We start from the raw sequence: 276,697 nt of genomic DNA, 5'->3' as shown, positions 1-276,697 counted from the left end.
CATAGCAAGGCATAGACTGCCATTTTCAAATGGACCTATTCCACCATGGGCTCCTTCTCAGCTGGGAATTCATGGATACCAAACAAATTTGCAAATAAAAATATTAAACCATGCACATAGACTAAATCTTGTGTATGTGTCTTTAAATTTGGGACTATACTGGCTGTAGAATCTGTTGTAAAGGAATTAATTGGACAAGGAGAATCTGGGGTGGGTAGCTGTTTTGAGTTGGTGGAAGCACCTAACTTGTGGCCTCAGACTCTAATGAAACTGCTCATTTATAGCTAGCCAACAAATACTTTTTTCATTATTAGTTTCTATGCCATAGAATTTGCTTTTCTGCGTCCACAGGTTACACCATCCCACTGGACTGGATCATTCATTCCCTTTTGGCCTCTGGCTTCACTCCTCTGATCTCTAACCTCCAAATGCTTTCCTGCCCAACCCCATCAGATTACACTTCCTAAATTCCCTCTTTGATTATGTCAGTTCCCCACTCAAAAAAAGGTTGGTGGTTCACTCATTCTCCACGAAGTGCAAATTCCTAAATATGACACCAGCCGAATCTCGCTTCTTTTACCCACTTCCCTGCTGTCTCACTAATCAGAGCTACCCAACATTGCTGGGTCTGTCTTAAGAACTTTCCACATCTTTGTTGAAGAATCAGGATTAGGATTCCTTTAAGGTCCAACCCAAATGTTGCCTTCCAAATGATCTCCCTGATCATCCATTAAAAAAAAAAAAAATCCCCCATGCACTGTAGCTATGAGCATATAGCCCACAAAGTGACAGTAGGTATCACATAATCCCACATTATGTAGATCCTGCTTTCTCATAGCTGTTTTCTTTTTACTCTTTCCCACTAAAAGATAATGTCTTTGAAGCCAGATCTTATCTCTTTGTTCATCATGTTGTACCCAAGGTATAGCACAGTATCCTGCACAGAGTAGGTGCACAATAAATATGTAAAAACCTAATTATATAATTATCTATAGCTTCAGCAGTGAAATTAATTTTATTCTAATCTCAAGGATAATTTTTAGATTATTTATATGGGCAGAGTAATCCTTCCTATTTCCTCTCTTAACACATCTCCAACTGAAACATTTCTTGTTGTTTACACTGCATTTACAAGTTTGCTTACTGTTGTCCTGTGTTCCATGAGAACAAACAGACTATCTGTTTTAACAAAAATGAGAACCATGCCTGGGAGGTTTAAGTTGGACCCGCAGCACCACTCACCAGAGAGCCAACGGTTAGCACTGGGAACATCAAGAGCTTCCACTTTGCAGTCTCTAGGCATGGATTTCTACTCACTACAAGACTGAGCATGAACCAAGACAGGAATTTTCCTCCATTTTCTCAAGGGTCTTCAGCCAACAATGTTATCTATGATGTCTTTTTAAAGCCTTCGTTGTAATAGACACAAATTAGCCAGCATCCAGGCAATTCAGGTCTGCAAGACCAAGCTGAGAGCTGCATGGCAGCCACACTGATGGGGTTCACACCAGAGACTTTCCTCATTGGTGTGCCTTCTGAGGTCCCCACAAAGGACTCTTAGTGCTCCCTTGCCCAAAGGGAAACCACAATGAGATTCTTGCAGTAATCTGTCTCTTCCTGACTCCCTCTCGACTTCTCCTCCCTCTCCCTCTCACAGTCATCACTGGGTAAGTACCAGACTGTCCCCACTCCCATTTCCATTGAGCTATAATTGACAGCAGTGCCCAGCAGGAGGCAAAGGTCATACAGTGCTCCTGTATTCTCTGTTTTTCTACAAAGATTGCAGGGCTCGTGTGGTGACAACGGGTAATGAACTGAGCATCAAATCCAAATTTATGAATCTGGAGGATGAGTGATTAGAACGCAGTATCCACCAGAGGAAGGAGTAAGATTACTATTGTTCCCAGACTTGGAAAAGACGGAGCATTCCGGCGGTGATTTGAGGGGAGTTCACGACAGGGGGCCGGACAGTAGATTCTTGAGGGAATGTGCTGGGCTCTTCATTGACTACAATTTGGGGATCTTCAAAACCTTTTCTGGTTACAGGTGTCCATCACCTTCCAAGAGATCAGTTCCCACTTTTACTGCCCTTCACACAGCTGCTGTGTTCTCCGGCAGGATGGGAGGGAGCCTGCTGCCGCTGACCCCAGGCGATCAGCCACCAGCCCAACACCCACACACCCCCATAAAGCATTCGGGTGTTTGTCTGCTCAATCACAAGTGCATCCACCAGCACACGATCATGCTCGCAGCCACATGTTCGCACAGATCACCTCCATGACACTCTTACGACAGACTAGGAACAAGGCAGGGGGTTCAGCCAGGATTGTGTAAGAGGGCTTTAGCAATAATGAGTGCTTTGGCCTGTCTTGAAGCCAGGAGCAATGACTGCTACTAATAACAACTATCGTTTAGTAAATTCCCACCAGGTGCCAGCTGCTTTATATATGAAATAATGATGAGAAGTATTGAGTTGCTTATGAGTCATCACATGTATTTCCCATGGAATCTCAACACCCTCTAGAACTACCGTACAGGGTAGATGCTAAGTTTTTTTTTTTCTTAGCAGCATTAGATTCATGAATAAACTGAGTTACAAATAGATTAAATAACTTGTCAAGGTCACATAGCAGTAAGAGAGGGAGCTGGGACATGATGCTGGAAGGCTGACCCTACAATCACATCCTTAACCATCCTATTACCTTATCTTACCTGTACCATTCCTTTTTTAAAATAGATCTTTTTCCTTTCTATCATATCTATCTATCTATCTATCTATCTATCTATCTGAAACGCAGGGCAACAGAGAGACAGAAACAGAATTTCCATTTGCTAGTCCATGCCCCAGATGCCTTCAACAGCCAAGCCCGAGTCAGGCCAAAGACAGCAGCCAGGAACTCAACCTGGCTCTCCTACATGGTTGTCAGGGACCCAGGCACTTGAGCCATCAGCCACTAACCCCCAGAGTGTGCATCAGCAGGCAGCTGGATCAGAAGCAGAGGCAAGAGCAAACCCAGGCGGTCCAACATGGGATGCAGACATCCCGAGCAGCGGGTCAGCCACTGCGCCACAAGGCCCACTGTTATTCAGCATCTTTTAATCTTCATAACAACTCTGTATTCACAGATGATGAAGCTGCAGTTCAGAGATATTAATTAACACGGCAAGTGCTGGGTGGGGCAGTGTGTTTCTCCTCAGGCCCACAGAACGCCACAGCCTTGGCTCCTGAGTCCAGGGCTCTGGTAGCCCAGGAACCTCAGTGGCTACTTGGTTTTGGATGAAAGTGATAAGCACTGACATTTTCTGCAAGAGCTACAGCCCTCTCTGTGTTCCATTCACCACCTCTTTTACAACTCCGGATTCTCTCAGAGGCCCATCTGCCGCTGCTCATCCACCCCCAGCTCTCCCTTCATAAAACTCCTTTGTCTCTTCCCGATTGGAGTTTCTATTAGGAACGAGTGAACTGTCCCTTCCCCCTGGTTCATGGCCTGATGCAGCACTTCAGAGGGCTGGCTCTGCCAGAAATGCAAATCTCAGGCCCCAAACTCAGTGCCTCTGATGGGGTAGAGCTGGCTGGGGCCCCGGGATCTGCATTCTCAGTAAGCACCCAGGCATGATCAGGGGCAGGCGGCCAGCGAGGTTACCCCAGTCCAGTGTGTCACTCTTTTCTGGCAACAGATTCAGGTTGTAGAGAGGGATTTGCTGATTGGAGTTTCAGGCCTGGGTGAGGGAGGTAGTGTAGAGTAGAAGGGCCTTTGGGTTTTTTTCTCTTCCTATCATATAACTCAGATTTGAGGATAAATTCAAAGCACATGTATCTCAAATACTCTTCTTCTCTTGAACTACAATTAAAGAAATGGTCTTAAAAAAAAAAAAGAACAAAATTGAAACCTCAGGTTTATGACTACAAAACTGATTAAATAACAATCTTTCCTTTTTATGATCATTAAATATGTGCATACCTTATATATGTAAAATAAACAGTATCAGAGTTTGTCCAGTCTTTATATAAAAAACAGACTTTTTCCCTAGGTATTTCAAAGGGCATATGCTGGGGATAAAGTAGAGTTTTAAAGTTACAGTTTCTTGGAGCTTGTGCTGTGACCTAGTAGGCTAAGCCTCAGCCCATGGTGCCAGCACTGGTTCGAGTCCCGGCTGCTCCTCTTCCGATCCAGCTCTCTGCTATAGCCTGGGAAAGCAGTGGACAATGGCCCAAGTGTTGGGCCCCTGCACTCACATGGGAGACCTAGAAGAGGCTCCTGGCTTTGGATAGGCCCAGGTGTGGCCATCAAGGCCATCTGGGGAGTGACCCAGTAGTTAGATCTCTCTCTCTGTCTCTCCTTCTCTCTGTCACTCCAACTTTCAAATAAATTAATTAATTTTTAAAAATGACATAGTTTTTTTTTATCAATACCATACAAGTTATGCTTTGATAAAATTGAGAATTTTTCTCTGTGTTTCCATGAACTTTATTCCAATAATATTCAACATGAGAGAGCTAAAAATATTAATGATAAGAAAAACACATAGAGAGAGGAGCAAACAAAGGATTAATTATTAAGGCTAAGAAGGTTGAACACGAAGCATTTTGAACTGTAAGATACTGAACAAAGGATAAAGAGATCCATCCCAAGGAGACTTACCAACTGCCAAGGACAACCATCCTATCATAAATAAATTAAGCTAGAATAAACACTAATGTATGTCCTAGCTCCTTTATTTTGTTTAAGAGTGCAAGACATTCTCAGAAAACTCTTATTGGTAATAAATTCCCTTTGCTACCATGGTGACCTTATAGTTTAAAATGTTCAGTTACTTTTATTCCAGCCAACTTTGGATGTTTTCTGAAGGTTTAATCTGAACTTTTTTCCAGATACTTCTCTGGTTGACATTTGCATTGTCATTTGCATAATGTTATTCCTGATAAAGCTCTGGTTCTCTGAAGAAGAAAATTAGCAATTATTATTTTGCCATGGAATGAATGATAGCACAGGATGTTAGCTACCAACCTGGTCTGAAAACTTATGAAACAGGGCATAAAAATAATATGAAGATATGTAGGATTAAAAAAATTACCACCCCATCAAACACAACCCAGACTGCTCTCCCAGTGATTAACAGTGTCCTGGGAAGGTCTGCAAGTAGGGGTGGAGGGGCCAGGTTGTCAGTTGCTAGAAAGGCAAGGAGAGGTGGTGAATTATTCCAAGCAAACCATTTAATGAGGGCTTTGTTAGTGTGGAGGGCTGCCATGCTGGATGACAGCTGGCACTTAAGAGTCTTGTTATTAAGGCAACATAATTCTGTCCATCTGTGAGCTACAAACAGGGGCAGTAATGGTTCACTGTAGCCCAGAGCAACACTTGGCTCTAATTACAACTTTCCCTTATTGAAAGACGCGGGACACATATATGCTACACACACCCCTACGTGCATCCATTTCTGCCTCCATATAGGGGAGGGATTTTTTTCTTATAGCCCCACCATTTCTGTTGAATGATCCACATCTTTCCCCAGCCATTAGGGAAGGCCCCTCCTGTCCCGAGAATGAAGTGCCCAGCTGCGCTTTCTCCCCAGGGTTATGGTGACAGCACATCAAGTCACATCATTAGCAGGCTCGCCACAGACGCTGGGGTGATGGAGAGGGCTTCCAGCAAAGCTAATCGGAATTGTGTCACGCATCCAAAATATCCACCAACCTTAGCATTTCTAGTGGGTTGAAAAGACCAGAGGTCCCCAACATTGATCTGTTTATGGGATAATAGCAAACTGTTTAGTAATAGGGCCTCTAAAAAATAAATTTAACTCTTGCCTTATAACTGAAGTTAGAGAACATTTAGAACATGAAAAAGTAAATAAAATAAAAATGAATAACTGTAACTCCGTTACCCAGAGATAACCAATAATGCCCTTATAACGATAGCTTTTTTATTTTATGTGATAAATATATTTGTTGAGTAGGTCCCAGTATATACTATAATACTGGCTTACAACTGGATATTCTGGTAGCATATTTTTCTTATTGCACATGATTTGATCCTACAGCTCAGTTTTTAATGACTGCCTAATATTTTGATTATAAGAATGCAACATCTTTTATTTTACTATCCCCCTAACATTGGGTCTTATATTGTTTTCAGGGTGTTTTTTGCTATTATGTGAGAAACTCTCTCAAACATTAAAAGACATGATCACATAGCCACATGATGATTGTCATACTTCTACTATCTCACTGATAGAAGAAACTTCTAGAAACAAAAAGACTACTATTAACTTAGCAATGTTTTCCAAAGGATTTGTACTTCTTAATCACAATAGCATCTACACATATTTAACAAGTAGTCACACAAACGCAGAGTTATAAAACCTATCCAGTGCCCATGTGATTCCTTCATTCCTTGTACAGTTGCAGCACTACCTGGGAAGAATGTTCCACACCCAGGTGTAGAGAGACAGGAGTGAACATTTTCTAGGACTTGAGACCCACAGTGATATTGATTCCTAAAAATAAAAGTCAGACATTGATTTGTCATCAGCAGTCTGTTTCTGTTTAATATAATACTTATGGGGATTCCTCAAACCTCAGAGTTAGAAGTCACATTTCAGGAGTGGGTGTTTGGTGCAGCAGTATCACTTGGGATGCCTGCCTCTCATTTGGGGTGCCTGGGATCAAGTCCTGGCCTTACTTCTGATTCCAGCTGCCCTCAATGCCTACCGGTAAGTCAGCAGATTATGGCTCAAGCAACTTGAGTCCCTGCCACCAGCAAGGGAGAGCCAGATACAGTTCCTGGTTCCTGGCTTCAGCCTGGCCCAGCCATGAATATTACAAGCATTTGGGAGAGAACCACCAAATGGAAGATCTTTCTCTCTCTTCCTCTCCTCCTCTCTCTCCATCTCTGTCTCTAACTTGGTCACTCTACTTTTCAAATAAATAAAAATAATGAAATTTTTTAAATTTAAAATAAAAATAAATCTCTTTTAAAAATTACAATTTTGAGCTGGAGACATCAAAAAACATCATATGTAGGGAGGGAAAAAAAAAGAAAAGCGAATTTTAAGTCCTGGTTATCAGCCAAGTGTTCTGCTTGATTTTTATACATTCATTATCACATCTGCTTATAATAATAGTTGAGATTCAAGATCAGTGTTTTGCAGTAGCTGTAACATGAATATAAATAATGACAACACACTACATATTTTTCTGGAAAAAAAAAAGCTAGAAGGAAGGATTTTGAATGTTTTCACCATAAAGAAATGAAAAATGATCAAAGGGCCAGCATCTTGGTCCACTGGACAAAGCCACCATCTGTAAGGCAGGCATCCCCTGTGAGTGCTGGTTCCAGTCCTGGCTGCTCCACTTCTGACCCAGCCTCTGGCTAATACACTTGGTAAGGAAGCAGAAGGTGGCCCAGGTGCTTGGGTCTCTGCCACCCATGTAGGAGACCAGATCAAGCTCCTGAGTCCTGGCTTAGGCCTGGGTTGTGGCTATTTGGGGAGTAAATCAGTGGATGGAAGCTATTTCTCTTTGTTCCTCTCTGTAACTTCCTTTCAAACAAATAAAATAAATCTTTTTTTTTTTTTTGATGCAAAAAACACGAGGTTTTTATTGAACGTTTGCGCAAACTGGCCCCCACCTCAGGCAGTGAGGAGCCAAATAAAATAAATCTTAAAAGAAAATCTTGTGCTTGCTCTCACTCTTTTTCCCTCTCTCCCTGTAACTCTACCTTACACATAAATTAAAAAATAAATCTTTGAAAAAGAAAAAGGGGAGAATGATTGAGGAGATAGACACATTTACCCTGATCTGAACACTACATAATGTATACATGCAATGAAATATCACATGATATCCCATAAATACGTACAGTTGTTTAAAAATTTGTTTAAGTGTCAGAGATAGAGAAGGAGCTCCCATATGCTGGTTCACTCCCCAGATCCCTGTAACAGCCCACGCTGGGCCAGGCCAGAGACAGGGCTTGGATCTAGGAGCCAGTGACACCATCAGGTTTTTCATGTGGGTGGCAGGAACCAACTATTTAAACCATCATTACTGCCTCCCAGGGTCTGCATTGGCAAGAAACTGGAGTCAGGAGCCAGAGCTGGGGAACAAACACTGGCGCTCTGCTGTGGGATGCCTGTAGCATAGCCATCAGGTTAAACACCTACTCACATGTAGAATTTTTATGTGTCCATGAAACATTTTCAAAACTCGGCATTCTGAGCCAGCATTGTGGCATAGCATGTAAAGCCTGTCACACAAGCGTCCAGAATGGGTGCTAATTCATAACCAGGCTGCTCCATTGCTGGTCCAGCTCTCTGCTAATGGCCTGGGAAAATTTTCAGCAGATGATCCAAGTATCTGGGTACCTGCCACACATGTGGGAGACCCGCATGAAGCTCCTGGCTCCTGGCTTTGGCTTGGCTTAGCCCTGGCCCTTGTGGCCATCTGGGGAGTGACCCAGCGGATGAAAGATCTCTGTCTCTCTGCTTCTCTCTCTGTAACTCTGACTTTCAAATAAATAAACACTTTTTTAAAAAAATTATAAAAAAAATTTACATACCGAAACTAACTCCAACTTGTTTTTTAAAAAATAAAAAGGTAAGCTAGCCTCATGGTATAAGGCAGACTCTTTTAATTCTTCTGAATTTTTTGTCTCATTTAATTTTTATTAATAATAATTGTACATGCTTATGGAGTACAAAATTTTTAACCTGTGACATAACTCTTACTTCCAAAAGTTGAAGAACGATGTAGGAGCAAGAGGAAAATAGATTCTGAAGGAGAACAACTACACAAATCTGTTTTAATAGTCTATGCTAGTTAAACTCAGCTCATTCCATTTATTTTGAGGTTTGAGCACATTTTATGCAATTTTACTATTTAAAATTCAAGAAGGCAAGGCATTGGCTATTTCAGCCGGTAGTTATTTATGGGCACACAATAAAAACGGAATACTTGTTTAGGCCCACTCAAATGAATTTATAATGACTGCACAAACATCTTCCATGAGCATCCAAAATACTGGGCCTATAAAATTTTGTTCTATATTTTTGAATTGGAATGGAATATAACTTATAATAAAGTTTATAAGAATTCAGCTTTCAGAATGTATATATTTTCAAGAACAGGGAAACGCTTCGATATGTGGGGAGAAAACCATGAAACTGTGCCCTGAGTCATGACATGTATGTTTCACGCTATCAATGCAACCCCGGCGCCTGGGAGATTTCAATACAATTGTTTTCACGCCTTTCCAAATCCCAGGGGGCCTTGGAGGCCTTCTCCAAAATTTCTGGGCATTCAAGAGTGTACTTTTCCTGGTCACCTGTGGTGCCTGAAGAAAGGTGTCTTCTGTTAGACAGTGACCAGTGACCCTCCTCTTCCCTGCCCCCCTCCTGGGCCAGCTGTGGGATTCAGCCATTTGGATTTTCCTCACACTCTCCCATGAGGCACCCGGGTGTGAGGAAGACAACACTGACTTGGGACCCAAGAAGATCACAGATCAGCAACTGAGGCACAGATCCCGCTCACACTGTGGGTCGGCAAGGCCACAGGAAGCTGCCCGGGGGACTGTGGGCTGCTCAGTGCGGGAGCTCCTAGGGCTCCTCTGGGCGGTGGCTTCCTGCCCAGCTGCTCTGCTCCTCCCCTCTACTCCCATCCCTCCCCAAAGCGGCACTCCTGTTCCGTTCACAGAGAGGGCAATTCACACACACACACACACACATACACACGCACCCTTCAGTCTTTCCAGCTAAATGTGCCCTGGAGCTTCGTTTTCTGCATACAGGAGACTTGCTAAGCACTTTCCCTAAATAACCACAACTGCAATTTCATTCCCCCATCCCTCCCTCTTTCTCTTTCTCACACATACACATACACACACACATACACACATACATACATACACACGGAACTACTGTGGCAAATACCAGATTACTTTTGATTATATAAAATTACTTTTATGGTAGAGAGCAATATTTAATATTTAGTTTGAAATAAAGATTTTGTGGGCTTTCTTCTCATTGTTGGTTTGGAAACTCCTGGCAAAGTCACTTGGGGAATTCCCATTGTTAGACTGAATATAAAGTGACAGTAATAAACACTGCTTGTTCTTTACAGTTCGAGAATGCCAAGAGGGTTGATTTTTATACCATTTCTTCTTCGTTGTCTTTGTCTTCCTTTTTCACCAAGCAGTGTCTCACTCAGCATTCCTACAGGTGTTGGGTGTGGTTATTTCTGCCAAGTTGCATTCCAAATAGTTGACATGGGGTCTAGACTAAAATTAGCATCCTTAAAAACAAGTGACTTGCAGAAAAGAAAGCACATTTACATGCACTCACATATTCCAAACCACGTGTGGCTGCCGACACAACAGCCATTACCCCCCCTTTCTTAAAAATAATGACAGAGCCCCTATTTCTTTCCTGAGGCTATCCCTCTCCTATGTGATGATCCAAGGGTCTAACCCAAATATGATTGTACAATTTTCCTCACCAGTGCATTCTAAACGTGGCCAGGTGATTTAGTTCTGAAACAAGCAAAGAGTAAAGATCTGCTTTGGGTCTTAGAAACTGGTTCCTTTACTCTTAAAAAGAATGCCCGAGAGAAAAAAAAAAACTCCATTTTCTGCTGGATAGTTTCATATCTGCATAAACATCTGGAGCTGCAACAGCCATTTTGTGACTATGAGTACAGCCAGCTAGAGGACTAGACCAGACGAGACGGCAGAGCAGAGACATAGAAAAAGCCCTGAGTTCTTTTTTAAAAATTTTTATTTATTTATTTATTTCTTTGAAAGGCAGACTCAGAGAGAGAGAGAGATGGGGAGAGACAGAGATAGGTAGAGCAAGTGAGAGGTCTTCCATCCTCTGGTTCACTTTCCAAATAGCTGCAAGGGCCAGAGCTGGACCAAACTGAAGTACAGAGGCCCAAGCGTTTGGGCCATCTTCCACTGCTTTCCCAGGCACATTAGCAAGAAGCTGGATCAGAAGTGGAGCAGCCAGGGCACGAACCGGCACCCATATGGGATGCTGGTGCTGCAGGTGGAAGCTTTACCTGCTGTCACAGTGCTGGCCCCAGCCCTGAATTCTTAATTAAATCACTTTGCCTCTGAATCAGCAAGCCTTTGGAGTTGCCTCAAAATTTATTTTTTCTCAGAATAGATTGTCTCCCCTTATTCAAGCCTCCTTATTCTGTCTAAAGCATCCTGGTGTGCTATTTTCAAGCCTGTTGAATAAACCTAACCCCCTTTGGACAGAATATTGGCAGTAGCTCAGTGTTAGCTGTTACTACAGGAGCTGCCGTTTGCATCCACGTGCTTAAAGATGCCTGGCTTCGTTCACCAGTCACTTGAGAGTTGTGTGTTTCAGTTGCCTTCCTGGCAATTAATAACATCTATTCCTACTCGGAAACATTCCTGCTGGGCCCCGCATTCTTTCCTGCAGTACACGAGACACTCACTGGCAGAAGAAGGGTGCGTCCAGGTGGGTGCGCTGGTGACATCACCAGAATGGCTCCTATTGATTCATAACCAAACTTCGGAGGAAAGGGATTGCCAAGGCCATCTCCAGTGTGGTCGAGGTCACTAACCATTTGCAGGCCCAAATTCAGTTCCAAGATAGTAGAATGATGTCTTACAGGAAATTGACAAAGCCACCACAGTGAATAGTTAAAAGACTGACTTGTTTGCAAAGAACCTCTGTTACCCTACCCCTTCTTTGCTGTCCAGCCCCAGGGGTTTCCGGGCCAGCAGGGCAGCTTTGTCTTGTCCTGTTCCTGCTGTTTTGTAAGATCTGTCTCACTGGCAACCAGCAGTCCGTGGGGTGGGTGTGGCTTGAAGCGATAATGGAGCCATAATGAGAGAAGACAGCTCGCTCCACCTCCTGACAGCTGCGCCCAACTGCCCTCCTGTGGCACGAGTGATGTCACTTTATCAGTAGCCAAAGCTTTCCATGTTTTAAAGTTTGACTTTGAAATGACTGTAAAATACAATCCACATTATTTGCGATCTGATTATCTAGATGAAGAAAAAATAACATGCAATATTTGCATACTTCTCAGCTCTCTAGAAAGCCAAACTTTGGAAGAGCGAATGACTGTGTGCTGTGTGCTTCTGTTATTCTTTGTCCCTTCCTCTCCATTTAGGGTCCATGGTGGTCCTAATGCAATTTGTTTTTAGTTGTTGTTGTTTAAAGATTTATTTGATTTATGTGAAAGAGTTACAGAGAGAGGTAGAGACAGAGAGTGAGGTCTTCTATCCACCGGTTCACTCCCCAAATGGCCACAATGGCCAGAGCTGAGCTGATCCAAAGCCAGGAGCCAAGAGCGTCCATGTGCAAGGACGTGGGCCATCCTCCACTGCTTTCCCAAGGCACATTAGCAAGGAGCTGGATCGGAAATGGAGCAGCCGGGACTCGAATCGGCACCCATATGGAATGCTGGTGCCACAGCACCAGCCCCCATAATGAAGTTTAAACCTCAGCAATTGGCAACACTGTGGTGCCGTGGCTAAAGCTGTTGCCTGCATCACCACCATCCCATATGGGTGCTGGTTCCAGCTCTCTGCAATGGCCTAGGAAAGCAACAGAAGATGACCCAAGTCCTTGGGTCCCTGTACCCACATGGAAGACCCAACCCTGGCTATTGGGGCCATTTAAGGAGTGAACTAGTAGACTAACGATCTTTTTATCTGTCCCTCTTTCTCTCTGTCAGTCTGCCTTTTAAATAAAAAAAAATTAAAAAAAAAAAACCTCAGCAACTGGTTGTGTGACCTTAAGCAAGTTGCCTACATTCTTTAAGACTCAATATTTTAGTAAAATTAGACTAGTAATTTTATTACCAAGAGTAAGTAAAATAACTTAGGAGAAGCAAGTGATCACTAAATATTAACCACTGGTGTAGTATGTCATTGTTAACACTGCACAAACAACTTCACAGTTTAGCCAGGGAGTCATAAGTTTATTTTTGTCATGGTCCTTTAAGCATAAAATGGAGAAGACATTCAACCTAATATGGAAGAATTAAGTAATTTTAAACTAATGCTACATCTTCAGGCACTAGATTTCACAGGCAGAATGTTGGTACTAGGAAGTGGTAGATTAAAAGTTTATTTCAAAATACTTGATTGATTCATTAAATTTTAGCTTTTTCTTAGATTGCTATAATCCTGCTTCCTTCTCTTGTGCAAAGAAAGACAATGGAGAGACAAGACAACAAGATATCTCCCCGAGTCTGGCTCTTACTTTACTAAATGCTAGACAACCAAGAGGAGAAATGAATTCCACAAGAGGGAGACAGGTTCATACTGAATCTCCTCAGGGAAAGCAAAAGAATAAAACTGATTCCATTTAAGGATTTCTTGAACTTTTCAAAGACATCTTTGCTTTAGCTATTACTTAAAGGGGTCAGATCGTTGGCACTTCCTGTATGTCAGCTTACGTGGGCTATTGGACAAGAGATCCGGTCTAGAAAAAGAAAGAAATTGAACCCTAGTCCCAAGTGGGCCTTTTAACAAAGGCCACAACCATCTCCCAACACAGCTGTGGCTCCCCCAGCCTGGCCCATGGCACTGGCTTCCCACCAGCCATGCCTGTCTGCTGGCAACCAGCTTCCGTTTCCCGCCTTGGTTTCCTGTTCCCCAGCTCCGCTCTTGTTAGCCCGACTGCTGAGAGGGAGTTGCAGTGCTCAGCTGGGTGTGTTCTCTACCAGACGCCTGCAAGCCTGTAGGACCCTGCCTGGGGAAGGGAGGAGGGCCCGGAGCTCAGGAGAGACCTGAAGGCACAGGGAGCCCCAGGAGATGAACAATCAACTCACTGCTGGCCCAGGCGTCTGTGTTTGGGCTGCTTCCTCAGCAGCTGTCAGTGGCTTTGGTTCCGGGTGCCCTAGTGGGTTTCCCCAACAGGGAGAGCATCCATTTTAGTTCATCCACACAGTTCCCAGAAACATCCCCCCTCCCCTTCTAGCTGCTGCAGTGTCTGTGTCTCTACCAAGTCATACGTTTTCCATGGCTGCAGAAGGAGCATTTCTGGTTCCACCACTTCCTCCCCGGGGGACTCCGGCCTTGGTTTCACCATTTGTTCCAGGGGGATTGCTCTTGGTCTGCAGAGGATCACAAGGATGAAATGAGTTCAGACAGATCAGTGATTCTCAAATCATGCCCCAGGGAGCCTTCGGGGGCTGGAGGACATTCCCAAGAGACCATTCTGGAAGCACAGAGGGGGACTCTAGCAATCGGATGCCACCCTCTTCACACACACACACACACACACACAGTGCTCACACTTGTGCCAGAAGAGCTGATGAGCCTTGCGTGGAAGAGCTTGCCCCTCTATGGATTAGAATCCTCCTCTGTTTCCTGGGCCCACGTATGCCAGAGTGCTAGAGGACTGGGATTTCTTCGCCAGCCTCGTGCAGATATTTCCACACTCGGCTTCCCTGGAGCTGCACTGGGGTTTGGATCTCAAGGCTTCACACCTACCCTACTCCCCACCCCACTCCTTAACCAGATAGAGCAGTTCCACTTCAGGTGTCTTATATAATATAAAGTGATTGTGAACAACATTAGTCAGGAGAGAGGTGGCTGATGCTTTCCAGTGGTTTGGCATCCCCTAGCGGAGGGCACTGGGGAACACTCAGATGGGCAGTAGTGACGGGGCATGATGTTCAACGGGCACAGTGGCTGTGAGCAAGAATTGGGTTACCTCGATTGCAACACACTTGTTTGCACAGGGACTCAAAATACTTCTCAATCCCAATCTTTTTTTTTTTTTTTTTTTTTTTTAACCACTTGTCAAGTGCCGAGGACTGTTTCCTTTCTTGGAGTCTGCAAGAAGGAAGTTGTTAGGCTTGAGCCAGAACATCACGTGTGGTGGGAAGGGGAGCACTAGGAAGGGCAGGTGCAGAAGTCTCGGTGGCAGAGCCAGCCCTGCCTCTGTGGGGACTGCAGCTGGCTAGTGCGAACCAGCCATGCCTCCGTGCCCTAGGAATGACAAAGACCGCATGACACATGACATTCACACGTGCCACATGTCCCCATGAGTGTGCCTAGATGAGTGGGTAAAAACTTAGTGTGGTAGAGCTTCTCCTACCCTCAAGGCATTCTTTCTGAGTAGTGATTTGCTTTACTTTTACCTTCTCTATCTCAACGTTATTGATTTTCTTTTGATTTAAAATATTTAACTGTGTTGTAACAGCCAAAAGGTAGAAGCAAACCAAAGTTTCCATGTTAAACTCTTGTGTCTTACCCCATTGTTCAAATCCCCCACGGATGGACATTTAGGTTGCTTCCACTTCTTTCCCTGTTACTGCAAGTGCTGCATTTGCTATCCTGTGCACACTGCCTTGAGTCGTGAGTAAGAGTTTCTCTGGTGCGGTCCCACAGTGGAACTTTGGAGTTGGAGGGGGATGCACATTTTCCATTTCATTGCAAGCTGAGAATCAAGCTGATCTCTGAGGTAATTGCATAGTTTGAATTCCCATCTTACTGGAAAAAACTCTCTTGTTTCTATGATTGCCCTCATCAAACGTTGGTGTTATTCCTCTTATCCCTTCCCGGTCTAGTGGGTGTGAGTGGGGTCTCATTGTGAGCGTAGTTCGTGTTCCTCGCCTCCATCAGTGAGATTGAGCAGGTTCTCACAAGTGGAGTGGACACTCGAGCTTCCTTGTAAATTGCTTGCTTCCTGTACTGTAACTTCCAGAAGGATAAGGAAAGTCTGTTTTATTCAGAGTTGTGCACTCGTTGTTTAGCATAGTGGCTGGCGTAAAATAGGCAGGCATACTATTTGCTGAATGAGTAAATAAATGAATGAATTGCCAGGCACTCCAATAGAGTGTGGGTGAAAATATGATTTAAAATGTTTTAATAGCAGTAGGTGCCATAATTTCTCCTGAGATTCATCAAAGTTAAATACTTTGCCGAGGCCGCACAGTGAATACACGGTAAGACCTGAACTCCTATCTCGGTCTGTCTTGTGTCAGAGCTCACACCCTTCATACTACACAACATCGTGTCTCCTCTCTAAACTCGGGCAGAATATAGAAGAAAGGTGAACGCATATATTAAGGGTCCTTAATGCTCTTGACAATTTTTTGACTAGGCTACTTTGTCTTGATTAAATCTCTCAAGAAAATAGAGATGTGTTTCAATGTCTGAAAGTACATTTACTTTTAGAAACCATCCAAAGATTTTTATTAATTTGGAGGTCTTGTGCCAGGAAGAAAAGCTATGGACAGTCGTTGCTGCTTTACATCTCTAGCCCATACTTCTCACTCGAGCTTCCATACCCATCTGCCTGTGAGACAGCTCTTCTTGCTCTCTAAAGCCACCCCAACCTCACCTCTCCTCAGCTGAGCTCTAGCCACCACCTCCCCTGGATCTGTTCCACCCACAGCCTTCCCATCCCAGGTGGTGACAGCTCCTTCCTTCCAGCAGATCAGAGGGAAGAACACTGGGGCCATCATCACCCAGCGCTTCCTTTCCCAGCTCACAGGCATCCCAATCGCGCTGACTGTGCCTAACCATCATGCAAAGTGCAGCCCCTGCTCACCACCCTGCACTGCATCACTCTGTTCTATTCTCTTCATCTCTACATCAGTTTCCATAAGAGCTCCTGCTTCCTTACCCCCTGGGTCCCCATTCTTCATCCACCACCAAGCAGTCAGAATGATCTTCCTTTTTTAATTTACAGAGACAGAGGGATCTTCCCTCCACTGGTTCACTCCCCAGATGGCTGCAACAGCCAGGGCTGAGCCAGCCAGGAGCCAGGAGCCAGGAGCTTCATCCAGTTCTCCCATGTGTGTGGTAGGGGCCCAAACACTTGAGCCATCTTCCAGTTGCCTTTCCCAGGCCATCAGCATGGAGCTGGACCGAAAGTGGAGCCCCCAGGGCACCCAGATGGGCACTGCTTGCATCACAGGAGGTGGCTTTACCTGCTATGGCACAATGCCAGCCCCTGGAATAATCCTCTTAAAACTCAGATAACGCTTCTCTTTTGCTTACAGAGCTACTAGGCCTCTGCAATTCATGAAGTCTAAAAGCTAGAGGCCTTCAAACGACCACAGGCCCCAGATAATCTAGCTCTCTGTTCCTTCCCTGACCCATTCCCTGGCCACTCTTCCCTCATTCGCTCCTTGCCAGCCACAAGTCAGGCAGCATGCCTGCCTTGGAGCCTTGGAGTGAGCCAGGAAAGCCACCCACAAGATAGCCAAGTGCCCCAGGCCTTCTCCTTCAAGCCTTTTCGGAGAAGAGAAGTCGGTGCTAAGCACAGAATTTAACACATAATTGCATTGTTCTTTATCACTAAGCCCTAGACTCCCAACCTCCTGCCCTAATAATTCTCTTTTCCATATCATTTTTCCATATCACATCCAGGCATGACATGTATCCATACTAATACTTAGACTTAATTAATAATGCCTGTCTCCCACATTGGAATGTAAGCTCAAGGACAGGAAAAATGTTTACTTTGTTCCCCAAGTGTCACAAGCTGCAAGAAGACTATCTGGTCTATGGTTAGTGCCCAGTTATTTGAATGAATGAGTGTTATTTGCCTATCCAATAGCCTTTCCCCTCACCTCTTCTTTACTAAGAAAACCTCCATTTTAAAGAAAAGAGGACAGCATCTCTAAAGAATGAATTCCAGTCTCCTTGTCCATAACTGGTCTTGAGGTATGCACGTGGCTCCACTTTTGGAAATGTGGTTCACTTCCAAGACCCTTTCTCAGCTGGGATAGAGGCGTGCGACTTGGGAAGGCAAATAGGATGGCATTGGAAGTGGATTACGTGAGTGAGCCTCGGCAGGCGTTCTGGCATCTGTCTGGTCGAAAGGTCCGATTCTGATGTGTGAGCAATGGTAAGATTGTGGTGTCATTGCTGCTGTAAGGTAGGTGGCAGTCTCTGGCGTGTTTCACCTGTTACAGCCCTGTCCTGTGTTTTTCTTGGGCATTGTCGCTAGTGGCATTATCCTTAATTGCATTGTTTCTGAGTAGAAAGACTGTTTTCAAATGACTCTCTAAAAAAAATTGTAGGAACTATTTATTGTTCTTTAATATATTATTTCCTCGTAAATTAACCAGTGTGGATCTGGACATCTGCAGCTAAGAAATGCCAGCGATTCAGACTTTTTTTCTTTCTCTACCTAACTATATTTCCTCTGTGAACTCTGTCCAGATATACAGCAGTGTCTTGTAGCCATGAGCCAACGTGCTGTGGAGAAGACTCAGACTCCTATCAGTGCCATCAAGGAAACCATCAAGTCCTCACCTTAATGTTGGGACTCATTGACTCCAGACTTCTTGCAACATCATAGTCAGTCAGCTCACAATTAGCATATTTTCTGATAATTTTAGGATACAAGTTGTATATAGTTGTTCAGCCCCATGAAAGATCTTCTTGTGCTTTGAAAAAAAAAAAGGCTTGCAAGTCATATTTCCAAAAGGATAAAAGTTTTCACAATATTTTTCAAAAAGGAGTCCCCTGCATAATCTCTTCTGGTTTGTCCTTTGCCGTAGCTATGTCACAGTGGGGCTCTCTGAAGGCATTGTGTCTAGAGGCTGCCAGTGACAGTCCACTGCCCATCATACAGCTCCTCACTGGGGCTCCATGAGCTCCTGGCTGGCCTCTGTCACAGCTAGCTGCAGTGCGGGGTCCTCCAGGGCACCACCTCCAACTTCTTCTTTGTCTGCATGGTGCTCTGGACGTAGCCAAACTAGGAGTGACTAGTGCATCTCTTCTGGGCATAGTCCCAGTGGGTACGGTAGTTCCCACTGTATCAGCTGCTGATACAGGTTGTAACCTAACTGTACATGGGACTATATTGCATTGACTCTACACGGCTCGCTTTAGGATGGCCACACTCAGCTGCACAGCTGTAGACCCCAGTCCTATCGCTCCCTGGCATTGGTCAGTGCTCCTATCTGTTCAAATCCATTTGTGAACTTCACAAAACCATAACCCTGAGACACCTATGTGGTCTAAAACCAATGTTTTTTAAAAGATTTTTTTATTTGCTTACTTGAGAGGTAGGATTACAGACAGACAGAAAAGTCTTCCATCTCCTGATGGTCTTCTATCCAAATGGCTGGAGCTAGGCTGTTCTAAAGCTAGGAGCTTCTTCTGGGTCTGCTGTGTGAGATCTGCAGCCCAAGCACTTGGGCCATCTTCTACTGCTTTCCCAGGCCATAGCAGGGAGCTGGATCAGAAGAGCAGCTGGAACATGAACCAGCACCCATATGGGATGCCGGCACTGCAGGCAGAGGCTTAGCCCACTATGCCACAGCGCCGGACCCTCCAAAACCACTGTACCTCCTCTACAAGACTGAGGAAGATTTCGTACAACACGCCGCCATCAACGTCTGGGGTCACGACTCCCATAACTCAGGGTTGTTATCTGGCAGTTTCCCATAATTGGCATAATTCAGGCTTTTAAATTTTTTTAAAAATTTTGTTTATTTATTTAAAAAGCAGAAATAGAGAGAGAAGGAGATAGAGAGAACGATCTTCTATCCACTGGTTCATTCCCCAAATGGCTACAATGGCCAGGCCGAAGGCAGGAGCTTCTTCCATGTCTCCCAAATGGGTACAGGGGCCTAAGCATTTGGGCCATCATCCACTGCCCTCCCAGGCACAATAGCAGGGAGCTGGATTGGAAGTGAAACAGCCAGGACTTGAACCAGCACCCATATAAGATGCGGGCAGTGCAGGTGGAGACTTAACCTTTTATGACACAGCACCAGCCTCCATAATTCAGTTTAAAACATTTTGCAGGCATAGCAAAAAAAAAAAAAAAAAAAACAAAAAAAAAAACCCTGGAAAGGGTTTTTCATTGTTTTTATGTAAACATTTCTCTGCTGTGGCCAAAGCTGCAAACTCTACAAAGCAGGAGCCCAGTGGAATCATCTCCAGTAATCAGCTGACTGCCATTGCCACACCGAGCCCAGGTGAGGATCAGTCCATGCAGGGCAAACTGTGCCAGAGCTTGCACCTCCTTCTTGTTTTGTTTTTCATTATGATAAAGAGCTCCTACACATGGCATGGATGTTGAGAATGGAAAACAAAGAGAGTGGGGTTTTCTACTGGATTGTATTAAAAGGTCTTGACATTTCTGTTGATAGCTTGGAATAAGAGGGGAGAGAGTTGGGAGGGAATGAGAGATGTGTGGAGGTTCTACAGAGGAAAGAAAATGGCCCTCCTGCCTCATTTGTAGGAAACTGGAACAGCATCACTCTCTCCATAACAAGAGAGAGCTAAGCTGGTCAAAAAAATTCTTAGTTTTCTTGAACCCAGCTGAGGTCACACAAAGAAACTCATTAATCTAAAATCTAGGAAATGACTGGATCTTCTGATGTGAACAAATAGGCAGGAAGCTAGCTAGATATGATGAGCTGGAACTCACAATCCCTACGATCTCTAACTGGAGATTTGAAGTGCCCACCTTCCCAGGATGCACTTGGCACACTTGCGACCAGGACTCTTGCTAAAACTCCAACCTTATTTGCATATCCAATTGAAGTATCACTCCCTTCCTCATAAAAGGACGTGGAAGGCAGGGAGCCCTCTTAGAAGTACTGCTGGGTTTTCCTCTTTCTGCCTCAGACTTCCGTTAGAGGTACTGCTCCTGTTTTTCTTTCCACAATGGAACACACTCAGATGTACCATTCTCATTTTTCCTCTTTCCAATGCCAACCTGTCTTAGTCTTAGACGAACCTTCCCAGTTATAGGTAATGTTTTCAGATTATCTTTTTCTTTCTCATTTATTTATTTTTATTTTTATTTTTTGACAGGCAGAGTGGACAGTGAGAGAGAGACAGAGAGAAAGGTCTTCCTTTTCCGTTGGTTCAACCCCCAATGGCCGCTGCGGCCGGCGCATCGCACTGATCCAAAGCCAGGAGCCAGGTGCTTCTCCTGGTCTCCCATGGGGTGCAGGGCCCAAACACTTGGGCCATCCTCCACTGCACTCCAGGGCCACAGCAGAGAGCTGGACTGGAAGAGGAGCAATCTGGACAGAATCCGGCACCCCGACTGGGACTAGAACCCCGGGTGCCAGCGTCGCAGGCAGAAGATTAGCCTAGTGAGCCACGGCACCAGCCTCTGTCATTTAAAGGCAACTCTTTGCCCACTGATGTTGGCTATTCCCCAGCTTGGAGCAGTCCACATTAGCACATGAATGTACATTTACTCTCTCACTGCCAGATAAACTCTGTTTTTATTTGCACAGGATACTAACCTCAATTTAGTATGTCTATCTCTATAGGAGGTGAGAACCTAGATTAAAAATTAACATATTTATTGCCCACAATACTTCCACAGGGATGGGATGTTACCAGAGACACTGGATGTCATACATGCAGGAATGATGACTTCAGCTAAAGCATTTAATGAACTGCTAAATGCCAAGTGTGACTCCCTGGGTTCCACACATACTCACACACTCTTCACAAACCTCTCCTCTACGCCAGGTATGCAGGAGAAAGATTAAAGGCAAGGAGACTTGAGCAAGTCCTCATTTGGTGGTGGATGTTTAGAGAAAAGGAGTGGCTGCCACAGTAGGAAAAACACAAACCCTGCCTGGACCCATCTCCCCTATGGAAAAAAGTCCTAGGCTGTTGGGTAAGTAGAAAAAACTTTGTCATTGTTGTACAGAAATGAAAATTCACTGTGAGTGCAGGAAGAGTAGAGACAAATCCTGCCCCAGAATGGTTTTCTGGGCTTGGCTATTAGAGATCTTCTCTCACTGGGGTTGGTCTTCTGTCCCTTCCCTTCATGATACCAGAGAGAGAGAGAGAGGGAGAGAGAAAGAGAGAGAGAGAGAGAGAGAGAGAGAGAGAGAGAGAGAAAGAGAGAGACTGTGAGTTAGAGGAGAAACAGGAGCACCATAAAAAAAATGCTGACCCCCAAGAATGAGAATGGTTTTATCCAAGGAAACAAACAACAGTCATTGACTGTGAGGAAGGGACAAAAGCATAAAGAGCAAACTATTACTACATACAGGTGCACAGAGAAGATACAGGCTGAGAGGGTAAGAAAGAGCAGAGAACCCTCCAGCCACGCAGTCTGTGCACTAAGCACAAGATAACACTAAAGGGATTTCAAGGTGGTGGTCTACTAAAGGAAACCACAGCAACAATCAAATCCAACTCAGCTCAAACTGTGATTAGATTGACTCAATCCAGTTGAAGAAGTATGCTTATTGTCAGGTATAAATGCAACCTAACTCAGTCTTTCCTGTTCTATGCATTATATCCATATACAATAAAAAATTACATGGGGCCGGCGCTGTGGCGCAGTGGGGTTAACGCCCTGGCCTGAAGTGCCGGCATCCCATGTGGGAGCCAGTTCGAGACCGGCTGCTTCAGTTCCGATCTAACTCTGCTATGGCTTGGGAAAGCAGTAAAACATAGCTCAAGTCCTTGGGCCCCTGCACCCACATGGGAGACCTGGAAGAAGCTCCTGACTCCTGGCTTTGGATCAGTGGAGCTCTGACCATTGCAGCCAATTGGGGAGTGAGCAATCGGATGGAAGACCTCTCTCTCTCTCTCTCTCTCTCTCTCTCTCTCTGTGTGTGTAACTCTTTCAAATAAATAAATAAATCTTTAAAAATAAAAAAAAATTACAAAGGGAAAAAATCAAAATCAAGAGAAAACAAACTGCAAGACAAAGTAATTGACAAAAACAGACTCAGATGAGACAGAATGTCAAACAGGCAATTTAAAGTAATTGATATTAATATGGTAAAGTATCTTCTAGTATCTTAAAAAAAAAGACTAACGAAGAAAGTTGTGTGATCATTTCAATAGCTTCAGATAAAATAAATGCTGACAAGATTCAACATCTTTTTTTTTTTTTTTGACAGGCAGAGTTAGTGTGAGAGAGAGAGACAGAGAGAAAGGTCTTCCTTCCGTTGGTTCACCCCCAAAATGGCCGCTGCGGCTGGTGCACCACACTGATCCAAAGCCAGGAGCCAGGTGCTTCTCCTGGTCTCCCATGGGGTGCAGGACCCAAGCACTTGGGCCATCCTCCACTGCACTCCTGGGCCACAGCAGAGAGCTGGACTGGAAGAGGGGCAGCCGGGACAGAATCCAGCGCCCCGACCAGGACCAGAACCCGGTGTGCCGGCGTCGCAGGCGGAGGATTAGCCAAGTGAGCCGTGGTGCTGGCCTCAACATCTATTCTTGTTAAGTCTTTGCTACCGAGAAACATAAGGGAACTTCCTCAATAGGATGACGGATATCTACTTAAAAATCTACAGCTAAATCATACTCAGTCTAAACTGACTGAATACTTTCCCTCTAAGATCAAGGATAAGGCCAGGATATTTGCTTTCACTGCCCTATCTGAGGTTCTAGCCAGTACAACAAAGCAAGAAAAAAATGGCAAGCAGATTAGAAATGAAGAAATAAAAGCTGTCTGTTATCATCCACCTATAACACTCCTAAAAAGTCTCCAAACATGTACTGGAAGTAATGAGTAAGTTTTTCAAGCTTATATAGTCAATATACAAAACAATTTTATTTCTATAAACTAGCAATGACATTGAAAATTGGAAATGAGTATAGCCAAGTTGCAGGAAAGAGGATCAACATGAGTATGCAAAAATCAATTTTATTTCTATGTAACAAAAATGAACATTGGAAATTGAATTTTTTGAATGAACCATTTACAATAGCATTAAAAACGTGAAATAGACATGAATCTAACAAAATGTATGTGAAATACTTAGATACTGTAAACAACAAATCACTGATGAAAGAAACCATAGGAGACCTACATAAATGGAGAGATTTAATGTGTCACAGACTCAGAGACTTTAGTGTAAAGGTATTAATTTTCCCCACAATGATCATGATATTCAACTCAAGTCAAAACACTATAGGATATTTTGTAGAAATAGACAAGTTGGTGCTAAAATTTATGTAGAAAAGTTAAGAAGCCAAAATTGCCAAAATAGTTTTGAAGAAGAGCAAAGCTGTGAGGCCTTACATTACCTGCTTTTAAGACTTCCTATAGAGTAACATCAATCAAGCCTATGTATTAGAAGGAGAGATCGGGACCGGCTCCATGGCGCAGTAGGTTAATCCTCCGCCTGCGGCACTGGCATCCCCTATGGGCGCCGGTTCTGGTCCCAGCTGCTTCTCTTCCAATCTAGCTCTCTGCTATGTCCTGAGAAAGCAGTAGAATATGGCCCAAGTCCTTGGGCCCTGCACCCGCATGGGAGACCAGGAGGAAGCACCTGGCTCCTGGCTTCAGATTGGCACAGCTCCGGCAGTTGCCGCCATCTGGGGAGTGAACCAACAGAAGGAAGACCTTTCTCTCTGTCTCTCCCTCTCACTGTCTGTAGCTCTACCTCTCAAATAAATAAAATAAAATCTTAAAAAAAAAAAAGAAAGGAGAGATCAATGGAACCAAATAGAGAGTCGTGAAATACAGACACATATGGGCTGTCAATTTTTGACAGAAATTCCAAGATAATTCAATGGAGAAAGGATAGTATTTTCAACAAATTGTGGTGGAACAATCTGACATTTGTATGAGAAAAAAACCTTTACAAATATCTCATGCTATACACAAAAATAGATTTCAACATAAATTTTAAAACTGAAACTATAAGCTTTCTAAATGAAAACATAGAAGAAAATCTTAGTGACCTTGGGCTAGGTTACATATCTTTAGTATCATGCTAAGAAAATAAAAGGAAAAAATGATAAACTTACATTAATCACAATTTAAAAGATCTGATTTTTGAGAGACACAGTTTAGGAAATGAATAGACAACACACAGACCAGGAGATATATCAGCAAAACACATGACTGGTTAAGTATTTATTCCTATAATTTTATTTATTTGAAAGGCAAAGTTACAGAGAAGGAGAGAGAGACAGAGACAAAGAGAGATCATCTATCTGCTGATTCACTATCCAAATGGCTGCAATGACCAGGGCTGGGGCAGGCCAAAGCTAGTAGCCTGGAACTCCGTCCAGAGCTTCCATGTTGGTACCAGGCACCCAAGTACTTGGGCCATCTTCTGCTTTCCCAGGCGCAATAGCAGGGAGATGGATCAGAAGAGGAGCAGCCAGGACTCACACCAGCACTCATATGGGATGCCAGCCTCACAAGCTAGGCCTGCTAGAATTTTTAAAGAATGCTCAATCTCAAGAGTAAGAAACCAAGGCACCTGATTTATTAAAAATTGGCAAAATATTTAAAGAGACAGTTCACCAAAGAAGACATGGGTGATACATAAGCATATGAAGAGTCACACAACATTCAGTCATTAGGGAGAGGCAAATCAAAACCACAATGAGTTACCACTACAAATTCTTTAAAAGTGCTTCTTTTTTTTTTTAGCTTTTATTTAATAAATATAAATTTCTAAAGTACAGCTTATGGATTCCAATGGCTTGTTCCCTCCCATAACTTCCCTTCCACCCGCAACTCTTCCCTCTCCCGCTTCCTCTCCCATTCCATTAAAACTGTTTCTTAAAAAGCTTTGACAGTATCAAGTGCTCACCTGGGAGTTTCATGCATTGCTGCTGGAAATGCAATATGGCACAGCTGCTTTTAAAACCTCTTTGTCGGGGGGCCGGCACCATGGTGCAGTGGGTTAATCCTCCACCTGCAGCATCCCACATGGGCCCCAATTCTAGTCCTAGCACTGCTCTTCCAATCCAACTCCCGGCTGTGGCCTGGGAAAGCAGTGGAAGATGGCCCAAGCCCTTGGGCACCTGCACCCACATGGGAGACCAGCAAGAAGCACCTGGCTCCTGGCTTCGGATCAGTGCAGCTCCAGCCATTGTGGCCATTTGGGGAGTGAACCAACGGAAGGAAGACTTTTCTCTCTGTCTTTCCCTCTCACTGTAACTCTACATCTCAAATAAATAAATAAAGTCTTAAAAAAAAAAAAAACTCTTTGTCCACTTCTTATAAAGTTAAACATAAACTTAGCCTATGTTCCAACAATCTTATTCCTAGGTGTCATGAAAAAAAAAAAAAAAACACTAGTATACTTACGTGATCTGGAGTGGATACTAGTTTGGATATTGAATGTTTCCCAAAAGCTTGGTCCCCAAGGCAAATGTCCCCCATGCAGTAAATGCTTGGTCCCCAGGGTGGAGCAATTGGGAGAGGATGGAATCTTTAAGAGGTTGGCCCGGTGGGTGGTCCTTGGGGGCATTCCTCCTGAGGGCAGTTCTCTTGAGAAAGTTATTTTACAGAGGCCTGAGTTTGGGCCCAGGTCCCTGCTTGCCAGCTCACTACATGAGCTTTCTCTGCAAAAACAATATTGCTATTCACTGCCCTCACAGACGCCAGATAGGTGGGGGATCCCAATCTTGGACTTGAACTGAACTTCCCAAACCGTGAGCCAAATCAACCTTTGGTCTCTATAAAGTTAGTTGCCTCAGGCATTTCATTGTAGTGAAGAGAATCTGACTAATACAACATGTTTATAGCAGCTTTCTTTATAAAAACTGTACCAAAATTGAGAAATAGCTCGTGACTTTTTAAAAATGTTTCTTTCTTTATGTTTATATATTGAAAAAAGCAAAAGAGACAGAGAGAGCACATGCTCGCAGCCTCTGGGTTACTCCCCAAATGCCTATGCCAGCTAGGGCTGGGTCATGCCACAGCCAGGACCAGGAACCGCATCAGGGTCTTCCTTGTGGGTGGTAGGGACCCAAGCACTTGAACCATTACCTGCTGCTCCCCAGGGTGCACATTAATAGGAGGCTGGATTGGAAGCAGAGGCAGGACCTAATTCCAGGCACTCCAATATGGAATGCCAACCATCCCAAGTAGCAGCCTAACCTCCTGCACACAACATCCTCCTTTCATATGTCTTTCAACTGGCAAATGGATTAAAAAAAAAAATCCTGTGGTGCACCCATACAGTGGAATAGTATTCAGCAAAACCAACCACTGATACATGCAACAAAATGAATGAGTCTCAAATTATGCCAACTAAATAAAGCTACATATAGTATGATTCCTTTTCTAACTCCTTTTCTATGACATTCTCAAAAGGGCAAAAACAGGGATGAGAAGTGGATCAGTGGTGGCCAAGGGCTGCGGGAGAGGTGAGTGGGCGATTAGAAAGGAGCACAGGGAATTTGGGGGTGAGTGATGGGAATGCTCTAGGACTTGGTCCTGATGATAGTTAGCATTGGTCAAAGTGTATAAAACTACTGTTCATATGTACATATTTACCATGTATAAATTAGACCTCAATATAGCCAACTCCAAAAAGAGAAGGGGGGGGGGGCGCTGTGGCATAATGGGTAAAGCCGCCACCTGCAATTCCGGCATCCCCCATGGACACTGGTTCGCGTCCTGACTGCTCCACTTCCAGTCCAGCTCTCTGCTATGGCCTGGGAAAGCAGTAGAAGATGGCTCAAGTCCTTGGGTCCCTGCACCCGCATAGGAGACCCGGAAGAAGCTCCTGGCTTTGGATCAGCTCAGCTCTAGCCATATTGTGCCATCTGGGGAGTGAACCAGCAGATGGAAGACTCTCTCTCTTTGCCTCTCCTTCTCTCTCTGTGTAACTCTGACTTTCAAGTAAATAAATAAATCTTTAAAAAGGATATTGGAAATTCTCTGTGATGAAGGGCCTAAGGAAGTTTGAGAGAGTAGTATCTGAATTCCATTTCCAATCTCAAACCTCACCCCTTAAGAAAAAGTCTTTTGGGCCCAGCTTTATGGCATAGTGGGTAAAGCTACCACCTGTGACCCCAGCATCCCATGTGGGCTACGGTTTATGTCCCAGCTGCTCCATTTCCCATCCAACTCTCTGCTAGTTGCCTGGGAAAAGCAGCATAAGATGGATAAAGTACTTGGGCCCCTGCACCCATGTGGGAGACCCAGATGAAACTCCTGGCTTAGCCTTGGCCATTGTTGCCACTTGGGGAGTGAACTAGAAGATGGAAGACCTCTCTCTCTGTCTCTGCTTCTCTATCTGTAACTCTTTCAAAGGGATAAATAAATCTTAAAAACAAAAAGAAAAGAAAAGAAAAATAACAAAAAGAAAAAGAAAAATCTTTTGTTCCAAACAGCATAGTGGGAATTTCAGGAACAGAATAAAATGGAATGTGGCAGCCTTGGCTACATCCTACTCAGCTAAAACTGTGATGTCAAGGGAGAATGACAGAAGCCATGGAGCACCAAGGTTCAGGTTAGTGGGGTCCAAGTTGGTATAGCCAAGGGACATTAGAGAAGTGGACTGGTTTGAACTGACATCAAAGCAAAATAAGACAAACTCCTCCTTTCTCCAAATCTTCCTGAGAAGATAACCTGTAAATGAACATGCATGGATACTTGGATTATAATTCTCAAAAACAATCCAGAATTTAAGATGTTTTCCTATACTACATTTGATCAGGTTATATTAAATTAACCTTTCACAAAAGTATAAATACACTCCTGATTCAAGAATTTGCTCATTGTTTTTCTGCCTGTAGATTATCACCACCACACAAAGTCAACATTTGTTTCACATAAAGTATCAAAATCCATCTTTTGGCCGGCGTCACAGCTCACTAGGCTAATCCTCTGCCTGCGGCGCCAGCATCCCGGGTTCTAGTCCCGGTCGGGGTGCCGGTTCTAATCCCGGCTACTCTTCTTCCAGTCCAGCTCTCTGCTGTGGCCCGGGAAGGCAGTGGATGATGGCCCAAGTGCTTGGGTCCTGCACCCGCATGGGAGACCAGGAGGAAGCACCTGACTCCTGGCTTCAGATCGGCGCAGCGCTGGCCGTAGTGGCCATTTGCGGGGTGAACCCACAGAAGGAAGACCTTTCTCTCTGTCTCTCACTATCTAACTCAGCCTGTCACAAAAAAAAAAAAAAAAAAAAAAAAAAAAAAAAAAAAAATCCATCTTTGGGTCACCAGCAAGTATGATGTCAATGCTGTTAACTCAGTTTATGAAAAATGAGTATCTTTTCGCTGTGCCTTTTTAAACAATGACACTCAGACAGTTCTAATACTGCTCTTTAGCAGCGCTTTCTTACAAAATAAAATATTTTCAGGATTTTATTTTATTTAGAGCAACTTTTCATAAATAAGTATCCTAAGGATAACTAATTCTACTCTAAGCTCAGAGAGAGAGAGCGAGCGAGCTTGGTGACGTCAGAGCGGAAGACGTGAGGCGGTATTTCCGCTTGGTGTTCCCGATGCCCATCTCTCTGTTAAACACTCTCAAGAAGCTCCCAGCAAGGAAGCTTGTTCGATTCTGTTCTCGTATTCTGTGAAAGCCATGCGGTCTGGGACTAGGCATATTTTGCTCTTCGCCCAGCACAGCACCTGAGACAAGAAGGTATTCTAACATTTTTGAATGTAGCCAGCATTCCTCACACTTTGACCAGAGAATTTTTTTCTTTTTCCGTAATGTCAGCTTAACAGCCTACATATCAGTATATTCAAGAGTTGCTGAATTAGCTGTTTTTAAAAAACATAAAAATCAAAGCACAATTTAAAAGAAAATTTGCAGTGCCCAGAATGAAGACATTTTTATAAACAGGCACTTGATGTCTTACTTGTCACCTCTAGTCACTTCCTTCCTGCACTGCCTAGGGTTGAGCTGGAGTGTGGTAAATTTGTTTTCAGATTTTTTTTCTATCATCAGTAAGTTCACTCAAATCATATTCTGATTTTTGCTGCAGCCATTTCATGTTTTTAAATGACAAGGGAAAACACAATAATGTGAGAAGCAACAAAGTACACATTTTAGAAGGGTTCAAAAAGTCCAGTTAATCATAGTCCTTTTGAGATTAACTTTCACAATTTATTTAGTCCCAGAGGCTCTGGGACTAGGAACTGTCAAAGTGGATTAAGGAAGCCGGTCGTCAGCTCTGCGGATCAATTGGACAACAAGGATCTCAGAAGTCTTGCAGGGCAGCTCAGTTTTTAGGGGATGGCGAGGAGAGGGAGGGGTGCAAAGGCTCAGGAAAGGCTTTGGGTGATGGAGTGGGGCAAGCCGGGTATATGCATCACTCCCAGCTGCCCCCAGCCCCTGGCTATCCTTTGCTGTCAGAGTTGGGAATACTCTTTCTTTACCGAGGGGTCTCACAGGGAGATGCTGGCCACATGTACTTGCTTGCACATGCAGAGAGAAACTGCTGGTTTCATCCTTTGCCATGTCGGTTTCATGGCCGTGGATTGCCAAATGCAGAGAGAGGCCCATGAACTAGACAGCCCCAGCTCACCATTCCTGGAAACCCAGTGTGAGTTGCTCACTCAGGGTTCAGTCAAGGAGAAGAATCACTGTGTGAGCTGCAGGAAAACAGGACTTCTTGTGGGAATGAGACCTTCCACAATAGCAGAGGAGCCGAGTGTGCAACGTGGGAAGGGCGGGGCAGAGGAAGAGGTGTCACACAAAGGACTTTCTCACATTCCGGAGACTGAAGTGGGGCAAGAGGAGAGCTGCGTGAGAAGCTGCTGGAACTTCCGTGTGCCTACGGCTGGGCAGCTAGCTCTGGCCTCAAGGTGCTCTTGGTCAGCGGAAGGCTGGGGCAGAGCAGAGCAAGGATGGGTTGTGTTCATCCACCACCACATTTAACCCAAAAAAAAACCTTCAGGAAGCAAGGGCCACGGCCTCTCTTCCACCTTTCCAATCTCACGCAAGCTCTGCTTCATGCAAGCGGAACCTGAGTCCTGTGAGGAAGGGGATTTGGGAGAGCAAGCTTCCTGGCTCGGACGGGTTGACACAGCACAGCGCTCCAGTCTGTGCACTTGGCAGGCTGGAAACGTGAAATATGCACGAAGGCCCCTGGCCAACATGGCCCACCCAGCTCGAGCGCCACACAGCGCCACAGCCCCTCTGCTCACTGGTCTCGGGCTCCAGTTTCTCCAGATGGCACTGAAGATACTGGCTCCGTGCAATGTCACTGATGACCGGAAAATTGCCAGGCCTCCAAGGGAAGATCAGCAATGTCATTCACTCAGTCAACCAAATGACCCACGGAGGCATCCTTGTAGCTCCCACAACAGAAGCCCTGGCTCAGAGATAGCATTTATGGCCTTGATCAGCAAGTCCGGCAACCTCAACTCAATTACTTGGTTTCCCTGCCTCAGTTTCCCTGTATCTAATTTGAGAAGATGGAGATGACCCTCAGAAAGGAGCTTTCTAGCTCGAACATTCCATGATTCTACATCTGTGGAAACGGCGGACTTGCCTCTCCAGACATACCATTTCACACAGAGCATGAAAACCTGCCAAACGAAACCGCCAGCGAGTGGAAAAGAAAAGGCAGCAGCCCTCGTCTCATTAGCAGCCCCAGATTCCGCTACCTCAGCTGGAGGCTGTTTAGTCACCTTCAGTAATAACCTCCACTCCCAGCTTCAAACTGCTGCCCCGGCTTAGCCCGAAGGCTGTGGTTATGAGTCACAAAGTCTTAGAGCCTGGAACTGAGACGAGACCACGGAAGGCAATTTGCTTTCCATAGCTGGCTGCCTAAGAATCGGTTTCTTCCCCAAAGAGAAAATAGTATTTCTGGTTTATGAACTCTTACGTAGTATTTCCTAATAAACTCATGACTCTAGAAATGAATTCCTAATCCTCCAATTGGAAAAACCTAGACTTGGGGTTTTAGGTGTTATTATCAATTGTTGGACCCACAGCTCCTTCACTGGACGTTAGGTCATGGCCGTCACAGTGCTGAGCTGAATACAATCATTGATACAATCTGGTGAGTCTAATGAGGCTATTTGTCCTGGTGGCATTTTCCCTTTGCTGAATTTAAAGGCATCCATTCAAAACAAGGCTATGCAAAGTCAGCAAACTTCCAGGGCCATGCTTCCCACACCCCCACTCCCGCCCCGAAATACTCACCTTATCACCTTGCTGAGCTTCTATTACATATCTGTGTATCACTATGCATCTACGTGTCAATAAAAACGCACTGACAGTCCTCTCCCTACTGCTCCTCTATGAGACATCAGGAGGGAGGTAGAACCAGCCCTGTGTTAGAGTCCCACACCCAGGCTGGCCTACGCTATCTAATTTCACAGTCTGAGGGCAAGCAGGGAATGCAATCTTCAGACTGCACAAAAGTGCTTTGGAAGGAATCCAAGGCTGGGTGGAAATGGAAATTCAAATGGAGTCTTCTGCACAGCAAACACAATGGGCTCCGGGGAGAGGGGGACCGGCTGCCCGGAAAGTGTCACCACCAGAAGTTGGCCAAGGGAGACACAGGGTGAGGCTGAGGGTGGGAGTGTCATCCTGGGAATCCAAAATGAGTACATGGGAGGTTAGAACCACAGCAAAACATGAAGGAGGTGGCCAAAAAGCAGTGGGAAGACCATACAGAAGAGTACGTGATTTAAAGATAAAGCAAGATGCTGTGTGGTTGGTGCCCTTGTTTGAAGCCCGGGACACGCTGTGTCTTCTAGAATACCCATGGGAAGGGGAGAGGGCTGGGGACATTTTTCCAGAGGACCCATTTCCCTTCCAGCTTCCCAGGGGAGGGAGCATTTGTGCTGACCTCAGAGGTTACGTTAGAGCGGGTTAGTGACACCACACAGGCTGTGGAGTCTGGGCACAGGTCTGTGCCGAGCATTGCTCTGTACCAGGTAGCAGTCTGGTGCATAAAGCAGACAGAAATCCCTTCTCGCTGCAGCTCGCCTTCTCGTGGAGGAGAGGGGTAGTAATATCCACATCATGAGGTTGTCATGAGGATAAAGGGGCAAACACGTGCCAAGTGCTTCAAACAGTAAAGGCACGCGACAAACGCTCAGCCAGTGCTACCTACTGTCATCCTTAGGTGGGCAAGAAAGGTGAGGGCATTCTAGGCAAGTCTTGAAATGGCAAGAAGCTGCCTACAAGCAGCTTGGTGGGTGCCTGGAGAATGTTGTTTTGGGAGCCACGATTCCCTGAGCATCCACCCACCTCCTATATATCGCGAGTGGCAAAGGGCCCAGGCCTTGGTTTTGAATCTCAGTTATCACTAATTTGCTTCATATGTGAGAAGTAAATGGAATTCTCCTTGCCTCCTTTCCTCACCTGTGTAGACAATGGGATCTACTTCTTGCAGTCTAAGGGAGGATTGAGCAAGTTAACACCTGCTCAGCTCTTACAACCCTGATGTCGTATTTCAAGATTTAATTAATCCGAGCTGTGTCTATGGAAATAAACAGAAACCATACAAACAATAATCTAAGGTTTATTCAGAGCAGCATATGAGTTACCTAGGCCTAGGAGAACAAGCCCAGTGACAGTCCATGAGTCTTGGAAAGTATTCCAAAGTACTCAAGTTCTAATCAGAATTTGTGTTACAAATTTGACTTTACATTGGTTTGGCCTGGAAAAGTAAGCTGTACTTAAGCAGGGGCAAATTTCTCACTGGTTGGCCATTACTTTCTTTCTTTCTTTTTTTATTTGATTTTTAAGATTTACTTATTGGGGCTGGCTCTGTGGTGTAGCAGGTAAAGCTGCTGTTTACAAAGCCAGCATCCCATATGGGCACCAGTTTGAGACCCAGATGCTGCACTTCTGATCCAGCTCCCTGCTAATATGCCTGGGGAGGCAGTGGGAAATGGCTCCAGTGCTTGGGCCTCTAGACCCGCGTGGGAGACCTGTATGAAACTCCTGGCTCCTGGCTTTGCCCTGGCCCAGCGCTGGATATTGTGGCCATTTGGGAGTGAACCAGTGGATGGAAGTTCACTCTCTCTCTCTGCCTCTTCCTCTCTCTGTAACTCTGGGTTTCAAATAAATGAATACTCTTTTAAGATTTACTTATTTATTTGAAAGGCAGAATTAGAACTAGAGGCGGGGGGAGATAGCGGTGGGAGACAGAGAGAGAGGTTTTCTATCCACTGGTTCTCTCCCTGTATGTCCGCAATGGCCAGGGCTGGGCCAGGCCAAAGCCAGGAGCCAGGAACTTCTTCTGGGTCTCCTCTGTGGGTGCAGGGGCCCGAGCACTCAAGCCATCCTCCACTGCCTTCCCAAGTGCATTAGCAGGGAGCTGGGTTGGAAGTGGAGCAGCACCCATTTTGGATGGCCCAGGCTTTGACTCTGAATTACTGTTACTGTTCCTCTCCTCGCAGGCACAACACCAGCCCCAGCAATCACTTTCTTTAAAATGTGACTGGCGGCTCTCAGTTCTTAGATGCTTGCTTGGGTGTCAGGTGTACTCTATACAGTCTCCTCATTGAGCTTGGCTGGCAAGCTTCCGCTACTCGCTGCCTCAGTCTGCATTCTTTCTTGCGGGAAGCCGAGGCCTCCGAGCGGCTGATCCCGGTGACACAAGACCGGAGGTAAGCTCCGAGCAACCTCGTTCCGAGGACTGCTACTTCCAGCCTTTCTCGTGGACACGGAGGCCTGCCCGCTTTGTCACCCTAGCCACCTCGGCCTCTCCCTGCTCGGGCTCTTTCGGCCAAAGCCTGCTTACCACTCCCCTGTCCCTCATAAGGCCAAGGCAACTTCCCCTCTCTCACACCCTCTGCCTGGCCTTCTCGGTGCCTTGCTGACCAGTGCAGGGTCTGTTCACGGCCCCTCTCCTTTGTCTCACGTGTCGGGGACTGGACGAAATGTCCCGTCTGGTAGCCAAGGCCCAGCACCTGGCCTCAGGCAGCCCTCCCTGCTGCAGGGGCGAATAGGCCCCGTTTCCCCTATGTCCTTGGCCGCCATTTTGAGAACGTGGTTCACGTTAAACTGCTGTGTTTAACCATGGCCAGACCCTTGCATGGGTCCCAACTCCTGTGTTTTTCTAGACCAGCAAGAGCAGGCCTCTTGGCCCCTTCTGATCCAAAGGGTTCCCATTTTCTTGTTTGCTAAACTATGGCAGTTTCTCTGCCCACCTCTTTAAGACCCTTGTGTTCTGCAGTCGGGGCCAATATTTGCCTCATGAAACTTGCTAAACCCAGAGCTCTCCAGTCCTTACCTCCCTCCATCGCGGGTCCTGAGGCCTGAAAGGATGAAAGTCTGAAACTCTGCTGTTCTTTCTAAAATGTTGCAAATTGCTGAGCTATCGTGAATATTCACTTTAAGTATTTTGTCATCCAAGTGTAATACTCTGAAAATATTTGTCATTGCATTTATGGAGCTATGTCTTTTTGCGAAGTGTGGTTTGTTCTACACTTAAATGTTTTTGGGCTTCAAGATGCTGATGTCACGTGCGAATCGTTCTAATCAAGTTTTTTTCTGTGCTGTTGTAGCTGATCTGTTTGCATCTTGAGGAAGGTTGTGTGTGTTTTTCTGTTACCGTAATTGAGCCTTGGTCATTTAGGAGAACTGAGTCTTAAAGGAGTTAACATTATCTGCCCGTTCTTGATGATTGAATGATTACCTTAATTCTGATTAGATACGGCCCACAGCTTTGGTTAAAGTGCTCAGGTTAAATGTATATTATCAGTCTATTTTTATTTTGACCACGTGTTTTGAACCTCTGATAATGCTTTAGATTTAGAGTTATAAATTGTGCCTTCTGACTTTGGGGCTTCCACTTGGATCCCTGGAACTCTCGAAGAATGAGACACTCAATTTGGTGAGGTAGTAGTTGTTTGAGTTAAATTATGCAAAATCCATTGTAAGGTTATAAAATGATGGCAAATTTGTGCTTGTATAGAAGTCCAGTATCTTATACACTAGGGTTAGTCTGTTAATAGGATGCGGTCTTGGAGTTGATCCCATGCCCACACCTTTTTTTTTTTTTTTTTTTTTTTAACCATATATAGCTGGTCCTGTGCATTGTGTTGGCCGCATGCTGGTGAGGGTAATGGGAACGTATGCTCTCTCCCTCATAACCAGCATCCGACCAGGCCTGGTTGGTGCTGAGATAGGGCGCTGGCTGCTCTTCCCGTTGTATTCCCATCTTTGCTTGCAACCCTCCGCATCCCTTCCAGGCACCTAGAAGTCCTGGCATAAGGGTGGGAACCTCGTGTCTCTGGCTGAGGTGATGCTTGCACTGGGGCCTGCACCCTGAGCAGGACAGCCACATCTCGATGGGGAGTCACCTGGCAGGCGTGAGATGCAGGAGCACGTGTCATTCCTTCCGTGGGGCCACAGCTGAGGAAAAAATAATGAAAGGGATCTTTTGTTTCATCCAAGCCGGTAGGTGTGCCAGTTAGATTCTTTATTTTTTTAGGATTTATTTTATTTATTTGAAAGACAGTTATAGAGAGAGGTAGAGACAGAGAGAGAAGTCTTCCATCCGCTGGTTCACTCCCCAGATGGCCGCAACGGCCGGAGCTGCACCGACCCAAAGCCAGGAGCTTTCTCCAGGTCTCCCACGTGGGTGCAAGGGCCCAAGGACTTGGGCCATCTTCTGCTTTCCTAGGCCATAGCAGAGAGCTGGATTGGAAGAGGAGCAGCCGGGACACGAACCGGCGCCCATATGGGATGCCGGCGCTTCAGGCCAGGGCTTTAACCCACTGTGCCACAGCACCAGCCCCAGATTCTTTATCTTTAAAGGGGGGACTGTCAGGCTCAGTCAAGCTAGCATTGAATAGGCATCTCCAGGTCAAATTATGGATTAAAGGGAGAAGGAAATAACATAAAAAGAAATCTGTCTTGCTGGAGCTAGGGACTCCGAGCTCTGGGGTTCCTGATCAGCGTGGGAAAATTTTGTTGTTCCTTGCAAATAATCTTGCTTTCATTTTTGCACCCACAAGACATATAAATGAATGAATGAAATATTGGCTATAAGCATCTTCAGAGGCAGAGAAGTTGTTCTCTGAAAAGAGGCTCCTGAACAGTAGGCTATTGATCAGTGTAAGCAAGACATTTCTGGGAATAGATAAGGAATGCATAGATAAAAACATGAAAGGTTGCTCAAGGTTGCTGCAGGTGGCCAAGACAAAATAGACCTTGTGTACACATCACCCAGGTCAAGTTGACCTGGTCAAATAAGATTAATAACTCCATCCAGATACTCCTGAGACAAGTCTCTGTAGGTGTTTCTCTTGAATGCTCTGCAGGCTTTTTAGGAGCAGTTGGCTCTCAGCTGCAATTTATCATTATTTCTATCTTCCTCACCTCTCTATCCATACGTGCGTGCTATGGTCATATTTTATTCTTGTTGTTGCCTTTCTTCCTATCCCCAGGAATCTCTGCCTCTTCTCTGCGTTGGGTCTTTCCAACACTTCCTCTCTTTCCTGGGGCTCCTTTTCTAGCCTATGCCATTATTTTTTGTTCCAAGGATAGAGCAGCAATTTCACAGTTGTATTTTTTTTCCTCTGAAGTCATTCTTTATCCCAGTCTGCTTTTCAAAGAGCTTCCAGAATAATTCTTCTCAAAGAGCCTTATCCACATGTTTATGAATCTGTATTGTCTGTAGCACATCTTAGCCTTATTCTGGCATTCAAAATCATCTCATTAACGCTGTCATTTAAACTATCACGACCACCATTATCCTCGAGTATGCTCCCCAAAACCACAATGGCAAGGTCAGGTGCAAGACAGAAAAAGGCAGCCCAGCCTTAAGATATTTGACTTCCATCTGTGGCAAAATTGTTGCTATCAGCCAGGGTCCCATCAGGAAACAGATGGTGTGTTCAAATTGGGTAATTTAAGGACAGTTTAATGAAATGACTATTTACAAAGCTATGGGCAGGATTTAGGGAAACAGATAATAGATTATATAGTATCTAAGGACTTGTGACAGAAGCCATTATCACCCACTAGGCACAAGTTCAAGGTCGGGGCATAATTACCACAACCCAGAGAAAGATGGCTGTATGGAAAGAGCTGTTTGGTGGGCCGGTGCCGTGGCTCAATAGGCTAATCCTCCACCTGCAGCACCGGCACCCTGGGTTCTAGTCCCGGTCGAGGTGCCAGATTCTGTCCTGATTGCTCCTCTTCCAGTCCAGCTCTCTGCTGTGGTCCCGGAGTGCAGTGGAGGATGGCCCAGGTCCTTGGGCCCTGCACCCCATGGGAGACCAGGAGGTAGCTCCTGACTCCTGGCTTCAGATCAGTGCGGTGCGCTGGCCGCAGCACGCTGGCCATAGCAGCCATTTGGGGGGTGAACCAACGGCAAAGGAAGACCTTTCTCTTTGTCTCTCTCTCACTGTCCACTCTGCCTGTCAAAAATAAAAATAAAAAAGCTGTTTGGCAAGGACTGTGACCTTCAGTTGAGGGTCAGAACTAACCCATGGTGAACCAACAGAAAAAATTAGGGTCAGAAATACTCCCCACCTCACATTTGTTTTGCTCTCTGATCTATAAATCCAACCAAAAGCCAGGGGCAATGCAGCCCATTGACACAGTTCACAAAGGAGAACTTTTTGGAACATAGAAATCTGGAAAAGTGTAAATAGTGGATCAGGAGGAGTAAATAGGAGATGCTCAACATAATTAAAATAATAAACATAAGTCTATGACGACCCTACCGTTGCACAATGCACAACCAAACACAGTAAACAAGTCTCCACACTGTGACCATAACTACCTCCACTTCTAACCGTCAGTACACTCCCATCCCCTAACCTTTACCACGAAGGCCATGCTTGACCCAAAGGAACCTTTGTGTAAATTAGAAAATGACACCTCATTCCTCAAGAGAACCGCCTTCCATCTGACGGAAAACTATTGGAACATAGTGTGTTAGAATAAGACATCTTACAAGTTATTGGCCAGAAAATGTTTATTTTTCTTATATAAATCTATGATGGATACAATGTAAAAGAGGCCCATGACTCCTGAAAGGAGGTAGGAATGCCATAGACCCATTCCCTAGGGAAACAAGCAAAACTGGTGGAAACCATTAAAACAACAAAACTATTTAAAGTCTCTGGTAAGACATGTTGCAAATGAACAAATGTTTACTTAAGAAACTCTCTACTAAAATTTGATTTCAAGGACAGAGAAATTCTATAACATTTGAGCCATGATCAACTTCTATCCTTTTCCCTTGTTCCTTTGCAGCCCAGCCTGATGGGAGCTATACCCTAGGCAGGGATGGCCAGTAGAGTTCTCTCTCTTGAAGAGTTACTCTATCTCACCAGAAGGGGTAGGCCACCAGCATTTCTTTTTCCCCTTGATTCCTGGATTGAAGAAGCTGAATTCCTGGTGTGTGTGGCTGACAGGTTGAGGGCTCTCTTCCACCACCCAGTTCCTACTCATAAAATGAAAGCTCCACCGCCAAAAAGGGAAAGTCAGGAATACTGACACAATCACCTCTACCCCCAGCTCCCTCACAGGTCAGAGGTTCCACCCTGAGAGAGACAAGCCAAGAAAGCCAGATGCCTGCTCATCACCCAGAATACTCACTTAGATATTTTGACCAGTAGGAGAGGGAGCTCATAAGAAATTAAAAACAATGGGCAACAAGTCCTTGGGCCCTGCACCCGCATGGGAGACTAGGAGAAGCACCTGGCTCCTGGCTTCGGATCAGCGTGGTGCGCTGGCCGCAGCATGCTGGCCATAGCAGCCATTTGGGGGGTGAACCAACGGCAAAGGAAGACCTTTCTCTCCGTCTCTCTCTCACTGTCCACTCTGCCTGTCAAAAACAACAACAAAAATGGGCAAAGACACCACCTAGCTCAACTGAGAGGACCAGGGGAAACAGCAGCTAAGAGCCTCCCTGGGGTCATTTAAAAAAACACAAAATTCGAAAACTACCCTTGTGCGCACATGCTCTCTCTTTATATATAGATATATAGATATATAAACGTGAATTTAGATGAGTCAGACTGCTGCAAAATCCATGCACCAGAGTATTTTTATAAAACAATAGAGCAATCAGTCAGTAATTGAAGGAGCCTGCCAGCTCTGGAACAGTACCAGTGGAGGGGGGCAGCTTAACAGGGAAGTCAGGGAAAGAGTTCTGCTAAAACCACCATCCGCCCAGGGGATCATGGGCACGTCCAAGTCTGCACCCTCAGAGGAACACCACCAAAGGCTTCACGCAGCGCAGTAACCAGAGTTCTCTGAGATAGTCTAGCCGAGTCACTAAAGAAAGAAGCCAACAATAAAGCAAGTCCTAGAGATGAGGAAGGGAATCAATAACCAGAATGCCCACAATACATTACCTAAAATAATTTTCAACAAAATTGCAAGGCAGACAAAGAAAAAGGAAGACATGATCTATACACATGGAAGGAAAGTAGGCAATGTAGGCAATGGAAACTTCTTGTGATAGGGCTCAGATGATGGATTTGATAAAGAATTCAAAACAAGCCTAAGCATTTTCAAATAGTTGAAGGAAATTATGCTTAAGGAAATAAAGTAATATAAGGCTACACAATCTCCTAAGAGGACATCAGTAAAGAGTTCAGAGTTACAAAAAAAAAGAACTAAATGCAAACTCTGAGTTGAAAAATATAATTACAGAAGCAAAAATTCACTAGAGAACTCGGAAGATTTGAGCTGGTAGGCAAAAAAAAAATTTGAAGACAGATTGATATTATGCCATCTGAAATAGAAAAATTATGGGAAAATAAACAATCTCAGAAAACTGAGACAATGTTACTTGAACGTATGTAGAATGGACGTGGCAGAAGAGAAGAAGCTTGAAGTTTCAGTCACTGTGTCCTCGATGTGCAGGGACAGTCTTTCAGATGTGATGCTTTTTGCATGGCGTACAACTCACAGCTGTCCTTGGCAGTCCTGGGTTCACAGCCGCCGCCACCACCAGCATTTCTTCAGCCCTTTTTCTTTTTGTAGTGATCAGTTCTGCTCCGCCAGTCATCAAGCTTGCCTTAGTCATTCTAGATCGTAGATATTTTCCCCTGAAACCTCCAATTTCTGGATTATCTTCTGGGCTCTTTTTTATCAGCACAACTCATCATTTCTTCCAAGCCTCTCTATGTATTTTTAATCTAATTGTTAATATTGCTTACATTTTAGGTAGTTATTTTCTTTTAAATATATGAATAAAATATTTATTGAATGCCTATTAAGTTTCATGAATCGTACTAAATACTAGTAAAGAAAAAAAAGATCCTGCCCTCATTAGCCTACACACAAGAAAGCAGCTAAGTGGTATAATTCTATAGCAAGAGGTGCCATGAAGAATGCAAAAGCAGTGTAACAGAGGTTATGTGGGTGAATAGAGCTGTTTTCAATATTGTCCAGAGAAGATGTCACTGATAGGTGAGCAGAAACTGTATGAGACGGGTAGACAGAGGTGAGAGTATGGAGAAAAGACTTTTCAGGCAGGGAAAACAGCAGGAGTGATGAGCTTGGGGTAGGAATGTTCACGGTGAGTCTGGGGAAAAGCCGATAGGACAGTGTGACTGGAGAGTCATAAACCAGTAAGGAGGGGGTGGGAGTGGGGGTTGGGGGCCTCCATCATAGAGGGCCATGTTGGTGTGCTTTGTATCTGGGAATGTCAGTCGGGATTTCTAGACACTGGCCACTTCCTAACGTAGCTAAATCCTGCCTTACATTCCCTACGCAGGGCAGTTCCCTGCCCAGGCCTCGGAGTCCTTGTTTTTGAAACTGAAGAGTGTGAGAGACAAGGGTGCATGGCAACCATGGGCTAGAAACAGAGAGAGGCCATGGAGAATGCTAGGATCCCAGTGGGCTGACAGGTCAAAATACATTTCATTGTAATATTGTCATGTTCTTTGCATACCCAGTGACTTTGAAACTTTACCAAACCCTGTGAAGACTTGTACATTTATCTTGTTTTCAAAATTTTGTAGTTAGTTGTTTGAGAGATACAGAGACAGAAAAAGAAAGCTCCTCATACTCTGGTTCGCATGCCAAGTGCCTTCAGCAGCTGGGACTGGGCTGAGTCAAAGCCAGGAGCCAAGAACACAATCCATGTAGGTGACAGGAACCCAGTTCCCAGGGCCATCACCAGTGCCTCCCAGGCCCTGTGTTAGCAGGAAGCTGGAGTCTAGAGCTAGAGACGGGTGTTGCACCCAGATACTCTGATATTGGATGTGGGGCCCCACAACCACTAGGCTAAGTGCCTGCCTATATTACATATAAATAATATAAATAATATATTGTTTACAAGGAAGAAACCAAGACCCAAAGAGCTTAAGTAACTTCCCCATAGTCATACTGTTGGTGTGAAGGTTGATTTGATTTTGTATTGGCTTGGTTCTAAAACCCAGACTTGTGACCAACTACTGCTGCTACCACATCCATAGAATCTCAAAGGTTTAACAGGAGGTCCACAAGGAAGACCAGGAGGGAAAGAAAGAGTGCAAACAAAGGAATTTTACAAAGGATTCCTCGATTATTATGACCTATGCCTGTTCTGACAATGTCGGTCCACATTGCTTATGGTCAACTCATTCCTTGTTTTGAACATGGCCAAGCAGTCAAATAACAGTTGAATTCAGTGTAGGGATAAAATTTTGAGTTTTTAATTTAAAATCAACCAAAGGTTTTTAACTTTTCTTCTTATAAAAATACTGCATGTTCTCTTTTCTTAGTTTAGAAATCACAAAGAAAAAATAAGAATATAAAAATAGAGAATCATCATCTATCAAACATGACTATCCACACTTTTCTGATTAGCTGTAAATTTGAGGAGAATCTGGCTCAGCTTGGATCACATTAGCCTTCAATCCAATCACATATAGCAGGGAGAGATCGGATCATACAATGACATCATAGCCACAGGAAACTCCTTTGTTCTAGAGGAGGTCATCAAGGTTCCAAGAGAGGACTACCAAATCCAGTTTTGGAAGGCTCTCTCTGAAACAGTGTAGAGATAGATTGGGGGATAGCAGGGTCAGGGACAGAAAAATTAATTGGGGGCTGTGACAGTGATCTGAGCAGGGAAAATCATGCTCCTGAACCACATCATGCCTTGAGTGGGAGAGCTAAAGAATCTGAGAAAATTAGGAGATAGAATTAACTGTCTGGTGACTAATCTGATGTGGGAGAGGAGATGAGCTTCATTGGGAGAATATAAAGACCAACTGACAAGATTATGCTTTTGCAGTGCCTAGGGGATATTTAAGCACAAATGTGGGCAGTTGTGTGCATTTTGGGCTTAGGAATATGATCTGGGCTGGAGTAAGGCAGGAGTTAAAGCCATGGGGTAAGGATATGATAACCAGGGGAAAAGGTGTGGAATGAAAAGAAGGTTGAGGGGCCAGCGCTGTGGTGTAGCAGGTAAAGCTGCTGCCTACATTGCCAACATCCCATATGGGTGCCGGTCCGAGTCCTGGCTGCTCCACTTTTGATCCAGCTCTCTGCTACGGCCTGGGAAAGCAGTAGAAAATGCCCCAAGTCCTTGGGCCCCTGCATTTGCGTGGGAGACCCAGAAGAAGCTCTTGGCTCCTGCCTTTGGATTGGCACAGCTCTGGCCGTTGCAGTCATTTGGGGAGTGAGCCAGTAGATGGAAGACACACACACACACACACATACACCCCGTCTCTGTCTCTGTCTCTGTCTCTCCCTCTCCCTCTCCCTCTCCCTCTCCCTCTTCCTCTCCCTCTCTCTCTCTCTCTCTCTGCCTCTCCTTCTCTATGTAACTCTGACTCTCAAATAAAATAAGCAATTATTTAAAAAAAAAAAAAAAAAAGGTTGAGGCCAGAACCCAGCAAGGCTATCTACAGATAAGGGATATGTAAATTAAAGAATCCTGAAGGAGGAAGCTGGGTGGGAGTGGTTGCACAGGCAGGAGGGCCACCATGTGGTGTTGTCCTGGAAATCGGTATGGACTGTTGTCAGTAAAGTGAAAGGAAGTGCTGCGCTAGATCTCATAACACAGGGCCCGCTAGATCTCATAACACAGGGCCCGGAGCCGAAACCAAACCCCTATACAGTGCCTTTGATGTGGACACCAGGTGCTGTCAGGCCCTCTTCTAAGTTTCTAGGCAAATCACTGCTCGCTCAAGCTAACTCCCTAAATTGAGGGAGTGGTAGGTCCCTGATCCCAAGATCCATGAGATCACTTATTTCCTCCATAGGTAACAGCTTGATGTTTAGTCCTGTCTTGAGGTTTTTCCGGGAACCTCAGCCCCCAAGAAAAAATTGATAGCTACCACCTGACTGAAGCCCACTTTGCCGTCACCAAAATCCTCAAAAGGACACAATATCACTACCAATCAAAGGAGGGCCGTGAGCACTGCAGACCAGCCAGGGGCCTGCACCTCTCAACCCCAACTTCAAGCTTCAAAACCCCTTCTTCTTCTTCTTCTTCTTTTTTTTTTTTTTTTTTTTTTTTTGTATTTTCCTATGCTGGTGCAGGGGCCCAAGCACTTCAGCCATCCTCCGCTGCCCTCCCGGGGCACAACAGAGAGCTGGACTGGAAGGGGAGCAGCCCGGGACTAGAACCAGCACCCATTTGGGATACCAGTGCCTCAGGTGAAGGATTAACCAAATGAGCCATGATGCCGTCCCCAAAAACCCCTTACTCTTAGTCACTCAAGAAGCCCAGGAATAAAGTGATAGCCATTCAAGTCCTTGCTCTACACCTTGCAAATAAATCCCTAATTTCTGGCCCCACCTCAATGTCAGTGATTGCTCATGCTGCTCATCAGATGAGTGGAGCCAGGTTTTGGGGTTCTGCAACAGAAAGAGCCTGTTCAATCTAGCAACTGTGTAGATTCACGAGGGGGAGAGGATGAGCCAGACCGTAGGAGTGCACACACAGAATGGAGTATTGTGCATGACCCTTCAGGAAACTTGGCAGTGAAAAGATCAACGAGAGGGAAAGGGTAAAAGCTGGAATGAAAGGCTGTGTGCGTGGGGGGGGTGGGGGAGGGCAGGGAAGGAGGGAGAGGGGCAGGGAGGGAGGGAGAGGAGCAGGGAGGGAGGGAGAGGGGTGGATGCAATTAAATACATTTAGAAATCCCAGTAAACAGTAAGAAGCAAGAACTGTGAAGACAGGTAAAAGGATCTAAGAGCCTTAGACAGAAAGAGGGCGTCTTACTTTGCTGTATTATACATGAGTGAGGAGGCAGGAATGCGTCTGGGTACAGGGTAGTGTGCTGGTGGCAGAGCAGTGGTCTCCAGTTTCCCAGTAACCAGACAAACGGAGTCAGCTGCTGAAGGAAGGTGGGAGGAGAGCGCACTCTTTGCAGTGTGGGCGGGGGACATTCTAGGGGCGTTCCCTGTTGATGTTAGAACCCTTGAGGCTTTGGTGACCTGAGTCTGAGCAGGAAGATTTCTCTCTAAAGCTCAGCAGCCAAGGCAGAAGAGAAAGGCACACAATCAGATTGATCTTGTTGGAGGTTTTCGCTGAATGCGGAAGACAACCTGTTGATGGAAAGAGGGTGAAGGTAGGAAAGGGCAGGTGAGCATGGAGAAGATGGAATAGCAAGTAGGAGAGGAGACAGAGGGCTGGGTGTCACAGCGGGAGAGGAGGGCTCTCGCGTGATGGAAAATAACCCAGAGTGTATTGGCCCATTTTCCATTACTATAATGAGATACCAGCGGCTTGGTTACTCTATAAAGAGTGACTTAGTTCATAATGTTGAAGGTTTAAGGGCCTGGCGCCAGCGTAGGCATCCCTCTGTCAGTGAGGATTGGCTGGCAGGAGGCATCACAAATGGCGCGAGAGAGAACGCGGTGAGACAGGTCCCCAGAAGACAACATTAATCCCTTCCGGGAGCAGCATCCCCGTGGACCTAACTTCTGCCTACTAGAGCCTGACCCTTACAGATGTTACCACCTCTTAATATCGCCACACTCAGCCCAGTTTCCAAGATGGGACCCCTTGGGGGAACACACTTCCACCAGGTACAAGCCCTAGAGCGTTGTTCCATGCAGCAACAGTTACACTGCTACGGCTGACAACGTCTTGACTCCCTTTGTGTTTTAGTGTTACCCCTCTCTGTATGAGGCTTGACAGTCTTGCAGATAGTAAAATAATAAAACAATAAACTTGACAAAGAACCAAATTGGGACAAATTTAGTTGAAGGATCAGAGTTGGTTTTTTTCCACAGCTCTAGAAATCGGGCAACCCTCAGAACCACGACCTGTTCCAGCCCTCCAGGCCTGCAATCTGGTCAGACAGCATTCATGTCCAGAAAACACAAGCGTTGTTCAGACAGCCTAATTGGTTAGAGCTCAGTGCTCTGCCTTATTTGATCTGGGCCACCTGAAGCTGGCTGAAGAGCAGCGCTAAGACGTGGGCTCGGCCACTTGCTACAAGAGTTTCCTCCTAAGCTGGGCCTTTGGCTCCCTCTGTCCCAAGCAGGTTGCAGTTTGCCACAAAAGGACTCAAGTCCTGAGGCACCTTCAGGCTCAAGGTTAATTTCACTTAACAAACTAATAATAAGCATTCCTGAGCTCTGTAGAACGTTTGTGCTAGGAGCGTCTCGTTGAATTCCTGTGACGATCCTGTTTTTACATTTTCTCATTGACAGAAGATATTTGGCTTAGAGTTTAATTAACTCTAAGCTTACTTGATGAGCTTGGCTGGTTTTTAAAAATAACCCCCCCCCCCCCCCCAAATCAACTCCAGAAGAGGTATTTGCTTTAGTTATTGTCCATTCTGCCAGAGCTCCTGGCAACCTCAAGGGTCTCACATAACCCAAAGTAGATAAGAAAAATCTCGAAGAATATTCTTTTAATATCCATAAATGAGAGGAACTGGAAAAGGAGTAGTCTTAAACCTGCTGGGCCTGCAGGGGCTTCCATAGGGCTAAGGACAGGTGGGAAGCACCCTGGGGTGCTGGGAATCCACCCCTCCCCCCCAACTGCAGCATCTTGACTGAAGTGTCAGGCAGGAAGCCCCAGAGCGGTAAAATCCTGAAGCCTTTGATCAGTGGCTTTTCTGAACATCTTCCCTCCCTCTGCCTGCCTGCCTGCCATGTGGAGGGTTGAGAAATCTTATTACAGGCCTTTCAAAAAAGCTCCATGGCACGGAGCAGCTGCTTCTGGTGTGCGAGAGATTACGCGCGAGTGATGTTGGCCAGGGGGCTCTTGCCGGCTCGGGGCTCCGCTGGGGAGACAGGACTTCAAAAGCAAGGCTCTCAATTAAGGAAACAGCCTTTCCTGGTTGTGGCTCTGAATTTCATTTCCAGCGCTGGCTCCTCTGGTTGATGATAAGAAGCAGGGATAAGAGCCTGCTTGTCGCCTGAATGGCTTCCTTCCTGAGAGAGGAGAAAAAAAAAGGAAAGAAACAGATTAGCCCACACTGCAGGCCCCTGGCTGAGCTTCCCTTCTGATAAATAAACAAACGGCAAAGAGCCTTTCACCACCTTAGGCTGTTTGGCTTTCTCTCCTTGCACTGCCCCTTTCGGGTTATATGTTATTTTTTAAGGTTGACCCTCTGCATTGTGGGGCACTGTGCCCTTTCTCTATAGAAAGCACTTAACGGAGTAAATTTGCTAAGAGTCAGTGGTAACCAGACATCCATTAGAGAGGTCTATTTACATGCAGTCACTGCTGCAGATTTTGAAAAGCATAGCATTGAAAGAAAAAATTGCTGGAAAATACAATCATTAGAGTCCCTTTTCCCTCTTGGTTCCACCTCTTCATAACCCTCCATCTGCTGAGCGGGGGAGGGGAAGACACAGAGCGACATACTGTGGACAGGCTCTGGAAGGCAGGGCAGGGTGCCTGGCGGGGCCAGAGAGAGTGGGGAGAAGTTTAGGAGGCTACTGGTTCTTACCATTTTCCATTCTTCTGCTGGTGTGATCCAAGGGTCTTTTCCTTAGGAGTTCTTAGAATTGTCTGAACAGTTCAATTTAGAATAGCTTTTAAAATTCTTTACACAAGGCAAGATGGCTTCATTTGAAATTTGGGATTCTATCTTGCACTTAAAGCCAATGGAGTCCTGAGCCAGATAGCAGCTGACAGAGAGCTGTGGGAGTCTTAACATCTCCTAATCCATGTGCACAGTGAATCTTTCAATGCAGGGATGATGCTGTTACTCTAGTGTCTTTAAAATCTACACACTGAGGATTCCAATTTTTACTTTTAGTGTATTTTATAATCTTTACTTGGTTAACTCCAATGATAGTAGGACCCTTTTCATTAATGGGAAAAACTAGTGGCCAATTCAGGTCATTGCCTTTTCCTGGTCTCATGCGTTTTTGTATACAGAAGTGGGCTGTTGGTCTGATTTATAGAAACCACACAACTGAGAAGGTATACAGTACCAGTGCTTTCATCTCAAGTCACATACCAAAGTAGAAAGTCTTAAATATTATAGACTATACAATTAATAAAAATTCAGATGCATTTTGTTGTGTTGGCAACCTAAAGCAAAACAAAAATCTATTCAACAAACATTGACTAACTATGTAGATGCTTCTGGGAATACTAAGGTAAATTTAATATGAATGTCAGCACAACATTTAGGTTCAACCGATTTCTTTTTTTTTATTTTTTTACTTTTTTTAATATTTATTTTATTTGAAACAGTTACAGAGAGAGGTACAGCCAGAGAGAGAGAGAGAGAGAGAGAGAGAGAGAGGCCTTCCATCTGATGGTTCACTCCCCAAATGACCATAATGGCCAGAGCTGAGCTGATCCGAAGCCAGGAGCTTCTTTAGTTCTCCCACACGGATGCAGGGCCCCAAAGACTTGGGCCATCTTCTACTCCTAGCAGAGAGCTGGATTGGAAGTGGAGCAGCCAGGACTTGAACCATTGGCCATATGGGATGCTGGCGCTGCAGGCTGGGACTTTAACCCACTGTGCCACAGTACCAGCCCCAGGTTCAACCAATGCAATGTGTGATAAATTAATTAGGCGTTCACACAAAAAGCCCTTGAACATATGTTGTGACCGAAAAACAGCTTATGAGGCCACGGGCTATACCAATTGAAGATTAATATCTAAGGAAAAGCAAGCCATGGCTCAGTGCTTGCTGTCTGGGGGACCCTTGTCTAGAATATGACGTTCGTTCTGAGCATTACAGCCTTCTACACTCTGCTTTAAAAGTCAACTTTGACAACCTAGGAAGGTACTTGTGTTTGGGTTAAGGGTCTTGCAAAACATCAGGAGGGACAGTTGAGGTAACAGAATACTGTTTAACCTTGATAAGATCAAATTTAAGAAAGATCCAGAATCACAAAACTGTAGAATAACACATAGTGTGAACTGAGGTAGCCAGTAGATGTAGTATGCATGTGTGCATTTTGTGTATTTCTGTGTGGCTTAGCCAAGTTCATTCACCAATTTTTTTTTTTTTACATACAAAATTATACGTGAAGGGAAAACCAGTGTTATGCTCAAATTATTACTGAATATATCAATCATGTTAGAACAAATTTGCAATTTCAAAATAAGTTGTTACAGCAGAACTGACCTTTGAGCTTGAGATGTCTGTCATGCAAATAGAGATACTGACTAGCCATTTGTCTAGAATTCACAGAAGAGGCAAAGACTGGAAATATAAATAAAGGCTTCATCAGCTTACACATATATTTAAATCCATGAAGTCATCCAGGAATTGAGTATAAATTGAGAAGAGACTTGTGAGATATTTAACAAATTCAAGGAACCTAAGAAAGTGACCTGTCTATAATAGTAAAAGTAAAGATTGTTCTAGAAACAAAGGGACTCATGTGTTTCAAGGAAAAGGAATGATCAGCTTTGTTAAATGCTACTGGTAGTTCAAGATGAGAACAGAGAATTGGTTGTTGTATTTAGCCATGCAGATTTCATTGGTTATTCTGAAAATAACAATTTTAATGGGGTAATAGGAAGAAAAATCTGATTGCAGAGGGTTCAAGAGAGAAACTAGAGACAAGTATTAGATGATTTACTCAAGGAAAACAGAGAATTGGCAAAAGTACTATGGGAAAGGGGATCAAAAGGGATTTTTTTTTTTAGTTTTTTTTTTTTTAATTATAGGAGAAAGTACAGCAACTGGTGTGCTGCTGTAAATGGAAAAAGAAAAAACTGAAGATGGCCCAGAGTGAGAAAACATTTGCAGGTTAGTATAATGTTGCTGTAGATTCATCCTGAGAGGAGCTCTCTCTCCCCAAGTCATCAACTGTTGCCAGTGAGGCAGAGGCCTGTAGTGACAGGCTCTTATCACACACAGATTCATTGTGTTTGGTAATCTGTGTGGGTTTCTGAGAGAGCAGTATCTTTCCCATGTTTGAGTGCTTAAGTGTGCGTGCCATGCCAACTCTAGCCAAAGGAAAGATATGCACAGCACTGCTGCCATAACAAAACACCTCAGCAGCTGATGGCATTCTGCAGGGGGTTCCCTACGTTAAACAGACAGTAGTGTATCAGATTGTAAGTATGTCCTGTGCTTAATGGGGGACTTCATTGATTTGTTAGGTCAAGGCCATGTGCCCACACGGTGTCTCCGGAGCGTCACCTCTCTTGAGTGAGCGAAGATAACTTGGTTCCAAATTCTGGGATGATCAGCCCCTTATGTGAATTCGCTGGGCAAACCGAATGTAAAAGGAGGAGCCGAGAAATAGCATTACGCTTCTGGGTGGTGTGTGCCTAACCTGGGGTCATTTAGACCAAGGACAAGGACAAGGAAAGGGGCGTAGGAGGGGGTTCTGTGCTTACCCTCACAGAACTGAACACACAAAACACTGAGGGACCTACTTGCCGAAATCAAGGGGGGACCTCACCAAGTCCAACATGCTGTCTGTCTCTGTCACGTTGGGTGCTAGATGTTGCTGTGGTTTCGTTCTGAGAGGAGGAGCATGGTAGGGGCAAGAGGTGCGAAGTCACCACACAGAACCGGGAGTCGGGTGAAAGCAGGCCAGAGGCAAGCAGCCCCAGGCTCGTTTATTTCAGTTGGTACGGCAGCTTATATAGCTGAGGCAGCCAATCCAATCAAGGGGCGGTTTATGCCCTAACCAATCACAGCCTGTTGCCAGGCAGGCTCCTTTGCCAGGTGCGTTCTGAAGCCATTTCCTGAGTAACTGACACTTGCTTGCCAGCAGCCATCTTGGCATGGTCTTCTCATTCCACCACAGTATGAGAGAGATGGATGGGATCCAAGGCCCAAGTAGAGGGGCTGGGCACAGATAGTTTGCAGACAGTTGATATGCAGTAACAAGAAGGAAGCCAGGGGTAGAGATTTGGGTGCAGGTAGGTATGTACATGAGAAGGTAGGAGGCCTTTTCTCTCAGTGAAATAAGTTCATCAGCTGAATACAGTCTTGGGGGTTGGGAAATTAAGGTAAGTTCTTAAAGTTTGCATCAGTTTTCCCTAATTCACTCCTATTTCATAGAAATGTAATAATATGATATCAGTAAGGACCCAATGGAAATTAACGTTCACATGAGGATAAATGAAGTAATCATATATAGTAATTAGAACAGCACCTGGCACATCATAATTCAATCGTTGGTAGTCATCTACTTATTTTTCCTGTTAGTGTTATTACAGCACAGTCTTCTTTTCAGAAAGTAAAGCAATCTTCAAATGGGGGAGGGGAACTTAATACTGACAATGTAGCTTCTTACAAGAATATTTCATTACCATTTACCAACATGAGCCTCTGCTTTTAACTAAATCCAATTTGTACACTGCTACACCGACTATGCGGTCTATGTTATGCACAACTCTAGGGGTGCCATTCACAATTTGATGACCCAAGTTGAGCTTTCACAGAACCTGATTTCCTTTGCAACCATAGTCTTATGGGAGACATGCCATCCAGTCTGATCTTTCCCCCGTATGGCTATAGAATGTTGAGTTTTCTTTTTCTTGAGTTGGTTAAGCTGGGAGATGTTCCACCCCAATGACCAGTAGATACTTAAATCTGATTCAATTGTATCTCCATACCTGAACACACTGAAGGATGCCCACAGCACTTCCTATATTTACCTACTGCTGCTTTTCTTATTTATGTTCCTAATGCTTGAGTTATGCACTTGCCAAGAATCCACTGAATAGATCCTTAATCTGTTTGTGAGGTTTGTTACTGACTATAATTATGTAACATAATGTATGGTATATAAATTAATGATAGATGAGTATCAAAACACAATCAAGGGGCCGGTGCTCTGGCACGGTGGGTTAACGCCCTGGCCTGCGGCGCCGGCATCCCATATGGACACCGGTTCTAGTCCTGGCTGCTCCTCTTCCTATCCAGCTCTCTGCTATGGCCTGGGAAAGCAATAAGAAGATGGTCCAAGTCCTTGGGCCTTTGCACCCACATGGGAGACCTGGAAAAAGCTCCTGGCTTCGGATCAGCACAGCTTCGGCCGTTGTGGCCATCTGGGGAGTGAACCAGCAGATGGAAGACCTCTCTCTCTGTCTTGACTGCTCTCTGTAGCTCTGTGTTTCAAATAAAATAAATACATAAATCTTTTAAAAAATCCAAAATACAGTCAAATGATTTGTAAAGAACTGAAGAAAGTCAAGTATGAGTATTACACAAAGTTGAGATCAAATTAACTTTTGAAGAAAACTTTATAAAAATAAAAAATCATAAAAATTTAGATTTAAAAGCATCTCAAGCTCTCCTTCCACCATAAGGAAACTTAAGCTAGAAGTTGTAGACAATATATACCATGAAATATGTAAAAACAAAGAAAGCTACTATGAGCCAGGGGCTCAACCTGGGAGACCCGGAAGAAGCTCCTGGCTCCACGCTTCTGCCTGGCTCAGCCCAGCTGATGTGTCCATTTGGGGAGTGAGCCAGATAAAAGATCTCTCTGTCTCTCCTCCTCTCTCTGTAGTTCTGCCTTTCAAATAAGTAAATATTTAAAACAAATTTGGTTAAAGCGTAACATGTTAAAAAGTATGTATACACATCTTAAGCAACTTATTTTAGCCAAAAGCATTTTAATGTGTATTTATTTACCAATCTGATCAGTGTGAATTGTTTTTCCTACATAAACCATCTCATATTTATTTATTTTTACATATTTTTAAGAATTATTTATTTGAAAGGCAAAGTTACAGAGAAAAGGAGAGGAAGAGAGGAAGAGAGGTCTTCCATACACTGGTTCATTCCCCAAATGGCCACAACAACCAGGGCTGGGCCAGGCTGAAGCCAGGAGACAGGAGCTTCTTCCTGATCTGCCATGTGAGTGCAAGTGCCCAAGAAGTTGAGCCTCCTCCACTCCTTTCTCAGGCCATTAAAAGAGCTGAATCAGAAGTGGAGCAACCGGGACTAGAACCAGTCCCCATATGGGATGCTGGTGCTGCAGGCCACAGCTTTAACCCACTGTACCACAGCGCTGGCCCCTTATTTTTACATATTTCATAGTATGTTGTCTAAAGGGTCTCCCACGTGGGTGCAGGGCCCAAGGACTTTGGCCATTCTTCACTGCTTTCTCAGGTGCATTAGCAGGGAGTTGCATCAGAAGTGAAGCAGCCAGAACTTGAACCAGCACCCTTATAGGATGCCGATGCTACAGTCCATGGCTTAACCCACTGCACCCCAGTGCTGGTCCCTCATCAACGTTTTTTAGAAAAAAAATTTTTTTTTAAACTGGAAAAGCTGAGTGACAGATCTTCCATCCACAGGTGTACTTTCTGAAATATGTTAACAGTCTGGTGTAGGCCAGGCCAAGTCCAGGAGCCAAGAACTCCATCCGGGCCTCCTACATCAGTGGCAGGGCCCACCACTACCTTGGGCCATCATCCGCTGCCTTTCCAGGAGTTTTAGAGAGAAGTTGTATTGGGAGCAGAGCAGCAGGAAAGGATACCGGTGTTCTGATGTGGGGTGCTAGTGCCACAAGCAGTGGCTTAATCCATTGTGTCACAACACTGGGCTCTTTAATCAACTTTTTAATTTACCTACCAACTCTCAATCTTTTTAGTTTTAAGATTTATTTATTAATTTGAAAGGTGAGTTACACAGAGCGAGGGGGAGAGAGAGCTTCCATCTGCCGGTTCACTCCCCAGATAGCCTCAATGACCAGGGCTGGGCCAGGCCTAAGTCTGATCTCTTGGGCCATCTTCTGCCTTCCCAGGACATTAGCAGAGAGCTGGATCAGAAGTAGAGCAGCCAGGACTTGAACCAGCGTCCATGTGGGATGCTAGTGTTGTAGGAAGCATCCTTACCTGCTATACCACAATGGCAGCCCCCCAACTCTCAATCTTGATCCAATAGAATAAGAATGATTCTGCAATATTTCCTGATAGCTGTGTATTTCAAATCCACTAGGAGACAAAATATGGACAATGAAGAAAATGTTACACCATGGCAAGCACTAAATTGGGAGGTGGGTCTTGGGTCAGTCTGACCAGGAGTCCAGCTTATATTGGTGAAGGAGGGTGTTCCTTGATGCCCCTGTGGATATAAACAGGAAAGTCTGAAGCAATTTAGCTGGTGTAGGAGGCTAGATGTTTCCAAGGGTGGTATGTGGACTGGGAGGTGAGAAGGGCTGGGGTTAGGATTCACAAGTCACACCAAGAGCAGAGAGCAGCAGTGGAAGTGACCACGCATCCTATGAGAGAGGGCTTTTCCCTATCTGCCCATTTTGTGCTCCTAATAAGGTTTGGGTATCTTGGGGCCTTGAGTCACTATCAGGAAGCAGAATGATCTAAAAAGCCTCGAGGTATATCCTGACCCAATTTCAGAAAGAGCTAAAGATGCCAAGATTAATTCAAATTGTGAAAGATTTTGATATTAATTTTTAACATGTGGACCTAGCCTTGTTGAATAAAATTACTCGAAGTAGGAAAGAAATATTTTCTATTTTGGAAAGATTATTCCAGACATTCATGAGAGATTTTTCATACTTAAAGATGCATCCATATGTACTCAGTGCCAGCAGGTCTAGGGAAGAATTTTAATTCCTCTTCAACTGCCGCATCAAACACAAACCTCACACACCCACCTTGCACTTAATCATTGTCTCCAAAGATAAATCACTTTTATAGAAGTCAAAGGCCTTTTATGCAGTTGGAGAATTATGCTATAAAGCCAGATGGATCACTGGTACAACAAAAGTCTAACTTGAGTACTTCGCTATATTCAAAATTAACTCTCCAGAGTTTTACGATGCTTTCTTAGAAAATTTAACTACTACTTAGGTATGATTGTACTTGGCAATCAGCTATTACTTTTCTGAAGACGTCCACTTTGCATCAGAATTAAATAGTAATGGTAGAATCCAGATTTATTTTAACAAGCAATTTAGCAATCATGTTCAATTTGCTTGGACAGCTAGGAACTAACCTGCTGAGCCTCTCATGTTCTTAATCCCTGCTTGGTGCTGTGGATCATATATGTAAAAGCTCTTTGAAATCAGTTTCTCCATCTACAGAAGAAAGTGATGGTAGCAAATATATGGAAGAATCTTAGAGGTGTAGCAGACCCAGTCTCCCCAGTGTATTTGGATTTCCTGCTCAGTAGAAATGTAACCACCTGGTTTTGAGGACAAGTGACAAGTTCAATTCAAAAGAAGCTTCCTAATAATCTTAAAATTGTAATTGAAGCATTTTGGAATAGTTAAGTTGTAATCTTTCACTGATTCGTTGGTTTCCTTCTTTGACATGAGACATATCTGAAGGTTTTATGTGGAAGATGGAAAGAGACTTAATAACATTCTTTATAAAACTAAAGTAGCAATAAAGCAGTCCTTTTCAAATTGCTTGTAGAGGAGGGCTGGACAATGAGTGCTGTGAATTAAAAGGAGGAAGTGAAGTAGGCAGGTACACAGGTTAAAATCGATTAAGTTTGTGAGCTGGAAGACCACGCTTTCGCCACGCCCCTGTGTGACCTCATCTCCCTACCTGGCCACACCTGGGTGCCCACCAGCCAATCAGGTTTATTAACCACTCCCCTTTGGAAGTGGGTTAAAAGCCTGGGACACGGTGTGGCCCGGCCCCTTCCCTTCTTCCCTGGCTTCTTGCCAGGAGGGAGCTTGTTGGTGCCCTGCGCCTCCAGGGTGCGTAGCCTTCGGGCCACCCGCCCTAGATGCTCCTCCATGGGGCTAGTTCCTGGTGCTCAGTATGAACACATATTTACCTCTCTCTCTCAATAAAGCTCTCACTTGCCTATGCATCTTTTGCACTAAATAAAAGCTTAAAATGTACCATGCCACATCGTTTATCTGTGCCGGTATTTAAAATTCTTCTCTAAATATTAGGCAAGAACCCTCTTGGGCTTATTAATATTGGGGATTTATTAATAAGCATATGGTGAAATCGAATGGCACCCCAAATTCCGGTATCATGTGGCACCCCAGATGGTGCTTCTGGGGAACTTCAAGGGGCCACATCTTTTATATAAATTTTAGGGGGTCATCTCCAATATCAGAAGGACTGCTCCTGAGGGTCTTCTCGCCCATGTTTTACTCTCTATAAGAAAAGTATTACATCAAAGGGGCTCTTCTGAGAATGTCAGGCCTTCAGTATGCTCAACATATGGGGAAAAAAAAAATGAAATTGCAAGATTTGTACAGCCAGGTTACTGTCTAGCTTAGTCTTTCCTAAAGAGGCTTACAGCCTGGCAATCTGAAATCATGGGCAGCGCTGGGTTCCATCACTCCCAAGACATCAGCTTAACCCAGTAGAGAACAAAAAGATGCACCGGCTTTGTTCTTCTCCTTTCCCACATTGATTTGCTAGTCCATTGAAAACGCAGGCAGACCTGGCCCATCCTTTTCCCCTGGCTCACTTTGTCTTGCTGTTGTTACAGGAAAACAGCGGCAGAAATTGTTACCTCGGTTCTTTGTCTCACATGGAAGAATTTCCAAGCAGACAGCAGAGAGATTTAAAAAGATTTATTAGAGCCAAAGACCTCCAGCCATGAAATTGGATAAGACCACCTAAAATTAACACTGAAATGTGGCCCCTTAAAGTTCCCTAGAAATGCTATCCAGGGTGCCACATGTGCTACCGGAATTTGGGGTGCCTTATGATTTCACCACGGGCTTATTACTAAATCTTTGGTATTAATAAGCCCAAGAGGGTTCTTGCCTAATATTTAGAGAAGAATTCTAAATACCAGCACAGATAAACGAGGCAGCATGGTACGTTTTAAGATTTTATTTAGTGAGAAAGAAGCATAGGAGAGTGAGAGCTTTATTTAAGAGAGAGAGGTAAATAGGGGTTCATACCGAGCACCAGGAAACAGCCGCGGGGAAGAGCATCTAGGCCAGGAAGCCTAGAGCACATGGCCCAAAGGCCATGTGCCCTGGAGGCGCAGGGCTACAGCCAGCCCCTTCCTAGCAAGAGGCCAGAGAAAAAGAGCAAAGGGGAGTGGTTAATTAATCTGATTGGCTGGTGGGCACCAGGTGTGGCCAGGTAGGGAGATGAGGTCACACAGGGGCGTGGCAAAGCGTGGTCTTCCAGTTCACAAATCTGATCAATTTTGACCTGTATGCCTGCCTACTTCAGCCAGAGCAGCATGGAGAGGGGCTTCCAAGAGAGGAAAAAACCCAAAGGGACTGGTGGTAGTGAGGTTTTTGATTACTATTTCGAAAGGGAAATAAACCCTTGAAAATCAGATTGGCATTCAGTTAACAGGCAGGGACAAAACCCAAAGGACCCGGTTTACAATCCTTTATCCTACCTGGCTTGCTCCTGATAAAACAAAAAACCATCCAGGAGGGTGGGAGAGAAATCACCACTCCCTTGCTATTTTCATGGTAAATTTGGAGAGTCCCATGGAAGGAGGACACTCTGATTTCCTAAAGATACCAGGGGGATGCCTCTGGAAGCAGGACACTTTGATCTGCCAGAGGTAACCTTTTCTGGGGAGCAGGCACCTCACTATTGCAGATTTCTACCAGGAAACTACCCCGACTGCCTATTATCCATTGGACTCCTCACTGTGATGTCAAAGAGCTAGTGAGATCTGCCTTCAGTTTTATGCTGGTTTCAACTTTTATAGAAATTTATTTCTCATTAAAATATAGCACTTAGGGATCAATGCTGTGGTGTAGTAGGCTAAGTCTCTGCCTATGGCACCAGCATCCCATATGGGCAACAGTTATTGTCCTGGCTGCTCCTCTTTCCATCCAGCTCTCTGCTTGTGGCCTGAGAAAGCAATGGAAGAAGTGCGTGGGAGACCCAGAAGAAGCTCCTGGCTCCGGATCAGCTCAGCTTTGGCCATTGTGGCCATTTGGGGAGTGAAACAGTGAATGGAAGATTTCTCTCTCTGTCTCTCCCTGTCAGTAACTCCACCTATCAAATTAAAAAACAAACAAACAAACAAAAAAAACCCCCAAAAACCTGAGGTAGGCAGGCATACAAGTTAAAATGATTAGATTTGTGAGCTGGAAGACCACGCCTTCACCACGCCCCTGTGTGACTTCACGCCCTACCTGATACCTTCACCACACCCCTGTGTGACCTCATCTCCCTACCTGGCCTCACCTGGGTGCCCACCAGCCAATCAGGTTTATTAACCACTCCCCTTTGGAAGTGGGTTAAAAGCCGGGACAAGGTATGGCCCGGCCCTCTCTTTTGCCTGGCCTCTTGCCAGGAGGGAGGCTTGCTGTAGTCCTGCGCCTCCTGGCCTAGATGCTCCTCCATGGGGCTGGTTCCTGGTGCTGGGTATGAACCCATATTTACCTCTCTCTTAAATAAAGCTCCCTGCCTCTGCTTTGCTGCCAGTGATAAGGGGTGGATGGCAGCTCAAGGCGCTTGCTGCACGTGGCTTTTGGCCTGCTCTCTGAGTGGTATGGGTGCTACCCTAGTTTCTAGACTTTCCCCTCTCTCCAACCTGAACTAAAGCCCTCACTTTCCTAGATACCTCTCGCACTAAATAAAAGCTTAAACATACCAGGCTGCCTCATTTATCTGTGCTGGTATTTAGAATTCTCCTCTAAATATTAGGCAAGAACCCTCTTGGGCTTATTAATATTAGGGATTTATTAATAAGCATATGGTGAAATCGTATGGTACCCCAAATTCCAGTAGCATATTGGCACCCCAGATACCACTTCTGGGGAACGTTAAAAGGCCACATTTTTGGTGTAAATTGTAGGGGGTCATGTCTGATTCCAAACCTAGCAATTGTAGGTGGATAAGTTTGTGTCCTTTCCCCATTTCTCCCCACTATTCAAAGAGGTGGTCAGCTCTATTCTTTTTTTTTTTTTTGACAGGCAGAGTGGACAGTGAGAGAGAGAGAAAGGTCTTCCTTTTTCCGTTGGTTCATCCCCCAATGGCCGCTGTGGCCGGTGCACCACACTGATCCAAAGCCAGGAGCCAGGTGCTTCTGGTCTCCCATGCAGGTGCAGGGCCCAAGCACTTGGGCCATCCTCCACTGCATTCCCAGGCTACAGCAGAGAGCTGGACTGGAAGAGGAGCAACCGGGACAGGATCGGTGCCCCGACCGGGACTAGAACCTAGGGTGCTGGCGCCGCGGGTGGAGGATTAGCCTAGTGTGCTGCGGCGCCGGCCAGGTCAGCTCTATTCTTATGGTCACCACATAGATTGGTAGCAGGGCCAGAACAGAAGTAGCATAGAGGAAGGTCCGCCTTTGTCTTATAGAAGTCTGATACACCAAGGAAGAAGCTCCTCCTCCCTTCTCTCCCCAGAGCAGAGGAGAAAGTCATGTCCTGCTTATAGGGAGAAAAAGGCAGATAAAGAAAAAATTGAGAATGAGAGATGGGGACAGAGTTGAGGTGTGAGTGAGGGCTCCAGGCAGGGGGCGCCACTGTAGCCCTCCCAGAAGCTCTGGGGTACAGTGGCAAATGGAGCATCTGGGGAAGGAACTCGGGCTTCTGAGCAAACTTGGCCATGTCCCTGGTGTGACATGGAAAGATCAGAGGCCCCCTGGCCTGCAGGCAATTTACAGATGAGAGCAATGGGCATCTCTGCAATACTGCTCATGGACAACCATGACCCCACCTCTCCTTCTGGAGGTCTTGGAAAGTCAAGAGCGTTGGCAGCTATTCTGGCAGGGTAGGGGAGATCAAAGTCCTCAGGACTACTGCATATGGTTTTGTCCCATACAAAAGTGCCTGGGCAAGGGGCCAAGGGGGAAGGGAATGAAATCCAATGCATTCTTCATGCCTCAACTCCTGCACAGGATGAAGCAGTTTTGTGTAGTTTGCCCACCCAGGATGTGTTTTGTGAGTCTACTGTTTGGAAGATTTTTTTTTTTTTTTTTTTTTTTTTACATTATAGGCTTCTGGAGCCCTGAAAGTTAACTACTCCTATCAACCCAGCATCAGAGACTAATATAAGCTATAAACAAGTTCTATTCTCCCACACTGGAACCATGGATGAGATCCATATCTACTCTATCATGTTTGCCAGGTCTATCTGATGAATTTCTGGGAAGATCGGATCATATATATGAAGCAACTGGAAAAATGTACTCATTTAAGGGGTTATCAACAACAGCTCTAAGCATCTGGGCCAGAACACTTATTTTTGTTGCATGATTCATTTTATCAAAAAGAAGAATACAATTTCTCTTGATTGTACTTTACTTAGAAGTGAGAAGGGCTGGACCTACAAAATTGCATGTGCACTTCATGTAGGCCATTTCCGCTGACTTATGGACTTGTCGTTCTTGGCCTCTAGACCATCTATTTGCTTAACACAGACAGTGCATCTTCAATGTAAAGTAAACATTGACATTGGTGACACTAAAATAAAAGGTGAAGTACCACACAGTGCTATTGTTTTCAGAGGACTTGGAAATGGCAACTTTCACAATGTCAAAATAATTTCTTCCTTTGGAATACCAGAACAGGTTTGAAAATGAAAATATTTTATTCAGGTAAAGCCACATGGCCTTGCCCTATATTGTTGCAGTAAGTCAAGCCACATCCATAACACTGCATCCAGGCATTCTATTTTTGAAACTGAAACCAATAAAACTTCTATTTGGCTTCATAAAGGCCTTTCTCTCCTTCCCATTCTAGTCTCATTTTATTTTTTAAGCTTTAGCTAAAACCACTTTGTAGAAAAAACTTTTGAGACATGTGAATTCATTTAAAAAGTAGTTCTGTTGAAAAATATCTTTTTGGCATCAATTTTAATGAGCTGACTCCACCCTTACTCTTTTGTTTGAAGATGATGGAAATTGGTAGAAGGAAAAACTCAGAGAGGAAGAGGGAGGTCGCTTGGAGCCCTCAAGACAGCCTGTGACCAAGTCTCAAGAGAGCAACCCGCAGTTACAGGAAGTGAGAAGCCTTTCTTCCCATACCCTTCTGCAGCTGTGCAGATCGGGGAGGGCACATTCCTGGAGCAACCTCTAGCTGATGACTCTGACCAACAAGGTCCCAAACTCTGTCCTCAAAGTTGTAAGAGTATTTTCTCATTTTAGAAGATGTTTTGCCTCCTCACCAGTGAGAGGCAAGATGCTGCTGGGGGCTCCACCCCCTGAGAGCCTCAGAGTCTCCTCTCCTGGAGAAAACCACTTCCTGGGACTGTTCTCACGCACAGGGTGGAAGAGCGTGGTGAAACCGAACAGTGTGAAAAGAAAGAGCAGCAAACTGAAGATCTGCCAAACGTTACCCATTCTTGCCACCCGCCCTGTTCTAGTGGAGGCTCACTGTCTCAGGGATGCTAACCAGGTTGGGCAGAAATCTATATTAGTAATAAAACTGTTCACTTGTTAGAGGAAATGATTTAATCCCCTTCGATACTGGGGTTAATATATATTATATATCATATTTTATGAGAGGTCTTCAAATATCCATAGAAAGTGCACATCGTGGAAAAACTGCATGGATTTTTGGCAGCAATATAAATATCTTTCAATTCTGTTTTCCACAAACTTATTGAAGCAAAATCTTATGTAATTTTATGACATTATGTTTTAATCCCCAGGGAACAATAAAATGTCCCAGCAAGATATGTTTAAGTTTGTCCTTCAGGGAAGAAATGTGATTTCAAACCTTTTTAATAAGAGACATACCTTGAAACAAAAAGAAACATGCTACATTGAGAGAGGTTTTGTTTCAGAGGTGTGAATGAAATGCTCTCAAAATTATTTTTCTTTTTAGGTTTATTTATTTACTTGAGTTAGAGAGGGAGAGAGGTCTTCCACCTACTGGTTCACTCCCCAGATGGCCACAAAACAGCTGGAGCTGAGCCAATCCAAAGCTGGGAGCTTCTTCTGCGTCTCCCACATGTGAGTGCAGGGGCCCAAGGACTTGGGCCATTTTCTGCTTTCCCAGGCCATCAGCAAGGAGCTGAATCAGAAATGGAGCAGCCAGGACTCAAACCAGCGCCCATATGGGATGCTGGCAACCCAGGCGGATACCCAACATACTACGCCACAGTGCTGGCCCCTATTACAATTGTTTCTAACATTGCCATGACGAACCAAACAATTTAAGATCTTTGAGGAAATCATAAAAATTCACCATTTAAAGGCATGTTAACACTTACAGGTTACTAGATGTCATTAGGTAAACTACTGCCTCCAAAACATTTTTTTTTTTTAAGATTGATTTATTTGAAGGCATGGGGCTGGCTCCGTGACACAGTTGGTTAATCCTCTGTCTGTGGCGCCTACATCCCATATGGGTGCTGGTTCTAGTCCTGGCTGCCCTTCTTCCAATCCAGCTCTCTGCTATGGCCTGGGAAAAGAGTAGAAGATGGCCCAAGTCCTTGGGCCCCTGCACCCTCATGGGAGACTGGGAAGAAGCACCTGGCTCCTGGCTTTGGATTGGTGCAGCTCCGGCCATTGCAGACATCTGGGGAGTGAACCAACGGAAGGAAGACCTTTCTGTCTCTCCCTCTCACTGTAACTCTACCTCCCAAATGATTAAATAAAATCTTAAAAAAAAAAGGCATAGTTACAGATAGGTAGAGGCAGAGAGAGGAGAGTGGTCTTCCACCTGTTGGCTCACTCTCCAGATGACTGCAACAGCTGGAGCTGTACCAATCCAAAGCCAGAAGCCAGGAGCTTCTTCCAGGTTTCCCATGTGGATGTAGGGGCCCAAGGACTTGGGCCATCTTCCACTGCTTTCCCAGGCCATAACAGAGAGCTGGATTGGAAGTAGAACAGCTGGGACGTGGACTGGCGCCCATATGGGATGCCGGCACTGCAGGTGGCAGCTTTACCCACTATGCTACAGTGCCAGCCCCCTCCAAAACATTTTTTTATTAAACTTTTATTTAATGAATATAAATTTCCAAAGTACAGCTTATGGGTTACAATGGTTTCCCCCTCCCAAAACTTCCCTCCCACCCACAACCCTCCCCTTTCCCGCTCCCTCTCCCCTTCCAATCACATCATGATTCATTTTCAATTCTCTTTATATACAGAAGATCAGTTTAGTATATATTAGGTAACGATTTCAACAGTTTGCCCCCATATAGCAACACAAAGTGAAAAAAAAATACTGTTGGAGTACTAGATATAGCATTAAATAAGAGTGTACAGCACATTAAAGACAGAGATCCTACATAATATATTTTTTTAAAAAAATTAATTAATTTTCTATGCCATTTCCAATTTAACACCAGGTTTTTTTTTTTTTTCATTTCCAATTATCTTTATTTTAAGATGTCTTTGGGGTCTTAAAGAATGCACTCCTTCTCTGAGAAGCACTAGATCACTGGATGGTTAGCCTGCTTGCCTTTGTGCCCAGGAAAGCCAAATCAGTCCGTTTTAAACCCCTGTTTAGTTCAAGGAGATTGGTGATATCAGTGCCATGCATGAGCTTTTGCTAAATTGCAGGTGCACATTTATATGGTTCTGATACATCTGACTCTTCACCCTGAGATCTTCTAACAACAGGCCACTGTTTCTCAACTTTTTTTTCTTTTTTCTTTTTTGTTCCCAAAAGGAGCCTTTTTAGACATTTTCCCCCTAATTGTTATTCTTTTCCCCAGAATATTAAACTGAGGAATACGATTTTGTCAGCTAGGGTTGCACCACGGACCATTGTAGTATTTGAACTACAGTCCCTGGTGAGGACATGTGCATTAGTGCACGTCTACCAAGTTTGGTGCTGTTGACTTGAAGGACCAGATAATTCTTTGCTGTGGGGGGCTGACCTGCACATAGTACAAGGTTAATGGCAGGATGCGTAGGGTACTCCTGGCTTCTACCCACTGAGTGCCAGTTGCATTTCCCCAAGCCTAGCTGTGACAATCCAGAATATCTCTGGACATTGCCAGATGTCCCCTGGGAGTCAAAATAGCCTCCATCTGAGAGCCACTGCGTCAGACACCAAATAAGAAGGGTCTGCATCAGAGCAGAGACAGAGCGGCATTTTTGACAAATTTGGAGAGATCATTTTTAAAATGGGATTCAAGGAAAAGGCTCAGAAAGAAATGCAGAAGGCGATAGCAGGGAGATGGGAGTGGGAAAGGGCGCACTGCGTGGGCGCCTGCAGGGAGAGGAAGGGCTGGGAGATCAGAGCCATGCCTTGCTGGGTGCTTGTGCTGCAGAGCTGCCGGCGGGGCTCTCTCCTCCCCGCTCTGCCCTCTGCTCTCCAGTGCCCAAGCACTGAGGGCCCGATGGCAGTTTGTCACTTAGGTTTTATTTACAAATCTGTGGATTGGTTGCTTGACTTCTAATCGTTAGCTCTGCTGCTTTGCGTGGCAGATTCTTGGGGAAATACTGGCAGAGCCTGTCCAGGTTTCGGTTGAGTTGCTAGGCAGCCAGACCTCAGCATAGAGCTGCAGTTATGGAAGTGAATGAAAACTTTGACTTCTGGCCAATCCCTTTCAGTAATCCCTCGTCTCCTCCTAATTGATTCCCAACAACTTAAGAGATGGCCAACTATGTGTAAACAGCCCCACCTACACACACACACACACACACACACGGCATCCATTGTGTTTTAATCTGAGATGTATGCATCAGCTTGTATAAGAACACTCCTTCAGTTAAAATAAGAGCATTGATCTTTTAGGGAGTGGTAGTGACATCCTAGAATCTCGCTTTGTGTGCAGTGCTGAGGAAAGAGCTGAGGGTAACAGAACAAACACAGATGTTATATAGTCATCCCTTGGAATACACAGGAAAACCATTCCAAGATCTCCTACAGATACCATAGTCCTCAGATACCCAAATCCCTTATAGAGAATGACCGGTGCTGCATATTACCTAGGCAATCCTCCTGTGCACTTCAGATGTTCAGGTTACTCCTAATACCTAAGATGTTGTAAGTGCTGTGTAAATAGTTATTTTGTGTTTTTGAGAGAATAAGAACAAAGTCCATACACGCTCTGTAAAGATGCAGGTTTTTCCCCAATTCTTTCCCTCATCAGTTGAGGAACCTGAGCACATGAAGGGCTGACTGCTCTGTACATCTGCCCTATTGCATCTTATCTCACGAGCTCCTGTGGCTCTGAGGGATGCCATGTGAAAGCCAGCTCTCAAGATGGTTTTGTTGCGAGGGAACCCACTACTGATGGACAGGCCCACCAAAGCTGGCATCACCTGTACCCATCCTGCTTTGATTGATTGATTAGACTTCTCTCTACCTGTAACAGCACAGCAGAAATGAGTAAGAAACCAGAGCTGGAAGAGAAGGACTATGGAGCTTCAGTTTGTTTTCTTGAAAAGGGAAGGCCAAGAGATGATTCAGTGCTGAAAAAGGAAGAAGTTCAAGTGCTTTCTAGATATCATGAATCTAGTAGACATTTAATCTTTCCAGTTAACCAGAGTGGAAAGCTACTGTTTGGCCCCTCATGTTCATTCTTCTATGGTAATAAAACTTTCAACTGGCTGATAGCCACAGAAAATAAACATACATTTTCCAACCACCACTTTTGAGGCCTTTTATCTAAGTTCTGGTTATTGAGTTATTGTGATAAATGCTTGGGAGTAGGCTTTTTTTTAACAAATTTTTAAAAATTTTATTTTATTCTGCCTTTCAAATAAATAGACCGAAAGATATTCCATTTACTGGTTCACTCTCCAAATGACTGCATTAGCCAGGTATGGGCCAGGTCAAAGCTAGAAGCCAAAAACTCCATCCTGGTCTCCCATAGGGGTGGCAGAGACCCAAGTACTTGGGTCATCTTATGCTTCCTTTCCAGGCACATTAGCAAAAAGCTGTGTTGGAAGTGGAGCAGCCAGGACTCAAACCAGCACTCTTACATGGGCTGCAAGTGGTGGCTGAACCCTCTATGTCACTACTTGGGCCCCCTTTTGGGGGATTTTGAGAGCCTATGTTCTATGCGTCTGTTCTCCTTGCTGCTATCTGAACAGCAGACCGAGTAGCTGGACCAAAAGTAACCATAGGAATTTCAGGAGACCTTGGGCATGAAGGTTCCTAAGGACAGAATCATATGATAAAAGGAACCTTGGTCCTTATCAACATGGGGTGTCAGCCACTCTGGACCAACCTCCGCACTTACACATGGGAACTAAAAACTTCTATCGTGTTTGAGTCTCTGTCATTTGGGATTTTTCTGTCACTCTCTACTAATTCTGAACAATTACGTTGGATAACGACCCATATGTTCCTCTCCAGATGAGGAAGTTGAGGCTTGGAGTTATTAAATAACACAAAGCCGTGCAGCTAATAATGTTCAGGATGCTTTTTGTCCAATGCCAAAGCGCATGTGTACTATACTATGTTTAAATTACCAAATAAGTCCAGAACTGGATGGTAAAATGAAGCTGGTTATGCTGGTCTCCATCTCTGGGACAAAAAGAGACATAGGTTTGGGGCCAGAGTTGGGGCAGAGCAGGTTAATCCACTGCCTGTGATGCTGGCATCCAATATGAGCACTGGTTTGAGTCCCTGCTGCTCCACTTCTAATCCAGCTCCCTGCTAATGTGCCTGGTAAAGCAGCATAAGAGATCCAAGTGCTTGGGGTTCTGCTACCCACATGGGAGACCTGGAAAGAGTTCCAGGCCCCTGACTTTGGCCTGGCCCAGCCTAGGCCATTGTGGCCACTTGGGGAGAGAAAAAACAGATGGAAGACCTCTCTTTCTCTTTCTGTCTCTCCCTCTCTCTCTCTCTAAATTTACCCTTCAAATAAATATTCTTTATAAAATGAAATATAGATTTATCTTACAGTAAGAGTTTGGTAGACCTATCTTTTCTCCTGCCCCCTAATTAAGAGACATCAAGCTCTTTGGCAGAATTGACTAACCTGACTGACAATGAGGGATGATCCAAATTTATTCAGTCTTTCCAGAAATGCCCCCTGGCATCTCCTAACCCTTCTGGCAGTGAGGACAAAGCAATAAATAAAATAACAACTCGTGCCCTCAAACAGCTTTTTTTTTCCCCAATAGACTTAGGCAGTCAAATAATAAATTGATAATATGCTGGGTAGTGGTAAGAAGAAGACAACAAAGACCAGGGAAAGAGGTAAGGAACACAGGATGGTAGTGATGGTAGTGGTGGGTGTCTGCGTAGATGGTGCACCATAAATGGAAGATTCTGGGAAGGCCTCTCTGGGAGGTGACATTTGAGCCACGTTCTGGAGCTGGTGCAGTGAACAAGGTGTACATCTGGAAGAGCACTCTGTGCTCCTGTACAAAAGACACGCTCTATACAAAGAGCCAGAGAAGCTGAAAGTAAAAGGGTAGGAAAATGCAGACTATGTAACCTGTGCGTATAAGAAAGCTGGAGGGGCCACTGCTGTGGTGTAACAGTGGAACATCCATCTGCAGCACCAGCATCTCATAGGGGCAGTGGTTCAAGTCCTGGCTACTCCAATTCCGAGGCAGCTCTCTGATAATGTCCCTGGGAAAGCAGCAGAAGATGGCCCAATGTGGGCCCCTGGACCCACATGGGAGACCAGGGTGAAGCTCCTGGCTTCAGCCTGGCTCAGCCCTGGCTGTTGCAGCCATTTACGGAATAAACCAGCAAATGAAGATCTCTCGATCTCTCTCTCTCTTCCTCTCTCTCTTCCTCTCCCCTCTCCCTCCCTCTCTCCCTTTCTCCCTCTTTCCCCTCCTCTTTCTGTAATTGACTTTCAAATCTTTTATTTTTTTTTAAGAAAAAGCTGGAGTAGTTGTATTAATGCTAGACAAAGATTTCTCACAATAATAAAACAAAGTGTCCAGGAAGACATAGTCATTAACATGTGTGCACCTAGGGACCAATGCTGTGGCATAGCGGGTCAAGCTGCCACTGGGACGTGACTCCAATATGAGTGCTGGTTCTTGTCCCGGCTCCTCCACTTCTGGTCCAGCTCCCTGCTAATGGCCTAGGAAAGCAGCAGCAGCAGATGGCCCAAGTGCTTAGGCCACTGCCACCCATGTGGGAGACCTGGATGAAACTACTGGCTCCTAGACTTGGACTGGCCCAGTGCTGCCTGTTGTGGCTATTTGGGGAGTGAACCAATGAATGGAAGATATATTCTCTCTCTCTCTCTCTCTCTCTCTCTCCCTCTCCCTCTCCCTCTCCCTCTCCCCCCCCCCCTCTCTCCCCTCTGTTTCACTGTAACTCTTTCAAAAATAAAGGAATTTTTTAAAGTATGAACCTAACAAACTCTGAAGTACATGAAGCAAAAACTCACAGAGCTAAAGGAAGAGAAATATTCTTAGAGTTGGGAATTTTACTCCCCTTGCAGCAATTGCAGAGCAGCTAGACCGTTAGATGTATTTCACCAGATCACAAGAAGAGCAGCCAGGACTCGGAGCTTTCTCAGGCACATTAGCTGGGAGCTGGAGCAGAAGCAGAGCAGCCAGGACCCGACCTGCCTCTCCAGTATGGGATGCTGTGTCGCGTGCCATGACTTAATCCACAGCACCATAGCACTGGCCCTGGTGTGGCAACACTTATACATGACTGATGCCGTGAAAGATGTACAAAAGCTTGGGGAAAACGGACAGCTTTTTAAAGTTAGACCTATTCCTACCCTAAACTTCCTAGTTACAGAAGAATTTTCTACACTAGAAGTGATACATGGGACAGCATGGATGTTGAACACAGCATTATGTTGAACACAAAACCAGACACAGAAGATATGTACCTGATGATTCTCTATCTCTTATTTTGAAACAAGCAAGCTAATTTATGGTCTTGAACTTCAGCACAGTGTGTGCTAACGCAGAAAGGGCACATTGCCTCAAAGGGCTAATTAGGAACTTTCTGGGTGATGGTGGTATTATAGATTCTGATTTGGATGATATACACACAGATCAAAACTCATTATATTACATGGTTAAGACCATTTAACCTTATTGCATATAAATTTTACCTTCAAAAATACCCATGAAATATTCTAGTTAGGAAACAGGCTTATTGTGGGAAAATGAGCTATCAATGCTGAAATTACTCTGAACAAATGAGTATGTATCTGTATATATATAAATATATACAATCATATACACACATTTATATATGACAATGGGAGTCAGTTTTTTCACCATTGAAGGAACCGGTTTCAAATATTGAAATGGTGAAGACTAGAATGGATCCTAGATTAGAATTGGGAGTATCAGGATGAATTCATGTTTTATGTGTTTTTTTAATTTTTAAAAATTTTGATTAATTTTTAACAGATTCAATGTCATTTGCAGATACAATTCTAAGAAAATGATATTTCCTTCCTCCCTTCCCCAGCCCCTCCATTCTTCCTCTTTTTCCCTTTCCTATCTTTTTTTAGTTTTTGAGATAACATTTTAAATTTCAGTTACAGTAAAAAGTCTTAATACTTCACCGACTAAGAAGTTTAATGAATAAAAAGCAAAAATACCCTAATTTAGTGGGAATATAGACAACGGATATAAACAATAATTGAACGAGAAAATGACTATTTCACCCATACACAGTAAATTTTAAAATAATAACAGATCATTAAACTATAGTAGTATAACATTCTTAAACATTGGTTTGACAAAGGTATAAAACAAAGTTTTGCAAAACTATATTTTGAGCAATACTGATAGACACAAACATTTCTTTTGTGTGTATGTATGTGTGTACTTAAATTTTAGCTCCCACATAAAAGGAAGAACATGTGGTATTTGTCTTTCTGGGTCTGGCTTATGTTACTCAACATGATGTCCTCCAGTTGTGTCTGTTTGGCTGCGAATGGTAGAATTTTTTTTTTTTTTAATATATAGCTGGATAATAGTCTGTTGTGTATGTATACACATTTTCCTTGTCCGTTCATCTGATGCACACCTTGGTTGATTCCAAATGTTGGCTATTGAGAACAGTGTCTATAAAAATGACAGTGCAAATATCTCTTTGATACATTGTGTTCTTTTGGGTATATACCCACTAGTGGGGTTGCTGGATCATATGGCAAGTCTAGTTCTAGTTATTAAAAAAAAAATCTCCATATTGTTTTCCACAGTGGCTACCAACAGTGTATAGGTGTTCTAGTTTGTTCGCATCCTTGCCAACATTTGCTTTGGATTTTAGCCATTCTGACATGGGTGAGGTGATATTTCATTGTGGTTTTGATTTTCATTTCCCTGATGGCTAATGATGTTAAGCATTTTTGCATATGTTTGTTGGCCATTTATATTTCTTCTTTTGAGAACTGTCTATTGAAGTCCTTTGCCCATTACTCAACTGGATTGGTGGTGGTTGTTTTTGAGCTTTTTAAGTTTCTGATATATTTGGGATATTAATCCTTTGTCAGATATGTAATTTAAAATTATGCTTTCCCATCCTGTTGGATGTCTCTTCACCCTATTGATCATTGCCTTTGCGGTGCAAAAGTTTCTGGGTTTGATATGGTCCCATTTGTTTAGTTTTGCTTTTGTTGCATGTGCTTTGGGTGTCTTGTCCAAGAGTCATCCCCTACATCAGTGTCTCGGAATGCTTCCCTTACATTTTCTTCCAACAACTTCATAACCTCAGGTCTTAAATTTAGGTTTTGATCCATCTTGAGTTAATTTTTGTATGTGGTGAGAGGTATGAATCTAATTTTATCCAGTTTTTGGTCAGCACCATTTATTAAAGAAATAATCCTTATCCTGTATGGTCTGAGTATTGTTTGTGAAAAATCAGTTGGTTGTATGTATGTGAACTAATTTCTGGGCTCTCTATTTTGTTCCATTGATCTAAGCTTCAGATTTTATGGCAGTAACATACTGCTTTAATTACTATAGCTTTGTAGTATGCTTTGAAGTCAAGTATTGTGATGCCTCCAGCTTGATTTTTCTTGTTCAGTATCACTTTGGCTATTCTGGGTCTTTTGTGATTCCATATGAATTTTAATAATTCTGTGAACTTTTCTAAATCTGTAAAGAAGGGCATTGGTATTTCAATAGGGATTGTATTGAATCTGTAGATTGCTTTAATGATATTGATTCTTCTGATACATGGCCAAGGAATATCTTTCCATTTTTTTGTGTGCTTGAAGATTTCTTTCCTCAATGTTTGGTAATTTTCACTGTAGAGGTATTTCACTTATTTGGTTAAATTTATTCCTAAATATTTGATTTTTTTGTGTGTATAGTTATTGTGAATGGGTTTATTTCTTGATTTCTCTTTTTGTGAGTTCATCATTTGTATACACAAAATGTACTATTTTTTGTATGTTTATCTTGTCACCTGCAACATTACTGACTTGATTTATCAATTCTAATAGCTTTTTGGTAGAGTGTTCAGGTTTTGTAATGTTCAACGTCATGTCATCTGCAAACATGGATAATTTGCTTCTTTTCCAATTTTGATGCCCTTTCTTTCTTTCTCCTTCCTAATTGCTCTTGCTAAAACTTCCAGTACTATGCTGAATAAGAGGAGCGAAAGTGGACATCCTTGTTTTGTTCCAGATTTGAGGGGAAATGCTTTCCTGTTTTCTCCATTCAATATGATATAGGCTGTTGGTTTGTGATATATAGCCTTTATAATTTTGAGCAATGTTCCTTTATATCTCATTTGTAGAGGGTTTTTATCATGAAGGGGTGTTGAGTCTTATCAAATGCTTTCTCTGCATCTATTGAGATGATCATATAAGAGAGAGAGAGAGACAGACAGACAGAGACAGAGACAGAGAGACAGGCATAGTTACAGATATGCAGAGGCAGAGAGAGAGAGGGAGAGAGGTCTTCCATCTGCTGGCTCACTCCCCAGATGGCTGCAATGACTGGGGCTGTGCCGATCAGAAGCCAGGAGTCAGGAGCTTCCTCTGGGTCTCCCACGTGGGTGCAGAGGCCCAAGGACTTGAGCCATCTTCTACTGCTTTCCAAGGCCATAGCAGAGAGCTGGATCAGAAGTGGAGCAGCCAGGACTCAAACTGGCGCCCATATGGGATGCCGGCACTGTAGACAGCGGCTTTACCCACTATGCCACAGCGCCGGCCCCAACATTTCTCTTTTTTTAAAGTAAGCACTTAATACTACAAACTTATCTCTTAATACTGCTTTTGTTGTATCTCGTAGGTTTTGATATGTTGTTTTCATTTATTTCAATAATTATTTTATTTTTTATTTATTTGACAGGTAGAGTTATAGACGGTGAGAGAGAGAGAGAGAGAGAAAGGTCTTAATTCCGTTGGTTCACTCCCCAAATGGCCGCTACGGCCGGCACTGCACTGATCTGAAGCCAGAAGCCAGGTGCTTCTTCCCGGTCTCCCATGCGGGTGCAGGGCCCAAGCACTTGGGCCATCCTCCACTGCCTTCCTGGGCCACAGCAGAGAGCTGGACTGGAAGAGGAGCAACCAGGACTAGAACCGGTGCCCATATGGGATGCCAGCACTGCAGGCAGAGGATTAACCAAGTGAGCCACAGCGCCGGCTCCTTCAAGAATTTTTTTTTTTTTAAGGTTTTATATATTTATTTGAAAGGCAGAATTAGAGAAGTAGAGGCAGAGAGAAAGAGGTCTTCCATCCTCTGCTTCACTCCCCAGATGGCTGCAAATGCCGGAGCTGTGCCAATCCTAAGCCAGGAGACAGGAGCTTCTTCCGGGTCTCCCACATGGGTGCAGGAGCCCAAGGACTTGGGCCATCTTCTATTGCTTTCCAGGCCAGAACAGAGAGCTGGATTGGAAGTGGAGCAGCTGGGATTCAAACTGGCACCCATATGGGATGCCAGCATTGCAGGTGGCAGCTTTACCTGCTGCGCCACAGCACCAGCCCTTCAAGAGAGTTTTTGATTACCTTTTTATATTCTTCAGTGACCCATTTATCATTTAGTAACGTGTTATTTAATTTCCAAGTATTTGAGTGCTTTATTGTTCTTGTTGATTTCTAGTTTTATTCCTTTGTGATTTGAAAAGATACATACTATTTCAGTTTTTAAACTCTGCTGAGACTTGATTTGGGGCCTCATATGTGATCTATCCTAGAGAAAGTTTCCGTGTGCTGATGAGAAGAATGTGTATTCTGTAGCTGTTGGGTGAAATGTCCTTAGGTTCTTTCGCTCCATAGTATGTTTCAACTCTGATGTATCTCTTTTTTTTTTTTAAGATTTCATTTATGTAATTGAGAGGCAGAGTTATAGACAGAGGGAGAGACAGAGAGAAAGGTTTTCCATCTGCTGGTTCACTCCTCAAATGGCCGCAATGGCCAGAGCTGAGCCAATCCAAAGCCAGGAGCTTCTTCTGGGTCTCCCACACAGGTGCAGGGACCCTAGAACTGGGTCATCTTCCACTGCTTTCGCAGGCCATATGCAGAGAGCTGGATCTGAAGAGGAGCAGCCAGGACACGAACCAGCACCCATAAGGGAGACAGGCAGAGGCTTAGCCTACTATGCCATAGTGCTGGCCCCTCTGATGTTTGTTTGTTTGTTTATTTTATTTATTGGTTTGAATGACCTGTCCATCGATAACAGTGGGGTGTTAAAGTAACCCACTGCTGTTATGTTGATGTCTGTCTCTCTCCGTACATTTAATAGTATTTGCTGTATGTATCTAAGTGATTTTGTATTGGGCACATAAACATTTATGATTGTTGTCTTTTTTGCTGAATTGACCTTTTATCAAAATACAATGTCCTTCTTTATCTCTTTTTTACAATTTTTGTTTTAAAGTCTGTTTTGTCTGATACCAGGATAGCTATGTCTACTAGCTTTTGGTTTTCATCTGCCTGGTATATCTTTTTCCAAACCTTCACCTTCAATCTGTGTGTATCTTGTGAAGTGAGTTTCTTGTAGGCAGCATATAGTGGGGTCATGGTGTTTATTTATTTATTTGACAGGTAGAGCTATAGACGGTGAGAGAGAGACAGAGAGAAAGGTCTTCCTTCTGTTGGTTCACTCCCCAAATGGCCTCTACAGTTGGCGCTGCGCCAATCTGAAGTCAGGAGCCAGGTGCTTCCTCCTGGTCTTCCATGCGGGTGCAGGGGCCCAAGCACTTGGGCCATCCTCCACTGCCCTCCCGGGCCACAGCAGAGAGCTGGACTGGAAGAGGAGCAACCGGGACTAGAACCCAGCACCCTTATGGGATGCCAGCACCGAAGGTGGAGGATTAACCAAGTGAGCCATGGCGCCAGCCCAGGCGTCATGGTGTTTTAATCCACCCAGGCAACTTAAGTGTTTTGGAAATTACATAGAAAAATAATCTTTTTAAAAAAATATCATGCAGGATCTCTGTCATTAATGTGCTGTACACTGTTATTTAATGCTATAACTAGTACTCCAACAGTATTTTTTCACTTTGTGTTGCTATGTGAGGGCAAACTGTTGAAATCTTTATATATACTAAACTAATTTTCTGTATATAAAGAGAATTGAAAATGAATCTTGATGTGAATGGAAGGGGAGAGCAAGTGGGAAAGGGGAGGGTTGCGGGTGGGGGGGGGGAGTTATGGAGGGGAAGCCTTTGTAATCCATAAGCTGTACTTTGGAAATTTATATTCATTAAATAAAAAAAAATTAAAAAAAATAAAAAATAATCCATTTGCATTCAAGGTTAGTATTAATAGATAAGAACTAAGACTTGTCATTTTGTTGATTGGATAATGATGCTACCTGCTCTGTTAAGTGAATTTGCTGGTGTTATGTGTTTTCATTTTTATTTCTAATGCTTGATGCCCTTCAGAAATTCTTTTAAGGCTGGTCTGATGGTGGTGAATTCTCTCAGTTTTTGATTATCTGGAAAATACTTTATTTCTCTTTCACTTTTAAAGGACTGCATATAATATTCTTGGTTGGAAGTTTTTATCTTTTAAGACCTTGAGTTATCATCCCACCCTCTTCTGGCCTGTAGGGTTTCTGCTAAGAAATCTGATGTTAATCTAATTGGTGTTCCTTTATATGTAACTTGACACTTTTCTCTTTACTGCCTTTGGGATTCTCTCCTTGTTAACTTTTGACAATGTGACAACAATATGCCTTGGAGAAGAACTTTTTTGGTTCAGTCTTCTTGGGGTTATTTGAGTTCCTTGTATCTAGATGTCCAAGTCTCTTTCAAGACCTGAGAAATTTTCAACTATTATTTCATTTAATGGGTTCTCAATGCCTTTTTCTTTTTTTCTTCTCCTTCAGGAATACCTGTAATAGGGGTATTCAGTCATTTAGTGGTATTCCATATTTTGCATAGACTTTCTTCATTCTTTTTATCTCTTTATTCTCACCTGAATGGGCTATTTCAAAATTCTTGTCCTTGAGGTCAGAAATTCTTTCTTCCACTTGGTCTGTTCTGCTATCAAGGCTTTCACTTGAATGGCCTATTTCCCTGATTGAAGATTCCATCTCCCAGATTTCTATTTTGTTCTGGATGAGTTCTATCTCCTGGGTAATATTTTTAATCACTTCACTCATTGATGTCTTCATTTCTTTATCTATATTCTCTTGCATCTAGTTGAGCTTCATTACAATCCTTATTTTGAATCCTACACCTGTCGTATAGTTTTCCTTCAGTTCAGAATCTAATTCTGGAGTATTGTGTTCTTTTGAAGGCATCATTCTACCTTCTTCATGTCTCCTGTGTCCCTGCAACGACATCTGTGCATATGGTATACTCGTTCCTTCTTCTTTATGGATAGTTTTATTGTGAAAGAGTTTGTGGGTGAGCGGGATGCAGGGTATCACTTGGTACTTTGCCTTGGGTTCTTTTTTTTTTTTTTTTTTTTTTGACAGGCAGCGTGGACAGTGAGAGAGAGACAGAGAGAAAGGTCTTCCTTTGCCGTTGGTTCACCCTCCAATGGCCGCCACGGTTGGCGCGCTGCGGCCGGCGCACCGCGCTGATCTGATGGCAGGAGCCAGGGGCTTCTCCTGGTCTCCCATGGGGTGCAGGGCCCAAGCACTTGGGCCATCCTCCACTGCACTCCCTGGCCACAGCAGAGAGCTGGCCTGGAAGAGGGGCAACCTGGACAGAATCCGGTGCCCCAACCGGGACTAGAACCCGGTGTGCCGGCGCCGCAAGGCGGAGGATTAGCCTAGTGAGCTGCGGCGCCGGCCTTGGGTTCTAATTGAGTCCAGGAGTGTAGTCTCTGAGTGATTTGTTTTGTTGTAATCAATGTCAGCTGTTCTATAGGTGACCCGGTGGACTGGTCTGCTGTGGCTCATAGCGATAGAAGTGTGGCTTTGAGATAATAGGGGTTTCCTTGGGTGTGTATCTTTGGTGTAAGTCCCCCTGGTGAATGTGATAGCCAAGGCCTTGTTCTTGGTGCTGAGGGAGTCATGGGTGGCTGCTCCCTTGTGCTACCGGCAAGCCTGGGGATGCTGGGACTTGGGACACCAGTTGCTGTGGACCCTTCCTCAGGTCCTGCCAGGAGAGTCCAGTTGGTGCTGTGGCTTCTAATGCCAACAGCCCTAGTCCTTGTGACCTGAACCCTGTTCCAGTCCTACAGGGTGACTAGAAGATATACAGGAGATTTTACTCCCGAGGATGTGAGTACAGAGAGGTGGAATACAGGTAGGTTCTACCCTATGTTCAGTGGGTAGATTCCAGTGGCATTGAGAAATTTAGAATGAATTGTTAGAGTCCTGGTGTTGCAGGCTATAGTAGGGTCATTACCCAGATCTGCCAGGGTGGGAGCAGATTTTTTTTTAATGGGCGGCTTCTGGTGTGAGCCCCCAGAAGCTAAGGTGAATCCCCCTGGCTCACGTAGAATATGTGAGTGTAGTTCTGAGGCTAATGCCCCAAAACTCCCATGATTACAGGATCCAGGAGATCCAGCCTTTGCCCCACACGTTGCCCTGACTCTCTGCTGATAAACAGAGAGCGGTGCACTGTGCGACTTTTCCCCACTGAGTATGGCTCTCTGCACAGGTCGGGGAGGGGAGGGGAGGTAAGCAATGTGGCTTTCCTGCTCCAAGCCCAGCAGTCGCTCAGACCGCAGTCAGCTCCCCAGGCTGATGTAACAGTCAGTGGGCGACTGCGGAGTCCCCTCTCAGCTAGAACAATGGGCAGCACAGCACTCGGCAGTCTCCTCCTACCTTGATGTGGTGCAGCTGGCTGCCCCGCGCAGTTGGCAGCTGCAGTGTCTCTGTCTTCTCGCCTCCTGTCCCACAGTCTTTGTTGGTGATTTTTCCTTCACCAATAACTTCCATCAGGCTCCTGGAAATGTAGTCTTTCCTTTTTTCTCTTCATATCCCAGAGCAGCTTAAATTAGTGTGGTTATACCTTATTCAGCCATCTTGGATCTCTGATTCAAAGCTTTTTTGTTTATTTGAAAGGCATAGTGATGGAGAAGGAGAGAGAGAGAGCATGCGCGTGAGCTTTCATCTGCTCTGAATTCATGTTTGAAAGACAGAGTCGGCGCTGCGGCTCACTAGGCTAATCCTCTACTTGCGGCGCCGGCACACCGGGTTCTAGTCCCTGCCAGGGCTCCGGATTCTGTCCCTGTTGCTCCTCTTCCTGTCCAGCTCTCTGCTGTGGCCCTGGAGGGCAGTGGAGGATGGCCCAAGTCCTTGGGCCCTGCACCCACATGGGAGACCCGGAGAAGCACCTGGCTCCTGGCTTCAGATCAGCGTGGTGTGCTGGCTGAAGCGCGCCGGCCGCAGCAGCCATGGGGGCAGGGGCAGTGAACCAACAGAAAAGGAAGACCTTTCTGTCTCTCTCTCTCTCACTGTCTAACTCTGCCTGTAAAAAAAAAAAAAAAAAAAAAGAGTCCCATGCACAACTCCAAACTTTGGGACCACAACAATGGGAAGGAAGAAGTAACCATTTATTGGGATGCAAAACTCTTTGCTGATGGCCAAAGTTTGTGCAGATGGGAATCAGAAATTTGGTTTGGTACGTAAATCTGAAATGGCTATTAGGGACCCAAGTAGGAATTGCAGCAGGCCACATGTATTTTTCCGGAGGAGAGATCTGTATGGCAGTCATCAGTTTATTTAAAGCCATGTATGATGCAGGGAATTAACACAGAGGACTGAATTCTGGGACCTCCCTTCTGGAAACCTTCCTGCTCTAAATCTATAAACTGTGTCAATCCACAGTCTGGATTTGCTATTTACGTATGCATGAAGCAGTTCAATATGGTCCTCTGTCTAACTTATTCAGTCAAGTTTTATAACACAAGAATTTATTGAGTATCTTCAGTACACAGGGCACCATCTCCATGTGGCTACCATGCAAGTGCTAACATGTCCCAAAGATTCCACCTAGGTGATACGAATTAATAGGTGGCATAAGTAAACAATGCCGAGTCATGTACCTTAGCATGGTGCCTAACTGATTCATAGAAAGTTATTGCCCTGATAAATTACAAAAATGTTTTAGGTAATATTAAGCAATGCCTTTGCAAGAGAAAACACATAACTCTATTTTCTCACCACTTCTGGGAGGCCAAGGGACAAAGCTTATCACTGTTTTGTTTACTTGTTTTTTAAAAATAAACTTCATGCTCATAAGAGGTTACAATAAATTGGAGGAAACTTAACCCAAAGTCCCCTAGAAGTGGGTTTTCTATGTCAAATGAACCCATGACCTCTGTGAGACGTTGCCTTCCCAAATTAAACAGCTGTGGAAAGATTTACTCAAACCTTTGGCTGTTTTGCCTTTTTTTTCTTCATCTTCGCATTTTTATTGTAGAATAAAACAGTGTTGCAGAAAAGCACACAAATTAGATGTGTGGCTTATTGAATTACTATAAGGCAGACACCTCCAAGGTCACGAAACAGGACTTCACCAGCCAGCCTGAAGCCCCCTCAGTGTACCCAGAACCAAGCACACCTCCCCCTTCCCCATCAGTAACCCGCTGTCTTCGCTTGTTCCTCCTGTGTCTCACATTCCTGCAAACTGGAAACTGAATTCACAGACAGAGTCAGCCTCCAGCCTCATCCTCTGGGCACGTCTATTGATGGTGTTTTTGAAGATGAGAGTCACACGTAATATTTGGTTGTCTCTCTCTGCAATCTTAAACATTGTTGATGTTTAATGCCTGTCACCACTCATTTACACTTTAAAGTGGTGCTATTCTAATTCTATCGCTTCTTCATAAAGAGACATTTCCCCCTACTCATTATTTAGTTATACAATGATACCGTTCACAGGAGAAATGGAGGATAAATGCTTGATTCTTCAGCTCTATTTACCAGTTTTTAAGATAATAATTTGGTTTCCTATTGTTCTCTGAAAGTAATAATAGCTTTTCATATTATTATGAAATCATGGATTTAAACATATTTGATATATTTCAACCCAAAGCAATTATCTTTACTAACTCATATGTTCCATCTTTAGCCAGTGGGAGTCTCGTAAAGATGACTCCAGGCTGCCTTGGGCATGATCCTAGTCATCTTTGACAGCTTCCTTGGCACCTCATAGGTCAAGATTCGAGGGCCTTCTGTTCATTCCCTGCCTTGTATCTGGAATCGGTCATTTCTCCAAAGAGATGTGGTCCTTTGTATTGAGTAACAGTATTGCAAGGTCACAGTCTGGGCAGTATAAAATAAAGTACCTCATGGGCTTGTATTGATACTGCCATTTCAGTTTTGAAATCAGAGGTCTTTCATTTAATTTCTTCTCTCCTACTTTAGTTCCACCTGTCTTCCATATAAGAAACCCTGGTTCTCAAGGACAAAGGAAATGATAGAATTGAAAACCACATGACTACTCATTTGTTTTCTCCCATGTTATACACACAACAGTCTCAGCATATCAACATTCAGTCTCATGGCAATATGATCAATGAAATGTTTCTGTCCTCTCCCTTTTAAATAGTTGTGTATCTACATTATCAGATAATATAGCTTTAAGCATTCTTTCTCCTCCTTCATGTATCATTCCTAGATACATAACACTGACAATCCTTATGTCAGTCAGTATCTATCTAGTTATTTTGTAACCTGAAGCTCATTTACTGGATTTCTCAGGAAGGGCTCCTGGGAACAATAGTCCTTTGAATTCTATCTGTGCCTGTTGTAAGTTTTTCTGGGTATAAAATCTTTGGCTCACACTTATTACTTTGAGAATATAATACATGTTTCTCTTACATAGAGCCTTGGTGTCAAAGAACATAATAACTTTTCTATATAAACTAGGCACTATGTTTTTCTAGATATTCATAGGGTATTTTTATTTAAAGCGAGGGAAGGGTAGGATTTGGTGCAGTGATTAAGATACTGCTAGGAACAATCACATCCTGTATTGGAGTCCCTGGACTTGAGGCTCAGCTCTACTCCTGATTGCAGCTTCAGGCTAAAGTACACCTGGGAAGCAGGGGTTGAGGCTCAAGCATTTGGGTTACTGCCACTGATTTAGGAAACCCGGATTGAGATTCTGGCTTCAGGTTTTGGCCTGACCCAGCCCTGGTTGTTCTGGGCTATCTCTTGTTTCTCTTTTTTCTCTTCTCTGTTTCTTTGCCTTTTCAAATAAATAAATTTTAAAAATTTTTTAAAAATATAACAGTGAGTTTACTAAAATGTATCTTGGTGTTGGTCTTTCTGGGTTTCAGAATAGGTAGTGTGTTCTTCCAATATTTGTCTTCAAGCTTTTTTCTTTCAACTGCAGGAAATGTCTCAAATTATCCATATATTCAATATTCTTTGCTTGTCTCAAATAGTTACCATGTTCTTTCAATTTTTTTATTTCTTAATTCATTTTCCTTTTATTTTAAAAATATTTTGCATTTAAAAACTTTGTCACTTTGAAAAAAATTTCAGACTGGCAAAAAACTATAAAAAAGAATATAGAGAATTCCTGTCTATACTGTTTAGTGCCTGCAAATGTTAATATGTCACACATTCATCACACAATTATCAAAACCAGGCCATTAGTGCTGATAGAGCTCTATCATCTAAACTACAGATCTTGTTCAAATTTTGTCGGTTCTGTTAAGGTCCTTTTTCTCATCCAGGACTTGGTTCAAGTTCACACATTGCAGTGAGTTGCTGGTCTCTGGCCTCCTGCAGTTTTGAACAGTTCCCGTTTTCCTTATTCATCTTTTTGAAAAGTGTTAGCCAGCTATTTCATAGACAGTCAACACTTGAGTTTATGCGATGATTCCTCATGATTACGTTTAGGTCAGGTTTCTCCACTTTGGTCCCATGGACATTTGGAGCAAGAGGGTCCTTGGCCGCAGGAGGCTGTCTGCTGCGTTGCATTCACAGTGAGTGAAGCTGTTTCCGTGGCCTTTACCCAGTTGATGCCAATGGCGCTCTTCCACTTCTGAGGATCTAAAACATCTCCAGACCTTTTCCAACGTGTCCTCGGTGTGGGAAGGAATCCTTTCCAGTGGAGAACCACTAAGTTAGGTGTTGTCCTTTCGCAAGGACACTGCAAAAGCAACACATGTCCTTCTGATAGGAGGGGGCAATTTGCTCCATTACTGGACATTGTAGATCAGGTTGGTTCTGCCAGATTTCTCCACTGTACGTGTAATTTTTTCCCTTAAATAACATGTGTCACGTTAGGCCATGCAAGCATTCTGCTTCTCATCATGCATTTACCTGCCAATCTTGGCAATCATTGGTGATTTTTGTCTAAAGTAATCATTACTGTAGAGTTGGCAGCATTTCCTTCTACACTTATTACTTGTACTTATTGAAGCATTTTATTTACTTGTTTATTTATATGAGTATGGACTCATGTATTCTCATTTTATGGTTTTTCATACATTACTATCATTATTTATTTTGTTGCTCCAAATCATCCCAGAAGTATGCTCATTGGGAGACCCTTAAAGTTAACATTTTTGTAAACATTTGATAATTTATTAATATGTAAAGTGTACCCGACTAACAAAAAATAATTCTCAATCCCATCATCAAATTGCTGCCCCTTCAGAATGTCCATATGGACATTCTGAAGTTTCCCTATTGCCAGCCTATGGGGTTTGGACTTTGTTCAATAGATGATAATGATTTTTTTCATTAAAAACCCACGAAAACAATAACCAGGAATTAGTTGATCAGGTCTGCAAATAAAGAAACATGACTCTGAAAGAGCCTGAAGTTTGGAGATGGGCATTGGCACTCTCACAGCACAGTGAGCACAGGAGAGAAGGGAGGTGCAACAGTTCAGACGTGGAAAGTGAGGACTGATAGCCCACTAGCCGCAGGGGACAAGCGCCTGGATGGTTCACCCTGTGCCAGGGGCAACCAGCACCTCAACCACTCCTCCCAAGAGACCTGCGAGGTAGCTGCATCTACAACCTCGCCAGGCACTGCACTGTGCACTCTGGAAAGCTGCGGCAGTCAGATCATCTCCGTGGACTTTCAACCTTGAATCACTCTTCAAAGACTTGAAATTCCAGGCGCATCTGAGTCATTGCGAAGGTCTCATGACTATGATACAGCTTCCAAGGAGGAAGTAAAGATCTGTCCCATTTCCTCCCATGATGAGTCCTGTCTTACTACTTTCTCATCCTCCCTCACTAAACAGGAGAGGTGTTTGGAGACTGGCAACCAAAATGCCGAGTGTCCAATCCAACTATTATAGATAGTCCAACTATTATACATAATGGTGAAAGGAACGGCTCAATGTTTGTCGCTTAGAGAACGTCTAGAATTGTTAGGCCTCGTGATGTGTTTATACACTGCTTTCCGAACAGATTGTACCAACTGACACTCAGTGTTTCACAGTGTGGGTTGCTTAACCCAACTGTAGTTTTCAATTTCTTCCTTTCTGGCAGCTTTCTACCATAGACACCTGGGGGAGGCGGGGGGACTTGATTTTCCTGCTGCCTTTGTAACTTTGTGATATAACACCAAAGGCAGATTGCAGGAGGACGGTTTGGCCAGTTTTTGAGTTCTTACCATCATCCCAGATACTTCTGATTTTTTTCTGTCTTTAGGACAGATGTGATGTCCAGAGATGCAGCATTCACCTTGCAGTCACGGGGCAGTAAGCATGAGGGAGAGGCTGGGACATCACCGAGACATCACTGCTGTAACATTAACAGGCAGAAGAGCCCGCATCAGTGCCTCCCCATTGCCAGATACCTTCTTCTGTGACAAAAGAAACTCTTTATTTAAATTACTATATAAAAATATATATAAAAATTACTATATATAAATATCTAAATAAAATATATAAAAATATAATTATAATTAAATTAATAAATTTATATAAATTACTATATCTATATATCTATATCTATATCTATCTGTCTATATACATATATATTAGAGTTCCACAGAGAAACAGGAGTGTGTATAGAAAGAAATTTAGTTCACAGAATTGTGATTGTGGAGTCTGGAAGTCCAAGATGTGTGGGCTGGGCCATTAGGCTGAAGAGCCAGGGAAGAGCCGATGCTGCCATTCCAGGCTGAAGGCCACCAACGGGCAGAATTCCCTCTCTTGCAGGAAATTGGCCTTTTTTTTAACTTTTTTTTTTTTTTTTTTTGACAGGCATAGTGGATAGTGAGAGAGAGAGAGAGAGAGAGAAAGGTCTTCCTTTTTGCCGTTGGTTCACCCTCCAATGGCCGCTGCGGCCGGCGCATCGCGCTGATCCGAAGCCAGGAGCCAGGAGCTTCTCCTGGTCTCCCATGCGGGTGCAGGGCCCAAGGACTTGGGCCATCCTCCACTGCCTTCCCGGGCCATAGCAGAGAGCTGGCCTGGAAGAGGGGCAACTGGGATAGAATCCGGCGCCCCAACCGGGACTAGAACCTGGTGTGCCAGCGCCACAAGGTGGAGGATTAGCCTGTTGAGCCACGGCGCTGGCCTTTCTTTTAACTTTTAAAACTATATTTATTTGAGAGGCAGAGACAGCTTCTATCCATAGGTTCATTCCCCAAATGGCTGCAATGGCTAGGGTTGGGCTGGGGCTAGAGCCAGGGACAGGAGATACCATCCAGTTCTCCCACATGGGTGACAAGAATCCACAGCCTGCCAGGGTCCGCATTAACAGGAAATTGGGGTCAAGAGCCAAAGCCTGGAATCAAACTCTGATGTGGGACAAAGGTCTCACAACTGCTTGGCTAAACACCTGCCCTGACCATCTTTATTTCTATTTAGGAATTGAAGTGATTGAATTAATGAATGGGCGTGAACCCAGTCATGTTATGGAGGGTAGTGTGCTTTATCAAAATCCACTGATATGTTAATCCCATACAAAAATCCTCCCACAGAAACATCCAGAGTTGTATTTAACCAAATGTCTGAGCACCATGGCTCAGCCGAGTAGACATGTAAAACTCAAGTTGATTTCACTGCAGCCCAAAGCATTCCTAACACATAGAGCTATTCAAAATCTATAAAACTACTGTGATATTCCAAACATTCCTCAGCCTAGTTTGCCTTAGCTACAATCACACAAAGTATTTTTTTAAAGATTTTATTTCAGAGTTAGAGTTACAGACAGTGAGAGGGAGAGACAGAGAGAAAGGTCTTCCTTCCATTGGTTCACTCCCCAAATGGCCGCAACAGCCAGAGCCTAGTCTCCCATGCAGGTGCAGGGGCCAAAGCACTTGGGCCATCTTCTACTGCTTTCCCAGGCCACAGCAGAGAGCTGGATTGGAAGAGGAGCAGCTGGGACTAGAACCAGCGCCCATATGGGATGCCGGTACTGCAAGCAGAGGCGCCGGCCCCACACAAAGTTTTTTTTTTTTTTTTTTTTTTTTCTGTGTCTCTACTTATTTTTCATCTCCTATGTTCTTTTTTTCTTTTTCTTTTTTTTTTATTTTTGACAGAGTGGACAGTGTGAGAGAGAGACAGAGAGAAAGGTCTTCCTTTTCCGTTGGTTCACCCCTCAATGGCCGCTGCGGCCAGCACGGTGCAGTCGGCGCACCGCGCTGATCCGAAGCTAGGAGCCATTCTTAACTAAAATTGATGCCTCTGAAAATACAACACTCCCTTGTATATCAAAATCCCTAAGAAACACTGATAAGTACTCACATTTACATGTTTTTAAATAGAGGTTTTTTCCCCCTCATTTTTACTCAAATGTTTGTTGTGGTATAGATCTGTATGCCCAATATGATAATCACTAGCCACATATAAATTAAGCATTCAAAAAATGGATAGTTTCAGTTGAATTGTGCTGTAGGTATGAAATACACAATGAATTTTGAATCCTTAGACAAGAAAAAAGAATATAAAATATCTTAATAAGTTTGTATTGATTTGATGCTGAAATAAGATTTTTGATACATGGGCTAAATAAAATATATTAAACATGTTAAAATTTCCATTTGATTATTTTTTTCTAGTATTGAGACTAAACAATTTAAAAGTACATCTGTGAATTGTGTTTGTGACTCACATTAATTCTTTTGGATTGGGCTAATATTTACATAGAAATAATTTTCTGAAAAATTTCCTGCAATTTTTGTAATAAATTATATAAATAGTATATAAACATTTTATTTGGATATTGAAACTTTATTTAAACATATAAGTTATGTTTTATTTTGAGAATTGTTGGGAATTCAGAAGAAGCAAAATGAACATGAAAAATCATATGTGTAATGAAAGGGTTATAAGAACAAGGAATCAGCACTTTGTGTCCAAAAAGTTTAACAATTTTCCCAGCTTGTTGAATTGTGGGAACTCAGCTTTTCCAGGGAATAAATATGCTATTTTTAACATTTTTATTATACAGTTTGTCACAGGCTGTCTCATGGGAGTATCAACAATCAGTTGCAAACAGAATCCAACCAGAAACACTTCTCCACATGTGACTCGGAACATCTGGCCTGCTGTGTTCTCCTTCCTGACAGTGCAGGCTGCCTGGCTTGGGGTCTCCCTCCCCTGGAACCCTCTGTCAGGCTGCCTGACTTGGGTCTCCCTCCCCCGGAACCCTCTGTCAGGTGCCCTCAGGGAGCCGTTGTGGGAGCCAGCCTGCAAGCTGTGCCCCCGGCTTCCCTGCCCTCACTCAGGACTGAGGGATGCCTGTGCCGCATTCCATGGACATCGCCGACTCCAGGATGTCTATGGCATTTTCCCTGATGTGTTGAGATGAAAGCTTTGGTCTGGAAAAAAATAATAATAATCAGCCAGCACCTCTAAGCGGAAGAGATCACTGTGCCTGCTCTTAGTGGAATGCTTCAAGCAGGAGGCTCAAATTCTGTTTTTTTAAAGTTTATTTGAAAGGCGGAGTGACAGAAGGAGAGGAAGAGACAGAGGGAGAGGGAGAGGGAGAATGTGTCTTTCAGCTGCTGATTCACTCCCCAGATGCCTGCAACAGCCAGGGTTAGGCCAGGCCCCAGGACTCCCAGGTGAATGGCAGAGACCCAAGTACCTGAGTCGTCACTTGGTACTTCCAGGTACATTAGTAGGGAGCCGGATCAGAAGCAGAGTAGCTGGGGTTCCAATCAGCACTCTGATGTGGGGTGCTGGTGGTGCCTTAACCTGCAGCACCACAAGGCCTGCCCAAGGAGGCTCAGATTCTTAAAAGAGAGCTGGGGCTGTGGTGTTGCCAACATAGGCCAAATGGAAGGAAAGGCTCCTGGCTGGAAAAAGGATGGAAGCCGAGGGTTCCTTCAGCCAGGGGCACCAAACAACAAAAGCAGGGATCCAGGGGGACAGCTTCCCTTCTTTCTCAGCAGCCTCGGAGCTCCTGAAGAGGTAGAGCTGCACAATAAAAATTCACTGGTAGTGTTGGCTGCCTTAAAAAGCCCCAGGGTAAATTCTTTCCCCAAGAGAAGACATCTTGCAGGAAGTGAAAATTATCTCTACATTATATTTTCCATGTACAAATGTCAGTCGAAGTGAAGGGAAGAGGCACAGGAGTCTGGCTCATCTGTGAGGTCGAGTCGCTAGAATAGCACCTGTTTGCAGGGTTGTAAGTGCTCGGGTGACACTTTGGGTCAGTCCAGTTCAGTAGGTGGACACACGGCCCCTCTCGCCATGCTGTGAGTCGCCTGGGTCTGTGTCCTCCTACAGTCCTGGGCAATGAGAAGAAGACTCATAAGAAAGCATCTGTCTCAGCAGGAAACAGATTTCCTCTTTAAAAGTTTTTGAGGGCTGGCACTGTGGTGCAGCAGGTTAAAGCCCTGGCCTGTAGTGCCTGCATCCCATATGGGCACAGTTTGAGTCCCAACTGCTCCACTTCCGATCCAGCGCTCTGCTGTGTCCTGGGAAAGCAGTGGAAGATGGCCTGGGTCCTTGGGCCTCTGCACCCACATGGGAGGCCTGGAAGAAGCTCCTGGCTCCTGACTTCTCATGGGCTCAGCTCTGGCTGTTGTGGCCAATTGGGGAATGAGCCAGCAGATGGGAGACCTCTCTCTCTGTTTCTACCTCTCTCTGTAAGTCTGTCTTTCAAATAAATAATAAAAAGTCTAAAAGTATTTGAAAATCTTTAAGCAGAACTGACATGAATAAAAAATTGCTTAAATACATTTAAATGAATTTACATCATTCCTTCATTATCTTTTTTAAAGATTTATTTATTTACTAGAAAGAGTTACACAGAGAGAGGAGAGGCAGAGAGAGAGAGCGAGAGAGAGGTCTTCCATCCAATGGTTCACTCCCCAGATGGCTGTAACAGCTGGAGCTGCGCCGATCCAAAGTCAGGAGCCTCCTCCAGGTTTCCCACGTGGGTGCCGGGGCCCAAGCACTTGGGCCATCTTCTACTGCTTTCCCAGGCCACAGCAGAGAGCTGGATTGGAAGTGGAGCAGCCAGGTCTCCAACCAGCACCCATATGGGATGCTGGTGCCTCAGTCCAGGGCTTTAACCCACTTTGCTATAGCACCAGCCCCCCCTTCATTATCTTAAATATTAATATGCTCATTGCTTTTTGCCAGACTCATAATTCTATACAGTAAATAACAGAAAATAGTGAAAGTTTCAACTGAAGTTAGAACCAATTTAGAGTTATTGCTCTGCTAACCTTTAATTTCAATCTTTTAACCACATGACAATGTAACGTGGCATATGTACATATTTTGTAAGTAAGCCACAGTTCCAACTTCCAGACTTTTGGGATGGAGTTATATACACTTTATGTTGTTACGTCATTTTTGTAATTTCTCTTTCTATGAGTATATGGATGAGTGAATAAATGAATGACTCAGCAGGAAGCCGTCATACAGGGAGAAAAAAAATCAAATTCCAGAAAAGCAACATAATGTTATTCTTGAGAAGGTAAAATTAAAATGCATGTTTTAGTTTTTTTATTTTATTTTTGACAGGCAGAGTGGATAGTGAGACAGAGAGAAAGGTCTTCCTTTTTGCCGTTGGTTCACCCTCCAATGGCCGCCGCGGCCAGCGCATCTCACCGATCCGAAGCCAGGAGCCCAGGAGCCAGGTGCCTCTCCTGGTCTCCCATGCAGGTGCAGGGCCCAAGGACTTGGGCCATCCTCCACTGCACTCCCAGGCCATAGCAGAGAGCTGGCCTGGAAGAGGGGCAACCGGGATAGAATCCGGCGCCCCAACCGGGACTAGAACCCAGTGTGCCGGCGCCGCAAGGCAGAGGATTAGCCTGTTAAGCCACGGCGCTGGCCCATGTTATCGTTTGATACCTATTGAGAACCCAGGTGATTTGCTGACAAAGGCTGCCCACTCTTTCTAGTTGGCCAATAGTCTCCCACAGCCACAGAGGTGAGAGAGAGTGCTTTTGTTTGGTTGGATTTTCCCTTTGAAAAAGGAGCTGTGGGGCAGCCCCCACTCTGGGTGCAGATAGTGCTCACAGCTGCAGAGTCATGATCAGGTTCTCTCTTGATAATTCGCTATTAGGTAAATGACTAGATGAAACACATCTTTTTTATCTGTAAGAGTTCGGTTATTAACCCTGTGCAGTGCTTGTTTCAATGTTTCCTGGGGGGTTGCCTTATTGAAATCTTTTCTAGCAGTGTCAACAAACTATATTTCAAAGAGTTAATTTGGTTTATGCTTGGAGACTGGGAATCTCTCTTTCTGTAAAAATTGTTCTAAAAGATGGTTGAGTTCCTGTGCTCATCCCTAAAGTCTATTCACAGCATACCGTGCTGAACCATCTCATGTTTGCAATGACACAGAGTTGAAAATAGCATCATTATAATATTAGTCACTGAGAGAGAAAAACGTTGGAAAGCAAGAAATATCTCCCCTTGAAAATGGCACTTGACAAGTTTTAACTAGGAAAGGATGAGGAAGTCAACTCTTCAGTGTTTTCAAGGATTCTAGATGTTGATAACTTAGGCTTTTATGTTTTCTATTTTCAGGTAAAATGTTTTTATTTCGGTGAGAATAATTTGATCTATTCTAGAAGCTAAGCTCCAGGAGCCCAGGGACTTGTCAATCTCACTTGTTATGTCTGCAGCACTTAGAACAGAACATGACACATAGTATGTGCTCAATAAATATTTATTGCATTCATTCAATAATACAGCAAATATTGAGTGCTTGACACTATAGGGAGGCTAGAAAGAGAAAAAAGAAGTTGGGAAAAGTCTCCATTCTCTTTTATCAGGAGAGAGAAACTCATGGAAAAATCTTTTTAATGAATATAAGCACTTAGTTATCTAAGTGCTCTAGGGGGAGGAGTTACTATGCCATGATTAGCACACATGGTTCAAAAATGTCATGAAGTTGAAGAAGAAACATTTTCTCCTGAGAACTGCCCCTGACAGGCCAATGGGCAAGAAGGGAAAAGGTTTTGGGTGCACAAAGAATGATCCTTCCAGGGCAGCAGTGAACCAAGCCGAGGGAGCAGAGAGAGATGCAGTGCCAAGCCCAGTGGCACAAAGGCCCTAGAGGGGGATGGGATGGAAGGAAGGGGAGTGGGGAGAAGGGACCTATTCTGAGGGCACAGTGGGTCTGCGGGGTGGGCCTGGGGTGGCAGAATACAGCTTCATTCAAATATGCAGGCCGTTTCATGGCTTTGAAAATTCCCATGTAGAGGTGTTCTAAAACATTAGTTTTATAATTTAGACAAAAACCCATTTGATTTAATAGTTTTCTTAGCAGAGTTCTAGAGAACTCACTGGAGGGGTAAATTTAAGGAGGTGGTTGAGCTCTTTATTAAATAGCAGGTTCAGGGATCCGGCATGAGAGCCCCTTTGCCTTTGCAGAATTCTCCTCCCATGTGTGTTCTCTAGCCTGAACCTCATCCTTGGCTCTGCCTTGCCCTCTGCTCTGTTCACCCAGCTTGGCTGCATCCCTGTCTCCATGACATTATCATTGGTTCTCCCATGTCACTCATCCCACTGCCAGTCCATCTGTCAGAATGGCCTAGAGCCACGTAAGACAACAACCGGTCCATCCAATGCGAAGCAATGGAGCATTTTCCCCATAAGATGAAAGGAAGCTCAATTTTTTTCAGTAGTGAGGCAGGGATAATGGCTCTTAGGGGCCTGGCATCTGGGACCTCACTTGGTAAAGTATGGTGGCCACAAATCCCAGCTGGCATCATGATATTTTAGTTTCTTTTGTTTCCTAAAATTTGTACCCCAAATGTTAGAGTATTTGAGGTACAGGACATACTGTTTTTAAGGAAGGCAGCATGATGTTGCAAAATACTTACAAAAACATCTCTAGGACTTCCTGATTACAGGCACCACAGATGAGATCTGCCTGTTTGCAGGATAAGGTTAAAGTCCAAGGAAATGTGCACATAGCAAGGCTTTTTTCCCCCTTCTTTTTAAATGTATATGCATGTGGATATGCACATGTGTGTGCATACACACAAATATGCCATCTTCAGAGCTAAGGTTTCTGCACACTTCATTCTTGGGAAAACAAATTCCCCATGAGAGACTGAATCCTATGGATTCAAACAATACACCTGATAGTTCTAAATATCCAAATGTCACAGCATGTGGAACTGGTATGAACACTACTGCTAAGAGAGGCATTGATTCTAACATTTAAATGCAAATAAGGTTTCCCATGTCAAATAAGTGCCCAAAATAGAAGGAATACGAGTCTATATAGTTAGCTTCTGTAATAACTGAGCCGCCAAGATTTTAAAGGGGGAATAGTAGTAAACTATCCCCTTACAAATCTTAAATGAAGCATAAATGGAACTCTACAGATGGAATTATTTCTCCTTGCAGTCCACAGTACCAGCTGTGTGGGTTAGAGTCATGTAGTGCTCTGGCAGCAATTTGCTGGCTGGCGTTCACACCAAGTGCTGAAGGACACATTTAAGATGCTAAAGCCACTGCCCTCTTACTCCAAACTCTGGTTGTTGAAGAAAAAGTTTTAAAGCTGTAGGCATTTTTGTTTGGAGAGGACATATCTGATCATTAATGTTCACCTATAACAGAATTATTTTATTAGAGAGTCTAGAAAATAAGAGGTAAGAAAAAGCAATGTCTGACTTTAAGAAAAAAGTGCTGTACAGAATCCATGAGAGTACTTGAGAAATTCATGGAAAATTGAATCAAGTTTATTTTTGGTGCAAAAAATTTTTGAAATCCATGCAAGTGTTTTCATGATATGCATTTTCTATGAGCTTTTTGAAGAGCTTGTGTATTCATGGATTTAATTATTTTTCATCAAATTAAACCTATGCTTTAATTTGCTTTTCTACAAAGTTTTAGAAGACTCATTTTACTTACTGCCTACAAAGCTATACCCAATGCTGGGCATGTTCCAAAAAGTTCAGCATTTTTGTAAATTTTATTTCTCATCATCACCCCCAACCCAATAGCTTGTTTTGGTTCTTGATTTTTTTCTCTAATTTGAAGTAGATTAGACATGGCAGCTCTTCCAGAAGTGAGAGGAGCATGAGGCCATCATATTGACATCTACTGTTGTCAGTTCTGGAGGCTGCATTGTAGGGTCAATGCTAAATACACGAGTACAGGCTAGTGCAGCCAGGATCCTTTTATGAACATAGAAACAAGGCCCCAAGCAGGGTCAATGCTAAATACACTGAGTACAGGCTAGCGCAGCCGGGATCCTTTCATGAGCATAGAAACACGACACCAAGGCTACACTTTTTGAAGGACGTGACACTCTTGTCATGTTGAAGAGTGTAAGCTTCTTCAGAGCTGCTTCGGAAGACAACCAAGGTGAAGCTATAGTTTCCATACAGAGCGCCAACAAAATTTTCACCTGTAACATTCTACTGTGTGCCATTCTCTTTAAGTTATACAAGTTTCAAACAAGTTATACAACTTTTCTATATACAGATCTAGGAATATAGTGATACTACCTACCCTACCCTCTCTTCTACCCATGCTCCAACCTTTCTTCCTCCTCCCTCTTCTATTCTCACTATTAATTTTTACAAAGATCTATTTTCAGTTTACTTAATGATCATAAGGTTAACCCTACACTAAGTAGAGTTCAACAAATAGTATGAAGAAAAAAAACACTGTTCCTTAAAGAAGAGACAGGGCTGTTAGCAGTCATCAAATCTTAAAATGTCCATTTCACTCCAATACAGTACATGTTAGATACTCTGTTAGTTAGCTGAGATCAGGGAAAACATGTGATATCTGTCTTTTGGGGACTGGTTTATTTCACTAAGTATAATGGTTTCCAGTTGCATCCATTTTGTTGCAAAAGACAGGATTATTTTTTTGCAGCTGAGGAATACTGCATAATGTATATATACCATAATTTCTTTATTCAGTAAACAGTTGATGACATCTGGGTTGATTCCATATCTTAGCTTTATGAATTGCGCTGCATTGGACATGTAATTACAGATCACTCTTTCATATGCTGATTTACTTTGGTTTGGGTAAATTCCTAGGAGTGGGATGGCAGGATTTATGTCTGTATTTAGATTTCTGAGGTATTTTCATATTGTCTTCAACAGTGACCGAACCAGTTTACATTTCCACTAAAGTGGTTTGGGGTACCTTTTCCCCCACATCCTCAGCAGCATTTGCTGTTTGTTGATTTCTGTATGAGAACCATTCTAACTGTGGTGAAATGAAGCCTCATTGTGGTTTTGATTTGCATTTCCCAGATGGTTAGTGATCCTGAGCATTTTTTTCAGGTGTCTGTTGGCCACTTGAGTATCCTCTCTTGAAAAATGTCTGTTCAAGTCCTTTACTCATTTCTTAACTGCATTGTTTTGTTAAGTTTCTTGAGCTCTTTATAGATTATTGGATAGTAACCCCTTATCAGTTGCGTAGGTTGCAAATAATTTCTCCCATTCTGTTGGTTGCCTCTTCACTTTGCTGAGTGTTTCTTTTGCAGTACAGAGCTTCTCAGCCTGATGTAATCCCATTTGTCAATTTTGGTTTTGATTGCCTGTGCTTCTGAGGACTTTTTTTTAAAGAAATCTTTGCCTATACCAATGTCTTACAGAGTTTCCCCAATGTTCTCTGGTAATTTGATGGTACCGGGTCATAGATTTAGGTCTTTGATCCATTTTGAATGGATTTTTTTGTAAGCTGTAAGGTAGGGGTCTAGTTTCATGCTTCTGATGCTGAGATCCAATTTTCCCAGCACCAATTGATGAAGAGACTGTTTTTGCCCCAGGGATTTTAGCTCCTTTGTCAAAGATTAATTGGTTGTAGATGTATGGGTGGGTTTCTCAAGTTTGTATTTGATTCCGTTGGTCTACATGTCTGTCTTTGTGCCAATACCAAGCTGTTTTGATTATAACTGTCCTGTAGTATGTCTTGAAATCTGGTAATGTGATGCCTCCAGCTTTGTTTTTGTTATTTAAGATTGCTTTAGCTATTCAGGGTATCTTATGTTTTCATATGAATGTTAGCATCATTTTTTCTAGATGTGAGAAGAATGTCACTGATATTTTGATTGGGATTGCACTGAATCTGTAAATTGCATTTGGTAGTATGGTCATTTTGATGATATTGATTCTTCAAATCCATGAACATGGAATATTTTTCCATTTTTTATGTCTTCTTCTATTTCTTTAGTGTTTTGTGATTTTTATCCTAAACATCTTTGACATTCTTTGTTAAATTTATTCCAAGGTATTTAATTTTTTTGTAGCTTTTGTGAATGGGATTGATCTTAGAAGTTCTTTCTCAGACATAATATTGTCTGTGTATACAAAAGCTATTGATTTTTGTGTTAATTTTATATCCTGCTATTTTACCAAACTCTTTTATGAGTTCCAGTAGTCTCTCAATGGAGTCTTTAGATTGCCTATATGTAGAATCATGTCATCTGCAAATAGGGATAGTTTGACTTTCTCCTTTTTGACTTGTATCCCTTTGATTTCTTTTTCTTGTCTAATGGTTCTGGCTAAAACTTCCAGGACTACATTGAATAGCAATGGTGAGAGTGGGCATCCTTATCTGATTCCAGATCTTAATGGGAATGCATTGAACTTTCCCCCATTCAATAGGATACTGGCTGTGGGCTTGTCATGTATTGCCTTGATTGTGTTGATGAATGTTCCTTCTATACCCAATTTGATTACCCAATTTCATCATGAAAGGATGTTGTGTTTTTTTTTTAACTTTTATTTAATGAATATAAATTTCCAGTGTACAGCTTATGGATTACAATGGCTTCCCCCTCCCATAACTTCCCTCCCACCCACAACCCTCCCCTCTCCCACTCCCTCTGCCCTTCCATTCACATCAAGATTCATTTTCGATTCTCTTTATATACAGAAGATCAGTTTAGTATAAAGATTTCAACAGTTTGCACCCACATAGAAACACAAAGTGAAACATACTGTTTGAGTACTAGTTATAGCATTAAATCAAAATGTACAGTACATTAAGGACAGAGATCCCACATGAGGAGCAAGTGCACAGTGGCTCTTGTTGTTGACCCAACAAATTGACATTCTAGTTTATGGCGCCAGTAACCACCCTAGGCTGTCGTCATGAGTTGCCAAGGCTATGGAAGCCTTCCAAGTTTGCCGACTCTGATCATATTTAGACAAGGTCATAAAAGACAGAGTGAGGATAGTAACCAATGATCCTAAGAGTGGCATTTACCAGGTTTGAACAATTATACAGCATTAAGTGGGGAAGAGGACCATCAGTACACACGGGTTGGGAGTAGAGCCATTGGTGGTAAGTAGAGGTTATGATTACAAAGGAATGAGGCCCAAGTGTGCTAGACAGGGTCTAGAACAAAGGACAGAGTCATTATTAGATGTGCTAAGAAAGGTGCTGTCTAAGCTACAATTAAGTTTTCTGATTGAGAGGCAAATAGAACCTGATAGAAGGGGCTTGATAATAATCTGTTGGGCTTTAGGCCTTGTAAGTTAAGAGGCCCAGACCTATCTATCTCTTCACATGGGGTATATCCTAAGGGAGGTGTGAACCTCCTAGGGGAAGGCACTCTGTTGACTTTCATGACTTGGCTGGGCTGGGAGGAGAGCTGGCCAGGTAAAGGCAGGTGGCATCTCTAACAAGAAATTTACAGTTCTGCCTGCAATGTTGCTGACCCTACTTGACCATACCCTCAGCTGCAGTGGTCACTTTGGAAGTTGGGCTGAGTGAAGGGCTTTTCAGCTTAGAGCCAATAAGATCTGTGGCTCTGACCTGGGCATCCTTCGACTCCAGGGCAGGTCCATGTCCAGTGATCCAACTCTTGGCAGAGCTGCCATGGCTCTTCACAAGCTGACTTCTGCTGAAGCCCAGGCTTACCACATTGAAAGCCACTGCAGTGGACTGGCCTGTTGGGTCTCCTTGAGGGCAGATCACTGTACAGATCAGCCATTAATAGGCCTGCCACCCATTGCTTCTGATGCCGAGCTTTCTTTTCCTCCTGGTTTTTGTTAAAGCAGACTAGAGGATGCAAGTCAAGGGAGTGCTCAAGTCCCATCTCTAATCTTCGGTGGCCTGAACTACAAGTCTATAGTCACAGGCATGTTCTGTAGTAGTTTTTCTAAGGTAGACAATGCCCATGAGGAAAATTATATTCTCACTTTAAAACTTTCTTTCCCTTTGGTCTGAAAGGGAGGTTTTTTCTACTTACTGTATACTTCGCTGATGGCGAAGTGAATCTAGTTATGAGATTATTATTTAAGTTCTTATTTTGGCTATGCTATTACAGAAAAATGTTAGCCATCTCTTATAAGGTCTAAAGATTAAATTGTGCATCCTACAGATTCCTTCATAATAGAATTAGTTTCCTACCTTGAAGAGAATAGAGAAATGAAAGAATAAGTTGGGCTTAGAATAGAGAAATGAGGGAGCAAGTCCTAGATCGCTTGCTGACAATAGCAATATTACATGAATACTTAGCAAACCGTTTCAACCATTAGATAACAACTTAAGAAAACATTTACCAGAAGGTCCAATGCCTTCTATAAATTTTAAGAATCATGTATTTGAAAACACCTCTTAAATATCTAACATGGTGTAATTTGTTTAGCCAGTAAACTTAAGCACAACCATATAAAATGTTTTTAGTTTCTTTCTACCAACAAGTCTAAAACATATGATACACAGATTCAGGTCACACAAATTAAAATGTATCTTTGATTGATTTTAGCAGCTTAAATTTATGGACAATCTTATCTATAGGCCATTTAAAATAAAACTCTTAATAAAATTTCCTATGTGGACATACAATATGTACACACATATAACATAGCATAATAGACCAATATAGCAATTTTAATAATAGCTTTTAAAATCTTTAACTCTTTTTGTAGATTGCCAATTTATTTGAATTGCTTTTTGTTTTTAGATTACTTTAACACATTGCTTTAACAGAGCATCAGAGTTTAACTCTATGTCAAAGAGAAATTGAGCTTCCTGTGCTCTTTTGCTGTGAGGTTTCCTTCCTTTACCTTCTTTCATATTGGTGACCATGTTTCTGTGTTTCTGTGTGTAACACATCTTTAAGCATCTTTTGCATGGCAGGATGAGTGGCAACAAATTCTTTCAGTTTCTGTTTGCTATGAAAAGTCTTAATTTCACCTTCATTCACAAATGAGAGCTTTGCAGGATATAATATTCTGGGCTGGCAGTTTTTCTCTCTTAGTACCTGGGCTATATCTCGCCATTCCCTTCTAGCTTGTAGGGTTTCTGATGAGAAGTCTGCTGTGAGTCTAATTGGAGATCCTCTAAGAGTAATCTGACGTTTCTCTCTTGCACCTTTTAGAATCTTTTCTTTATGTTTCACTGTGGTGAGTTTGATTACAATGTGTCGTGGTGAGGATCTCTTTTGGTCATGTTTATTAGGGGTTCTATAAGCTTCCTGTACTAAGAAGCCTCTGTCCTCCAAACATGGGAAATTTTCTGCTAGTATCTCACTGAAAATGCCTTCTAATCCTTTCTCCCTCTCCATGCCTTCAGGAACTCCTAGAACCCGAATATTAGGTTTTTTAATAGTATCCTGTAGATTCCCGACAATACTTTTTAGATTTCTAATTTCTTCTTCTTTTCTTTGGTTTGCCTGTTTCCTTTCCTGTTCTCTGTCTTCTAAGTCTGATATTCTCTCTTCTGCTTTGCCCATTCTGTTTTTAAGGCTCTCTAATGTGTTTGTCATTTGATCTATTGAATTCTTCATTTCATTATGATTTCTCGTCACTATCTCAGTTTCTTGTTCCACTAGTTGTTTCATTTCATTTTGATTCCTCCTTAATATTTCATTTTCACGAGAGAGATTTTCTATCTTGTCCACTAAGGATTTCTGTAGTTCAAGAATTTGTTTTTGAGAACTTCTTAATGTTCTTATCAATTTTTTGAGATCTGCTTCTTGCATTTCTTCGATCTCATCATCTTCATAATCTTGAATTGGGGTGTCTTTTTCATTTGGGGGCGTCATAGTGTCTTCTTGTTCTTGTTACCTCGGTTTTTGCGTTTGTTGTATGGCATGTTGGATATATTTGGTTTCTTCACTGTGGTGTTTTTTCTTGTTACACTATGGCTCTATATTAAGTGGACTGTCTGCTTTCGGTGGAGCCTTAGAGGCTTGAGATAAGTGTGGACTGAGAGCTGGGTTTGGTTCCTCAGGGTTGAGGGTGTGTCAAAGATGACACTCCCAGGTTAGGTGTGGTAAATCTCTCTCTCTTTTTTTGATTCAAAGGGGAAGTAATTCCGCACAGCTGAATGTAATTGGAGGTAGTTAGCAGGCAAATGATATACCCACAGGAGCCAGAGATTGGAAGCTCTTTCCCAAGGACCACACAGGGAATCTCTGCTGCCCTCGGTGTGGGCTCCAATTCTCCTGCAGTCTCCCACTGGGTTGCCAAGTTAGATGCTAATCTCCTGTTATTTCACCCCTCCCCCCAGAGTCAGGTTTTTCTGCTAGGCTCAGGGCCGGTGCAGACCTGAGGTCGCCCTGCTTATGACGTGTGTCCAAAATGGCGCCTGCTCTTTGTCTTGCTCGCCTTTGAGGGGTGAGTGGAGGGAGAGAAACTCGTGTCCGTATCGGTCACTTTTTTTCTTTTTTTTTTCCTCTCTCTCTTCTAGTTAGCCTGGTGAACTTTTCCCCACGGAGTTTCAAGCCTCGTTCCCTCTAGTCTCTTTCTGCTTGCCCGCTGGTGTCTCGGGCTATGGAGGTTCGGCTCACCTCGCGTTCCAGCGCTGGTGCATTGAGTCTGCCGCTGGTGTCCCGAACTTGGGCTCCCACGCTCTCCACGCAGGTCCACTGTGAATCACTAGTTCCGGAAGAGTTTCTGCTGCTGTTTCTTCCCCTACTCTTCCTTGACCCTGCAGTATCTCCACTTTTATTAACCTGTGTGTCTTGCTGAACTATCAATGTGCTCCCTTCCTATTCCGCCATCTTGCCGCTCCTCCGGATGTTGTGTTTTATCAAATGCTTTCTCTGCATCTATTGAGATAATCATATGGTTTTTGTTCTTCAGTTTGTTAATGTGATTTACTGATTTATGAATGTTGAACCATTCCTACATACCAGGGATAAATCCCACTTTGTTCAGGTGAATGATCTTTCTGATGTGTTCTTGGCTTTGATTAGCTAATATTTTGTTGAGGATTTTTACATCTATGTTCATCAGGGATATTGGTCTATAGTTCTCTTTCTTTGTTGTATTTTTTCAAGTTTAAGAATTAAAGTGATGCTGACTTCATGAAGGAATTGAGAGGATTCTCTCCCTTGCAGTTGTTTTGAATAGTTTGAGAAGAATTGGAATTAGATCTGGTAGAATTCAGCAGTGAAGCCATCTGGTTATGGACTTTTGATTTTTGGGAGGGTCTTTATTACTGATTTACTCTCTATCTTGGCTATTGATCTGCTTAGGTTTTCTATGTCTTCCTGATTCAATTTTACTAGATTGTATGTGTTCAGGAATCTACCCTGTTCTTCTAGGTTTCCCAATTTGTTGGCATACAGCTCTTTGTAGTAATTCCTGATGATTCTTTTCATTTCTGTGGTATCTGTTGTTACATTTTCTTTCATCTCTGATTTTATTGATTGGGTCTTCTCCCTCCTTTTCTTTTCTTGTTAGTTGGGCCAATGGTGTCTCAATTTTGTGTATTTTTTCAAAAAATCAGCTCTTCATTTCATTGATCTTTTGTATTTTTTTGTTTCAATATTGTTTTCTAATTTTAATTATTTCTTTCATCCTACTAATTTGGAGTTTGATTTGCTGTTTTTCTAGGTCTGTGAGATGCACTGATAGCTCACTTATTTGGTACCTTTCCAGTTTCTTCATGTAGCCACCAATTGCTGTAAGCTTCCTTCATAACACTGCTTTTGCTGTATGCCATAAATTTCGATATGATGTATTGTTGTCTTCATTCATTTCCAGAATTTTTTTTATTTCTCTTTTTATTTCTTCTATGATCCACTGTTCATTCAGGAGCATGTTGAGTCTCCATGTGTGTGCATATGATCTAGAGATTCTTGAGTTGTTGATTTCCAGCTTCATTTCATTGTGGTCTGAGAAGATGCATGGTATGATTTTGATTTTTTTTAATTCACTGAGACTTGCTTTGTGGCCTAGCTGATGATCTATCCTAGAGAAAGTTCCATGCACTAATGAGAAGAATGTGTATTCTGCAATTGTGGGGTGAAAAGTTCTGTAAATAGCAGTTAGGTCCATTTGGTCCATAGTATCAATTACCTCTGTTGCTTCTTTGTTGATTTTTTGTCTAGTTGATTTGTCCATTTATAATAGTGGGACATGGAAGTCCTTTATTACTACTGTATCGTAGAGTATGTCTCCCTTTAGATCTAATAACATTCTTTTAAACATCCAGGCAGCCTGTAATTGGGTGAGTACACATTTATTATAGTCACATCTTCCTGTTGAATTGATCCCTTAATCATTATATAGTGCCCTTCTTTGTCTATTTTAACAGTTTTTGTGTTAAAGTTTATTTTGTCACAGTTTTTGTGTTAAAGTCTATTTTGTCTGATATTAGGATGGCTACATCTGTCCTTTTTGATTTTTGTTAGCATGGAATATCTTTTTTCATCCTTTCACTTTGAGTTTATCTTTGTTGTAGTTGTAGTTGTAGTTGGCAAATAGATGAGTCTGTTTTTTAATCCATTCAGCCAGTCTGTATCTTTTAACTAGAGAGTTGAGGACATTTACATTCAAGGTGATTATTGATTTAGTAATAACTTGGCCCTGCCATTTTTCCATACTTATTCCAATTCTTTACTTTGGATTTCGTTTGTACTTTTACTGGGATATTTTCTGTCTTCACCTTCTTTCATAGTGATGACCATGTTTCTGTTTCTGTACAGTATTCTGTACAGTGTATAGTATTCTGGGTTGACAGTTTTAAGACATGGACTATGTCTCTGCATTCTCTTCTGGCCTGTACAGTTTCTGATGAGTCAGCTCTGAGTCTACTTGGAAATCCTCTGAAAGTAATCTGGCATTTCTTTCATGAACATTTTAGAATCTTTTCTATATGTTTTACTGTTGAAAGTTTGACTAAAATGTGTCATGGTGAAAACCTTTTCTGGTCATGTCTATTAGGAGTTCTATGTGCTTCCTGTGCTTGGACATCCCTTTCTCTATCCAAGTTGGAGAAGTTTTCTATAATTATTTCACTAAATAAGCCTTCTAATCCATTCTCTTACCAAACCTCCAGGAACTCCTAAGACCCATATGTTGGGTTGTTTGATAGTATCCCATAGATCTCCAATACTGTTTTTAATTTTTCTTCTTATTTTTGTTGATCTGACTGAAAGATTTGCAAAGATTTTTTTTCTTCTGCCTCACTAAGTCATTTGTTAAGGCTTTATATCACATTTTTTATTTGATCTTTTGAATTCTTCATTTCTAATATTTCATATTGATTTCTCTTTAAAAATCTCAATTTCATGGGAAAAATTTTCATTCATCTCATATATAGATTTCTTTAATTCATGGATTTGTTTGATAGGTTTTGAGTAATCCTATGATTAATCTTGAATTCTGTTTTAGGCATTTCATCAATTGCTTCATCTTCACATTCTAGTATTGGAATGTTATTGTGTTACTTTTGGGGCTCATGTTATCTTTCTTATTCCTGTTTCTTGAATTTCTGCACTTATCTTTAGGCATCTGTGGAGATACTTGTTTGTTTTTTTTTTTTTTTCTCTGATGGCTTTTATCTTTGAACTATGCCTCTGTGGGTTAGTGGAATGTCTGCACTTTCAGAGAATACCCAGAGGTGTATGCTGAGTGTGGCCAGGGAGCTGTGGTCAGTGCTCCAGGGTGGGGTGAGTACCCAGGGCCCACCCAAGTTGTTGTGTGGTAGATACCTTATTAACAGGAGGTGGGGAATGGTCACCTCTGTTGGTGTGCTCACATCCTTACCTCCTCTATTCCATGGTGATCAGTGCCCAGGTGTTAGCACCCAGTGGGTTCAATACTCATCTGTACTGCCATGTGAACCATGCAAATGATCTGCACTATCCTCACTTGAAGCAGGATCCCACAGCAGTGACCTCCCCCTGGCAAACCTGGGAGCCCTGAGCATGTATAACTGCACATGGTGGTTGCCCAGAGACCCAGATACATTGTACCCTCCCATGCCACCAGAGTCCACAGTCTCAGCACACAAGGCTCCCACAGCTGCTGAGTGCAGTGGGTCTGCTCCACCATGCCAGCATGTCCAGTCCACAGAGGGGCAGATGTTCCCTGAGGCAGCTGTCTGTGGGTGCTCTGCCTAGGCAGCTTGTACCCTGGAGCCTGTTGGGAGACTGGGGTGCCTCCCAGTTTATGTGGGTGCCAAGCTCCTTGTCAGTCCTCCCAGCCAGACTCAAAGTCAATGGGGACTGCAGATTTTTCACTCTGTTAGAATCTCTGGATTACACAGGTACACAAGAGCCATTGGCAAATGTTTCTCTCTCCCCACCACTGCTGCTAGTTCTACTGAGATAATAGCATCCTGTTTCAGCTCATTTCTGTGCACATGCACAAGGGCTTCTGCAGCTGCTGCTTTTGCCCAAAATGATGCTCTCTCCCAGCCGGGTGCTGGGACACTGTTGTGGAGAGGATGGGGTGAGAAAAATGTGCGCGTTTTACTTCTACTGGGACTCTCACTCCTAGGGCTCCATACCAGATTTACGCCATGCTCCCCCTGCAGCTGTATCACCACAGGTTCCTGCAGTCTGACCTCACCTTGTCTCCAGGCTGGTGCCCTCTTTGGCTCTTGGCTGCTGGAGCCGTGTGTTGTGTCCGTGTTTGTGCTGTGCCTCTGCACCTTCTACACAGGTCCATGGCCTTCCTCTTCCTTCTGTAGAAATTCCACTGTGGTTTCCTAATTCTCCCTAGCTGAGCAAAGGATGATTCATGAACCAGGCAACACTCAGAACCACAAGAAGTTTGGCCAGCTCCAACCAGCAGTGTGAGCAGCGAGCATTGGTAGGCTGGCAAGAAGCTAATAGAGAAACCATAAGATTGGGTACTAGGCATCTACCTTCTTTGGGCACATGGGATGAGTTGGCTGCCTGTGGTTGACTAAAACTCAGTTCTTTGTTATGCTCCTAAGGTTGGCAGGAACTCAAACGTACAGCCTCAGGCTAATGGCTTGCTGCTTATTTAACACCTGTGGAAGAAAGTATGTCAGGCAAGCCAGGCTTTATTTCAGATGGTCCTTTCCTGGGTTTAGCGTTCTTTCAGGCAACCAGGGGTTATACTCTTCTGACCACTTAAAAGGATGTGCAGAAGACCAAGACCTCTAGCTGCCTGAAAAGACAGAGGGCATTGAGATAACTTAGCTCTTAGGGGAAATTGTTATTTTCAATTGGTAGTTCCATGCAATGGTATTTAAGTATACCAAGCAATGGTATTTTAAGTATGAGAACTAAGCACTCCATGATGTTTTGCTTTGTTTGTAGAACAAGTGTGACTGCTTGCAACATATGCCATTTATTTAATAAGAAGGCTAAAAAAAAACAAAACCTCATGAGGCTAGTACAAACAAATGCTAGTCACCTCTGATGAGCCAGACAATGATGGGTATTTGTACTGCTGAGTCTTGAGGTGCTCACATCTTTTTTCTTATAGGCACAGCATTTTAAAGTAGGTGGGAAATTCCTCCTGGGTTGGCCGCTTTATCTAGTTGGCTTTATCCTACTTTATGGGTACACACATACCACGGCTTTTGTAGCATACACTCATGTGGATCATTTTTTGTTCTTCAAACCCTAACTAACACTCACTTTACCCTGTTGTTCTCTCTCTTGTCTCAACCTCCTTAATCCTTCATGTTTCTCCACCCCCGACCACCTCAGGACAAACGTGAATCGTTAGTGTTTGGCTGTGACGCATTCAGATATGTTGGGTTAGGGTGGGGGGGAATCACATGCAACAGGTTTCATTCTGTTTCATTCTCTGTTGGCTCTTTAACAAAAAGTCCTAGGGGACTCAATGATGATTTCATGGAGGTAGAGAAGACAGAATGTTTCTGAAATGGAAGCTCATGATACAAAAGGATTTGTATGTATGATATATACACCGTGTTAATTAGGTCACAGATAATTCCTGTTGTGCCAGCAAGAATGAAGGAAGTGCTGGGAAAAATCTGTTTGATCCTGTCAGTGTTACAATTCTCAGGACAGACTGTAAGAAAGAGAATTTCTTTCTGAAACGTTTGAGCTTTGAGAACGGAGAACAAGCAATCTGCTTGTTCTCACTTCGTGCCAGAGGCATAGTCCACAGGAATAGAAGGGAAGTCTCATAAATAGGTATTATAAACAGAGGGTAGGGAAGGTAGAGGCAAGTGGGACCTGGATGACTATAAATACCATCTCTGGAAAAAGTAGGCTTGAACATTCGGTTGGGTAAATGGGTGAACAAGGACAATGAAACTTGCATGTGTAAGTGAACAGGAATTCTCAGGAAAGGCAGAGTTTGGTATAGAAAGAAGTCATGTTTCTGTCCTGTTTATTGGACAACTACTATGTGCCAAGCACTGCATTTTTATCTTTCACCCCAAAGTCCCAATCTTCCTATACCTTTTTTGTATTGGGGCCATTCCATTGATACCCATCACTGTAAAATCATAAATGAAAAAGTTTGGTCATCTTTTCCCAATCTAGGAGTCTGTAGGAATGGAAAGCCAGAAAACACGGATTATAATCTAGTTCTACTGAGAATCATAGAATTTTGGACCAATCATTGAAACTCTGGTTCATAATATTTCTTATGTGTAAAGTGGAAGAATGGGAGGGTAGAGATTGACAATTTTCCAATTGGGAGTTTTTGCAAGGGACCCATGAGTTCATATGAACCAAATTTTGTTAACTGGATTAAATAAGACTTAAAAGCAATACGTATCTGTAGTCTCCTTTGAGACACTCTTAGTATACCTTCCTTTGAATGGCAGCATAGTTTCTGCCTAGCCATTGCCTGACTTCTGGCTTATGACCCACTTGGTGATACTGATTGAGGTATAGTTTAAGGTAGAGAAAAATAGCTCATTCAAGGGTCTGTTTTCAGCCTAAAAGTGCTTTATGAACTCCATGAAAAGAATAAATGGTGATAGTTATTGGAAAATTAGTGACTTGGCAACATCAAAGACTTAATGGCAAAATTGGAAGAATTTAAATCTGTACCCTCAACACAAAGCAATTCTGATTAGAAGCATGTGCCATGTACTATGTCTCAGTGGAAAATAAAATGAAACCTCAGAGTGGTTGCCCCAAAGATGATGCATTCAGCAATGGTTTGTTTTGGGAGGTAAGTGACACCGAATGACTAACAGTGACTTAACCAGCAAACCAGGACGAGTAAAGCAGATCTTAGTTTTCTTAAGGAGCCATGGGTGCTCATCATGGGGTCTTCAGACAGGGATATGAATGGTGTGTTTGCCTCTGTATGTATACAACTACACTGTTGAAATCTCTGGACCTTTGCCTGTATCTGGTGCTCTTGGGGACAGTTCGAGACACTACACATGGCATCTTCATCTGTGGGTTTTTTTTTTTTCCTAGTGGAGAGAACAAATTGGTGGGTGGATTTCCTTTCTCTTTAATGAAGTTGCAGCAGCTCCCAAATGCTCCTCCCTTAATGTTACCAGATCACATTTCTCTTTGAGAGCCAAGCCCAGTTTGTGCTAAGAAGTAAAGACAGCTGTTACCAGACTGAGATGATCAGAAAAACTAGATTCCAATTATTTCCATTTTCACTATTTCTACTTTTTTCTGTCCCTAACAATCCTAAGACACAGGAGCTTTTGGGCATGTATATTCAAAATCATACTAAATCGAAGGTGTTTTCCAATGGAAACAAACACCCAGGTACCTTTTTTTCTGTGTAGTCTTCCAAATGCTACTACATGCTCAAGCTGGGAATAAGTTTTCTCGCCTTCTGTGTACATGGCATGTTTGACAGCACTAAATTTGTAAAAGCCCTTTGAACTTGACTTTCATAATGCCAGGTTGGCCATTTGGATAGAAACTTGATTCCCCTTCATCAGAAAGTACCAGGTAGTTTTATTTGAAGAGCAATAACATGGCCAGCGCCGTGGCTCAATAGGCTAATCCTCCGCCTAGCGGCGCCAGCACACTGGGTTCTAGTCCTGGTCGGGGCGCCGGATTCTGTCCTGGTTGCCCTTCTTTCAGGCCAGCTCTCTGCTGTGGCCCAGGAGTGCAGAGTAGGATGGCCCAAGTGCTTGGCCCTGCACCCCATGGGAGACCAGGAGAAGCACCTGGCTCCTGGCTTCGGATCAGTGCGGTGTGCTGGCCGCAGCCCACCGGCCGGGGCGGCCATTGGAGGGTGAACAAACGGCAAAGGAAGACCTTTCTCTCCGTCTCTCTCTCACTGTCCACTCTGCCTGTCAAAAGTAAAAAAACAAACAAACAAAAAAACAGTGCTGAGCCTCATTTTGTAGAATAGAAATTCTTAGAGGAAAGGACTATATCTAAGTCACTGTTTCCAAACCTAAAGAAATACATTTTCAGATCATTTTAGGGAATACATCAAGGAGAATGAGTCTTGATTGCTTTGCTTAAATATGACCATCTCATTCCAGACAACCAAATGACCTTATCACTATATCAGTTATGCTGCTGAATAACTAAAGATGAGTTTGTCATATTTCAGTGTAGGACTACATTCAGGTTTCTAAAGAATCGAGGAAAAAATTTTTTATGCAGTGTCTCAACCATTGCCTACTTCCTTCAGTGTATGAGTTTACACTGGTAGAAACTTATTTCCTATCTGACTTATACTTACCCTTCCAGGCAAAACTGATTCTTACTGGTATGTATAAAATTTGTAAGTTAAACATGTTATCTTTTATAATTTGCACTTTGTTTTAAAAATTACATACAGGCCTTTAATGCTATACAAACCAGTGTTAGATACTGCGCCTCTGTCAAAGCCTCAACTTCAGAAAAGCTGAGATGGTTTTGTAAAAGGCAATTCTGGACTTCACCATCTCAGAGCTGCACACACAAGGATGGATTGGCGATGACTGGGAAACGATTTAGAGAAATCACTTTCATTTTATCTTTTTTAAAAAGCATGAGAGTACTTCAGAAGCCAAGGATGTGGATTTCCCTTCTGGCACCATCTGGCCTCATCTATAAGCTCTGATCACTGCAGAAGATAATCATTTGTAGTAATGAAAGAATGAGGAAAAACTCGGAGAGGTCTCTCATCTACTGCCAGAGGAATCAAACCTGAGGGAAACAGGCAATCTTATCTAAAAACATTCACATGGACTTATATAAGGCAGTAATTTCAGAAAGACTTTATGGGAAATTTAAAATGGGGATGATTGGTAAGGTGGATAGAAATTGCTGAGTCAATGGAAAACCAAAATATCCGTTAAGATGAGGAGCTATTCACTTACCTCTGGGAAACATCATTTCCCTCAAATGATTCCATTAGGATCTCTTACACTCATCTGTGGCTAACAGGTTTACTTTATGTACATATTTTTAGAACTGTGTCAAACTTTCACTATCCAAATATCTGAAATTATATTGAGTTACTTATAATTTTAATTAGCATATTTGTTAGTTTTAATGCTTTCTCCCCAATCACAAAGGCCTAGGCTAAGAATTATAGATTTTGCTTTTAAAAGACTAGGCCAACATATTACAAAGCTGTGATAATGAACAGTTTTGTGTTGACAAAAAGATAATAAGATAACAAAAGCATACAGAAACATTGCAATGAGGCAAGACTGGCTTTTTCAATAAAAGGTGCCAGGTCCCCTGAATAACCTCATAGCAAAAAAATGAGTCTTGACTCCCTACACTGTTTAAAAAAATCAATTATAGAGGGACAGGAGATCTAAATGTAAAAGGCAAAACGGTAAACTTCCTTGAAGAAAACACAGGGAAGTATCTTCATAAAGTTGTGTAAGCAAATATTTAAGCAGGAAACAAAAAGTGCTAACCAAAAACAAAGAATTGATAAACTGTACTAGGCAAAAACTGGGTTTCTGTTCATCAAGACACTGGTAAGATTTCTTAAGCAAAGCAAAACCAAAACAAACAAACTACAGGAAAATGATCAAAATACTTGAACAAGCACTTCACAGTTGATGACACAAATGGCCAATACTGATCAGGTGATTTAGCCCATTAGTGAACAGAAAAAAGGCAAACTGGCCGGCGCTGTGGCTCACTAGGCTAATCCTCCGCCTTGCAGCACCGGCACACCGGGTTCTAGTCCCGGTCGGGGCACCGATCCTGTCCCAGTTGCCCCTCTTCCAGGCCAGCTCTGCTGTGGCCAGGGAGTGCAGTGGAGGATGGCCCAAGTCCTTGGGTCCTGCACCCCATGGGAGACCAGGAGAAGCACCTGGCTCCTGCCATCGGATCAGCGCGGTGCGCCGGCCGCAGCGCGCTACCGCGGCGGCCATTGGAGGGTGAACCAACGGCAAAAGGAAGACCTTTCTCTCTGTCTCTCTCTCACTGTCCACTCTGCCTGTCAAAAAAAAAAAAAAGGCAAACCAAAGCTAAGGTCCACTGCAAGGACCAAAACTAAAAAGACTGATAATACCAGGTGTGCCAAGGATGTAGCCTAACTGCAGTCCAAGATACTGCAGGTCGGAGAAGAAACTGGTACAGCTCCATTCAGTCTGTGTGCCATCTACTAAAGCTGAACATATGCTTCCTCTATGATCCAGCAGGTCTACTCCTAAGTATACACCCAACAGAAATGTGTGCACGTATTCACCAAAATACTTGTGCAGTATGTCTGCAGCAGCACTATGTATAACCACCAAATGGCTATCAACAGAAACTGAATGTCAACCTTGTGGTCTAAACGCCAGCCAGCAGGATGAACAAACGTAGCTGTGAGCAGCGACATGAATGAATTTCCCAAGTATAATTTTGAATGAAAGAAGCCAGTTGGAAGACTATGTATTGGGAAATTCTACTTAAAATTTTAAATGTACAAAATTGATATATGGCACTAGAAAATGAGATAAAGGTTACATTTGTGGGGGATTTTTGACTTGATGGAGACAGATGCTTCTTTTGGGTGCCAGTTAAATAGAGGTGTTCATTTTCATGTGCACATTTCTAATGTGTCAATGAAAAGTATCTTTTAAAAGAATATGCCAGATGTATTCACTGGCGAGGCTGTACAATACTGAAATAAGCTGGCTCGTTACTTCTTTCCCTCATTACTGCCAGGCCTTTGGGTGAACATAGAATTAAATTCTGTCCCCCGTTCCCTCCTTTAGACACTGAGGAGCTGAAATTATTTCCCCAGATCATAAAGCTAGATTTTTTTGAATTTCATGGAACTGAGAGGAGATTTGACCACCATGCCAGCCAAAAAAAAAAAAAAAAAAAAGTTAATGAGGAAAAGATTGTGGCTTCTGCTGTACTGTGATTAATTCCAGATTTTGAAAATGATCTTTAAACCAAAAAGAATGAAGCAAAACATTCCAAGATTTGGAGGAAACCAACTCAAAACAATTAATTTTCTCCTGTGTGGCTATTGAAATAGAAGCTGGTGAGACCAAAATGGGAATGCCAGCTCATCAGACCGCGGCTTCCTAGGGCTTAGTTAACGAAAACCTGAGAATGAAAGGGCGTATGATACAATTATTAAAATGAGATTCAAAGAAAGAGCTTCTCCAATGATAATAAATAAACCAACGGAAAGAAAATCTTTCAAACGGATGATGAAAATGTACAGCTGTTTTTCTCACCAGAAGCGAAATTACTGTTCTTCACTCTACTCCTTTCCATTTCCTGCATCTGTGTTTTTGTGAATCTGAGCACAGCGGTATCCACGAAAAACAAAGTCTAGCTTAACAACAAAGGACTCTTACTATGGTTCCTTCTGGTCAAAACGCAGTGCAAGAATACAATAGACATGTGAAGGAATTTACTAAATCTCTCCCCAGCAACATACACCAATTTAAAGAAATTACCTGCTAGTTGGAGATTCCAAGGAGCCTAAGAAATACCTATTATATGAAAAATAACACCTAAGAAAAATTTTAAAAGCTTTTTATATTTGGCCTAAAAGAATTTTAACCCGTGCTCTAATTATCATAATTATTCTCAATTACATAATCGTAAGCGTTCTCAGCATGCCAACAGGAGCGGTGTGATGACAAAGCACCCTCTTAGATTTCAGTCAGGGCCTCAATGCTGAGACACCCCTGTGAGGCTCAGAACTCTCGGCCTGGCTCCATCACTCCTGGGGCATGGGCAACAGTATTTAAACTTGAGCGGAAGGCCTTGCATCCGAGTTCTGGGTCTAAGTTACAAATCCAAGAGTGTCTTTTAGAGGGTAGCTAGTCCCATGTTCCTCTCTTGCCCTGTAGCAGCTGGAAATCAGTTAAGAGTAACTGCGTCAACCCAACTGCCTACCTTGGCAGCAACCATGGTCTGACCTGTGCACACATCTGTTTACTTTTCCTTCAAGCACAACATCTGTTAGTCCAGGGGCTGGGTAACTCCTAGTCACTCCCAGACTCTGGGGTGAGACAACTTTGAGTGATGAGTGGGAACAAGTTTGCACTGTGTGGCCAGGCCGAGACACAGGAATTCTGCACGGCAGGAGAGGAACAAACTCAAAGGCATGCCCACAGGTAACTCTGGTGACCTCTAGTCAGGCATGGGGCTGGGGGTTTGGTCCTGCCAGCAAGGCCATGTACAGAGAAAAGCTCCAGACTATGGCCCTCAATCCTGGGCATGTATCAGAACCATCGTGACTGTGCACAGCTATAGCTAAGCTCTGGTATTTCTCTTAGTGGTTCTCAGCCTTTCATGTGTGTGGATTCTCTGTGGAGATTTTGATTCAGTTGGTATGGGATAAGGCCCATGAATCTGACATCTGAGGCTTTTTCTAGAAACAGGCTTCCCTTGGGATTTTGGCTCGGGCCGACAGCTGGCGACATTGTGGGACGCACTGCAAGACTGTGGTGGTTCTCTCCTCGCTTCCAGTGTGGTCCAGTTACCACTGTCAGCCTCAGTGGAGGAGGCGAAGGACTTCCAAAAGCAAACAGCTTAGGCTCTTCCGAGCGGCCGTCAACTCTATCCTCAGGAGAGAGAACAGGGCTTCATCTTCTAAGCCGAAGATCTCAGAACTGCTCGGGGCAGTGACATTTTCCTTTACAGAAAAGAATGGGGAACATCACTACATGCACTCAAAAACACTAAAGGGCATTGCTTCCAACTTCCAAGGGCATTGCTCACGGGGGCTCGGCCAGGTGGTGACTTGGTGAAGAGAACTCATAGGAAGCGTTCTGGCTGAGTGCGGCACCTTTCCCACCAGTTATAACTCGCCCAGAATGACTTCCCTGACTAACCGTTACGTAAAACTGCAGTGGCAAAACTAAGTGATGCAAGTTGTACCCCCTGAAAGGACATGGAAAATGTCCACTACCATTTTCTTTATGTATTTGAAAGAGTTACAGAGGGAGAGGGAGAGACCAACAGAGAGGTTTCGTCTTCTGATTCACTACCTGGACAACCACAACAGCTAGGGCTGAGCCAGGAGCTTCATCTGTGTCTCCCATGTGGTTGGCAGGACTCAAACGACTGTGGCCATGTTCTGTTGCTTTTCCTAGGCCAGTGGCAGGGAGCTGGATAGGAAGTGGAGTGATGGGGATACCAGCTACTCCATATGGGGAGGCAGCTTTACCCACTGTGCCACAGCACCTGCTCCCTGTCCATTGCCTTTGAACTCCACTTTCCCATGAACTTTTTGAAGCATCCTCGTATTCTCATTTAAAATTACTTTGGGGAGTTTTTTTTTAAAATCCTTGCATAACACTAACAATGAAGTTTAAATGAGATTGCTCTATTGGAAAGAAATTTTGGAAACTATCATTGCTAACCATTGCCATGAACAATTTTCAAATAAAATATTTGAGTTTCTCCTCTCCACCCTGGCCTTCCATGTAGGAAACACCTCAAGGATGACAAGTTAGGGGCTGGATAAATACATCACAGCACATCCACACATGGGAAAACCACACCACTGTAAAAGGAACCAGCAGCTCTTCATGCTAGTCTGCGGGTGAAAAAGGCAAGGTAGAGAAAAATGTCTAATCTACTTCCTAGCTTTTGTCTGTTAGAGCAGGGGGAGACAAGGATCAATGTTCTGTTTCGTCTTGCATGCACACACATACAATAATGGAAAAGCAAATAAGAATAATGGCTAGCTTTTTCTTGGTTAATGGAGGGCCTGATGGGATGGCGAATTTGTGCTGTATACCTTTATGTTGGAAAACATGAATGCATTCTATATTTTAAAAAATATTCCCCAAAACTCCTTCAGTACCAAATTTCTACTCACCTATACCAGGAACTCTCCCTCTACCATGCTAGGCATTTGGGTGGAAAAGAATAAAATTATATCTTCTACTTGTACCAATAAGCACAAAGACTGCTAAGAATTTCTTTATGAGAACAATATTTTTAGGTACAAAATCAAAATTCCCAGGATATTTTCAATGAGTGTTTCTGGTTTATAAAAGATAAGTGAAATTCAATTACAGAGAACATATGTTTTGATTGTGAAACCCAGCAGACAAATGCAATGACACAGCTTTAAATATAAAAATACAGTTTTGATCCAGCAAATGGCACCAAATTAGAACGATTTTATTATTTAACATCATGTCAACGTATGTACATTATCTTCCCAAATAAGAAACAATTTGATCCCAAACTTTAAAATGTAGTTTCCAAAATGAATCCTTATTAGAAATTTGAAGGAAAAAAAGTCCTGCAAATTAACATAAACTTAATTTTAATCCTTGACTAAAGAATGCACCCTGTACCAATCACCTCTCATACAAAAATGTATATTATAAATAAAATTTTCAAAAAGATCTTGGATGCTTTATTGCACATCATACAGAATGCTTGCCATTATCTGAACGGCTTTTAGCCATTCACTGTGTTAGCTGTTTAAAGCCTATACTCAAATTTGGAGAACACTGCAGGTACTAGCACATCTAGGATCACAGATCTTTTCCATGCACGGGAATATATAATCTTACTGAGTCCAGCTTCTGTCACTTTTTCTAAAATAAGGAGGACTTCTATTTTCTACTGTTACAGGTAATTACAGGAGATCAGCAAATAAAAAGTCCTGTTCAAATGTCAGTTTTCTTTTTTGCAAAGAGAAAACACGTAGAGGGGTTTTACATCTAGTCACGCATTCCTCCTCCTCCCTAGACCCAGTCCTCTCTAAGCATGTATTGTTAAAGATCCGGCCACAGGGTTCCTAAGGATGCTGCCCACCCATAACAGTTATTGTTTTGGTCTCAACATTTTCAAACCTTAGCCATCATTAAACCAGCACAAACCAGTCCCAATGCGATGGCCCTAAAAATAAAGATTCTCAGCAAGTTTTCATATCATCTAGCACAGTGCCTAGCACGCCGCAGGCATTCAATAAATATTGGATGAAAGAATACACTGTTTTTAAGACCACTTCCTATACTTATACGTATTAATGATGTATGGGTAATATGTTGATTTTAGGTACACAGACCTAACATGGTAACTAAACAAGGAACACATAGGACATGGAAATAGACATTGTTAGTTTCTATGATCTTGTCCCAGGACAGAATGTATACTTGAAGGGTTAAAACTATTTCAATAATAAAAATTGATTAGTCAAATATTTTTATTTTGCCAAAGGACTCTAACAGTTGGCCTTTGGCGACTCCCAAACATACAATGAACCCCAAACAAAAACAAAACTAAATTGCACTATTACAAAGACACAAGTCCGTGAAACCACAGAGGCGGCACCAGTTAGGGCACAGCGACTTCAAGGAGACGGTTGTTTTTTCGCTTGCACGTGGGGACACTCCCATTCTTCTGGCTGCCCTGAATAAACTTCACACATACTTTGTCTTGTCTGAATTGTACCAGGAACCTAGGGGAAAAAGAATGAAACAAATTGAAAAGTACACACAAAAACAGCTGATGATTACAGAAACACCAGCTTTTGTAGATGAATGGATACTGATCTTGACAAGTGCTAATGCGAAGGAGTAACACTTCTTACACAGAACTATCCCTTGCTTCACCTCTAGCAGTCACCATTCAGCTCTGAGTAAGCGGAAGTCCATTAACTCATCATATTCCCTTAAGGGAGGCTGAGAACAAGTATTTTCATGTTTCAAATGGAAAGGCCAACATATTGTATCTCCATTTTTGTTCTCTTTTGCATGGCAAAAACAAATTGGGGGAGGAGTGCTATTATCAATACACTGAGAAAATGAAATGAATTTCAAAGAAGGAAGAAGTCTAGAGATCCTTTGCAAACACCAGGTACTTACATGCTCCCTACACAATTTTTATCACTCTTGCACACTCTGATAATAGTTCTATCTTAAATTACTTCAGAATAGGAGCTGGCATTGTGGTGTAGTAGGTAAAGCTGCCACTTGCAATGCCAGCATCCCGTGTGGACACCGATTTGTGTCCTGGCTGCTCCACTTCCAATCCAGCTCCTTGCTAATGGCCTGGGAAAGCAGAAGATGGCCCAAGTCCTTGAGCCCTTGCAACCACATGAGAGACCTGGAAGAAGCTCCTGGCTTCAGCTGGGCCAGTGCTGGACCAATGTAGCCATCTAGGGAGTGAACCAGCAGAAGATCTCTCTAACTCTGCCTTCAAATAAATAAATCTTAAAATTATTTCAGAATAACAGTACCCTAGAGAATAATAATGATAAAAATATAAACTCAAACACGATTTTAATAGTCATTACAAATAGGTTTTTAAAACTTTAACCATCAGATCACATCTGAGAAAAAGCATCTCCTAGCTCATCAGCAGTGCACAGGATACACGGAGGGAAACCATATTCTAATCCAGATCTCTCTTCTCACAAACCAGCAAGGGCCAAGGGACTGCCTACACCTGTCCCTCCACCTTCCCTGTGCTGGGTGGTGTGAGGGCATCCGGCTGTGTAAATGAGGTCGCCGGCCCTCACGGCACCTTAGGGGAGGCACAGGAACAGCACTGCTGGACCACCGAACAAGTCTTCCCATCTCAACACCAGGGGTCTTTTCTCGCCACTATATGCTCAGTGCAATGTTAAGTATTTTCCATGTTTCTCAGTGAATGGTTTCCTGAGTCAGGGGCACATTATTATGTGAGTCAAACCTACCAAGCATGAGACTGATCACTCACTCGCCTACTCCCACAGCCACAGCAAGGGTCTAAGCAGCTCTGCTCCCTACACTTCCACTCAGTTTCAAGAAGCCAGGCTTTGCAACCATTATTTACTGCAGTGGCACAGAAGGCTCTAATTCATCCGTTGTTTTGAAAAGATAGTACTTAAGACCTTTTAAATTGGTTGCTTCTTTTCAACTTGAAAACACTGAAAAAAAGCCAGCTATAGTTCCAGATTTATCTATCTGAGATATATTTCCAGCACAGATACTGGTATCTGTGTGCCACAAAATAAAAAATTAAAAATGCAATCTTAATGCAAATTAAAGCTTTAAGAATCCAACACTTTGCAACAGGCAGTTAAGCCGCCTCTGACGACATCCCATATAGGCTCTAGTTCAAGTCCCAGCTGCTTCACTTCTGATCCAGCTCCCTGCTAATGTGCCTGGGAAAGCAGAAGATGGTCCAACTGCTTAGACCCCAGCCACCCACACTGCACACTAGATGAAGTGCCTGGCTCCTGGCTTAGGCTTTGCCCTGCCCCAGCCATTGTGGCCACTTGGGGAGTGAACCAATGGATTCAAGATCTCGTTGTCTCTCCCATTCCTTGTAACTCTGCCTTTCAAATAACTAAATACACCTTTGAAAAAAAAAGTTTGTATTTTAATTTTCAAAGTGTAGCCTAAGAAATGTATAGGAACTTCTTTTCCCCCAATAACTTTGACAGACATTCTCTTCATGTTTGTAACTCACAATCAAGATTCATACTAGAAATAACAGTAGCTAAAATGCACGGAGCGTCCGCCAGGTACATGCTATTCATGGTCATTTACACCGATGAACTCAGTCTTAATTCTAAAGAGAACCGCTATTTATCTCCATTTCATGAAAAACTGAAAATCATTCCCCAGCAAACAATAAATGGAATATTGTTTTCATAGCATTAACATCAGAATTAAGGTAAAATATGGATCAGTTCTTTAGACTTAAAATATTCACAAGAAATTATGAAAATTGATACATATATCAGGAATCTTCAGAAAGTTCCTAGAAAGTGCATATTATGAAAAAAACATGCATGGGTTTCCAAGGTTTTATGTTAAACTTCTGTTTTCCATGAACCTTCTGAAGTACCTTATACATGCAGTGTTTGTATAATATTCATTTCTCATGAACTTTTTGAAGACCCCACATATGCAAGGATTTCAAATTGTATCAAAATAGGTTTTAACTTTTTCCACAGTTTTTGAAGTACTGTGGTATATTTAAAATGTCTAATAGAACAAATTCACTTTAACTTTGATTGTATCAGGGACTTCATTTGGAGAAACAATACACATCTTGCAGACCGTTCTTAAAGTGCAGTCCATTGATAGACGGAATAGTTCAGGAGGGTAAGGACTGGCAGGTCCAAGGCAGTTGTGTCTGCCAATGAATTCAATTCTCACATCTACACTAAGGAGCAAACAGGACTTGAACTTTCTTCCTAAAAACTGACAGCCAGTTTACCTGTAATGACTAGAGAAACGGGGCTTGCTACCCACCTACTTCTGAAAAGGGTGCAGTCACAGAACTACAGGGGGTTGACAACATTGGTTCTACACAGCTGCCAAGCAAGGGGAGCAAAGGCACTGGGAGTCCAACTACCAGCACAGACAGCCCTGCTCGTGACTTCTGACAGCTCTACTGCAACTTACAATACTTTCCAAGGAGGTTTACAATGCCCGACGCCGAGTTCCCAGGGCTACACAACAGCGGCTGCACTGGGAACTCACTCTCCACACTCCCTGGAATGCAAAAGGGGACCCAGAGGTGCCAGGCAAGTGTCCTTCATTTATTTTATTTTATAGACCAACCAATAATTAGGAACTGGAGAAGGAAAGGTATGATCCTGGCATCAGATATATGTTTCCCTTACATGGCCACACTGTAAAGCTACACAGAGACAACTATGCTTACCGAAAGCTTAGCATCTGTAATGCCACATGCCGCTCTGGGAGGGCACGGGGTCCCTGCTGTCCGGAGGCAGAATAATCCCAAGCTATTTCTCGACTCGCGTGCCTCCAGACACAGGCTGTGGGAGCCACTGCATGGGTCCTGCAGCAGACCACAATTGGGTGACACGGCCCACGCTACAGCCACCACCCCTCAGGAGAGAAGCAGTGTGCAGTCTAATTCCCAAGGCTCTGATAAGGGCTGTGGGAAAGACACACCCAGTCCCCATAGCACACGGTCGCTAACATCCTGCCAGGCAGCGTTCTCAGCACAACACCCCCTGAGATGCTTAAAAGTAGCCCTCCTTTGGGATCTGGATTTAGATGCGACTTCTTTGTCTGAAAAGACGACCCTATTAACGTAGGGAACCTCCTGTGAGTGAGTACTGCCTCATCCACGTGCCAAAGGGTGCGTGCCACCTGTGACACAGGTGATCTTCCCATGACAGGAAGGAATGAGCGGTCACCCCGAAGCCCTGCATCCCAAATCATGACACACTTCCAATGAAGGCAGATTAAAGCTCACAGCGCCGACAGGTTCAAACCTTAATGAACTGAAACAGAACTCACCATTATTCTTTTTCCTGCTATTTTTGTTTTATGAGAAAGTAGTAACTTGGTCCAAAGAGTAACTCTCAGAGTATACATGCAGCCCAGTCTCCCACCCAATCTCAACAGCATCCTGAGCATTCAACAAGAAATGATGAGGCCCCTTGGGCACTAGAAACCCTACCACAGCCCAGAGAGCTCGACAGCGGGACAGAAATGGGTACAAATGTACTTTTAAAAGACTTGGAAGGGGGCCGGCACTTTAGTGCAGTGGGTTAACGCCCTGGCCTGAAGCACCGGCATCCCATGTGGGCACTGGTTCTAGTCCCGGCTGCTCCTTTTCTGATCTAGCTCTCTGCTATGGCCTGGGAAAGCAGTGAGAAGATGGCCCAAGTCCTTGGGCCCCTGCACCCACGTGGGAGACCTGGAAGAAGCTCCTTGTTCCTGGCTTTGGATCGGCGCAGCTCCAGCCATTTTGGCCATCTGGGGAGTGAAACATTGGATGGAAGACCTCTCTCTCTCTCTCTTTCTCTGCCTCTCCTCTCTCTCTCTCTCTCTCTCTCTCTCTCTGCCTCTCCTCTCTCTCTCTCTCTCTCTCTCTGCCTCTCCTCTCTCTGTGTAACTCAGACTTTCAAATAAATAAATAAATCTTTAAAAGAAAAAGACGACTTGGAGGAGGAGTTGAGATAGAAGCATCTGGAAAATGCTTAATGAGAAAATAATTTCTTGAACATGCTGGCTATGCCGAATTTTCACTACAGATGTAAGAAAGTACAGAGGCCAGTGCTGAACTGTCCAGTGAAGAGTCATCTATTAAACACCAATCAATACAGGTCCTCAAATTCATTCAAGCCACTTGTGGCAATAGATTTAATAGATACAATAAGTTAGCTTCTATAATTAGAACCCTAGTGTGAAGTAAAAAGAAAAAGCAAATTTCCAGCTTATATTAGTCTTAGCATCCTAATGAACTCTTGTCAACATGGAATGCTTATTCTGTAACTCCAGTTAATTGTGTGTGTGTGTGGGGGGGAAAGGTCAGCTCAATGCTAACCTTAACAGAACTCTCAATCTCACCCACAAGCCCCCTTCCTTAAGTTGGAACTACTGCAGTTAGGGCTCAGGCCCCTATAGGAACATGCAATCTGTTTAATAAGTCCTCTTATTTTCTTTCCAATCTACCTCTTGTCACTACCTGCCACTCGCACTGCAGCTTCAGCTACGTCGTCCCTACCGCAGACAGCTCAGACATCCTAACATTCTTAAGAACAGAAATCGGATCATGTTCAAAATCCGTAATGGCTTTCCATCATTCTCAACAAAACTTCAACCCCTTGGTTCAGCTGCCAAGCGCACAAGCCCAGGACGCCGCTTCTCTCTCCAGGGTCTTCTACCGAACATCCCTCTCTGCCACAAAGTTCGCTTCTGTCTCAGGGCTCTTGCACCTGCTGTCTCTCTGGAAGGTGTCTTCCTGGATAGCTACCTGGCTTGCTCCACTGTTTGATTCCAGTCTCGCGCTGCCTGAAAAACTCCCCATCTCCCTAACAAAAACAGCAATTTTTGACTCTGAATTTGCCGTTTCTCTCTGCAAGCACTTGGTTCCCAGCCCAAATCATGTCACCTATTAACTATCTCGTTTGTGCACATCGATCTCAGGTACTTGAAGGCAGGGACTTGGTCAGCGTCATCCCTGCCCATCCCTCCTCTAGAACAGACTCACACTGGGTATTTAACAAGTATGAATGAATGAGATCAGAGAGCTGAGCTCAAACAACAAAACCAGAAGTGAAAAGGAGCATTCAGACAACATGTACGTACTCATCGGAGATTTCAATATTGAGCTTCTGTTTGGTTTGGCTGAGAGTCGTACGGTAGAGCTTGGTGGCCATTTCAATCAGGTGATCACTGCTGAAGAGGAAGTCCCCTTTACTGGCCGCCTCCGAGCCCTGCAAGAACAAACAAGGGGTCAGAGTGCCAGAAGTAAAGACCGTGGGCGAAGGTGTTCACGGGCTCGGCTGAAAATGCATTACAGTCTCTTTAAACACTGCATCCAAGTAAACCGTCAGGACAGAAGTGAAATGTCCTCTAACTTGCTCAGGGCACTTCAGCAAGTCACCTGTCATCAACCTGCCACCTAAAGCAGGCCTGTGGACTGGCAGCACCATCCGTGTGGCCGGGGAGCCTGTTAGGAAAGCAGACATGAGGGTATACCACAGGCCCCCAGACACGAGTCCACAATGAGGTCCCTGGAGGACAGGGCTGCACGTTCAGGTTCCTGGAACACTGGGCTGACCTATAACTCATTTTGGAAAAAGCTGCCGAAAACACTCCTCAGTGATTTGGCTGAAATATATGTAACAACATTCCCAACAAGTATTCTAGAGCAGTCGCTGTCAACCCTGGCTACACAAGGGAACCATCTAGGGAAGCTTTCAAAAAATACGACACTGTGCCCTACTCCACGCAATTCTAATTTCACTGGCCTGTGAATATGGCCTGAACATCAGCACCTTGCAAAGTGTAATGGGTAACCGAGGGTAAGAAACACAGTCCTACTACTTAATATGCCCGCCCCCTTTAGTTAAGATTCACAGTGGGGGAAGGGGACAGTGTTATGGCATAGTGGGTGAAGCTGCTGCCTGTGATACCAGCGTCCCATATGGTCACTGGTTCAAGTCCATGCTGCTCCACTTCTGATCTAGCTCCCTCCTAATGGTCTGGGAAAAACAGTAGAAGGTGGCCCAAGCACTTAGGCCTCTGCCACCCATAGGGGAGACCTGGAAGAAGCTCCTGGTGCCTGGCTTTGGCCTGGCCCAGCACTGGCTGTTGCAGCCATCTGGGGAGTGAACCAGAGGAAAGCTTTTTTTCTCTCTGTAACTCTCAAAATAAATTAATCTTAAAGAATGAGAAAAAAAAAAAAAAAAAAAAAAAGATCCACAGTGGGGAAAACATGCTGAGTAAGCGTGTGGGAGTTTTGTGCTCCGGCTAGATGCATGTCCCTAAATTTAATATTTGCTAACATTTGTTTATTCAGTGGCTATGTTATGCAACAGGCACTGTGCTAAGCATTTTATGTACAGTGTCTCATTTAATCCTGACCAACAAATGCTATAAAGTGGGACTAATTCCCATTTGAAGGATGGGAAAAACTCAGTAGGTACAAGAAAGAGGACTCTACCACAGTCATGGAAAAGTTAATAACTACATTTAAACTCTTCCTTCAAGCCAGGAGGTCCTGGTTCAGCTAAAAGCATAGATCTTTAAAAAAAAAAAAAAGAGAGAGAGAGAGAGGGGAAAGAGAGAGAAGGAAGAAAAAAAAAAGAGGAGAGAAGAGGAGAGAAGAGGAGAAAGGAGAAAAGAAAACAAAAGAAAAGAGAAAATCTCAGGTCGACATCATTAGGTAGATGTTCTAGTTGTATCCTTAATAACCACTTCCCCCACCCAGAACCAGAAGACATTGCTAAGCTGGTATACAGAGGAAACAGAAGGAAGCACAGTTTAGAACACGTTGCTATTTGAAATGAAAAGTACAGAAGTGACTCTCCTGTTCCGTCACTGAGGAGCCAAGCTTGAGATTTTCACATGGGGTGGATATGGCCGCACTCTGCAGAGCAGCGAGGGGGACTACAGGCAATAGGATTAGTCAGAGGTGGACGTTTTTACACCAATGGCCAAGAGACTGCACAAACGCAGAAATCTTTCAGTGATGTCATTAGTCTTTACCTCTTTGAGGTGGACGGCGAAGAAGCCATCGTTTTGTGAGCTCATGGATACCTTGGTCACATCCACCAGGGGAACCTCTGACTTGATTTGTCCAGACTTTTGATCAGCAAGCAGGAGATTATTATTTGTTAAGAGGAAAATCCGGGATGTACTCTAAAGCGAAACAAAAATGGATGATAAAAAAAAAAAACCCCAAATGGTCCATGAGTTGAAAGCATTAGTTATCTGCAGAAAAGTACATTTTATTCTGGTATCTTTCGGAAAGTGTATCTATGTAAGGTGAGAACAGAGATAATTTATTTTAATTCAAAAACACTTCAGCCAACATGCAAAATTCCACCTTCGCTTAAAGGTAAAGGGACGCCGTCCCCTTTGCAGTGAACGCCACTGAGAACACGAAATGGAAACTTTAACATTCAGAAACCTCAGGATGACTGTTCCAACGGATAAAGACTTGTCAGTCTTCAGGCCTGGCATTTTTACCTTCCCGTTAGCACGATTGATTTTGTTCACAACTTCAGCAATGATGATCTTTTCTTCAATGGCATCCTTGAGTTTCTTATACTTGGGGTTCTTGTTGATTTCTAGGTAAGCCCCTTGGAATGGTTGCCCAACACTAAAGGGAAAAAAAAATCCCTGCCCATTAGAAACCGTTTCAAATGGAAATAACTAGAAAAAGGAATAAGTCAGTTGTTTCTAAGGAGTAGCAGACAACTTCAAAAAAGTTTTCTCAAATTATTTTATGTATTTCACCTGCATGTCTCAAAATTTAAGTTTGAAATGAAACCTTAAACCTTTCAGGTATGCTTTTGATGTGATCACAGCATTAGGTAGGTAGGAGACTGACAGCAGTCTTCTCACAGGGAACAATTCAGACGGCACTGGCTCTAAGAAAGACTGCAAGATCTAGTGAGTGGTCTCCTGGGAAGGCAAGGGTCATCTCTTCTACTCTGTTAGTATGAAGTTAGCAGCTTCCCACGAAGGACTTCCTGATGCCTATAAGGAATATTTAGCAATGAAAAAGAAGAGCTGAGATCATCACCATCATCCACACCAAAGAAAAACCTCATTTTCTGACAGGGAATAAGGTAATCAATAGCTTTTGCGGAAGACTAGACCCAGGGCAATCACTTTAGAAGCAAACTAGAGAGCAGTTAAAATGACATGCGCGTCCTTTAGGTGATCCACAAGCAGCAGCAGGCCTCTCCTCCTGGGAGATGCTTCAGGGGCGTGAGTGGCCAAGGCAAATATTCAGAACCACGGCAGATTTCTTTCAAGCAGAGCACTGTTCCCAAGAGACATAACCCTGCACATGTGTGCACGGTGTTGATTTTCCTAAACACTTACAGGGTGACTCTCCCAGGGCAGCTTCTCAGACACCCAAACACAGCACTACCTTCTGTCCCCCAACACACATACACACACACGCGCGCTACCCTGTGTCCCCCAGCACATGCACACACACACACACAAACACGCTACCCTCTGTCCCCCAGCACGTGCACACAAACACGACCCTCTATCCCAACACACACACACACTACCCTCTGTCCCCCAGCATGTGCATACACACATGCACAAACACTACCCTCTGTCCAACACACATACACACACACGCTACCCTCTGTCCTCTAGCACGTGCACAAACACGACCCTCTATCCCAACACACACACACACATGCTATCCTCTGTCCTCCAGCATGTGCATACACACATACACAAACACTACCCTCTGTCCAACACACACACACACACACACACACACCCCTCTGTGCCCCAACACATGCATACACACAAATACTACCTCTATGCAACATACACACACTGCCCTCTGTCCCCCCCCCCCCCCACTACCCTCTGAAATTCAATAGGGGCAAGTGTACACGCGCGTGCACACACACACACACTCACACACACTGCTGCTTCATTTTAAGCTATTTGGTTCGGGCAACTGCCAAAGACAACTTTAAATGCTGATGTTGTGGGCAGAGAATTGGGGAAGAAAAATCCATGTAGGTGGTCAGCGTTTCACAGTTCCCAGGATATAAAAGGCTGACTCCCATAAGGGCTGCCATTTCGGAGTGGTGGGAGGGCAATTAGTCCCCTGCTGTCACTGCTGTGGGGCGAGCGTGCCACCACGCCCAAGAACTGATCAAACTACCCAAAAAGGACTTGGCTTCAAGTGAATTTTTGTTGTTGTTGTTGCTCATATTCAAATGTGTTTTTAATAATAAAAAGTGCTAAGAGCCTGCTTCAAAAATGTCTTTTCCAGACTAGCTTCTGAAGGCATTTACAGAGAAGATTCATTAAGGTTACTCTTCAGTTTAAAGATATATAAAGAAAAGCTGAATAAAACTAGCTGCTGAAGAAAGTACACAGTTTCCCAGTATTAATAGCAGGCACTTCGGACAATTTTGGATTTAGTCTTGTATCTGATTTAAGGGACTATATACCACCTCAAGTTGCCAAACCAGCTACCAAGAAAGCAGTGTAATTTAAAATATTTAAACCCAATGTGTCTGGCCATTCAGGTACATTTAATCTTTTTCAAAAGGAAGAGGGCTTGGGCAGGTGCTATTGTATAGTGGGCTAAGCCTCTGCCTGTGGTGCCAGCATCCTACATGGCTGCTCCTCTTCCGATCCAGCTCTCTGCTATGGCCTGGGAAAGCACTGGTAGATGGCCCAAGTGTTTAGGCCCCTGTACCCACGTGGGAGACCTGAAGGAAGCTCCTGGCTCCTGGCTTCAAGTTGGCTCAGCTCCAGCCATTGCAGCCATCTGGGGAATGAACCTGCAGATGGGAAATCTCCCCATCTCTCTCTCTCCCTCTCTAACTCTTTCAAAATAAATAAATGAATCTTTAAGAATATTCAGGTAAGAAGTCATTAGCAAGGACTTCACTGGCTAAGTCTGCCAATGGTGTTCCTTCTTTTTCAGGGTATCTGGTGTCTGTAACAGACATGGAGCTTGCTGCTCGGGCACTGGAATCAGCCCTGGAGAGTCAGCAGCCTAGAGGATGCCGTGGATCGGTGCTGGAGCAACCATCACCAAGTACCACGCTGGCCTCACAAGGGAGTTTCTGACCTGGCTTGTTAAAGCAGGCAAAATGGAAAACTTTGAAAACTACACAACACTAACAAATTTACAGTGCAAATGTACTTCATTAGCCTATACACTTTTTTTTTTTTTTTAAGATTTATTTATTCAAAAGGCAAAGTGACAGAGTGTGCATATGAGATCTTCCATCTGCTGAGTCACAACTCAAATGGCTGCAATGGCTGGGGCCGGTCCAGGCCGAAGCCAGAAGTAACTCCATGTGGGTGGTTGCCCATGTTGGTGGCAGGGGCCCAAGCACTTGGGCCATCTCCTGCTGCTCCAGGAGGATTAGCAGGGAGCTGGATCAGAGGTGGAGCAGCTGGAACTAAAACTGGAACAGACATGGGATGCCGGCATTGTAGGCGGTGTCTTAACCCTCCGTGCCAAGATGATGGGTGCCACAATTTTCTTTTTTTTTTTTTTTATTTTTTGACAGGCAGAGTGGACAGTGTGAGACAGACAATTTTCATTTTTAAAGACTTAGTAAAGTGTTGACGCTATGTAGATGAAGTATATGTTATAACATCTATCGTCTCATCATGTTAAAGAACACTATGGAAAGCAACTGCTCAAGCTGTATTGTGTGCTCCCAAGTATTTATATCCAGCTGACTATAAATTGATTCACAAAATTACAAACTGCTCATCTAATACTGAAATCAAACTCTACCAGAAAAGACCTACACATATATTTGAGCAAAATTTAAAAACTGATTTTTTTGAGCAGTCACAGTACCTGGATGGATATAAAGCCTTCTTGTCTTTGAAGAGTTCACTGGCTTCTAGTTTCTCTTCATAAATAAGTTTCTGCTGGTCTGTGAATTGGTCCCTGTACTTTTTACACTGTGAGATATGAGAAGACAAAAGTAGAACATTACTGATATGAATGAAGCACTACTTGTACTTCCATATGCCAAGCCAATTTAACAGCAAGAAGAAGAGAGAAAGCATCCAGGACACTCGTGTAAAAGGCCAAAGACATTTTTTCCTTTGTGGGTTTTTGAAAGCTGGTCTTGGAAAGTGCCGCAAAACCCATTATTTGTAGCACAGACCCTTAGATGCTTCCTCCACACACAGCAGGGCCTCGCTGGCCTGGGCCCTGGCAGGAGTACGTCTCCTCCCAACTACAGTGTCATTACCCTTCCATAGAGACTCACAACAGAAACACTGCACTTCACACCCAGGGCATTCACGGACACAGGCACAAAACCTTCACGAGGTAATACTTACGCTTTCTACCTGTGCCCTCTGCTACTTGGTTCTATTGTAGTTCATTAAAAAAAAAAAAAAATGCTAGTAGGAATCCACTCAGCCAGTTCTGTGACTCACAAATGTTCTATGATTATAGTAAGAAAAGCATGGCTGCACGCCCCCCAGTGCCCTTTACAATATGGAAGTCTCCCCCACTCCAGCTCTGGGACAGCAATGAAGGGGGTGGGATGGCCCAGAGGACCAGGACAAGAACAGATGAGTCCCCCAAGAAACTGGCTGAGAATCACCCCAATAGCTGCCTGAGGAAACGCCATCGTGGCTGCCTTGCAGAAGAACCAGCTTTCTCATCTCCTACCCCAGGGCAGGTAAGGGTGGAGTTCTGGAGCCAAAGTGGAGCCGAGGCAGGGCAGATCCTGCGGCTGTTTCTGAAAACCGCTTCTATGCCAGACTCGACGAGGAGGGTGCACGACTGGGATGCCGGTGAATCTTGTCAAGCTGGTTATGGACCAAGACTCGGCACCTGCTGCCTCCACTCATCACACTACCCAGTGATACTGTCACTGCACACACGTGTGACTGTCACACCCACAGAACAAATCCCCACTGCCAGCCAGGAAGGAGCCGCCCAGAAGAGGTATCCATGGATCACTCATTTACCAAAATACAGGCCCTTCCACGGCATGATTTTATTACATTTGACCCTTGTATTTATTTAGCATTCGACAGAGAAACTAAAGTATTGAACTAAAGACAGCACTTACACAGGTACTCATGTGCCCCACACTGAGCATTATCTAAATTACATGCTCTGTGTGCATAGATCAAGAGAGCTAAACTACCAGGCAAGATGAAATTATTTCAGACAGCAACGAAAAATTATGCCTTTTGGGAACTGCAGAGTCTTTTTTCCATGTCTCAGAAGGTGAATGCTCACATCTTTGCATGTATTAAAAAAAAAAATTAGATAAGCTCGCAAGATTTAAACTACCTCATCTGAAGATGCTCAAACTTCTATCTCTTGAAGCTTCCCTTTAGAAAAACAAACTCATAACTGAAGCATGTGAAAGCAACTGGAACAGGAAATGAAAAGGCACGGAAGCCGGCTGTGTGCTCCCCTCTCCAGCCACGCCGACAGGCGACGACGGCACGGGTTCTCCTTGGCTGCTGCAGCTCCCTGACAGTCTAGAACAGCGCTTGGCTCAAAAAGACCAAAGTCCTAAGTCATTCTCTTTCAGGTATGGGAGGAATGTGTTTTAAAAAAATGTGATTGTACATAACAGTTCTCAAACACTCAAAAACTAGGATAAGAAGTCTCTGGAAAAAAAAAAAAACAACACATGACATTTTTTACCCTCCACAAGTGGAAAATCCTTTTGAGCTCCTTGTGAGTAGAATCTAAGAAGAGGTAAGGTCTTGATGGCCAATTCTTGTCTATCGGAGATAAGGAAGGCATCTTGCTTTTCATTTCCAAAAAGTATTTTTGCACCTGTGTTGGGTTTGACAGAAAATACTGTGTAAGGAAAACAGACCAGAGAAGACTTGGTTTTACATATACTAGGATCAAACAAACCATTCTTTAACTGGCATGTCTCAAGTCCTAGGCCTGTGACACTCCTCTGGGAAGTCCCTATTCTACTTTCCCACCTGGGAAAATTTGAGCTCCACCAAGTAGTGAAGGAATAGAAGAATACAAACACTGATACTCATGAACGCTCGCTAACTGTAAAGGGCTTTATTGTCCACCAGGCAGTCACTAGTGCCTTGTGGCTATTGACATTTAAATTTGGAGTGATGAACAGGAAATAAAATTAAAACTCCAGTTTCTTAGTCACATTTCAAGCGTTCAGTAACCCCATATGTGGCCAGGGGCTATGTGATTGTCCCTTAAAGCTACAAAACAGTTTCATCACTGCGGAAAGTTCCAGTGCACAGCGCCACCCTAGAGCACTTCCAGGTGTGACAGGCACCGTAAGACATGGAGATACGCTTCCTCCACTTTAATCCTCACAACAACCCTATGAGGTTAGTGCCGCCATCGTCCCATTTCACAGGTGGGGCAAGGAGGTTTACAGACGCTAAGGAACAACTCTCCAGGTGGCGGCGCAGGTTGGTCCAGGAGTAGCGCTCTGTATACATGTCTGCAGAGGGGCGACTCCAGTACCCATCCTCACGAGCTGGCAGACTCCTCCTCCTCCACTCCTCCACCTAAACCGGGTTCACCTTCCCTAAAGTTCTGTCAAGTAAGATGAACACTTCAGTCATCGCTAACAGCTCGTCCTGGCACAGTCCTACCTGGAGCTGCAGGGGGTTGACAAAAAAAGGTCTCTAACTCTCGGTGCTATGATGCAATGTTATCAGTCACGATTTTTAAGAAGTCACACTTTATGGAATTCGCGCTAAGCAGTGAGTGCAATGATGCGCGTCAGCGTATACACGAAGCATCCACTTACAATTCTCTGAAGCGTAAACTCATAGATTTTCTTTCCAGCATTGGCTCTGAAGAATTTCCGGTACTCCCTGCGTACCTTGGAGAAGAAGCAGATTACAGAGGTTGTCACGTGGCTGGCAGGTGACCACATGGTACACCTCCCTTAAAAATACGGGAAGTAAATGCCTAAGTGTCTTTTGTGGAGGCTAAGAATGGGGCACATTCGGACACTGAACCTTCAGTCAATGAAAAAGAAACTGCATTAAGCCAGAATGCAATGTTGCCTTAAATCCTCTTAAAGAACCCGATGACTTGACAAGGAGCATTTTATACAGGCACAGGTGCAAACTCAACACAAATTAAAACACATTTAGGAAAATATTTTATAAAGTGATTTTCCTTTGGATTTTTTTCAAGCACAAAACAAATGTCTGAAGAACTCTGGTGCAGATCCAAAAGCCTTGCTTGCTATGAAGACAGGTCTTGAGTACTGCACACTGGGGACTGAATGTGACTAAACATAAGGATTTAAAAAGCAGCTTTTAAACCATTATCTTCCATCCAATTGCATTAATTTTTCTCTTCTCTCCACTCCCACTGAACTTTATACTTAATGCTATCATAGCACTTAAAACAAATTACAGTTTTAGTTCCCATGTTTTTTCTTGCGACACTGTCATGTTTACTTCATACTAACGTCTAACAAATAACAAACTAAATGAGGTATCTGATAAATGAATGAATGATACCGATTTTGAAATTCAGACTATATTTAAAAGATGTATCATCCAGATGTAAATAGGAGAGTCAGAAGTGAGCCTGCTTGAATAATTCAGACATTGTATGTCATTTCCTTCCATCTCCAGTTTTCTGGGTTTAACTGCACATGTTCAAAATAGTTCTACATCAGAGGTTCTAAGGTAGCAATCTGCTAACCAAATTCAGTTTGTATGTAGATGAATGTTGTATACGCATGCATTTTACAATCTCGCCTAATGATGCCATCAGCAGGTTGCTCTTAACATTTTTCTGAGATCTAGCAACAGCAAGCCGGACTTCTACACTCAAGGACCAGACGGCAGCAGATAACTGTGTTTGTCTTCAGACTACAAGGGCCCTCACGGCTTGGAATGCACCTCACCCCTGCCGCTCCCTGCATCTGAAATGGCACGCGCCTGTGTCCCAAACCCGGCATCTACAGGATTAAAGGTATTTCCCTCCACTGGCTACGAGGTATTTCTTTTTAACTCACAGCCTTGTTAAAATGATCATTTCTGTCTTAGCCATGAAGTCGTTGGGTTCACATTATGAATCTCAAACACATAGGGTGAGGATGGACAAGGAGAAGAAAAGTGGTATCTACTGATTCTCGAAATGATAATGGCATAGAAAAACAGATACGTTAGTGAGGTTATATGAGAACATGTCCTTATAAATATACTAGAAATACTATGTATTTAGTTGAATTTCATTATAACTGAAATAATACAATTGCAACAAGTTTTTTTATATTCCACAGGATAGGTCATTTTTCCTGGAAAAAAAAAATATATATACATATACACACACATATACATATATATATAAAAGCCTTCGACAACACGTTGGCACATAAAATAGGGGGCCCTCAGGGGCGCCAGAAGTCCCAAAATGGTCCAGTAAACATTTCCACCAGGAAATCAAATCATTTAAAAGGGAAAAACTGGCTCCTATTAGCACAATTCTCTTTTAGAAGAAATTACAAAACTATTACATTCTTGGACTTCAAAGAAGTTCAGTCTTATTTAATAACAAAGATAATGGTAACATATTAAAATACTTCTGTTTGTTGGAAAGTGGGGAAAAGTTATGTTTAGAATAAGCCCAGTTAACTTCTGCTAAAATAACACTCATTTACCAACTGAATTTGCTTTGTCAGTTGCTAACATACATTCCAAATGCGAAAACATTTTTGAATCACATGTCACAAAACCCAGAAAACTGAAGATAAACACATGAATGATACAAATCACTACGGAAAATAAAAATTTTGATAATGCTGTTCTTTCCTTCCTTCTATAAAAGTTGTAATATAGGGGCCAGCATTGTGGTGCAGCAGGTTAAGCCACCATCTGCAGTACCAGCATCCCATATGGACACCTGTTCAAGTCCTAGCTGGTTCAGAAGTGGTTCTGATCCAGCTCCCTGCTAATGTGCCTGGGAAAGCAGCAGAGGATGGCCCAAGCCATTGGGCCCCTGTACTCATGTGGGAGACCTGGAAGAGGCTCCTAGCTCCTGGCTCTGGCCTGGCCCAATCCTAGTTGTTGAGGTCATTTGGAAAGTGAACAAGTGGATGGAAGATCAATCTCTCTAACTCTTTCAAATAAATAAATAAATATTTTAAAGCATTGTAATGCAAATTGGAAGATAAAGAAAATAAAATGTTCAGTTTCATTTGACTCCTCTAAAAAAGAAGTTACATAACTTAATCAGAACTCATAATGTATCAGTTTAATATTTGTTATTTCATTAATTCAAAAATTACTTGATGAACAAACAGGATAATTTAAAAACTGAAAATGTATAATCAAAGAAGGTAATTTACTAGAAATTTACAGGCTAAGCTTACAGGAAAAAAAATGCAGATTGTTCAAAGCAGAACTCAGGGATACTTCTAATTGTGGTTCAGATTCCTAGTCAATGATTTCTCAATGTTAAAATATTTAGAATAAGATTAAATGTTATAGAAGTAAAAATAATGAATAATGCCAAAAAGGGGCCTAATTATCCCAAAAAGTCACTATGAATGGCAATTAATTATTGTATATTAGGAAGACCAAATGCGTCTATTGCCTCAGGGGTCATTATCAAGGTGTTCAGAGTTCAGAGTCATCTTTACTTGGGTATACCCTTATTCTACTGCAGTAAGCACCACTTTGAAACAAACCCTGCCCCAATCACAAAGCATCTGCATTTGAAGTTCTCTTTACTCTCAATGACCCACTGGCCCCCGATTGTCACCTCACTGATTTCCATGCTGAACAATGAGAACGATGCCAGGCAACCATTATCAGAAAAGAATAGGCAGATCAGTGGAACAAAAGCCTGCCATCCCCAGGCTGGGTACTGTGCATAGCAGGTCAGCATTTGGCCAGCTATGACAGCTCTGTCTCATGGATTAAAAAAAAATAAACACTTTTTATTCAGAGAGAAAACATAAAAATAGAACTTGGCTAACAAAGTATCTTGGATAAAATATGCCACATTGCTATTATTTTGAGCCTATTTAGATTATCCCTGGCTGAAATCTTAAATGTTTCTCACCAAATGTTTTCGAACGACTACATGCACTCAGAGTACATTTTGGGGCATTTCAGAGTTCTGCTATTTAGAGTAAGGATATTCAACTGACAAAAATCTATGCAGGCTTGGCCAGCGCCGTGGCTTAACAGGCTAATCCTCTGCCTTGCGGCACTGGCACACCGGGTTCTAGTCCCAGTTGGGGCGCCGGATTCTATCCCGGTTGCCCCTCTTCCAGGCCAGCTCTCTCCTATGGCCCGGGAAGGCAGTGGAGGATGGCCCAAGTCCTTGGGCCCTGCACCCGCATGGGAGACCAGGAGAAGCAACTGGCTCCTGGCTTTGGATCAGCAAGATGCGCCAGCAGCAGTGGCCATTGGAGGGTGAACCAACAGCAAAAAGGAAGACCTTCTCTCTCTCTCACTATCCACTCTGCCTGTCAAAAAAAAAAAAAAAAAAAAAAAAAAAATCTATGCAGGCATTTCAAAACAAAACACAATCCAGAATCTGAAATACTTCTGTCACAAGCATTTCAGATAAGGGATGTTCAACCTGTATTGAAAGAAATAAGAATCACAATTCAAAGCAGGGGGGAAAATGCATGTACAGGTTTCTTCTTAAATACAATCAGGCCAGGTGACATTCTACGAGACTGCAGACCACCAGCAAGCATGATCAACAGTTTTCTCAGGGTTAGTAGGTGCTAGGCTTCCCGGAGTTCGCCCTGGGCAGAAAGAAGTGGTTGAGGAAGTACCTTCAGTCCAAGCCAGTAAGCCCAAATGACAGCAACGGCATGCTTACGCCTAGCCTCCTCCTTCAAGCGTTTCAATTCCCTTCGAGCCTAGAATGTTTTAGACAGTAAATAACAGAGACAGCCCAATGCAGGCAGCACAAATGACCAGAAAAAAAGACACCCCACCCAACAGAGGAGCCAACTTCTGGATAAGGATTTCAGCATGATAGAGCAACAGTGCACAATCAAACCCAAAGAACCGAGGGCAGGCTGGGGCAGGCTGGGGCAGGCTGGGGCAGGCACTTGAATCTGCAGTGCGAGTCTGCTCCAAGAGGGCAACGTATGCTCTAAGCCAGGTGATCGGGCCCCGCCCCCTGGCTTCCATTCTTTTCATTTTTCCTCCCCTATTCTTTCTCCCTCTTGCTTCCATCGCCCCACTCTCTCACCGCCTCATCAAGCCCTGGAACTGTGAGTGGCCTCTACCACTCCCTTTGGTGACCGGCTGGGAACTCCTGCCTGACAGTGTTCACTTGTACACACACAGACAACTCTTGGGAGTTGCCCCCTCTGGAAATGGAGGGATAAGGGTTGCTCTTCTGCAGTGTAAACAAAACACAAAGCTTCTAAAACTCCAACATTTTTTCCCATTAAAAACATTAGAAGTAGCATGTGTATGACTTTGATTTTAGCTGGGGCCCCAGACTGAGAAATAAACTGAATATTGAAGCAAGGCGAAAAGCGACACACCTGACAGGTTTAAAAATGACTCGCAGGGAGAGATGCACTTTGGGCATGCAGTTTGTTGTGTGTACACATATGTATGTATGTATGTATTGCTTATTGTTTCTTAGGCAAGCTATTTTTAAAGACAGCTGTTGGCATTAATTTTTCAAGACATTACAGTCCTGAGCCTGGGGAATGAGCTTACCCTGTGGCAAAATCCTAGCAGGAACCGGCTAACAGTCCTGCTTTTGCTGCAACTCCCTCCCTCATCTGACTAGAGGAACCGGTTTGTTTTTCACAGATCATCAGGAAAAACACAACCAACCGAGCGACCAAAACCTGCAAATGACGCTCTTTACAGAGGCTGATGTTGACTTTTCCCATTTTTCTCACAAGATGGACTTCATGTTGACAAGGTAGGCTTAAAAACCCAGGACTCTGCTGATACTGGGTTTCTAACTGGAATCCACATTTTTAGCAAAGATGACCTTTGCTTTTTCTCAGCAACAAAAACATCTAACAGTCTTCTCCCTTGGGGTATGGGAAATGTCCACAGAGCCCACGACTCTGCCTGGGGATTAGAGAGAGTATTTCAGGAGGCCTTTGTTTCTGAAAACAGACAGCTGATGCTGACATTCCTAGGATTCTTCGGGGGCAGTCATAGCTAGCTCTACAGCAACATCTTTCTCTGTGCGAGCACAGATGATCATTCTTTGCACATGGAATATTTTGCTTATGATAATCAATAGCTGCCACAGTGTGCCTAAAAACAATTTCATTCATGGATTAATTATTTTTAAGGCATGCATTAATGGCAACTCTACTGCCAACTGCAGAAGACTGACTACAGCCCAAATCTTAACATTGCCCAACATGCTCCGCCTCCCCCCACAAAAAATACTTCTAAAAATCTACCCACATACATAAGTGGGGAAAAAAAAAATATACATGCACATTACTTGAGTTTTTTTTTTTTTAAAAGAGCAAATGTACCCATGCCTTATTAGCAAGCAATTATTGGTTTTGGTCTACGCATGCTAAGAACTCCTAGGCTTACTTCTGATACTAGTATCTCTGGTGTATTACTTCTAGCTGCTAGGACATGCACCAGTGTGAGTCACATTAATTGTGGTCATTCATCTCTTCATAGGCTGAAGATAGGGACGGATGACTGCAGCATTGCAGGGTGGAGTGATGGGAGGTGCGCATCAAGTACCTTAGATCCAAGCCAGCAAGCCCAAATAACTGCAATAGCATGTTTATTCCTAGCCTCCTCCTTCAGCCGCCTCAGTTCCCTTCGCGCCTGTGAGGCATGTGAAAAGGAGTTACAGAACAGTTTAAGGCAAGGAAGGTTACTGCCGCTTCCCAAAGGAGAAAGAAAAAGAAAGATCCCAGTCACCATTGAAATGGTAAACGCCAAAGCGTGTGCCACCACCCCACACCGAAACGCTGGCAAGCGCGAGAGCCCAGTGCGTGCTCAGTAGCTTAAGCCAGCAAAACGCGGCGTGTCCCCGAATCCGAATCCGAGGTAGTCGGCTCCACCAGTCACCTGCCTCTGGGTCTCAGGCCTACCTGGGTGCCGTGCCAGTAGGCGGCGATGGTCGTGGCTGCCTCCTGACAGCGCTTCTGATGCTTCAGCTCCCGCAGGATTTTCCGAGCCTAAGGCACCGAATCGCCAAAAAATAAAAAATGAAGAATATGAAAAAACAAAGATGGAGTTCACAGGGATCTGAAAAACACCTGAAAGAGATGGCAGTGCTCCAGTGAGACATCCAGCTGAAAGAATGGAAAGTTGGGGTTGCCAAGGCCAAGGCCGATATCACCAAGCAGGGCAGGGGAGCTCCCACTCCAGATCGGGACAGAGTCCTGCCATGAAGCGCGACAGGAAACACCTGACCACAGCAACACAAACTGGTGCAGGCCAGAATGCAGCTGGAAGCTCTCCAGTGAGCCCATGAAGTCTGCTGCGCCTCTCTTACTGTTACTGCCTGCAACATTAACTGTAGCTGTCCTTTGTAGTCGAGAGATTTTTTTTTTTTTAACTGCCAAAACAAAATGATCTAATTGAAAACCAGTGACTTCTTTCTCTAGGAGTTGCAGGGATGGAGGTGCATGGACGCGGTACGAAGGAGGATGGAGTTGGTATGGGGCTGGTACAGAATGGGTATGGAGCTGGGGTCCTGCTCTGGAGCATCCACCCTGCAGACCAGGCACCAGGCTCCAGTAAGAAGGTCAGGGAGGAAACAGCAGGCAGCGGTTTCACTTACCTGCAGGCTTGCCTTCTGGGGTTTTCTGTGGGACAACTACCAAGCCCTTGGGTTGTCCTAGGCCTACACAAAGGTCAGGCAGTACTGCCAGACCCCTAGCCCAGGATCTACCCTCCAAAGGGGTTCTGGCCTGAGTACTACCCTGAAGCATCTCTTCTGGATCTAGAGCATTCCATCAACTCTCCTCACAGGAAAGCAGTCAGAGCAGGCCCAGCGCAGGTTGGTAAGCTTCTCCATAAAGGGCCAGCCGAGAAACACAGGTTACCTGGCCACTGTCACAACCCCGTTTCTGCTTACAATTAGTGCCAGGCACTCTGTAATCTAGCGGCAGGCTAGTTTCCACCATGGATCATTGTTTGCTGATCCCCTGACGCAAGCCTTGGCAGCAAGGACCCCAAACCACGTAACCCCCTGCCACCATCCCCACCCCATCCCCACCGGATCTGGCCAGAGCTCTGGATCTCTCAGGCATTACAGGGAAGTACATGTCACTGGGCTGGAGAGGCCAAGGTCTGGCAGGGTTTACAATCAGAGATAATGGCCACAAGACTGCATTCTGGACTACAGATTCCCTTGAACAGGTGGCAAAGGGATACTGAAGTCCTGTACAGTATGATTTCAAGGACTTCCTGCTTAGAGAACAAAGCTCTTTAAAAAAAAAAGTTGGTTAGACGGAAGCAGCCAAGACATGGTCACCAGGACACCCACTTGGCCCATGGTGTTTATTTTCCCATCTGATTGTTGACAGGGTCTGGTGTTTATTTCCCCATCTGACTGTTGATGGGTCTGGGCAGGAGATGGAGGAGCCCTCCCCTGCTGGGTGAGCCCCAAGACGTCATCTTTTGTGAAGAACCCAACAGCCTCAAACAAACAAAGCACATTCTTTTACACTCACCTTCCAGCCCCGGATGTAAGACTGAATCACCAAGGCTGAGCTCTTGATCTGCTGATATCTCTTTTGTTGCTGCGGGACAAAAGGGGAGGTATTAGCAGCCGCAGGTACGGGTCTGCAAGGTGCACACTGCCAGGACTGGGGAAGGGTACCTGCTCCCCGAGCACAAACTCTTGGTCATCCATACTCCTTCTAGAAACCAAAATACCAAACAGTCCAAAACAATGACAGTTAATCCATAGTATGCTTCGAGGACGCTGAATATAGTAATTTCTAATGACGTAGCACCCACCACTATTATCATCTCTTCTCTGTGCCATGCTGTGGTAATGCAAGGTCCTGCTCACCGCCCATACTCAGAAAGCACATGGCAACGGACACACTCTGAGCCCTGCATCTGCTCTGGGATGCTCTCACTTTTTGAGGTCATTTCTCACACCTCTAACTGCCCCAGTTCCTTTTAGGTGTGCTCTTTTTCCTTGGTTCCAAGCTAGGAAATCAGCTAAACATTCAAGGAAAGGCATATCGGTGGACTGAACTTCGTAGAAGGAGCTCCTACTCTGTACAAGCATTTGAATAGAACCCTGAGGATATAAACGTGAATCCAACTCCTCCATTCCTACCATCAAGGTCTTGCAGATGAGAGTCAACAGTGGAAAGGACAAACAGCACCCAGGACAGATGGAGAGCGGTGGGCACAACAGGCAGCCTCCGCGGCAGCACAGGCTACTACAGGGTGGAACAGGTGGAAGCCCCATGGAGGCTCCACGCTCCGGCTCAACATGCCCAATGCCCAGAGGCCTTTCTCACTTCTCGGGCTGATGCCTCAGACAGTGTAGGAACACTCCAGCTAGAAAGGTGAACTCCTGTGGGATTTAGTGTGAGATGTACATCAAACCACAGGCAACTCTGATGAAAATCCACAGCATTTCAAAGTACCAAAGTCGTGCTGTGAACTTCCCACTCTGCAAGGGTGAGATTGCCCGGCTCTGGTCTCCAAGGGGAGAGCAATGCCCTCATTTGGAAGAGTGGAGGCAACGGAGGGAGGGGCCATCAATAGATGAGCCACGCGACCAAAGGAGATGCCAGGGAGAAAGCCCAGAGGGCACGGGATCTTGAGCACAGGTCACCCTCTCCGGAGCCCAGTTTCCTTAGCTGTCAAATGGGGTGCCGAGAAATCACCAAGATGCCTTACAGAATAATATTCCACACATGTCTGAACAAGCTGCATTTAACATCTGACCGCTGTTTCTGACATCCACTGGTACCTCTCCGTTTTCTATCTAAAGCTCTCAAAAATAACTGTATCTCACTTTACAGCTCACGTCAAAGGAGCCATGAGCTGTCACAGAATACAGAATACTTTTAAATCATCAGGAACCGAAAAGCAGCATTCAGAAAATCTTGGCTAGTTGGCGAGTTTTATCACTGACTTGAGCAACATGGAGTTGACTAATTCAAGCATTCAAATTTTGACACAGATACAACATGAGAGCAAAACTAATGCAGCCTCTATTTATTGTTTCCCTCCTATAAATTATATCGCTCATGACGCCTACCACTGTGAATTCACGGTATGCAGTGACCCTTTGTTCACCTGGCGACACAAAAGCTCTATCTCGGGCGGGAGGGGACAGATGGTGTTTGCAGCCCCTGGTCCTTTGTGTTGCCTGTGCCTGCTCACCATGCTGATCAAAGAGCCTCTTCCAGACAGTTTGCTGGGACCATGCTATCTATAGTTATATCCCACATCCCCACTATTCTTTTAAAAAATTTATTTATTTATTTGAAAAGCATAGAGAGAAGGAGATCTTCCATCTACTGTTCACGTCCCAAATGCCTGCCACAACCTAGACTGAAGTCAAGAGCCTGGGATTTAATTTGAGTCTCCCACGCATGTGGCAGGGGACTCAACTATTTTTTTTTTTTTTTTTAGCATTTCTTTATTTATTTGAAAGTGAGAGTTATAGAAAGAGAGATGGAGAGACAGCAAAGACACAGAGATAGAGAATGAATCATCCATTCACTGGCCACAATGGCCAGGGATGTGCTAGGCGGAAGCCAAGAGCCAGAAACTTCATTCAGGTCTCCCATGTGGGTAGCAGGGGCCTGAGCACTTGGGCCATTTTCCATTGCTTTTCCCAAGCCATTAGGATGGGAACTAGTAGTTGGTTCCCAAGCCATTAGCAGGGAATTAGACTGGAAGGGAAACAGCGGGGACATGAACTGGTGCCCATACAGGATGCCAGCATCACTGGCATTACCTGCTATGCCACAACACCAGCCTCCTACTTCCTTTTTGTTTTAAGATTGATTTATTCATTTGAAAGGCAGAGCAATAGAGAGAGAGGGAAGGACCGAGACAGAGAGACAGACAGACAGAGGGAGATCTTCAATCCATGGTTCATTCTCCAAAAGGCCACACAGCCAGGGCTGGGCCAGGCCAGGCCAAAGCTACAAGTCAAGAACTCTATTCAGGTCTCCCATGTGGCAGGCACCCATGTACTGAGCTGGACTCAAGTGGAGCACCCGCGACTCAAACCAGCACTCTGATATGGGATACTGGTGTCGCAGATGAAGGCTTAACCCACACAACTCTGGCACCAAGGGACCCAACGACTTGAGCTGTCCCCTGCTGCCTCCCCGGTTAAGCATTAGCAGGAAGCTGGAATTGGGGCGAGGAGCTGAGACTTGAAAGTAGGCACACCAGGATGGGATGCGGGCATCCTAAGCCGCGGCCTAACCACTACACCAAATGCTTACCCTGCAATTCACTTATGTTTTTTTAAAACGTTTATTTATTTATTAGAAAGTCAGAATTACAGAGAGATTGATTGATCGATCTTCCCTCCACTGGTTCACTCCCGTCACAATGGCTGGGGCTGGATCAGGCCGAAGCCAAGAGCTAAGAGCTTCTTCTAGATCTCCTACATGTGTGCAGGAGCCCAGGGACTTGAACCATCTTCTGCTGCTCTCCCAGGAGCAGCCAGGACTTGAACTGGCACCATTGCAGATAGCAGCTCAACCCACTGTGCCACAGAGCTGGCCCACCCCTCAACACACTTTTAAACTTGAATTTTCTGAATGGCCTCAAAAGAAAAAGTGCTAAGAAGGGCTCGTGGAGGACAGCTGTTTGCTGGCTCTTCCTTTCTCGGGCAAACAGAAAGTAGAGCACTCAATCCCGCACAAAGAGTGAAGCAGCCCTGCTGGGCACACAGAGAATTCGCCACCACCATGCTGGTCACTCCCATACTTCAAGACTTGTGCTGTACTTGCACTCTTAACTACAGCAAGCAATTTTAAAGATTCTGTAAGGGCTGGCACTGTGGCTCAGCGAGTTAAGCTGCAGCCTCTGACTCTAGAGTCCCATATGGGCACCTGTTCCAGCCCCGGCTGCTCCGCTTCCCATCCAGCTCCCTGCTAATGCACCTACGGAAGCAGTGGAAGATGGCCCAAGTGCTTAGGCCCCTGCACCCACGTAGGAGACCTGGATGGAGTTCCTGGCTCCTGGCCTCAGCCTTGGCCATAGCAGCCATTTGGAGAATGAACCAATAAATCTTTAAAAAAAATATTCCTAAAGATTAAGCTTACTCATTAGGTAACTTTTATTAACTAAAACTTGAAATAAAACACTACAATATATTATGTGAGACTAAGTCACCGTAAATTATGCCTTGATTGCATATTGCCTTGTAGCAAAAGCTCTCAGAGCTGAAAAAGAGAATTCACCAAAGGCGATTTGAGTGCAAATTTAATTAATTTTCCAAGTCACTCTATAGTAAAAAAGCATAGGATGAAAAAGCATTTGGAAGTAGTGTTCTTATCACTAAAACTCATACTGTGAGAACACAACCCAAGTTCCAGCTACCAAGAGACAAACTTTCAGGCTTCTTGAAAACCTGTGGCTCACCTCCAGCAAAACATCTACAATCAAGGGAGAAAGAGCTTTAAAAAGAAATCCCATATTAATTAAGTCAACATAATTCAATCCTTTCTCCGAAGCCAGAATTCTGAAATACTGAAATACGGCCTTAGCTTCCGGGAATTAAAGCCGTTTTTAATGCTGCTATAATGGAAAACAGCCAATTATTTGGAAAATTAACCCAACTACAGTTGAAGGATTAGATGACACTGTCACTTCCTCTCGGATGACCAAATTAAGGATGTACTTTCACCACTCCCTACATCTAGATCTGTGGAAGGCAGTGTGGCACACACGCTAAACCTGAGCTCAGAAGTTGTCTCGGATTCAAATCCAAACTCTGCCCCTCACAGCTGTGCAGGCATGGGCCGTAAGCTCAGTGCCTGGGTTTCTCACTAAAATAAATCAGCAAATCATAAGAACATTCATCTCCTGAGGTTGCTGGGAGAATTAACCACATACAAATTATACACGGAGTTAGAACACAATAAAGGTTGGCAACTTAGCCCCGTCAATTCAGGTTCAAAATGCCTGCGCATCTCACCGCGTATCTCCGGTACCAGGCTGCAATCACAATTTGGCTTCTCTTCATGAGCAGGAAGTGGGTACGGCACTTCCACCCCCGATAAATCTTCTGAATCAGAGTGGCCAGGTCCTCGAGCCGTTGCTTCCTCAGGTCTTCTAATTTGAATAACTAGTAAGAACACAGGGAGGGACTTACCAACAGTCCTCCGAGACCTCACGGTACACGTGCAAGGGATCTTCAGGAGGGAAAACAGCATGATATTTGGATATTGGGCTCAACCACATTGAGGGGAAAAGCCGTCGCGGTAACTATAGGTGATGTGGATGGATGTTCTGATGAACTGAGGGACGTGCCACACTTTTTATTCCAGTGATCCACCAATCAGAGAAGGACTGAGCTGAGCTTAAGACCATTGTTTACATTGTCCATGAGGATGAAACTATGTACCAGAGAATCCCTAATCTGAAATCTGCAGGTCTCAGATTTTTGGATTAGGGATGCTCAACCTGTAAATTCTATGTGAATATTCCAAAATCTAAAACACTTTGGAATCGGAAGCACTTCTGGTTCGGAGCAGTTTGCAGAACGAATACTCAAGTCTGTAGCGCAAAACAGATACTGGTGAATTTTCTCAAATTTCAACACTTTACATATTCTGTAAATCTCAAATCACCAAATAAACTGCTGTAGTAATGATGCTCCAAAACCCATCTATCATTTATAAAATGGCTCCCTTGGAGTTCTATGCAGTGGAATTTGTAAAATGTTTTTTTAAGTTTAAAAATATTTACAACTGTGTGCCTTCATATATCTAAAAATAGTACTGCTGTAGTTTCTAAATTATTGTATAATTCACATATTATGGACTGAATTTACCTCCAGTTGCCATGAATTAGGGAGGTTTTATTGTTTCATGATAGCTTAGGATTTCTTAAATGTCATCCAACTCATCAGATGAAATACTTGGACTTTTCACAGCAAACCAAGTCCCATTATCTCGGATGTTTGCAGATCATCACAAGAGGTGACATTTTGTGGCAGCATCTCCGGAAATGTCACAGACTTTAAGCCAAATTCAAAGTGTAAGGGTTCTGGTTACTTACCGTTCTTGGGTTTCGGATGAATATCTTTGATCGACCAAAGGAATATTCTTCCACTGGAATCTCCAACTCATTAAACAGAACCTCCACACCAGACCTATAAAAAAGGCAAAGTGAAAACAGTTTTCTGAGTTACAAAAACATCTTTATCCCGTTTCATATCATGATATCAGGTTCTCAGTAGCTTCATTTCTAGGGATAACTGCTCTTTCAATAATCATCCTTCCAAAGAGTTTCAAGATTGGATTCTACAAATTGAATTCAATCCAGTAAATACACATAAAAAAATGTGGGTTCAAAACTATGTATTCTAAGAAAATGTGATATTAGAGCCAATTTCTGGATTTCCTTAACAGAGGCAATTTATACACACACACACACACTGATAATGATGTACCATAATGATGTTGGGTGTGTCTGTGTATGTGTGAGCATGTGCGTGCACACAAAAAAACTCAGATATTTCTGGAAAGCATGTTAAACATCGTTCCTGCCCCTCAGCGTGTGGGCACAGGGTAAGAGAGGGTGCTGAGAGCCTAACCAGTGTGATGCGAATGCACGTGAACCTTTTGTGGCTGCAGCAAGGCCTGGACTCGGGTCTGACCTCTCCATCCTGGACCCCGGTTGCAGTATCAGTTTCTAAACCAAACCTTGCTCTGCCACCTGTGGCCGAGGTGCCAGGCAGGGAGTGCAAATACGTTCTGTAGTTTCGTGCACATTTACCGTAATCCCCTACAAGTTCAGCAGCGAGAGTTGAACAGTACCCAGATCCTACGTTATCTGGGCACTGACTTAGGTATCAGGGACCACACCGTGCCTGTGCGGAGTTTCCATCTTCCTCTTATGCAGGGTGAGTATCTAAGACTGTTGACATTCCTGTGAAAGGCCGGGTCCACTGAGAACGTGCAGGTGACACCAGGAGACTGAAACGAGTGTGGCCAACTTCCCATGGGAGCCCATGACTCAGGTGTGTTGGCCCTCCCACACTACTCAGGAGAGAGCCTCACAGCCCGAAGAGGAGGGGCACCTGCCTGAGGCTGAGAGTAAAGTAAGGTCACCACACAGGCAAGCTGGGCAGCTTGTGCCACCAGCACACGCAGGTGCCAGCAGCCCACAGGCGCTCTCTGCACGGGGAGAAGGCAGGATGGGCCTGCAGCATCTAGCACTCTACAGGGACTGGATAAGTTAAGAGCAATTCAGAGCAGACCAGCTAAAAGCGATGGGGCCTGGACCCACGCCTCATTCTCCAATTCAACTTTACTAGAAGTGACACTGACTCTATGCTATCTGTTTCTCAGCTGCCGCAGACCTAGGCCAAGAGTGGGACCTTTCCCGCAACACACAGACTCTCTCCAGGGCCCGGCTCCCCAAGTGAAAAGCAAAACAGCTGAAGGGGGTGACCCAACATGCGTCTAACTCTACCCTTCTGAGATTCTGCACAAATGTATGTTATCAATTACAAATAACCTATTTCCAAAAAAATCTATTGATCAACAAGTTCCAAATGTGGACTTAGGAAGTCCTGTTTTGACCTTAAAGAAAATGAAGATGTGAATTAGCACAAAATGGTATTGCAATGGAAGAGGGTCTAAGGCAGACTTATACCCAATTTTCATAGGGTTCTGCTTTGCCCAACAGCATGTAAGAAACCCCGTGTTATTTGTATGCTTGAAAAATTCATCAACAGATTCCTTACCTTGCTGGGCCTTTCCAGTGAGGCCAGGTTTGCTTACACAGCATTTTGTATCTTTCCAGGCAGGGCTCATAGGCCTGCCTGAAGGCGTAGCCCGCCCTCCGCACCCGGACGTTCTCCAGGAGACCCAGGTACCTGATCTGGTGACACACCAGACCCTCACTGAAGATGTGCGCAGCCTTCTTGTCATTCGGTTTGATACACCTGAAAGGTTGCAGAGTTTAGATTTTACACTTGGGTTCTTAGGAATGTAATGCTCATGTTTTATAAAGTATTTATAAAATGTTTCCTAGTAAAAATAGTCATTCTTGAAAAACCTAGTTGTTTCTTTGGAAAATTATAGCAAATAATTTTATACCCTAAAAGTTAATAACATTCAGCCCACATAGAAGTTTTTTAAAAAGAACAAACTGCGCCAAGTGCTGTGGCACAGCAGGGAAGCCTGCCACCTGCAGGGCCGGCATCCCATGTGGGCACCAGTTCGAGTTCTAGCTGCTCCATTTCCGATCCAGCTTCCTGCTAATGCGCTTGGGAAAGCAGAGGCAAAGGCCCAGTCTCTGGGCCCCTGCACTTCAGGTGAAAGACCTGGATGAAGCTCCTGGCTCCTGGCTTTGGCCATGCCCAGCCCTGGCCGTTGCGGCTATTTGTGGGGTGAACCAGCAGATCGAAGATCTCTTTCTGTCTTTCCTACTTTCTCTGTAACTCTTTCAAATAAATGAATCTTAAAGAGTACAGACAACACCATGGATGAGGGCCACTGATGTTTTACTGAGGAAAAGATACCTGGAAAAAGAGTACATTTTGTTCACTTCTACTTACATGGTGGCTCTTCAAAAAGTTTGTGGAAAATGGGATTAAAATACAAGTTTATTTTGGTGGGAAAATTTTGAAATGCAGGCATGGTTTTCCATAATATGCATTTTTCATGAACGTTTTGCAGACCTCTCCTCTTAGGTTCAAGCAAAACGAATCCACAGTTAGAAGCCAATACTGCTGTTACCTCAGGAGAGGTGATGGACAGGATCAACATGGACGGGGCAGGAGGGAACCTTCCGGAATGATGGAAATGGCTCCTGTCTTGGTCTAGATAAGGTAACCCTAGTTTAGACATATGGAAAAATCCAACAAGCCATACTGAAGAGCCATACACTTTACCGCACTGATATGTACTCCTTTTTAACGGAGTACCTTGCTGCGTAGGAAAGACTACATTTCCCAGACCCCTTTGCAAGAAGGCGTGGCCACGGGCCCCAGACCTGGCTACTGGAATGAGAACAGAAGTAATGTCTGCTGGTTTGGAGCTGTGTCCTTAAAGAAGAGGCCTGTCCAGCCCTGGATCTTCTCCCGCTTCCTGCTGGCCACCAGTGTTAACATGGCAGACAGCCCTCTGAAAATGGCAGAGCCCCAGGAGTCCAGGAGTCCTTACACTTGGAAGATACGTTCAAAATAAACATCAGTCTTTTTTAAGCCCCTGGTAGTTTTGGATGATAGAGCAGCCATCTCTGTGTCCTAACCGATAGGACTGTTAAACATTCACGACTATGCTACAACCATCCAATAAATCACACACGTGCAGTGTGGACAATTAAATCTCATCTGGTTTGGCTGTGGTGCTAATGCACTCTTTACCATTTATAAAGATAATGTCCAGTCTCTGGCTTCTATAAGGACAAACAGAACAATGGAACAGCCTGTTAAGTTCAGTCCTAGACCCCTATACATATTTTATCAATAAAGGCACCAAGACAACTGCATGGAAAAAAGAGCTTTTTCTTTCCAATATGTGCAAAATAGGCCTAAATACAAAAGCTGAAACCAACATGATTCTAGGAAAAACATATGATGTATTTACAACTTTAGGATTTATTAAGATTTCTGAAAGGGAAAAGAATAAAGGAATTTTCTAGGGTGATGGAAATGTTTCACATCTTGATCAGGGTGATGTTAGCAATGTGTACATAATTGCTAAAAAAACAAACTGTTCACCCAAGATGTGTGCACATCCCTTCATGCAAATGACATCTCAAAAAAATACAGTTAAAATGAAAGAAATATATACTCAAGAATAACAAAAGCAACTGATCATAGAAAGTTTTCTGGTTACTTTTCTGTAAATAGAATCTAACCAAGATACAGTCTAACTTGATTATAATCAAACCATGGGCTTTTGCCTTTATAATTCTAATATAAATATCAGGTAAACAAGGCAAACATAAAAATGTTTTTCATGCTCATTTCCTCATAACTGAATTATGAGGTAGCTGTGGGTGTGGGTGTGCCATAGGAAACCTGACCCACACACACCTCCCATTACCTACTTCACCAAGGACACACATGGCAAAGGCTAATCCTAGTTGGCCTTTACCAAATCTTGGAATAGTTTTATCTTAATGCCCCCAAAGCAAGGGAAAATAAAAGGCCAGAGGCTTTTTAAGGAGATCTTTCTATTGCCTTAAAACATTTCAGGTTGTTTTCAAAATCATTGCTTTTTCCAGGCCTGCTACTCTCACAGGAGAAAAAGAAGTGCATATTCCTTTAACATCAGAATTGTTAAGTAAAGCAAAGCTCCACTCACTGCTGTGCTGCTCTGCTCTAATGTAACAAAAATCCAAAATGAAGCCAACAAAAGTTTTCTGCAACACTGACGAGAACAACAAACCCTGCAGCCTCACAATGTCATTAAACAACAAAAGATTAAACACACAAAAAGTGGATGACCCCTATGTGCCAAACACCCAGCTTCAAGATCCGTGGTCACCCCACCACTTCTTACTTACACGATGGTTTTGTGTCACTATATGGGGAGGAAGATCACTGGAGTGTTTCTTAGGCCAACTCCAGTGTTGTACTATTTGATCTGTAAGTACTCTGCCTGAGCTACACTAAGATTTAAGCAAACAGAAAATCAAAATTCCTTGAGCGCGCTGTCACATTTGCACTGTCAAGAGGATTTTGTGCACCCGCAGTACCTGATATAGTTTGGGTTCTTGGTCTGTAGGTTTTTCATCAGGGTGGCCACGGATGCCTTGAACTGTGAGCCAGCTGTAGGCGGCCTCTTCAGGTTGATCTTGGCCGGATTCCCTTCCGGAAACAAAGACTTGATGAGGGCATGACCGGCCTTCCACATGGCTTGGGACAGGTCTCGGTAGAGAAGGTCATTGTTCTTGTCAACAAATCCTTCCACCTGGTAGAGCACCTACGAGGAGCACAGGGGACTCAATGGCTGGGACACTGCATGCTACTATGGCAAACGACTGTTAGAACATCCTGGGTTTATCTCCATCACATCTCCTCCTCAGCATCAAAACTCCCCAGCACATTAGTCACACTTGGATGCCAAATGCTCCAAGTTTAAATTTCATCTGTCTCCATCACAGAAGGGATCCAAATAAATGCCATTACCCTTCAGGACTTGCTAGAATAAACTCCCCAAATGTCATCAGAACATGTTCAAAGGGTTTAGATTTGTCTGGTGCTTGAGAATTATTTTGAGGTCTTACTTTTTAGTTTACCTGTGCCAATTCGAACCTGTTTAAAAGCAGATGGGAAAATGAAGTCACGAGTACGCTAACATTTTCATAGACATCTTAGAGCAACAGATACATTGATCAGAGATGTATCTTTAATACAGGCTAATAAGATAAATAAGTACCTAGTTCTAATATTTTCAAGTTAATAGTAATTCGGATACTATATATTTACTCTTCATTACATACAGAACTAAGAAATATTTTTCCTTTGAGGTTTGCAATCTTATTAGAAATGAGGTATTCATTCTGATTATCGTTTAGGTTCTAAAAATTAATCTACTGTCAAAATTGTTTTTAATATAATCTTTAGATGTATTAAAAATTAAATTCTGCTAAATAGTAAACTTTTTTTTTTTTAAGTAAAGTAGGTATTTTCCTGTGTTGTTTCAAAGTCTCAGTGTTAAGAGTTCTGTCTGCTGCTCAGGCCCCAAATGCCTGCAACAGCAGGGGCTAGGCCAGGCTGGAGCCAGGAACCCGGAACTCAATCTGGGTCGTCTTTGTGGGGGGCAGGGCCCCGAGCACTTGAGCCAGGACTTGAAACCACTGGCGTGCACGGGCAGGGAGCTGGGGTTGGAAGCAGAGCCAGGACTTGAAATCAGGCATGCCATTATGGGATGTGGATGTACCACAGTGGCATCCCAAGAGCTGTGCTCAGTGCCCACCCCATAAAATTGGTTTTTAAAATACACTTGAACTCTAAGTTCTACTGGCTTTGCTTTAGTCGACTGTATTACGAAGATTTTGTTCCCCGCGGTCCAGAGTCTATTGGCACTGAACATTGTTCCGACTCGAGTGGCTAGAGCCCCCGTCTCTGCGGCACTCCGGGCACAGCCTGCCTCGGTGCCCCGGCACTGCCATACCTTGCCAGCGTAATGCTGGATCCGGAAGCAGCTGTGCGGCAGGGACGTGTCGTTGAGGAACCGAGAGCACTTGCTCATCCGGCTCTCAAAGTGCTGGTGGGTGGCGCAGACCTGGTTCAGCTTCTCCAAGAAGGTCTCGTCGGTGACGGTGCCTGGCCTCAGGCACTCCTCATCCAGCATGGCCAGGATTCCGTTTGTGTTCTGGAAGAAAGGAAATAAAAAAGTTCCCTTCCTCTCGCACTGTACTGTTTTAATAATTACTCCTAATTCCGCCATCAAACACAATCAGCTTAGTCACCGGACAATTCTGCACAGCTACAAGGAAGAGGGGAGACTCGAACAATTAACAAAAGCCACAGCACGCAGCCTGTTCCCTCCAAGGGTCCCAGGTGTGCGTGGGGTGGACGTGCACCTGTAGCAGCAGCACCTCGCCTGCCCCCACAGGGCCTGGGGGTCATCTCAGCCACCTCAGCTGGCTGAGCGCTGAGATTTCACAGTCAGGAAAACACCAAGTTAGACCTCCGAGGTTCAAGAACAAATCTGAAAATCGGAAACAAGCGTGACAATACCGTCTCTATCATGTCACGAGGCACAGACTCTTAGGGCGCTATTTTGACTCAACCCTTAAGAAGGAAACTGGTTTCATGTTTCCAAACTGGTCATGTGTTCAACAAAAGGTTTATTTTCGAAGGAAAAGCAAAATAGATTGTGATTAGGAATGCTGCTTTTAACAACCGCTTCCATCACGCTGTTTTTAGGAATATCTGTGTAGAATCAAACTGGTGCTATGTATAAAGTTTCTAGATGGATGTTAAAATGGTGGAAATTCATTTGTTCAGACTCTGTGATCACATTTACTTCAAAAGCGGTCAGCCCTACATGGAATCAGAAATGAATCAGGAATCTTCTATCTGCTAAGTAAAGACTGTGCTCCTTGGATTGCCCCTACACGCCCATCAGTCTTAATTCCAAAAACAATCCACTCCAGCAACCGCCACCCCGCCCACTTCCACCGAGGCCAAGGCCCCAGTTCCTCTCCCCTTCTCCTCAGGGCTGTGACATCCTCTGAGCAGCCTCCACACGGCCCACACAACACCCTGGGGAAGTGTGGACTCTCAGGAACCGAGTGTGTTGCTAACATCCTGCAAATAAACATCATTGTTTAATGGTGCTGGAAGGAAACATATCCTCCACGTACCCGGGATCCTATGTGAACACAAGTTTCTTCCACCATATAGGCAAGGGGATTTTTAGGTGAGATGATCTAATCACAGAAAATACATTCCCATTGTTCTTTTTTCCCCCCTTATTTTCTTAAAGGAAAGTAATTAAGCGCAACATTATGTTTATGAAGGAAAACACGCTGGCCAGAAATTCTTAAAGTTACAGTTCCCCTGCTTTACCAGAAAATCTTCCCAGGAAGTCCACCGATTTTCCAGAGTTTAGATTAGTGAACTGCTTACGTGGAATACTAGTGTTCCCATTCTAATGTAGTTCAGATTTTTCAAGATAAGCCTTATTTTTTATTGAAAAGTAGCAATGCTTCAGAACACCACTGGCAATATTTAATTTAATCAAAGGTGCAGCTTTGAGGGATATCTTGACTACTGAGAGAGAAACTGGCTCATTACGTCATTTCCGAAAGGGCTTATAAAAAATGAATAGAAAATGATTTGTTGTGCATTCAGGGCCTGCGATGGTTGCCCCGAACATGGCATTCACCACCACGGATGCTAAAGACCGCTGCAGGGCACCACGCTTCTCACGGGATCTGGGGGTATCCAGGGATCTTAAGCATAAATGGCAGAGTCCTCTGGTTCTCGCACACACCTCAGTCTTCCTACAATTCATTCATTTACAACAAGCAATAGGCTAAGATCTGGAAATAAAAACTTTAGACCCAAAAAGCATACCAAAAGTTATCAAGTCATTTTCAACACTTTTGAGGTCTTTTTTCCCCACATACACCTACTTAACTGGGTTCTCAGTCACTTACACAGGCCACACCCTCTGCACACATTCTCTGAATCCATGCTGGGTCTCTCTTAGCCACTTAGGGGGAGAGGGTCTGCTTAATTCCGCTCAAGAGGCTGTCCCTTTATTCCCCCTTGTTTGAACTTGAGCTGTATGCTAAGGAGGCGCTCGAGTTTTAGAAATGAAATGGATATTCTGCTTTGGCAACAAACTGGTCAGCTGCTCTGAGCCTACTCTGACCCAGGAGCCATGGGTTGGACCTGGGCTCCAGGCACACAAGAAAGTCTTGAAGGGGCCCAGGGTTGAGTGGTCACAAAGGTCATAGCAGGCTCTGTGGTGTGGCAACAGGATTAACACGGGGGATCCAGGCTAAGTATCAGAGCATCCACATGGCAAGAACCACAGATGATGTCATAAGGCCAAAATCCAGTCTCCTACTCTGCAGTTCCTTCAGGAAAACTGTCAAACACTGAAGATATTAATGCTCAACACTGAAGGTGGTGAGATCATTCAGAAGTAGTGAATCAAATTACTAAAACATTCTTTAGAACACTATACCTAAGTACTCACATTTTCTATAAGGTCACAAATGATAGCATTATTGAAGTAGTCGATGTGAGTCCACTCTATGTCCTGAGAAACAAAACAGAACAAAATCAAATTCCACGATGATGCCACAATGCTACCAAATAAGCAAGCTTGTCCGTCTTGGCCTGTTTCACTTGTACTCTATGTGTGTTTCCTCTACAAAACTGGTGCTGAAAGTGTCATCTTCTAGTTCCCCAGATTTTCCTAAGTCCACCACCACCACAATCTGATTGAAGCGCAGTCTCTTGACCTCTTCCAGGACTGCCTCCCATCGCACTCTCCCATCGGTGGCAATTTCCCATGCACTTCACTGGCCCTGTGCCAAGTATTTACTCAACAGGCCCTTGGGTCAATATCACTTTGTGTATATTTACAATGTTTATAAGGAAGTAAGGCAGAACTTGACCCCAGGAATCCAAGGCCTAGAGTTTTCTGTTCTTCATTTGTAATCACAAAGAAAAAAGTTAATTTTAGAGGCAATCCTATGTTGTAGGGCAATTAACGATTTCAAGTGTGTTAAGAAAAAAAAAAAAAAAAGCCCAGTGCCAAAACAAAGTATTTTCATCAAGGGAAGACGTGAAAATCCAGCCAGTGGTTCTACCGCTAATTGCAAAGCCAAATCGGTGGGGCAAATTGCAATGGTTCCATGTCTACTTACACTCTGTCCCCATGTGTAAACACTGATGCTTCTTCTTTTTTTTTTTTTTTTTTATTTTTTTTTTTTTATTTTTTATTTTTTTGACAGGCAGAGTGGACAGTGAGAGAGAGAGACAGAGAGAAAGGTCTTCCTTTTGCCGTTGGTTCACCCTCCAATGGCCGCCGCGGTAGCGCGCTGCGGCCGGCGCACCGCGCTGTTCCGATGGCAGGAGCCAGGTGCTTCTCCTGGTCTCCCATGGGGTGCAGGACCCAAGGACTTGGGCCATCCTCCACTGCACTCCCTAGCCACAGCAGAGAGCTGGCCTGGAAGAGGGGCAACCGGGACAGGATCGGTGCCCCAACCGGGACTAGAACCCGGTGTGCCGGCGCCGCAAGGCGGAGGATTAGCCTGTTGAGCCACGGTGCTTCTTCTAAGGGGAATAAATGTAATTCATTCAGCAAGCTAGGGATATTCCTATATATTCTTAGAAGTGTTTTTACACAATTTAGACATGCTGTTTTAAGTTGCAAAGCAAAGTTTAGGCCTTCTCTTTAGGATGAGAAGACAGGAAGAGACTGATTCTTGCTTTTAGGATGTTTATGTTACCAAAAGGTGCTACACAAGTATAAAGACATTTCTAAGGCATCAGGATCATCTTAAAATAAGGAGGAAATGCTTGTGACTCAGCTTCAGAGTAAATGGGCTACTTTACTAAGTCACTGAACATAAAAATCACATTAGAAAGATCTACATTGAGAGACACAAAAACGATTCAGTGTCCTTTATGGCTCAAAAAGACACTATAGAAAATGAAGGAAAACAGGTGGGATCACTACTAAAATATTAAAGCAAATAAATGAAAAGGAAATGAAAATGCAGCCAAATTAAGGTATTTCCTCCATTGTTTGAAATAAATAATTGCATACTTGGAAAGGAAGGCTACTGAGAAACAAAAGTGAAAAGTATACATATATATTGTATATGTATGAACTATAGATGAAGAAACCTAGCAGATCGTACTTCTGGCCACTTTTAAATTACATTCAATGAGATAATCCATCCCTAGCACTTAATCTAACTCCTGTTATGTAAGCCCTCAACAAATGTTACCTAATCCTAACATAAATTTTGAAAATCAATACTTGTTCAGATTGAGAAAAGTCTCAAAATATTTTAAAATTTACCTACAGCGACCATAACTGCTTCTGGAACACAGTTCCCTAAGTTTTGGCAGATGCGCCCTGACACGTAACCACCACCACCATCAGTCGCCACAACACCCTGGGCAGAGCCTTTGTGGTCACGCCCACCCACGACCTCTGACCCCTGAGTATAATGGATGCCGCAGCCCTCCACAGGGCATCTCCATCTCAGCACCTTTCCCTTTCTAGGTTGACACAGAGACAGAATCACACAGCATGTGGCTTCGGAATCTGGTTTCTTTCACTGAGCACAATGCATTTGAGAGTCATTCCCACTACTGCTTGTATCAACCATTCATTCCTTTTCATGGCTGGATAATACCGCCCTGTGGATGTGCCACAATTATTTGCTTACATCAGACTGTTTCTTAACCCACTATTATTTTATATGATTACACTGAAACCCTAGGAGACTAGATAGAGGTGTCTGTTTACTGAGCACCTTCTATGTGTCAAGCACTGGTCTGGGCACCGGCAGCAAAGAGCCTAGAAAATCCCAGTTGGCCTGAGATCACTAAACCCGACACCGCGGTCATGTTTAGACAGTCTTCTGAATCCACACTTTATGAGTCGAAAAGGAAGATATTCCAACATTACCTCCCGGATGTACTCCTCCTGCTCTTCTTTCAGAGTAAGTTCGATGAAGATTTGTTGCAGCTTCTCATTACAATAATTGATAATGAACTGCTCGAAGCTATTATCCTGTGTGGAGAAGATGGAAAAAAGCCTTAACACCCACGCCACCAGCTCCCCGTCACAAGGACACGGAGACATCTCGACCCGTGAAAATGGACACACCGTCTTTCAGACACAACCGTGGCCCAGCACACAGCCGCTGGGACACACTCTGCACCTCGCAGGCACCCAAGGAAGAGAGTACATGAGGAAGTGAACGAATGAAGTATACACAAACCACACAGCCTTTGAAGGATGGAGAATTTTTAGTCGACAAACACCCCACGTGGTTTAAAAAAAAAAAAAAGCCTACTGCTGAGAGGTCTGTGTTATCAAATTCTCCATCGTCCATTTTCAGGTGAAACTTAAAACTCCAGGAAGTCCTGGCTTGCTTTCTTGTGCCCACCTGGAGTCAGACCCCGCAGGCTGGCTCTCGTGGCCCAGCACTTTCAGTATCACGCTACAGGACGGAGGCTGTGCACGTATGGACACAGGCACTGAGCAGTTTCATGCTCATCTGTCCCACCCTCTGGTGCAGCCCCTCCGGGCACGGCTGGCTGTGCTCTCCTCCACTGTACTCTCAGGCCTCCCTCTACACCCTGCATCTAGCAAGCACGCAGTGTGCACTGGGTGGGTACTGAGTGAGTGAAGTTCTTATCAAGGGACTTAACACATGACAAGCATCTCCCTAGCTAGAAACGCCCGCTTCTCAGAAGGCCCAGATCCTGGATCACTCTTCTGAGCCCCAGCAGCATCCCTCCATAGGGAGGGTCATTGGTTGGGAATTCTTGGATGAAGCTCCATGCCTGAAGCACCGCTGAACCATCCTTGGGACTCAGGCACGCGTCTGTGGAATGAGCACATGTCACCAAGAACCACACCTTCCAGAAGCCAGAGATCTGACTCTACAACTTGTATTTTCACTTCCACCTCTCTTCTCTGCTACGAGATGGTGGCAGCGGGAGCAAGGACAGAATGAGCGCTCCACGAGTAAGCCTGGCTCATCATTCATGGAGGGGGCTGATCCCCAGCTAAGGAGCAAGCATGGCCCTCAGGGGATGGTGGGACCAAAGCTCGGCTCCAAGCTCACTGCTTCTCATTAACACACAAAGCAACTGCCTGTCATCCCTTGGTCAAACTTGACCTCAGACAAGAGTGCTGGGAAAGTTGATCTTTCACAGTCAACTCTGGTCCCACTCAAGACAAATTTAAAATGATACTTATGAAACAGCATCTGACCATGCACTTTCCTGGAGGTTGGAGAAGACTTCTAATCACCAGCCACGAACTCATCACAGGACACTTGGAACTTTCCGTGACACATGGGAATACACTATCGCGGACTGATCCTGTGCATGCTAAATTTAGTTAAGGATGAAAGTTTGTTTTTTCTAAATCCTACAGATTCTTGCTCGAGGGCAAACATTTATTTTCAGTACTTTCAACAAATACCATCTTGGGCACACAGGGCACTCCCCAGTACTCATTTTTACACAAACTTTCAAAAACCCAGTGTGCCGATCCTTAGCGCTAACAGTTTTGATGGAAAAACCATAGGGAATATGGTATAGATGTCTTATTGTTATTGAAACTGGTTTTTATGTAGGAGAACATCTAGCTTTCTCGGTTTTGGTTTGGTAACATTTGTCCTCATATACTGCTGCTACCACAAATGAAAAAGTCACAAAATTAAAACAATGGTTTAGATGAGCAGATCTTGGATTTGTCTTGGAGAACAAACTTAGAAAGCAAATTCTGTTATTTGGCAAGACTGTGCGCATGGAACCACTTCAACACCAATATACCGAGTCTTCAAATGGCAATTAACGAGGCGACAGAAGAGGAGGGCAACTAGTGTCCTTAGACAAATCATGCGGCTATGAATAGCTTGAAGTACACTTCTAAAACGGGACTATGAAATACACACAAGCAGATTAGAAACCAGAGGCAAAGCTTCACAGTTATAACACAGCTTCAAGATTAAGTTAGAGCTAAATTCAATTTGCCATCAACCTTGAAAGGCTCCTGCATGAACGCTGCATTTCATACCCACACAGTTAATCAACGACCACTTACTGCAAAAACTCACACGGCTGCAGAAGCAATTAACACGGGAGCACGCAACAGACTGGCACTGCACACGGTTCATACTTACTGCATTCTGGTGCGAAAAGGGACAGATTACACAAAATGCAGTCAGTTCTCAATTAGCAATAGATTTCTAAAAGGAAATACTTATTGACAGTTATTCAGTGTTGCAAAAGGCAGCCTTCTGCTTATGATTACATTTTTTGATTTGTGTAAAACTTTAAATGAAGACGGGACCACAATACCTCTATGTGGTGCCTGAACTGTGGTTCTCTCAGGAGAGAGCTATTCAGGATATAAAAATAATAATAATAATAATTTGATGGAAATAATGGAACTCATAACTTGTCTGGGACACTAAGGTTTCAGAATCTCATGCCTCTCATTCTAAATAGTTGATAAGAGAAAATGTGTATTGCATGCGCCCAAGGCCCATAGCCACCCAAAGATGGAATCAGGGGTAGCACAGCTGAGATCCAGGAATGCCTCCCTTCCCACCCTTGCGATCTACCCAGTGGTGCAGGACTGTGCTGAGCCTCCCCTTTAAAAACAAAGAATCAAAGACAGAGTCTTCTACATGAGATGGCCTCAGGGTAGAAAAATGCAACTCTTCAACCTTCTGCTGCTGCTAAAAAAAAACCAACCCCCCCAAATTCCCAAACAAAAATAGCATGGCACAATTATGTAGAAATGAGCTCACTTTCCCATAGAAATCAGCAGCTACTGCGAACAGACCTGCGCAGCCTCCAAAGCATCAGGAAATCGCCAGGGCAATGATTACTGCCAAGAAGGCTAGGAGACATGAGCTTCTTGCGATCAAAGTTAGTAGACAGTGCTCAAAACCGAGGGTAAATGGGAACTCCATACGTGATGAAAAATAACTTGCAAACGTTTGAGGAGGAAAAGAGTTAGTCCCAAAACCCCAGGAATAGCATGGGGATGGCTTAAAGAATTCCAGGTTGTACAGATCGGACACATTTCCTCATTTGTGCAGGTAAGTAAATCAACACCAGATTTTCAACACGGCCCCGCCTTCTCTTTATAAAATAGCCAAACTGAGCCTAGATACCATTACCCCCACATCAAGTCCCCAAAGCCACTTTCGGTTCAGAGCCTTTTCTGGATTTTTGGGGGACGGGCGAGCAGCAGCAGTGCCTGCACGGGGCACCTCTCCTGCATGCTAGTCTCGTGACTCAGACTCCAAAGGAGGAAGTGGGCAAGAGTTCACCTCACGAACGCCTCGTCTCCCTCTCCAGTTCCACCCAGCCTCCACGCATGGGTGTTTTCTCCACTGCCCGACTCACATTTATTTCTAAAGACCAAGGGATAAAATGAACACCTTTAGGGGCATCTTCCAACATGTACCTTCTGGGATTTCCACGACACAAAACCACTGAATGAAGCCCAGCACCACCCAACACATCGCTTTAGGGAACACAGCCTGTCTGGTTCTAGCTATTTCACAATCAAGTGTAGATCGGGATATTGGGCACATCCTTTTTTTAAGATTTGAGAGGCAGGAGAGAGAGAGAGGCAGCAGAGAGAGAGAGACAGAGAGAGAGAGAGAGGTCTTCCATCCACTGGTTCACTCCTCAAATGGCCACAATGGCCAGGGCTGGGTCAATCTGAAGCCAGGAGCCAGGAGCTCCTTCCGTGTCTCCCATGTAGGCACAGGGTCTCAGGAATTGGACATTCTCCACTGCCCTCCCAGGCCATCAGCAGGGAGCTGGATTAGAAGAGGAGCAGCTGGGACACGAACTAGCACCCATATGGGATGCCAGCGCCACAGGTGGAGATTTAACCTATTACACTACAGTACCGGCTCTACTTTGAATATTTAGAAGTATTTAATATGCCCCTATTTAAACTCTAGGGATTCTCCAGAAATTCCAGAGGCTATCCTTTCATTATCAAAGAAACAAAGTCATACTCCCAATAGGGTCTTTGACTAGTTTATGCTCACAAGCATCAATCACAAACTTTTCATATGGAATGATTTTGAAAGTTATATGTAAAATATGGGGTGGACATTGTAGGGCATGGGACGTCCACATTCCATATCAGAGTACCTGATTTGAGTCCCGGCTACTCTGTATTTTCCATCTAGCTTCCAGCTAATGGGCCTGGGGAGGCAGGGAATGGAGGCCCAAGCACTTGAGTTCCTGCCACTGATGTAGGAGACCCAGATAAAGTCCATTGCTCCTGGGTTTGGCCTTGCTTTGCCCTACAACTGCAGGCATTTGGAGAGTGAACCAGTGGATACAAGATCTCTCACTCTCTGACTCTCCCTTTCTCTGTTACTCTGTCTTTAAAATAAGTAAATCTTATATTAAAAAAAAAAAGTCCTGGCTTATTTGTATATTCTCCTTAGCAACAGAGGAGGTTCATGATATATATATTTAAGGCAGATAGATGTATTTTTAAAACTCTGTACTTGCAGCAGGCCAAGCAGCCCAGTGGTTCAACACTGGCAGAGACACCCACGTTCCTAGGTTCGATACCCAGCTCTGGCTCCACACTCCAGCTTCCTGCTACTGCAGACCAGGATTGAGTTCCCAGCTCCCAAATTCAGCCCGGCCCAGCACTGACTATCATTACAGGCATGTGGGAAGTGAACCAGCAGGTAGGCGTGCTCTCGCTCTCTCCCCACCCACCCCATCTCTAAAATAATAATATTTTAAAATAAAATAAAATCTTGTACTTTCTAAATATAATAAACAGTGAGAGGAAGACAGTAAATAGAGGAGACAGCTGTTTCCTGTACTGGTGTTGGTGAGGTTGGAAGGAGTTTCTAGGTACATATTATGTGCTGGAAAACAGTGGGCAGTTGAAACACAAAGACTTATGTGAGCAAAAAGTACTGTTAATTCTATCTTTAAGGGAAGTTTCCTAGAATGCACCACTTTTACTTGAGGTCAAATTTTGGATATCACATTTGGACAAAGTTCCATATTTTATGAACAATGAAGTCTCTGACATAATAAATGAAATGGTAGGTTTCTGTAACAGGTACAGGATTTTCAGCTTAATTAAGAACCTGGGCCATATTGCTGTTTTAAAATGTAGCGCTGTTCCTACAGATTTACTTATGTAAAGCCTTTGGTGCCCTCACATTATAATGGTGTTTCCACAGAAAAATTAGAAGGACTCAACCACAGTCCATTTCTAGAAACGGCAATGTCGGGCAGGCCTTTGGTACAGCTGTTAAGATGCTGCTTGGGGTGCCCGCATCCCACATCGGAGTGCCTGAGTCCAAGTCCCAGTTCCGCTTTTGATTCCAGCTTCCTGCCGACACACACCCCGAGAGGCAGTAGATGACAGCTCAAGTCCTTTGGTCCCTGCCATCCGTGTGAGACACAACAGATTGAGTCCCAGGTTCCTGGCTTTGGCCTGGCCCAGCACTGACAATATGCACATTGGGGTGTGTATGTCTGTCAACCAATAGATGGAAGATTGGTATCTCTTTCTCTCTCTCTGGCTTTCAAATAAATAAAACTTTTTTTTTTTAATGACTATGTAAAAAAAGTCCCAAATCAAGAAGATTCTCTGGAAAGTAAACTTCAAAAAAATTCTCAAAATACGTGAGAAAAAGTTAATATTCTATTTAGACATTCACAAAATTGAAAAACTAGCTAGTTTTAGAAAACTTTTATATATATAAATATTCTCCCAGGTATATTCTCAAATACAGGAAATTTAAAGAAAAATGGTGTTATTGTGCTTTACGTAAATATTTTTAAAAGGACTCTGATTTAAAAAGTTACAGCAGCAGTAATGCACATATGTTTCACAAGCCACACAAATGGTCACCGTTTTTGTTTTTAAAAAGACTTTAAATTGCCTCCCTTCTCTGCAACAAGAAGTTCATGCGCACATGAAGGAGGACACTGGAGCAGAAAGGGCTGACCACAGCTAGAATCACCTTGCTTCTGAAAGCAGTTCAGAAAACAGATCCTCTAACCAGGAGGCAGATTCGCCAGGCTACAACGATTTCTGCCTAAATATTCAGTTTGACTTGGAACACTCATTGCACCCAGCCCATGCCCCTTTCAATGAGGTACCTGAGCGCGAGATGAGCAAGTTGGAAAAACCAGCACTTTGTAGGAAACTAGCACAATTGTATGATTACATGTATGGTAAAATAAGCAGACACTACTGCCTGCTTGGGTCTATACAACACGAACGATTAATTAGCTGCTCCTTCTAAAACACCTGCTCATTCTAATCCCTCCCTCAAAAGTGTTCAGAAAAAGAGCTCAATCAATTTGGTTTGCTCAATTGACTTTTGAATGCTATTTCATTCTTTTGAAGAATGAGCATTTGTGAGAAACTAAAGACCCCGCTTTCAGTTATCAGAATGTCCCAAGCTAACTGTGTGGCACTGGGGCATCTGGATGGCGACGGGCCTCCTTTGCAGAGACAGGCTCCCGTTCTATCAAGATTCACAGTGAGATGTTCTTCTGGGAATTTTAACTCACTTCACCTTCTCTGGTATCAGTTCCAGTCTGGTTTCCAAAGTGGCCTCCGATCCATGCAGCCAGCACGCAGAGTTTATTCACCAGCCGCTACTGGAATGCTTTGAGTCAAATCCACGCGTCATCACCCCATGGCTGAATGCATCAGTTTCCCTCTTCCGCTGAGACAGGCATCAGAGGGAATGAAAGGTTTCCACCAGCTCAGCTGAAAAGTGTTTTCATGGGACGTAGAAGTGGAGCCAGGAGGCCGAATGAGATGTTTAAAAAAAAAAAAACAAAAAAACCTAAACTCTGGATTCTCTCTGTGCAGCTTGTAAAGTGATGCTCAGAGTGTTCAACAAGGCAGAACTCACTCCTGACACTCCATTGGCATGGAAGGATAAAAGCAGAATTTTCTTTGCCCTCTATCACTTTATTTTCACTTGGGGGGAAAACCCAGATGTGTCCACTTTGGCACTGACGTGAATTCTGAGAACTCCGTTCATTCTCCGAGCCCTTGTCCTCCAGCGTGGGCTACTTCTCAGTCTTTCATTATTTTGATTTCCTAGTGGTCGGGACTGTGCCCCTTCCCAATATTTCCATTGTGTTTTAACATTGCTTAGAATCCAGGAAAATGTAGGCTGGCATGCCGGGGTATAGATATATTTTATTAAAAGAAAAATAAGGCCTTGTAATTCAGTATTAAAAAGTAGGTAAAGTATCTAAAAGTGACTAACCAAATTTCTATTCTGACACTCTCAAACTTATAAAATAAACACATTATTAAAAAATCAAGATCCTTAATGATTAATCTAAGAATGTTAACACAGGAGGCTGGCACCATGGCTCAACAGGCTAATCCTCCGCCTAGCAGTGCCGGCACACAGGGTTCTAGTCCCGGTCGGGGCGCCGGATTCTGTCCCGGTTGCCCCTCTTCCAGGCCAGCTCTCTGCTATGGCCCAGGAAGGCAGTGGAGGATGGCCCAAGTGCTTGGGCCCTGCACCCCATGGGAGACCAGGAGAAGCACCTGGCTCCTGCCTTCAGATCAGCGCAGTGTGCCGACCGCAGCACGCCGGCAGTGGCGGCCATTGGAGGGTGAATCAACGGCAAAGGAAGACCTTTCTCTCTGTCCACTCTGCCTGTCAAAAAAAAAAAAAAAAAACCAGGATAACAGAGAGCAATTAATAATAATGAAAAAATCTTAATTCTCAAGGAGGAAAAAGAAAAACAATGCATTTATTGCATGGAGAAGGAAAAACAACTTTAAATGATTTTATGGGCACTGGATTTGGAGTTGGTTGAAAGTTTTGTTTAAGAAGACTAAAAGTGCAACCTCTTTGGTTTTAGGTGCATTCTATATGCGGAGATTAGATTTCAGTAGAGGTGAACAGTAGGTGATGAGGCCTAACATTCTACAAGGCATTTCATACAGAGGTCAAATAGCAGGAACACTAGTAAGTTTGGAATTTCTAGTTCCCTTTAGAGATTACAGTTACTGGAGCACTTGGTCTCAACCTTGACCTTAATCACCTGGGCGTTTTGTTTTTTTTTTTTTTTCTTAAATACTGTTGCCAGGTTACCATCCCCAGAGAGAGAGAAGGGCTGTAGGTGCTGCCTGGAGATCTGATTGTTCAAAACTCCCCACGTGGCTCAAACCTGCAGCTGTCTGAGGACCATACTGCCAAGGAGTATTTCTCGGAGGAGAGGAGGAGCATCGAGAAACGCAAGGCAGGCATTTTCAGAATCCACAGTCTCCCGCTCTAACAGTGTTGAGAAAACCGATGGAACCACCTGCAGAAGGCAGGCCCATTCAGCAAGATAGCTTGGAGACCAACGTGAATGAACTCGAAGAGGAACGTCTTCCTGGACTGCTGGAGGGCACTGCGCCTGGTGCGAAGGTACAGGAAGCTTCATCCAGGAACATCCAGCTTCCCTTCTGAACACGGACCTGCTGTGCTGATTAGACCTGCCCACTCCATAGGAGTCTTCAGGTAGCAAAAGACGCTCAGTCTCAAGGCCAACACTGCAGGCGCAGAGTGGACAAGATTGTGACTACTGGGATCTGGGTCCTATTCGACACTCAATACATACTTGAGGAATGACTCAAATTGCTCGTGAGGCATAACTCGATTTTCTTCAAGTGCTCAGAGGGTCCACTTTCCCAAAGAGTTCCGTAAATACCGGAACACACAGCGAAGTGGATATGCCATCGTAACTGCTCTAATCCCATTTGGAGAGCCTTCATGTGTTGTGACAGGACATGAAGCACCTGCCTACTGGCTAAAGAGCAACTAAGTCTTCTGGAAACATTAAAATCCGTTTCTTTGATGTCAGAAATATCGTTGAGCGTACCTTTTCCTTCCAACTTTCTCGTGAAGTCCCTGCTCACCATCTGCCCTGCTCAGGGAGCCATTTACACCTGGACCAGCCGAGTGCCAGGGCTGGAATCTTCCCTGCCAGCTTGTGAAGAACACCTCTGCCACACTGCCCATTGAACGAGGGTAACCTGAGGTCCTGCTAGGAGGAGAGGAACCCTGGCACGGGGATTTCTGAGCACACCCGGGCAGTTCTCACTCACAGCCCTCGCCTTCTTCCCTTTCAGCAAGAGATGGCCAGCTTTCCTTTGCAGCTCAGCTAAACCCGCCAACACAGGCAGACACTGCGCTGAAGAGCTGGGCCCTGTGGCTACCAGCTCACACGCTGTCCTCTGGGGAGGCTCCCAAGGCCACCCCGTGGCTTGGGGTGATGACAGAGCCAGAGAAATCAAGGGAGTCTGAAACTTCTCATGTCATCCCCCCCCCCCCCCCCCGCCCCCATTTCCAGATACTGGGAAACCCGTAAGTTTGGGAGAAAGGTGAAGAAGCAGCCCTGGTCTCATCCTTGGTGAGAAAGAAAAGCAACAGTGAAAATATTAGGAGGCCTGAGGTTTGGGTCCCGAGTTTGCCACTTAATAGCTGTGTAACACTGGGAGAGTTCCTTGACCGTCAAGGCCCCACTTTCTCATCTGTAAAATGGGCACACACTAGCTCTTGATGAGGTTCTGAAATTAAACCACACAAAACACAACGCTTACTGCAATGCCTGCATACAGTCAACTCTCTATAAGTACCGAGCACTACAGCTAGTGAATATGGAACATGAGTGAGGGAGAACATACCACACCGTCATAAAAATGAGTGTGGTAAGCAAAAGCCATTTGCTAGAAAGCCCTGGTTTAGTTGACAGAAATGTGCTGATGATTTTTATTGTGATTCTGAGACTAACTTTTGGAGCATGTAAATTCTCCACGTGGTCATTTTGTGCAGGCCCTGGTCATTTAGAGGGATTCATAAATCATGACTTGCGAGGGAAGAATTAAGATTGACTCATTATTTTCTGGAACCAAAACTCAAACACCACTTCCAAAAATGAGTAGGTGTTTTAATAGGTCCTTAGAACCGCTTCTCAATGTCACAGTTAGGAAGGGAGTAAATAGGAAATTCTAAAATAACTAAGTAATGTTTAAATATTTAACTTATAACAAGCATGGGATTTTTAAAAAAAATTCTTGATGAACTTTGGCAGAAATTATTCCAGCCTCTGCAACAGAGTTTCTGATCACAAGATCGCGGCTGAACGGGACCTGGAGGAGACTTAAGGAATCGACTTTCTGAGCCTCTCTCCCCACCCATCTTACCCAGGTGACGAACCGGCCAGCCCAGGTCAGCCAGGGCCAGGGTCCAAGTCCACGTTCTGTGCTTTCTTCATGCACTCCCCTGCCTCATTCTCCCAACAACCTACATGTGAGCGAATGGCCACAGGCACCACAAGGTCCCCGCAGCCTGTTAATAACCTCACGGGGAGAAATTCTAAATCTGCCATTTCAAACGCCAAGGACTAATATATACAAACTTCTTTCTAAACATCAACACCGTCAACGCCATCTCTCCGTCCTTAACCCACACACAGATTCTCCGAGTCTGTGCAAAGACTCAATGGATTCAGAGGTACCGTTCCTTACAACAAATGCTGTCCATAAGGTTTAATTTCCAACTGCCCCACTTCAATAAAGAGGCTAGAAAATACTAAAATTCTTACCTCAAAAATTTCAAAGCCATAAATGTCCAAAACACCCATGACCTTCTTCCTCACTTTTGTCTGTGCCTTAACAAAAATAGAAAAGAATCAGTTAACTGAGGCCTGAAATGGAACACTGCAAACATCCACCACGCAGACACACATGCTACAAGTGAACTGGTGTTCTTAACTAGAAGCAGCAGCGGATCTTAGTTGCTTCTTTTTTTAAACTTATGACGTAAGATATTGGTATGGACTCTTTCAGAAATTCTAACAACAGACAATTTAAAGAAAGCATTAGTGGTGCTTAATTATTATTATTTTTTTAGAAATCACTGCATCCTACAGGAGGTAGGTAAGGCCTTCTGAGCAAACCACGTAGTCCGTAAAAGGGTGCCTCAAAAAATTTATTTTGGTGCGAAAAAATCTGAAATCTACGTGTAGTATTTTTTTTAATGATACTCATTGCCTATGAACTTTTTTTTGAAGACCCTCCATACTGATTTTTTTTTTTTAATTGAAGAACATATCAGCATCTGGAGAGGGAAAGTAAACTTTTCAGCCAAGTGCATACAACTAGTTAGCAGGTGAGCCAGAATGGGCACTCAGGGTGCTGCCCATCCCAGTAACTCTGTGACGGCCAGGAGACTCACTGGTGAGATCCAGCTCAGGGCAAAAGGAACAAGAGCCCTCACCAACTTATGCAAAGTAAGTTCTTTTGAAGGAATAATCTTTACTGGTAGCAATGATCATACAATTAATCTGTCTTCAGCTTTAATCTCCATACTGGGAGTACCACTTATTACAACAGGGGTGTCTGCTATAGAGATTCAGTACCTTGATGCTTTCATTGATTCGATTTACCAGCCATGAAAACAGCCTGCTGTAGAGGTTTTTAGCCAGTGCATCCCGGGCGTAATAAGCCTATTAAAAAGAAAAAGGAAGACAACAGTATCGTTACTATAATGCTGAATTTCAAGAAAATAATGAAGGTATTTATCTAAATATTTAAAGTTCTTTCCTTTCAGATTTCTTTTCAGAACCAGTTGCTATTATTCTCTGGAGAAGCAGTCAGGCCTTGAAGAGAATTAGGCAAATTGTTTAGATAAATTATTCTTGTTTCACATCAAAGATATTTATCTTAGTGTTATGGAACAGAGAAAAATCAGAGACCATTGAGAAGTGTACCCACAGAGAGAGAATAAAATCAATACCCACTGAAGAGATGTTACATGGTCCATGTAATGATTATAAAATTGGGTAATGAAATGGAAATACTTATGTGATGTGAAAAGTTTTAAAAACTGTGCACTGAAGACATGAGTAACTTTTTTATTTTAAGCTGCACACAGGAAAGAGAACTCCAAGGAAATATATTAACATGGCTCTGTGATTGATGGTATCTCTAAATTATTTTGATTCAACTTTGAGTATCTTCTAAAAATCTTCCACAATGAGTTTTCTTTATAAGTTGCATCATGAAAATAAGACCTTTTTAATGTGCTTGTTTGCTTCTGAGACAGTTCAGAGCTTCCTGACAAAGAAGAGGCAGAAAACACATGTAGGCTCTATGACTTCTGACTCAGAACCCAAAGGCGGGCGAGAGGCAGGTTAGGTCAGGAGAGCCTACCTACCCACCCGTGTATCGGGTGCCCACAGTGAGCAGCAGTGAAGTACCTGTGAGATGTCTGAGCCCAGCCTTGGGGGAGGGGCCTGGAGACACCGTGAGCAGCCCAAGAAGGAACGGGGCGGGGGGGAGGAAAGCAGGAGGTTCTGGGGTGATTCCTAACACACCGAGCATGCGTGCATATTTCACTGATTATTAAGTAGAAAATCCGGTATGAACTAAACCAGCACATTTGTATTTTATAAAGAGCGCAACCTGTATGTGGGAAAACCTTTTCTACATTGCTCCTTAAATGCACTTTAATGACACAGTCCCTTCTCAGCACATCACAGCTGAAGAGAGCACCTCTCCCCTTTACCTGACACTTCCATGCTAATCCCAAACCTTCCTCCCCCAAACTCAGGCAGCTACTCCAATCAGGACTAGAAAATACACCTAGAGGTTGACCAAAGGGGAAAAGTAGGGGAGAGTGGGCGATTCCATGGTAGAACATGCATGTAAAGGCTAAAACAGACAAAGAAGCCAAAATATAACTTAGATGCACAACCTTTCCTGAGTTCGTCTTCTTCCGGTTTTCACTTTCTTAAAATATGCAGTTTATTTGCTTAGAATAGTTCCTGGCATGCAGTCAGTCTACGGGTGTATTTTATTGCAATCACTGAAGGGTCTTTTTCCTTTCATACTATCTCATGAGCCTAGAGAACGTCTCAATCTGCTCCTCTTTCTGCTCGCAAATGCAAGTTATCTCAGAAAAGCATACTCTCCAAACACCACCTCTCGTAAATAAACCCTTTGCCACCTTAATCTCGTGCAGCTTTTTGAGTTGCATGCTATCTGCTTCCAACAAACCACCGTTCCGATATGCAACTGAACCAGCGGTGACAGCCCGATCTGAAAAAACAGAAAGCCGTTGACCAAAGTGTCTTCACAGCCAATATGAATCTTTGCTTCCTCTAAACATTTATTCCAAGGGTCTCAAGCCAAATGCTTCCAGGGACTATGAGATAGAAGTGAACAGAAAGCACGGATCTCTGTGGGCTGGGCATGCATCCCAGGAGAAAGACACGCGAACTCAAAAGGTAGGCAATAGAAGAAAAACCTCCTTTGGGTCAAATAAAATACATCTTTTGAGCTGTATCTGGCTTCAGGGGCTGCCAACTCTCTCCTCCTCACTTCTGAAGTCTGATTCCTGCCACCTAATCACAATAATATCCTATGGAGCAGCAGGGGCCGGAGTGTTCACTCCCATTTAAGGATCACGAATCAGGTGAGGGAAGTTACCAAGGGCTGACTGACCTCGGATTCTAAGCACACCATGAAAAGACTACAATTCTGCAGTTGCGGGAGGCTCCCACAGGAAAAATCCCAGGCAGAATCTGTTTCAGGGAGGGCAATGATCAGGCGTGGCCCGGAACAGTGTGTGCTGAGCAAGATGGAGGCCTAGACTCCCTTCCCACAGCTTGCCCTGGAGCTGGGGAGATCAAACTCACACAGAAACAATCAGAGGGCAGTGCCAAGCTGCAGAACAAAAAAAAAAAAAAAAAAAAAAGGGTTCCGAGAAGGGAGAGCCAGGGGCTTCCTTGCATCAGGAACAAGTAGGCAGAGTATTAGAGGCAGAAGGAATGAGTGATGGCTGGGGTGCAGGACCTGTAGAGGAGCCGATCAGAGAAGCCTGGGGAACAAGGAGAAGGTTATAGAGGAGAAGCTGAATGATGGGGCCGGTGCTGTGGCGCAGCGGGTTAACGCCCTGGCCTGCAGCGCCAGCATCCCATGTGGGTGCCGGTTCGAGACCTGGCTGCTCCACTTTTGATCTAGCTCTCTGCTACGGCCTGGGAAAGCATTACAAGATGGCCCAAGTCCTTGGGCCCCTGCACCCGTGTGAGAGACCGGAGGAAGCTCCTGGCTCCTGGCTCCGGATTGGCGCAGTTCCAGCCACTGCAGCCAATTGGGGAGTCAACCATCGGACTGAAGACCTCTCTCTCTCTCTCTGCCTCTCTTCTCTCTGTGAAACTCTGACTTTCAAATAAATAAAATCTTTAAAAAAAAAAAAAAAGCTGAATGATAAACTCTGTCTTGAGTTTCTATGATTTCCATGCTAGTCATCCTATCTGGGGAAAGATCTAAATGCCTTGGGGAAAATGAGGCAAGGGCCAAGCACGAGGATACTGGGGCCCAAGAATGGAAGCTATGAGGAAAAACTAATAAAACAAATCACTTCTTGCAGGAATCAAAACCTACCCGGCAATAACACTGGTAGAACCAGGAACGCCGAACACTACATTTAAAAAAAAAAAAATTTACTAAGGTGCTGAATAATTAAGGATCTCAAGCCAAGTTCTTTTATGCCAAAGGATTAAAAAAAAGTGGAAAGGTTTTGCAGGGCGATGGAAGGTGACTCAAATAAGTTTATGAAAGTTAAAGGTACATGGGCCTAATTTCTATAGACAATGACTGAATAGCAAAAACAAAACATACAATAAAATTGTACCTCCCCCAAATATATATATATATATTCCTATAGGGACCTCTTAAAGAACATGGGTTTTTTCCACGCTATCACTACTTTTTTTAAGGTTTATTTATTTGAAAGGCAGAGCTACAAAGGGTGGGTGTGGGGGCAGGGAGACATACACACACACAGATCTTCTATCTACTGGTTCACTCCCCAAATGGCCATAACGACCGTGGCTGACCCAGGTCAAAGCCAGGAGCCCAGAACTCCAACCAGGTCTCCCCACATGGGTGGCAGGAGCCCAGGTACCTGGCCCATCTTCTGCTGCCTTCCCAGGCGCATTGGCAGGAAGCTGAACCAGATGCTGGCATCGCAAGTGGCAGCTTAACCCACAGTTCCACAATGCCGGCAGCACCACTACTGTGTTCTCCATCTGACCACTGCAGACGTCCAAACTGGGAGGGTCTCAAAGGGCAGTTCTGGATCCGCAGTGTCACCTTTGACCTTCACGGACCTGCAAACTCTCCAGTCCCAACCCAGACCCCTCTGCATCAAACACGGTGAAGACAGACCCTCCACCAGGCAATTCTGAGGCACACCGGGTTTGAGAACAGCTGCTGTAGACTTCCCACCCTCTGAGCCAAAGTTGATCTTTCCGGCTATGTTCTTTGAGTCCTCTTCATATTACTAAAGCTGTGGCCAAGCTTGATCAACCCTTTGCCTGAAATATGCTCCAAAGGGGTTTTTCCTCATTGTTTTCTTTGCAAAATGCCTTACTGTTCTTTCTTTACACACCTAAATCCTTCCATGTTCTCCATGGAGCCTTCCTTAAGCCCTTACTTCCCTACTAATAATGACCCACCCAGGGGGCTTGTGCTGTGCATACTCTCAACCTATTCTTCATGAAGTCAGACGCTCACCATTTGACCTTGAATCAGTGAGGCTGACCTGGACAGATGTGACAGCAAAAACAGTAACCAAGGAGGAAGGACACACAACAGGTATTGCTGCAAACCCAATTTCTATACCCAAAAAGTTATAGTATTTCTCCCAGCAAAAAGAACTCACCTAAAGTAAGAAATCACTGTTGGAGGGAAGTGAAGGATTTCTTGGGTTAAGAGCAGAGACAGAGAAAACCTAGCTCCCCCCAGCTGTGTTCACCTGAGCAGGGTGAGACAACAGAACACAGGAGGACAAAGCAGACCAGGGCAGGCAGAGTCCTACAGGAGCCACTTCTTTCTAGCCCAGATCAGCACTGAGAAGTCTCGCTCTCAGAACAAGGGCTTTCCATTGCAAAGGCCCAAGACAGTGCCTGGGTATGCAGGCACCAAATGGCCACCTATTTAACTTGAACCAAAAAGAGAGACAGGCAGCTCAGCTCTGAGTCTCAGAAAGATGCTGTCAGTCTCAGTGTAGGGGACAGATGGGCACAATAAGGAAAGCAGGGACATCAGCTGGCCATTTGACCACAAAACTGGCTCCTCTCACTACCCAAATCAGTAAATAGCAACTCCATTTTCCCAGGTGCTGCATGCAAAAAAACGTTAGTCACCTTGACTCTTCTTCTACCACACGTCAAGGCCATCAGCAAATCCTGCTCTATCTTCAACATATACCCGGAGCGTGTCCCCTTCTCCCTCATTCCACAGCCACCCCCTGCTCCAAGCCACCAGCATCTCTGGGTTAGTGCGGCTCTCCTTAACAGTTCCCTGGTCTTGCCCCTCCTCTGTGCGCCACAGTGTACCAAGAACTTCCCTAGGTGCTCCAAAGCAGATCATGCCATGCTTCTGCGCAAACCCCCGGTCCTTTCCTACCCCCTCCAACCCTTCCTTCCCACTCCCAGGATCTCCCTTACTCTACTTTTCCCCTTTGCCGCATTTCCCACCGGCTCCAGCTTACTGTATCATTTTACAGATCGACTGCTATCTAGGACCTCCGCCAGAACGTTAAGTGCAATCAGGGCAGGGATCGATCCTTATCTGCTGTGGTTCACCACCAAGTTCACAATGCCGGGCATACAGTCCACAGTGAGATAATTGCTCGCAAAGCAAAGTTTTGATTTACGCCACTACAAAACAGCACAGGCTTGGAGGCGGGAGGTAGCTTTCTCCTTGCATTTCGGTTTACCCACCTGAGCCACATTCAGGGTCGTAGAAACTTTCTCCTGCTTGGCCTCAACTGTTCGGAAACTGAATGCTCGTTCTAGGACCGACTGATCAATGCTGGTCAACTCGCAAATTTCTTTTAGCTCTGTTGGCAGGGGAGGGGGGAAGAAGGAACATGACAGAGTGTGACAGCAGCATGGGCACTGTTAATCAGCACTTTTAAGACCTGGGTTGTTCTTCCTGGATCACATCCAAACTTCAAAGTCTCAGATGTCGAAATCAAAAGACTGAAAACTTAGCTGCCATTAGATTTCTGCTCAGTTGCACGGGAAAGCTTTTCAAACCAGTGAGTGCGAAGCAGAAGTTTTGCTTTCTGGTTTGAAAATTGTGCCTCACAGACATCCAGAGCAGCTTCCTACAGGGAGCCGACGGTCCCTGGACTTACCGTTCTTATCTTTGATTTTGCTTTCATCTAAACCGTTCACGCGCGATTCGGGCTTGAACTCGATGTTCCCCAGTTTCAACACCGCTGCCACCACCTCCAGCACAGACTCGGCTTCGTGATCCATAAAACCCACAATCTGCATGGCATTCTGGGGACAGAAAGAAAGCACCTGTTTTCTTCCGCAAGCACTGAGTCATGTTACGCATGTGTTTCAGTGGGGGGCTGATAAGACAAAGCTATGCCCGGGTAGCAGCTAAAACAGGGAATCGGCGCGTCCCAGGGGTGCCGGAGGGCTGCAGCAGAGGAGAGCACGCAAAGAGGAAGACAGGAGGCAGAGCTGGGGGCAGAGCCTTGGGCCCCTGCTGCCACTTCAACCCCAGCAGCTCAGTTTGTGCACAGGGATTTTTCTGTACTGGGGTTCTGCTACGAGCAACAAAGGCAAACAAGAAGCTTTTACAACCGTCTATGAAAAAAGCAAACCCTCCTTTCTTATTGTAGTTTGCAAAGGAGAAGCGCCTAGCCCAAGACACTCCGCGTCACAGGGGGCCTTCGTTCATTCATTTGTACATTTTTATGGATTACTGGCTATGGGTCAAGCAAAGTGGTCGTAGGGTTGGTCCTGGACTCCACCCTTACGCAAAGTCACGTGCAGGATATTATCAGACGAGTGTTTCCACAGGAGGAAGTTTACACGGGTTTGGAGGTGCTCTGAGAGACGCTTTCTTTATGGGGCAGCCAGTTTTTATCCTTTTCTTCTTAGCGACTAGGTTACACAGCAATGGGAGTAACGTACGTTTTTTGTGGTTGTTAGGGAAATATCAAACACAGACTAAAGTGGAGAGAGCAGGGAAAGACCCTCTGGGCCCTTTTTCATTCACCCCGATGATCAGCTGATGTCAATCTTGTTTTATCTATGAGCCCAGCTTCTCCCCTGCCTTCCCAGAATCCCAGCTGTCCCATTTGGAAGTAAATCCCAGTTACCGTATCATGGGATAACAGGAGTCATTCTGAAAGCGTGTGCCACACAAAGCCAGAAAAGAACATTACACAAACTCCTTTCTTCTCTAACGAACGTGGAATGCTAATCACTCTGGTTTATACATGAGATGTCTGAAACTGTAGAAAAACAGTTGTCTGGCTCTAAAAGTTATGATTTAACCTGATCCAAGGGCAGTTTTCACACCTGGAAATTAACTCGGGCTATGAAAACATTTGGCATTTCAATCCAACAGTAAGAGAGTCAAGCCCCAGGATGACAGAATAAGAAAGGTCCTTTTGTGAAATGGTGACCTCGCACGCTCCAGTAACGCACGGCCTCCCTGACCTCGTGTGATTTTTGAGCTAGTAAAGAAATCAAGCTAATAAAAATATAATAAATTCTCGTGCAGTTCTAAAACCTCTGGGAGCATGAGTTACACTGTAAAGAAAACCGAGAACTGTTAGCAGTTCCAATTAGGCCACAGAGCGTTACCCGTATGAAAGCTGAACGGAGGCGTTCACAGCTTACCCTAACGGTTCTGAAGTTTGCTGCGTCGTCCACTCCGTTAACTCTGGCCGAGTCCAGGCCCAGGTAGTTGTATCTGCTGAAATCCCGCTCAAGTTTAAGTTTATCTAGTGAATCACACAAACAAGTCGGTAAGTTGCTTCGGTAAATCTAATCACCTTAATAATCTCATCCCCTTTCCCTCACATGAGATGATTCTCACATTATATCATGCATCAGCAGACCAGAAACAGATACCCAAATATTAATAGCAGCATTTTCTTAAAATTACCTTTATACTATTCCAAACTCTACTTTTTAACATCTGTTTTTACTGGATTAATCCTTTCGCATATTTCTATAGAATATCTTTGATGTACTATTTCATTATAACCTCTGGGGGTCTGCCTAGTGACTATCCCCTCACCATTGGCCATTTGATTGCATCTGGTTTATAACAAATATGAGGCAGAGACAAATGTCTTCATACAAATCATGTTCAGGATTCCCTTAGATTAGGTTGTTGGGATATATCCCAACAAGCAGTGTGCCTGGGGGGCAGGCTCTGACCATTCTGTGACTCTTAGCTTGGTTCTCCAGTGACACCCCCAGGAAGAGGTCCTCTTTTTGAAGTGACTCCCACAAGCTCAAAGAATATCAGTGACAATACCGTGAGCTTTATCCTCGGGAATGACTCTTGCTAACATAGTAACAGTGGCTGCATTAGGGCTGTGTAGTTCGCATCTGCCGAGTATGAACGAGAATGATTTCCCAAGTGTTGCTCACTATCCATCTCTCTTCTTTGAACTATTTATTCAATATTCATCACTTAGCTATTGGCTATTGGATACTATCCTTGTGGGCCTATATTCATCCTCTAAAATAGCCAAAGGCCGGGTTTTATCCCGATCGAGTGCAGATGTCTTCCCCACTACTTCTGATCTTCACTGAGCCGCTTGTTTTCGCCTGATTGTACTCACTTAATTTCCCTCTTAATTTTCTCTTCGCAAGTCAATGCTACATTCCTGTTTTATTTTTTACATTTGTGATTAGTATTTCCTCCAACATTTAGCTCATGCATCCCATCTGAGACAAAAGGCGTGGTATCTGGTGAGGTTTAGGGCTATCAAACAAAGGCCAGGGCGTGGTAGAAGCCAGCAAACCCCGTTCTTTACTTCAAGGAGTCATGGAGAAGTGTTAAGAAGGAAGAGGAAAAGCATACGGGACACTCTGAAGGCGAAGCTGGGACAATGCTGGGACAGCACAAACCACACAGAGACAGGCACTCACTGAGGAGCTCCTCTGAGGCCCCGGAGAGCAGCTGATAGAACACGTGGAAGTTGCGTTCGCCTCGCGGCTGCTTAACCACCCGAGATTTCTCTAAGAGATCTGTGGACAGAAAGAATTAAATCGCAGCACAGAATGTATTTGGCTTTCAAATTCATCAGGCACCCTCCACTACGCCACCTTGCTGTATTTCTCATTTTCTGTCTTGTTTTTTATGGATAAAATAAAATAGTAAAATAAACTACGTTGGGGAAGCAAAGGAATATCACTATTTCTTAGAACTGTATCTACAAGTCACACTGAGTCTGTTAAAAACTGATTCAAAATTAAAATTAAAAGTGATAAATCATAATAAAGACATTAAATTAAAATTTGTAAAAAAAAAAAAAAACCCTACATTTTCAGTTCTACTTTCAAGTAAAAAGCAAAACTTAAATCACCTAATTAAACTAGGTTCTTTTAAAGTAGTGAACAGGCAAAAATAATTTATATTCAACTGGCTGATTAAAAATTAGTCTTTTGGCCGGTGCCATGGCTTAACAGGCTAATCCTCCGCCTTGCGGCGCCGGCACACCGGGTTCTAGTCCCAGTTGGGGCGCCGGATTCTATCCCAGTTGCCCCTCTTCCAGGCCAGCTCTCTGCTATGGCCTGGGAAGGCAGTGGAGAATGGCCCAAGTCCTTGGGCCCTGCACCCGCATGGGAGACCAGGAGAAGCACCTGGCTACTGGCTTTGGATCAGCGGGATGCGCCATCCGCAGCGGCCATTGGAGGGTGAACCAATGGCAAAAAGGAAGACCTTTCTCTGTGTCTCTCTCTCTCTCTCTATCCACTCTGCCTGTCAAAAAAAAAAATTATTCTTTTTAGATCAATTATTGTATTTGAAAGGCAGAGTAACAGTGAGAAAGAGAGAGAGAAAGGGGGGAAGAGAGAGAGAGATCTTCTACCCATTGATTCACTCCCTAAATGCCCACAACAGCCAGGGCTGGGCCAGGTCAAAACCAGGAGCCAGGAACTATACTCTGGTCTCCCTTGGGTGTCCCAAGTACTTGAGCCATCATTTGCTGTTTCTCAGGCACATTAGCAAGAACCTGGATCATAAATGAGTTGCCAGGACTGGAACTAGGCACTCTGATACGAGATGGAGGTGTCCCAACCGGCAGCTTGTCCCACAATGCTGCAACGCCTGCTCTGGTAATCTGGTTTTTAATACTAATATTCTCTTGGTTTCTCTAATGACATCAAATTCTTCAAAATGCAACATTACAAATTTAAGCAATGAAATGAAGCCAAGTACAAAACCACCTAGCAGTACAATGATAAAACCCACAATTTGTGTGTTGAGTGCTTTATAGACACTGCCTTAGTGAATCCTCTCTACCCTTTATGAGGTATCACTCTACTGCTGAAAGAGCAGGTGGCCCAGAGCGTGAGTAACCTGGCTGGCAACTGGTGGAGCCAGGACTTGAGTGACATCAGGCCATCGGACTCTGGAGAGATTCCACCTCACACCCACGTGCCCCGCTACTGGGAGAAGTGGCCATTCTTGGAGAATGAATGACAGCTCTCATTTAAAGGAATTTGGTGTTGCTTGATAGTCTTTTTTTCTTTGGTTCCAGATTGTTTTTCATCAAATACATTTGAATTTTCATTAAGTTTTCAAGAAAAAAAAGGGGGGGGGTGGAGGAAGATAGGGAGCAAGGAGCAAGAGAAGAGGCGACTCCTGTCTGGAGCCTACACATCACCCACCAGCGATACAAAAGAGGGTCTACACTCGCAGGCAATGCCAAGTCCAGTTCTAAAATTCCCAATCAGTAATCCTACTGCTGAGCACCAATTCTTGAGAACAGGTACAGTTCCTTGCCAGTGAGGTTGAGATCTAAGACATCATCTTTAAAAAGGTAAGGGTACTCTTCATTTCACATAAATAAATAGATCTTTAAAGAAAACAGAGAGACAAGGGAGAGGATGCTGTGCAGTTTCTCTGGGATGGTCGAACTTTTCCGTGTGCAGTGCTCGAGACTCCCCCAGCACTGCAGGAAGCAGCTGGGTACAGAGTTCAGAAACGAGATGCCCTGGGGTCGGCTCCACATGCATGAGGTTGTTTCCAACAACGGAGAGATGGGTTATAAGGAGACATAAAATTAAGTCAGAACAAAAACGCACAAACACGAAAATGTACAGGAACAGGATTCTGTGGGTTTTTTTCTATTTCATCTCTTGCTTTCACATTGCTAGAGAGAGTCTCAATGTCCACAAATCGTAGACAAAGAATAAAGAAGAAGCAAACAGAAATCGAAAAGCACAAGTGGGATGCAACCTGGAGAAAAAGGCTGTGATATTCATCCTCTCCAAGGAAACGCATGCTTCAATCAGAGCGCGGACAAGCGGACGGAAGACAGGACGCACAGGTAAGGACAGAAACACAGGGCGATGCTACTTGTGCCTGGGCTCCTAGGGGTTTCTGAAAGTATTTAGCAGGGTTTCAGAAGGAAGAACCCACAGGGTGTGAGCAGATTCTTCATTGAGGAGGTAATTTTTATAGGAAATCCCCCAAGTCTAGAAGAAAGTAACTCAACTCCATGAAAAATAAACAAATGCTACAGTTTACTTCATCCATTCATGAACAAATTCCTGCAATCAGCTCACTGCCTGTTCCCCCACGGTGTGGCAAAAACTAGCTGGGAGTGGGCCCAGCACCAACTGCGAGAATGAGGATCTTCCCCGGGGTCCCAGCCTCTGCATTGCCCACAGCAACAGGGGAAGCTCTTTCCCACGTGAGCCCCCGAGGTGCTTCCACGTGAGGAGGGGGGTGAAGGTGGGGAGGCAGGGGGGCCCCAAGCCCAGGCGCCTCCCATCAGCCTAACAACTCCTCTGCTGCCTGACAAACAGCTGCCTGGCAGCACTTACATAACCACATCCTAAAAGCAAATTACGGCACTTCAAGTCGTGAAATACTACCTTCAGAAAGCACACGAAAAGGTCAAGTGCTCACCAGCAGCACCCGGCGAGCCTCACGTTTGGTGCTTCTTTGAATACACGCTCACAGACAATGGAGAGGGTGGAAACGGCAATGGCAATGGGTGTAATTTTCATCAGGTTAACAGCCACTGAGTTAAAGAATAATATTCACTTGCGCACCACGTGAAAAGCGATGTTGGCTGAGTGTACTTCTCAAATCACACATACAGATAGAATCAGCGGCTGCTATCAGATAGGTGGCATAAACCTGTGTGTTTACAAAGCAGCCGCAGAGGGCAGGGGAGTGGGGGCTCCGACACTGTCCTGCTGCCACGCACGTGGTGCTTCTTGTTTGCCATCACAGGCAGCCCTGAACACCTTCCCGGAGGCTGGCTTTACAATCCCTACGTTCTAGATGAAGAACGGAGGCTCGTGTTCATATTCTCAGAGAGCCAGAACTCAAGGCTTTGAGGCCTAAGAGTTTATCATACTTTCTCTCCTCATACTGCTCCGGCAAACGAGGACGGAAGCACCTTCAACGCTTGGAAATGGTGAACTTTCCATGAAGTACATGACTTCACCCAAGCAGCTCGATCACAAAACGAGGAACCTTTTACGACAAAGCAGTTGAACGTTGCACCACTTAAAATGTCTACTCGATCACCCCAGAGCCTCCCATTTCAGCTTCTTTATGACTTTTCCTTGTAAGTCACAAGCTTCCAGGTGAAGAAAAAAAAAAAAAAAAAAAGGCAGTTAGGGAAAATGTTTGCTCCAAAATAATGTACTAATGTTTAAGACAATTTCCAACTGGGTTCTTTTCCAAATGTGCATGCACCAACATAACCTAACAGCATGAAGCCACATCAAATAATTACTCAGAGAAGAGAACACGAATTCAACTCACGAGAGAGGGGGACTCCCCACCTGACCATTTTCATTGACTTAAGTGGGTCATACATGGCACAGCCTTCTCTTTGGCCCTAGGTCCTTCTGCCTCTCTGAGTGCTGCTAACAAGATTTTGTAAAGAATTATTACTGGATGCCAGACATTTAGTACAGAAGGCAGTATAAAAGTCTCCAGATATTCCAATGCAGCTGCATGCCCCCTCAAAGTGTAAATGTAATAAAAACTGTACTTTAAGGGAGGAGATAAACTCACTAAGCCGTTCCAAAGAAGTCAAAGTGGCAGGGAAAGAAAGGAATCAGATTAGCCCATCTACCCCACCATGCCCTTGCCATCTGACTATTAACACATGAACTTGACCATCATTCAGGGACTCAAGTTGGTCTAATGACCAACGAGTGCACTACATGCAGTGTGTGTGTCATGGGACAACCTCCCCAGAGCACAACACGTGAAAGAAAGAAAACACTCCTGGCTGCACCTGCTGGAAGATGAAATTGTTTAACAAACATAGGACCAAAAAGCCCAGTAATGGCCAGGGCAAAAATATCCCATTACTTCAGGACATTCGGAAACCATATCTCAGTGGCATACAGGCCCGTCCAATGGACTTACACCCTTTCAGTTAAGCAAAAGGGTGTACTGGCACCTAAATGATGGGAACGTTTCTGCTTCTCTCCCTCTTGTCTTAAATAACTATCGCAGAAGACAAAGTGCCAAGTAACCCGTGGGTTACTGACATAAGTGATGATATTCTGGGGAAATTATGACTACTGAGGAATATATGCTAAAAACAACTCCAGGTGCTTTCTGCAAATAAACATAACCCTCAAGACCGATAATCGGCAGATTCATTAATGATGAATTTTAAAGATTAAAAAGATGGGACAAATGTCTGCTTACAAATCAGTTGCCGTGTGTGTTTATTACAGTAGAACAAGCTGAGTATAGAAGCGGGCCTCAGAGCTCTCAGTCAGCCCTGGGCTCACATAGGTCTCCATCCATTTGCCAGCTGCAGGTTGGAGAGGTCTACAACACCTGGCACACCATGACATTCTAATTGTTCCCCTACCTCCACTGCCCGTTACAGCATTTTAAGAAATTAGTTTACAGTTTTCACTTGAAACTCAGTATCCCAAAGTTATAAAATCAGCATAAAAGAGAATTGGATATGTCCCATGAAAAACTCTGAAAGGGGGGCAAGCATTCAGCCCAGCTCCAGTTAAGACACTGATTAAGACCCCGGTGCCCATATTGGAATGTCTCAATGTGACAACCATCACTAGCTCGTGATGCCAACTGCCTGCCGAGGCAAACCCTAAGCAGCAGCACTAATGGCTCAAGTAGTTGAGGTTCTGCCACCCACACAGGAGACCTGGATTAAGTCCCCAGCTCCTGGCTTCAGCCCCATCCAGTCCCAGTTAGGACACCTGCTTCCCACACTGGAGCACCCAAGTTTGACAACTGGCTCTCCGGATTCCAGCTTCCTGCTAATGCAGACCCTGGGAGGCAGCAATGATGGCTCAAGTAGTTGGGTCCCTGCCACCCACATGGGAGCCCTATATTGAGTTCCTGGCTCCTAGCTTCCACCTGACCCAGCCCCAGCTGTTCTGGGCATTTAGGGAGTGAACCAGCAGACAGAAGACCTCTCTCTTCCTCCCTGCCTCTCAAAGTTCCAGACCAAACCCTGGAATAACATGAATGAACCATCTAGTTCTGAATATTTTGCATACTATCCTGATAAATCCTGATTCATTCCTTAATCTGAAGTTGGGTATATTTGAACATCTGCCTTCTTAGTATTTGTACATAGTCTCCTTTCATGGTAGACTTTTGGCAAGGTAAACATTTTTGTAAAATAAACAAAAGGTAAAATCAAAACAATGGAAAGGATGTACTCTTATCTAAACACATCCATTCCTGAGAAACCGAACCGTTCTTTTGAAATTCCACTTTTTTGTTTGTTTGTTTCAGATACATCTCAGCCACTAGTAGACTATTTCTGTCTTCTTCAGGACGTTTAAAAATCAAAGTGCTAAATAAAACCTCAGGCTTGCATTATAAGCTATGTAATCTATTGTCTTGGGTGCTTTTATGATTTGTGACTCCAAAGACGACAGATTAGTAACAGACAATGTGAACTGATGGATACTCGCTGGCTCTTGAGAAATGATTCATGGACAGGAAGTCTCAACTCACTTCAGTACGGGTATTCCCAGGAAACAAAGCAGAGTCGAGTTTCCTTTAAGAAGTATTCTAACAGGTAGTTTCACGCCTAATCAAGGAATTGCCATCAATAAAAGCAAAGACATGGCACACACACACAAAAGGACAAAGCTATAAATCTCCAACAATTTCAGAATAAAGTTTGTTCCATACCCTAAAACATGGCATGACTGTGTCACACATAAGTCATAAGGCAGAAAGCACATAAAAGAATAAGCCAATTGTGTCATAAATTCAGAAGAAATGAAAGAAAAAGAGAACTCAGAGCTATTTGCCCCTCTGCCCCGAGCCCTGTCTTTTCTGGGAAGGGGAGGGTCATTTCCTTCTGCTTCCCATTTTCAGGTGGAAGAATCTCCCTTGAGTGATGTCCCAGCCTATCTTAGATCCTTACTCACTGCGCCCCAGGGCAGGGGGAAGGACTCAGCGGGGCAGTGAGGTTGCAGCAGGAAATGGGCACACACCCAAGCCAGTCCACCCGGGTTACCCACACCGTGCACCCCCTCAGCTCGTGACCTTGGTGCTGGTTCCAGAGGAGCAGTGCATATCAAGGAGAAGCCAGGGGTTGCTCAGTGCTGTGGACCCCCCTTCCCCTCCCATGCAAATTCCTCGTCTATTTCATGTGTTGCCAAGGAAGTGAAGGACATTATCTACCAGACCCTTGTATCAGTTCGGTTTTGCTGCGTGAGAAATTATCCCAAAACTTGGTCGCTTAAGACAATTCCACTACTAGCTCATGCTTGTGAGTCAGCTGGGTGGTGCTGGCCTGAGCCAGCCTGGCTGATCCCTGCTGGTAGCTGGCTAAGATACTCTCGCTCCTGTGTCTGACAGCTCATTCCAAGTGTCTCTCATCATCCAGCAGATCAGCCCAGGCTCAGTCACAGGGTGCTGATGAGAGCGCTCCCAAGAGCAGCCAGAGAGGACAGCTCCAAAAGCTAACCAATTTCCAAGTCTCTGGTTGTGCTGTATTTGCTAATGGTTCTACTGACCAAAACAAGTCTCACGGCCAATCCTTGAATCAGTCAGACAAGAGACTCCCCAGGAGTGTGGACACAGGGTGGGAAGTTATTGTGGCCATTTCTGGAAATAACGGACCAGATTGTGGCTGCGGAAAATAAAATGGTGACAAATTCTTCGGCACTTTTCTCCTTAGAAGGTATGATCTGTGTCCCCCAAACCCCATGAAACTAACTTTAAACAGAGTACGCAAAAGTGAGGCACTTTCGCAGGCTTTCACCTCCTAGAAAGCACCCTCCCGCCTAACCCCCATGCTAAGAAAAGCCCAAATCATCCAGGGAGGCCACAGGCAGGTGGTCCCAGGCCATGGTCCCCACTCAGCCTGGCCTTGACATCCTCTCTCCCCAGGAGGCTGACAGATGAGTGACAAAGCCACACATCATAAACTGCCCCCAGCCACTTGAGTCTTCCCAGGTGAATCCTATACAAGGCAGGACAGGCCAGCTCTGCTGTGCTCCCATCTTAATTCTTAACCACAGGTCCCCAGGGCACTTTCAAGGACCGCTGCTTCACCCTACGAAATTTGGGAGGTTTGCTGGGCAGCAAGAACAGCAGTGTGCACACCACTCCTGACATCCGCCTTCGCTCATCAGTCACAGGATTAGTTTTTAAGCAGAGTGAGTCCATAATAGATTATTTGACTCTCAAATTTTTTTTTGAGTTTCTGGGATTCAGAAAAAGTATTTAAAGTGATTTTTAAAATGAATGGCATAGAATATTCAGATAAAACTATCCAATACAGCAGCAAATTTCAACACAATACCTGTACATAATTCTAATGTGATTAATTAACCCACTCAACAAATGTGCATCAAGTATGAGATACTATACTGATCATTAAGCAAAACCAGACAAGTCTGTCTTTATAAAATATATATTTTGTGAGAGACAATAAACAAGCAAGCATAATAAATGTAACAAACACTACAGCAGAAAAAATTAAACACTGGCTGAGGGCTGGTTTACCATGTACAGGCACCATAACAAGTGCATTAGATACTAAGTAATAATTTATACCTCACCATAACCTATGAAAGCAGAACCACTATTATCCCCATTTCAAAGACGAAGAAACGGAGGCACAGAGAATTCAATCACTTGCTGTCTTTTGGTCTGGATGTTAGAAACCACACAGTAAGTCTTGTTGCACAGGGAGGTTCGTGGATGTGCTAGACAGAATGAAGCAGAGACACAGGGCCTGCTTGTATTTACCCAATTCCATCCTCATCTCCAGCCTGCACACCTACTGTGTAAGGTGGCACACCCGGCTCGCGACGTGCCACTGTGAACAGGACAGCGGCGTCACCAGGCCTTCGTTCACGCAGGCAGAGGCACACCTGAAGTCACTTCCCTGTGCTTTTCTTCTTCGAGGAGATTAAATCCCTAGAAACGCACACAACACTCTTCTGCAGTCTAAACTGTCACCAGGCGCCACAGATAAAAGTACCTGGGATTATTAATAAAAGCAATAGGTTTCCAAAAGTTTCCAGTTCATAACACTAGATCCAAAATGCTCAAATACAAATGTATAAATATTGTGGGAGCAACAACCCTTAACGGAATGGGATAAATACCATTTCAGGCAGCCAAACATCTGGATGTACTTCCACCTTTTATCTTCCCTATGGAAACAAATGTTTGCCATCCTCTATTTCATAAAGCTTCTCTCCAAATAACTCTAACTCCAGGGTATATACCTTTCAAGTGGGGTCCAGATTTAAACTTTATAGCATATCTCATTGAAAAAGAGAGTACGTTATAAGACGCTAGGAGAGCGCATGAGTGGGTTTAGCTATTGCTTCACACCCCATTAAGCCAACAAGCAGCAACACCCAGTGACCACCTATGAGTCAGTCCTTGATCTACACAGGAAGAAATTTCCTGCTCTCACCACTAACGTATTCTCTTCCTCTCCAAACCAAATGATACTCTTAAACCAGGGTGTTCCCCCTATCACAAATTTCAATACCATTTCACTGGGGGAACAAGTGCTAACAAATACCACATGAAATCCATTCTTGAAGACATATTAATCTAAATTGGAAAAGAACTGAGTGTTTAGCATTTATTTTCCATAGATACTGCAAGACTTATTTAGAGGCACTAAGACATTTCTGTTTAGAATTTAAACTTCAAAATTTAAAACTGAAGTCATTTTCGCGTACTTACAATCAAATTAAGTCCTAACTTGTTAGAACCCTCAAGAATATTGATTAAACCATTGCACAATGTTTAGTTACAAGTTGTGTGGCAATGATGGTAAACTTAGAAACCGTCTATTATTAATAACTAGAGTTGACCTGCCTTATGAAGACACAGAAAATTCATGAGTAGCTTTCAGAAGAAAAAGTAATTTTTCTCTAAAATAGAGGCTTTAGAACTAGAGCACACCTCTCCCAGACAGCTCCCAGCAGCTGCTACCCATCACGAAAGGATGCTGCCTATCAAGTCTGGCAAAGATACTATAACCATCTGCCCCTGGCCGCATCAGCTGTGGCTTCCCTGAGTGGTTCCGCCCCCAGGTTTGGCATACAGAGTCACTTCACCTGAATAGCACCATCCTACCCAAGTACATTTCATAATAAAACTTTCTCTTCAAGACGTTCCTCTAATAATTACACTCTTCCAAATGTGGAGAATCCCAACCCAGGGGGCAAAACAGTACAGTCAAACTGAAATGGAAAATCAAATGCTTTAAGAACCACAGAATTCATCCAATTCAACCCTACTGTGTCGAGAACAAGGAAACCTTAGCCCTGCAGGCTCACTCTAGGAATCGCTGCAGAGTCTGCCCGCACGACGGACAACGTGGGTTTTCAGACGGCATTTCTCTGGCTGCTCAGCTCAGGGACGTGCAGGGGCTCCAGGCTCCCCAACTCCTCTTCAGACAGAGGAAACCCTACTTGACCAGCTCATACTTAGGGTTCAGGAAAACATTTCATCTCAAGTAAGAATGCCACTGCTATCGCTCCTCCAGTGAGTACACATAGGTACTTTAAGTCAAACATCATCACAGGGAATTCTTTATTTTCCTAGTCCAAACTTAAAATTTTTTTCATTCTAGCCATTCTAATCACAACATGGCGGCAGAGACAGGCGGGGCAATGGGATATGTAGTCCCGTGGCTCTCAAGAAAGCCAGAGGACTCAGAGAGGAGACCCTGACAGCAGCCTGGAGGCACCCAAAACCCTGGGTCGTCATCTTAAATTTTCCAAACTAGCTAACCACAAAATCAGCACGAGTAGAGACATCGGGCTCCCGGAGCACTGAAGCCCGGGGTGAGGATGCTATCTCTGTAACAGAGCCCGACAGCCCCCGCCGCACTCACAGCGCTTCAGAAAACTCTGTACCTCTCACTACTAAGCAGACCTCACTTGATTTCTGTTCATTTTTTTTTTCCCATTTTCCATTTCACTTTTGCAGTCACAAATCATGTCTACAGGTGGCTGGTAACACATCTGTTTTATCTAACAGGTGTATCACACTTCAATTATCTAAATACCCCAGAAGAGAAACAAAATTTCCCCAAATAAAATTTGAAATACAAGTCTACTCCTTTATATTAGAAAATGTTACCCAAAAAGTTATTAATCTAAAATTATTTGTATTTTGTTTTTAATTATAGATTAAACATTTTCAAAAAAATAAAAGCCCTTAGAGGATGTTTTTCATATTGAATTGGCTTAAAGATCTATAGAATATGAAAATCAGGTAGACAACTATTTTAGTGACTTCTAAAAAGTTTTTAAAAGGAAAAGATTTTGAGTGTTGTTTAGAAAAGCTGCATAAATCACATTAAGTTATAAAGCAATCTGAAATGCAAAGGTTAAAAGTCTAAGAAAAAGAAGTACATTGTTGTACCTCTCGCTTAACAACCCAAGTGTCTAAAGCATGCTGCATTCTGCTATTCTGAACTTCTGCACAAGGATTCAAGTGAAATACTTACAGTTACTTATCACTCCTCCCAGGGGGTCCCCTTTGAAGTCAAATTCAATATCCATATATTTGCCCTAACAAACAAACAGAAAAAGGCTAAGTTTTCAAGTTCACCTTAAAATATTTCGTCAATGTACTTCACAGAAAATAGCATACTAAGACCTTATTTTTATGCATGTGTTTAAATGTAATTAAGAAAAGCAGAGTTGACATAACCACAGTGCCAAACAACATGCCTCCATAAATCATTCACAATCAATACCGCATTAGTTCAGTGTTAATCTATCCCATGGCTCATTTAAGAACGGATCTTCTAAGCAATCAGGGATGTTTCCATTTCGGGTATGTGTTTAGAATTTCTGAGCGAGGTATATACTCAGATCAGGAATAAAAACTCAGAAAAATAAGTAATCTTTATAGATGGCACTGGTTGGGAAGCCAAATTATTTCATCATTATAGACAAAACATGCTCCAACCAAGGCTAGAAACTCCAAACAAACTGGACAGCGCATAAAGTGGGAAATCCAAGGTTCTGCTTTTACATCTACTCAGACACATGGTATGTGATGTGACCAGCTCAGGATCAAAGACTAATATTCATTTTTTTTTTTTTTTTGGCTTTTGACCTAGATTACATAGCGATCTCTAACCCAGGTTCATGTTACATATAGACAGTATCTTAAACACTTGAAAGAAACACACTTGGAGCTTAAGTCTCTGATTTTTGAAGAACTGGTCTCTAACTCCCTAGTTCAAGAACTGTGGGTACAACAGAATGACTCTGACAGCTGTTTCTTGTTTGGAAAGGGATTTGGAAAAGAGGGTGGCTGAAGTCGTCAAGCCTTTGCTTTTGTTTCACGTACTAGACAGATGATTTGTAAATAATTCTCCCTAAGAACTACTTTAACTCTTCCCGATTTGCACAATAATGGCAAAGGAAAAGAAACAGGATCACAGGGAACCCAGTCAACAATGCAATTTGTGGCTTTGCATTCATGGGGGCGCGCTCCCTCACCTTCTCCTGTTTCATTGTCATCCACCCTTTCAAGTCTCCACTCACTCGTCAGGCAAAGGTCTAGCCAGCACTTCCCCATGCTCAAACAGGCCCAAGGGAGGGCAAGGCACAGCTCCTGACTTCAGGGAACTTGTTCTGGCTGCCAGGAAGCTGCCACAGGGCAACAGGGCATTGCAAGGCAGGAGGACACACCCTCCAGCCCAGCACAGGGCACAAAGAAGTGAGGACAAACGGACAGCAGGAAGTCCGCCCTGGGTCAGGAGAAGTCAGGCAGCAGGAGGAGGCAGAGCAGGAAGGCACGGGCATAGGAAGTGGCCTCTGAGGATACGGAGCAGGCCATGAGGCTGGAGAAGCAAAGTGGAACACTTGAGGTGTTCTCCTGACGGCCACGTCACGCCATGAAAGGCTCCTGGACAAGGATGCCGGAGTCAGACCTGCTCTAAGATCACCCTGGCTCGTGTGCGATGCACAGGGAAGGAGTCAGACCAGGGGTGACTGACAGGAGCTGGCTGCAGTGACGAGGGAAGAACTGCTGGGGGCTAGAGTAGAAAGCGAGTCACAATCATAGGCTTGGCTGGCCACAGGAGGTGAGAGGGGACAAAAGGTCCAGAAACATGGCCCCTCGAGATAAGGGGCACCAGGAGGCAAAGCAGCCGCCTCGCAGGGGAGCTGGAAGCCGGCCTTGTGGGAGGGGACAATTCAGGGAAGGCGGGCCCTGGCACAGGAGGTGACAGGTGGGCAGATTAGCGTGAGGCAGGGCCTAGAAACTGCCCGCCATGACAGGAGGTTGGGTACGCGGCCAACTGGACAGGCAAGGCACCAGGAAGCAGGCCCAATGTGAGCCAAGAGTGAGGAGGGGGAGGCTGGGAGAGAGTAGAACAGACACTGTGTGGCGGATGGGGGAGGAAGCCAGCCAGGGGATGGCACAGGAGAGTGACATCCTGACCACAGGCCAAGGCATAGCTCTAACTCAGAGTGGACCAGCAGCTTCCCATCAGCAACACTCCACTGTGGCACTGTGGCACATTTAAATCCAACAGGGCTGTCTCCTGCCCCGAATCCCACAGCTTCTCTGTGCTCAATGTCCAGTACACTTCATAGAGCTCTTTCATGGAGAACTTACTATTTTATGTGTTGTGCCATAATTATTTGTAGGTATGTCCAATTTTTCTGACTACTGTGTAAACTTTTGAAAAACAGGCATTCACTCATCAGTAAGTATTTTCCAAGTATCTGCTATGGTGTTAGGCCTCCTTCTAGCTCCTGGGGCCACCAAAGGGCATAAGAAGGTTAAGGTACTTGCTAGTTATCACCCTTACTGTGCCCAGGGCCAGTAGGAACATAAAAGAGCTAAGTACAACAGTTTCAGACACAGGAGGAAGTCAGAGTCTACGCAAGGTGTCAGGGATGGGACATGAGGGCTGCTACCAGCCATGCAAAGATCAGGGGACAGAGCACACAGAGAAGGAAGAACAACTGGGGAGGCCTAAGGCAGGCCAGGTGGCCAAGGCAGTGAGGAGTAGGCTACCAGGCAGAGATAAAGTCCCGGAGGGCCAGGGTGCAGGAAGCCCCAGATGGAGCTTGTCCTGTATCCCAGAAGCAAGGGAGCCATGGAGGCCCTTGAGCAAGGCAGTGACGGGGACCTGAGCCTGTGAAGCTCACTCTGGCTGCTGGCGGGGAAGGGCTGCGGGCTGTAAGAGGAGATGCAGGCAGATCTATGTTTATGTTAAAAATGTGGTTTTTAAACAAATGAATACATCTTGTGGACTTCTTAAAATTCTTATTGAATGAGGGATTTGCTAATGAAATTGTTCCAACCCCACAGAGCCTGTCACTCCCCAGCGCCCAGCTCAAGTGTATGGTTGACACACAGGGCACCGCCTACCCCACAAAGCCTTGGTTGAGAACAGTGACTTTCAAAGCTGTAAAACAGCTTGCTTGGTTTTGTTTCTAAAAATTAGAAGCAGCTCAATGTGTCGATTGGGGGTGGGGGGGCTGCTGGGGTGGGGCCAGGGCCACTGTGAAGCACGTGCATGGGGACATGGGTGTGACATGTCAGCTAACTGGAACATGGCACAGTCGATTCCGATTCCCAGTGAAGAGATCAAGAAATTCATTCTTGGTTAACCGTTCTAGGACTACAATTTCCCCAAGGTACAAGTATATAATACATAAACCTCTATGTCGTCATCATCTTAAACACTGTAGAGTCCTACTATAAAATTATAACATGTGTTTAAGTTTCTACTGGACAAGCCACAGACCACAAAGCAGAAAAATTACTAAACAACAGACATGAAATGATTTAGCCTATAATCAAATATTAATCTCATATCCTAATACCTGTGCTGTAATAGGATTTCTCTGAAGCTTACTAAGCCAAATCACCTGCCAAGCCTTCCCCTAGACTCCAAATATCACTAAGTGGTAATGACCTCTTACGCAATATGGTTTTCTGGTGTGTTATGATCTGTAGACTAAATATAGCTGCAAAGTTTTTAAAAATGTGTGCATAAAACTTGCAAAAATGCAGAAAACAGCAAAAATGAAATCTATGTTACATAAAGAAGCTTGGTCATTGGAAGTGCTTCCATCTGCCCACACTTCACTTCTTGTTCTATTTATGTAATGAGATTAGGCATGTTACCACAACAGGAAAAGGTATGGATCAAATCAGTTTTAACAACTTTGGGACTAATCCAATGGAAAAAATTCACAGCGTTGGATTTAGGAACTTTATTTAGCATCTCACTCTCTGAGCTACTTCCATCCTAGTCATTCTCCGGCCATTAGCCACGGATAACCCTCATGGGGAAAAAAAACCAAAAGGATCTACAAAAAGGAGAAGAAAGGCCAGGAAGAGTGCCTGGTAAAGAGGCATCAAAAATGGCCCCCAGTGGCCCAAGAAATGTGAGAAGACAGCTCTTAAAGGAAAGGATCTTTTATTGTAAAAACGTAGAAACTTGGTCAAATCACAGAAAAAAAAAAAGGACCGATTTCAAAACACCACCATCACACTCAACACATTGCACCCAGCTGCCTCCAGGCAGCATTGCTGAAAACACGGCACAGTGAGAAGGGCCCACCATGCCACTGATCAGGGCACAGGCTGGAGAGTGACGGAAACAGGCTGGACGGTGACACGGACCAGATTCTTCTTAGTTCATCTTCCAACTCAACCAAGCTCAAAACATCAATGAGCTTCCATTTTCACCGCTCACTTCTACTTCCCTCCTCTGGTCCCTTTCACTGGTTGCCAAACCTATTGGTTTTACCTCGATAAAGTTTCAAAATACATCTCATCCTCTCTGGGCTACACAGAATACAAGCCTGACCCTCAGTTTATCTTTCATTTTGCCTAATTTCTAACTCTCAATTATGAGAGTTAGAATACCAAGACTCAGAGGAGAGCTACTCTAAATGGCCTCCCTTAAAATGCTCATGGCATTTCATGATAGAAGACAAGAAAACATGTCACAAATAGCTTGTCACTCCAAGAACAATTAAAAAGGAAAATTCTAGAAAGCAAAAAATAGTTCTTATAGAACTTTATCATTTCAATAGAGATGGTGCTCTTATTTTTAAAATGTGTATATTAAGAAATGTTAAACATCTACTGGTTGTTTAAACATACATGAGCTAAATATTAGTGTTAACACTTAGACAAATACTCACAAATCTCGAGGAGTTGTCATTCCTCACAGTTTTGGCATTTCCAAAAGCTAGTAGGGAAAAACACAGATGTGAGGTTAAAGCTGGCAGAAAAAAATTATTTCAAACAGAAAGACAAAGCAAATACAGTATTTGACATCTATAGTTTCTGGAAAATACAACCTGCAGCAATGACATTTCTGTTCAAAATGTCTGTAGGAACTTACTTAACAGAAGTATTAATAAACTGCAAAAGCTTCTATGTCTTGTAAGACCAAAGTAAAAGGGAGTCATTCCTATGATTTGCGAATTTTTTCAAAGATTACTGTAAACTTAACCTTATCTAATTCAAAATCTTTTCAGTCTTTTAGACAGCAGACAATTGAGTGACCAGTAGGAAAGCATCCACCACTATCATCTGTGAATAAGGTTATTTCAAGGATTACTTAACATTATCAAAGGTTTTATGGGACTTAATGAGATTTCTAGATCAGCGATGAAAGCAGGTGAAACTATCAATTGCTTAATTAATTTGAAAATAAAGCTATTTAAATGTGATTTATTCTATAGCTCATAAATACAGAAAGAGCAAGAGATCACTTCCAGCAGGCTAAAAAAGCTACATAGCGACTTCATGCTCCATCAGACCTACATGAACTTCTGCAGAAAATAAGGAAAACTCAATTGGCCCAGAACACAAACCACAGGTCTGTTCCAACCTTGGCCGCTTCCAGCATACACATCTCCCACAGGACCCCCTTTTAAGTGACAGTACAGAAGAACCACGCGGCTGACACTGTCCCAGGCACACAGCACTCTTGTTTATTACTTTCCGGGTAATCGAGGTCGCGAGGTCAAAGGACTGTTTCATCATGCCTGAGCCCAAAGGGGCGTAATAATCTGGCAAGATGGCAGCAGGTGACTAATTCAGATGAATGTAAACCATACAGGCAGACAGATTACAGTTTCATCACAAATTTAATGTGCAAACAAGCACCTGAGGATCTTGCTAGCGTGCACACTTGGGCACAGCGGTTCTGGGGCAGGCATGGAAGCCTGCATTTTTACCAAGACATCCCACTGCTATCACCAGGGGGCCCCTTCAACTAGCAAGGAATGACAACGTGATGAACAGAAATGATGCTCTGAAATAACAGGCTAGGCACCCATCTCTCGAAGCCTCCAGAATGTCTTCAATTATACAGGGAGAAGAGGATTAGCTTGACAAGCACTTAGCTGAGGACGAGGGCTAACAGCTGGCCCAAGCTTTGCAAGGGGTGAGGGTTTGTGTGTACGCAGAAGTTAACTGTAGACATTCTGCAGCCAAACCTGATGCGTTATGTCACATTAGAAGGCCTTAAACAAAAATGTTTTGATTGATATAAAAAGAAAAAAATAGTTGGCTCAAACTCAGTTCGGGCAAAATTTACAGTCAACACACGAAAAGTTCTTTGCATTACAGGTGCTGCTTGGGCCTGTACTGGGTGCCCGATACAAAATTCTCTAACAGAAAATACACTGGGTGCCTTGTTGAGTGAGCAAACCTGCACGCTGGGAATAGACAGAAGACGATGCTTGCTGGTAGGTTCCCATGCTCATCCCATGTCCACCACCTGCTAGAAGGTAGGTTTTCATAAACACAACCTTGACAATGGTGGATGATGACCACGTGTTTCTCAGGCTTTCACAGACTAGACCTTCCTGCTGAGCATGGCTGCCGAGTGAACTAACTTGCACAGACCCTAGACGCTGGTGCATAAAGGCCAGATTATTGCGGCCTGAAGGTCAGGGGCAAGTGAAGGAATTGCCTCAAAAAACCTTTATTCAGGGCACCACTTGCAAGCTATAAACCATCTTTTCATCAAGCAAATATGAGTTGCACATTACTAAACACGACCCTAAACACTACAGTCTTTTATTATGAGCCACAGAATCAAAAAACAAGGGCTCCATTATGGAACACTCGAGACACATTCCTCAATTGTTTTTTTTAAGGCCATTGTTCTGCATGTTCATTTACAGTGGCCGCTCCACTTAAAAAGTAAAGCATTCCCAGAAAAGACACTACGTGCCTACAGTGGACATTTCTTCCATTTCCTGCACTGCAGCCTAGTTTCAAATACCACTGAATACAGAGCCGGATTCTAATCCCAGATGCAAGCTATAGCATTCCACAGTGTTTCTCCTTCAGATCACAGCATTCTTAAAATAAGCATTCACAGAAACACAGGACGTGGATAGCAACCTAACTTCAAAGCAGAAAGACAAATACTGGAACCACGAAACAAAGAGATACCACTTGCCCCAACAGCGTCTTTCTTAGTCAAGGTACTGAAGAGGAGGAGAGATCAAAAACCTCACAACAGATGACGGGGCCTTTGCTGCTCTCTTATCCTACTATCTGGAATGCAGACGCTGGGTGTCTCCTGGTAACAAAGTGGACAGTGTCCAGGAACATCTCCAAAAGGGAAGGCGGGCTAGGCCTTAGTATGAAGGACAACAGGGCAGGGGTCTGTCCCTCCACGCTGGCGAATGCTCATCGTTCATTTGTGTAACAGCTTGTCCTTCCGAGACTCTGCACAAGGGACTGAAAGAAACTACTTCTGTAGCCCAGAGACTCTAATTAGGGATGGTTCCGACTCCCCAGGGAACCTCTGGCACTCTGGAGACGTTCCTGGCCGTAGTATGGGCATGGGTACAACTGGCACCTCAGGAGAACAGGGCAGAGATGGCCAGCTCAGGCCAACCCACAAAGCACAGGAGTGCTCGCCACAGCAAAGCCATATCCATGCCACTCATGCCAAAACTGAGTAACTCTACTGTACCCACACAAATGTGCCAACTGGCAGTAAAGGCACGCCTACAAGATGAAGTGAACTGAATGGCTTGCTCTCGACAGCAGATAATTTTGATGTACTGTTTTCATTAGACAGGTGGTTTATGCAGCTGCATCCTCCATGGGATCCCCCGTGGCATTAAGGGAATTCGTTTCTGACGGAGTTACGGACTGAAGGTTTGTGTCCCTGCAGAAGTCTGTACTGAAGCCCTAACCCCCAGTGTGATGGTGAGGGGAGACTGGTCCTTTGCAGGATAATTAAGGTTACGTGAGGTGACGAGGGCGAGGCCTCATGATGGCATTGTTGCCTTTAGAAGAAGGAAGACCAGAGAGCTCACTCAGTCTCTCTCCCCATGCACAAAGAGGCGGCCACGTGACCACACCCACCTAAAAGGCAAGGCTAAAGACCTCACAAGGAAACCTACCTTGTCCTCACCGTGATCTTGGGATCTTCCAGGAGTATGAGAAAATAGATGCCTGTTGTTAAGCCACCCAGTCTATGGCACTTTATCATACGGCTGTGGGCTGACTACCAGAGAGCTCACCACAGAATCTGAGAGCTCTACAGTCAGGTTTAGTCTTTTACAGCCCTGAAAAGACTGGTCCTTCTGTGTTTCCCTGGCAACAGAACTAACCAGCCATAGGTGCCATCCTGCACGGTGAAATGGCACTGCACCATCAAATGCAATAGCAATCAGTAATTTTAAAGCAACCCTGAAGTAACTCAGATAGGAACTGAAAGTGAAAAGATGGCTGTGATTGGGAAGACTCCCTTTACACGGGTGAACCATTCCCTTCTGTAAGCCCCGGAAGCCTAGAGTTCCCAGGATGCACTTCGTTCAGCGCGTCTCGAGCCGAGTCCTTTCCTAACTCTCCCCTAGCACATCAGACCCCCGAGGGACCCTGCAAACAGGATCCATGGTTCGAGGTCCAGAGTTCAAACATACAGGGAGCTTCTTACCTTCCAGGACCGGGTTGGACTGCAAGAGCTGTTCTTTGACCTGGTTCACTTCGGCTCCTTTTCCACAAACGGCTGCCACGTAGGACATAACGAGCTTGCTGGCCTCTGTGGACCAAAAGCAGCCATGTTAATCAATGCAGCAGAAATCCTGGGAGTCTTTATTCAGGGGAGGAGAGGTGGAGAAGACCACCCGCTAACCGTGCCGTCAATGCTTTAGCTACTGAATGTTTTGGAAACCTTTTTAGATATTTGTGTGTTTTTTGTTTTTTTGGGTTTTTTTTTGACAGGCAGAGTGGATAGTGAGAGAGAGAGACAGGGAGAAAGGTCTTCCTTTTTGCCGTTGGTTCACCCTCCAATGGCCACTGCGGCCAGCGCATCTCGCTGATCCGAAGCCAGGAGCCAGGTGCTTCCTCCTGGTCTCCCATGGGGTGCAGGGCCCAAGCACTTGGGCCATCCTCCACTGCACTCCCGGGCCACAGAAAAGAGCTGGACTGGAAGAGGGGCAACTGGGACTAGAACCCGGTGTGCCGGCGCCGCAAGGCGGAAGATTAGCCTGTTAAGCCATGGCGCCGGCCAATTTGTGCTTTCTATTGAACAGCATCTCACGGATAGTGATATGACAGCAATTGTGCTTAAAGGCTGTCACTGGGCTTTTAAAATAGAACAACTGCTTGGCAACATAACCCATGGTACCTCGGGGGAATTATCTCCATAAAGCTCTCATGTACGCTGAATCACGCATCTTGTCTATCCCTGCTGCTAGGTGAGGTAGGACTGTGCTTACAAACACCGCGTAGGGGAGAGACACACAGGAGCCCACAGGGTGCTGAGGACTACGCTGGGAATTTGGGTATGTCGTCAGGGTTGGAATCCAAGTCTCCTTCTAATTTGCTTGCTGGGTAATAAGGCTTATGATGGATGGATGACACTGTCTCCCCTTTGAAAACCGTAATGTTAGGTCTGTGGAATACCACTGCTCCCCAGGGCACCACTCACAGAATACACCCTCCAGGGCTTAAAGCTCCTGCACTGCCTTCTCCTTGTTCTCAGGGTAAGTGTAATATACAAGCTCGTAAATTACCAGGTCCTAGTGCTGCTGCCCCGGGCAGGCTGGCCTGGCTGACTGGCAGCCGGGGCTTATTACTGCACCTCAGTCGACTCCTTGGTGCCATGTTTCCCTCGACCCACCCAATCTAGGGTGGAACTGGTCACTGCAGGTTCTAGTTCTTTCTAGGCTCACCGCTCCCAGCAGTTCCCGACATCCTGTGCAGGAGGGCCAGCCTCCTGGAGCACCCAAGCCCTGCAACTCCGCCGTCTAGATTCTGCAGGAAGTCACCTGCAGGCTTCCTTTCCCATCTTGCTGCTTCCTCAGCAGCACTTCCTGCGCCCTATCCCCACCTGCACACACTCACCAACATCAGGTCTATTCTTTCTGGACAAACTGCTGGCCTGCCTCACTGCCATTATAACACAAGGAGACTGAAAACACATATGGGCACGATAACTTTTACACAGTGGCAAACACACACACACACACACACGTGTATATTTTTACATGAAAAGGTGAGTTTGTCTTTTAGATTAAAATGACAAGAAAAAGTCCAGGCAAGGTGGTTTTGTTTATTATGGAAAATAGGAACCTGAGAGTAGCCAGACTCCAAACTTCAGACTCATGGCTACATCGGGCTCTCAGAAAACCCTGTTCTGGTCTAGGATGGACTTGGGGAATAAGAAAAACCTCTGGTGGCTACCAGAATCAATCTGGCTTCTCAGAGTCCTTTTATGGCCCAAACAGAATGAGATCAATTTTTCCCAGGGTCAAAATCTATTTAAAAATAATAATAATAACGGCACCACGAACCAGATTTCTTAAAACTTGGGTTGGGCTTTTATCACCTTCCTGTTAAGCTGTACATGCCCATGATATTTAATGATACATAAAGGTGGATTAATTTAAATTGAAGTTAGAAATCACTTTTATTAATTTTAAAACCTGTTGAAGCAACTCAAATATAACTTAAATATAGTTGAAGGATATACTTAAGGCATTTTTTTTTGTTGACAGGCAGAGTTAGAGAGAGAGACAGAGAGAAAGGTCTTCTTTCCATTGGTTCACTCTCCTAATGGCCGCCACAGCTGGTGCTGCTCGCTGATCCGAAGCCAGGAGCCAGGAGCCGGGTGCAGGGACCCAAACGCTTGGGCCATTCTCCACTGCCCTCCCGGGCCACAGCAGAGAGCTGAACTGGAATAGGAGCAACCGGGACTAGTAGCTGGCGCCCCAACCAGGACTAGAACCCAGGGTGCTGGCGCCGCAGGCGGAGGATTAGCCAAGTGAGCCACAGCGCCAGCCTGTACTTAAGGCATATTAACAATTTACTTCCAAGACATTAAAAAAGTTTCTATGTTCAGATTCTTATCTTTGTGAATCTACAACTGAACTCACTTTAACAACTCATTTTTATAGGATTAAGAGTAGATTTCTCTGAAGTTACTCTGCTGAAGAGAGACAACTCAACTGTTTTTGCTGACATCATACCTGATCTTTAACCCAGGTAGTTCATGAGACAGCACTACTTTAGAGAAATGAGCAAAACACTACAAAGACCAGGTGCAAGTCCAAGGTCACCAAGGGGCAGTTTCCATAATATTTCCCCATGCTGGAAACAGGCATGGTGACCTCACGAGGACTGCTGCTTCATTCTTTTGTGCTTCAGTTCTAATTAATTTGGATCTATATTCAAAGATGTACATATTTGTACAAATCAAATGTTGATATAATAATCTCTTTAAAGGAAATAGATTGTATTTCTGAAAAAAACCAAGAATTGGCTATCATCTTCCATATTTCCAAGGCCAGTTTTTGTGCTATGCTGACCAGAAAACATAGAAACCCTGGCATTTAAAGCTGGCCAGATGTCACAACTTTGCTTAGAATCCATTCTTGGTTCATCTTCTCTAACTCATACACTTCACATATGCAAATTTATACATATCATGTTTGAAGACATATTGAATCTTAAAATTCTTCAACAGGCAGACAAATAAAATAGGAAGTCTCTAAAGTTAAAAATTTCTCAACAGAAAACAGGGTAACACCTAGTAGTTAACATACATGCCACACCAGTGGACAACTGGCTGAAGGAAACACTTCTGGATTGGAACATGTAGATCAGAAGTCACTTCTACAAATAGCAGAAAGCGGCTATGCACGATTCCCTAGGATTCTGGGATTTTAATGTCCTGTAAGGGCTTGGCATGACTACAATCTCTGTACTCTCTGGCACTCTGCACTGTGTTCTAACAATACTGTGATGGAATTATCATAATCATAGAATTACACAAATCCACCTATAGTAATTGTTTAATGAAAGAGAACACTATGAAATAGCAGTGGGTGAATGAGGAAAGGAAAACACATTTCAATGACAGAGATTTGTGACCATGAAGACAAAAGCATGGGAATCCCCAGAGACATCAAAACCTTGGTGCATTAACAGAGCAGGCACCACCTGGATCCAACTACTGTGTTGGTGGGGTGGGGGTGGGGGGGGATACAAGCAAGGCTTTTGCTTTTTGGAGTTTTTTTCATAGACCTTCTAATGAATTTTTCCAAGAGTAAACAGATCTACAAATGTATCTATAGACACAGGTAACATCATTTATGTCACATATAGATCACATCATGTATAACAGAGCATATAGAAGGAGTCTCATACACACACACACACACACGCACAGAGATAATTTATCTCTATACCTCTTACCTCTTCAGTTACGATACACAAATCTTTCTAGGGATTGAGCTGGTGGTTCAGAGACAAACACAGTTCAGAGACAGTCAAATGAACAAGGCCCTGTCTGTGTACAACAGAACAAGCACTCTGGTGCTTAGGGGAACAATTCTTGCAGTCCTGAGTTTGCTGTGTGGCAACATAACCCAGCTGCAGCACCTGCAAACTGATCTGACAGGCAGCCAAGAACCGTCCCAATCCCAGTACAAAATACATGGAGTTTGCAGGCCAGCACTGTGGCACAGGGAGTTAAGTCACCACCTGTGACACGAGCATCCGACTTGGGAGTACTCCTGTCTCTGTCCCTCCATCTTTTGTCCCCATTTTCCCCGCTTTGTCATGCTGCCTTTCAAATAGATGGATAGATCTTTAAAAACAGACAAAAAAAAAACAAGGCACAGGGCTTGCAACGAGAGATGCAGGCTTGACCACAGAGACACCATCACGGCTGGTGACACTTTCACCGAAATAAAACTATGTCGCCTGCTTCTGAAAGAGCCTCCCCACCCCCAAGTCCCTTATAATTCACATAAAACATGTGGATTGAGGAGGGCCCTTCTCACACGGGGAAGAAATAAAACAAAAGGCGGCTATGCTCTGGCCTTGAGTCGCTTAGCTATTCTGTTTTCACACAGGTGTGCTCAACAGTGCGAACCACTCAGTGATGTTTAGGCTGAAGTCAGCGGCACTGCTGTCGCTGGCAGAGTCAAGGCACTACCCCAGATGGAAAGTAGGGCAAGGTTATTTGGGGTTTAGACGCAAAGGTTTTGATGAGCAAGGCAGGCTACACAAGTCTCCCTGCAGACAGCTGACAAGTGCCCAGAAATTGATGTCACCGCCAAGTCAGGAACCAACTCATTCATAATGTTTTCGGATGTCAGGATCATCTTCTCAGGCCCAGAGATTTATGGTGATGTCCTTGGAAAAACAGGATGGTGCCGCTCCTGTTGCCCGCTGTCGGTGCTTGAGTGGTCCCCCATAAACCGTGCGTATTCCTGGCTCTGAACTGGGAGTTCATTGCCTGGAAAGGCTTGGGCACTTTTATGAGGCATGATGAATTTTTTATTGAGCACAGCAGTAATGAATTAAATAGCACCCCAACGGACTCCAACGGTTCACGCCTCTCCCTAGGCGCCCATTTTATATAACCCTGCAGCTTAAGCGTGTCGCCAGTGTGCAAGGCCTATATCATCATCATCTGCAGAGGGGGGCTTATGACCTAGTTAAGTTAATTACTTCTTACAAGATGAGCTCTCTAGCACTACACGGGAGTTCTATATAAAGAAATGAGGAAAGATCCTTTTAGTACATGTAGAATACACAGCACATTCCAGGCCCCAAAACTGTTATGATCATGAATCAGATGATGTGACATCTCAAGGATGACCCAGTACCCTGCTTTGCGCAGAGCTGAGATAAGCCCATGCCCACCCAACGTTCCTCAAACCACTGGTCTATTACGTTCCATCATTTTGTCTTCCCAGAGTGATGGTCATGAAACAGACTCCAAACACCACATGAATTCTATGCTTTACTCCGTGTTACACTTTGTAAAAATCGGTTTTTATTTTTACTGGAAAGGCAGAGAGCTCTCCCATCTACTGGTTCACTCCCTAAATGCCTACAACAGCTGGAGCTGGACCTTGAACCCAGGTCACCCACGAGTGGCGAAGACCCAACTACTTGCACATTAGCAGGACTGGGAATGGAGAGCAGAGCTGGAACTCGAATCCAGGTGCTCCAATGTGGATGTGGGCTCCCCACGCAGCAGCTTAACTGCTACCGAACTCCTGCCCCACTCTCATTTCACAGCCTAATGACAATTTTTTAAGTTTTTTTTTTTTTTTTTTTTTTGAAAGAGTTAGAGAGGGAGAGAGAGACAGAGCCAGAGAGATCTTTCATCTATTGGTTCACTCTGCAGGTGACCACAATGGCCAGGGATGTGCCAAGCTGAAGCCAGGAACGAGAAGCTTCTTCTGGGTGTTCACACGGGTAGCAGGGGTCCAAGGACTTGGGCCATGTTCTGCTGCTCTCCCCAGCCAATCACAGGGAGTTGAATCAGCCGGGGCACAAACCGGCACTCATATGGGATGCCAGAGTTGCAGGCGGCAGCCTCACCTGCTATACCACAATGCTGGGCCTTGGTCTAATGACAATTTAAAACCAGGGTAGGGACTGGGCATTCTGCTTTGTGCCTGGGTTCAATTCTCATCTCTAGCTCTTGACTCCAGCTCTGATGGCTCAAGTTATTGGGTCCCTACCACCCACCTGGAAGACCTGGATTTTATATTTCTGACTCCTGGCTTCAGCCCCTGCCCAGCTCCAACTGTTGCAGTCATTCTGGAGTAAACCAGTGGATAGAAGCTCTCTCTCCTCCTCTTTCTCACTCTCTTTACACCCCAAATAAGTGTTATTTTCCAAAAAATATAAAATTGTGGTAAAATCTGAAGGCATTTTTGAGTTACTCCTTTTAAAAGACATAAAACTGGGAAAAGACAGGAATAAGTCAGCAATGCAATGTGTGTGTCTGCCGACTCACAGGGAGGAAATGCTGGAAGTTACATGGGTTACCAGCTGGCGAAGTGTGTAGCTGAGTGTGTCTATAGATTTTATTTATTTGAAACTCAGAGACAGAGAGAGACAGAAAGACAGATCCAGAGAGAATTCTTCCACCTGCTGGTTCACTCCCAAAATGGCTGCAATGGCTGGAGCTGGGCCAGGTTGAAGCCAGGAACCAGGAGCTTCTTCCAGGTCTCCCATGCAGCACAGGGGCCCAAAGACTTGGGCCATGTTCTGTTTTCCCATATGCATTAGCAGGGAGATGGCTAGGAAGTGGAACAGCCGGGACGCGAACCAGTGCCTATATGGGATGCTGGTGCTGCAGGTGGTGGCTTTACCCACTACTCCACAACACCAACCCCAACAGCAGCGGCAGAGGCCTCCCAGCAATCAGAGGGTTAGTGCTGAGGGGCTGCTGGAGCCAACACGGAGGTCCATCACAGGCCCACGGAACACAGCAGCTCAACACCAAGACCAACGCTGCCAGTGAGACAGGGTTACGCTGAGAATACAACCCAAGGACCAGCACAACCTCGCACTGCCACTGAGCTACACGTGACAGCTGGCTTTCAATAGCCTGTAGCGAGCTATGAGTCTGCTTTGTTTCTTGGAGTTAAAGAAAATAAAACAAAAACAGGGTGCACATTTTTAATGTCTTATTTCATTTCCCTAGTATCGGCGAGTCACACAGGGGAGTGGGGAGGCGCAGCTCCGGGTGATGGTGGGCCCGCCTCCAGCCCACAGCGGCAAGACTCCCAAAGCCGTGCAGCTTTATGATGGAGAGCAAAGCCCTCCCAGGAAGGCCCAAATCCAGGGAGTCCAGCGGTGACTGGCACGCTGAAACCAACAGGGCAAGCTACTGCCCAGGAAGACATCAAGAGAGGAGAAAGCGCAAAACAGAACCACCTCCAAGCTGGAGCAAGTGAACGCCGCCCTCTGAGCGGCCTCACCCAGGAGCTGGGGACAGAAGACGCGGGAGACACCAGCAGAGAGCCTGGCCAGCAGTTCTGAGGACCGGGTCACGTGCAGATTCGTACAACCAGACCAGTGACTGCCACTCACTTGGGAACAAATGGGTACAATGAGAATACTCAAAAACAATTAATAGACCTATACCCTTAGTCATGAAAACGGAGTGAAGACACCTCAAGAACTGAAGCAGCCTGGGACGATTTCTGTGTCTTCTTCCAAGTGAAAATAAAAAGGGGCCTGTGTGACATGAACCCGGGGGCTTGCAGATAAGGGCATTTCCAGAAGCTCATGGAATGTGGAACTAACAGATAAGCTTATTTGGATACAGTTTTTGCAATCTATGGATATGAGGGGTCTTACAGACCTCACAAAAATGCAAGTTTTGAAAAAACTATGCACAGATTTCAATATAACTTTTAAGGCAATTTCCACAAATTTTTGAAAGTACCCTCATAATGGTCAGGTGTGAGATACCACAGCAATTCAAAGGCATTCTGGCAATGGAGAGTCGTTAAGTCGTCTTGCCACTATTAGCACCGGTCAACCAAGCAAGAGCTATACTAGAACCACATTCATTTCACATGACAAAATGGCCAGAGACAAGAGGCAAAGGCATTCTCCCAAGGTGCCCAGGTCCTGATGAGGTTTCCACAATGACAAACGGACCTGAATGGCCAAAGGTCTCCATCAAAAGAGATTAGAGGTAGGCAACAGAGGAAGAGACACCCCCTGGGCGCTACTATGCAGCATACTCATGGAAGAAAATGGCCAGTGGCTTAGAGGAGAGTCTCCACGTGGGTGCAAGGAGAAGGAAGCAGCAGCCTGGCCTGACATATGGTCTAGAGACAGAACTGACAAGAGGAGAAAATAGATTTGATGTGGGAAGTAGGAGGAAGAAATCAAAGATACTTACATTGGTAGCTTGAGTAACTGGGTTGATGAGTGGTCCCATTTATTGAGATCAGGAAGTTTGGTTATAGGAGGATAAAGAGAGAAATCAAGAGCTCCATTCTGTTAATACTGAGTTTGAGACCATCTGAGGCTCCCACAAGGAGATGTCAGGTGGGTACTAAATAATTTAGCTGGAAGATCAGACACCTGGTACTGGCTGGAAGTACGGACACAAAAAGCACTAACAGGCCCAGAGAAGAGCTGAGACTACCAAAGGAGAGAATGTGAAAAAAGACAGACATCCAGAGTTCAGCAAAACAACCAATTAACTTTCAGTGGGATGAACCTGTATTTTGAGCAATTTGCATTTAGATGAGCCTTTGGCCTGGCCCTGTTCGGTGTTTTTAATTACTTAGGCATGAGGCTGGCTCCTTGGATGGGGAATGAAATTCATTCAATTATTTGAATATGTGCTTATTCGCCTACTGTGTGCAGGCATTAAACTAGGTTGTAGAGTTACAAACCAAAATCCTTAGGGCCAGCACTGTGGCATAGTAAGTTAAGCCTCCGCCTGTGATGCTGGCATCCCACATGGGCACCAACCAGTTAGATTCCTGGATGCTCCACTTCCAATCCAGCTCTCTGCTTGTGGCCTAGCAGGGCAGTAGAAGATGGTCCAGGTCCCTGGAAGAAGCTCCTGGCTCCTGGCTTCAGATCGGCCCAGCTCTGGCCACTGTGGCCACTTGGGGAGTACACCAGTGGACAGAAGACCTCTTTGACTCTCCCACTGTCTGTAACTCTGCCTCTCAAATAAAAATAAACAAATCTTTTTTACAAAACAAAAGAAAACCCCTCCATCCAAAAGACATGGGAGACAGGTTGAAAGAGACTGTCCAACATGGGAAATGGCCATATGGCTCTCAAACAGATCCGTTCAGGGGATGGAGGGGCAGCTTAGCACACTGGATAAAAGCGGGAACTCCAGAACTAACTACTGGCATTCAAAACCCAGCTCTGGCATGCGTGTCTGGCACAGCAGTTGAGACGCCGCTTGGGATGCCCGCATTCTACACTGGAGAGCCTGGTTTGAGTTCCAGCTCTGCTGCTTCCAATCCAGGTTTCCACTAACATGCATCCTGGAAGTCAGCAGATAATGGCTCAAGGCTGGAGTCCTGGCCACCCAGATGGCACATCCAGATGGAGTACTAGGCTCCTGGCTGGCCCAGCTCTGGCTGTTGTGAACATTTTGGGGAATGAATCAGTGGAAAAGCTCTTTGTCCCTTTCAAAAAAAAAAAAAAAAAAAATCAAAATTAAAATTTCCTTTTAAGCTTCAAAATTCCAGTTCTGCCACTTACTGTGTTAAGTTTAGGCAAATGGCTTAACTTTTCTGTATCTCAATTTTCCCATCATAAAAATGGGGATGATAACAATCAGTGTATGTATATATGTAATGTGCTAAATAAGCACAATGCTCAGGATGTGGCGAGTACTCAGAAAGGCCTACCTGCTATTATTGGTATTACCCAACAGCAGGACACAGGTCCTTCACCGCACTCATGTTTCTTAAAGGGCCATGATTACAATTAACAAAAATAATCTTAAAGTCTACATATAATTTTAAAATAATGTCGTTAATACTAGACTAAGATGTGGCCTAACAGGGGTTAATGGGCAACAAATCTAAACCTTTCTTGGTGAAAAGCCCACTATGAGTCAACATCAATTATGTTAATAGAAGCCACGGTCCACACTGAGAGGCTGATAGTTCCACCTTGTTAAGAGGAACAAACCTGAAGCACTCTGTTTACTTCTTGGTTTGTAACTTTTTGAAGCACATGGACAAGTGAGGTTGCTTCCTAAACGGTACGACCGTGTACACGCGGTACCTGTGAACAAGATCCTCTCCTGCGGTTACACGCTCTCTCCCATAAGCACCCTGGACTTTTCCTTCACCACACTTGTTTCATATATAATCTGTATGAACATGAGCATACGACACATGCGTTTGTATTGCACAGAGTTGTTTGCTTCTCTTACCAGGCTCCAAACACAAACAGCCAAGAACGGTGCCTGGCTCACGGATGTGTCACTCCTATCTGTCACAGTACCTTTCATCAGTGACTGGTCTTTTTTCTCTGGATGAGTGAATACATGAACACGTAGTGCATGACAAATTTTTGAAGTGATTTTTTTTTTTCCCCCTAAGAAAACACAATCTTGATTTCAAATAACTATCCTATGGAAGAGAGGGCAGGATTATCTGGTAAGGTTCCAGACAGCAGAGGGAAGACGAAAGAGCAGAGGTGAACTTCAACTCTAGGAACCTGTAGGACAAAGTCCATGGGTCGCCTTACAAAGCAGTGAGCCCTCCCTCACTGCAGGAAGGAGTCTGGCTGTCCATGCGGAGGGTCCTACAGTAGATTCTCTACAACTAAGATCTCTCCCAAGTACACTCTATGATGCTTTCTGCTACTTTAGATTCTTACAGGCCAGTCGTTTTCCCTCCGACTCTGCCCATCCAGCCCTGGATCCTGTACAACCCAGCAGGGAGAGGACACCGCGTCCCCACAGGACTCACGAAGGGCACCGGGTTCAAGGATCTGACCACTGCTTCTTCAGCTACACGGGGGAGCAGGGAGGAGTCCCAGAAGTTCAGTGGAGGAAGAAGAGGCATAGGAAGAAATGCTCTTTCAAAGGAGATACGAGACTTCCAAGGCACAAATCTAAGAGCTTGTGAATGAAAGGGGTTTCGTGCGGTGATTTTCTTCTCTTGATCTGTGGGGACTGCAAATGTGTAACTCTGATAACTAAGTAGGCAGACAAGCAGGAAATGTTTAAAATGCTACCTCTGCATACCAAAAGAAGCAACAATTATCAAATTCTCATCTATAAAGCAAATGTTTTACAGAAGGAACATTATGGAAGTATCATCTCTCTCACCCTCCACCTCCCCCCTTGAACTGTAAGTCCCACCAAAGACACCCAAGGTCAACAGTGGTTTTAACCCTTGCAAGTCTGTACCAGAGAGTGTAGCTCCTCTGAATCTTTTCCAAGTTAATTAGGTACTATGGGTAAAATCCCTTTCTCCTTCAAAGTAACAAATCATATGAAATGCAGTCACTAAAAGTACAAGGGAAAAAAAGCATAACTCCTTTTATTTTATGGAGAGGTTGCCAGGCATCTAAAAAAATACACTATACAAAAAAAAAAAAAAAATCTCAATTCTTCACAGAGCAGAGGAAGACTCTAGAATAAAATTAAACCTTTCCCCTGGTGCCTTCTCTCACTGTTTAGCACAGATGAGATGTGGTTGTGGCCTCCCAACTCCAGAATAGCTTAGCATTGCTTGAGGACAGGACCACACTTCGGTCCTCTGGCAACTTGCAGGAAAGGTAAAGACCCTGAAGCACCCAAAGATTGGGCTAGAAAACTCTAGAACCAGTACTGGACTTTCCTGTGGGTTAAAACCCTTTTGGTACCCACAGGAACCTTGCACCTTCACTGAAGAGATGAGGCAAGTCCTTCCCTGTGAGCATCCACTGCTCCAAAGCAGTAACCTCCTGCAAAGGAACTGACAGTGGTCCTGTGACACGGGTCTCCACCTGCCCCCTTTGCTGTCCTCACTCTGGGCAGCTGTTACCTTCTGCAGAGAAGGTCAGGTTGTTCGATGGTGGCCTTACCTGTTTTTCCTGCTCCACTTTCCCCAGTAATGAGAATACATTGGTCTTTATCTTGATCACGTAGGGATCGGTAAGCTTCATCCGACAGGGCAAAGCTGCAGGGGAGAACGGAGAAAAAGTCCTTAGAATGCAGCTTATGATTACATGTTTGTCAGATGGAACCACAGGCTCTTGAAAGGGCCACTCTGATGTGCAATGGAAAGCAAACTGAGACACCACATTTTATTTCCTTCAAGTTCTTAAAATAAATAAATAAAACAATCCTTGTGGCCCATATTACCTTTCCCCATGTTTTCTCCACTAATGGAAATGATATCAATTTATGATACTCGGAGGAGAGACCTTGCATAATCCCTTTGTTATAATCATGGCTCTTTTTATTAAAAGCTAGGTCTGGGGCTGGTGCTGTGGCACAGTGGATTAAGCTGCCACCTGTGATGCCGGCATCTCATATGGACACTAGTTCGAGTCCTTGCTGCTCCAGTTCCAATCCACCTCCCCACTAATGAGCCTGGGAAAGCAGTGGAAGATGCCCAAGTGCCACCCACATGGAAAACCTGGATGGAGTTCCAGGCTCCTGACTTCAGCCTGGCCCAGCCCCAGCCATTGCAGCCATTTCGGGAGTGAACCAGCAGATGGAAGACCTCTCTCTCTGTTACTCTTTCAAACAAATAAATACATGTTTAAAAAAAATAATTAAAATCTAGGTAGTTCAAAGAACCAAAGAGAAAATCTTCTGTCACATGCCTACAACTAGACAACGTTGAGCCTTTTTTTAGGACCATACGACAATACAATGAGAAAACCACTCCTATCAATACATGGGAGTTTTAATTAAAACAATAAGGGAAAAAACTCTTTTCAAACATTAGGAACACACTATCAAATACCAAATAACTGACATTACTACCACTGAGCTAAATCTAGAACTCACCTTTACAAACAACAAAAACCCTAACAGCTACCAGAGGCAGAGTGCTACTATTAGGCTTACCATGGTTCTTGTCCTGAAGGCCCCCAAGCTCACCCTGCCTTAGGAAGACAAAGAACCTCTTACCGAGGGAGGGAGGCCAGGCCTTGCCTCCTCAAAATCTACTAATACAGTAAACTTGGCCCCTCCCAGCTAACTGGAAAATAACCCTAACAACATGATAATGTATTTACGATAGATAAAGTTCCTCTTCTAATTGATGGATTACTATATACTCTTTTAGGGTCTATGGTCAGGAAGAAGCTAGGAATGAAGACGGAGTTAATAGCTGGCCCTTTCTTTCATGAGTTCTCTGTCAAAAGCAAGGGAGGAAAACACAGCAAAAGTGGCAACCCACCACATGAAACCCATGGTAAAGACACCCAGGAAACATGGCAGAGCAAGGCAGGGGCCTCAGCACGGTGCAGATTGGAGCAGAGAATCCTCCAGGGGTAGCAAAGGCAGTCCTAAAGAATGAATTAGCAGGAGAGGAAATCCAGACAGCCAACAGACTTGACAACATGCTCAGGATCGCCAGCCATCAGGGAAATGCAAATCAAAACTACAGTGAGGTTTCCCCTCACCCCAGTTAGAATGGCTTTCATACAGAAATTAACAAATAACAAATACTGGTGAGGATGTGGGGGAAAAGGTAACCTAACCTACCATTGGTGGGAATGTCAACTGGCAAAGACACTATGGGAGACAGTGTGGAGAAACCTCAGAAATCTGAATATAGACCTACCATATGACCCAGCCATCCCACTCCTGGGAATTTACCCATGGGAAATGAAATAAGTATATGAAACAGTTGCATGCACCTCCATGTTTATTGCAGCTCAATTCACAATAGCTAAGACATGGAATAAACCTAAATGCCTATCAACTGAAGACTGAATAAAGAAATTATGGGATATGTACACCATGGAATACTACACAGCAGTAAAAAACATGCAAAAAAAAAAAAAAGAGTCCAGTCATTTGCAACAAAATGGATGAAACTAGAAAACTTAGTGAAATAAGCCACTCCCAAAGGGACAAATTCCATGTTCTCCGTGACCTTTGATAAGTATAAAAGAGCACCTAGAAGGCAACAAGCAGAAATGAAATGGACACTTTGAGAAGCAATGATTTGGAACAGCCCTTCTCTTGACTGTTGAACAGCTTCTTATTTTGAATTTTTTTTCCTTTATAATATTTTCCTTATCTTTTTCTCTTTCATACTATTCATTGAACGCTATACTTAACACAGTTAATCATATATGTATAAAGTTCATTAAAAACAGATCTTTATAAAGAATAAGAGTGAGAATAAGAGGCCGGCACTGCGGCTCATTAGGCTAATCCTCCGCCTGCAGCACCAGCACCCCAGGTTCTAGTCCCGGTTGGGGCGTCGGATTCTGTCCTGGTTGCCCCTCTTCCAGGCCAGCTCTCTGCTGTGGCCAGGGAGTGCAGTGGAGGATGGCCCAAGTGCTTGGGCCCTGCACCCACATGGGAGACTAGGAGAAGCACCTGGCTCCTGGCTTCAGATCAGCGCGATGTGCCCGCCACAGCGCGCCGGCCACAGTGGCCATTGAAGGGTGAACCAATGGCAAAAGGAAGACCTTTCTCTCTCTCTCTCTCTCTCTCTCTCACTATCCACTCTGCCTGTCCCAAAAAAAAGTGAGAATAAGAAAGGGAAGAGGAAATGCAGGTGGCAGCGAGGGTGGGAGGGCAGGCACAATGGGAAGAATTACTAAGATCCTAAAGTTATAACTGTGAAATGTATGCGGTTCACAACTGCACAGCAGTATAGTCCTATGGACTTACTTCTAAGGGTACAGCTTAACAACTAGCCATAGGACCCCAAAATCCCTTAAGCTGGCTGATAAAAATAGCAGCTTAAGTGTTGTAAAGATCAAATGGATAGGAATAAGTAGTAAAGTGACCATAAGATAGGATCAAGTGTTACAGTGATCATATAAATAGGACTAAGTGTTTGGAAACAATAATGGAATTAAAAAGGAGTGAAGGCTCCAACATGGGAAGCCGTCTATACAGACAACTCATAGAATGACAAACACTTTAAGTAGCACTCCAACTTCACAATCAGCCCTTAAAGGCATTCCAGTCTGGAAAGCCCAGGGGAAGCATTTCAGGCATGAAAAGCCAAGAAACTCTGGGGAAAAAATGTCCCACATAAAAGGACCCCTGCGGGTGAGACCCCAATGGAAAGAAATGGCCACCAAAGGAGGATGTACTTTTCTCTGAAGGGAGGAGAGAACTTCCACTTTGCTTATGGCCTTGTAGAGCTAGGGGATCCTAAAGGCTTCCATAGCCAAGGCAGCTCACGTCAAGAGCCTTGGGTGATCACTGATGTTGCACTTTAGGAGTGTTATTTGTTAAATAAACAAGAGTCACTGTGCACTAACTTCCCACGCAGGACATCTGTCTTCAAAGAGTTGTTATCATGAGACTTAATACTAAAACTTGTTCCCCCAAATCATTTCCATTTTAAGAATCAAAGGGAGGATATTATGTTTCATAAGTTATAGTTATGTCTAAGAGCTCGCAAAGATGTCTTATCCTTGGGTTCTTCTTTAAAGACAATTAAGCTTCTAAAAGGAAAGAAAGGGGAGAAAGGAAGGGAAAAGAGGAAGGAGGAAAAATGAACTCACCTTCAAGCAGTAACAGAGAACAGCCCTTGTCTAGACTGTTGAGGAACACTTCTTTTTATTCCATTCTTTTTTTTCTTTTTGCTTTTTCTTGAACTTAAACAGGAGAGGGAGGAGGAAGGGGGTGGGGGAGTGCATGGGAGGGCAGGTATGGAAGAATTATTATGTTCCTAACGTTGTATTTATGAGATACATAAAAAAAGAAAAGATGAACTAGAAAAAAAGAATGAATTAGCAAAACAGGCTTCTAGGCTAGAACATAAGGGAAGATGGGGATGAGGGTTCTGTGCAGCCCCATGTCATAAGGAAGGCAGAGCATAAGGAGAGAGAGCTGGGCAGGTCCAAATGAAGAACAATGGAGCTGAGGCCACACTGCAGGACTACAAACAGGCACGTGTCCAGGTCAGACCACAGCAATTACAACTACTAATGGTGACATTTACCATGTACCAGAACTGCTCCCAAGCCCTCTGTGTTTCAATCTCACAACAAGACTGGCACAAAACGAAGACATCCCTTGCCAAGGCCACATGGCCAGCATGACACAGTGGAGTCAGACCCAGCCTCTGCCCTCTGCTCTTGGATACATGACAAGATGACCAGGTACAGTCTAGAAGCAGGAAGAATGGTGACAAGCTGGAATACAGGAAGATTTTCAGTCTGGCCATCAGACTGCAGAGGGTCCTCCAAGCCACTCAGCACTGTGGCTTTCTTCAGAAGGTATGTGAAACAATGATACTGACAACTTACCAAGCACCTTCAAGGAGCCGGGTGTCAGAGCCGGCACTGTGGCATAGTTCTTTAAGCTGCTACCTACAGTACTGGCATCCATATGGGCACTGGTTTGTGTCCTGGCTGCTCTACTTCTGATCCAGCTCCCTGCTACTGCACCTGGGAAACCAGCTGAAGATGCCCCAAGTGCTTGGGCCCTTGCACCTACATGGGAGATCTAGAAGAAGCTCCTGGCTCCTGGATTTGGCCCGGCCCAGCCCTGGCCATTGTGGCTATTTGGGGAGTGAACCAGTGGATCTAAGATCTCTCTCTCCCTCCATCTCTCTAACTCAGTCTTTCAAATAAATATATAAATCTTTAAAAAGTAATAAAATAAAAGGAAAGAAAAGAAAAAGGAGCCGGGTGCCCTCATGTTCATGATCAGATTGAATCTTCATCACAACTCTGCAAAATGTTAGCCTCAAGGAAAAGTGATCTTGAGAAGTAACACAAGCAGCCCGTGATCCCTTTCTCAGGAGGGACCACTTAAACCTGACAGTTTCATGAAACACATCCTTCCCCGCTCATCGTCTCCTCCTCCAGCAGCTCCTTGTGAGCACAGCCTTCCCCCAGCTGGACGACAAGGAGGATGGACAGGACCCACACACCAAGGAGTCTATAGCTTTCCAGGTAGTAAACAGACTGTGAGGGCATTTGTTGAAAAACAAAAGACAAAGATTGAAAATATCTGGCCCAGGGTCTTTTGTGAGTAACTTGCTGCTCAACTTACCCTACTGAACGGTGGACACTAATCTCTGTCCTCAAAGCCCTTGCATTCGCTCACTAGACAACCACAGCTCTGCTGGTGCTCCAAGACAGCTCAGGGCCTCAGTCGCCTCTAGGGTTCTCTGGCTCCCCATGTGGGACAGTGGAAAAGACAGTGAATACATAGAATCTTCGGAAAGTTCATGGAAAAACTATGCCTGGATTTTAAAAATTTCTTGCACCAAAATAAAATTAGATTTTAATTGTATCGTTCTAGGGCCTTCCTGAAGTACCCTCATATGAAGGCAGAAAACATCCTAGATGAGAGTCCCTTGTCCCCAGTTCTGCACCTTAACCACTTGTGTGACCTCAGGCAAGTTATTCACCCTGGCTGAAACCTGGTTTCGTCACCTACAAGATGAGGAATGTAGTCACGTACCTGCAATTAGAGGACCACACAAATGTGTGTAAAAAGCACTCTGAAAGTTGCAAAGTCCTGAATAATTGTCAGGAAACCACTGTGCCGTAATTAGTCACGTACACATCCTCTTATCCCTTTTAATCTCCTCTGCACGGAGCTTTTCTATCTAAGCAATCGCTGTGCTATCCACAGAGATAAACACACAAAATGTGATCTGTGCCAAGTCAGGAATGAATGAACCAATGAGTGAGTGGATTCTCTCCAAGCAGTGGCAAAGTCACTGCTGGAGGGAGCTCCGTGAAGAACGGCAAACATCAGGGAATGCATTTCTTCTACAGCCTTCCAGCAGGAAAGGAAAGCAGGCTTTGATTTCTTGCTAGCTTTCCTCCGGGCCCCTCATCCAAGACGACAGAGATGCCACCTTCATCATCCCGGCTGGCGGGAAACAGAAAGTCTCCCAACCACACGCATTCACTCTCCGGGGACTGTTTAACACGGCCCTTTGTCCCCTCCCTGCAGGACTAACATTTAGCTTCATGGTTACACCATAACTAGATCCAAAATAATGCAAAGTGACTTCAAACACACCCATGACGCAGACACCTTCACACAGATGCACATTTACACACACACACACACACACACGCTCAGCTGCTTTACAAGATCACCAATGACCCTGCTGTGCGTTTATTTCGCGTCAAATACCTACGGTGAACTCTCGGGTTTTTTTCTGCCCATCCATTGGGAAAGACAGGGCCTGAATCTTGTCATGAAGAGTATCATTTTAATACAACATAGAGGCTAAAAAGAGTATTATTTTAGAACACTAGAGAGCCACTGATTTCACAGTGACATGAAAATGTACCAATTAAAGTAAACTCCAGACTAGGAAAACTGGCCTGTCCTACGGACACAACCATCTCACCTACAATATACAAGTCATCAGACTTCTTCCTTATAAACCCAGATCTTGACTTCACCTTTCTACAAAATGCCAAAAGGGAGGGTCCCAAAGCACACAAGGCTCCTCTCAATCTTGTTCTCTTCTCTGGCAACATTAGCACGTACCCATCATCAGCGAGGCCATTTATAACTAAAAACTGAAGCCACATGCGGCTTGCAAATAACTCTGTAATTACGGAGCCTAAATAACTCTTTAGAGGAGCTTTTAGTTGGAAACAGTTGTGCCCCACATGCTTCTCGTTATTCTGTGACCATGTCAGCATGGTTATTTACCACACACAGAAGTGAACGGCTAATTATGAGATAACGGTGATAATGGAAGGGAGGCAGCGTGGCCTCTGTCCCGCCACATCAAGAGCATGGCTTTCTCTGCCACTCCTGCCTTCCAGCCCCACTCTAAGAATAGAGAGCCTGACATGCAGCCAGTCACCGGCTCCCCTCATTTCCGGGTCAGCTCCACGGTGGTTCACCCAGAGCCAAACTTCCCCCAGCCCCATGGCCGCCACATGCTTCCAAACAGCTGTAGCCATCATGGGTGGGTTTGAGAAGTTTGGCTTGGGGCACACGTGTCACTTCCTGTAGTCAGGGTGGAGCGTTGGGTTGCTCGTCCAAGATGGCCTAGCTGGTATTTACGTCCTCTCCCATCTTATTTCCGTTCACAGCGTTAATCATAGTGGGTCTGCTTTCACCGTCATCAGGAGCAGCAGCAGGGCGTCTGTTCCCAAAACCATATGCTCCCCACCCTGCCATTTTCTAAGTTTGCTTCGCTTCAAGGGCAAAGCGGAAAAGATCTTGGCGACACCCGGGTCCAACACCACCGCCACCTAAAGGTTGTGCTCTGCCAAACACGGCCCCAACGCGACAGCCTCTCTGGCTCTTCCCCAAGGACTCGGTGAGAAGTTCTCCAGAGCACCGAACCCACCCTGGGGACTCTCACCGGTCCTCTTCACCGGCCACACTGTCTAAGAGAACAAAGCTGCTGAACTCGGAACAAGTCTTTCTTCTCATTTCAAGCTGTTTTCTTCAGGAGCTCTCAAGATGGCATTCCCTTTCATTCATTCCTGGACCCTGGAGTATTTCTGAATCACTCTAGGGAAAATCCCCTTTTGAATTGAACCCTCCGAAAATAGCCTACTTTAAATTTTCATCCACATTTGAGAGCTACTAATCTCAATGTGTTTCTCTTCCTCTCTAGCTCTGATTCAGCCACAAAAACTGGATATTTCTAAACTAAGTAACCAAAAAAAAAAAAAAACTTGCCTACACCTTGTGTGCTTCAACAATTTGGACTTTGTATTGAACCAACTGTAACAATAATTCCATTAAATGTCAATGGACAAAATACTACAATAAAAGGCAAGGAATGTTACAATGGATTTAAAAAACAAGACAACTTTATGCTATGTACAGGAGTCACACTTAAATATAAAATTTGAAAAGAAATAAGATGAAAATGGCATATCATTCAAAACAATTTTTAAAAAAGTATCTTGGTTTTATTTTACACATTTGAGCTCTAAACTCAGCAAGGTTTCTGGTCGTCATCCCGACATGGAGAGATGCAATGCCATGACATACAGCAAAGCACAAGGGAGACTTATGTTAAAAATGAGCTGCAACCATTTTCCTAAAACTGCTCTGACAACATTTTCCAAGCCCATATACATTCCTCTAATAACCATAAATAACCATAGCAAGTAGTCATGTGGCCTTCTTCTGGCTACGTCATTGGCAGAAGCTTGCTTCTATTGGCTATATAATATCACTGGGGAGAATCACTTTACAATGACATCTGTGTTGAAATGAGAACAGTAAGGCATCAAATAAAGCTCAAAACTGGGATATAAAATAGGACATGACAAACAGGCAAAAAAGTTTCATCATCTTTTAGAACCACACTGATTTTCAAAAACTAGAACCCATTCCAAAAAATTTTTTTTAATCTTGACTGTCAAGAATAACCAGTAAGAGGACAAACATCACAATATTTAAATGTGTTATGTGTATGAGATGGTTCACACATGAGAATGTTTTAAAACAGGAATCCCTGTATAATTAGATAGGAAACTCTTATACTTTAGCATTTGAGTTAATAAGCAAACTTCTTTATTCTACAAGTTCACAGGGAATTAACAGAAAATAATCCAAAATTCAAGGGGTAGTGTTCTTCTAAGATTTTATGGTATTTTTTAAATCCTCTTGTGATGAAAAAGTTGGGGCACACTCATGGTCCTCATGGGCCATTCTGAACACCATTACAGAGACCCCGAAGTCGGTCCAGCGCTGGGCTGGCTGTCGCAGGGTCACCCAACAGAACAAGCTCCTCTGCCTCTACTGAACTGATAGGCAGGTGCATTGCCACAGGGGTGTCTCTTTCTCAAAGGTGGATTGCAAAAGACAACCAGGTATTGGAGCCGGGCATTAGGAAGTAGATAAGAGGTTAAGGGAGACTAAGTTACCCAGGCAGGAAAGGACTGGGCTTCAGATATGAGAGCAGAAGGAGGAAACATCTGCCTCCAGGGCCTGGAAGCTGCTCTGTGGAATTTAGTGCTAATTCCTAGTGCTGCTGAGGACTTCCTTCTGAAAACTTGTGCTGCTTTAAAGAAAACAGTACCCAGAAATACCCTGCACATGAAAGTCTCGGGGGAAAGCCCTCCACAGTGGCAGCATCCTGCCTGGGCCTGGCAAGAGATTCAAATCTAAGAGGGCCTTAGCTCGCAAGTGAAGAGAGCGTGATCCTTCATTACTGAAATGGAAAGGAATGTGAAGGCATGGGCCAGGCGGTTCCCAAGTGGATTCATGGATATCGTCGAGGGGAGTGGCACCGCGCGACGATGAAGTGACTGTGCTCTAGAAGCTTAACATCGAGGGGAAAAGACACCCTGGTCCCCCAAAAGGAGAGGTGGGAGAAGCTAATCAACACATGAGCAAGCTCCTAAAGGCATTCAGGAAATGGCAAAATGACTCCAACTGAGAGAGGCATGTCACCTACAGCTGCAAAACCTGAACCTCAAGCCCCATGAAAGAACAGAGGCTGGAAGGAAGCAGAGCAAAGAGGAAATTATGCTATTTCCCCTGTCCAGAAACTAACAAAACACACCTGATGGGGGGAAGAAACAAACGCACAATTAGGATCTTAATTCAAATTCAATAAGCCCTTGAACTATTTTTAGTATCTCTTAACAAAAGCATCTAACAATCGTCTTTGATTACCCAACTCTCATTAAAATAATTACAGTTATAGTCTACAGGAACAGCCATTCTGACTCAAGGTAAATACTATTTAAACATATTGCCAACAATTCCCAGCATACACATTTCATAATTTTTGGCAAAATAGCTTATTTCAATGAATCTCAGAATCAATTTTTATGACTTTATTAAATAAGACTAAATTCAAGAAATATTTATTCCAAGTGAAGTTACTCCAAAGCCCTTCCTAATCACCTTTAGGAATTAATGTCAAACATAACATTTTACTTATTAAGTACAAAGAGGGAGATGGCACTGAATCTGGTAGCTAACATGGCTGGGTTCAATTCCCAGCTCTGGCTCCTGACTCCAGTTTCCTGCCAATGTAGACCTTGGGAGGCAGTGACGAGGAGCCAAGTAATTGGGTTCCTGTCACCTCTGACAACTGCATTGCATTCCCAGTTCTCAGCTCCTGGCTTTGACCCAGCCCTACCCAGCCAAGTCTGGCTGCTGAAGGCATTTGACAAGTGAACCTGCAGGTGGTGGTGGTGGTGGGTGGGTGTGGGTGTGGTGGTGGGTGGGTGTGTGTGGGTGGGTGGGTGTGTGGTGTGTGTGTGTGAGAGAGTGAGAGAGCACGAGCGAGCCTGCCTCTCAAATTTTTAAAAAGATTATATGTTCTTAAAATGCTTATTTGTCATGGACCGATGTTCCCTATTGAGTTACTGCCTCATAAGCCACGTTCTGTGCTTTCTCCTCCACCTAACTTTGAACGCTGATCTAAGGTTCTGCACATCCATGGCCCAAATAGTTAGCAAGGTGAACATTGCGTGTTCATAACATTCAAATGTAAACCACTGTGACAGCGTGCCAGTGCCTCCCACGTATACAGGATGTGATGATGGGAAGGTCACAGCTTTGGGCCAGTGGAGGGCAGGACACAGGAGAGCCCCCCACACAGCGCAAAGCACCGCACTGGGACCTGGCCAGGCCCCATGCACTACAGAATCTGTACAGTGAGATCTGGCCGCGGTTATCACAGAAGGCACTGGATGCAGACAGCACGTGAACTGGAACCCCAAGTACACACTGCTCTGGTTTAAAAAAAAAAAAAAAACGCACCAAGGAGAGGGAGTGAAAGGTGATCACCTTTTTCAAACTTTGGTTTCAGATTCAAACCTCGCAGGGCTCTGCAGAGGATGTTGATAAAGTGACCTGTGCAGTATCTGAAGTACAATAAGCACTCAACAAAACCCACAGCAGCTGGAGCTAAACTTGTGGCCTTACCTTATAGACTCAAAGTCACAAGTGTATTCGCATTTCAGAGAGCCAGATCTGCGGCCACTGCATAAAGTGGCTGCAGAATCCAACTAAGTCGATCAATATTGATCAGACGCCCGAATATAAACAGATACATGTACACACAGACCACTGTGTGTATGCCATGGAATGTCGGGATTTGCAAGTATCACTGTGGAGAATGGAAAGCAAAATGGCAAGGCGATAAAAAAAAATTTAAAATACTAGGTCTTTTGGTTAATAGCTAAATTCCTATCAAGACACTCTGAAGGAAGACCCATTTGGGAAATAACTTGAAGAGAATTCAGGAAACGTGGGAATAACTTGAATTCAGGGAACATTTACGTGGCAGGAGTGTATCCGGCAGAGGAATACAAAGGCCATGCATGGTCCCAGCCCTCGGCTGTGCAGCTTAGAGAAACCCTGCACTGCAGACCTGGACAACAATTCAGTTACATGAGGACAAGACATTTAGGGCACGGGGCTTATTGGAAACACAAAACCATTCCCTCAAATAGGAGAGGAACGCTGGGCCAGAAACAAGCTTTTTTTTTTTTTTTTTTTTTTTTTTTTTTTTTTTTTTTTTTAAGTAAAAGGTTGTTTTCCTTTTTCATCCAGGCACCAACCCCTCTCAAATCCACCCGCTCCTTCACATCACCCGCTTCGTCATCGCCTCAGATGAGCTCCTCATGTCTGTGCCTGGCCTTCAAAACCTCTGAACAGGGCTGTCTGTGTCTGAGCAGGACATGTTCACAAGCCACCCTCATGTCATTTCACTCCTCACCATGCCTCTCCTCCATTCCTGATGCACTGGCCCCACGGCAGCCAGCTTCAACTTTTTGCTTTGAGGCATTTCTATAACAAATTTGTTAGATTTCAAAGCAAAGTTAGATCAGTTCTGCTCCCCAAAACTATGGTTCTGAGGAGTACTCTGATTTTAAGAATGTACGTGCTTGGCCAGCGCCACAGCTCAATAGGCTAACCCTCCACCTGCGGCACCGGCACACTGGGTTCTAGTCCCGGTCGGGGCGCCGGATTCTGTCCCGGTTGCCCCTCTTCCAGGCCAGCTCTCTGCTGTGGCCCGGGAGTGAAGTGGAGGATGGCCCAGGTGCTTGGGCCCTGCACCCCATGGGAGACCAGGAGAAGCACCTGGCTCCTGCCATCGGATCAGCACGGTGCGCCAGCCACAGCGCGTCGGCCATTGGAGGGTGAACCAATGGAAAAGGAAGACCTTTTTCTCTCTCACTGTCCACTCTGCCTGTCAAAAAAATAAAAAAAATAAAAGAATGTACGTGCTTTGCTTGGGTACCAAAAAGGAAGGCTAACAGTCCATCTGAGCCTTTCCTAGGCAGTCTGGATTGGAAGTGATTCTAACAAGGCCCACAGGTTCCCTTCCTCACAGCACGCAGGGTTTAATAAGTGCCTATTCAAATCAGTGTTTGTAAATTCAAGACACAGGCAAAATGTAGAAACCCTTCCTCCAGATTTCCAGAGAGAAAACAAGTCCTGGTGAAACTTAGCCACTGTTCAGCGCCTTGGATGCAGACCTAGCTTCCCACCGTCTCCCAGCCGCCTACCCTTGGCGGAATTTCCTTGCCCTGCTTTTATGACTGCAAATCAACCTCTAACTCAAATCAGCTCACTGAACTGAGGGTGTTGCGCTGCCGGCCCTACAGGGTCCGGATCACAAGACTCAAGGAGTCATTTATCTCCCCTGTAGATAACATCTTGATGTTTGGTTTTGTCTAGGGGGCTTTCTGTTCCAGGAACCCCAGGCCCTGAGCACTAAGTAATCACCACCTGCATGTAGCCCCAAGTCTTGATCCCACTCTGGCATCAAAATTCCCTAATACAGACACAATCTCACCAACCAAAGGAGGGCCAGAAGCACTGCAGATTAACCAGAGACGCGGACACAAACTGAACGTGCACCTCTCAACTCCAACCTCAGTCTGTAAGAATCTTTACTCCTAATCCCTCAGGGAGCCTGGGAATTAAGCAACAGCTGCCTGGCTTCTTGCTCTGAACTTTGCAATAAACATTTACTTTCTTCCACCACCCCAAAGTCAGTGATGGGCTTGCTGCATATCGTGTGATCACGTGAGCAGACGCAGTCTGGAAGGCTCCATAGAAACTCCTGCAACCAGTGTTGGGGATATTTTATAGCACTTTTACACCACAGCCAAAACCAGCTCTTTGTTTTTCATTTTTGCAAAGATTACTTTTATTTGCTTGAAAGGTAGAATCAAGGTGGAAGGGGCGGGGAGGCGGTGGGGGTGGGGGTAGGGCAGCAGGTGGGGAGAGATCTCCCACCCAGTAGTCCATTCCCCAAATGTCCTCAACAGCCAAGCCTGGACCAGACCAGACAGGAGCCAGGAATTCCATCTGGGTCTGCCACGGGAGTGGCAGGGGCCCAAGTACTCGGGCCATCACCTTCTGCCTTTCGGGTGCATTAGCAGGAAACTGGATCAAAAGCAACACTCAGGGCTGACCCTGTGGCACTGTAGGTCAATCATCTGCCTGAAACACTGGCACCCCATATGGGCGCCGGTTCTAGTCCCGGCTCTTCCTCTTCTGATCCAGCTCTCTGCTGTGGATTGTGGAAGCAGTGGAGGATGGCCCAAGCGCTTGGGCCCCTGCACCGGTGTAGGAGACCTGGAAGAAGCTCCTGGCTCCAGATCGGCTCATTCTGGCCGTTGCAGCCATTTGGTGAGTGAACCAGCAGATGGAAGACCTCCATGACTCTCCCTCTCTAACTCTATCTCTCAAATAAATAAATAAAATCTTTTTAAAAAAAAAAAAAAGCAGCACTCAGATATGAGATGCCAGTCTTGGTGGCTTAACCCACTATGCTGCAATGACGTGTCTTCATTTTAAAAAGAAAACCAGCAACTCAAGGGAGAAACCAGAGGATTAAGGACCATGGAGATGGAAGCTGCCTCCCAATCACTCTAGAGTGAGTGGGCTCCAGGCTTAGAGCCACCGAGAGCTTCCCCTGAAGCGAAGTGTGGTCAACATAGGACCACTTCTTACGTGGGTGTGACAATTCTCACTCCCATTCCCTCCCCTTCCCAGTCCCAGTCCCCATCCTTGGGAGGGGCCTTCAACAATAAGATAAGGGAAACTCAAAATTCCACATCCATTATGCCCATCATTTGATTACTAATACCTAATGTCTTTTTGGAAAAAAATGCAAAAAAAATTGCATATCGAAAATGGCTTCAAAGTGACCACACAAGAAAGGACAAATCAAAACTACCCCAAGTCACTTGGCCTGAAGGCTTTCTTCCCTGCCAGTCTGCCTCTCCATCACTCTGTGGCAGAGCCTGGCTAGGGCCCTCTGGTTAGGGAGCTATGAAACCACACTACTGCTAGACGAAGATTTCATGTCAATAAACAAAGTGCGCCGACAGTCACAAAAGGCTCCTAGCCACTCTCGCACGTTCCGTCATGGACAGCACAGCTGCAAAACAAAGTCAAGTTCAGAGCCACCACAGTGAATACCACATACACGGATTACAGATACCTCCAAAAGAAACACACTCACACCAGCAGGCAGTATTTACTGCCAGGACCCCAGGGGGGAAAGGGCAGCCTGAACGACCACCAAACGCTCAGAAACTACTTAATCTCCTGTAAGAACGGAAGGATAAAGCAACAAGCCTCCAGCAACAGTCGGGAAGGGCCAGGGACCCTGAGTGACAGCTATGGGCGGAGCCAATGCAGGGCAGATTCCATGTGTGGGAGCTATTACAGCCCATCAGCTCAACGAAGCTTCTAAATTCAAGACAAAAGCTTTCTTTATGGGTACACAGACTGACTGCTGGTTACCCAGAGAGATCAAAACCAGGCAAGGCTCCTCTGTGCAGACCCCACCCCTAAGGGGTGTCTCCCTGGGGTGCTACCCTTGACCAGACAAGCAAGGCCCGCTCCCCAGCTGGCCCAGCTCTCCCCCGGATTCATCTCCCGGGAACCCCTCGCCTAAGCCTGGCAGAAATCCCTTTGCACGTCTCTGATGGCCTTAGCGCATGGTGGTTTACGTGTGAAAGAATTTTAATAGCTTCTCTCCCTGAAGATAGGCACCACAACTCACTCTCTCAGCACCAAGTACAATGTCTGACACGTGGTATGCGCTCAGAATTAAGTCATCAAGTGAATCCTAATGTTATCTTTTCTCCCTTTCATGCAAAAAACCTGATAAAATTACTGCATAAAATGTTCAAAGTCTATGATTGCTTGACAATTTGTTATTTGTAATCAACCAAATAAAGAGAAATGAAATGTTAAGTGTACATGTGTGTATCTACACACACACACACACACATATACGTAAGTGCATATCCATATGCTTGCAAAGAGAGCTCTGAGGATTTCCAATGCTCAACGTTAAAGAGAAGACAGTCTCTATTTTATGGTCCAGCTAAAATTCTTTAGTTAGGTTACTTTGTAGGGCTCAGGGATTCTCCCTAATGCTGGCTTATATAAACTCTATTTGAAGACCAAGGCAAATAGTCACTGAAAAACTACATTTTAAAGGCACCCGAAGCGTGGTTACATTTGCACTAGTAACATCCTAGGGCCTTGCTCGGGTCCACGGACTGGGAAGCATGCCTGCACCGTCCACAGCTGCCTGCTCTCCACCACACGCTAGTTCCAGCCTAGAGAACTTTATTTGTCATCTGCCTTGGGACCCACACCTCTACAGAGACGAGGGGCCATCTGCTGAAACAAGCCTTGGTTTGCTTCCTAGGTTCTCACCAAATGACAGCCCAAACTGTTACTCAGTGAGTTTTAAAATTAAGGATCTGTCACTTACTGACAACAAAGGCCCTTACCAGAAAATATGACTTCCAGTTATTTTCAGACACCTTCAATCCTAAGCCCAGTTATGACAAAGAAAACACGTACAGGGCCAACGCTATGGCATAATGGATTAACCCACAGCCTGTGGCGCCTACATCCCATAAGGGACGCCAGTTCCTGTCCTGGCTGCCCCACTTCTGATCCAGCTCCCTGCTAATGGCCCAGGAAAGCAGCAGAAGACGGTCCAGGTGTCTGGGCCCCTGCACCCATGTAGAGGACCTGGAAGAAGCTTCTGGCTCCTGGTTTTGGCCTGGCCCAACTCTGGCTGTTGTGACCATTTGGGGAGTGAACCAGTGGATGGAAGATATCTCTCTCTCTCTCCCTCTTATTGGCTCCATCTCTGCAACTCCACCTTTCAAATAAATAATATATCTTTAAAAAAAAAAAAGTAAATGAATGTACAAAACTATTACAGAACTTGGAAGTACCAAGGAAAAATGGCAATCCATCCGTTCCTCTGTTCTTTGGTTAAATCAAACCACTGGCAAGCGAGGCACTGGTAAGTTGGCACTTGTCCCAGAAGTTCACATCCCAAGACACACCATCATCTCAGGAGTAGACGCCTCGTTCCCTCCTAGTGCAGCCTTCTTATGAGCAGCCACAAGTGACAGCCACCGACTCATACCTCTTATAGACCTACTTCTCCTAGATCACATTTTGATATGAAGTCTTTTGCTTTCACTAAGTGATGTGAGAAAACCTCCATTAAACATGCCAGTCCGTCTTCCCCAGGGAAGTTCTGAAAGGATCTGCTCATGACAACATTGTTCTGATCACATGTCCAGTAATAGAAAGGTCTCTGAAACCTAACTGGCAACAAAGACGTGGCTTCTGTGGAGCAAATCACGCACCTTCATTCTGCATGCAAAAGTAACTTGGGGCCGGCGCTGTGGCTCACTAGGCTAATCCACCGCCTGCACTGCCGGCACACTGGGTTCTAGTCCCGGTCGGGGCGCCAGATTCTGTCCCAGTCACTCCTCTTCCAGGCCAGCTCTCTGCTATGGCCCAGGAGTGCAGTGAGGATGGCCCAGGTCCTTGGGTCCTGCACCTGCATAGGAGACCAGGAGAAGCACCTGGCTTCCGGCTTCAGATCAGCGCGGTGCGCCGGCTGCAGCAGCCATTGGGGGGTGAACCAACAGAAAAGGAAGACCTTTCTCTCTGTCCCTCTCTCACTGTCCACTCTGCCTGTCAAAAAAAAAAAAAAAAAAAAAGTAACTTGGTGGCTGATCAGAGTTCCCTTTCTGCTTTGACTACCAGGAAAAGAAAAGGTCAAGTTCAAAAGCTGTAGAGGATCTCATGGTATTAACTTTCACTTGGGGCTCATCCATTTCTACGTTTCCTTTGCTCTGACTTAAAGAAAAACCATTCATTTTATTACATTGACTATGAAATGGTAAGCTGCCTCCAATCCATTTTAAATGCAAGGAGATATAGTTCAATTGCATTCATATTCTTCACATATTTTTGACAAAAATCCACATACATACGTAGAGATTTTCTTTGTTGGGGAAAAAGGAGAGAAGGTATGAGTGATGCATGAGCCTCCTAATTCATCAGTCCCCTCATGCACATAGCTGAGGATTTCCTAGAAAATTTTAATTTATTCACGTACAACTGAATTATTCAAAACTACTAATGAAACTACTGACAAACCTAGGAAAATCTTCAGTTTATAAACAGAAACAGAGATTTAGCTGAACAAAAATACTGCAATTGAAGCATAGTGTCAGCCAAGAGGAATTCCAAAAGCCTATTATCCTGACTTATCTTATAGAAATAGAATCTCTTAATACATGCCTGCTAGAATGGATTCCGGATCTGCTCAAGTTGGATACTGAATCTCCCTAAATCCACGTGCTATCCTCTGTCCCACTGCCCAAGCACCCGAATGTTCCTACCTCCCCTGCAAAACTCCAATACAGTTTTCCTTTCTTGACAGATAATTCTGTAGTCTTTTCCAAGCCATTAATGTTTCTTTACCTTCCAACTTTAACTATATTCACTTTGAGGAAAAGAATTTTAAAAATTTCAAATTGTTATATATTTATTTACTTGGTTATATAAAGAGAACAGATCCCGTTCTTGCATGTTTTATCATGTATATAACATAACAGGGTACTGTTACTTGAGGTTAACCATAGTTAAGCAAGCATACAGGGTAGATTTTAAGATTAGTGATCTTGAAAGAATAAAGTAAGTATAATGCATAGCCCCTGCTTCAAAGATCCCTATAGGGCTGACTCTTACAGCAATCTAACACTTTATATTTCTTTCTTTTTTTTTTTTTTTTTTTTTTTGACAGCCAGAGTGGATAGTGAGAGAGAGAGAGACAGAGAGAAAGGTTCACCCTCCAATGGCCGCTGCGGCCGGCGCATCGCGCTGATCCAAAGCCAGGAGCCAGGTGCTTCTCCTGGTCTCCCATGGGGTGCAGGGCCCAAGGACTTGGGCCATCCTCCACTGCACTCCTGGGCCATAGCAGAGAGCTGGCCTGGAAGAGGGGCAACCGGGACAGAATCCAGTGCCCCAACCGGGACTAGAACCCGGTTTACCGGCGCCGCAAGGCGGAGGATTAGCCTGTTGAGCCACGGCGCCGGCCACTTTATATTTATTTCATTGTTGCCTATATGAGACAGCGCCATGTAATCGTCACTATTGTTTGGCATAGACTGTGGGTAGAGACCACTCGGGAGCCTTTTGGGAAGAGGCTTCCAAGCGGAGGTATTACCCGAGGTGCATCCAGAAAGCTGTATAGGATTTGGACATGGGGAGGGAAGTGGGGTGATCAGGGTGCCTAGGAAAGAGCAGGAACGAAAAACATAGGCGAGAAGAAGCCGCGTGGGCTAACAATTAGATCACCAGCTACAAATTTATCAGACCAATTTCTCTATTTGCACAGTCAGAATTTTTCCTTTGGACTGATTTTAATTTCAGTTCCATTCAAGATCAATACCACAGAGATGGCAAACATCAAAGACAAAAAGTTCTAGTTACAGGAAATGACAAAAATTTCAGGCTTTAAAATTCATTTATGCTACCTAAACTGCAAGACAAAATCCAGCATTCCCAGTCACTGATAGGGTGTTGTTACAATGAAAGTCGCCGTATGTTATGAACAGGAAGTCCACGTTCAAAGCATCATATATCATTTCCTCTTTGTGTTCAGAACAATGCCCAGCATATGTTCCCACACTTCCTCTTTCCTTCTACCTAAATTCCAGGTAATGAGTAGCCAGATAACGATGACTCACCCCATCACATAATCTCAAAGGTCTGTGTGTGTTCATTTTAGAATTTCTATCTGTAACATCTTGATACTTCGGTAACATTTTTATTTCCTACATTTCTGTGGCTTCAAATGAGACTCTGCTATTTTGAACATCCCTGTGTTTAGCCATATGCCTATCTGCACGAGCAAAATACACATAAGCCTCTGCTATTAACAAGCCAAGACAACCGTACTCATAAATACTCATGCAGCCAGAAGTAGCAGCAACACCATGTGATTAAACGTGAGGCAGGGTGTATGAGGGAAACAATATGCCTGTGAGAGCAATCAAAGCAAAAGCTGAAAACCACCAACTGCTAGGGGAGGGAATTTGGCATAACTGTTAAGACATGACTTGGTGTGGGAAGGAGAGCAGGGGCTTCATTGTGGGGGAGCAGGTTAAGCCGCTACTTATAATGCCAGCATTCCACATAGGAGCTGTAGTTCAAGTCCTGGCTGCTCTTCTTTCAATCAAGTTCCCTGCTAATTCACTGTGGAAAGCAGCAGATGATGGCCCAAGTGCTTGGGCCCCTGCCACTGCAGTTAAATAAGGAGTGAGCCAGTGGATTGTTCTTCCCCGCACCCCTCTCACCATGCCTTACAAATAAATAAATCATAAAAAAAGTATCACTCGGGATGCCTTCTTCACATGTTGGAGTATCTGGGTTCAAGACCCAGCTCCACTTCCTATTCCAGTTTCCTGCTAATGCAACTCCTGGGAGGCAGAGGGTGATGGTTCAATGGTTCAAGCAGTTGGGTTTCATCTACCATGTGGAAGGCCTGGATTGAGCTCTTGGTCCCCAGGCATTTGGGGAGTGAACCAGCAGATGGAAACAGTGTCTCTGGGGCCGGCGCTGTGGCATAGCGGGTGAGGCTGCCACCTGCAGTGCCAGCATCCCATATGTGCGCCGGTTTGAGATCTTGCCGCTCTACTTCCCATCCAGCTCTCTGCTATGGCCTGGGAAAGCAGTAGAAGATGACCCAAGTTCTTGGGCCCCTGCACCCACGTGGGAATACGTGGAGGAAGCTCCTGGCTCCTGGTTTCAGATCGGTGCAGCTCTGGCCATTGCAGCCAATTGGGGAGTGAACGAGCAGATGGAAGACTCTCACTCTCACTCTCTTTCTCTCTGTAACTCTTAAATAAATGAATCTTTAAAAAAAAAAAAAAAGAAAATAGTGTGTGTGTGTCTTTTCTGTCTCTGCCTTTCAAATAAATTGTTTAAAAAAGAAAAATCAACCCTGGCTAAACCATATCCAACTCAACTTCCTGCTAATGCACGCCCTGGAAGGCAGAAAATTATGGGCTCAAGTGCCTGGGCCCCTGCCACCCACATGGGAGACCCACATGGTGTTCTTGGCTTCAGCCAGCCTGGCCCAGCCCTGGCTACTGTGGCCGTTTGGAGAATGAACCAGCAGATGAAACTAACCACACACACACACACACACACATATACATACCGTTTGTGTGTGTCTGTCTCCCTCTGACACTCTTTCAAATAAATAGAAATAAACCTTTTAAAAATAACTATCAATTCCTAAATAAACACTCAAGAGCCTTGGGCATCCTTCATGAAAATACTGAAGCTGGACGTGGGAATGGACCTCCCTGCTCCTAAGCAGGAACTGCAGGTCCTCAGCCGGTAACCCCAGCTTCCGCCTGCACGTGCTTCCCAAAGGTAGTGGCTCACAGTGCAGAGTATCCAAAGCCTCCTTGCCTCCGGGTGCTTTCTCCTGTTTGCTATTCAGGTGGGCTGAAGGGAAAAGGAAGTAGAAGATATACACACTCTAGTCTATTCCTCTACTGATGAAGTCGTGTGGGATTAGGCTGAACCACCTCTCGGGCTTAGGATGTGTCTACTGTAATAGAGGATACTCTTTTCAGACCTCAAGCTGACCACCCATGAATCCAGACACTGAACACTAACAGCCACTGGGAAGGCTTCATATGCACAGGATTGCTGCTCCTCAGTCCTCATCAATGAAGGCTGGATTTAGTACACCAGGTATCATATGGTCCCCCTGCTGCACAGTGATCCGTCACCAATAGCAACTAGAGCTTTTGTCCTAAAACATAAGGGAATTAACATCTGCTTACATTTATAAATCATTGAAGCATCCATTCACCATTCATTCACTAAAACATTGCATTTATACACACACATTTAGACATATTTAACAAGTCTGAAAATTTTTTCCAGTTGGCAACTGAAATGTAAGATGGTAATTTTTCCAGACACATGAGGTTGTAATTTTAGGTAATACCCTCATCCCAAACTCTATTACCCTGGAGTCACTTCATAATCCTTCAATCCTCCCAATGATTCAAGCAGCCTGGTATTTGACTGTTTTATTAAAATGAAAAAGTGGTTCTACATGTAGCTACCATCTCCACTCTAATGCTTTTCCCTCTCCCAACATCCTGGTTCATTGAACCATAGCTAAAATTGGTCTTTTTACCTTCTCTTCCAAATGGCACCTACTTCAAGAACGCCTTCAAGACTTCACACAGGTGGCACCCTCAGAATCTCTGAACCTACCAACTTTTCTGTGCGTCAAACTTAATCCTGAAGGACCCTTATGGGAGGAGGGACAAGAAACTAGGCCTGGGCAAATATCAGGGGCTTCTTAAGAGGTTAGATGTTCCCCAGAGTCTAGCAGTCAGGACATTCTCTGGGAAGGAAAAGTCAATCCCCTTCAGAGAACCTCTAGGCACGCCCAGAGCAGAGCTGCCCCTCCCCTTCGGAGAGTCTCTAGACGCGCACTTATGATGTCACTGCGACCGGCCAATCCTGTAACACCTCAGCACTCTTCCTCAGCATTCTTCGGTATGCTAATTGTCCCTCCGAACCAGCCAATCCCGTGCCACCTCTGCATTTTCCACCAGCACTCTCCACCAGCATTCTTCGCCAGCGTTCTCCCATATGCTAATGGTCCCTCTGAGCTGACCAATCCTACGCACGCGCATTAGGAATATGCTAATTTGTTGCCTATATAACCTGTGTGAAACTGCCACTCAGGGCTCCTCACTGCCTGAGGTGGGGGCCCGTTTGCGCAAACGTTCAATAAAAACCTCCTGCTTTTTGCATCAACTAGTCTGGAGTCTGGATCTTTGGGCGTCCTCCCGAGCAAGTGGGCATCTCTGCAACTGAGAGGTCCAACAATCCTTGTCTCTTAAGTGGGCTTTTATAGAAAAAGGACCTGCCTGTGTGAAGTCCACCCCAGCCACACTGAGGTTCCTGAAGACACAGACGATGCCTGCCACACGTAGGCCCCCACATTCTCTTATTCATCCACAGGTATCTACGGAGTGGCTGCTCTGTGCCAGGAATTGTTCTGGTTCCTGTGGTAATGTGGACATGTGACATAAACAAAGGCCCCACTGGAATGACATTCTAGTGCAGGGGACAAACCAGCACAAAGTGAAGTGTCAGGTAGTAACAAACGCTATGAAGAAAAGCAAAGTTAGGGGGGGAGGGAGGCACAACTTGGGGGGAAGGACTGCTATTGTAATAATTTTATTTGCATTTTTGTTTGAAAAGCAGAGAGACAAAAAGAGATCTTCCAATTGCTGGTTTAGACTCCAATGCCACTAATAGCTGGGGCTAAGCCAGGCCGAAGTCAGCAGCCCAGAACTCAATCTGGGTCTTCTACATGGGTGGCAGGGACCCAAGTACTTGGGCCATCACTGCTGTCTCCCAGGGTATGCGTTTGCAGGAAGCTGGATCAGAAGCAGAGCTGCAATGGCTATTTTAAATAGCAAGTTTCTCTGACAACTGGGGCGTTTCCCGACTAAAGACGGAGAACAACTCAGCCCTACAGGTAGGAGTGAGACAGAGTGCGTAGCACCTACATGGAGCAGCAAGGAGGCCAGTGGGACTGCAGCAAGAGAACCCGCAGCAAGGCATGCAGCTGGAGAGGAACACAGTGCCCGGATCAAGCAGAGCCCCACAGGCCACACACGGGACACTGCAGGTTTTGGAGCAGCCAAGAAAAACAATGTCATGGGCACCTGTGACAGCTGGGGAGTGAAAGGTGGCAGGAGGAAGCAACAGGAGCTGGAAAGCAAGAAGCCAGCTGGGAGGCTACGGCAATAATCCAAGCAACAGAGGACTGAGGCCTGGCAGGTAGCGAGGGGCGGTCAGGTCGGATCAACCGAGAAGCAGCAGAAAAGGGAAAAGCAAAGTATGTGCCATGAGCAATCAAAGGCCGGTGCTACTCTGACCCGGGAGAGGACCCTAAGTCTAGCTTGAAGCATGCTGCGGCTGGAGATGGCTCCCAGGCCCCCGGGGGATCCGAGGAGCTGAACAGAGCCGGCTCTCCCACAGTACACAGCAGACATGAGATGCAGAGTTAAGCCTGGGAGACACCAACAGCACACAGAAGACACGAGCGTCCCCCACTAAGCTGTGCCTGTGGTGGAGAAAAGAAAAGGTGGCAGAGCGAGCCTGGTGACCCACCCACACAGGGAGGGCAGAGAGGTGCGTGTGGTGAGGCTGGAGAGCCAGCGCAGGAGATCGGAAGCCAGGAAGCCACAGCCAGGACCTGTCCCATCGTCCAACGCTACCGAGAACTCTTGGCCAAGGACGGCTCAGAACTGACCTTCAGGCTTGAGCACAGGGAAGTCACGCACGATCTTGAACAGTCTGAGCGGAAGAAGGAGCAGACAGCCTGAGAGCACTTAGCTCACTCAGAAGAGGGGACAGACCAAAGGCCCTGGCAGACGCAATTTGTTGGAAAAGCCCTGAGATAAAGGGAAAGCAATGCCGGGTGGGGTGGCTGGAAGATCAGGGTCAAGACGCCTACAACAACACTCACGCTGCGGGGAAGGTGGGGGAGAAGGGGAGTTGATCGTGCAGTCAAGAGAGCAGACAAGCACAGAGGGAAGCCCTAAGTCACTCCAGAGCAGCTGGGGCACACTGGCAGGGCCGGCCGAGATGGGCGCTGGACGCGGAGCCTCCGGGAATCCCCAGCCCTTCCGGAAGTGAACTGTTAAGCTGCCCCGAGACATTCATCGGCTGGAGAAGGCCCGTGAATTCGCTAGGACGTCACAGAGGAACTCCAGCATGAACCTGGCCCCAGGAAGCGCACATTCAAGTCTTCCAGGACCAGTGCTCCAAGCCTCCAGGGCACCGGGTCTGTGTGTGTCCACATCTGGGGTATACAAAGGAAGTTCCATCCTTGTCCCAGGTGGCTGGCACAGAGCCCCGGAAACCCCTGGGACGTCCTGAGCTCCAGGAGCAGCTCTCTTCGGCGGACCAAACCTCTTTTGGCCCTACCTGAGGTTATGCTAATGAGCCGACACATGGTGGATCCCACATAGCTTCAGGAAGAGCGTGCTCACCAGGAAGGCCTATGGTTAGAGTAAGAGCTTTCATTCCCAGGGTGATGGCACCGACGGCACCCCTGGGGGACACGGCAGCTCTGCCACCCCCATGTTTGCCCTGTGCACCTCTCCCATGAGCCCGTTTCTGCATTGCATCCTAACACATTAGTGAATATCAAGTCAAGTGTCGGCCTGAGTTCCATGAGTCCTTTTAGCAAATCGACGAACCCGAGAAGAGGGTGTTACACGAACCACCAAATGTGAGGTTGGCTGGCAGAAGTGGGGGCCCCATCTGTGCGTGGGGTCTGAAGTGGGGCCGTCCCTGTGTGACTGGGCCTGCATTAACTGCGTAGGGAGTGCCAGAACTGAATTGAATCGTTGGACATCCAGTTAGTGCTGCAGAATTGAACATATCAGAAAACACAACACCTGCTGTTAGGCCCTGGGGGAAGAAAACAAACGAGATAAGGGACCATGAGAATGGACAGGGTGCCGTGGCACAGCAGGCTAAGTCACTCTGCGTCCCATGTCAGAGGGCCTGGGATTGAGTCCCGCCTCTGCTTCTGATGTGGCTTCCTACATGACAGCTCAAGTACTTGGGTTCCTGCTATCCAGGTGAGAGACCTGGATTGAGTGCACGGTTCCTGGCTCCAGCCTAGCCCAGCCCTGGCTGTCCTGTGCAAAGTTCCGACCACAGCAACACAGAGCAAATGCCTGAAGAGTCGTTGATGACTGGACAGGAACAAAAAATGAGCCTAGAAATGAAACAGCTACATGGCCAAGTTTACACACTGAAGAGGGATTCAAATTTTGCTTCAAACCTCTCCGAAGCAGCAGTGTAAGAACAGAAGCTGAGCCTGCGTGGAGGGGTCCAATATTGGGAACGGAAGCCCAGACACACACCATCTCCCCAAGGGGGAGAGAAGCCAGGCCACCCCACACCGTGAATTAGGGAACAGGCACATGCCAGGGAGCAGCCTCCCTAGCCACGTCATGCCAGGTTTCCAGGAGGCACGCGCTGGCATGGCCCCTCCGCTGCTCGACTGGATGGACTCCTGGCTACGTCAAACGTCTCAGGGACGGCCTGGCACCCCGATCCGGTACTCTCCATGCCAGCCAGGAAGCCATGACTGAACTCTGATCCCCTTTCACCTCACTCACTGCATCCACAGTTTTGCCTCTGAAATAGCCACCATTTCCAGCTGAGCCTCTGTCCTTGTCCCTTTAGCCTGGATCGCTGTGAAAGCTCACGAGGTCCCTAACCTTACTCTGTGCCCTCAGAACAGTCCCAACCGCGGGACTGATCCTGCCGGCTTAGAAAGGCAGGTCGGTAGCACAGGAGGCGTCTGCAGCCCAGGTCTGGTCTTGCTCTTCCGCCTCATCTCCCCTCCCCAGCGAGCAGCCGAAGCTCCAGCCTTAGGGAACATAGGAATTTCCATCAGCGACAGGCCACATAGTTGTTCTATCTCTGTCTCCACATGCACCTGCTGTCCCCTGGGGCTAGAACATTCCTTTCCTGGCACAGTCCCTGACTGGCTTCCTTACGCCTCGAGAACAACACTGAAAAGATCACCATCTGAATAAGGAATCCCCGGGCACCCCACTTAAGACAGTAACTCAGGCACCCACTTCCACACAGCCCTCACGCCTCTCCCTGGCTCTGGCACGTTTCCCTGCGGCACTTATCACCATCTGAGGTTCCACTCACTTGATTCACTTCACTTGGCATTTGCCAGATGTTTTGTCTATTTCATCCTCAGCACCTGCACCAGTACCCAGCACACAGTAGGCACTCAGTAACGTATGCTGAACAGCTAAATCAACACTGCTTCCTGGGACCGGCACATTCCTTCCTGGGCCTGGAATTCCACTTCCCCTCCATTCTGCAAAGTCATTGTGCAAGAGCCCCACTGGCCCACCCACTGGCTCCTCATGCAGAGCTGACTGCTGGCCATCCCACTGACCACCCACAAGTGGGCACTTCTGTGAGCGTGCTGCCACAACGGGGAGAAGTAGGCCTGCTGCCACAACGGGGAGAAGTAGGCCTGCCCCAGGAAAACCAGGACCATGTTCCTGCCTTCTCGTGGCAATTCTCTCCCCTCCAAGGTTACTGATGGACTGATCTGTCCCCTGCATAAGGCTATGAATCCTCAAGGAAAAGCCATTTTCATTGCCTTAGCGTGCGTGCGCACACATACACACACACACACCCCATAAACGCTTAATCACACTGATGCAAGGAATGAGCACTTGGGCATCTGGGACAGGATGGAGCCAGGAACACAGAGATAGCAACAAGACCCCCTCCTGGGGCTGCTGCAACAGAGCCTGCTCCCCTTTCCATGAGTGTTTGCCCCTGTGACAGCTCCGGTCCTGACCTTGGGTGTCCCAAGTCTAAGAGTGACACCTCATTTGTTAGACTGAACTTGCGACTACCCCTGGCTTTGCTGATTTCCAGTCTGGACTGGGACTAGTGCCTGCCAGCCCACGTTCAGACAGACTCCCACGCTGTATGTTTGCCCCACCTACACATACCCTCTCTCTCCAGACAGGGCTCCGCGGTGGGAGCTCATCAGGAATGCAGTACCAGGCGACCCCTTCTCCAGGCTACCACGTCAGTACCACTCCTCCAGAAGACACGGATCTTTCTCAGAATTTTACACACCAATAACATTCTGGCAGGAAGGAGCCTCCTTTGCTGACAGTCAGACTCTTCTCTCTGAGATTCTGTCACTGAAATTATCACTAAGCAGGTGTGAACACAAGGTTGGCTTTGCAAACTGCCTTTGCAAAATGCATTCTTCCAAAGCTCAGATGTCCATTTGGTGAGAAGGGATATAAATTCTAGTGGGGAAACTGGAAATCGGGACTCCGAGATCCCAGATAGGTCCAAAATGCTTTCTGATGAATATGTGCAACCTTACAGCACGAGGATTCTCATGACAAAATCACTAAGCTGGCCTCATCATACCAACCTACCTCCCTTAAGAAACTTCACCTTCCTTCCCACCAAGAATAGGTATTTTGATAGAAACTGCCTTGGAAATAGCCCCAGTAAAACAATATGCGGAGAACAAAAGTTGGAGAGTCAAAGGCACTGGACTCGATTCCTGGAGCTGATATAGAAGCCGATTATGCACTAGGCTCAGATGTTTCCCAGCAGCCTCAGCCTCAGGAAGTTCGAGCTAACAGTGGACCTGCACCACCACACGGCCATTGCACTGCTCCTAGGACACCAAGGTCTCTAAATCAGGAAGTTTCCTAGCCATGGATTAGCCAGAATCAACCAAATATCTCCCAAGACGGAAAGCAAATACGATGTCTGCCCTCTGCTTAGTGTGACCCACAACAGCCACGCATCCAAGGAAAGGCAAAGGTTAGCTACTTTTGAGGCCGGCGCTGTGGCCTAGCAGGTAAAGCTGCCACCTGCAGTGCCGACATCCCATATGGGTGCCGGTTCGAGTCCAGGCTGCTCCACTTCTGATTCAGCTCTCTGCTATGGCTTGGGAAAGCAGTAGAAGATGGCCCAAGTGTTTGGGTCCCTGCATGCATGTGGGAGACCCAGAAGAAGCTCCTGGCTCCCAATTAGCCCAGCTCCAGCAGTTGCGGCCATTTGGGGAGTGAACCATTGGATGGAAGACTTTTTTTTCTCTGTCTCTACCCTTCAAATAAATAAATCTTAAAATATACATATATATATATATAATACATATATACATATATATAGCTACTTTCAAGATGGCATCAGGACACACACAATGTCAGTGTCAGGAATACAAACTGCAGGGCGAGGCGGAGGTCCTGTCAGAGGTGTAAGCAGAGGCCGAGCCTCAGTCTGTTCTACCAGCCACTGCCTGTGACAGCACGGCTCCAAGGGTATTTTACAAGAAGACCACTTACAATGTGTTTCCCCCTTTCATAACAGCATCTCTCCCTTCTCCCTCCTAACCAAGGGTGTGAGCAATCTTGGTCTCTCAGTACTGAAGCTGGAGCATTGTCTTCCTCACAAAGACAAGAATTTGGTTTGATTTGTTCACTGCTCTATCCCAGAGCCTAACAGAGTGCCGGGCACACAGTAAGCTCTTGGTAAATATTTGCTTGGTAAATGAACAACTTCTCTAAAGCAATCAGCGGGAAGAATGCTAGATAGGAAAACAGAAGCCCCTGTCTATAAGTGGGGTTTGGGTAGGTACAACATAAGCTGAAGACTTAACTATTCCAGAGTAGAATTAGAAAGGATATGATGGCCTCAGCTATATAACATTCACCAATTCCTTGAGAAAGCACTTTCACATCAAGCGATACAAGCAACCTCTATACGAATTTAGGATCTACTTGTTGTAAGTTATTAACGTAACTGATTTTTCTGAGAGACAGAGACAGAGACACCAAGATCGCCCATCCGCTGATTCACTCCAATGCCACCAATGGTGAGACTCAGCTAGGCCAAAGCCAGGAGCTGGGCATTCAGGCCAAGTCACCCGTATGGGTGGCAGGAACCAAACGACCCGAGCCGTCGCTGCTGTCCACCAGCATCCGCATGAGAAGCTGGAATCAAGACCCAGAGCCAGGAGTCAACCCCAGGCACTCTGATGGGGGAGGCAGAAGTCTGAGAATTAAGACATCTTAACCACTAGACTGAATAGTGGCCCCGTGGATACAATTTATTCAGACTTTCAACTCTGTTGTAGAGAGACACTGATCAGATAAAGGAGGCAGTTCCTTAATATTGTGCCATGGGTCCTTTACCGAAACTCTGTACACTCACCCATAGCACTCACACATTTAGAGATACAATCAGAAACGCTCTTACAACAATTATCTAGTTCACCCTGAGGGAAGGAAATAAAAGGACGAGCAAGGACTCAAAATACGCAAGCATCCCACCAACGTCACTCTACAGGCAACGGCTTGTAGTCCTGCAGTTGGGCACAGACTCAGGGGTCAAAGGTTCTACGGAGACGGAGGGCTCCTGTCTGGACAGCTGACATTAGCACCATCCAAAATCCTCCCACTAGTTATTTTCCCCATTTTCTGGTTTAAGTAACCAGGAATTTTTCAAAAATCTTACGCCGTTTTTCAAGGTTTTCAAACAGTATGGCAGTTTTTCATTTATAGGAATGAAAAGAAAAGCCGCTTTTTCAAAGAATGCTTGCAATCCCTAACCTGGTACCACCAGCAGGCGGTCGTTTAATTTAAGAAGGATGCATTTTGGCTGGAGCCATGGCTCACTAGGTTAATCCTCTGCCTGCAGCGCCGGCACCCCAGGTTCTAGTCCCGGTTGGGGTGCCGGATTCTGTCCCGGTTGCTCTGCTTCCAGTCCAGCTCTCTGCTGTGGCCCGGGAAGGCAGTGGAGGATGGTCCAGGTCCTTGGGCCCTGCACCCACATGGGAGACCAGGAGAAGCACCTGGCTCCTGGCTTCGGGTCAGCACAGCTCACTGGCCATAGCGGTCATTTGGGGGGTGAACCAACAGAAGGAAGACCTTTCTCTCTGTCTAACTCTGCCTATCAAAAAAAAAAAAAAAGGATACATTTCAGGTCCCTCCTGGGCTATCACACACCAGGAGGCATTGGTGGCAGGTGTCACAATAGGTCCTCCTAATGACAAATTCCCTCCAATAAGGCACACAGAGCACAAAAACTCAACAAGTGGTCATAGCTGAAGAATGCCATAAAAATAGCATTTTCATTTTTAATAAAAATGAAACCATTCCCATTATACAATATACATTTTTGAATAAGCTCAATACCCTATCAAAAAGTTTTTAGTTTTACTGAATCATCAGATGTGAGATAATACAGGTGAAACATAATGAAAAATTGAAACCTACAGTCCTACAGTCATTAAGGTCTTAAGAGAAAGCTCGGAGAGAGCCACAGAGATGGGCAGATACAGTTCCTCAATGTCTCATTAAGAGGGTGGTACTCAACACGATTAACCACAGTAAGAGTTGATGCGTGCGATCATGCAACTGGTTCCTACAGCTCAGAGGCAGCACCTCTTATGGGTTTTTCTGGGGATGATCAGTCCCTAAGATGGACCATAAGGGACACACGGGACCTTGACAGTGGAGCTGGGGAATGCATAGGAGACACAGGAAAGAGACACAGATGGCTGTGGCTCAGCAGGAGGCGGCATGAAGGACAACAGTGGGGTTTGGAGCTAGACAGGAATGCTTACACTGAGCAACAGAGCGCTTGCAACACCAGGCCAAGGAGCCTGGGGTCCCAGGAAGACCAGGAAGGTTTCTGGAAAGGGAAGTAACGTGATCTGGTGTGAAGAGGATCTGTCTATTGAGTCCTGGCTCCAGCGCCTGACTTCCTACTACTGCAGACCCCAGAGGGCAGAAGGTGATGGCTCAAGTGACTGGGCTCAAGAGAAAGAAGGGAGAGGAGAGCTGAGGGGGGAGGAGGGGAAGGGGGAAGGAGGGAACAGAAAAGAGGAAAGAGGTGGGGGGAGGGGAAGGAAAGTAGAGGAGGGAGGAGGAAGAAGAGGGAAGATGAAGCCCGCAGACTCAGACACAGGTAAGACGGCACCTCGTGCGTCACTTAGATTTTGTGGGCCACGTGTTTATCCTAATAAGCATAAATGGGAATTTATTTTATCACTGGGGGTGAGGGAGACGAACCGGGATAGCAGCGCCATGCTGTCTCACATAGGGATCTTTCAGGGACAGGGATACAAATAGATATTCCAAAGCATGAACCTCCATGCTAGAAAAGACACCCACTATTTATCTAACCATCTGCAAAGTAGGAGTTAAAGCTGAAACTTTGTTAAGAATGGGACAGTCCCTGGAGGTAAACTGAAGCACACTCAGTTATCTCACAGGATCTGTGTGCAGGAGCAGAGGCGACCCAAGGGCAATGAGGGGGACGTGCACAACGGGAGGCTGGAGAGGGACAGGAGAGGACTGTCCACCCCGCAGCCCCACTCCCACCAGCTGTCTGGCTTTGCATAAATTACTTGGTCTTTCTATAAGAATTTCCTCATTTTTAAAAAAATATTTATTTATTTACTTGAAAGTCAGTTACACACAGAGAGGAGAATCAGAGAGAAGGAGATAGAGAGAGAGATCTTCCATCCACTGGTTCACTCCCCAGATGGCTGCAACGGCCGGAGCTGCACCGATCCGAAGCCAGGAGCCAGGTGCTTCCTCCCGGCCTCCCACATGGGTGCAGGGGCCCAAGGACTTGGGCCAACTTCTACTGCTTTCCCAGGCCATAGCAGAGCTGGATCGGAAGTGGAGCAGCCGGGACTAGAACCAGTACCCATATGGAATGCCCATGCTTCAAGGCCAGGGCGTTAACCCACTGCACCACAGTGCCGGCCCCAGAATTTCCTCATTTGTAATAGCACCTACCTCACAGGATTATTTTGAGAATGAAATGAGTGATAATAGATGTATTTTGAGTAGTGTCCGTATTTAGTAAATAATCAATACTAGCCATTATTACTCTACTACTGTTTAAAAGAGCACACTTTGCAATAGTAGTTAAGAAAAGAAGAAATACTTGTAAATACACACCTAAGACAACATGTTCCCAAACTTATGTATAAGATTCATCCAGAAATCTTGGGGAAAAAACAGGCTTCTGGGTTATCAAAAGTAAGGCCTAGGATACCAGGTTTTTATATGCCCCAAGTGGATCTCTCACACCACTGGTCCCAGCAACAGGCTTGGAGAACACTTTCACAGCCTCAAATTTAACATAAACATCCCAGCATTGAATACATATTTCATTATAGGGACCTAACTATAAAGGATAACATTATAAAACAAATCTCAAATTTTATTTTTCTCAAGCCAAAATGAAATTAGATTACTTGCAAAATCTACTTTGGGAAGATAACTGAAAAGCCAGAATCCATTCGATTGGTAACATATGTATGCTCAGTTTTTAATTACCATTTTCAAAAATCATTTAAATCTTTAGTTCCGAACAGCCCAAACATGCCATTGTGCTACTTTATGAAGAGGAACTAAAATAGGCATTTGGAGAATGATAGACATGTTCTTTAATTACTAGGTTTTTTTTTTTTTAATCAACATTAATAGAGCTGATCTTTAATTCTACAGAGAAATTTCTTTTGTGCTAGGGCCCAACTAAGACTTTCTATAGTTCTTTCACCACAGTGTAGGGTTTCCCAACTTCAGCAATTACTGAGATTGTGAACAGATAATTCTTGATCATGGGGACTGTCATGTGCATCGTAGCCGTTTTGTCACACCCACAGCCTCTACCTCCTAGGGGCACAATCCTGCCCCCGGGCATAATAACCAAAACTGTCTCCAAATATTGCCCAGTGCTCTTGGGAGATAATATCGCCCCTATTAGAAAAATGCTTTTCTGGTGAAAATCCTCCGAAAATATCCAGAAAGTAAGCACCAGTGACAGCTCAGCCATTCTCAAATGTCCTTTCTAGCATCAAGACTCTTTTCTGAACATATCCCCACCAACGTTCACATACACGTGTTTATACACAGTTCACGACGACGCAGGCCTGTTTTATCAATGCATCATCTGTTTTGAGAGGGAAGGGGGCACAAGCTATCAACAAAAATGATCACGGTGGTGGCAATGATACTGAAGCCTTGCACAGGCTAGTTCCAGCTCAGCGTGCCGCTGTAGTTGACAAACACACTAGATCCGCATCCAGCACATAACAGCATAATATCGTGTCTACCAAGACACCATGGGCCACTTGAAGCAACCATCAATAGTGAGAACAGCCCACAGGGGAGGGGGCGGGACACATTTCTGCCCAACTTACCAGTAGAGACATCTGAGCCTCTTAACCCATTATATAGCACAACCCAACTGGGCATCTCTGTCTTCCCTTTTCTTTAAACTCAGCAGTGGACATACCTACAACTGTAAAATGCTGACCAGAGTTCTCTTGGGAGTCAGTAAAAGTAACAAGACTGAAGGAACAAAGTTTAAGGGGCTGTTTATGATCATTTCCAGGTATTTTTTTTTTCCCCAGACTTTTTTTTAGACTTTTTTTGGGGGGAACAGATCTAGGGTCTAATCGCTCAGTTCTGCCATTGATCCAGCAACCCAAGAAAAGGTTGCCAGTGTTATTTTTTCAGTCATGCAAACGAGAAAATAAACCTATGGTATAAATTAGTGGCACTGTTGAAGTATCTGTTAATCACATCAAGAACACAACTTGAACAAGCCGACAAAACACCTGCAGGCGCTGTGTAGGAATTATTTATACTAGCAGGTGACCTTCTTCAGAAAAGAACCAAACAGGATGGCAGGAAGGTGAAACCCCTGGCTTATCACATGCATCTGGTGAACAAGGTCCACAAAGGTGATAACCAAAGGAATTATTTCATCTTTTTACCCACACACCATGACATAACCATAACTCAGGCTCTTTCTCAACCAACCGAACTACTATGGAGATACTGCTGGGCTCTTTATGAACAATGCACATTCCTGTTTTGTTTGTAAAAATAATTAGCAGCAGCTGCTACTTCCGCAGAATTTTTAGCAGAAAATATTTTACATGGTGAACGCAAATATTTTAGAACTTAAGAGTCTGGCATGCAATGAAGTATTTTTGCCTTTTTAAAAAAAATTTAAATTAAGGCGGAACAACTAACTTCCACATTCCTTTCTTCGATTTTAAAAAGAAATACGGACACAAACATTTTCCTGCCACATAGGAAGACAGCTGCACACATCTGTCAACTGCACAACTCCGGAATGAACAGAAACTTCATGCTTTAATGCTGCACTTACATGTGAGGGCTCAGCTCATAAAAATTTCTGTTCCTGTAATCTTCCACTTTCTCTGGTGAGTAGATGGGCAAGGACCGGTACGGGTTAACAGATATAACCACACTTCCAATGTAAGTCTGAAAAAGAAAGAATAAAATATATCCATCAGTTTACAAGACATTTCAGTATCTTCAACGTTGTAGTCACATGGTTTCATTTGTTTAAAAACAGCTTCGGTTCTACTGCTTTACCCTTCATTTTACGTTTTTTCGAGAACACTCTGCATCACTGAAGGCAGGTGGTCAACAATGCTTATTCACTTTGCAGATGAATGGAATGGACAGAGTTAAACAGTTAAACTACTTTTTCAAAAGGAACCTCTAGAACAGCTTATGGGTCTGGGTAAGAGTTCTCCAAAGTTCTGTTGCTGCCAACAATGTCATCACTGACTCCTGCTAACAGTAAGCCAGAGCACAGCTCTACCTGACACCCGTTAGAGCTGGTGTTTCCTTCTCTCATTTTTATCCTCTTGCTTCAGTCAAAAGAAACACAAGAGTCCCCCCTGCACTCCACCCCCACACCTATACAACAAGACCTTCACTTGGGCATTGACCTTATCCGAAGGCATTCAAGGAACACGAAGTCCTATCGTATCTAGTGTCCTGTAACAGCAGAACTTAAATGTTCCCGAGGAAAGTACATTTAATGTTACATTTGCATGCAATGTAAAATGCAAACGTATGTTCTCAGGGGTCGATGCTGTGTTTTAGCAGACACTGACCTTCTCCGCAAGAGAGAAAACTACTGATCTTCCTTCCACCTAGACATGGGAGCACGAGGAGTGCTGGTTCCATTCATTCTGTACTACGCCTCCCAACGCCACACAAACGACACTGAACTGTTGCTCATCACGGCATCTCCATCTTCCCCTTCATTTTCAACATCATAAAGATAGAAGGTGGTGGGGCCAGCGCTGTGGCAGCACAGTGGGTAAAGCCACGGCCTGCAGTGCCAGCATCCCAAATGGGCGCCGGTTCGTGTCCTGGCTGTTCCACTTCCAATCCAGCTCTCTGCTATGGCCTGGGAAAGCAGAAGATGGCCCAAGTCCTTGGGCCCCTGCACCCATGTGGGAGACCTGGAAGAAGCTCCTGGCTCCTGGTTTAGGATTGGCACAACTCCAGCCCTTGCGGCCAATTGGGGGTGAACCATCCAATGGAAGACCTTTCTCTCTCTGCCTCTCCTTCTCTCTGTGTAACTCTTTCAAATAAATAAATTTCTTAAAAATGATAGGAGGGGGGAAAAAGCACTTTTGCTGCATCTCTTTTCCTCCCTAAGTGATAAAAAGACATTTAAAGAACAAAGATTCAGAAAGGAAAAAACCTTTACAAGGCAGTCCCCACCTTTCCAAAGTCAAACAAAACAAAGGGCAGCATTTTTAGAACAAGTTTGTCCACTACTGCCACCTTAGCGCTTCAAGGAGATTGCCAGATCTTTCTAGAAAATGAAGAAACAGTAGAAACGTTCTGAATTTGCTTTACATGAGTCATGCTAGTTTCAATGCTAAAAGACTTTTCCTCAGTCTGGAAAATGCAACAGGTGGTTTTTATATACATGTTGAGCCTGTAAGAACATAATCTCATCACGAGTGGGCAAGACTGCTGGTGTGAGAGAAACTCAGTTCCCATGCAGTTTTTTTTGCACTTACTTCTGATGTTTTATCATCACTAACTGAATCAGCATTCACTTAATATGGCCGGACTCAAGGATAACCAAGCTTCCTGGCCTATCTCATCTACACCAGACTGTCTCAAGAGGGCTTCCTCCTCACTCTCACATTGCAGCTCACCTTGGCAGGTGAATGAAGATGGTTGGGTTTGAATTGTTTACCTCAGTAGCTTCTAACTAATACACAGGAATTAATTATAGATATAAAAACACAACCAACGATTATTCCTGTAATATCTGTTAAAGGCGCAGAGCTTTCTTTAGGAAGGAAAGGACCTGAATCCTTCTTCCTTTTTAGGTAATTTCTTGAATGCGATAACCTAAAAATATACAGATTTGCTGTCAGCAGAAAACCTAATTACCAAGTTGCTCTTTGAAACCAGACTCCACAATAGCTGAACCGTAGATAAAACCTGCCTCTGTGGCAGTCCTGCATATAGAGCAAACTGCTGTGTCAAATCAGAAGCCACACAAAGAAGCTGCAAGTTTCTTTTGTTGTGACTTTTACACATACTGAATTACATGTGCTTCTCCCCCCAAGCTCTCTCCTGACCCCAGGCTCCCCGACCTACACAGCCTGCTACCTACCGGTCAGACACAGGAGTGAAGCCATTCCAGGACATCCAGGGCCAGTTGGGCCACAGATGCCTCTAGCCCTAGTGATCCCAGATAGGAGCAACAGAAGATAACACAAAGCTGAACTCAGCGAAAATTGCCATCCCCCAGAATCACAAACAAACAAATAGTGGTCACTTTAAGCCACTGATTTCTGGGAATGGTTTGTTACACAGCTACGATAACTGATATGCTTAACACGGCTCAACAAACCAAAAAGGCAGCCCAATATCAATAACACGAAAAGAAACCACACACTCTTTCTATTCCACTTTATGCTTATGGTTCATGTAAGCATCCTCTAACAGTGACATCCTATTAGATTTGTCCCCTACTGTGACTCCTGCCCTTGCTGTTCCTGAGTTTCTTTTCTGAAGGTTTCATGCGCATTAGCCAAAGATTTAAATATCCCCAAAAGTGCCTGCAGAAGAACTGATGTCCACAGCCATAACCCTCCTTCCTCTGAGACAGACACCCCTGGCAGCAGCTGATTGGCCAGGTGGGATTTCAAATTCTCCTCCAGCTGCAGGCAGCTTCCGGTTTTTCATTTAGCACCAGATTTAAATATGCTTTTCAGCAATCAGAACAGAGATGGGAAAGTTCAATATTTTACATTAATTAACCGTAAGAGTTAGGGGCAATACGTATCATTGTTTTCAACAAACCATTATGCACTGTTTAGTTGATTTAGTTTTCCTTTTAAAATGATGGTGAAAAGATTCACTAAGTGACCAGCCCAGCCCCTCCCCGGCTCACCACCTCCATGATTCTGAGCCTCAGCACCCCCAAATCTGCAGGTGCACCTGAACTCCCAGGGATATGTACCAGAAAGCTCCCTCCAGCCCACTGCCCTGTGGGTCTAGCCTCTGATACTGGGGGGGAGAGGGGGGACACCAAGGAGAAAGGAAAGGAAGTGGAAAGAAAAGGAAACAAGAAAGAGAAGACAGGGGGAAGAAGTAGAGGGAATGCTCTACCTTTCTATAAACAGAAGATTCAATTAGCAGGCTTCTCTAACTTCTCAAAAGTATATTTTAAAATAAGAATGTGCAAATACTTCTAGGTCAAAAGCACCTCTACCTTCATATTTTTTGACTGTGCTTATGATAAAATTTATTTACATTATACAGGTCTCGTGTATTTCCTATATACAGATTTAGGAATGGAGCGATACGTCCCACCCTATTCTCCCTCCTGCTCATGCTCCAACCCTTCTTCCTCCTCCCTCTCCTAATCCCACTCTTAATTTTTTACAAAGAGCTATTTTCACTTTACTTAATGATCGCAAGGTTAAGCCTACACTAAATACAAGAGTTCAACAACTAGTAAGAAAAAAACACTGTTCCTCAACAGAGGAACAGGGCTGTAAACAGTGACCAATCTCCACATGTCCGTTTCACTCCAATGCATTACATTTTAGCTACTCTGTTGGTCCACTCCTGATCAGGGGAAACATCATATCTGTCTTTTGGGGGACTGGCTTATTTCACCAGGTGTAACTACAAGCCCCTCTGGCCTTGCACCACTGATGTGTGAGCATTCCCACTGTGATCTCAGCGCAGGTGAGGCTCCTCAAGCCAGCAAATCCCATTCCCAAGCCCACAGCTGTGAACACCAAGGAAAGGCCCCCGAATTACCAAAGTGTATCACATAAAGACCGTGAACTTCACTCTACAGGCTATTTCCTCCAGAACACAGTCCTCATAAGAGGGGCCAGGGGCCAGTGACTTTTAAGGAGAACCCAGTAAATGAATGTGTCCCCGGGGCCAGAAACCACACTGGGTACCCTCACCCTCGGGACCCGCGCGACCAGGTTTTGCTTTCCACTGCAACAACGGTGCCTGTGCTGCTGCTGGCCTACCTCCTGTCTCACTTTCGTCCTCAGATCTTCCCATGTAACCAATCCTGAAAACTTGCCAAATAGAGAAATCCTTTTGGCTTCCCTTACCTTCATTCTAACACCATCTCTAATACACTGGGCTTATGGTATCTCAGCAAACAGCAGCAGCACTTGCAAACAGGGGTGGGGGTGGGGGGGTGTCCATTCTATGGCAATGTTTTTCCAGTGTTTGATTATGACTCATTCATAAACTTTTTATCAAAATCATGGATGCGTGGCTATTTACATGATGCAACACACACATCTGACAAAAACTCCACAAAACCAAAACTACCCTAACTATATGTGATGCACTAATAGGTTTTATCCAATTCTATTCAGTACAATTTTTTCTAAAACTGCTATTACTAATCCACTAAAAGGCTTGCATGAGCCATGAATGGGATTAAAAAAAAACCTTGCAGTTTGAAAAATAGTGCTATAGGGACAGGTGCTGCGTCACGGGGGGGCTAAGCCACTGCTTGGGATGCCCAACATCCCAGTGCCTGCTCATGCACACAAAACTCTTCCAGAACATAGTTTTAAAACCTCTGCTTAGTTGGGGCTCTAACAAAGCCTTCCATCTGACTAGCTACCAGACGGTAAGAAAGAATTTTCTTCAGAATGAATTGTAATTATTTGCTTACCTGTCTTGGGACTTCCCTTAACAGCTCACCATCAAACCTATTAAAGGGCTGGCATATAACAAGCATCCACACACCATTTTACTAAACTATCCCAAGCCCCCAGAGACAAAGGGATTCTCAAGCTGAACACCTGTAACAATGGCTCACACAGAAGCTAAGTGACAGGACCACAGCAGCTAGCAGAGCAAAAGCAAGAGCAGGAGCCAAGAGTCTGCTCTCCTATGGTTACAGCACTGGACGCACACTGGTTGCTGGGCCTCTGACACTTGGGCCTCATCACAGGAAACCTGTGTAGCACAAAGCCTTGCGGAGTGTCTGCAGCCTCTGTGTTGGGACAAAGCGCTGCCAAGTCGGGCCAACCCCCCCAAGGAATGCTGCCACCCTTCTACCAGGGCACCTGAAAAGTGCACGGACCACGGAAAGTCAAGTTTATCCAGTGCCAACACCTTCCGAAATCCATGGGTAGGTTTTTCAAACTGCCCACTTTCCATTTTGAAGACATCTCTTACTTGAGGAACAAACGAGGAAGAGGAAAGAGGAAAATTTTTCATCTCGACCAAAAAGATTGCATCGCCACCATTCAGCGACGTCAGAAGCAGATCGGGGGAGGGGTGATGCAAGAGGCAGGATTTCCTTAACTACCGGACATACCGCTATTTAATAAATCACTTAGTCTAAAATGACAGAGAAGCAGCACAGGTATCGGAGACCTCCAAGTTCAGGTCTCCGAGTCATGCTATTTTCACCTGTGAAGTAGTAGGAGTTCAAATCCAGGATGGGCCAGGCCAGGACCAACATGACTGCAGAACCACACCCACTGCATGCTAGACTGAGTTTAGGCTACAACCATCGAACAAGCAAGGGACAAATTTATTAAGGGCCAATTTTATGCAAGACCCATGTGCCTTTTATATAGAAATTTAAGAGTTAACTGCTCAAGACTCTAAAATAGGAAGAAAGGGGATTTAAGCAATTCTTGGCTACCTGAGTCATTAGTCTCATTATCTCCCTGTCTAAAAGAGGAAGCCAAGGTCACTGAACTGCCCAAGCCCGAGACAGCTCCAGGGAAGACAGAGGATCAGAGCCGCTCTCCTCAAAGGGAGAGACTCCTTAATCGGCGATAGCTGAACCTCCGTTATTTTGCTAAGAGAGTGGTCTCCTTCCAATGTATTCTCTAAAGGTATGAGCTGCCAGGGACCCAAACCATGATTTGCACACCCATGTTCTCAGCAGATGCATTTCCCACCATAGCCAAGAGGGGGAAGGAGCCCGGTGTCCACCAGCAGGCGAATGGATCAATAAGAAAACAGAAGAAACCCACAACGGAGCATGCTTCCGCCTTACAAAGGAAGCAAATCCTGACCCGTGCTATCACACGGACTGAACACAGGGACGGGGCACAAAGGCCTGCCCAGGTACATTGCAGAGACAGGGAATGGAAGCACTTTCCTAGAGGAGAAAGGTGTCCTGGAACTAAGACCAGGATCAAACTGGAGATGGCCTTGAACTTGAGGGTCAGGATTCTGAGCTTCAGTCTGCATGCAGTTCTGAAGTGAGAAGTCAGAGGGTGCTGAGGGGGTTGTGTGATGAAACTACCTCCACTTGAACCCACACCACTCCGACCTAAGCATCTGAGCCCTGTATTCAGATTGTCTGCCCACAAATGAACGATGCTTCAAATGTATTTGAAAGACTGCCCAAACCTTGGCTCCCAATGACCCGGCAAATTTTTGTGTTTTATGTGGAGCTGGGCACATCACTGAAGTTCTCATCTCTACAAGAATACCGCTGATTTCTCCATTTATTCTGAGAAGTAAACAAGGCGATGTGCCAGTGCACCAAGCAGAGCAACTGACACACAGCAGGCATGCCATCAACGCGAGCATTCCTCAAGTAGAATTCCCCGAGTTCACGTTGTCTCTGCGGGAACCAAGGAGGCAAACCAGGACTCAGAAGGCATTATTTAGAAAGTTAATACCTCGGCTAAAGTTCCTGATGAGTCCCATAGCCAAGGTCTTGAAGACGATGCTTACAAAATGGTCTCTGTAGACAGGAAGTTGGTGGATGATCAGACAAGCACGAGGTGTGTCTCAGCAAAGCTAACAGCCTAGAGTGCCGGGGCAAGCTGCCCAACAGAGAACACCACACCGTGCACACCTACTGATGAGGTCATCTGCCCCCTTCCTGGGTCTCGGTCCTGGGAAGTTGATCACAAGGCATCAGGATAACATGTGCCACAAGGTTTTTAATTAGTCATCTGTAAGACGCCACGAATTCCCTTGAAAAGGGCCTTTGTCTTAATTGGACTTTTTTTTTTAAAGACACAGTATAGTCCACAAAGCTGAAACAACTAGAAAATAGGACTTTAAGTATTTTTGACACAAAGAAATGTTAAATGTTTGGGGAGACAGGTATATTTACTGTGACTGGACACTTACACAATATATACATATATCCAAACATCATATAGGATCCCATAAGTAATATACAAATTGTCTGTTAAAAGAAATGTTTAAATTAAAAAAAAAAAAAGAGGAAAAAATACAGTCAAAATGGTCTCAGCAGGGGCCAATACTGTGGGGTAGTGGGTAAAGCCACTGCCTGCAATGCTGGCATCCCATATGGGCGCCAGTTTGAGTCCCGGCTGCTCCACTTCCGATCTAGCTCTTTGCTATGGCCTGAGAAAGCAGAAGATGGCCCAAGTCCTTGGGTCCCTGCACCCATGTGGGAGACCCAGAAGAAGCTCTTGGCTTCTGGCTTCAAATCAGCACATCTCCAGCCTTTGCAGCCATTTGGGGAGTGAACCTCTCTAACTATGCCTTTCAAATAATAAAATAAGTAAATCTTTAAAAAAAAAAAATGGTCTAAGTGAAAATTGCAAGTCCTAGGCCAGTAACAGATTGTGTTGTCTATCTGAGCCTTACCTAAAAAAAAAAAAAAAAACACACAAACTCGGTTTGTGCATTTCACATCTCCAGACCAAGAGAAATATTTGTGCTACATATACAACACATATGTAAAACTGACAGCGTCAGTCACTTTAATTCCTTATTAAAATAATTTGGCATGGGTCTCGCCACGCGTTAGTGGCAGCGGCAGAGTTCTTCCCGAGGCGCCGCATCCCAGTCTGCACGGCGAGCACAGAGAACTGTCACTTCCTCTGTTAGAGGCCGGGGCACACTCACTGTAACCACACACACACACCCAGGAGCCCAAGATACCCCATCACCAAGCTACAAAAGAAGTGGAAGCCAGGAGAGCGATGGCGAGTCCAGCTCCAACAATAGGCCTGGTCCCCTCCGCACGCTCCTGCCACCTCTGGGCCTGCACTGCCGCTTTCTCTCACCCGCTCCAACACTCTATCCCCTTCTTCAGGTTCCTGCCAGAGCACGGCCCAGCACGGCCCAGCACGGCCCAGCACGGCCCAGCACGGCCCAGCACGGCCCCTCCCGACACCATCACCGCGGCACCTTGCTGCCCCCGACACTTCCTTCCAGTGCTTCTCAATCCAAAGTTGGAGGCAGGGCTCTGGCCCGCTTCGTCTTCCTCTGGGCAGTGCCTCACATCCCTGGCCTTGGCTCCCAAGCCCACGATGCACAGGCCAGGAGGTCGGGCAAACCACAGCTGCCAAAGATAGCCACAAGCCCATCAGGCAGTCGCTGCTGGGCCAGCCCAAGACGGGCCTACACCGCCCTCACATTATCATCTTTCGTTCCCAGGCTGCCAGTCATTTCAGACTATGAATTAAAGAACTATATATGAGTTCTGTGCCACGCTGAAAAGCTGGCTAAAAATAATTAGGCTCCCTCGGGCAGCTTTTACTTTGGAGCTGGATAATACAATACTGCCATAGCTTTGTGGAGATAAACTCCACGGTGAGGCAAATACATGCCTTTCTTCAGATCCAACAGAACTCTCTAGACTAAGGCACAGAGTGGTCTCCTACTATATCTACAGTGCTTGCTGCAAGTCTTAGAAATACTGTATTTCTGCTTTGAAATAACCACATACTAATAACAATGAAACCTGTGTAACAAATACCAGAGAGGGAGGAAGGCAGGGAAGGAGAGAAAGAAATCAAGAAATAGAAAGCTCAGCGTGTGAAACCTTGGAGAAAGCTGGTCCTGGGGTGCAGTGGGTAAACCAAGCACCTGCAACACCGGCATCCCATGTGGATGCGGGTTCAAGTTCAGACTGCCCCATTCCAAGTCCAACTCCCTAATGCACCTGGGAAAGCAGAAGATGGCCCATGTATGTGGGCCTCCACACCCATGTGTGAGACCAGGATGGAGCTCCTAGCTCCTGGCTTTGGTCTGGCATAGCCCTGCCTATCTATTGTGGACATTTGGAGAGTGAACCCACAGATGGAAGATCTTTCTCTCATTCTAACCTCTAACTCTGCCTTTCAAACCAATCAATCAATTTTTAAAAAAAATTTTTTTTAAGTCATCCTGGGTTCGAGAGTCAGGGTAGTCACAACTCCAACTCCACTCCTACTAAGTGCTAGGCGGCTCAAAACCAAGGCACCTCTTTATTCCAGCTCCAGGAGGTAAATATCACAATTATGTAAGCGGCCAAGATTCGAACTTAGGTCTACCACCAAAAGCACATGCCTTTTCAAGAAGCCACGTCATCTCACCCCCATGCCTTCCAAAGCAGCATTCAGTGGAAAACATAGCTTCCCCTTAGAAGTCAGGACCAGCCTTAACAACGTATCTGTGCTGTAGATACAAGGCAGAGGTAGATGCTTGCACAGTGGGGACAGCTGAATTGGCCATGTGTTCCTGGTGCTGAGTTGCTTCCTCTTCCCACTCTGTACTTCTTGGTGCCTGACAGTGCTTCCAAAGAGTGACACTCCTGCAAACCTGATGTTGGACCTTGGTTCCCTATCCCCCCTAAGTCAGACTTTTGGAGTGGCTTCAAGCAGAATATTTAAAGATATTATAAATATTCCACGAATATTTCAAGCCCTACACAGTACCCGCAGGATGAAAGAACTCCCCAAGGTCGGTAAATAATAGATAAGTGGGTGTCAACTTTGAAAGTTCTAAGAGGAAGAACTTTCTCGATCGCCAAAGGTTCTGAGAAAGCAAGTAACTGGGAAGTTATTTCAAAAAGGAGTGTTTTTATAAAACTACCCCGAGATAGACTGTGCTCAGAAAATCAGACACAACATTGGTCTTCAGCCTTGTGATATGCTGTTTTTCACCAGCTTTATCCAGCCTTCTGAGGCTGTGTCTCCATTCCGAGCAAACACCAACGCCACACCCTTCAAAACAGTTAGTTCCCTTCACCTTAGCAGTCTACCTTTTCAGACCACTGGTGAGGCCGGGTGCTGCTGACAGCACAGCACCCATGCACCCACCCACCCACCCACCCACACACACACACACGGCTGAGCACTGCCTGTTAACAGGCCTGGTGACCCACCCTCCCTGCCTGCCCACCCTCCCTGCCTTGACCCGTGCAGACACCAGTTCTTCCCATGTATTTCCGAGACACATGAATCTGTGGATGCAGACCTCTTGGACACAGCGTGTCAACGGCACGTCACACGCTGCTCTTGTCGCACCCACACTTTGCTTTTGTGTCTGAGTTCTCTATGTAAAGCAAGGAGAACTTCTTCCTATCTCCAACTCTAGATCAAAAAAATCCTCATTTAATCAAACTAATCTGCAAGATTACACACCATTCTATTAACCACTACGACTCCTGGGAATGGGACAGGGGTACTGATGGAAGAAAACTACATTTTATATTATATATGCCTAGACCATTTGAAGTGTTTGTAAAAGGCATTTTGCTACTCTTGTAATTTAGGGGGAGGAAAAAAAAAATCATACTTTTTAAGGCAAATTTTAAAAGAAAAAAAATCTTGGGGAACAGCTGGGAAGCAGGCATAACACTCAACTGGACTTTAAATTCTAGCCTTGTTTTCTGCTAACAACCCATGAACTTGGAAAAGGTCCGAGCCTCAGACGAGACCACAGCCCTGGCTGACGTCTTCGTGACAGCCAGTTAGGCCCAGAGCAGGGAACCCAGCCTCTCAACCCACAGAAACAGGGCTAACAAATACATGTTGTTCTGAGTTGCTAACTTCAGGCCGATTCATTTTGCAGCAAGAGAAAACTAATAAACCTAAATATTCCCAGGCATATTTGTTATACTTATTAAGTGGGGATTGTGCCATGTATTAATGGAAAGTGTTTCTAATAAACACAGTTGTCCCTTGGTACTCACAGGGGATTGGCTCCTCGTGAATACCACAATCTGAGGATGCCCAAGTCCCTTACGGAAAATGCCATCATATTTGCACAGAACCTACATACATCTTTCTGTACACAAGGGGATGTCAGAAAGTTCACAGAAAACGTGCAGTATCTTTGCATTCCATTTTCCAAACTTTTCGAAGCTTCTTGTTTTAAATCGTCTCTAAGTGATGGAGGACATCTGATACCACAGAAATGCCATGCAAATAGTCGTTACATGGTGCTGTCCAGGGAATAAAGAAAAAGTCTGTTCGTGTTCCGTGCAGATAGAGTTGGTGTTCCCAAATATCGTCAATATCAGGTTGATTGAATCCACAGTGAACCCAGACAAGGAAGACCAACAGCAAATAAATATTTTAAACCAAATACTTAGTGTAGTACATATGCTTGAGCGCCTTCCCTAAAAAGGGCCTGGTGCCATCCTGCAGGGATCCAATATTAGTCCCGACTTCTAAAAATTGAAACAAATATAATGCTTTAAAAATTTCAAAATTAAGACCATGTTTTACTAGAATTCCAAAACAGGCACTTTTGCAAATACAATGAGATTGACATAACCACCTAAAAATGGGACTGACTCCAGACCTCCATTTCTGGCTCATCCCCCACCTGACAATTCACACAGAAAACAAACTAAATTTACTGGGCGGCACCAAAAATACACACACCTTGCTTCTTGAGTTTCCAAACCTGCCCTGGGCCTTGCTCTTCCCCAAATTGTAGCTTTCCTGCCCCGAGCAGAACCACAGTCCTGACCAGTCACCCTAAAAACAGAACACGGCTGGCTGCACCTCGGCTTGCCTGTCTGCTCCAGCCCCACAGAAGTCCACAGGAATCCGGCCGGCACCCATGCGGCCTGGGGCGGGGTGGGGAGGCCAGAGGCAGGGCTGACAAAGGGCAGAAAACACTCAGAAAAGCAGAGCAGCACTGCCCAGTCACTGACCCCACACAGAGCCCACCAGGACCAAAGTGCACATCCTGCGGCCAGGCCCAGCCCAAAGGCAGGAATAAAAGCAGACAGTCTGGGACCCTGTGTGTTGTTACCCAGGAGTCCAACACTTCCCTCTGTCTCCTCTCACCTGATCCTCCTCCGTCTCCAACCCAACAGGTCAGAGTGCTTAAACGTCAGCATCTGAACCCGTCCCAGGCTTGGAGACTCTGCAAGGCCATGAATGCCCATGGACCTACCCGGTGCTACTCAACCCAATCCTGAAAACAGAATGCTTTGGGACTGTCGTGTGGGCAAGCAAATAGATCTCCTCTTCCAGGCCAGGCCGAGTGATGGTTACTTGCAACACACACACCCTAACGCAACCTGACACTGACTACCTTGAAAATGCCTCGTCCTACCCAGAACTCCAGGTGCGGTGTGACCACAAGGGAGCCGTCTTCTAGCGCTGGCTGGCTGCAGGCCCTAGGGGATCCCAGGGGTCGTGAATGCTGTGGAGAGTTGACAATGCATCCCAAGACAAAGCAATGCGTCTCGAGAGCTCCAAGAAGGGTCTTATTTCTAGGTGGGGTGTGGGGACAGATGGAAAGCAGGATGAAAGAACACAGTCCCTCAGTCTGGCTCACAGAGGTTACTGAGGCCACGGGTGGGCCCACTGTTCCAAGGGGCAAGTGTCCCCCCATTCACTGCCCCCTCAACAGCGATGGCTTCTGAACTCACAAAGGACTGCTCAGAATGCTGGCACGCTGCATCACCCTAGATGGTCACTTTTGTTGAATAAAACAAAGTTAGGGGGCCAGCGTTACAGCACAACAGTTTAAGCTCCTGCTTATGACGCTGGCAACCCCTATCAGAGTGCCAGTTCAAGACCCAGGTGCTCCACTTCCAATCCTATTTCCTGCAAATGCGCCTGGGAAAGAAGGAGATGATGGCCTGAGTACTTGGGCCCTTACTACTCATGAGAGAGAACGGGATGGAGTTACAGGATCCTGGCTTTGATCTGACCCAGGCCCAGCCATTGCAGCCATTTGGGGACTGAGCCAGCAGATGGAAGCTCTCTCTCTCTCACTCATTCTACCTTTAAAAAAAAATAAATCTTTTTTAAAAACTAATTAAGGTTAGAGCCCATAAATGAAACAAATTTTTAAGCCACAACCTCATTTTCTGGAATATAAGTAAGCAAAGTGAGGTAGTGACAGTAGCATGTTACATGTCATATTAACTTAGCCTTGGACATCAGGCTAAACAATTTTGCAACAAGCTATAAATAAACCCAAAGCATGAGTATCATCAGAGTAAGAGCCAGAAATGGATTTCTTAAGGACAGGATTCATGATATTTGGGACTAGGGAAATAGCAAATTATCTTACAGTATTTTTTTATTAATTATAAAAGCAATATATATTTGGCCTAAGTCCTATAATACAGAAAAATAGTAACACTGTTCTACCTCCACCTCAATCCAAACCCATCCTACCCTGGTACCCAAAGTTAATATTCTTTTTCCTCTGTGTAAATGCAAATACAAGTACATTTATAACATACACACACTCACAAACCCCCCCACACACACTTTTTAACACAACAGAATCATACTGTACCCATTACTTTATAATCTGCTTTTCCTCACTCAAAAGAGAGCATGTCTAGCCCTCCAACATGGTATAATTAAACTTACAAAATGAGGGGCCGGCACTGTGGTGTAGCAGGTAAAGCCACCACCTGCAGTGCCGGCATCCCATATGGGTGCTGGTTCGAGTTCCGGCTGCTCCACTTGCAATCCAGCTCTCTGCTATGGCCTGGGAAAGCAGAAGAAGATGGCCCAAGTCCTTGGGCCCCTGCACCCCTGTGGGAGACCCAGAAGCTCCTGACTTTGGATCAGCACAATTCTGGCCGTTGCGGTCAGCTGAGGAGTGAACCAGCGAATGGAAGACCTCTCTCTCTCAGCCTCTCCTTCTCTCTCTGTGTAATTCTTTCAACATAAATAAATCTTAAAGAAAAAAATAAACTTACAAAATGAAGGTACATCTCATGGAAATAGTAGCTCTAAAGCATCATGAGAAATACTGATATGAATATCTGGCAGCTGAAGTCAATTTTCTACTTTTGTTTTATAACCAGAAAAAGTATTCCAAAAATAGTTTAGAAAATAAAATTATGTATAGCTGAAACCCAGACATTTTGTCTGAAGACTCACAAATATGAACACTCGGCATTTTGTTAAAAAGAGGGATTGTTGTATTTTTAGTTGCCACAACGAATCAGGTATTTGAATGCAAGCAATGTTCCCCTCTCCATCCATTTTCAATTTACCTGAAGGAGAACTGTGCTTCCTGGAGCCAAAAAGAAACATGACCAGTAACCTTCGTTAGGATATAATTGATTGCTCCTATCTCCATCTCAACAAAGGCCTGTGTTGAAAGGCTATCTTTTATTTGCTATCAGACCACACTTTCCAGAAAGCTGCAGAACTGCCAGGCTCTCCCACCTGAAAGCAGAAATGCTACACTGGGAGGGAAGGCAACACCACTTCCCAGCTCTACAGCAGCAACTTCTACTTCTTCCATTGGGATCAGCATCTCAAACAGCCACATCTCTGCCGTGCAACTAGCCCTCTGCACAGTGGCCAGGTATCAAATGGATATTCCAAAAGCAAGAGTCACATGTTGCATGCTACTGCCCTACTCCCCACAGTAGGAATCAAGAGGCCTCCCAATCATGACTATTTCACAATGAAATTAATTACCCAAAAGTTATCCTGGAAACATGGCTGGTGCTTATGGTCTGAATAGCTGTGTCCTCCCAAAAGGCATCAATTGACATTCAGTGACCAATGCGATGGTTTTAGGAGTGGGACCTTTGGCAGGTGATTGGGTCATAAGGCCACAGCCCAGGTGAATGGGGTCTGGGCCCTTACAAAAGGGGCCCCACAGAGCTTCTGCCTTCCACTATGTAAGAACACAGCAAGAAGCACCTCCCAGGGGTGCAGGGCCTCACCCAACACCGAATCTGCTGGCCCCTTCATCATGGGCCTCCCCAGAACTGCAAGAGGGAAATTTCAGTGCTTCATAAGCCACTCAGTTTATGATATCTTGTGAGACTAGCCAGCTAAAGAAAAGAAAGCTACATGTGTCATACATTAATATAGCCTGTTAATCCTATAAGTAATTTAAAAATACATTAATTTCACAAAAAGTTAAAACTGATCCTACTTCTATCACTTTACTCTCTCATTTATTTTATTTCCTCCCTACATGGACCATAACAGAAAAGTACAAAGTATACCCCAATAATCCAGGTCTCCACGCCTAGATGCACCTGTTGACAACAGGGAAAGAGAAGTCACAAGAAAGGCTAAATCTATTAAAACTGCTTTTTTTTCCCCCACTCGGCCTCCCGTCGAAGTCAGTCCACCCTGCTTCCTTCTCAGCTGCTGGTATAGGGAATCAACACCCCTTCTCTGCTTCAGTTAACAAAGCACCTTGCCCTGGGTATATGCAAGTGTCTGTGCTGCACACACATGTATTTCTGACTCATGTTTTAAATATATTTTGAGAACTTGATAGTTAAAGTAGCCTTATGAAATCCTTTATAAAGAATTTTTACAAGATAAAATTTCCCCCATTATTGCATATATTTACATGTTTTCATTTTTTTGCATATAGCATTAAACTTCTGTATTTACAGGATGTAAACTATTCCCAAATCTCCAGGGACCAAGCATGTATTCATCTGTGGTCATTTGTTCCCATCCCTACCAACTACAAACGTCAAAAAGGTCCACGTCCTTACTGTGTTGCATTTTAACGAATAGCATCTCAATAATCAGACTTTGCTAATCTGACAGCATCCAAGAAGATACCTATGGATTCTGAAGTCTCTTCTAAACACACGTCCCCTGTATGTTCTACTCACTTGAAAGTCCCCAGTATCCAGCACAATATTCTGCACACCACCGAGACTATAAACGCCCAGGAGAGACTCTCGGCTGTAATCAGTATCCTCCCTGAGCTACATCAGCGAACACTCAAAGCTCTTTCTGAGGATATGAACAAGCATCTCCAGACTCCAAGGAACAGAGGAGAAGAGAATCCGAGAAAGAAAAGCCAGCGCTCTGTCACAACATACGTCTAACCCCCACAGATGACCTTCATCTTTACTCACACTAGATTTCATTATGGTCAAAACGCTTCTTGAGGTTGTTGATGAAAGTCTCCCTCGTTGAGAGGTTCCAGAAGAACCATATCTCCAACTCCGATCATGTTGTCCAGAAGTGAGGTCTTCACCTCCATCTTGGCCATGGTCGTGTGCTGTAGGGACAAAAGGGGTCAATTTAAATGAGCAAAATTGTCTCAGTTGGGTTTTTGGCACCACTGTAAAATGAAACTCTGGCAGTTCCAAATGACCTTCACCAGCTTCAAACGTCATAGCCTCCCCTCCCCTAGGACTTGCATCAGAAGCCTCGGGCTTGGCTGTAGTCCTCCCATTTGCCACAAGTGAGCCTCCCTCCCCGTGCATCTCCCAGGCAAAGTCCACCAACAGAAAGAGCACTGGAGAGCCCACAGGCTCCATTTTCTTTAGACCATCTCCCCTTCCCCTACTGAGGGTCTCAAGATTCCAGCAAAGGAACAACCCACCCCCCACTCCCAACTTTTGCACACCTATGTCCAGTGTTGAACCTTCAAGGCTCTGCTGGAGCTAGGATGCTGTCCTCCAGCAGTCCAGGAGGAAATTCAGAATGCTTTTTGCTAAGAAACATGTTTTAAGTGATGCTAACATTTTTTGGTTGATGGCCACCTACCAGATACTACATCAAGAACTTCATATGCATTAATTAATTTAATCCCCATCATAATTCTATGAGGTCAGGTGTTGTTATCCCCCATTTTAGGAAATGAAAACTGAAGCTCAAAAATTAAACTTGCTAGAGTTACTTAAGAGTCTTTTGCATGTCATGTTAAAGAACTCAATCACCACTTATACCATTTCATCTCTGGGAAGAAATTTCACTCCAGGCACTCAAAATTCATATAATGAAAAGAATATAATCCACTGGTGAACGAAAGGTTCCCTGTATAATACAAACTGCCAGGAACAATCTCCATATTCTTAGTTCTCATTCCAACAGACATGCCACTACAAAAGCAAAGTCAAATTGACATGCAATGAACAGACTAAAATACTAGTTTGCCTACGGCTCAATGTAAAAATCCACCAGGTGACAACAGGCATGTAACAAAGCAGCATTCTACCCTACGGTGCCACTCAACAGCGGAATGCTACATCTGATCGCCATCAAGGTTGCTATAATCCTTTGGATATTTGAAGATAGGTAAGTGTGTTGTGTGTGTGTGCATGCATACTTTCATGTTACTCAATATTACTAGGACTAAAACAGTAGAACTAAATTCACCCGGGCCATTTCCTCTACACATTTCCAAAGCAGAAGTCAGTTTTATATTATTTCAGCATACTAATAACATAATATTTCAGAATACTAATCAGTCCTTACAAACATGCATAGCCCAACACAGAGTGGAATGTACATGATTCTTCCCATTAAGGAATCACTCAGGCATACTGTAACTTGTAAAGGTCCGTCTGCTGCTTAAATCTTAGCGATTTACATAAATGGCCTCCTATTCTAGTCGAGAACATCTACTAGCTCTCACAGAGGCAACGGAAACTACATGTCTCTTGCCTGTTGTGAGCAAAAAGGGCTAGTAATCAAGTATTCATTACAGGGGCCGGCGCTGTGGTACAGTGGGTTAATGCCCTGACCTGAAGCTCCTGGCATCCCATATGGGCACTGGTTCGAGACCCAGCTGCTCTACTTCTGATTCAGCTCTCTACTATGGCCTGGGAGAGCAGTAGAAGATGGCCCAAGTCCTTGGACCCCTGCACCCATGTGGGAGACCCAGAGGAAGCTCCTGGCTTAGGATTGGCACAGCTCCGGCTGTTGCAGCCATCCGAGGAATGAACCAGTAGATGGAAGACCTCTCTGTAACTCTTTCAAATAAAATAAATAAATCTTTTTTAAAAAGTAATTATTATTAACTATTAGCAATTTATATTAGTCCACAAACAACTTTTATCTCTGACTCCATAAAATTGTGTATGTCTGGGGGAGGAAGAGAGAGAACTAAGATGAAATCAATAAGATCAATAAGGATTTAGTAATCAAAACAAGAAAAATAGAGGTTTGTTTAGTGTGATTTTTCCTAAATTATCACATATCTGCAATTCTGGTTTTTGTTTTTGTTTTAAGATTTTGTTCATTTATTTGAGAAGCAGAGTTACAGACAAAGAGGGAGAGAGAAGGGTCTTCCCATCCACTGGTTCACTCCCCAAATGGCTGCAACAGCCAGAGCTGGGCTGATCCAAAGTCAGGAGCCAGGAGCTTCTTTCAGGTCTCCCTCATGATGCAGGGGCCCAAGCACTTGGGCCATCTTCCACTGCTTTCCCAGGCCATTAGCAGAGAGCTGGATCAGAAGAGCAGCAGCTGGGAACCACACCAGCGCCCTATGGAACCACAGGCAGAGGCTTAGCCCACTATGCCACAGTGCCAGCCCCTGTTAATGTACTTTAAAAAAAATACATTTATTTATTCGAAAGTCAGAGTTACTGAGAGAGGAGGAGAGAGAGAGAGAGAGAGAGAGAGAGAGAGAGAGCGCGAGCGAGCTCGATCTTCCTTCCACTGGTTCACTCCTCAGGTAGCCACAGAAAAGCCAACATCCGGTCGCCCACATGGGTGCAGGAGACCAAGGACTTGGGCCATCTTCTGCTGCTCTTCCCATGCCATAGCAGAGAGCTGGAGCGTAAGTGGAGGAGCTGGGACTTGAACCAGTGCCCAAATGGGATGTCGGCATCACAGGCAGTGGCTTTACCCACCATGTCACATATGCTATTTTTTTTTTTAAGATTTATTTATTTTCTTGAAAGTCAGAGTTACACAGAGAGAGGGAGAAGCAGAGAGAGAGAGAGAGAGGGAGGTCTTCCATCCAATGGTTGGAATTGGCCACAACGGTCAGAGCTGCACCAATCCAAAGCCAGGAGTTTCCTCCAGGTCTCCCACATGGGTGCAGGAGCCCAAGGACTTGGGCCATCTTCTACTGCTTTCCCAGGCCATAGCAGAGAGCTGGACTGGAAGAGGAGCAGCCAGGTCTAGAACCGGCATCCATATGGGATGCCAGCGCTTCAGGCCAGGGCATTAACCCGCTGCACCATAGCACCGGCCCCATCACATACGCTTTAAAATTTCATGCTAACCATAGCTGAGATAAATAGTCCTAGACATCACTTACACCTGACAATTGAAACCCCAAAAAATGATTTCCTGCACTTCCAAGTAGGCCAGGCTCTGAGAACAAAATATTTGGGGGACGGGGCCTGGACATTCCCTAGAGACAGAGAGGCAGGGGAGGCGGCTGGGCTACCGCCAACATCCATGGAAAGACGTGCTCAGGAATGGGACCGTGAGTGCCCAGGCTTTGTCACAATGAATTAACATTTAAATCAAATTTCAGGTTCCCAGACTCGTGTGATGCCAAAAGCACTCTAGTGGCGACGCATTACACGTAATTTGACAGATGAGGGAAGAAGGCTTAGGGACTAAGGGGGAAGTCAACCTGAGAGAGGGTTTCAAAAATAACCACCTCAAACCAGCAATTTAATTAAGCAAAGTCGTTGAGTGGGAAATCTCTGCCCCCGGGTGGATTTCTGTGCACAGCCTATTTACAGCCACAGCCACTGCCACGGCCCACAATACAGCTTGGCTGCAGGTACACAGTTAAGCAGCCCATCTTAGCAATTACATCTGCTTTCCATCTTTTCAAATATATGTCCAAGGAGGTTTGTACAGGTTCTGACTCTTAACACTTCTATTCCAATTTAATAACGGGAGGGGGAGGTTGGGGGGTTGGGAAGATTGGAGTACAAACAAATGCTGAGTTACAGGCACCCCAATAAAAAGTGAGAAACTCAGAACACACAACTTCTGCAAACTGAAATACAACAGCAAAGCAAACCAAACTGAAAAGCGGTACCATGGTTACCTAGATGGTCCAGATTCAGGTGGGTGGGTGGGTGGGTGGGTGTGTGAAGCTTCTGAGCACCTAGGTACTTGCAAGGGTACGTAGAACCACCCTCATTCTCAGGGTGACAAAAGGACACGGAGAAAGTGGTAGAAATGCGCTGCTTTCCCATTGTGAGACCACCACCCCGAGTCTTGGTCCAACTTTAGACATCAATGAAATCAGTCTGTGTATTTGCTCCACCAAAAGAGCCAGATTTGGTTTTACATGAAGGGACCAGCCAGCCTCACCATGGGAACAAATTTCAGCATCACGTGCTAATTCAACACTCCCACAAACCATCAGAAGATTCCACATGGGGTTATAGGGAGATTTAAATGAGAATGTACACAGAGCACTGAGGATACTTCTTGGTTGAGACATATATAGAGATAGTCACATATCACCTAACAACTGTTCAGTCAACAACAGGATATAGGATGATGCTCTAGGATTTTATGGTGCAGTCACATCATGGCCGACTCAGTTTGTATAAATGCACTCTACGAAGTTTGCACATTTACAACACCGTCTAATTAGGCATTTCTCAGAACATATGTCCATTGGTAAGCAATGAGTGAGGGATACGTGTTTTCTCTTTCCCGAGAGCCCTCATGGGAGTCCATGCTCCTCTGGAGAAGCCCATTCCACACCATGCTCTAGAAACTGGTACGTGATCGAGGCTAAGTAGATCAACACATTTCCATTCCTAGCCCCATAACGGATTTCCTGGGTGGGCACGTGAGTGAGCCTGAGGCTTCAGCTTGGGTTATCAGGGCAAAGGTTCTCTCTGCTTCTGGGTGGTGTGACTTGTGGATGTGGCTGTTAGACTTGCTGCAGCCATCCAGGCTTTCAGGAGGGAGACAGCCCAAGCAGAAAGACAACACAGGGAAGGGGCAGGGCAAGGGAAAATGACCCAGAATTATTCCTGCTGCAGTCCTAATGACATCACAGACCTCTGGATCAAACTGCACCTGAAGCCCATACCCCTTCATTCAAGTTTTCAGTCCAGTAAGCCCAACTGCTATCTTACCTAATACAAGAAACAGCTACCAGGAGGTGGAATGCTCACTGGCCATGAAAAAAGCGTGATGGGCTGAGCTAAGGTAGGGGGTGGAGGGCAGGGCACCTCCTATCCTGGACTGACAGGATTGATCATCTTTGATAACTAACAGCCAAACAGCTGACGACCCAACGCCTGTTGTGCCTTGAGACTCAGACCTTGTCCCCTAACAAAATTTGGGAAAAATTCGTGACGCTAGAGTGTGGGCTGGCTACTCCTTAGAAGTCCTACAAGAAAACAGGCCGGCGCCGCGGCTCACTAGGCTAATCCTCCGCCTTGCGGCGCCGGCACACCGGGTTCTAGTCCCGGGTCGGGGCACCGATCCTGTTCCGGTTGCCCCTCTTCCAGGCCAGCTCTCTGCTGTGGCCAGGGAGTACAGTGGAGGATGGGCCCAAGTGCTTGGGCCCTGCACCCCATGGGAGACCAGGAGAAGCACCTGGCTCCTGCCTTCAGGTCAGTGCGGTGCGCTGGCCACAGCGCGCCGGCCGCGGCGGCCATTGGAGGGTGAACCAACGGCAAAAGGAAGACCTTTCTCTCTGTCTCTCTCTCACTGTCCACTCTGCCTGTCAAAAATAAAAAAAAAAAATAAAAAATAAAAAAAAAAAAAGAAGTCCTACAAGAAACAGCCACACTAGCCGTGTATCGGCTGGTCTGAGAGGCCAGAGAGAAAACGCGGTGCTGCCCAGTGACGTCACTGTGCCTGCAGGTGGGAGATCCAGAGACATGACCCATCCGGAGCAGTAAGAGCTTTGCTTCTGTAGCACCAAGACAAGGGCTGAGGCCTCTCCCTGTGATGGAACCAGCCCCCACCAGTGCTTCTCACACCGCTCACCAGCCCCAGGGGGATGCTACTAGCCAAGAACTATGGCAACCCTGCAGGGCGCCAAGGCCAGGAGCAGTATACTCAGACCAGCCTCTCACTGCAAACTCTTGAGGATGGGCAGGCTCTCCAAGTCCATGTAAGCCAAGCAATTTTCAAAACTGCATTAGTAAGAGAGGTATACTGCAGAGAGTGACAGACTGGCAGTCGCTTCCGACCAGTCCATCAGACAGTCAACCCAAGACTGCCAACTCTACAGGACAGGAGACAGAACTGCTCAGGCATGGCAGCCCCAGACTCAGTCGCTGTCCCAACACTCCCGACACACAGCCCCAAAGTGGCCGTGGAGAACGAATGGACAAAGGAGGTTTACTTGAAGAGAAGACCCTCTGGGCAGGGGGCACCTGCTCTCAGCCACACAGAGTAGAGGTGCACGATGTGGGCGGGGGCTTGGTATTTTTCCCAAAAGATAAGCACAGTAAGCAAGGTGCCCTCGTGATGAGGGCAGCCCAGGGGCAGGGGCCACAGTACATGTTCTTTCTTTTTTTTTTTTTAAGATTTTTATTATTTAACAGAGGTTACAGACAGTGAGAGGGAAAGACAGAGAGAAAGGTCTTCCTGCGTTGGTTCACTCCCCAAATGGCCACTAACGGCCGGAACTGCGCTGATCCGAAGCCAGGAGCCAGGTGCTTTCTCCTGGTCTCCATGCAGGTGCAGGGCCCAAGCACCTGGGCCATCCTCCACTGCCTTCCCGGGCCACAGCAGAGAGCTGGACTGGAAGAGAAGCAACCGGGCCAGAACCGGTGTCCCAACTGGGACATAAAAACCCAGTGTGCTGGCACCGCAAGGCGGAGGAATAGCCTAGTGCACCACGGCGCTGGCCCCAGTCCGCGTTCTTTCTTTTCTGAGGGGGTCACCATCCAGTGTACAGTCCTGCTCCCACTTGTCCCTGCTCCCCTGTTTTAGGAAGCCCCAGCTTTACTCAGCCGTCTGGGAGGTAGTGCCCCGACTTCCACAACAGAATCCAAGAGACAGGTCTGCTCTCTCCACCCCAGGCCAGGCAGTGGGTGGGCACAGAGACGCCCAACTGACATGACACTAAGTACTAGGCCCAACACTTAGGATTATACCATTGTCAGGCCCTCAGGATTACATACATGTAAAAACTAAACCTCTTCTCCCTGACTTGATAAAAGCAGTCTACAAAACACAATGGTGGAGCCAGCGCAGTGGCGCAGCAGGTAAAGCCGCCACCTATGGTGCTGGCATCCCATATAGGTACCAGTTCAAGTCCCAGCTGCTCCTCTTCCAATCCAGCTCTCTGCTATGGCCTGGGAAAGCAGTAGAAGATGGCCCAAGTCCTTGGCCGCTGCACCCGCATTGGAGACTCGGAAGAAGCTCCAGGCTCCAGATCAGCCCAGCTCCAGCCGTTGCGGCCATCTGGGGAGTGAAACCAGCAGTTGGAAGACCTCCATCTATTTTTCCCTCTCTGTGCCTGTAACTCTGCCTCTCAGATAAATAAAATATTTTTTAAAAAGTTAGCCTGCTATAGATTGATTGAATTTTGAGGTCCTGCCTGCTGTTGCCTTGGCAGGGCCAGACCAAATGATTTCTCAGGCATTATATGGCCCGTAGGCTGGACGTTTCACTCCCCTGCTTAAGGGGTACTGCTGTGGGCCAGCCACTAGCCCACAGACCAGGTGCCAGGTGGCTCCATGGCTGCACCCACTCTTCCCAGCTGTTGTTCCAGCCAAGAAAAACAAAATATGACGGCAAGTGTTCCTTCCCCCTCCTACTCTCATGGCAATAACTTCCAAAATTACTACCTATAGTTCAATGTTATACAGTTCATTTGCTGGAATCTTCTGCAGTGTAAAAATACCATTGAGACTATTCAAAGCATCATTTGAAAATTTCCTCAAAAATCCAAAAGAGTACAGAATAAACATTCTATAGCATCTTAAACCAGCCATCTGTAACCTAAGATCTACATATAACTAGTCTACCCAGTCACAGGCCTTAAATTACAAGCTACTGACCACATCAAGGTCATCTGGGTTTGGGAGGTCAGGATCATCATTCTTTAAGCTGTTAGCTCCCCAACACCCTCCCCACAAACACACCCAGATGGCAGAACAAAACAGCACATCCAAAGTGCAAGATGATGCCACGATTTGATATCCAAACAATAAAGCTGAAATACTTTTCCAAAATAAAAATCAATTTAATAATAACAAGAGATGGAGGGTAAGCTGAATAAAGCTCATCTTATTCAGCAGGTCTTCCATTGGATCCAAAGTTCTCAAAAGCACCATAGGGGCCAACATTGTGGGGCAGCAGGTTAAGCGGCTACTTGCTGACACCTGCACCCCATACTGGATGCCGATCCGAGTCCTCGCTGCTCTGCTCCGCTCTAGCTTCCTGCTAAGGTGCCCAGGGAAGCAGTGGATGACAGCCCAACTACTTGGGCCCCTGCCACTCACATGGGAAACCCAGATGGTAGTTCCTGGCTCCTGGTTTCAGCCTGGCCCAGCCTCAGCCCATTGCAGCCATTTGAGGAGTGAATCACCAAATGGAAGATATTCTCTCTCTCTCTCTCTCTCTCTCTCTCTCTCTCTCTCTCTCTCTCGTTCTCTCCACCTTTCAAATTAACAGATCATTAGAAAAAAAATAGAGTATCAAGGATTAGAATATAAGTACATTTGAAGTTGAAGCACTTATTGCAGGATTTGAAAAGACATTCATAAATCGAGAGCTGGGGTTGCAATAATTAACAAGAATTCAGTCACTAACAGTTTTAAATTTGAAGAAACTTTTAAAGCAAAAGTAAAGTTATTTGCAGAAAACTTACTGAAGACAGTTATCAGAGTAAGCAGTAGGTCTAGCAGTTAAGGCACCTGCAACCCACATCGAAGCACTTGGGTTCCATGCCCAGTCCTGGCTCCCTACTCCAGCTTCCTGCTAATGCGGATCCTGGGAGGCAGCAGTGATGGCTCAAGTAAAGGGCCCCTGCCACCCCCACAGTAGACATGGACTGGGCTCACAGCCTTCAGCTCCGGCCTGGCCCAGCCCTGACATTGCAGCAGCTGTGGCGTGAGCAGTGGATGGCAGTACTCTCCTTCCACTCATCATCCCTCATCTATTTCATGGCGGGGAGGGGAGCAGTTATCTATAGCTTGGGTAAATATAACGAGGGCATTTACAAGTAGCAGATTCGAGCGTTCCACAGCACAGCGCAGCGCAGTGACTATAGTTCACAGTAATGTCTTACACCCTGTATGAAGAACCAGACAGAGGAGCTGGCAAGCTCCAAACAAAGAACAGGAACGGACATGCTGTCCGATTTTATCAGTTCATGCTGTATATGTATGGTGATATATCGCATTATGTCCCATTAAAACCTACAAACTGGGCGGGCCAATGGTATAGTAGCTTAAGTCACAGTTTTGGATGCCTGCATCCCATATCAGAGTGCCTGGTTCAAGTCCTAGCTACTCCATTTCTGATCCAGCTCTCTGCAATGGGCATCCTACAAAGGCAGCATAGGATAATGGCTGAAATACTTGGGTCCCTGCCACCCACACTGGGAGACCCAGGTGGAATTCTGGGCTTCTGGCTTCAGCCTGGCTGTTGTGGGCATTTGGGGAATGAACAAGTGAATGGATGCTCGCTTGCACTCCCTCTCTCTCTCCCCTCACCTATTTCTGTCTCTCTGCCTTTCAAATGAAAATGAAAATAAATCTAATATATACACATATATAATTATGCAAATATTAATATGCTCAAAAATTCTAATAAATAAAAACCATGTAGAAAAGACTAAAAGACAGCTCTATTATAACATCATTAGCAACATATATCAGACTCCACGGGGAGTCTGAGCTCAGTAACAGGGCTGCATCCGACTCCAGGTGCACCCATTAACCCCCTTGGATGGTGGTCATGTATGCATGACAGCGCCTTTTCTATAGAATCAGCCCTGGGGTGTCAAGAGTCATGCTTTAATCATCTTTATTTCCCCAAAAGCAGAGTGCGTGGCCTCCAGCACATGGTAGGCATTCAGGGAAACACAAAGGGCAAACAAGTATGCAAATTCACCATTGACAACTGAGCCACACCACAATGCACGTCCTCCCAGCTGCCCTCAGTTGCTGTAGTCACAGTCCACCAGAAGGCAAAACAATGACAGCAGCTCCAAGCCACTTTGATCCACACCTCCAAAAACACAGTATTATCAACAAAGGACAGGAAATAGAATTGAGCCACTTGGCTCCCAACAAGATTACTAATGCTTTTTAAGAATAACAGGAGAAACACATTTAAACATGAAAACGAGGCCAATGTGGCAAGATTTCAAAAGAACTCTCAGCAAATCCTAATGGGAAAACAAAGGCAAAAGCAGAGCCAAGTCTATAGGATGTGGCTCAGCACCTCACATCACCAGCTAAGTGACTGAGAAAACCTGGAAATTCCTTCCTAGAGTTTTAAAAATAGCACCAAATCTCACCTCCCTCCGGTTAGATTAATTCCATTCAGGAAGTTCACCCAGGATTTGCAGTAGGGAGTCCTGCTCAGTGGCTGGTGCTAAGGACACACTAAGCAATAGCAGCACCTCCCCTGCCCCCCACACCCAAGGCCAGTGGAAGAGTCAAGAAAATAGCCCACTTTGAAATTTTAAATGAAAAAGCAATAGGTGTCAAGAAAAGAAAAAAAAAAAAAAAAAAACACATCAACCAAAGGCAACACCCTCATGGTTTGGTCGCACTCCATCTGAATTTATTTGGACCCTGCCGAACTGTGATTCTGATAACGAGTGAACCGGCCATCATGCCTGGGTTTATAAATATGAATACCCCATCTCAATATACCATCAATATTCCAGGAGCTGTGAAGCTACAGTGATATACTCCCCACGCCGCCACCACTTTCAAATTCAGCCTCATCTCAGGGCCATCTGCGCCACCACTACCACCCCCCGCCCCCCTCTTACCTTCTCCCCTCCCCCAAATTGACCACTGTGAGTAATTGCCTGCCTCCTGCTCATCTGTACCATGGGCCTGTGTCAAATAAACACATGTGCAAAGTATTTATCCCTACCATTTCACACCAAAATACCAAAGAAAATACACGTACAACTCTTACTCCCTCTGAATCTTGCAAGGTCACAAGTGACCCAGGTTCTCCGCCATGGCTTCTGGCTGTCTCATACTTCCATCCCCTAAAGCCAACCCATCTCATTGATTGCATCACATTAATCACTCTCACTTCCCAACCTTCCGCTCAACAGCAAGTCTGCCTTGCCCTGTCACCACAGTCCCCTTTCTTTCCCCCACCCAGCCACCCCATAACCATCTATCAAGTACATCTTGCTTCAAACCCTTCAATAACTCCCCAAGGCCTTGAAGTCAATATTTCCCATTCCTTAGCAGATCCTCAAAGAAAATTAAACATAGATTCATCATATGATCCAGCAATTCCACTCTGGGTACACACCCAAAAGTAGTAAAAGTTGGGAACAGCATTGTGGCATAGTGGGTACAGCCAACGCCTGCAATGCCAGCATCCCATATGGGTGCCAGTTAGAGCCCCAGCTACCGCAATCCAGATTCCTGCTGATGGCCTGGGGAAAGCACTGGAAGATGGCCCGAGTGTTTGGGGCCCCTGCCACTCCCGTAGGGAGACCCAGAAGCAGCTCCTGGCTTCAAGCCTGGCCCAACCCTGGCCAATGGAGGATCTCCTTCTCTCCCTCTTTCGGAACAAAGGGAGGGAGGGAGAAACCAGTAAAAGCAGGAATGGAAACCTATTTTCCTAGTCATGTTCACAGCACCATTACTCACAAGAGTCAAAAGGTAGAAGCCACGCAAGTGTCCATCAACAGATGGATAAACAGCGTGTGTTCTAGACACTCAACAGCATCGCACCAGCCTTTAAAAGGAGGGAATTCTAACATTTGCAACAACACAGGTGAGCCTTGAAGACACTCTGCTCAGTGAAATAAGCAGGCACAAAAGGACCAATGCTGTGCTAGGCTACGTACATGATATACTCAGAATAGCCAACTTCGTATGAGACAAAGTAGAACGGTAGTTATCAGGCACAGGGGAGGGAGGGGTCCGGAACCTCTAGGTAATGGGTACAGAGATTGTTTGACACGATGAAGAAGTTCTGGAGACAAACAGTTGTGATGGTTACACAACAACATCAATGTTCTCAATGCTATGGTTACCACAATGGGGAAATAAAAACCCCACTCCTTAGCATAGAACACACGTCTCTACAGGCTGCCTCTTGCCTCCCTCCCCAGTCTAATCTCTCCCTTGCAAAGCGCATCCTCCCTAAGGTAGCCACACACAACACACAGCACCGTCACTGAGGCCACAGCTAGCTGGCCACGCACACACCCCACACAACACCAGCCTTCCAGGGCCTGGCATCAGGGCACAGAAATATGGTCAGGGGGCTGACACGAGAACAGGGAACTCATGGAGACCCACGGAACAGGGTATGGTACAGGGGAACCTTGCCAGGCTCCTGGAGAGAGGAAGTTAAGTTCAATGACTACCTACGATGGGCACAGAGAAACGCTGCTTTCGCTGCCTGGTCGTCAAGAGGTTCAGCTGAACTTCTCGTCTTAATTCCCTCCAACGTAAACCACAGTGTCAACCACTATGGACTGAGTGCGTGTGAACCCCCAAGGTACATAAAGCCTAACCCCGACGAGGTGAATTCTGAGATGAGGACTCGGGGTGGTAACATAGTCTAGAAGAGGTCGGGAGGGCAAGGCCACTCTGGTGGGACCAGTGTCTATGAAAAGCCAGAGCATTCTCCCCCTCTCTGTGTGAAAACACATCAAGAAAGCTGTCGTTGGCAAGCCAGGGAGAAGGCCCCCACCAGGACCCGAGTCCGCACCCCTTGAACTAGAATTCCCAGCCTCCAGCACTGTAAGCCGTTCACGGGTATTTCCTTACAGCAGCCTGATCAGACACAACACACCAATATACCCCCCTCACCACTGTTACTCTGCTTGTCTGCTCCTCCCTGCAGAAGGCAGGATGGCACGCTTGGTACAGGAAGGCCACACTGCCTGGCAGAGTGGTCAGCACACAGGACGGTGGCATGAAAAGTAAAGGGACAAATGCACACTGAAGAGGCACAGCCCATTCTCCCCCCAGAAGCGCTTCTATCATCTCTACCTTTCCCAAGCAGGCCACGGAACAAGCGACAATCAGAAAGCCCCAGAGGATACACATGAACAACTCAACTGAGAAACCGCAAGACAAGGACACTTTCTTGGTATTTATCAACCTAAAGGGCACTAGAATGAAAAATGGATTCCTTAGGACAACTACTCCAACAGTGGGGTCGTCCGTGGAGAAAGGGTCAGTGGACCACGAGAACCATACAGGATGCTTTGTGAGAAGGTTCAAGCGATGCTGGCTTCCATTCCCACTAACCCACAAGAAATTTAAGGCGTGTTGATTCATGGTACTGACTTCACAAATGAGTTACCTGATGTTTCCATTCCTTTATGCCACAGTTAAAGCCACTACATGCGAGTGTTCACCCCACCCTCCCACCTTTCCAAAGCTTTCTGCTAAGAATATTTATTCTTTTATTTTTGACAGGCAGAGTGGACAGTGAGAGAGAGACAGAGAAAGGTCTTCCTTTGCCGTTGGTTCACCCTCCAATGGCTGGCGCACCGCACTGATCCGAAAGCAGGAGCCAGGTACTTCTCCTGGTCTCCCATGCGGGTGCAGGGCCCAAGCACTTGGGCCATCCTCCACTACACTCCCGGGCCATAGCAGAGAGATGGCCTAGAAGAGGGGCAACCGGGACAGAATCCGGCACCCAAACCGGGACTAGAACCCGCTGTGCTGGCGCCGCTAGTCGGAGGATTAGCCTGTTGAGCCACGGCGCCGGCTCTGCTAAGAATATTTAATGAATTGCTATGAGGGCTATTGTTAGGGTCTTGGATTGGGGAAGGAAACAGGCACAGCTAAAGGGCAGCTTTCAGAGTATACTGTTGTGCTCAAACTCCAGATAATACAAAGGATTTTAAATTAACAGACAATAAGGAAATCGAATATATTTTAATAACTTAAAAACAACCTAACGGGTAAAAGCAAACGTAAGCCCAGGATGCCATACAGCCGATCTGCAACCTTTAAAAGCTTGATGAACAGAAGGCATAGTGAATTTCACATTCTGGCTACCTAAAGGTTAACACCTCAGCAAGCGTCTCTCCATAGGCAGAGATGGGCCAGGAATCACCCAGGTTCAAGGTCCGGGTCTCTTTCTGGGACTGAAAGGCCGGCTTTATCAACAAAAGCTATCGTTACAGGCTGGGCTACCCTCAATCTTGGGCACAGAGGTCAGTTATTAAGGATTTTAAAAGCAGCATCTAGAACTTTGCAATCTGTAAAGAGAAAAGGAGGGAAGAAGGGAGTATGTTTTCCAAGAGTGGAAAGTGAATATGCCAGAAACGAGGCTAACATCTAGACCAACTAGGACAACTCTAGAGGCAAAACTAACAGGGGCTGCTCCAACAGCACTGAAGGATTGGGATTATTAGCTACCAACTCTCTCTTCTGACACATGAACCAAACGTCTAAATGCCTTTGTTAAAAAATTAAACAGAGGCACACCCTAGGATCCCACGAAAAACCTTCTTTCAACAGAGAAAGCAAGACACAGATCCCAAGACTCCAAGATAGCAAATTAGGGAACCACATAATGTGCTAGGCTGGTGATAAATAGTTTAAGAAAAAAAAAAGTGTAAGAGGTGCACTCTGATGAGAATTGGAGAGAAAAGCCCACTGGAAATCCTACAAGAGGAAAAGAAAGACACTCTAATGATTAAGGGATTAATTCAACAGAAAGATTTGACTATTATAAATGTACACGCACCCAACTACAGGGCCTCTGACTTATTTAAAAGAAATGTTAATGGATCTAAAGGGAGACATAGAATCTGATACAATGGTAACAGGGGACTTCAGCACCCTTGTCACATCAATGGATGGATTAACTAGACAGAAAAATCAACAAAGAAATAACAGAGCTAATCAACACCATGGATCAAATGGACCTAACGATATTTACAGAACTTTTCACCCCATGGTTGCAGAATACACATTCTTCTCATCAGTGCATGGAACTTTCTCTGGGAAAGACCATATGCTAGGCCATAAAGCAAGTCTCAGCAAATTCAAAAATACCAAAATCATACCACGCATCTTCTCTGACCTCAATGCAATAAAGCTGGAAATCAACAACTCAAGATTCTCTAAAACATATGTAAACACATGGAGAATGAATAACATGCTCATGAATGAATAGTGGATCATTGAAGAAATCAATAGAGAAATCAAAAAACTTCTGGAAATAAAGATGACAACACAACATACCAAGATTTATGGGATACAGCAAAAGCAGTGTTAAGAGGGACGTTTATAGCAATCAGTGCCTATGTGAAAAAATTGGAAAAGTACCAAATAAATGAGCTTTCAATGCATCTCAGGGACCTAAAAACAACAAAACAAACCCCAAATTAGCAGGAGAAAATAAAAAGAGAATAAACAAAACAAACAAAAAATATAAAAGATCAGGAAAATGAAGAGCTGGTTTTCTGAAAAAATAAAATTGACACACCACTGGCCCAACTAACAAAAAAAAAAAAGAGGGAGAAGACTCAAACCAATAAAATCAGAGATGAAAAATAAAATGCAGCAACAGATACCACAGAAATAACAAGAATCATCACAAATTATGACAAAGAGCTGTATGCCAACAAACTGGGAAACCCAGAAATGGATGGATTCCTGGACAACTGAAGCCTACCTAAATTGAGCCATGCAGACACAGAAAACCTAAACAGACCAAAGACCAAGCTGGAAATTGAATCAGTAATAAAGGCCCTCCCAACAAAGAAAAGTCCAGGAGCAGATGGTTTCACTGCTGAATTCTACCAGACATCTAAAGACAGACTGATTTGAATTATTCTCAAGCCATTCAAAACAATTAAGAGGGAATCCTCCCAAACTCCTTCTATGAAGCCCGCATCACCTTAATTCCTAAACCAGGAAAAGATGCAAAAGAGAAAGAGAACTATAGACCAATATCCCTGATGAACACAGATGCAAAAATCCTCAATAAAATATTAGCTAATCGAATCCACAACACATCACAAAGATCGTTCATCCGAACAAAGTGGAATTTATCCCTGGTATGGAGGGATGGTTCAACATTTACAAACACTTAGTGAGACACATCACATTAACAAGCTTTATATGGTATCTCAATAGATGCAGAGAAAGCATCTGATAAAATAGAACATTCTTTCATGAAAAAAAACCTTAAACAAATTGGGTATAGAAGGAACATTCCTCAATACAATCAAGGCAATTTACGGCAAACCCACAGCCAGCAAGTATCCTTCTGAATGGAGAAAAGCTGGACACATTTACCCTAAGATCCAGAACCAGCCAAGGATGCCCACTCTCACCAGTGCTAAAAAGACAGTCCTGAAGTTTTAGCCAGAGCCAATAGGCAAGAAAAAGAAACCCAAGGGATACAAATTGGGAAGGAGAAAATCAAACTATCCCTATTTGCAGATGACGTGATCCTATATACAGAGGATCCAAAAGACTCCACTGAGAGACTACTGGAACTCAAAGAGTTTGGTAGAGTGGCAGGATATAAAATCAAAACAGAAGAATCAATAGCCTTTGCATACACAGACAATGCATGACTGAGAAAGAACTTTTCATATCAATCTCATTCATAATAGCTCCAAAAAGAATTAAATACCTTAGAATAAATTTAACCAAGGGTGCCACAGAGCTTGCAGAAGAAAGAAAAACAGACATTAAAAATGGAAAAATCTAACATTTTCATGAATTGGAAAGTCATCATCAAAATGGCCAACTACTGAAAGCAATTTACAGATTCAATGCAATACCAGTGAAAATAGCAATGATATTCTTCATAGATCTAGAAAAAAAATGATGCTAAAATTCATATGGAAACACAGGAGACTCCAAATAGCTAAAGCAATCTTATACAACAAAAAAACAGAACCAAAGGCATCACAACAACGAATTTCAAGACAGACTATGGGGCAGTTATAATCAAAACAGACTGGTACTGGCGCAAAAACAGACACATAGACCAATGGAACAGAATAGAAATGCCAGAAATCAATCCACATATCTACAACCAATTTTTTTTTTAAGATATATTTGAAAGTCAGAGTTACACAGAGAGAAAGAGAGAGGTCTTCCATCTGCCGATTCACTCCCCAATTGGCCGCAACAGCTGGAGCTGTGCCAATCCAAAGCCAGGAGCCAGGAGCCAGGAGCTTCCTCCAGGTCTCCCAAAGGGTGCAGGGGCCCACTTGGGCCATCCTCTACTGCTTTCCCAGGCCATAGTGGAGAGCTGGATCGGAAGTGCAGCAGCTGGGACTTGAACCAGCGCCCATATGGGATGCCAGCACTGCAGGCAGCAGCTTTACTTCACTATGCCACAGCACCAGCCTCAACCAACTTATCTTTGACAAAGGAGCTAAAAATGAATCCCTGGAGCAAGAAAAAGTCTCTTCAACAAATGGTGCTGGGAAAACTGGATCTCTGCATCGGGAGTATGAAACTAGACCCCTACCTTACAGCTTATGAAAAATCCACTCAAAATGTATCAAAAATCTAAATCTATGACTCAATACCATCAAATTACTAGAGAACATTGGGGAAACTCTGTGAGACATTGGCTTAGGCAAAGACTTCTTGGAAAAGACCCTAGAAGCACAGACGGTCAAAGCCAAAATTGACAAACGAGATTGCATCAAGCTGAGAAGCTTCTGCAATGCAAAAGAAACACTTTTCAGCAAAGTGAGGAAGCAACCAACAGAATGGGAGAAAATTTTTACAAACTATGCAGCTGATAAAGGGTTAACATCCAGAATCTATCAAGAGCTCAAGAAACTCAAGAGCAACAAAATAGTTAAGAAATGGACAAAGTACTTTAATATGCATTTTTCAAGAGGAAATTCAAATGGCCAACAGACACTTGGAAAAAATGTTCAGGATCACTAGTCATTAGGGAAAGGCAAATGAAAATCACAATGAGGTTTTGTCTCACTCCAGTTAGGATGGCTTCTATAGCAATCAACAAACAAATGCTGAAGAGGATGTGGGGAAAAAGGTACCCTAATCCACTGTTGGTGGAAATGTAAACTGGTGCAGCCACTGTGGAAAACAGTATGGAGATACCTCAGAATGCTCAATATAGGCCTACCATATGATCCAGCCATACCACTCTTGGGAATTTACCCAAGGAAAAATAAATCAGCATATGAAAGTGTTATCTGTTAGCCCCATGTTCATTTCAGCACAATTCACAATAACTAAGATATGGAATCAACCCAGATGTCCATCAACAGTTGACTGGATAAAGAAATTATGGTACATATACACACTATGGAGTACTACTCAGTTGTAAAAAAAAAAAAATGAAATCTTGCCTTTTGCAACACAATGGACACAACCGGAAACCATTACACTTAGTGAAATAAGTCAGTCTCAAAAAGACAGACATTGTTTGTTTTCTCTGATCCAAGGTAACCAATAGAATACCTAAAATGTAATGTTTAGGAGTGAAGTGGACATTTTGAGATTCGATGATTGTTTATAGCCCTTATCTCTTCTGCTGAGGAATGGTTTTTTTTTTATTCATACTATTTGGTGAACTCTTTTTACTTAGTATTGGATTAACTTTACTATCATTAAGTAGCCTTAATGATAGTAATATATCTTTATAAAATTGAGTGAGAATGTGAGAGGGAAGAGGAGGAAGGGTTGGAGCTTTGAGGGGGAAGGAGGAATTAACACTATGTTCCTAAATCTGTATATATGAAATACATGAGACTTGTAGAACTTAAAATTTAAAAAAGCAAGCCAGATCCCAGAGGCGCCCCACATCCGGTTTCTGGAAAAATCAGGCAAAGATGGGCTCTGCTGGCTGTACGATGACAATGGTCTTTCACAATCACGTAACACGTACCGGCTTTGGGATGGATGTGGCTTGGTCCTCAATGCAGGTGTTGAGGTGGTAGAGTGTTAAGGGCTGGGGCCAAGGAGGCAGTCAGTACAGGCTGCTTGCTGCTCTCTGGCCTCCTCCCTCTCACTGTGGACCTCTCCCCCTTGCACGTGCTCCCACCATCGAGCCACGGCAACCACGTGATGTAGCCAGAGGGGTACAGCCAGAGACAGCTCTATGCTGTTTGGACTTTCAGCCTCCAAAACTGTGAGTTAAATAAACCTCTTTCCTTCATGAAGTGCCTAGCCTTAAGCATTTTGTTAAAAGAGAGATGAAGACACACTCCACGCCCTGCCATCATATTCCTGAGTCACCGAACTCTGTAGAACACTCCCAAGACTTTCCAGAGAAGCTTCCCTTGCACCCTACAGCAGTCTCATGGCAACAGCTCACCATAAGGCACCTTTCGAACCACACCAACAGGGGACAGCACAGGCGCTGGAATCACTGTCCCAGGAAATTCACCCCTGGAATGCAGAATCCCGGTCTACACAGTCAGGGCTGACAACACTTGCTGCACAGGGCCGCTCGGCGCACACTATGACAAAGCGACCTCAGCAGAAGCTAGAGCCCTCCCTTCCCAATTCCCTTTTCTTCCTCTGACCCTGAAGGTCCCACCTGCACTTCTGGCCTGTGTCTCCTGGCAGGCTATGCAGGTTACCAACCTAGAGAGTTGCCTCATTTGCAACAGACCTTCCACGGGGTTCAATACCCTCAGGAGGAAACGCAGCCAACATCATCGTCCCCGCGGTCAGTTCCCGGAGGACGCTCTGCAGAGTCACGGCAGGAATGGCTGCCAAGGGCCAGGGCAACTTCAGAGAAGGCCATCTCCCCAGGGTGGCTCTGAAACTCACGTGTGGCCTCTCTCCTCCAACCACCCGCCCCCCCCCTCCCCCGCACCTCGCCCGACCATAGCGCCCCTCACCTTGCAGCAAGAAGCCCTGGCCTGAGCACGGAGCCCGTGGTCACACTACACAACTCATAAACGTTATGAGACTTAATGAGCTAACGTCTGAGAGGGGCTATGGGTTCCTGCGGGACAATGCAGCCAAAAACTATAAACCACTCTTGTGTCCAGAAACACAAACTCAGCTGTACAGGGGAATGTGCTAATTATAACCCACGGACTTCTCAATTCATTCCCTCAAGGCAGATTTAAAGGAAAAACAAAAAAATCCAAGAACTCAAACGTGTTTGGATTGGCAAACCCGAGACCCTAGAACCCTGAGATGAATATAAAACTGCTCAAATGTAACTGGCACACCCCAGAGCTCCGATTCGTTCCTGGTGGGTGCACAGACGCCAGGAGCGACCCGTGATTATTAAATTGAATACAGCCACCAGGGGAAAACCAACTTCCCTTCCAAACAAACTGGCTTATTAATCAGAAGGCCCCTATCCAGTTCCACAAGCCGATTTCCTCACCCTTCCCTGTCCTCCATCCCCATTTCCACCTCTGGTTGATCATTCCTTCTGTTCGCTACATCCTTGGTCAGACCATCCAAGCGCTGAAGGTGCTCGCCCACCATAATGAAGTAGGCACTCACATAGACTCTCCTTTACCCATAGGTTTAGGGTGACTCCCGATAGATTTGTGCAAACTGGGTGAACAAAGACACTCACAAAAACAGCCCGAGGTGCATTAGGGCATAATCATCGTTTTTGGAAAACATGGACCTTCATCATTCAGGCTCTTTTCAGTGACGCTGGAGAGCCCCAGATTGGGGTGAGGAAGCAAGTCACCAGCAGGAGGACAGCAGCTTCTGCAGCCCCCAGGCGAGGAGGACCACCACAGCACACCCAGCGTGCAAACTCGGCCTGGCAGCTGGCTCCCAGGGAGACCCGGGACACACTGCTCCCATTTCCCCACAGTGGTCCGCATCATTTCCTAAAATCCTGTCTCAGCTGCCGTCATTGTTGACTCAACAAAAATTTTAAAAAATAAAAAATAAAAAGCTCAACTCTGGAAAAACCAAGGTTCTCATTTTTGGGTTATAAAGAATGTCAAAAACCAAAAAGCCAGCAAATGCCAGTCCGCAGAAACCTTTCTCGATGACATTTACAAAGGAAAACAGCTCTCTCTATTCTGACCTCACCATCCAAAAAATGTATTAAGCCTCTAACTGTCCCCGACTTGGAGAGGCACAGCGCTAACAGGGTCGCCGCAAGCACAGCGTGAGCTGTGTTCTCAGTGTGTGTCCACCACTGTGCACACATTCGCTACAAAACAGCATAGGTGACTTTTTTAAAAATCTGCCTAGTTATGAAAGCAACACAGAGTCTAAACATTGCAAATGAAGGCACCTGCCTATAAAAGAGAAAAATGGGCATTACTTAACAGGGCAGCTTCAGTAATGTCTCTGGGCTCGTGGCTAAGAGAAAACTTTTTTAGAACCAAAATTCAGAAGTCTCTTCCTCGGGCAGTTAGCCGCTGAAAAGAAAGTCTAATAAACTATGTAAACAAAAGGGAGGGAGGTTTATACATTTACATTAGGATTTCATGAATGTTTATTAGCTGAGAAGTGATCAAACAGAAATAGCAAAGATGGTCCAAAAAAGACACCAATCATGTAAATTCAGAGGGCAAAACTACTTTGTCATTTAGAAAGAATTTCTAAAGAAAACAGCTCAGTCACCACAGTGAGCTACTGTACCTAAGTTGATTAAAACCAACAATCACATGAGAAATTGGAAGCATTTTCTGAGTCATTTCTAGTTTGTCTACTGTTGGCAGCATGACTTGAAATGAGAGGCCTCGTAATGCTGACCTCTCTAAACACATTCTAAAGTATTTATGAGGAACAGTAAGGAATATACACTATAACCAGTTAACCTGTAAGGCATGACATAAGCACCCTTAGCCACGCACCCAATGTCTACTACAATTTACCTTTACAGATGTTAACTAGAGTAACATTTGTGCTAATATCTAAAAGCTCTATAGGACACAATAGCTATTTCACACATTTGTGAAAGGTTACATACATATACTCCCCACTCACATCCACTTCCTATTTTCTTAACTACGATAACACCATTAACGTGTAAATCCACTCTTAGAGTGGATCGGTTTGACCACATACCATGTCATACAACAGAAAGTCCAGGGGAAGCTCCGGTAGGAAAGAAAACACTCAGCATTAAGCTACATTGTAAAAGCCTGGTTAAGAAAAGTTCACTTCCTTCTGCAAGTAGTTTATCAAAACAGAGTTTTCAGAATCCATCATTACATTATTGTAAGTCAACAAATTAAAAGGCATAAAACTAAACAGTTATCATTCTAACCCTAAGTACACGTTTCAACGGGTGGGTACGGAGGGAGATGGAAAAACTGTAGAATTCTTTTTAAATGACCTAAGTAGAAGGTCCCTCCAATTTAGAAATTAAAACTGCTTACCAAGTTGCCTTCTCCATTGTTTTTCCCACTGATTTAACTCGCACTTTAGCATTCAGTTCATATGAAAGAGACAAACATCCGCTGTGACAGGGAGAACATACTAAGTACAACAAATATTTTGCACACAGATAAGGGAAAAGTAGGTCAATATTCTTTGGCTGGGAGGCAGCCTCTGCTTCCATTTTGGACTCTAGGAGAGACCTAAAAAGTTCATGGGAAATGAGTTACATGAAAAAATTATACATGGATTTCAAAATTCTTTTGCACCAAAAGAAATTTACCTTTTAATTCCATTTTCCCAGGGACTTTTTTGCAGTACTTGCGTATTATGCGATCACCCACTCCAGACTAGTCACTATCCACTGCTCTGAACCAGGCACCTGGTAGTAGACACAAGGCACCGGGCAGGCACCAAGAGGAATAAAAATGA

The 276,697-nt window shown here is 44.7% G+C and overlaps 1 protein-coding gene across 1 annotated transcript; it reads right to left on the bottom strand.

The window, feature by feature from the left end:
* Positions 1–113,076: 113,076 nt before the first annotated feature.
* MYO1B (myosin IB) lies at positions 113,077–276,372 on the bottom strand. Its single transcript, XM_062189379.1, is given in 33 exon segments — positions 113,077–113,349; positions 118,955–119,082; positions 120,860–121,012; positions 121,343–121,475; positions 124,689–124,795; positions 126,516–126,650; positions 127,615–127,689; positions 131,623–131,709; positions 133,541–133,627; positions 133,897–133,983; positions 135,487–135,555; positions 139,950–140,099; positions 141,035–141,128; positions 142,728–142,928; positions 145,694–145,920; positions 147,115–147,315; positions 149,659–149,721; positions 152,113–152,217; positions 162,810–162,875; positions 163,626–163,712; positions 168,999–169,117; positions 169,418–169,565; positions 170,925–171,028; positions 172,191–172,289; positions 183,236–183,299; positions 187,917–187,963; positions 191,690–191,794; positions 203,584–203,678; positions 237,764–237,879; position 253,849; positions 253,990–254,039; positions 254,041–254,133; positions 276,268–276,372. Coding segments are annotated over 32 exon segments (3,411 nt in total). The 5' UTR covers positions 254,125–254,133; positions 276,268–276,372; the 3' UTR covers positions 113,077–113,225.
* Between the last annotated feature and the right edge of the window lie 325 nt (positions 276,373–276,697).

Source organism: Lepus europaeus, chromosome 1 (genome assembly GCF_033115175.1).
Source record: "Lepus europaeus isolate LE1 chromosome 1, mLepTim1.pri, whole genome shotgun sequence".
Lineage (NCBI taxonomy): Eukaryota > Metazoa > Chordata > Mammalia > Lagomorpha > Leporidae > Lepus > Lepus europaeus.
The sequence above is the reverse complement of the archived record's forward strand: the minus strand, read 5'-3'. Positions and strand labels throughout refer to the sequence as shown.